Source organism: Schistocerca serialis, chromosome 1 (genome assembly GCF_023864345.2).
Source record: "Schistocerca serialis cubense isolate TAMUIC-IGC-003099 chromosome 1, iqSchSeri2.2, whole genome shotgun sequence".
In the NCBI taxonomy this organism is placed as follows: Eukaryota; Metazoa; Arthropoda; class Insecta; order Orthoptera; family Acrididae; genus Schistocerca; species Schistocerca serialis.
In genome coordinates this window covers 547,108,596-547,396,953 of record NC_064638.1, presented here as the reverse complement: position 1 = coordinate 547,396,953, position 288,358 = coordinate 547,108,596, and the positions used below count along the sequence as shown (strand labels likewise).

The window sequence follows — 288,358 nt, the reverse complement described above, 5'->3', positions numbered from 1 at the left end:
ATACTGTTGTGTCTTATGTATGGGAACTATGAAGCATTTATCGCAAGTGAATAAATCTAAACTGTTTCGAGAAGCGTAGATTAACGAATACGTCAACAGTGCAGTAGATATGTTTGGCGCTAGCTCCGAAGCAGGTGGTTTATTTTCAAGCCTGTGCTACCGAACCTGCCCCGAAAGAGCCTGAGATTACGAATGAACATCAAAATGGCAATACGTAGAATGTGTGCGGAATGACTCGCAGTCCACATGTGCCTCATAGCCAGTGAAAATCATGGATTTGACGGTCATTCTGCTAGCATTTTATAAAGCATGTATTGCCATTCTGATGTTGATTAAGATAAGAAACTTTCAGTGAAGCCTCAGAAGGTGAGGCTTTAAAATGAATCATTAGTACACAACTTGTTGCCAAACATATGTACTGAAATTGTTAATAGATTCCTTAATAAACGCTTTATGAAATTTTGAAAACGTTGCCGGTCAACTGTCAACAGTATGTCTAAACTGAGACAAATAAATAAATGAATAAATTGTTTCGAATATCCTTACATTTACTTGGTGATCATAATTTTCTGAGTAATACCTTTTTAGGTCCTCAGAAGTCCAATTTTTGTCCTTGTTTTTGATGAACTCTTTTCACCCAAAATAGGGTTCTGGGATCTATTTACCATAAATAATTCAAATAATTTATACACTCAAGTCCAAAAGCTAAGGGATCTTCGATAGCCAGAAAGAAATATTGTATGACGGTAACACAAAACTATGGTGTGACGAAACAGAACAGTAATTCAGTAAATTGTTTATGTAATGTAATCGTATGGCTAGGGGTCCCCGTTGGGGAGACCGTTCGTCGGGTGCCGGTCTTTGAATGTGACGCCACTTCGGCCACCTGAAGTCGATGAGGATGATAGGATGATGATGAGGACAGCACAACAGCCAGTCCCTGGGAGGAGAAAATTCCCCGACAAAGCCGGGAATCGAACCCGGGCCCAGAGGATTGACAATCCGTCACGCTGACCATTCAGCTACCGGGGGCGGACATTCATCAGATCACTTACATGGGAGAAACCAAGTTTTAGTGACAGGCGCTGCAGTTGATCTTAAAAATTGTCTGAAAGCTGATATACAACCTGAAAGTCTCGGTTAGGCATAGACATGCGAGCCAAGGTTTTGTGGGCCGCCGGCCGCTGTGACAGAGGGTTCTTGGCCCTTCAGTCCGGAACCGCGCTGCTGCTACGGTCGCAGGTGCGAATCCTGCCTTGGGTATGGATGTGTGTGATGTCCGTAGGTTAGGTAGGTTTAAGTAGTTCTAAATCTAGGGGACTGATGACCTCAGATGTTAAGTCTGATAGTGCTTAGAGCCATTTGAACCATTTGGGGACCATAGTTGCTCCTTATAAGTGTCGTGATCGAGTAAAGTGCACAGAGGGCAGCCGCACATTTGGTGGTGCCATGAGGAACCGCATCTCGATCTTGGGAAGGTTGGAAAAGATCCAGGAGGCCCTTCCCGCAGCTGTAAAACATGTTTCCATCCCACAAAATCAGTCCATAAATTTCAAACCTGGGTTTAGCTTGTGTATGAGCTATTTACTGAAAAATGTGTTGCTTATAATCAAGGGAAATTTTCAGAGCATGTCTGCCTTCCTAACTGTTTTTCCGAGCTTGTAGTATAATTTATCAATTGAAAGCAATGATAACTTGGAGGTTTATCGCGGCTAGTTGGCTGGCGTTGTGCTAGGTGGTTAGGAGACAACACTGCTGCCATGAGAACAGACTTGTTCACAAGAACTCGCAGTCGATACGAAACATGCGGCAATGGTTTACGTTTGAAGCATTCGGTAACAGTTCACAACATTTATTGAGATGTTGTATTTAGATTATTGTACTACTGTTGCGTTGATGTTCCCACCTAGTAAATAATTTGTGGTCTGGCCACTCTAGTGTAACCGAACGGAATAGTTCTCACATGAAGTTAGTTGCGGAGATATACTTCATTTACGAAATTTACCGTCGTCAGGTGAACAGAGAGAAAGAGCTGTATTACTTATTACTCATTTAAATAGCCTTGATCGCAGTACAGTTCAGTAGGAACTAGCTAACCGCTCTCAGCTGACCACATACAACTTCAGATTCTTAAGATTTTTTCTTCTACAAAACAAGAAGGAGAGAAATGAAGATAATTACTTGCACAATAAGACCAAAACAACTTATTAATATTACAGTTTGTTGTCTGAATTGAAGGCGGAGGGGGGAAAAGGAAAGGAAACGGAAGGCAGTGATTGTATCGGGACTTAATGCGAAATCGGCGGCGATGAGTGAAAATGTGTTCCGAACTTGGATTCGATCCCGGTGCCTCGAACACATTAGGCAGTTGCGTTAACCACTGCGCCATCCGGACACAATGTTTATCGCCAATGCACAGACTTTCTCGGCACGCTCTCCAGCCGATCCACAGTCCCTGCCCATATCCACCATGCTCGCTAATTTCAGATTCCCGCAGGAGAATGAACGATAAGCGTATTGTGCAGCCGCAGAGAAGGTTGTGGATTCATTGCCCATCGAGGTGAGTCAATTGTATGAATGCATGGTGCTCTGTTCTTTCGGACAGCTGTAACAGGGGCCACCAGCAACCCGCACAACATACATCACGGCGGTGGTATTGCAGCCGGCCTACTAGCAGGTGAAGAGGGGCGTCACCGGTAGCCGGGCCAGCAGCAGCTCCAAGGCGGACGCACAGCCCTGATCAGCGCCCGCAGGTCGGACTGTTTCCTGCTTTCACCGAAACCAAGTTTGTGCGGCTCACACAGCACCATTACTTCGCGAGACGAGTATTTAGGCTCGCTCATCGATGGCGGCCACCAATTTCAGCGCATCCAGCAGCATTATGGAGACCTCGTCCACAGGACGCGCTACCACGATGAACTCTTCCACTCTTCGCTGTCACCATAAAATGCGACTGGCCTAACGAGAAGCTGCTGAGTGGTTAGGAGTTTTTATTTTGTTTTAACACATCTCCTACACTGGAAAGTGGCTTACTTAGTGCCAATACTGCAAAATTCATTTGTATTGTCTTTAAAGGAATTCAGCCTGTCACTGTTACGTTTTAGATCTCAGATTATTTGAGCATTCACTCTGACCAGAAAGTTCTTGTTTTTGTTCTTCAAAACTTACCTCTTGTTTTCATCCCAAATCTGTCAATTTATTGTCCGCAGCTCGTGGTCGTGAGGTAGCGTTCTCGCTTCCCGCGCCCGGGTTCCCGGGTTCGATTCCCGGCGGGGTCAGGGATTTTCTCTGCCTCGTGATGACTGGGTGTTGTGTGATGTCCTTAGGTTAGTTAGGTTTAAGTAGTTCTAAGTTTTAGGGGACTGATGACCCTAGATGTTAAGTCCCATAGTGCTCAGAACCAGTTGTCAATTTATTTCTTGTGTTGCAAACCGAATTGTTTAAATGGTACACCTAATGAATGTTTTGTGTGATATAACCGAATGAAGGGGCATACACCGATGAGCCTAAACATTATTAGCACCAGCTCAATAGCTTGCTTGTCCACTTTCGGAACACATCACTGAATGTGCGTATCAGGAATCTGACAGTTTATTGGTAACACTTCGGAGTTATTAGGCATTTGCTCTTTACGCACAGGTCATGTAATTCGCGTAAATAACGGGCCGCTGATTTTCTTACGTGGTAATGGAGCACTATAGCGACATTGGTGGGTTCTATAGGATTTACATCAGGCGAATTTTGTCGCCGGGACATCAACTTCACTTCACCATAATCCTCGTCTAATCATTTTGGCTCCGAGACACGGACAAGCGTACTGCTAAAAGATGATATCGCCGTCGGGAAATGCAAGCACGAAGGGATGCAGGTGGTTCGCAGCTGTCATCGTGTCTTCGATCGCTACCATAGGTCTCATGCAAGCGCAGAGGAATGTCTCCCACAACATAACACGGCTCCCACCAGTCTGCGTCCGCAGCGTGCTGCACGTACAGAGCTGTCGTTTACACCGATGACGGCGCTTGTGGAGACGACCAACGACCTAGTGTGGAAAAAATGTGTTCAACAGTCCATTCCCGATGGTCCCGTTCCCTGTGCAATCGTAACTGAAGATGTCCTTGCGCCAACATGTGAACATGTACTGGGTTGTCTGCTACGGAGCTCCGTGTTCCACAATGTACGATGAGCGGTGTGTTCCGAAACCTCATCTTTAGATAGAATTGTGCTCTTTCCGCAGAACTGTGACAGACGACCATCTGTCCTGCTTAGCAGAGCAGAAAAGCCTCCGAATCCCACTTTCTGTGAAGAGTTGTGGTCGTCCAACCATTTAGAGCCTAGAAGTAGTTTCGCTGTCCGTCTACCTTTTTCCGTAGGTGCTCACGAGAGTAGCACGCGAACATTCGACCAGCTTCGCCGTTTTCAAGATACACCTTCTCAGGCGCTGCCTAATAATAATGTACCCTTTTTCAAAGTCGCTTATCTCAATGGATTTCCCAATTTCCAGACACTATCTTCGTTAGGATGATCCCCCTTCCATGTCTGCTCCGCTTACATACCTTTGCTGCCACGTCACGTACCCGCAACGCCACCATGCAGCATCCAGTGCCGCGGTGGAGGTGATCATAATGGTTTGGCTTGCCAGTGTATCATACCATTTTGACTGAGCTACATCTAATAAAATTAGTGTTCAATGTTCCATTGACCCAGCATCATGTCTTACAAGTCAAAAACTTGGGGACAAACCTAATGTTTTCCTAGTCTCTGCTTATGTTTTACATACTTCTGGAGTGTGGTGTGCGATAAGGAAATTACGTGGGAGGTGATTTTGTTTGTGCTGTATAAAGACGATCTTGCTTCGCTAGTTTCCGCAGATCACGGAATTCACATGCGCAACCATGATACGAGACATGAAACATTACCATCGCAAAACACATGCTATACACTGTCACTCAGCGTACCTATAACAGTTCTAGGTGAAGTGTTGTGTGCGTTTGGCATATAATTTAGAGTCATGGTGAAGTAAGCCGTCGTATACAGTATATGCCCTTGGATTAAATGGTAACTGGCCGGGTCACTGACAGATAATTTACCAATGCAAACATCGGCCATAACTGTGTTGACAACTAATACACTATACTATTAGATACAACTTGGATTTTTAGCCCTTATTGTAGAGTATAAAGGAGTAATGTACCTATGACTCTCTTGGATCACGATGAGCATTCTTTTCTTAAGTAAACAGACCCACCACTTGCCCTAGCTATATAATGACCGTTAGTAAACAAAGCATGTAATTTATGGCCCTAATTTGAACAAGATGCTCACTTGTGCTCTCATTTTTTTTTTATTTAGGATAGAATTATTGCCCAAACGCTTTTAGCTGTGACCTTATATATGAACAAAATGGGTGCCAGAAGCCTTTAGTTTAATTAAATAAGCTGCGCATTCGTGCTCGTCCACTAGTGTAATCCGTTCCTATTTGTTCTCCACCCCCCTCCCAATTCCCATAGCACCACTCTTCAGATACCCAGCATCACGAGAGGGAACTGGTATTCCTATTCTGTATATTAGTCGCTCAGCAGCAGTAATAGGAAATTCAGGTGTTATTTGAATTTCCGACGAAGTATCGTGCTCAAAGGCATTGCCTGCAAACTTTCCAGTGTATAACGTTATTAATAACTTAAGGACCATGTCTTACAGCTCTGCTGATTTTTTTCCCACATTTCAAGAAAACACACGTAAATACAGAGCAGCAAATGTTCAACAACTACAGCCACAGTGCAATTTCTGCAACCTCTCCCCATTAAATTTTCGGGATATTTGTTACAATTTCGTCTATTCCTTTCCCAGTGTTCGACAAATACCAAATTTTCAATAAGATACACATTAATATAAAGCTATAATTGTTTACAGTGCAATATTTAAACGAATTACACTGATACCTAATAATTTAAAATTTAATATTTATCACAATGTAACAAATATACTGCTGCTACATTTTTCCTCTGTAATGGACTTATCTCTGCACTGTTAGTGTGTGACGACGCTATCAGTTCGCCCGAGAGGCTTCTGACACTGTAAGATCGTTGTAGAATTGTAAATAGCTGCAGGTAATCTGAGTAGTCACACATCTATGCACACATAACATTCTCATGCCAAGGGTCTTGCCACACTGGTAACATCAGTACCTGCGTGATCGCTGAAGTTAAGCAAAGTTGAGCCCATCTAGTACTTGGATTGTCGACAATCCGAGGAAAACTGGATGCCATCGGCTTCAAGGATACCAAGTCGCTGAAGTGGCGCCCAGTTGAAAGATTTGCAATAGGCCATGGTGACACACGACACACGACACTTTGTTTTACATACAGATAAAATAACACTGATGGCTTCCTTGCTTTAACAATTATTGTGTACATGGATGCACTCTACCAGCCACGGTGTAACAAAAAGGAAGTAGGACAATAACTTCTTCTTTACTTAAAATAAAAATGTGAGAAGAATTTTCCAGTAACACATACAAAGTGCGCCCATCTACACTATGCTGAAAGCATCACAACTTATCTCCATTGCCACCACTGACTGAGTCTTCCATAATATATCAAGATTAAACGAGTAATGACTGTAAAATTGGTTCGATTCCACATTGGGCGCCAGCTGCAGATACCAGTTTTAAATTTCTTGAAATAAGACAGTCTCGGTTACAAAACCCTATTATTTACAAGAAATGACACGCCAATTTGATGATGCCCCAAATAGATGAAACGCGTCATTTCTGGTAAATAAAAATATTTTGCAACTGAGGCTGTCTTATTTAAAAAGTAATGACCGCTTTGACCTCTTCGTTGTATAATTCTGCTGAAAAATCATCTTTCTCAACACACCTAATTTGCAACACATCAAATGAACAGATATTACAGATCATCTATCGCAATCAATTGGGAACTGCAGACCGACTCTATACTTCTATCTTATCAGAGCACACTCGACAGCAGTTGGCTAAAATCTATATGTTAATCTACAGGTATATAGTAGATACACATTCCATCTCATCACCTTAATAGTGCAGTGGTATACAATTTACATGAAATGAAATATCAATTATACGTGACAAAATGCATTAACGGGATCTGTTGATACATAGATCAAATGATTAAAAATTCACATCTCATTATGTTTTGCCAGTTTTAATATTCTGAAGTAATGATTGTTGACTAACATAGTAACCATAAACTGAAGTTCCAGTTATGGCAAATGGCCCTTCTCTTGTTCAAGTTGCAATATCATATCGATCAGATATAAAGTGTGTCAGGCCCAAGAGTTGTCAGACACATCCTTTTCCTTTGTTGCTAGTACCATCCATCACTATATCATTCAAGAATGGCCCATTGAAAGAATGTCTGTAGGTTGATCTCCATAATTTGTTGTTGAGATCATTTCCTGAGATGCGTAGGACGAAAACGATACAAAGGATCCAGCTGTTATTACATGTCCATTAAATCTTCTGGAAGCTGTCAAGACTGTTATACTGAAAGCAGCATCAGAACGCCAAGTGACTGCAAGAACTTTCGACAATGCTTTCATGTGTTAAAACTACTTCTGGGAAGAAATGGAACTTCTATCCCTCGCTTGCAGAGATATTGCTGCTTGTGTTAAATGTGGACTTTCCTCTTCCTTGTGTGTCGTTGCAGGTGTTTCAGCTACAATAAAAGTTACGAAATCGAAGTTCTTCTTAGAAAATACTGTTAGTTTATTACATATTTCTTGTATATTTATGGTATGCATACTAGTGAATGAAGCACTATCGTTCTCTCTTGTCAAATAGTAGTTCCTTTTTTCCTACATGATTCACACTTGGTCTCTTCTCACCTTGACTATGACTACACCATTAATTTTAACACATTCTTCCAAAAACATAACTGGTTAGCATTAAATGATCATGATTTTAGAGTCGAAATGTAGAACTGCCACATAATACCATCGTTTGTCCATGTAGACGGTCTTCTATGGGATTAAGAAAACACTATTTCATTCTTTGCAGAGTGCTATCGCTAAGACAATCGAATCTGTACTGTACTGTTCTGTATTTTCTGTTAACTGGTTTAATGTGATGTGGGAACTGTACATGACATGAATTCTGGCTATGATTGTAGCATGATCTAAACACTACCTTCGAAAAGCACTAGTCTGCATTAAACGATCCTGATTTTAGTATCAAAGTGTAGAACTGACAGAAATTACCAGCGTTTGTCGACGTAGACAGTCTTCCATGTGATTGAAAACATAATTTTATTCTCGGCAGAGTACTGTCGTTAAGACTTGTAATACACAGTTCATATCATCCAGTAACAGATGCCTTTCAGTATAGGTATAGGTCTTCAGGGGCGGAATGTACACGCCACTAAACCAGTAACAACTCGATTCTGCATTGAGTTGTGTTACAGCGAAAAAAATATCAGATTCTTTCACCACACAAACCATCCATAACATACCACTTATAAAGTCTGTCTACAGAAATGGACACTTCGCAACAACTGAAGTGCACCATCAAGTCCAAATGTCAGGGTATGTTGACAGATGGTATCGCTCTGTTGCAGAATAATGTTGTACAGTCCTGATTTCTCCCCATGTGGTTTCCATATTTTTCAGAACCCGAAAGAAAGAAATTCACAGCCATGAATTTGCTTTGGACAAAGAAGTGCACGTATGGGTACAATAAATATGCCAGAGGCAATCACACACATTGGTCCATGATGTCATCGACTGTCTTGTTACATAGTGGGAAAAATGTATTACCAGATACAGTGAATGCTTCTCAAATAAAAAACATTTTACGTTTTTCACCTGTCTCGTTTTCATTTGACTCCCCATTGTAGGAATACAGCAGCAACTATATCGGTAGAAAAAATACATATTGCACCACTGGGGTAGTGAACAGTATGCATACAGTGATAAGTGTGGGTACGCAGTCTCTCTTTGGTGGCTAACATCTTCTAAGGGCCTGATAATAAAACACGGTTCTACTTCTATGACATATGGCAGAACACATATGCATGGTAGCCTACACTATACTTCGACATGTAGCACAGAAATCTGGATATTCTGCATTAGACAGATACTGTGATAGAGGTAGCAGGAAACACGGCATAATGAAATATGCCCAAAGGATGTAGCTATTTTCTTGTTAACTCTATACATCAACATTCTCTATTGAGACAAATAATACCTAGCTAGGAAAATTCTTAATACGGTTACACCATAATCGTAGCACTGTCATCGAAAAAACCGGTATGTGTTACGCAGTTCCGTATCAGCCATTAGCAAGCGCACTTTACAGCATCGAGCATAGCAAGCCAGATGCCTTTTGGACAGTCCTCTAATCTGTATCAACGTGTTTCAAGGAAAAAAATTGTATTTCATTAACACATGTGACATAGCTATTACAATTGGTTGCCTATACCTATACCTCATATTATGGTAATTCATAGATACAACTAGAAAAAAAGCAGTACATGCTACATATAATACGAAGATAACACATACGTTTGCTTTAATACAGGGATGATGGAACATTCTGAGTCACATATCAAATTACAGGGTTACACAACAATATAGGTGACACATGACAGATGAGGTCACATCAGGGAGCGCAAAGGAGGATTGTGTAGGCGTATGCTTCTCTCGGGAACACTTCACAAGTCTGTCTATACTGCTTGTGTATGGGATCATAATATTAAAACCTTGTCAGTACGCACAAAGTTTTGGACGATGTGCCTGTCTATAAGAAGATAGCAGCCAACACCAGACGGTTATAACGAATTATATGGGGGAGGGATGATTACTACAGGGACACATACAACTGTAGTTTTCGCATATAAATGGGCGAAAAGTACATTGCCATTTGATCACACTACTGATGGAAACAGTAACAATAGTAACAGCATGGAAGAAGAAGTGGCTTACAAAAGCAGTAGTTTTTGGTATTGCTTATCAGCTTGGATTAATAAGGAGTCTGATGAAGAGCGGTACAGAGCCAGTTCTATACTAATAGCAAAATGTTAAAGAAAGTCATATATGTTCCTCGCTACAAGAGAGTTTTACTGCTGGAAATGCAAGGTGTATGTTGAAGTTGATGCATGACTTATTCGTAGACATGTTTCATAGAATGACTACACTGAGGAATTATGGGTGTTTACCGACAATCATTGTTTAAAACTGAATGAAGAATGTACATGGGTTAAATTTCAGGCGTACTTTCTGGCACACGCTGTATGGTGACATGCAAGTGTTGCAGATCTTGATTTTCGATATTGCACTAGTATCGTCTGAAAACAAAATACTGTGGGTGTTCTAATAACTAACAGGCCGACTTACATGCTGCACTTGAGTGGCTGTAGATCTCATCCACATGTCACTTAGAAGTGCTAACACTACAATTAGGACCAAAATATAGGTACTGGGTTTGTTTCTGAAATAACTACCCCTATGCTTATCAACTCTTCCCATGGGGGACTGAAAGGTACTCACTGCTCTACCTGGAATACAGTATCAAGGTCATGCGATTCTTGAATAGTACATGGGGAAAAACGAACAATGCAGTCATTAAATCCTAACTCTTTTCATACTCTTAGAGGAACGCTGCATGATTTGTCACTGGTTGCGGCTCACCCAAAAAGTCGCTGCACCAATGTAAATGATACAAAGGACAGTGTCAGACGCTGGCCGGAGTGGTCGACCGGTTCTAGGCGCTACAGTCTGGAACCGCGCGACCGCTACGGTCGCAGGTTCGAATCCTGCCTCGGGCATGGATGTGTGTGATGTCCTTAGGTTAATTAGGTTTAAGTAGTTCTAAGTTCTAGGGGACTGATGACCTCAGCAGTTAAGTTCCATTGTGCTCAGAGCCATTGGAACCATTTTGAACAGTGTCGTAAGCTCTTTCACATTGTCCACACTGTATTTTATTTGCGCTGTATTGTACAGGTACATCCCATCTGAAAAAAAGACAGTGTATTTCTCGCAAATTTCTATTGGTAAGTATAAACCGCTTTCAACTAAGCCTCTTGTATCATTATATCGTCACTATCATGTATCTGACGTAGCTGTCATATGCCTATGATAAACGAGATTAGGTCACACACGGAGGCACCCAGACAACCATTTTATCGTTTGTTTTTCGATCAGTAAGTTACTGGGTTAGGAAAGAGAAGCGATAATACTGCTTTATTATACCCTCTGCCACGCACTGTACAGAGGGTTGCAGGTTATTTGTTTGGATTCAGGCGTATGATCTTGCATTTGGCTATAAGAAGGTAATAGAGAATTACGGGAGACCTAGACGGGCTACCCACCACTAAGATGCTAGGCTGCATTACGTCTGTATTGTGCACTGATGGATTAGTATAAAGATCTTCGCCAATTGCTGTCAAGTGTGCTCCAGTAATATAAAATTACAGCATTGTTCTGCAGCTCTAAATTATGTGTGAGACGTGTTCTGTAATATGAAACTGTTTAATATGTATTGCGTTTTGAGAAAAGACAACTTTTCAGCAGAATTACTCAGTGAAATGGTCGAAACAATCATCACTCGTTCAATAGTGATACATTATGGAAAAATCTCACAGAGACATGGTTGCAGCACTGGATGTCTTGTCGTCTTACATATTTGATTCTGTGTGAGCGAGACTTGGCCTGGAGGGCTCTGCTTCTGGTCCAGGCAATATCAGGCCTGTGTGGTGCCAGCACTCAGCTTTGACATTCGCTGTAGTGGCTAGCTAGTCTTTAGACAATGGTGTAAGCGATTAGAGATGGTTTGTGATGCATATGATGCTGTGCAGTTGAGTGAACTTTGGAAACATTGAGAGGGTATACCATATTTTTTGTTTGTTTTTCCACAGTAGATAAAGCCACTATGATATGAGAGTCGTTCAATCCAACACTACTATGTGCTATTAGAGATATAGATGCACATGTAGACTAAGCATTTTTTCATTACATGTAGCAGGGGTCTCACTATTTCTTGATGTAGTTCATTTAAAAAATCACTACCATAAAGATATACTTATTTGATTAGTTATCATTACAGCTCATCTTCTTCGAGTAATGGAACTAGCATGCACTAACAGCATACCAGTGTCAGTAATTGACAGAAATTTAAGTACATTCACCTCGTATCAAAATCACTTCTCCAACAGGAAGAGGTCACGCCATTTTATAGTAACATTTGTGTTTACTTTGGCTACACTGGTTTATGTAGTTTAATTATTCCAGAATTTGGTACTATTTCAATTTTTTCTCAAAGCATAGAAACTGGGTCATTTGGACCACTAGGAATAATTTAAGCTGTATTATCAACTGGATTAATAGCATTTATTGAGCGAATACATTCTGTACCTACCCTAGGTACAGACGTTGAAACACAACGAAATTAACTTTTTTTATTTTCATCAGTCTTCTCAGTAGTTTGATGTGGCCCGTCACGAATTCTATATTTCCATCTAGTACAATGGAAGTCATTCCCTCACGTCTTAACACATGTCCTATCACCCTTTACCTTCTCCTTATCAGTGTTTTCCACACACTCATTTCTTCTCCGATTCTGTGCAGAACCACCTAATTTTCTACATTCGTCTGTAACACCACATCTCAAATGCTTCGATTCTCTTCTGTTCCGTTTTTCCCACAGTCCATGCTTCAGTACCATGCAATGCCATACTCGAGACGTACGCTCTCAGAAATTTCTGCAACAAATTAAGGCCTATGTTTCATACTAGTAGCCTTTTCTTGGCCAGTATTGGACTTCTTGCCATTGCTAGTCTGCTTTCGATGTCCTCCTTGCTCCGTCCGTCATTGGTTATTTTACTGCCAAGGTAGCTGAATTCCTTAACTTCATCTACTTCGTGACCACCAATCCTGATGTTAAGTTTCTCGCTGTTCTCATTCCTAGTACTTCTCATTACCTTCGTCTTGATTTACTCTCAATACATACTCTATACTCATTAGACTGTTCATTCCGTTCAGCAGACCATGTAATTCTGCTTCACTTTCACTCAGGATAGCAATGTCATCAGCGAATCGTATATTGATATCCTTTCTCCTTTAATTTTAGTACCACTCCTGAACCTTTCTTTTATTTCAAACGTTGCTTCCTCATTGTACAAATGAACAGTAGCAGTGAAAGGCTACATCCTCGTCTTACACCCTTTTTAATACGAGCACTTCGTTCTTGGTTGCCCGCTCTTATTATTCCTTCTTGGCTGCTGTACATATTATATATGGCTCGTTTCTCCCTGAAGCTTGCCCCTACTTTTCTCAGAATTTCGAAAATCTTCCACCATTTTACATTGTCGAACGCATTTTACAGGTCGACAAATCCTAAGAACGTGTCTGGATTTTTCTTTAGTCTTGCTTCCATTATTGGCTGTAAAGCCAGAATTGCCTATTTCGTGCCTTTACCATTCCTAAAGAAAACTGATTGTCGTCTACGATGTCCTCAATTTTTTTTCCATTCTTCTGTGTAGTACTCTTCTAAGCAACTGGGATGCATGAGCTGTTAAGCTGATTGTGCGGTAATTTTCGCACTTGTCAGCTCTTGCCGTCTTCGTAATTTTGTGGATGATGCTGTTCCGAAAGTTAGTGGGTATGTCGCCAGACTCATACATTCTACAAACCAACGTGAATAGTCGATTTGTTGCAACTTTCCCCAATGATTTTTGAAAGTCTGATGAAACGTTATCTATCCCTTCTGCCTTATTTGATTTTAAGTCCGCCAAAGCTTTTTAAAATTCTGATTCTAATACTGGATCCCCTGTCTCTTTTAAATCGACTCCTGTTCCTTCTCCTATCACATCAGACAATATTCCCCCTCATAGAGGCTTTAACGCATTCTTTCCACCTATCTGCTCTCTCCACTACGTTTAAAAGTGGAATTCACGTTGCACTCTTAATGTTATCAGCCTTGCTTTTATTGTCACCGAAGGTTGTTTTGACTTTCTGTATGCTGAGTCTGTCCTTCCGACAATTATTTCTTTTTCGATTTCTTCACATTTCGTCTGCAGCCATTTAGTCTTAGTTTCCCTGTACTCCCAATTGGTTTCATTCCGCAGCAACCTGTATTTCTCTATTGCTGAATTTCCCGGAACATTTTTGTACTTCCGCCTTTCATCGATCAATTGAAGAATTTCGTCTGTTACCTATGGTTTCTTTGCAGTTACCTCCTTTGTACTATGTTTTCCTTCCCAAATTCTGTGACGGCCCTTTTTAGAGATGTCTGGTACTGTCTACTGAGGTATTCCTTATTACTGTATCTACAGCCTTAGAGAACTTCAAATGTATCTCGTCATTCCGTAGTACTTTCGTATCGCACTTCTTTGTGTATTGATTCTTCCTGAGTAATGGCTTAAACTTCAGCCTACTGTTCATTACTACTATATTGTGATCTGAGTCTATGTCTGCTCCTGAGAATGCCTTACAATCCAGTATCTACTTTCTGAATCTCTGTGTGACTATGAAGTAATCTAACTGAAATCTTCCCGTATCACTATAGCTTTTCCAGGTATACCTCCTCCTCTTGTGTATCTTGAACAGTATATTCGCTATTACTAGCTGAAACTTTTTACAGAACTCAATTAGTCTTTCTCCTTTTTCATTCCTTGTCCCAAGCCCATATTCTCCTGTAACCTTTCCTTCTACTTTCTCTGCAACTGCTTTCCAGTCTCCTATGACTATTAGATTTTCATATCCCTTTACATACTGTACTGCCCTTTCAATGTTCTCATACACTCTCTCTGTCTCTTCATCTGCAGCTTGCGACGTAGGCATGTGTACCTGAACTATCGTTGTCGGTATTGGTTTGCTGTCGATTCTGATAAGAACAACCCTATCACTGAACTGTTCACAGCAACACACTGTCTGCACTACCTTCCTATTCATATCGAATCCTACTTCCGTTATATCATTTTCTGCTGCCGTCGATATTATCCTATACTCATCTGACCAGAAATCCTTGTCTTCTTTCCACTTCACTTATCCCTACTATGTATATATTGAGCCTTTGCATTTCCCTTTTCTGATTTTCTAGTTTCCCTACCACGTTCAAGCTTCTGACATACCATGCCCCAACTCAGTGAACATTATCTTTCCGTTGCTTTTTCAATCTTTTTCTCATGGTAAGCTCCCCCTTGGCAGTCCCCTCACAGAGATCCGAATGGGGAACTATTCCGGAATCTTTTGCCGTTGGGGAGATCATCATGACACTTTTTCAATTACAGGACACATGTCCTGTGAATACACATTGTGTGTCTTTCATGCAGGGATTTCCATTACCTTCTGCATCATCATGCCGTTGATGATTGCAGATTCTTCGGCCTTTAGGGGCTGTTTCCCATCCCTAGGACAAGAGAGTGCTCTGAACCTCCATCCGCTCCTCCACCCTCTTTGACAAGGCCGTTGGCAGAATGAGGGATGACTTCTTATACCGGAAGTTCTCGGCCACCAATGCTGATTATAAGTCAAAATTTAAGCAGCAGCAGGATACGAATCCAGGACCAAAGACGTTTTGATTATGAACCAAAGACGCTACGCCCTTTTTTGTTGACCTCATTTTGTTCGTAATTTATCGCTGTATTTGTTCGTGGTGGACGTCCTCTGACACTTGTTCAAGTTCAGTGTTGATCCATTAACTCAGTTTTTTGTGTTAAGAGGGCAGCTAACCCTCTGACTGAACACGCTGAGCTACCATGTCGACTATTGAATTTGTAGATTATTAGAGAACAAAATTTAAGTTCAATCCACCATCACTGTTAGAATCTGCTTTCACGTCCCTATTTACTTTTTCAAGTTTAGTAAGTTTAACACTAACAAATTCACTTCTTGATTCTCTTTGCTTAACACTTACAATGTAGTTTTAAACTAAAAATATGTAGTACATGTATAGTAGTATTTTCAGATGCAAGACGTGTTTTTAATGGTACACTTCATTTAAAGAGTTCACTATAGATATCACATGATTAAAAACCTAAATTTCGATTGTATTCACTGCAATGAATGTAGCAATATTTCTTCAACACTTCTTAGGATTAGCAGGTGAACTTCCATGATTTTCTGATAATCCATATTCTGATACATCATAAAATATTATATATAATCTAGAATTTACTGTCTCATTTGTTGCAGTTATCACTGCATTATTACTGTATGAAAATGAATACTTGCAAACTGGACAGGAGATGTGTTGAGAGCCAATGTATCCACAGAAACCAAACAACAACATAAGCTTCCAGAAGAAAAAAAATTAATGATCTCTATTCAGTTCGACACTATATTTTTGTAGGTTTGTGCCATTGGTTGTAGCTGTATAACTAAAGGCGTGACTTTGTAATAAAACCTTATAAATTTCATCTGTATCATTATTATAGAGACCTTGAGCCAGTTATCCTTCTGTGACTATTACATGAGCTTTACAGTAATTAATTTTATTGAAAAGTATGATCTTCATTCAATATTAATTTTAACTCACACAGTTCAAAATGTGGTCATTTAATAGAATCTGTTTGAACATCCCAAACAGCCATCATGTTTATGTCTATTGTTCTACCAACACTCCATTAACTACTATATGACACTATTTATGCAATAATTTCAAGAAAAAGAACTATACAACAAATATGTTGAAGTTATGAGTACTCAGATTTTTTTTAGCTGTTTGACTATTACATACTTTAAGAAATATTTGTAGAATTTGATTAATTTCATACATCAGATGTAGATCACTGAAGATTTTGACCTGCATGTACAGTAGTTTGAATCTCATCAAGACCATCAGAATATCCAAGAGTAGTTCTAACATTAGGTGTTACGATTTGTCCACTACTCAGTCCATCAAACAAAGTAACTTTTCCAATAAATAGTCTTGAGATATTCGTAGGGCAGTGTTCGTTAATTTGTGGAGCTGAAATTATTTCATACCAATTGTTACAAAGTGATTCTTTAAGCCAGTCTAAGGAATTTCCTAAAATTGAAATATACAAGTATCAATGTCTAATTGTTAAAAATTTGTACCCTTTGAGCATCATATGACTTAATGTAAACTAGAAAATAGTGAATTTACAACCACTGCTGATAAGAGATAGCATTCTCAGTAAATCAGATAGCACCTCTCAGATGATTCCTCTCAATTATTCTTATTTTTATTGTTTCAGTTTCTCATTTAAAACAATATGTGTTTCAAAAAGTAAATTAAAAAACAAACAGTAACAGACCTATTCTCACCATTTGATTCATCAGCCACTATATTTAATATAGGCCTACTGAACAGGCATATTCTTCTCATTGTTATTAATCCCTCCATTACTCTAATTAACAATACCACAGATTTATTTTATTTGTAACTTATTAAACATAACAATATGTGATTACACAAAACATTGTTTATAGCAAAGTCACGTCGTTCAACATTACTGGTTTTCATTTTAATGTTCATTATGATATTAATTAACAAATTCGGAATTAAGTTCAAATACTCTTACACAAGAACTAGTGACCTAACAGTAACATTTGCCACAATGACAACAATATGACTGAGATTCATTTTGTAATGATGAACTAGTCTTAGTCATGCATTTAGCATCGCTGTGTCAGTACAATTTATAATATTATATGAAACAAACGGAATATGATTGGGAATATTATCACTTCCATTTGCCTTATTTATAGATTCTTCCATCACTTCTTGATAGAACATTTTCATATTGAGTGTTGAATAACAGTGTTATTCAGCCAACAATTTCATTTACAGTACAGTTGCAGCACACTGATTAACACTATTAGGCAAGGCAAGACCAACAACAGGAACAAATTTAATTATCAAATTTTATGTCATCAAAATTTATTGGCTAAATGTCCACTCCCATTAGCTGAGGTCAGTGCAGTAGAATGCCACACCAAGGGGCCTGGCTTCGATTCCTGGCTGGGGCAGGAGATTTTCTTCGCTCAGGGACTGGGTGTTGTGTTGTCCTCATCATCATTTCATCCCCATCTCTGATGTGCAAGTCACCCAATGTGGCGTTGAATGCCGTAAGTACTTGCCCTCAGTGGCCGAACTTCCCCATTTGGGGGACTCCCAGCCCACAGTGCCATACACTTATTTCCATTGGCTAAATATTATATAAATACTAATCAGTAGTATTAAGAATTAAGTCCTGAGTATTCTTCATTTTAAGAATTCTATACTCCACAAAATTCAGAAAAGTGTCATTGTTAAAAATTCATTTATCTCCATGAGCTGTATGAAGTACAGTCAGATACTCCCATCACTAGCAAGATTCCCAGATATGTGCTGAAACAACAGGTTGACATCAGCTCAGATGTCAACTCTGTTCCAGTGCCATTATCCTTCATATCAAGGACAAGTTACAATAATTGTGGGCCACCTTCCCTCAGGAGAAGATACAACAGCTTTATGACACACATAAAAACTGAATCAGTGTACACATCAAAGCAATAAGTGTGCAATGTCATACTTGTAAATGAGCTCATACTCTCAAGCTGTTTCTAAATTTCACTCGTTAACATCACATATCCTCTCCAACTATGAGTTTTGACTTTGTTTCCTCTCTCTTTCTGGATACTTACACTTTTTTGTTAGTATATTATTATTAATCCTAGAACCAGCAGTAGCAGTAATTTGGACAAATGTATTCTCCATTTTAAGAACTCTACACGATAGAGAATTCACAAAAATACCTTACTTTAACAACTGACTCAAATCGCATATTTAACTCATTAGATTACAGACCTTCACATTACGGGAAGAAAATGGAGTAATACATGTAGCATCAAGCAACCACTCATGCCAACCTTAGAAAAAAGGCGCATGACAAACACATTAGCAAAGTCCTATCGTATCGTATAAATGAACGAGTGCTATTAAAGACCCACTTCAAACCATCTTTGATTCATCATAAGAATCGCAAGTGGCAGCACTTGTATGAAGGACCATATATTATCTTAAGAAAGCCGCACATTGGTTGCTATCTATTAGCTGACCCTGTATCTGGACGAATAAAAGGATTGTTTCATCACGCAGACTTGAAGAAATACAGAGTCAACCACTGAAAATATCAGTTAAGTTAAGCTGCTAAAATAAAATATACACACACTAGAAGTTGTCATACTATGGATGAAGTACCAACGTATGTAAGAGTAATGCACAGGACTAACACCCTGTTGACCTGCCACAGCAAGATAAGTAATTTATATGAGCACCTTAAGTAAAACACATTTATTGTAGGAGAGCAAGATTTGCCTTAGATGTAAGTTAGTTTTAAGTTAATTGAGCCATGAACGGCCACAGCCGAAAGAGCTGACAAATAAATATTATAGTAGGGACGTGCTAAGTGCCACCTGCTACCACTAGTTTTAAGTATAGCAAAGCTCTCTCCTCTTGAATGAAATAAATTAAAATGATCATTCAGGCCAGAATGATTGTTTGTAGGAAAAAAAAATTTTTTATTAAGGTCGCTTACTCTAATGAGGTAAATGTTATGTTATGCATAAGGAGTGTGTGACAACAAATTTTATGAGACCACCTATGAAACGCAGCAGGCAAAAGCAGCAGCTTAGCATATAAGAATCAAGTAAGTCAATAACGATCCAGGTAGCAGGAAAGAAGTGCGCAACTACATTATTTTATTATAATACGGAGAAAACCATATATGCTCATAACAATTTTACGGCACAGTGCAGCTGAAATACCTGCAAAGATCATTTATAAATAAACTAATTTAGTACTAGAAATATCTATTTCAGGTCCTCGAGATACGACGATTTTTTTTTTTTTTTTTTAGGAAACCAATTTTAAGATACATGGAACAGAAGATAGTTAACAGGCACAGTTCACTGCTAATGCATGGTTTAAGTAATTTTAGATATACATAGAAAATTGTTTAGAGAGCTGGATCAGGCGACAAGGAAACTACTGTATCGATTTAATTATACTATTTGTCATGAAAAACTAAGGTGATAATAATTTATGTTAAGCTCATCATATCATACGTCATTAACACTGTGTCTTCAGATCTCTTCACTCCATAAAAGTCTTTTGTGTTTTCCTCTAACCAGTATTCTTACCATCCTACCTTACCCAGTAGAGAAGTGAATTTTACGAGCTGGTTGCATGATTGATACATACAGGCTATACGAATGGATAGTCGTGACACATTGGTTGTCGACGGGCTATGCTTATTCTCCGCTAATTGCAAGTTCAATTAAGATTTGTTATGTGCAATTTCATGACAGGGAACACCAAGCTTCCCAATTTCCCTAATGGTAGTTTGAACACGAACTGTTCATCACGTCAACGAAGCCACATTGACTATGTCTTCAAACTAACGACGTAATAGAGAGAAAATAAAAGAGCTGAACTTGAGAAAAGAGTAACTATTCTAAAAAGAAAAGAATAACAAGATTTCGAACAAAGTGTAAACCTAAAGTGCCTTGGAAGCACAAACTACGAACAAGAGACACGCTTTTCGTCAGGCCTTGTAGTCGCAGAGACTAAATATTTCATTGTAAATAATTTTTAGACATGATATATATACTAAATGTTAACTGTACTTTGTAGTAATAATGCAGTCAGTAATAAATGGTCACGTATATGCTGCTGTGTGTGAACCGACTATAGACAAGTAATTATGGACACATATAAATATGGTGCGTGTGAACCTTAACACGACGACCAAATAAATGTGAACACGAATTAATAACAACGTGTTAACTGAAAAGGTGATAACTCCAAGGACACGTGTGAAATACAGCGTTGTTATAAGTACTTGTACCACGAAACCACGACGTAGAAAGCCCAAGAGTGAAAGTGAATAAGTGTACTTACCACAAACGGTACTGTACGCCTTTCCACGGACACATTCTTCGAAACAGCTGCGGGAGTCGCCGCATCTGGCTGCTTCCGTAATCCAGAGTCGTTGAAAAACTGTGTAAAATCTCACACCACGGCTAGTTGACACCAAACGCTCTGCTTGTCGCAGAATACTGCTGCTAGCGTTGTGGAACTCTCAAGTTATTATCACGTGATTGTGACAAACGGACGTAACACTGTGTACGCTGAGCGCTCAACAATCAATTTTTCTTTGCACAACGAGCGCGGATGCCATATGTGTTTGAAATGCATTCAAAATAAAATATGATAAAGCAATGAATTAAGCACTCATGTACCTTGTGAAATTATAAAGACACTAGTCGGAAGAGTCTTGAGCTCGATTTTGACAATTACTACCGAATTTACTGACCAGGCCGAGTAATGACGAAAACGTGTCGAACCAAATAAAACCAGAAAAATAGATAAATATGAGAACTAAGCATTCCTAAGAGAATGAGACCCTATGTACATAAACAATTGTTATCCTTACGTAATCCAGTTTTCTTTTAGACTAAGTTATTAGTAAGTAAGCACATTCTAATACAGATTTTTTTTTTTGTATTTTTCATGTACGAAAACATAAATGGAAGCACGGACATGTGTCAAGTGAAATAGAGACCGCCACCATACGGCTCAACATGTTGCAGAACCAATCTTCCAGTTCCTGACCCACGACGTATTTCCAACGCAACGTCACACCACGACAACTACTCCAACTTCCACAGTGAAAGTGATGCCCTACTTTTCCTCCACTGTGAAAGTGTAATCAATTTCCCTACTCAAGTGTAGTGCTATCATTTATACCCGAAGTTCTACCACTTCCAGTGCAACTAATACCTACCCAAGTGTAGTGAAACATTTTTTTTCAGGTCATGAAAGCCACAAATAAGTAAAGTGCTACGTATATACTGCATGAAATCTTCGACGAAAAAACGACAAAAATATTCCTGTAATATGTCACTGAAAAACAAGAATGTCAATTTTTTGTAACATATTTTTTCCACGAGTGCACACAGCACCCAGACTTCCTGCGAAGTCAAGTAATTTATTTGTTTGTTATTTTTTAATGTTTATTATGCCATGTATAATGTATCTATGTATGTGTACCTTTATCTTAATTTCATTATCTTTTACCGGGAACTGAACATTTGTTATCCTTGTACAATACATTAGAAAGAGCACAGTTCAATTGTCATGCAGTACCCCTATGGACAAATTACTATCAATTTCAGTCATACGAATATACTTACCTGATACTCTGTACGTTAACCACTTTGCCTGATGCAGTGTGTAAAATCTATTGTAAAGAATTTTTGCAAGTATTACTAACTTGTTTCACGAAAACAATAATATCACGACTACGCGTGAGTCGCGATGATCCTGACGGAGTCATCGCTCCTCACGCGGGAAGCAATGTGATATTATTGGATTTCAGACATTTTGCATATTAGAAAAGGACAGCCACCGAGCTGTAGTCTGTAATGATACTAAGCATGACAACGCGAGAGTAAAGAAACGAAATCTGTTTATAACATGCGCTTATACCAAGACGCCCGGCGAGCATTTAAAAGGTACTTTTAAACACTATGACTCGCTGGGCGCAGATATTTAAAATCATTGTCGCAGTGCTTGATAGCAAGAAGCTGCGAAACAGAAGAAAGAACAATTCATCATTTGTTAGGAAAATTCTAGAGTCTTCATAGTTAGTTGTACTTCTGGTCGCGGATATGTTATGTGCTTCATTACTTTTGATGTTTGGTCGCCGACTTGTTAAGACGTGTTGTGTAGCACCGCTACAAGTTATATTTATTTTAGTGTGAAAAACCACGTTATCACCAAGAAAAACAAAAACGCTTTGTAAACTTTGTGACGATAAAAAATACTTACGCGCACGCCAGGACATTTAATTTTTACAAAATATCACACATACAAAAGCAGCGATTGTTGGACTGCTCCATGTATGAGAAAAACATAAAAAAGTAAGTTTTGTATTCATTGTAAATTTGTAAATGTTTATAGTTTAACGCCTCTGTTCTTTGAGAATATATTGATGCTTCACTGTACAGAAAATCTATGCTTATTCTTTTCTTTAAATTAACCACAAATAATGTTTATGTTTAAATGAACTTTGTTACAGGTTCGCTCTTTATCGCAGTGTCTCGATTGTATTTGGGAGACCATTAATGTGTTCAGTTTCCGATATGACAACTTTTTTTACAACATTTCACTGTTTTGCATTCATTTCCAATTTTTTATTATTATTCAAATAGGTCCCTTAGGTAATTTCATTGAAGAGTCTGATTGCGTGAAAGCAATCTGGGTTAAGAGGTCATTTGAGAAACTATTTTCGCGCAATCAATCTGTACGTCTCCTGAATACAATCGAGAACCGACGCATCGTCGATCATTCATTAATTTTTCTCTCTTTCGAAGTCGTACAAAAAAAAAAACGGCCAAGGAGAACTGCCGTGAGTACGCAATCTAGTGTTAAAAGGTTGCATTCTTTATCTTGTCAGCAAACATTGCCTTAAATTATCATCATCAATGTTATATTTGGTTAAATACGAAAAGCAAAAACCTTTTAACGCTAGAAAGAGAAGCTAAATGATACAAATTAAATCATAACTGGAACTCAAATTACACTCCTTCCTCTAATTTAATAAATATAAAATGTGGTTCATGAAGAAACATATCAAGGATTACATACAGCAACTTCATCAATAGAATTATCTTGACAATGATTTCATTTCTTGAACTGGAGTTTCATTTTTTGTGTCGTTCTTTTGAGTGGTTTTCAAAGAGTTTAGCATGATCTAGGAACATTAAGACTACCAACAGAAACACAACTTCTTAATCCTTTCTGAAGTCCACTGGTTAATAGAGATTTCTCCTTGCATCAGATGTACCTGCAACATGATGTTATCACAGACTTGTTGAACATAATCATGTAATCACTTTACAGTGAAAACTTTTCACAGTATTACTACAGTTATGTGTCACTGTACTACTATCACATGAATACTGAAAATCTCTCCATATTATTGCCACTGCATTGTTATCCAAGTATCTGGAGTATTTTTGTTTTCTCACTCAGTGAACAAATTGTCAACCAGCTGTCATCTTCCATTGGTAATATTTAGTCAGTTCACAGTGATTCTATTATGTTTTGGAAGCACAGTATGCATGTGACATAGTATGCAGGTATTTGAGCCTGAGTAAGAAAAACTGATTATAACAGCGGACATGAAGAGGTGTTGCTGTAGCACCAGCTGGACACCACAGGTAATAATTTTTATATTTTTTACATATTTCTTTTTATTGAATTCATATGTGTATGACATATAAAGCAGGCACTCCTGGAGAATACTGTAAAAGAACAGCGATAGTTAGAACAGGAAATATGCATGAAACCTGTACCTGTTCCCACATACTCAGAGAGTAGTAATACTTCCAAGTTCAGTCATTCCAGGATCAGGCAGAATACGTCAACACCAATCACTTCTTGTTGCTAACACTGTAATGATCAAAAAAAGGCTATTCGATTATATCGTTTCCCATTCATACTTTATTAAGACACACATTTACACTCCAGTAATGTACAAACGTCGTAATTCTAGTTTTCTTCACAGTTTCAGCTCTGGGAATTAACTGCCGTGCAGCAGAGCCTGGGCATATGACTTAAGGTTGGCAGTGGGCAGTCGGCGACAGCAGCTGCACTCGGAATCTGCAGTGTGAAGTGGAAGTAGCCACATCAACTTGAGCTAGCACTGGAGGTCGATATGAGCAATAGCTGACGAACCTTTCATTTGGTACTGGCCTCATATGATGTGACAGCCATGCTTGTCCTTGTTATTGGCGAGACTGGTCAAAGGCTTGATTGCAGTCGTCAGCTGAGCATCCTGCACCGACGGTAACAAGGGAAATGCAGTTACATGGAGAAACGAGAAGACATTTCCAAGGACTCCGAGAAATGCTGGAGGTAGCACAACACAGACACTGAAACCATTAATAAAAAGTGTGCCCAGATGTAAAGTAGTCCTTTTCTGGTGTACCAAGTGATGTTTCCTCTAGACTTCCAGAACCTATGGGAGCTGGGAGGCAGCGAGAAATTGCAGAAGAAAGTTTTCATTCTGACGATACTAAAGTACGACATAAGAGCAAATTTTGCCATTGAATGCGCCCAGAACTGCATGTGTGCATTAGTGTGTGACTATGATTTGAGGACATGTTGTGCTCTGATCATATTACAATTTTGATTTAATTCGAAAGGCACCAAAAGGCTATGCTGTGTCTGTGTCATAGAGGTGAGCCTTGTAATCTATCATCATTTCATTGTTGACTGAACGAGGGAGTGTTGTCAGTGCACATTGTGTTTCTCATGAGTAAGATCTGTGCAGTGTGTGCTGGTAGTGGTGGTCAGTTTAGGGCGTTTTTCTCATTTATGATAAGCTACTGATGTGCAGTATTATTTATGGGTCCTATGTAAATATAGTTTCTCTGGCACAAAGTCATATTTCTTCTGAACCATTCGTTTTTGTATATCCTAGGTTAAGAACTACCATATGTTCTTAGAGGCCCAGTTTAAGCTTTTATTATTTTCTAACTGACAGGTGTGTGTTGGCTCTTCTTAAATTATTGTTTCACTGGAAGTTAATTGAAACGAAAATCCAGGATAAGTGTTTGCCTCATTTATTTTGCACTCATTCTATCATCGTATATTGCTGTTAGTAAAACAAAGAATTTGATAAGAAAGCACATTTATACAGCTCCCAACCAAAGACCACTCCTGTCAAAGTCATGTGCCACAAACTGAAGTACTTGTGGAGAAGGCATGCAGGACATAAACCTCTGCAAAAAATTTTCGACATCACATATTTTCAATTACTAATAGTATATACATCTGGTTCTTTATATCACATATAGCACATTTTACTTCAAGAATAATGATTTATATTTGAGAGAAACTACTTTATCTTTATGAATAATCATTTATATTATGTTTAATGCTATATTAATTTCTGCATTACTTGCATACTTCCTATGGGGAAGGTAATTAATACATTAGAATAATATTTATTGCCATGTGGATTTGATCCTCAAAGTTCTATTTAAATACCTTCCTTTCTTCAGTTCATCTAAATTTCAATAAGATTCTAAACTATCTTGTAGGAACAACATTTACATTACCAAATAGAAATCTTAATAAAGACATCAAATATCATAATTTCATCTCCATCCAAAATATTTTACATTATGATTCTGCACAATGAGTAGAATAAAGGGTTGTAGCTAAGTATAACCTTTGGATTACATCCAAGATACACTGATATTATTTAATAATTCTTTTCCTGAATAAGAAACAAAATATTTGATCAGTTAGACATCGAAGTTTCGTAAATTTGTACTTATCATATAACAGTAGAGTTGCAGATAGTTGTATTCCTGTTAATAATATAGTTGAACTGAAAATCTCTAATTAAGGACAGATAAAATTAACATTAAAGCGACACACTTAATATATTAGGAGCTGTATTAGAATAATAGTTCAATAAATTTATGTAGTTTTCTTGTAAAAATAACATGTTTTATATTTACAGATATGTATAAAAATCGATCTATAACATCACTAATGGCATACTCTAATCAATACCTATTTATGGAACAAATACAACATAACTAAAATATTTATTCAAAAATTAAACAAGAAGTAATTAATTTTAAAAATTTGAGTCATATCAAGTTAGGTTAGTTGTATTTAACTGGGTACCAGCGTGAAATTCTTAAAGCCCAAAATGTTGTGCATCAACTCTTTACACTCGAATGAACCTTTCCCATGACTGATAACATGGAACTGATGCTGCTTCATTTGTTTGTCACAATACTTCTACTTAGATAAAATGAATTTAGAATTATAATTTTATTGATTTATATCATAAAATCCTTTATTTTAAAACGCTGCTTATGTGTAAGAGGAGGTGCTTTAAAACTGATTTATGTTTGTAACAGATTTGATGGCACAAGAGGTAGTGAAGGTGGAATACATATTAATGAAATATAACTCTTTTAATTAATACCCTTTACATTTTTGTAAATAATACTTTCAAATTAGATGTGGTAAGTCATCATATACAAGGTATACTGGAAATTGTATTCAGGAACAAATTCTAAATATTGTTTGTTAGTAAAGTATTTCTTCAACACTGACAATTATTCTGTGTAAAGTGAGATATCATGCTTATATTTATTTTTGGTTTACATTGTGTTTAATGCAAGAATTTTTAATGGCTTTCAACTTAATAAACTTATTGTTATTTATTGTTTTTATCATTAGCAAAATGTTCATATTCATTTTAGTAACCTTCATTTACATTGCTTCTCAATTCATTTATATTTAATATTTCAAAAGTATCAATGCATTAAATATAGAAATGAAAAGTTAATTGGTTCCTAAGGGTTTTAGTTTTTGATGACATATATTTCCTTTCTCGTCAAATTTTATGATTTTAGTATTTTCATCTAAAATGCTAATCTACAAATTCTTTAGGAACAAGCTCCAAACACATTTAACCTATTTTATATACCGAGAGTAATAATGGACTTCAAAGCTACTGTCTTAAGATTTCATTTTATTTCTTCATTTTCTGATTTCATTATTTTGAGTTTTTAAGTAAGATTTTACAAAAAAAGTCCTTGTGATAGTGATACAGTTGCTATATTTATCATTTGCACAACATTAGTTTTGTTCATATTTTATAAGAAAATAGGCTAACTCTTTACTGACTATTTATTATTATATGTAAATTGAAGGTGGATTTGAGAAGAAGAGAAGGAAAGGGAAGGAATTACTGATGTTGTTACATAGAATCAGCGGCGATCAGTGAAAATACGTACTGCACTGGGGTTCAAACCCAGGATCTCCTGCTTCCTAGGCAAGTGAATTAACTACTGTGCAATCCACAGTACAGTGTTATTCAACTGCACAGACTATCTCGGCAGCCGGCCAGAGTGGACAAGCGGTTCTAGGCACTTCAGTCTGGAACCACGAAACTGCTAAGGTTGCGGGTTCGATTCCTGCCTCAGGCATGGATTTGTGTGATGTCCTTAGGTTAGTTAGGTTTAAGTAGTTCTAAGGTCTACGGGACTGATGACATCAGATTTTAAGTCCCATAGTACTGAGAACCATTTGAACCATTTGAACAACTATCTCGGCACACCTTGCTGTCAATCCACATTCCCACTTAGTGGTAGCTATTTGCAGTCCCTATCCATTTCCTCCATGCTAGCTTATCTTAGGTTCCCACAGGTGGACACACGTACATGTCTGAAAGAACAGACACCATACATTCATATAACGATTATTTACCAATGTCATACTGTCTTGATTTTGTTTGGGGATCTGGTCTACTCAGTGACAAAGCTTTTAAGAGTAAAGGTTTTTTGAGTGTGGAAAGACTCTGAAAATCTTTTAATGGCAGGCTGCAGTCAAAAGCATTGTGCAAAATCCTAAATTTTAGAATTTGCCTTTCGAACAAGAGGGCCTGAATATTTCTTCTAGAGTGGAAAAATCATGTATGTTTTCACACTTAAATTTCAAATGATATTCTGGTGCACTTTTTTTCCTTTAACTCACTTACATTAAAAATTAATTAACTCTTAATTATTAAATCATTACTTAAAATTTTATTTAGAACCATACCTTTTATCCAAATTTTATATTAATCTAAAGATAACAGTGAAATTATTTTTGGGAGCTTATTTTGAGAAAGAAGATTCTGACATTGTTAGCACATTGTATATCTGCTAGTCAATGCTGTTGTAAATGGCGTCCTTCGTTTTCATTTTGAACTTCGCATGATATTGTCTCTCTGTTGGCAATGTGTGGTACACAGCGTCATTTATGATACTTTGCTCTGTATGAAGAGATAGGTTTTTTTCCTATATCTTCCCAGCACTGAATAATACATTTCATACCTGTTGGTCGTGTTATATAGCTGTCAGAAACTAACTCGCACCAGTCTCAATGTTTTTCATTGTCTCTATAAATAGGTAAAACTTTTTCTTTCTTTAGTTACAAGGAAAAATAACGATTTTGGACCCTTGCATACCTCATATATATGTATATAGAGGGCATGTATGTATTTTTAAGTATGCAGTAACTAAATATGGATGTGTGGTGTCATTACTTGGACAAGCAAACTCTGATCATCTTACCACAGATTGAAAACACCGGTTCAGTTGTAAATTTCTTTTATTATCACGACCGGTTTCCGGCTCTCATAAGCCTACCCTCACGTGTCGCAACTGTGCTGTGGTCCCCGAGCGCCGCGGTGGACGTGTACTAGGTGCTGTGTGCTACCTGTGAGCGCTCACAGGTAGCAAACCGCGCCTAGTACACGTCCACCGCGGCGCTCGGGGACCACAGCACAGTTGCGACACATGAGGATAGGCTTATGAGAGCCGGAAACCGGTCGTGATAATAAAAGAAATTTACAACTCAAGCGGTGTTTTCAACCTCTGGTATAATGCACAGTTTCAGATGTTCTTCCAACAGAATTGTTTGTGTGATTACCTTTATGCAGTGAAATTTTGACTTATTGGATGTTGAGCGAAATGACTAAGTGTCTTAGGAATAAATGTTAAGTTCATAAAAAACTGTCAAGTGTTGTGTCAAATGTGCACATGCACGAAAAAAATTGTACAAAGTGCTGAATCTCAGTTTACAGAATTGTAATTCCTTCCACCTAGTTTTTCTCCTTCCTGATCCTATCATGACTTTGTATAAATTACTGGAACATTTGACTCCTTCTTCGTTGTTTCATACCTCTATCTGTGTTTGTAAAAGGACAATTGCCATTGGAGGCAGTCTGGATCATCAATTGATATATTATGGCTATAGCGCTTGGAAGTTGGGTAATTCATCTACAATTTTATTGACAGTAAGATCTTTACTGGTATTACCATTTTTCATTTTATCATGTAGATAAGGCAAACTCTAAGTTTGTATCATAAAAGTATATTTTCTAATGTTTCTATCCTATTCTTATCTTGTTGCCTTACTGCTCACATCCCAGTTTCATAAAACAGAGCTGGTTTAGGACTGTTGTTCTACATTCAAGTTTTGAAATTTTACTCTTGTTTCCCAAATCACCTATTAATGTGTACAATGAGATCGTTATTTTGCTAGATATTGTGTTTTATGTCAGCATCAAACCTCTTTGACAGATATGTTACATCTATGTTTTTAAATGAAGTTACTTATAGAGTTTCCACATGGACCCTTATATTAGCTCTTTGCAAACTTTTTTTTCTGGCAGAGTCTTCGATTTACTGTCTGATGTCTCGATGTGTTGCCAGTATTTTGTTCGTCTGTATCTTTTTTTCGCAATATGTTTTCTGAATGCACCATCAACATTTAATTATTTGTCTTTGCAGTGCTCTAATATCATTATTACCCACTGGTTATATTTCTTTCTCATTCATTTTGTGGATATTATATCTATATCTATGCCTAAAACTACCTTATTTCTTGATTTGCTGCTAAGAACTCTCTCCTCTTGCTGTCTGCAAATAATATTCCTTTTTCATGACATAGGCATTTTATAGCATTGGTTAAACTAAATGATAGTGGATAATATTTTAGCATATATTATAATTTACATTACTTGTTTATGCCATCTCACAGCCTACAAACTGTACATAGACTTGTAGGTTGCGTTCAGTAAGCGTTTATGTACAAGATTCATTTTGTAATGGCACATTGATTTACCGGGAGTGATTTTCAGCTAAATGTTGCAGTTTATTTTCAATTACTGTGCTGTAAAAGTTATATCTGGCATTCATTATTGGAGATTTTCTGTGATTGCCAAGGATGCCCTGGTCGCTGTTCCTATGGATGTGGACTACGTTTCACAATTTTCTTACGTTTATAGCAACTATGTGGCATATCCTACATTGTTTTGTGTCCTTAGTTATAATTTATCAATGGTTACAAGAAAATTCAACTACAACGATATGGCAACGTCCTGTTTGCAGGTGTGTCTCCTGTGATACGTCTATGTCGGCTGTGCATTCTCATTAGGTTCTTTTTCAACTAACATTTCCACCATGCTTCTTGACACAGCCAGCCGAAAGCCTCAAACAGCTTGACTAAGTTTTCTGCCTACAGCAGCAGTACATTTGTGGATTAGAAACGTGTACTAGTTGTGATCTACGCAGTTCATTAGCTTCCTGGCAGTCGTTGGCCAATAGAAAGAGCGAGAGGCTTTTTTCAATGGAAAATTTATCGAGGCTCTGACAGGGTGCAGGTCCAATCCCGATTTCGAGTCTCGATCTGGCACATAGCTTTAAACTACCAAGATGTTTCATATCTGCGCACACGCCGCTGCAGATTGAAAATCTCATTCTAGGAACAGAAAAGAAAATTACCAGGAAAAGTCAGCAGCAAAGGAACTATGGTCTCCGAGGACAGATCCTTTGATTGAGAGAGTGACGAAATCAAATGAGCGTGACTACATTCTAACATTTAAGAAGGAATTGTACACTTACCACAATTTGTCGTGTGAGTGCAGCGTAAGAAAATCTGATTGGTAAATTCGTGAACTAATACATCTGTTAAGATCTTACACATCTGTCGAAAAAAATGAAAAGGACTAAAGCTCCCGCTTATACAGAAACGCGAAATGGAGAGCTGCGAAAGCCTATACATTATTTCGTTATTGTCCTGAACTGTACTTAAATAAGTACAAAACAACCAAATTCTACGTAAACAATCCTTTCTTTTGTCAGTTAAGTTACGCATTTTATTACTTTTATTGTTACTATTGTTATAATTATTGACAGTTTCTGTAGTTGTATAAACTTGTTGATAAGCGTAACTGTTCTATAGCAGATGCTATTAATTTCACACTCTTGGAGTTATCTGCATCTAAACTGTACACAGTTGTGGCCCTATTCGTTGGGTGCTTTGTTTCTCTGTGCGGCAAAGTTTATTTTGCGTGACAGAATGTCTGAAGCTTGCAGTGGAAGTGCGCAAAAAGTGTGTCTGCTAAACAGAGAGTCCAGAGATCTACTCACGTTTTGCATGGTCAGACAGTGAGTGTGTGTGTTCGATGCGAGAATATTTCGAGAAAGAGAGGGACAGTGGTGCAACTCTATGGCCTCTAACGAAGGTAGTCGAAAGAACTGTAGACGCCTTGAAGATACACAAAAATACTGTTGTCAAAATTTCTAAAGAGTAATGCTGTGCAGAAGGAGAAGAGCCTGGTTCATCCAAACTGCAGACACCCAGAAAGAAGAGAAGAACAGAACCACCTGTAACAAATTTGGACTCTTTTCAACAAGATGCTGTTCGTAGCCACATATACGGATATCACGAGGGAAAAAAAACATGAAACTACAAAAAACTGTGCGTTACTCTTCATGAGGCAGAGTTATCCAGTGGCACCAAAATATCTTTGTTAATTGCCAGAGCTCCCGGTCTTCAGTGTAATTAATCGCCGGAAAATTATAATGGAGAGAGGTGTCATCGTAGTGCGGCGTTGTCAATATCTAAGAACTATTGCTAAACTGCCGTTTGAAAACATTGTGTGGCTCGATGACACTTGGATAAATCTGGTTATTCCGTCAGAAAAGACTGGACTGATGGTGATAGCATATGTGGAAGTTCTGCTGTTCCAGTGGGAAAGGGCGCAAGAATCATTGTTTTGCATGCCGGAACTGCATCTGGTTTCGTACCTAATTGTCTCCTTATTTACTAATAGAGGAAATAAACGACTACCACCAGGAAATGAACTACGATAGTTTTCTGAAGTTTTTCAAAGCGCAACTAACGGAAAACTTAAATCTGCCGTCTGTCATTGTAATGGATAATGCCCCATACCATCCAGTTATTACAAATAAATCTCCACCGCTGTCGACCAAAAACGCCGACACAGTTGAATTGTGAAACGCCACAACATGAAAATCCAGGACGGTTTACATAAGGCGCAGCTCATAGTAATAGTGAAGAAAAAGAAGCTACAGTTTCAACAGTATGTTGTGGGCGAGGTAGCTAAAGAACATGGCCATAGGGTTCTTAGTCTTCCACCATACCCCATTAACGCTATCGAAATGTTTTGGGCACAAATTAAAAACAACATGGCATCAAATAAAGAAAGTATCACTGTGGCAGAAATTCAAAGCATTTTAGAGGAAGCAGTGGCACAAATAACGCCAGAGAAGTGGAAAAACGTTGTATGCCACAAGGAAATAGTTGTGAAAGAACCATGAAAAAGTTAAGCGCATGTACAGACTAATACAATTATACCCTTGGGTAATTCCAGTGACTCATTCAAGGGCCAGAGCTCAGACAATGGCAGCGTCGAGGAAGAAAGTGATTCTGAACTAACTGCCACTCACCCTTTGCCTTAATTCGTCTTTATTTTTGTGTCTGTGGTTCGTATTCTTGGCTCAACTCATTATTAAGGAATACTCCTCTGAACAAGTATGAGACTCTGCATGTGCACTACAGTGGTTGGTAAGTACTCGAGCAGTTTGTATCCTTTTAATGTTGTTAGTTCAGATCCATTGTAACAGCCCTCACGCATCAAATACGACAACTGAACGTGAATCATTCTGATTATTGTAAAAAACATGAGCTTCCTGTTGCTTTTGTTGAGTCACAAATAATAGGAACATACTATCATTTTATACATTGGAGGGCGTTTGTCAAGCCACAAGGATATAACGAATCTGTAAAGCAAACTCAATACGACACATTAAAAGGTGGCATGAGAAGGTAGTCCAGTAAGGAAACGCACAGCTGTTGCTATTATAGCCATAATGACTTGCTCGCTTGGGCAAACTGACAACATCGCCCCCTTCCACGCTGAGCTGTGCTTTGCTGTCAATCACTTTGTTATTCTGATCCCGGTGTAAGGAGTACAGCAAGGAGTGAGTCACACCGTGAGCAGGGGCAACAGTCTCAGCAGCGAACAGTCGCCGCCAGGTGGCGACACGTGACGCACATATCTCAGCGATCTTTCCCCTTACGATGGCGGCCTGCTGCCAACGCTCAGATCTATTGGTGGCTCGTACATATACAACCTGGATGTTCACAGATTTTTAAATTCAGATAAATATGAGGGTGAGAAATTAATATAATCTTCTGTACAATATTTATGCTTTTCAACATATTTATACAACTTCAGTTGCTGTCGATAATAACAATAACAATATGCATACCTTCTCTGAAAAAAGGAAAAAAATTTTTGTGGATTTTTGTTGTTTTGTACATAATTAAGTACAGTTTATGGCAAGAACGAAATAGTGTTTAAACTTTCTTTACTGTCCATTTCGCATTTTTGTATAAGTGGGAGTTTATGTGCTTTTTTGCTTTTTTGGACAAATGTACAAGATCCCTAACTCATGTATTAGCTAACGAATTAACTTCCTGGCTGAAAATCAGGCATTCTTACGTTGAATCCACACAACAGCTTAGGTTTATTATACACTTCTTCGTTAAATGTTCGCTGATTGTCATGCTTATTTGATTTTGTCACTTCCACAGACAATGGAACTGGTATGAAATACCCTAGTTTCCTTGTGGCTAAGTTTTCCAGGCATTTTCTTTTCTGCTAGCGCTTAATAGAGGTTCAAAAGAGTTCATGTTGACACTCCACTGGAAAGCCGATTCGTGCACAGTAGACAATAAACTCCAAACACAAACTGCCATTTGCGGAAATATTGAAAATAGTACTATCAACCAACAAGGTCACTTGAGTAGAACACAAATCAAGCGCTGAGAACTATAAGGGCGAAAACGTCACCGTCTTCGAACCCTCACATTGAAATCAATATCAGAGAAATCAGTGAGACAGCTTCTCATGAATGATCAGATATACGTACAATGTGGGCCTACAGTACAGATAAACCGACCCACCATAAGATAAAGTCTCACAATCGATGATAATGTGCTTTATGGTTCTCACCGGCTGAAATGGATTACTGCAGGATAAAATCCAAAACTTAATGTAGTGTACCTCATTAAGAGTCCCACCAAATTAATTTTTTCTGTCAGTATAACTACAACATATACTGATGTCTGATCTAATTATAGTGTATAGTGAGTGAATTTGCATATTTTGGAGTGTGCTACCGCCTAGCGGGATTTATGTAAACAAACGTAGGCAAAAGTCTGCTGCAGTGTGCTACCACCTAGTGGCATTGATGTATGTTTGAAGTTCAGTGGTAAGGGCTATCAACGCCTGCAGTGAACCGCGCACATTGTTTATCAAATCCGTTTGTATTTGGCCCATTAGGTAATTACATCACTCCAGTGGTACATGTGCAGAAGCTCCTTAAAACGTGCCGAAGTGAATATATGCTCGCGACTCTGATGCCAAGTTTCACCGAGTCTAGAGGAGCAATATCAAAAACAGTGCTATAGATTTAGTGTCGTGTACCTCGCATTACTGCATCTACATTCTGTTTAACAGCTTTCAAAGAAAAATAATCAATAAATGCTCATGGTGACAAAAGCTAGGGTGTCCACGTGCTCTCGTGCTCTTTCTCAGTACCTGCCACTGCTCAGATAATTAGTGCCACTGACATGCCCATGTGCGATTTAGGTCGGGAATCCAACTCACCATTGAATACAATATTATTCACTGATGTTTCTTTACTTGGCTCAACAACAATGCCTTTGTCATCTGCTAACAGGACTAACTCTTCCTTCTGATCCAAATAAAATGGCAGATAATGAACATTACGGCTCAATAATCGAACTCTGAGACGCTCACTGTGACTTCTACGCATGCAAATGATCTGCCGTCTCTTTCCTACAATAACTTTATGAGTTCTGTTTCTTAAATAAGAAAAAAACCAGCCATTTGCTGAAATACACTTTCAATAAAAATTTAATTGCTCAATGAAATGCTTCTGGTAAATCACAGAAGATCTCAGTTCACGTTATTTTATTATTTAAATTTTTTTTTATGTTCTCAGTCAATATATAAACAGTCGAATTAGTAAAATCACTGCTTTAAAATCCACACTGGGACTTGCCAAGTATCTTATTACTGTAAAGGTGAGTCATAACCTTGAATTTAGTTTTCTTCTAAATAAATTTATAAAATGATGTAAGGAGTGAGACTTAGTGGTTGTTATTCACATCTATGGAGTCACCCTTTTATAGGGAGGCCTAAGAATGGCGTATTTCGATCCTTCTTGTAAAAATCCTGATCTAATGAAGCATTACATAAGTGACTAAGAACATTACATATTACAGGGTCAAAAAAATTTAGTATTTTCTTGTAAATATTGTCCGAACAATAAGAACTTTTCGTTTCACAATTATGATGAAATTCCTGATTTCACATGGGAATTTACGAATAGTTTTTAATTCACTAAATACCGTCTGTATTACTACTTCAGTGAACTGTTTTGCTCTGTTTTCTGGACTATTTACATCAACATTCTTATTTATTTTAAAAAATAATTGAAAACATTTGCTACACATGAACTTTCATTTACAGTGCTCCCATTATATTTGACTTAAATAAAGTCATATTCTGCAGCTTTTTTCCCTGTCTCTCTTTCAATAATACTCCATACTGATTTCATTTTATCATCTTATCTACCAGTTCCAGACAAGATGTGCATACCCCTGGATTTTTAATAACTTTTCTTAATACGTTATTGCACTGTTAATGATAAGAAATTATTTCTAGGTCATTACCTGTTACCGATTTTTTTGTGTTTATGTGACTCATCAGTCGTGTGATGCAGTGCACCACAAATTCCTCTCCTTTGTCAGCCTTGCCATCTCAAACTAGCACATGCAACATAAACACTCAGTTATTTGTTGGTGTATTCCAATATCTTTCTTCCTCTACAGCTTTTATCCTCCACAGCTACCTCTAGTAACTTGGAAGTTATTTCCTGATGTGTTAACAGAGGTCCTATCAACCTGTCCCTTCTTCTTCTCAGTATTTTCCTCATATTTTTTTCCTCGCCGATTCTGTGGAGAACTACCTCATTACTCATGTTAAGAGCCCACGTAATTTTCAGCGTTCTTTTCCACAACCACATCCAAAATACACTCAAGCGTATAAATAAGGATAACTGCAGAATGTGGTGCCACACAACGTGGCACTACACAAAACTGGCGCTAATAGCATAGGCATATAGGGAACACGCACGACACTGATCTGTTAGTCCACGGTATTGGTGAAAAGTTGAGAAAACCGTCCCGAAACAGATGTGCTACAAAAAGCCACTGTTTCCTGCGCATGTACCCCGATATCAGTATGGGATATGATCACCATGCACAAGTACACAGGCCGCACAACGAGTTGGCATACTCTGTATCAGGTGGTCGAATAACTGCTGGGGTATAGCCTCCCATTATTGCACCAGTGCCTGTCGGAGCTCCTCAAGTGCCCTATGGGTTTGAAGAAGTGCAGCAATACATCGACCGAGAGCATCCCAGACGTGCTCGATGGGGTCTAGGTCTGGAGACCAGTCAGGCCACTGCATTCGCCTGATATATTCTGGTTCAAGGTACTCTTCCACAATGGCAGCTCGGTGGTACCGTGCGTTATCATCCATCAGGAGGAAGGTGGGACCCACTGCACCTCTGAAAAGGCAGACGTACTGGTGCAAAATTACGTCCCGATACACTTGATCTGTTACAGTTCCTCTGCAGGGGTGTACGTTCACAAACCATAATCCCATCCCACACCATCCAACCACGACCTCCATATAGGTCCCTTCCAAGAACATTAAGGGGTTGGTATCTCGTTCCTGGTTCACGTCAGATGAAAATCCGTCGAGAATCACTGTTCAGACTATACCTGGACTCATCCGTGAACATAACCTGGGACCACTGTACCAATGACCATGTAGTGTGTTATTGACACCAGGCTTTACGGGCTCTCCTGTGACCAGGGGTCAGTGGAATGCACCTTCAGGTCTCCAGGCGAATAAATCATCTCTGTTCAGTCGTCTGCAGACTGTTTGTCTGGAGATAATTGTTGCAGTGGCTGCGGTAAGGTCCCAAGCAAGGCTACCTGCAGTACTCCGTGGCCGTCTGCGGGCACTGATGGTGAGACATTGGTCTCCTTGTAGTATTGTACACTGTGGATGTCCTTACTGTAGCGCCTGGACACGTTCCCTGTCTGCTGGAATCGCTGCCATAATCTTGAGATCACACTTTGTGGCACACGGATGACCCGTCTATGAACTGCTCAATTTGACGAGCCTCCAAACGCCCTTGTATTCTATCCCTCATAACGTCATCAATATGTATTCTTTGAGACATTTTCAAGACACAGTCACCATTAGCATGTCTGAAAACGTCTGCACACTTACTCGCTGCACCGTACTCTGACATGCACCAACACACTGCGTATGTGGACTGCCGCCAGCACCACCGTGCGACGACCGCAGGTCAAATGCACCACATGGTCATACCCCGAGGTGATTTAAACCCGCAAACCGCCCACCAGACCGTTGTTTCACCATGTATCAGCATTATCTTTAATTTATGAGCATGAGTGTACTTCTATTCCCTTCTCTTCCAGTTTTTCCCAAAGTACATATTTTAGTGCCATACACTGCTGCGCTCCATACATACAGTCACAGAAATTTCATCCTTAAATTAAGGCCTACATTTGATACCAGGCTTCTTTTGGTAGTAGGAACGTCTTTGCTAGTCTACTTTTCATGTCTTTCTTGGTCTGTCCACAACGCATTATTTTGCTCCCTAGATAGCACAATTCCTTAACAATTTCCTTACTTCGTGATCGCCAGTTCTGATGTTAAGTCTCTCGCTGTTCTCATTTCTGCAACTTCTCATTACTTTCGTCTTTCCTCGATTTATGCTCTATCCATATTCTGTACTCATTAGATTGCTCATTCCATTCAACAGATCCTTTAGTTATTCATTCCTTTCAGTGAGGATAGCAATTTCATCAGCGAATTGAATCACTGACATCACCTTGAACTTTAATCCCACTCTTGAACTCTTCATTCTCATCCTTGTTTCATCGATGTATAGACTGAAAAGTAGGGACGAAAGACTCCATCCATGTCTTACATATTTTTTCATTCTGAGTACTTCATTCTTGTTCTTCAGGTCTTGGTTATTGTACGTATTGTATAACATAAGATTTTACATAGAGTAAGGAGGAAGAAAGGGAAAGGGGAGGTACTGCACAGGCCACTGTGGTATTGCACTGACGAAAGTTGAAAATTTGTGCTGGACTGGACTCGGGCCCAATGGCTTCACTTCTATGGAACAGTCGCGTTAACCATCTCGGCCACCCAGACCTACTCCAAATCTCAGCTTATGGCATACCGCATTGCAGTGTCCCTAATGCCTAAGGCCTTTACGCAGCGGTAACACCGGTTCCCGTCAGATCACCGAAGTTAAGCGCTGGGCTAGCACTTGGATGGCAGACCATCCGGTGTGCCGAGCGCTGTTGGCAAGCGGGGTGCACTCAGCCCTTGTTAGACAAACTGAAGAGCTACTTGACTGAGACGTAGCTGCTCCGGTCTCGTAAACTGACATATGACCGGGAGAGCGGTGTGCTGGCCACATGCCCCTCCATATCCGCATCCAGTGACGCTTATGAGCTGAGGCTGACATGGCAGCTGGTCAGTACCATTGGGCCTTCGTGTCCTATTCGGGCTGGGTTTGGTTTTTTTGTTGCAATGCCCCTAGTCAATTACAGCTTGTACTCGCAAATTCTTCATTCTCGTAGATATTTCTGCATCCGCACCGAAACATGTTACAGAGACGAAGCGCTCGTTTATGTTTTTGTATTCTGTGTATTCTATCGTACTCTTTCCACCTATCTTGTCTCTCCTTTGCAAATAATATTAGAATTCCCATCCCCTCTTAGTGTTACCACGTTGCATTTAATTTCACCGAAGGTGGTCTTGACTTTTCCGTTTGCTGAGTCAGCCATCCGACAATCATTCCCTTTTCGATTTCTTCACATTTTTCAAGTAGCCATTTCGCTTAGTTTCCCTGTGATTGCTATTTATTTTATGCCTTAGTTTCTCGTTTTTCCGTGTTTCCGAATTTCCGTGAACAGTTTTGACTCCGCTGCTTCATTGAGCAACTGAATTATTTTTTCTGTTATCCACGGCTTCTTCGCAGCTATCTTCCTTGTGCCTATGTTTTTCTTTCTAACTTCTGTGATTGCCCTTTTTTGAAACTTCCATTCCTCTTCAACTGAACTGCCTACTCAGCTGTTCGCTATCGCAGTATCGCCTCAGAGAATTTCAAGCGTACATCTTCATGCCGTAGTACTTCCGTACTCCACTTCTTTGTGCATTGTGCTTCCTAACGTGTCTCTTAAACTTCAGCCTGATCTTCATCATTACTAAATTGTGATCTGAGGTTATATCTGCTCCTGGGTAAGCGTTACAATCCAGTATCTGATTTCAAAATGTCTCCCTGACCATGATGTGATCTAACTGAAATTTTCCAATATCTTAAGGCCTTTTTCAAGTTGACCTGCTTCTCTTGTGATTCCTGAACTGAGTATTCCCCATTACTAGATGAGATGTATTTCAGAACTCAATTAGTCATTCTCTTCTCTCGTTCGTACTACCAACCCTTTTTCTCCCATTATCCTTGCTTCTACTCCTTCCCTTACAACAGCGTTCCAATCCCCTATGACTATCAGATTTTCATCTCTCTTTTTGTAATGGATGACCTATCCAGTACCTCATATAAATTTCTCTGTCTCTTCATCTTCTGTTTGGGTGGTGGTATGTATACCTGAGCTATTGTAGTCAGTGTTGGTTTTGATGAGAACAAACCTGTCGCTGAACTGTCCACAATAACTTACTCTCTGCCTACCTTCTTATTCATAATGAGTCCTACTCCTGTTATGCCTTTTTCTGCTGGTGTTGATATCACGCTGTACTCGTGTGGGCTGAGATACTTTTCTTCATGCCGCTTATCTTCACTGACCCCCACCATATCTAGGTGTGCCTTTGCATTTCCCTTTTCAGATTTTCTAGTTTCCACACCATATTCAAACTTCTGACGTTCTACACACCGTCTTGTGGAATCTTTCCCTTCAATATTAGGCCTTTTTTTCATGGTCACCTCCCCCTTGTTAGTCTCCTCCCGGGGATCCGATTGAAGAAATATTGTGGAAACTCTTGCCAATGAAGAGATCATCATGGCACTTCTTCAGTTAGACGCTACGTGTCCAATGGATACACGGTATGTGTCTTTAATGATGTGGTTTGCATTGCCTTTAGCAGCCTCATGCCGTTGATCATTGCTGATTCTTCCGTCTTTTATGGGCTGTTTCCCATCCCAAGGGCAAAAACTGCCCTGAACCTCCATCTGCTCCTTTACCCTCTTTGACAAAGCCATTAGGAATATGAAGGTGACTTCCTGTACCAGAAGTTTTCGGCCTCTGTTGGCGATGATTATTATTCAAAATTCAAGCAATGGTGATGTTCGTACCCGGGACCTAAGACGAACTGATCAGTAGTCTAAAATACTACCCGTAAACCACGTGTGCAACATTGCTTTGTACAACTCCTTGCATCATTGTGATGAGACTCCGACACCTCTATGATCCAGAATTCTTTAAGCGTAGACAATTCTTTTTTCAAAATTATATTGGCACTAAACTGTGTAAATCACTAACGTATTTTATCAGATTAATTATTTTAAGGCTATATGTGAGCCATTGTATAATATAAAGTTTGCTTTGATGTCTTATGTAAGTGTGGGAATCACTTTAGGGCTATGTGTATCATCTCTGGTTTTGTTAACGTTCATCACATACGGGATGAAAAAAAAATGCCGCTTATGGCGGTCGGTAAGCAATTCCGCATACCTATTCAAGACAACGGTGTATTTAGTAAAACCTAGTCCCGCCAATAGGTTTACCAGATATGCAGTTTAAACAACGCTGTAGCTGCGTGCAGCATGGCAAAGAATAGGTAGCATAGATTCTGCGCTGTGTCGGAGCTGGCCTATTGGCTCCACCAGCACCGTAATTCAGCTTTTTTCTTTTTAGTTAAACCATCAACTTGTATTCAGTTTACACGTCTACACTGCGGTGTCTTGTATATATATTTCTTTTACTATTACGTTTATTTAAACATTATGACGTAACATGAACCTCTTACAGCGTGAAGGTTCACTTTGTTTTATCCATCAAACGAAAAAAGCCAATAGAAAGTAATAGAGCATACAGTAACATCCTATTACCCAATGAGGTACAAAAATCACAAAATGTAGGCTACACTAGATTGCACATAATGCTAAACACAATAATTCTATTCTGTACCCTTGACTTCCAGACTCATTTTCACAGAGCCGGTACTTATGAGCAACTTCTACTTTAGAGAAGATGTTCAAAGCGAACACCCCACATTTGCAAACACTTCAGGACACGATGGATCATACTTTGCAGGTCCCTACGCAACACATATGAATCCATTATTGTCAAAGCGGCATACAAGGTAGCTATTAGATCGTGTACATACATGGATGGAGTACTACAAACTTCAAATCTAGCGGATTAATATCCATGCTACGTGAAGGCCAGACCACTGGACCTCCAATACCAATCCATTTCCATGAAAACGATTCATTAACTAAATACACATATCAAAAAAAGTTATTCAATACCTCGGTTCCGAAGTTCCGGAACATGTACAGAAAATTAGAACAGAGATCAACATAAACATCATTTCCGCCCTTTTTATTGCTAGTGAAAACCACACATTGCATGTTGTACCATCATACAGCGAGACCTTCAGAGGTGGTGATCCAGACTGCTGTACACACCAGTACTTCCAATACCTAGTAATACGTCCTCTTGCATTGATGCGTGTCCGTGTTCATCGTGGCATACTATCCACAAGTTCATCAAGGCACTGTTGGTGCAGATTGTCCCAGCCCTCAACTGTGATTCGGTGTAGGATGCCTCAGATTGGTTGGTGGGTCACGTCGTCCATAAACAGCCCTTTTCAATCTGTCTCAGGCATGTTCGATAGGATTCATGTCTGGAGAACATGCTGGCCACTCTAGTCGAGCGATGTCGTTATCCTGAAGGAAGTCATTCGCAAGATGTGCACAACGGGATCGCCAATTGTCGTCCATGAAGACGAATGCCTCACCAATATGCTGCTGATATGGTTGCACTATCGGTTGGAGGATGGCATTCACGTGTCGTACAGCCGTTACGGCGCCTTTCATGACCACCAGCGGCGTACGTCGGCCCTACGTAATGCCACCCCAAAACAGCAGGGAACCTCCACCTTGCTGCACTCGCTGGACACTGTGTTTAAGGCGCTCGCCTGACCGGGTTGCCTCCAAACACGTCTCCGACTATTGTCTGGTTGAAGGCGTATGTGACACTCATCGGTGAAGAGAACGTGATGCCAATCCCGAGTGGTCCATTCGGCATTTTGTTGGGCCGATCTGTACCGCGCTGCATGGTGTCGTGGTTGGAAAGATGGACCTCGCCATGGACGTCGGGAGTGAATTTGCGCCTCATGCAGCCTATTGCGCACAGTTTGAGTCGTAACACGACGTCCTGTGGCTGCACGAAAAGCATTATTCAACATGGTGGCGTTGCTGTCATGGGTCCTCCGAACCGAATCCATAGGTAACGGTCATCCACTGCAGTAGTAGCCCTTGGGTGACCTGAGCGAGGCATGTCACCGACAGATCCTGTCTCTCTGTATCTCCTCCATTTCCGAACAACATCGCTTTGGTTCACTTCGAGACGCCTGGACACTTCTCTTGTTCAGAGCCCTTCCTGGCACAAAGTACCAATGCGGACGCGATCGAACCGTGGTATTAACCGTCTAGGCATGGTTGAACTACAAACAACACGAGCTGTGTACCTCCTTCCTGGTGTAATGACTGGAACTGATAGGCTGTCGCACCCCCTCCATCTAATAGGCGCTGCTCATGCATGGTTGTTTACATCTTTGGGCGGATTTATCTCTGAACAGTCAAAGGGACTGTGTCTGTGATTCACAGTCAACGTCTATCTTCAAGAGTTCTGGGAAATAGAGTGACGAAAAACTTTTTTGGTGTGCGTAGTTACACACGTTTATTTTAAAACGTGTCAGTGCGCCATCATGCTGAAATAACAGCTGTTGCTCAACATCAAGTTGTGGCGGAATAAGAGCTGTATCATTTCAGAGATGCAGATGCGAGCGAGTGTGCCGGGACTTACTCCAGTTCACTGCTAGTAGCACCACGTTACCATAACGCGTCTGTGCATAGCACACAAGTACAGCACCAAAATTGAAGAATGAAATTAAAAGTTAAAATTGCGTTTCCTAATTTTTTCCGTATGTGCTTTAATATATTAATGTTTAGACAGTCATATCTCAGATTTATCAGCTTAATATTTTTCCCTAAATACATGGTTTTCAGAAAAGAAAGTGCCGCTAAATAATAAAGCTCGAAAGCCAAAAATTGATTATAATATGCAGGTCTATGTCAAAATTAACTGGTACAAGTCTCAACGCGATTAAAGCAATATTTTGGTCATAGTCCACGTTTTTAAGAAAAATTGGAGGTGCTACATATTAGCCTTATAAATATGAAACGTGACCCCATTCAGCGACCTCAAATAGTTTTCGAGTAACTTGCTGAAAACTGAACTTGGAACAATAACGTCCTTCTTTGTAGTAGATTAAATATCTCTTATATTAATGCTTGAAAGTTGTGATTACAGCACACGATGAAACCTGTTCAATAATACAGCCATAACAAATTTCAAGGCCTGGATGTACATAATAACAAATAAAAGGTCTTTTAATGTTGTAGTTCAGAGGTCACATTCTAATGTCAGTTCCGTTTAAGAATCCTAGATGGCAAAGTTTATGTGTAGGCGAGCTAAATATTTTTCTGTGACTATAACCATTTTAATTAGAGTCATACAAAAATTACGAAGATTCTAAATTAATACGCAAGTGTTATAAAATATTGTTGGTCCAAGAAAGTGGCCATTCAGAGGCTACTACCGGGGCATAGAGCGGATGACAGCAGGTGTTCCCTTGGGCGTCTGCTGCGCCCGTATATAAATACGGCTCGACAGGCAAGACTTCACTTCGCAGCCAACTACCGTACGGTCCACGTCAGTCAAACGCCGTAGTACGCGTTGCCTCGGATGACATCACAGTCACACCGCATCTAAACTCATGCTTTCGGTACAAATAGGAAGTGAAATCTGGAAGACTGTATACAATCCAGGATCGCTTAGATTTCGCGGAAGTAAGTGTTAGTGTGCCGCCTGTAATTTTAACAAATCCGCGTGGCAAGTGATGATAATTATTTTCCACTTTTGTGGCGAGCAATTATTTTGATTAGCAGAAGTCAGGGCGAAAGACCATTTAATGGACGCTTACCGTAGAGGTGGCCTCTGAACTGCTGATAATGCTGTTTAGAATAGAGAGATTTATTATTAGTATTAACATAATGAATATTACAATTATGTGTATGTGAAAATTACCCGATTATATCTATCAATTAGAACACAGACTCTTCATTTATAATCATAGTCCTGATCCCGCTGGATAAATAGAGAACAGAAACATTTCTACGAGTACCAATGGGCTGGACTTGCAGTACGTTCTGCTTCGCTTTCTGGTTGACCACAAAAATGGTTTCCAGGCTCTCGTAAAAGACGGCGAACGATATTGTAATATTTTCTATTACTTATAATTTATGACTGAAATTATTATTAAACCGCCGCCCCACAAAGTGGAACGTTTCATAATGTGGCAGGGAAAGAATTTGTAATCCCTGACACAGTACTCGTTAAATCCTGTGTTATGGTAAGTGAGCGAGATTCACCGTATGAGAAAGGATTTTTGCATAGATATCGACCGCGTGTACCTGGATGGTGGCAAATCAGACTTACATCCACTCTGTAATAACAATGGTCCGTCAAGTAAGTTCGAAATGCAATTACAAGTCAGGATGGATCAAAAGCAACACATAAGATGCTACCAATGTGATAATAATGCGGTTGCCAGGCTAATTAGGCATTAATTGAGTTTCATCCATGTACACATTGGTATATATTCATGCAAAACAACAAATTGTACCACTGCATAATATAGTAGAATTTTAGAACCAGAAAATCTATTGAACTGATAGTTTCACTTTCTGTACTGATATGGAAAACCATGAATACATAACACTACACTATAATGTTTACTACAAAACTTTATACTGTCTATTAATCTGATTAAAATCGGGCATAGGTTACCCTAGATATTGTACTTTCATGCCACACACAAAATGTCAATTTTGATAAAGTTAAAACACTGATAAATTTTGACTTTTATATTAACTTTAACTTTTGCTGGTCAAACCAATTTAGAACACTTCAGAATTCAAATGAATTAAGAGGGTGGGGGTGGGGGAGGGGACCCTGAAACTGTTACGATCGCTGTATATAAAAAAATTGATTTCTGAATTAATTATTCATTCAAGATTTCCAGTATATAAGTTACTACTCTTTTCATCTTATTTACTGCTCATTTAAATGCCTTTAAATCTGTCTCGAAATAATAAACTTCATTACTATATCAATACAAGATATCTTTCGACTTCGTTAGACCTTCGCTATTCATTTACTGATTCATTAACGAAACATTTCTTTAAACACCATTCTAATATAGCTTGTTCTGCAAATAATTATTATTAACACCACTTTTAATTTTCATTTCGGGACACTCGGATTGCACAACGTTTGGAAAGAACCCTGTCTAGGTTAGTTGTGAGGATAATTTAGAACTCCTGAAAGAAAGGTCTCCGCAGTATCCTTTCTTTCAGGAGTGCTAGTTCTGCAAGTTTCGCAGGAGAGCTTCTGTAAAGTTTGGAAGGTAGGAGACGAGATACTGGCAGAAGTGAAGCTGTGAGGACCGGCCGTGAGTCGTGCTTCGGTAGCTCAGATGGTAGAGCACTTTCCGGCGAAAAGCAAAGGTCCCGAGTTCGAGTCTCGGTCGGTGCACACAGTTTTAATCCGCCAGGAAGTTTCATATCAGCGCACACTCCGCTGCAGAGTGAAAATCTCATTCTGGTATCAAGAACAATGTTTTAGCGTTGAAAGTGCCGGAAAACGCCTAATTGGCCACGGGTAAAGCAGCGAAGACCTATGTCTCAATATAAACGTAAAAATGTCTGTACAGCGCCGAATATTTTAATGGAGTACATCGAAAATATACAGAAAGTTACTAACGTGAAACAAGAATTTGTTCTCATACGAAGCGCAACAGAAGTAAATCTTACCTCCAAGGAACTGGTGAAACAAATAATATTGTAACTGGCAAGCTGAAATAAAAAGTACCAGACTTTTCTGCAACCGGTCAAGAACGTATGAAACTATGAAACGTTATTTATAGAGGAGTTGCACTGCGCTTAAGCTTTTGGTCATGGGAGTTTCAAGAATATGCGCTACTACCACCATCTTCAAGAAATTCATGGACTTCAAAAACAGCATCGCAATTTGACACGCCTCTTTATATCATAGTCGCGCTGCAGACAAGTCGTAAATTAAATCCTGCAACGAACTATAGTGTATTTGCTCACTCCAATTTCATTAATACAAAGACGTTTTTGAACGATGGTTTCTACCCATAAGATAACATTCAACAAGATATGAACAAAACGTTTACTGTCAGTTACTCAAGACGTATGCAAGATTTCGTAAGTCGTGTTACTATGGTACTAAAGATGATGTTTGTATCTTAAACAGTAGAGAGTTTAAGATGCAGCATCCGTGCTTGTATTTATTTGCTCCAAGTAGAACGAATCTTTGAAAAACAGTTACACATTGGCGTATTCTTTAATTTTACATGACCGTTTGTTCAGTTATAACCCGCTAAATGGGTTGGAACAAACGGTGGTGAAACGAAAACGTTCTACATTTCAAGAGGAGCTTTTCAGGTGTCACGTTGGCTTTAGACGTGGAAGAATTTCACAGCGAAGATGCGAGGTGGTACCAAGTGGTACTTGGAGAGGAAGGATGTTTTATCGTGACGTACAAACAGAATACAACATTTAAAAAACCGTTTAGTGGAATCAAATTTACAAAAACACGTCTCTCAGCTCGCTGACTCACAGACAATTTCCATAGACCAGATTGGGAGGCTAAAGGTGCTAGGGGCAAATACTTATTAACAACGCTCAAAAATTATGCTCATACAATACCATCTACGTAAAATGAGGTGAAAAAGCTTGTTGTACGTGGACTGTGTTTCAACGAGTTGATGTATGCAACATAGAAGAAGGATGTCCGCTACTATGCAGTTTGAAATCTTTAAGTGACAAATTTACGAATACAAAGAACAAATATTGTACTGTTACTGTTCGATTGGAAAAATAATTTTTTCGATTAAAACTGTTTTTACTCAACGCAGTCATGCACCCTGTTCCACCGTCTAAACGAGCAATGGAAGTAACGTGACTCACTTTTCGCTCTGAATACAGCTAACGAGTTGTAAACGTTCTGAGATGAAACCGACAGCGCCTTAGTACGAAAGTACCGAAGAAATAGAATTGGAAAGTTCGCGTTCGCACTAACCCCTGCAGCCGCGTCCAACGCCCATCGCAAGCTGCGCTTAACTGGCGTGTCTACCGGCGGTTGAGGCTCTCAGCAACGGCTTTCTCTGTACTTAGCAGCACTCATTAGCTCTCTGACGCACGTAAGCGCCTCGATTTCTACTTAAGTGTTACGTTTCATTCGCTCAATAAAAAAGTCAACCCTGAGGTGAATATACAAGCAACTCTAAAATCACATTTGATTTTCCTGAATTATAAATATGCGTACTCAGATATCTGTATACTTCATTTTTCTCTTAGAACAGCTTTGTGGAAGCCTTCCTCCTCCTCCCAGCACAACTGAATTTTTTTTTAGCTCCAGTACTAAGTATATATGAAGGGCTTATTTCAATAGTGGTACAAGTCCACTTTTGTCCATTCTGAGATACAGAGTCCTAAAGTTAAATGAGCGCTGAAAAATCTGCAATTGAGATACCAGAAATATTCAAGCATATGGCTTCTTGCTAGAGATGAACCTTTCTTTCTGTTTGTTTCGACCATTAATTTCAGAAGCATTATAGACAGAAAAGTGGAGGTAATGGTCTTGAACCACTATTGAAATAAGACCTTCATATAAATCTTTCTGTTTGTTTCGACCATTAATTTCAGAAGCATTATAGACAGAAAAGTGGAGGTAATGGTCTTGTACCACTATTGAAATAAGTCCTTCATATAAATCCGGTCTGGGACAGTGATCGTACCTCTTTCTGTCACGAAGCGACTCAGTGAATACTGGAGCCAGGACTTTATCAAGTCTCAACGTCGTCGTATAGGTAAATATTATTTATTTATTCACACCCTTGCGTTCTAAAGGCACCTGTCTGCTAAGTATAAACTATATTACAGACACGACACATCTAAACTCGACTGGGCATATTCTCTTGTCCTCTTGTCGGAGATGCGCTTGAGCCGGCCTCAGTGACCGAGCGGTTCTAGGGGCTTCAGTCCAGAACCAACGACCGCTACGGTCGCAGGTTCGAATCCTGCCTCGGGCATAGACGTGTAATGTCCTTAGTTAGGTTTAAGTAGTTCCTAGTCCTAGGGCACTGATGACCTCAGATGTTAAGTCCCATAGTGCTCAGAGCCAGCCAGATGTGCTTGAAATGACTACCGACGATAGTTTCTGCAAGTGTATTCATCAACCACAGCAGCAGCCCACTGCTAATGACGTTCACCGATCTTCATTCCTTAAATAGTACACTTACTCTGTACGTATGCTAGAATAGTATTTAACCCCATATTCTGATACATGTAATTCCTTAACTTTTTTGTTACAGAAAATTTAGTCATCTGCCAATCGACTATGGACTCCAGAAAAATCTCAAAAGTTTGAGTTGCCAGGCACTTCGTTTACGAGTAAACACTATCCTTGCACTATCATATTCTTTTTTTTTCTTTTTGTAATATTTATTACTTATGACTTAGTTTTTGTTACAGAAATTATGAAGTCGTTGAAATCCTGTCTCTAACTCCTGATTCAGCAGGAATGGAAAAATACATATAACTGCATCAGAGGGAGGGTGTCATCGCTTTAGAATAGCAGCAGCAACGAAAAGCGGAGGAGGTACTGGCTAGCTGTTCGATGCAGATGATGATTCGCAGTAGATGGAATCATGTACCTTCAATAGGGTGTGGATGTAGAGCTTACGTCTCCTCCTCCAATAATACATCACCCGTCTCAAGGTGTTATAACAATTATCTGTCTTGTTTTGTACATTATGTGGTGCTTACATAACTGTGTTTGTTCTCAACAATGTTCGGGTGCTCCTAGTTCCCGCAGCTGGGCTGCTCGTAATGGCCCGACATCCCAAATTCTCCACCACCTGGTTCTTCGAGGTGCTTAACGCCATTCCAGACAACTGCAGTGATGTTTCAGCCGAGGAAATCTAGTGCAGCCACAATTTGAGAGTAACTACCGCTCTACTTGTTATAATATGACGTTGGTTTTTTGACGCTAGGTGGGGTCGCGTCAGAGATATGAAGGTGAACATTTTTTTTAAAGGGGTGCTATAGTTTGGTACCTATTTTCTGATAGCTGCTATCGAGACGAATCCAATTATGTGTAACAGTAAGGTATTTGAAGGTCAACGAAGGCCAAAAAGGTGGCATGAACGTCGATTTACAGAAGATGTTGGAAGTGATGACCATTGGTATCAATGCAGTGCTGCAATCTTCTTATCATGGATTGAGTGGTATTCCTTATCACTTCGGCACTTATCGAAGCACATGCTCTGACTATTCTCTCTCGTATATCGTGCAGATAGTGAATATTAGCCGAATACGGCGTATCTATCTAACGTGCCACTGACATGTAAACACCATTCGACGGTTTCGCAGTACAACAGTAATAGGAACGGTAAGACTAGTATCGTCGAATCAAGCGAATGTGAATGATGTATTCCTTCGAAGAATAAATCGATATTCTTATTATTTACGGAGAATGGCAACGAAATTCAGTGGGAGCTAGAGACTTATACGCTGAAAGACATCCTCAACGTACTCACCCTACACGTCGTACATTTAAATATTTGTACGATAAATTGAGAACAAATAGATCTTTACCACATCGGAAACATATCCGGAAAAGGAAAGTTACAAACTAGGAAACGGACATCGGTACTCTAGCCACTGTGGCTCGAGGTCATTGTGTCAGTTCGCGTCCAATCGCAAGGGAATCTGGCATGAGCCAGTAGTGTTGTTCGTGTTCTGGATCGCCATGAATGTCATCCTTATCGTATCAGTCTCCACCAATAATTAATTGTTACGGATTGTATGTGTCGCATTGAATTCTGCCGGTGGACTCAACTTCAGATTCAGAGGGATGACACATTTATTAATTTGATTTCATTTACTGATGAGGCTACATTTACAAACCTTGCATTACATGCATTACTGTGCAACTGAAAATCCATGTTGGCTGCGGCAATTGCACACCAAAAACCGTGGTCGGAGATTGTATGGTGTCGGATTCTGGAGGACAGAATCAAAGGCCCCTATTTCATCGAAGGAAATCTTAATAGTAGGAAGTACATCACATTCCTCCAAGAAACATTAGGTCTGTTATTGGAAGAAATACCTTTAGGAACAAGGAACAGAATGTGGTATCAACACGATGAGTGTCCGGCACATTTTTCGCTGATGGCCAGAAATGAATTGCATAGACAATTCCCAAATCGTTGGATTAGACGCGAAGGAGATGTGTGTCGTGTCCGGCTCGTTCGCTACACTTGACTCCTCTGGATTTTTGCTTGTGGGGATTCATAAAAGACATTGTCTATAAAGACGTTCGAACTACACATGAAGATAGGCGACTGTGAATTGTCAAAGCATGTGTTTCGATAAGTGCCGATGTGATAAGGAATACCACTCAATCTATGTTAAGAAGATTGCAGCACTGCATTGATACCAATGGTCGTCAGTTCGAACACTATCTGTAAATCGACGTTCATGCCACCTTTCTGACCTTCGTTGACCTTCAAAGACCTTACTGTTACACATCACTGGAATAGTCTCAATAGCCGATATCAGAAAATAAGTTTCAAACTACAGCGTCCCATTTAAAAATACAAAGTTGACCTTCGTGTCTCTGAAGCGACCCCACCTAGCAACAAAAAAACAAACGTCATATTATGGTCCCCGTTGTCCCATGCAACTCTTGTCCCACAATTTTTTCAGCTCCTATCATACTTTCGCAGTTATTCTTGGTGGCAATAGTTAGTGACTCACCCTATATATCTAGCAGCTGTAACCAATATTTTTTTTTATACGAAACTTATGTATACGGTTATGTTTACGTTTGTTGCAGCGTATGCGTAGACAACACCCCCTCTGCATCAATTATGGTTTTCACCAGCAACATATCTAGCACCGTCCCCACAATCCAGTTCTTCAAGATGGGTAGCACCCGCACCCCAACTCAGGAGTTTGAGCTCCTCGACCTCCTTTAAGCAGTTCCTATGGTGAAGGGTATAACAACAGTAGCTCTTCTAATAATGAATCCTTTGTCATAGAACTACAGTATTAGAGACAGAATAACGCAAGCCCAAATTGAAATACAGTTGGTTATCGCGTCCCTATCTCGTATTCTAAAACGCGTGTAAACCTGTTCGGTAACTAGAGTTCCTAAGATTTTAAAGAACTTAGATAGGCTTCATTAAATGCAAAGCAATCCTGTGCTGTGCATTTGAAATTTCAAAACGGCTCAGCGCTAATGAAATAGCTGTCATACATCTATGGAGTAGAATCAGTGTGATACTACAGAGCACTTGGTAAGGGAAAATTTGTAACCGTTCACAAATCAGATCAAAACAGTTCAAAGGGAGAGAATCCAGTAAACTGCAAAGTAAAGTGTTGTATTTCACGTCTTCACGTATGTCTATGACCTGTGAAACGGAGGACCTTCGCTTATCGAACTCCTAAACGATATATCACCGGATCATGCTGTTACAAACATTGAAAATAAATATCCTAGTACGCGAGAATAATTTCGAGAAACATGCATACCATTCTGAGAAATATCGCATATGATGTTTCCACACAATATAAATCTGAATAGAATAACACATTTTCCCTTTATTGTTCTTTCAAATGATTCAAATGGTTCTGAGCATTATGGGACTTAACATCTGAAGTCATCAGTCCCCTAGAACTTAGAAGTACTTAAACCTAACTAACCTAAGGACACCACATACATCCATGCCTGAGGCAGTATTCGAACCGGCGACCGTAGCGGTTGCGCGGTTCCAGACTGAAGCGCCTAGAACCGCTCGGCCACAACGGCCCGCCATTGTTCTTTCAATTCCCCATCTGGGACAGGCTAGCAGCAGCATAGGCGCTGCTCTTCAGCCGAGAGACGTTATAGTTGTACAGAAGGACATTTAAACACAATAAAAAGAGGAAACATGTGTGAATATAGAAACAATGGGGAACATAATGGCAGAAAGTATACAAAAATGGGTGACTGTAAAATTGAGATAAAAACAAAAAGCATGTGAGAATTAAGGCACAAGTCCAAGTATGGCAGGAGCATAACAAGTTGCAGTACAATTAAAACATCCATGCGATGAGTGGCACAGCACAGAAAAACCACAGACAACAAAAATATATACAAGTCGAGCATATAATTAAAAACCACTCCACTCGATGACACTGTAGAAGTGCACTGAAACGAACGCTGACGCAGTGCACCCGATGATGAATAGAAAACTGGGAGGATCAGCCAGGGGTGGGGATACCAGGGAGAGGGTAATGGGTGGGAGAAGGGGTGAGACTAAAAGAGGGTAGAGAAGGGGGATCTGGGATGTGGTGGGGGCGCATCAAATGGGGGCAGAGAGGGAAGGAGAAGAGAGGGAAGGAGAAGAGAGGAAAACAGTTGAGGAGGTAGTGCAGTGACTCGAAGGGGGGGGGGGGATGGAAAACCGCTTAGGGGGAAGGAGGGGATGGAGAGGGGGTGGGATACGGTGATAGAGGTGTGGGAATGGATGGGGGGTGGAGAGAAAGCAGGACATCAGGAGGTGGCGGTGGGGGGGAATCAAGCCTGCAGACAGTGTAAAGGATGCTGATATTTTCGAGGAAAAGGAGGAGGTGGAGGAAGGTCAAGAGTTTTTACAGCATTCATGAGGGGGATGTAAGATATGGAAAGCAAAGTGGAGCATATGACATTCAAGGATTTTGATGGCCATATAAAAGTGGGGGATGGGGGCGGAGGTCTAGGCAACACTGGCACAACAGAGGATAGGATAGATTAGGGATTTGAAGGTGTGGAGGATGGTGAAAAGATGCAATCCCTATGTCCGGCTGGACGGAGTTTCACCAGCTGGAGGCGGGTATAAGCTTTCTGCTGAGAGGTCGAGATAAGGTGACGGTCGAGGGTGAGACCAAGGTATCTCATGGTGAAGAGCTGGATGGGACGATCAAAGATAGTGATGTAGAAATCATGAAGACGGAAGCAGCAGGTGGTGCCGCTTGTGATGATTGCCTGAGTCTTGGAGGCGTTGATACGAAGAAACCTCTGGTTACACACCCAAGTGGTGAACTGGTCAGGGTGGGTTTGGAGGGTTCGTTTGGACTGTTGAAGGGTAGGATATAGAGCCAGGAAAACGGTGTCATCAGCAGGAGGTGTGCAGGTGGGGGTGGCTTCGGCATATCAGCAGTGTACAGGAGATAGAGGACAGGGGAGAGAATGGAGCCTTGGGGGACACTGGCAGTGGAATATAAGACACAGGAGTTGTTATTGTGGAGGGTGACATAGGAAGGACGGTGTGAGGACTGGATTCGATTGATTGGGGGGCAGAGACCAAACCATGAGGTTATCAGTCTCAGTGGACTAGGGAAGGATGGGGAATGAAGTCAGCCATGCCCTGTCAAAGGAACCAACCTGGCATTTGCCTGAAGCGATTTAGGAAAATCACGAAAAATCTCAGTCAAGACGGCCTGATGCAGGATTGAACTGTCATCCTTCCGAATGCAAGTCCAGTGTGCTAACCACTGCGCCACCTCACTCGGTTCCGGTGTGAGAGGAAGGAAGCAACCAGACAGACAAATTTGATAGGCTGGGCATAGGTTTGGAGGTCGAGGGAACAAAAATGGTAGAGCAACGGGAGTTAAGTTGAAGGGAGAGAAGGTGGACGAGGTTAAGGAGTTGGTCTTCAGCGGAGAACGAGTGTCAGAAGCCACACTGCGTAAGGGGGTGGCGGTGGTGTTGATTAAAGTGGTGATGGATACGATGGGAGAGGATGGATTCGAAGACCTTACTGAAGATGGAGGTGAGGCACATGGGACGATAGGAATAGGCGGCGGAAAGGGGTGTGTTGGGTTTGAGGAACAGGAGGATACGGGAAGTCTTCCACAGGTAGGGGTAAAAGCCAGTGGACAGGATGACGTTGTATAAAGCGGCAAGGGCAGTCAGGAAGGAGAAGGGGCATTCTTTGAGGTGGCGGTGTTACGTTTTGACCGGAGGATAAGTTTAATGCCTTGTACTGTGATGGGAGTGTTGATGTTGAAGGGGCGGTAGCTGCCCCAAGTACTGAGACTGGGAGCGAGTGAAGCGAACGAGGTATCGGCGCATTCGAGACACAGGGGAATCAAGGGTGTATCATCAGGGATGGAGAAGACCTCAAAAGGTAGGAAGTGAAGGGGTTGGCCTTACTGAGGTTGTCGGGCCATCACCCTTCACAGACCATAGGTATCCTTAATACCTTAGTGCATAGGGTGCACTGTGTATCCGATAAAGATAATTTACAAGAAAAGCTCACATACCACAAAAGCATTTTTAAAACGAATGGATTTTCTCCACAACAAATTCGTAGAACATTCAATGTAGAACGTACAATGCAGGTATCTGATGGGGAAGAAGATAGTAACGCTTTCAGATCAAGTGCGTTTTTTCCCTGTCTGGGTGCTGCTTCCTCGAAGATAGGCCGTATTCTTGAGAAACAAAAGATGATCTCCAGACCTCTCACGAAGATTGCTGATTTACTCGCCTCTGTGAACGACGATTTATTGCCTCATAAGACGGGTGTGTATCAGATTGCTTCGGAAATTGTGACAAGTCATATATATGTCAAACAACACGCACCGTTCATGAGAGATGCGCGGAACATCGAAGACACACACGCTTATCAGAGTCAGACAAGTCAGCTGTGGCCAAACATTGTATTGATACAGAGTATTCCACTAACAGAAGAGATTTGAAGCATTTGAAATGTAATGCTACAGAGGTATGTTGAAATTATCTGAACTTATAAGGCAAGAAATGAGGAGGTTCTCTGTAGAATCGGCGAGGAAAGGAGTACATCGAAAACACTGACAAGAAGGAGGGACAGTTCAACAGGGTAGCAGGGAATAACTTCCATGGTACTAGATGTAGCTGTATAGAGGAAAACTGTAAATGAAGACAGAGAACCGGATATATCCAGCACATGATTGAAAATGCGGGCTGCAGGTGGTACTCAGATTAACAGGTTGGCATAGGTGTGGAATTCGTAGGCAGGTCACATCAAACCAGCAAGAAAAGCAATCAATAAAAATAAAAAGAGGTAGAAATAGCCACAGAGGATTTTTTTTTTTTTTTATTCAAGAATTTCCTCCACAGGGAGCGTGTACGATTTGCCATATAGTTTGGGTGTCTGCTCAAAGCTGTAATGCGTTGTGACGATAATCCTCTCTCACACAGCACTGTTACAGAAAATCATGTGTTATTTGCAGCATTTTGCAATCGTATGTCAAGTCATGTGTTCCCATGATTCATCTCTTAATCGTTTAGGGTCGTATACTGGTAGAGACTTAGCGAGATGGTTGTTCTGTGAGCTTGAAGATCTTGCGAAGATAGTCGACATGCTTTATGAAACGACTGTGCTTATAACCAAATCGCCCGAATTTCGCACATTGAACGAGAATGTACTTCAATGTTACATCTGCGATAAATCCTTAGATATATTAGTTGAAACTTTTTGTATCGATCATGGTGCTGCGGTGCAGCACATAATTCGTCCAATACCAGTTTTTCTCCACAATTTGATTGGGCATGATGCTCACTTCCTCACTGAACCTTTGACTGAATTCGGGTGCCCAATAAGCAGATTAGCGTTATAGCTGAGAATACTGAAAAGTACATCTCATTTTCATACAGGATGGTAAAGAATTTTATGTTGTTTCCTCGGCTCCACTGCAGAATCTTGCTGAAACTGTGCACCAAGAAGGTTTTTCATTTCACTCGACCAGCAAACCCCCAAGGTGCTCCATTTCAGCTTCTAACGAAGTAATGAGTTTTCCCTCATGAACATTTGGATTCAGAGAAAAGGCTCCGCCAAACTGTGCTACCTAACAAAGCCGTATTCTACAGTAATCTTAGGGGTGCAGTAAAACGAATGCGGACTTTAAACATACACTCCTTGTTTGGAAGGAGTTTGATATTTCTAATTTAGAGAAGTATATAGCTCTTTACACGGACAGAAATGTAAGTTTACTTGCAGACGTCTCTGAACATTCCAAGAATGTACACATGGAAACGTTTGAGTTGGATCCTGCAATCTATTTTACCCCACTAGGGCTTGCATGGGCTGCAGTTTTAGAAGAAGACTTACATCACATCAGATTTATTAACAAATGTTGAATGCTATTATTTTTCAAACGCGAAATTCGTGGTGGATTGTGTCAGTGCATGCACAGGTATGCAGTGACAAATAATTCTCAAATGAGTAGTAAACCATTCCTCGATTTATATTGAACCTCGTATCTATGTGTTAAAAATTTATACAGGTATGCCATGCAACAGCTTCTACCTGCTGGATGATTTCGGTGGTTATACGATAAAGAAATCGAGGGATTAGAGCAAAATATCTTCATCTGTGGCAGCTGCAAGCTGATAGAAACCTTTGAAGGATAAACAATATATTTTATACGGTATAGAAATCTTCAGCAGTGCTTACAGCTAGGGATGAAACAGGGTAAAATCCATCTCGCTATTAAATTTTATCTGTTTGCTTGGTTGAAAAAATATATCGATTTTAATACAAAAAGTAATCTCTGCAAAGTGTCTGTTGTGTATACAAGGGTAAGGAGATGTAGGCTACAGAGCGGTGCAGCAGCTGAAAGGGAGCAGTAATGATTAGCGAGGCATTTATCACATTGAATAGTAGATTTACTTAACTCGTACTTCTCCAGGCGTATGAAGATTCGTTACAAATAATGCAGCAAGAAATGGAGTCCAGCTCTCAGTGCAAACAAGGAAGAGGCTCTCTGAACTAAAGCACGGACGATGGTGTCGGAGCTGTGCCTAGGCGGCGTCTGCGTAGTGTCACATAGCAAAGAGGCTCCAAGTATGAGTGGAGCTGTGTGACTGCCGCCGGTCGTCCTATATCATGGCGGCAGAGGGCGCTCATGGTACGGATCTCCTTCAGGCACGGCTCCGTGGGATCTGCCACATCCCGCACGACCACTATCGGTATTGGATGGAAAATAGCAATTTAGTGGGTGAAAGGTTGCGATCCATATGAAGATATCAGGTGCAATCCTGACGAATTCGGCATCACTGGGTATGAGGCCAATAATCCTTACGGCATAACACCAGCAAAAAATAATATTATCGGTCTCATGAAAGACGAATGGGTTACATTTCACAGAGTTCGCTGGTTTTTGTTCAGAAATGTATGCATACCAGAAACGAGTTGAAACCTTAAATTGAGCTAAGGGTATTAGTCGGCACTAGGAAAAATCTCAAGGTCGACGATTACGCGAAATGTCTGCATGACAATATTGGTCAAGATGCTCTTCCAAATGTGGTATGCCAAGTGAATCTTGAATCACGAAAACATGTGATGTATAGTGTATTGCAACTGAGGATCAGACTATCGCGCTGTGATAGTAAATGGATCATTCATCAGAATGATATCTCTGCCAATGGGCTCTCATTAAACTTTGGCAAAACACAGTATATACAGTTCCACACAGCAAATGGAATGACACCATTAATAAATATAGACTTCTATCAGAAATCGGTAGCTAAGGTAGAATATTCAAAATTTCTAGGTGTATGCATTGATGAGCGATTTAACTGGGAAAAGCACACTGAAGATCTGCTGAAATGTTCGAGATCAGCTACTTATGATATTAGGGTCATTGCAAATTTTGGCGATACAAATCTCAGTAAATTAGCTTATCACGCCTATTTTCATTCTCTGCTTTCGTATGGCATCATATTCTGGGGTATCTCATCATTGAGTAAAAGAGTGTTCATTGCACAAAAGCGTGTAATCAGAATAATTGCTGCAGCTCATCCTGCAGACACTTATTTAAAGAGCTATAGATCTTCACTGTAGTCTCATATATATATATATATATATATATATATATATATATATATACTCCTGGAAATTGAAATAAGAACACCGTGAATTTATTGTCCCAGGAAGGGGAAACTTTATTGACACATTCCTGGGGTCAGATACATCACATGATCACGCTGACAGAACCACAGGCACATAGACACAGGCAACAGAGCATGCACAATGTCGGCACTAGTACAGTGTATATCCACCTTTCGCAGCAATGCAGGCTGCTATTCTCCCATGGAGACGATCGTAGAGATGCTGGATGTAGTCCTGTGGAACGGCTTGCCATGCCATTTCCACCTGGCGCCTCAGTTGGACCAGCGTTCGTGCTGGACGTGCAGACCGCGTGAGACGACGCTTCATCCAGTCCCAAACATGCTCAATGGGGGACAGATCCGGAGATCTTGCTGGCCAGGGTAGTTGACTTACACCTTCTAGAGCACGTTGGGTGGCACGGGATACATGCGGACGTGCATTGTCCTGTTGGAACAGCAAGTTCCCTTGCCGGTCTAGGAATGGTAGAACGATGGGTTCGATGACGGTTTGGATGTACCGTGCACTATTCAGTGTCCCCTCGACGATCACCAGTGGTGTACGGCCAGTGTAGGAGATCGCTCCCCACACCATGATGCCGGGTGTTGGCCCTGTGTGCCTCGGTCGTATGCAGTCCTGATTGTGGCGCTCACCTGCACGGCGCCAAACACGCATACGACCATCATTGGCACCAAGGCAGAAGCGACTCTCATCACTGAAGACGACACGTCTCCATTCGTCCCTCCATTCACACCTGTCGCGACACCACTGGAGGCGGGCTGCACGATGTTGGGGCGTGAGCGGAAGACGGCCTAACGGTGTGCGGGACCGTAGCCCAGCTTCATGGAGACGGTTGCGAATGGTCCTCGCCGATACCCCAGGAGCAACAGTGTCCCTAATTTGCTGGGAAGTGGCGGTGCGGTCCCCTACGGCACTGCGTAGGATCCTACGGTCTTGGCGTGCATCCGTGCGTCGCTGCGGTCCGGTCCCAGGTCGACGGACACTTGCACCTTCCGCCGACCACTGGTGACAACATCGATGTGCTGTGGAGACCTCACGCCCCACGTGTTGAGCAATTCGGCGGTACGTCCACCCGGCCTCCCGCATGCCCACTATACGCCCTCGCTCAAAGTCCGTCAACTGCACATACGGTTCACGTCCACGCTGTCGCGGCATGCTACCAGTGTTAAAGACTGCGATGGAGCTCCGTATGCCACGGCAAACTGGCTGACACTGACGGCGGCGGTGCACAAATGCTGCGCAGCTAGCGCCATTCGACGGCCAACACCGCGGTTCCTGGTGTGTCCGCTGTGCCGTGCGTGTGATCATTGCTTGTACAGCCCTCTCGCAGTGTCCGGAGCAAGTATGGTGGGTCTGACACACCGGTGTCAATGTGTTCTTTTTTCCATTTCCAGGAGTGTATATTCACTTATGAAATTTGTTATTAACAATCCAAACGAATTCAATTGGCTACAACACTAGGAGAAAGGATGATCTTCACTACTCAAGGTTAAATCTAACTTTGGCTCAGGAGGGGGTAAATTATGCTGCCACAAAAGTCTTTGGGCACTTACCTAATAGCATCAAAAGTCTGACAGATAGCCATATAGCATTTAAAAGGAAATGAAAAGAATTTCTTAATGGCAACTCCTTCTACTCATTAGATGAATTTTTGGATATAGTAAGTAGGTAATTTCCCCAACCACTACCAAAAAAAAAATTAAAAATATTAAGTGTCATGAAATATTTTGTGTAATGTAATATCTTGTATAAACACCTTTTATTAACCTGACACGTTCCACATCGTGATGAAGTGTCGTATTCATGATCTATGGAACAAGTACTAATCTAATCTAATCTAATTAAAACCCTACCACACTCACACAATTCTTTGAATGAGTGAACATATCTATCTATTGCAAGTTTACATGCATGTAGAATAATATGACCTGTTTACCATTGTTGTTTCTTGCTCCTGCATGTTATATGTTTTTTAATATGTAATGCTGTCACTGGAACTGCTTTATAGAAGAAGATATATATTGTAAATAAATTTTGTTTTGCTAATATATTTTTGTTCAGAAACAAAATATGCATCGTTCTCAACATTGTTATTATTTATTCTACCTTACATGCTTACAATATTTTCTAAGTAGCGGATTTTTATAGTCTATAAACTCTGCTTGTACAGCATTCAAGTCTATAGGAGTAACGACAAATCTAGGTATTCCATCTATAATTCCAAATTATATCGTTTTAATAGTTACAGGAGATAAGGTAGCACACGTCATTACTGCATGCATACATACATTCAAACACTGTTGTGAATCATTGTGTGTGCTATATTCATGTACATAGTTCACAACATCATCACATATGCTTTCCATAGAATTAGATTGTTTGTTGCTATCCACAATACACTATATACCCAGTAAAGGTTATTCACAGTTGAATGATGTAAATAGACACATTGTAAGAGATTTTCTGATGTTGATAACTTCATTCAAGGAGCTCCGTACATGTCGATGATGGTGGCGTTCTTGCTGTCGATGTTGATGTCTGGAGGAATATGAGATGGATCGTACTCTGGTGTCATCAACCTAATGATGTAATTTATTTTCCTGCATATTTCGCTACACTCCTTCTCCATAAGTTGCACTTTTCATATTTCGACGATTATTTGCAATTTCCACTGTTACTTGACGGTAATTATTCGATGTTAAACCGACATTTACTTGCTTCGAACCTTACGCGTTTATCCTTGTACGTGTTGTTGAAGAACGGTGTTTCGAGTGAACTGGCAATATAATCGCACTGTGGGTCATAAATTGAAACTATCAAGATGAATATTACCACAAAGCTCAAAATCGTTCTGGAGTGAAGGTATTTACCCACACAAACCTCAAGGACCTAACGTACTGGACGGGGCCGTGCACCCCGAGCAAGGGGGCCAGCTATCTCAAGTAGGATTAATTCGCATTTAACGTGACACAGGAAACTGCGATATTTCAGATCTTCGTTGTAACAATTACGTGAAATTTCATAAAATTACGCTGCTTTGTATTAACTAATTAATTCACATATGAATATGCAGATACCAATAAATTTATATTAAATTGCATGGAAATTTAGATAATCGCACATAGGCTGGGGAGGGCGGGGGCCCTGCGGGCTCGAACCTAGGGCCTGGCAGCTGTGAAGCTTTCAAATGGTTCAAATGGCTCTGAGCACTATGGGACTTAACATCTGAGGTCATCAGTCCCCTAGAACTTAGAATTACTTAAACCTAACTAACCTAAGGACATCCATGTCCGAGGCAGAATTCGAACCTGCGACCGTAGCGTTCGCGCGGTTCCAGACCGAAGCCCCTAGAACCGCTCGTCCACAGTAGCTGGCTGTGAACTATTGTGCAATTCCCAAAATGGATAAAAATTAAGATAACTGCACATGTCAGCCGTCGAATCCAGTATGATTACGCTCCAGAGATTGTGACTTCATACACCCTTGGACACTTACTCTACTAGATCGTGAAGCACTTATTATGACAGCAGAGGTCAGTTGCCCGGATGAGGAAATGGGTGGGCCAGGATGTAAGACTCCAGTCACCCCCTGCTAATCTTGTCATTGATTTCCTCTCACCTTGAATTTTGTTCCCCCTCTTGAACTTTTATTTCCGTCATTGCTTCTTCGTTGCATAGATTCAACACTGGGGACGAGGAATGAATATCTGTCTTGCATCCTTTTAGACCAAGCCTTCGTTCTTGCTCTCCCATTCTTATTGTTCCCCTATGATACCTGTACATATTGCATACTACACGTCTTTCCCAACTGTCTATTTCTATTTCGATTTATTCGCTCTTTACCTGCAGAGAATCGACGATGATTTCAATGCACTTCCTATTTATTGCCTTATTAAATGATTCCAAAATTCGAATCAAGAACTGGCAGCATGAGTGACTTAGAAGTAAATATTATCTGTGTAGCGAATCACCTTAAATCACGTAATAAAAGCAAGGCCTCCCGTGTAGATTGTAGCAGCTACGATCCTTTAAGAGTTTGCGGATACAATAGCTCCATGCCTAGCAGTCACAACATCCTGGGCGTCGAAAGATACGTACTAAAAGACAGGAAAGTTGCACAAGTCACACGAATAGCCAAGAGAGCAAACGTGAGTAATCCACTCAATTACAGACTAATATCACTAATGTATTATTTTGGAACAATTCCTGTGTTTAAATATTATGAATTAACTCGAAAAAATAATTATTGAGAAACAACCAATAAGGATTCAGAGAATAGACTTCTTGCGAAATACAACTAACTCTTTTTTTCTCACGGAGCAATGTGTGCTATCATTAGAGAACGTCAAATTGTTTTAATATTTTTTGATTTCCAAAAGGATTCTGATCCCGTTCCTCACAAACTACTTGTAATCAAATTGAATGACAATGGAGTATCGTCTCAGCTTTGGGACTGGATTCGTGATTTCCTGTCAGGAAGGTTAGTTTTTTAGTAACTGACGGAAAGTCATCGAGTAAAATAGAAGTAATATCTGGTGCCCCGCAAGTTAGTGTTACAGGCCCTCTGCTATTCCTGCTCTTTGGAAAGGATTTAGGTGATAATCTGAGCAGTCCTCTTAGTTTTTTTGCAGATTACGCTGTCTTTTGCAGTCTTGTAAAGTCATCAGATGATCAACACCACATGCAAAATAATTTAGACAATATATCAGTGCGACGCGTAAAGGACGGTTGAGCCTAATAATGAAAAGAGTGGAGTCATTCACATTTCTAATAAAAGGAATCTGCTAAACGTTGGGTGTACCATAAGTCACACAAAATTCATCTAAATACCTAGGGATTACATTTACGAACACCTTAAACTCGAACGATCACATAGTGTGGTGGGGAAACCAAATGACTGCGATTTATTGGCAGGACACACAGAAAATGCAATGGGTTTACTAAAGAGACTGCTTAAGCTACGCTTCTCCGCCCTCTTCTGGAGCACTGCTGTGTTGTGTGAGATACGCATCGTATAGGATTGACGGAGGACACTGAAAAAGTTCAAAGAAGTTCAGCTAGCTTGGTATTAGCACGAGAAAGGGGAGAGAGACTGTGACACCGATGTGTTATGCGAATTGGGGTGGCAATTATTAAAACAATGGCGTTTTCCATTCCGTAGAGATCTTCTCATGAAATTCCAAGCAGGGTGTGAAATTATTTTGTTAGCGCTCACCTACATAGGAAGAAATTATCATCATAGTGAAATAAGAGAAATCAGAGCTCACACGGAAAGATTCAAGTGTTCGTTTCTCCTGTGTTCTATTCGGGAATGGAACGGTACAGAAGTAGCTTGAAGGTGATTTGATGAACGTCCTGCCAGGCACAGAATTGTCATTTGCACAGTAATTGTGTAGATGTAAATGTAGGCGTAGAAATGACTAATAATACTGAATCAGTTGAAGTATTTCTTCTGTTACCCAAGGTTTCTTCGTACTTACCGTTTATTCAGGGGCGCCTGCAGATTTTCACGTCAGTAAGTGTAAAATATTTTCCCTTCACACGTCAACCAGAAATTTTGAGGATTCTAGCGTCAGTCGTTTACGTGATGCCGTATTTTGAGAAGTTTTCACGTTGACACTTGTTTGTACCATTCATCATGCGTAGCTGCTAGGAACGATGTTGTTGTGTTTGCTTATGTTTGCTTACAGTGTGCTTGTATGTTCCTTGAGTACATTGGCACTTGCTAGTCAGTTAGTGAATGACTGTCCAAACAGTAAGTTGTGAGTGGACAATGGGATTTACCAATGTAAAAGACGCTGACATGCTGTGGTGTATGAAGAGTAGGAAGAAAGCAGTTCGTTCTTGTACGGAGTATGTGACAAGATATCCCAATAGCCGTCAACCAGCGAGGCAGTTATTTATCAATCTCTTCAATCACTTACGTGAAAGTAGCAGTGTAACACGTAGGCAACGTAACAGATAGAAACGAGTGACGACAGCAAGGGAGAAATTAACGTTTTTGCTGTTATTGCAGTTGATCCGCACGTTAGGTCCGATGCAGTCGCACGAGAAAGTGGCATGAGTCAGAGGTAATGACATGGGTCACGCAGGCGACCGACTTATTGTCCATCGACACAGGTTCCATCGGTATAACATCTCTCTCCATCAAGAGATGTATTGTAACGATTACAAAAATCATGTCAACTTCTTTTCACAGACATCAAGACAGGATAATCCAGATGTATCGTTTACCTTGTTTAGTGGTTGAGCCACATTTACCAATCAGGGCCAGGTAAACCGCCGAAAGATACACTGTTGGTCTGTTCACAATCCCCGTTAGCTTCTTCGGGTTAAACGTGCGGTGTGGGGTAGAGAACCATCAGCTCATGGGTCCGTTTTTCATAGATGTGCACTAAACGCGCAGACCAGCTTCCAAGGATGCTAGAAGACGTTCCTCTGCAGACTAGGAGAACCTGTGGTACTAACGTGATGCCTGTCCAATCCATAGTGCACGAACTACTAGAGTATACCATCACGAGTTGTTTCCAAAGCGTTGGACTGGACGAAGAGGACCTGTATCTTGGCCGACTCGTCCCTCAGACCTGTAAACTCTTTTCTGTGGGGAAAGCAGAAAGACGCTGTTGCAAGGACATACCAACTACTCTCGATGATATGCAACGACGTATTAAGGGAATCTGCTTGGACGTCTCCACTGAAATTCTAGCATGTGTAACAGCCGTTCTATACCAAACTGGAAGTATGTACTGCCGCTGTCGGTGATAATTTTGAACACAACCCGTGATGGTCAGTTGCTTCGGTAGTCGTCAGAATCAACGTAACTAGTGCATGCATTTGTGCTGTTCTTTAGTGTGTGCTACCACATTCATTGTACAAGTGTGGATATGGGAAATTTTCAAAATACGGTATGTCATAAAAGACTCGCGTGGAATCGTGCAACGAATACCACTCACAGTCTTATTTACCGTACTATTGGTATGTTAACGTCAATAATCATTATTACATTTAAAATAGTGTATGCTTGCATCAAAAGCACACTTTCTAAGTATTATTACAACCAGTTGATTGGCTAACAGTACGAGACAATCCATTCTGTGAAAAGCGCACATCAACAGCACTTTCCATATTCGAAATATTTGCGGTACAATTTTCGGTGATTTACGCTGTACACATTAACAAACTAACAGTATAATTACAGCAAACCCTGTTTTTACATTCACGGATTTCACATTTCCCCCATTCTTACCCCTCCCCCCCCCCTCCCACTCAACTCACATATCAATCGAAATTTGTTCAAAACGTCTCGATTTAAATGGTCAATTTTAATTAAGTTCACCCCATCGACCGTTGATTAAAGAGCCTCATGAAGGCTAACACCTACACCGTCTGATGCCAGTGCATCTCGGTGAATAAAACAGTATTTCTAAATAGCATGAGGAGCCTCTTTAAGCATCGGAGCTTGCAATCCGCCGTAACATCCAGCCATTCTGCGACCTTCATCTGTAGACATGGCGAGACAATTTTTTCAGTTTTCTTCCATAAAAGAGTGTATTAATTCAAAGAGTTCTATTGCCTTTGTTTGAAGAGTTATTACCCTGCAGAAATGAAAAACATCATGCAATTTCTTGTTGTTTTTAAAAAAATTAGATGTGCATCATTGTCCTTGTCTGTTGCTTCATCCAAGTAAATAGCGAAATATCAGTATCTTTGAATTTTTTAACCAACTGGTCATTACTTTCATCAAGCAAATTGAGTGTTTGACGACAAACAATATTGTCTGATAAGGTTCATTTTTTCAAACTTCCTGGCAGATTAAAATTGTGTGCCGGACCAAGACTCGAACTCGGGACCTTTGCCTTTCGCGGGCAAGTGCTCTACCGACTGAGCTACCCACACCCCGTCCTCACAGCTTTACTTCTGCCAGTACCTCGTCTCCTACCTTCCAAACTTTACAGAAGCTCTCCTGCGAAACCTTGCAGAACTAGCACCCCTTAAAGAAAGGATATTGCGGAGACATGGCTTAGCCACAGCCTGGAGGATGTTTCCAGAATGAGATTTTCACTCTGCAGCGGAGTGTGCGCTGATATGAAACTTCCTGGCAGATTAAAACTGTGTGGCGGACCGATTATTTCAGTTGCTTGACAGCTAACTCAGGTATGCTAATAAATACTATGTTTTTAACAGACGGTATCATATGTCTATCGAAATGGTATGACGTTCCTTTTTGTCTATTGATGTATTTAGAACTGCACGATACACTTCAAATATCACATTTTTGTTTACATTTAAAAATTTGTCCATGCTAACAAAGAAACACAAATTGCAAAAGACAAACACCAATTACAATGACCAGCATTCGGCAGATCTTCAGTCTTATTGTTATTGATTAAAAACAACTAGTCATATAGTAAAATTCGACTGTCACCCATGGCGCATCACATCTGTCAACATATATTTGCTGGCATCCTAGATATCACTACTAGCGCACGCGTTGTTCCTGTGCTCAGAAAGTTTAAAAACAAAATTATACTCTTTATGAAACTGCACGACGCCCCCTACTGTAAGGCCGCGACTCCCCTGGGAGCCGTGACAGAAAGTTTGAGAATCCCCTACTCTGGCTCATTTTACGTATGTTTACATAATTTTGAACTCATTCCATCGATAATTTCAGGTAATTTTGGTGACAATTTTTGTGATATTTTAGGTCATACAAATTCCGGCCCTGTGGTTAGGGTACTTTTTCATTTTGACAGTGCATTTTCAAAATAGTCAGCTGCCCCTACTTCTGCCGCTGCTCCCCTTCCCACCCTCACGCCCCCCTATTACCCATAGCTTCTTTGAAGTTACCTTCCTCATCCCTATGGTTTTCTTTGCAACTCCTGTGATTGCCCTTTTTAGAGACATCCATTCCTCTCCTACTGAACTGTCTACTGGGCTACTCATTATCTCAGTATCTATAACCTCAGAGAACTTCAAGGGCATCTCTTCATTTCTCACTGCTTCGGTATCCCACTTCTTTGCGCATTGATTCATCCTGAGTAGTCTCTTAAGCTTAGGCCTACTCTTCATCATTACTATCTTGATCAGAATCTATATCTGCTCCCGAGTACGCCTTACAATCCAGTAACTGATTTCGGAATTTCTGCCTGAATTTGATGCATTCTAACTGGAATCTTCCCATATCTTTCGCCCTTTTCCAAACATTTTTTCTCCTCTTGTGGTTACTGATCAGAGTACTCTCTGCTACTACCTGAAATTTATTGCAGAACTCAATTATTCTTTCTGCTTTCTCATTCTTACTAACAAGCCCATTTGCTCCTGTAATCTTTTATTCTACTCTCTTCCCTAGAAACACATTCCAGTCCCTAATGACGATTTGATTTTCATCTCCCTTTATGTACCCATTCAATATCCTCGTATAGTTCCTCTGTCGCTTCATGTTTTCCTTTCAACGTCATCATGTATACCTGAACTTTCTTTACCAACTGAATTACCCGTCTGAAATTCTCACACACTTTCTCTACCTCTGCATCTTCTCCTCGTGACATCGCCATGTACTATGAAGTACTATTTTTTGCATGGATACGCCGTCGATTCTTATCACTGAACCGTTCACAGTAACTCATTCTCTGCCCTAACTTCCTATTCATAGCGAATCCTACTCCCACTATATCATTTTCTGCTGCTGTTGATATTACCATGTCTTCGACTAACCGCAAATTATAATCTTCCTTCGATTTCTTACTCATCTCCACTAAATCTATATAAAGGTATTCCGTTTCCTAATCCAGATTTTGTAGGCTCCCTGCAAAGTTGGAACTGGTGCACTCTCTGACCTTAGAATGTTACCACTTCCTCGGTTAGTCAAGTTTTTCTCATTGTCACCCCCCTTTCCGGCAGTCCCCTCCATGGAGACACGAGTGAGGGATAAACCCGGAATCGTTTGCCGATTGATGGATCGTTATATAAATACAGGCCACATGCACCTCGATACCTACTATGTGTCTTTAATCCAGTCGTTTCCATTGCCTTCTGCATTGTCATACTGCTGATCATTGCAAATTCTTCTACCTTTTAGGAGTAATTTCCCACCCAAAGAGCAACAGGTTGCCTTGAAACTCAGTCAGCTCCTCCAACCTTTTGCTGAGACCATGAACAGAATGACTGTGATTGGTATCGAAAGTCCCTCGGCCGCGTTGGCTAATTGTACTCTACAGCGATTCCCGTACATTTCACACTTAAATGTGGTATTCAGCTTCGTGATACCACTAACCTTAAGTGTACTGCTACTGCCAGTTGCCTACTACAAACCAGGGACAATAACGTCCCAATCCAAGGTGACGGTAAGCAGCGCCCTCATTATCAATGGCGTCATCAGTCACATCAGTGACGTCATTTCTCTTATCAAGAAGTCATAAAAATAATCAACGATAATAATCACCTGACACGCCATATCCCCTCCTTTTCCACCTTTATCAACTCCTCTCTCTTCTCATGCCTATTTCAGCGTAATATTAAACGAAATCAGCCAATCATAGCTTATTATTCTAGTGGGTATTGAACTGAGGCTGACAGTCACAAAGCAGATGTCAAATTACCTAAGCTACATTTGAACTGCCCAAAAATGGCGCCAAGTTTAAAGATATTTATCTCTAAATTTCGTAAAATGTTATTATTCAAAGATGTACAGCACACCCATGAAAAAATATGTAACATTCAATTAAATTGTCGCCATGTCCGAAGATATTTGCCCTTGTGTTCTATAATCTCACGTCATCAACGCCATCAACGCCCCCCCCCCCCCCCACACACACACACACGCACTCACACACAGACACAAACGCCTGCAAAACATTTTACGGGGTTCAGTGTAGCTAATTGATGAGGAGAGATAATAACTAGTGCAAAACAGAAATAACTCTTCATGTCTCAGCATTGCAGATGTCTGATAGTTTGATAACGCACTCAACCAGCTGCTACGGGACAATTCATGTCAACTCCACTAACTTACATGAAACACAAACGATATGTACTATATATTACAGAGGAAATGGGAGGAGGAGAACTGAAACAAAATATACTCTATATACTAAATTAATTGTATTATTTTTACATTTTCGTATCAAAAGTCACAAGAGTTTAAACTGTAAAACGTTTTAAAATTCGGTGTTGCTACATTTTTAGTCTGGAATGTTTTTATGTTTTTTCATACATACACACACACACACACACACACACACGCACACACACACACACATACACTCGCACACTCACATGCATACACACTCACATATATTTTTCATGTAATTATATTATTTACACGATATTTCCATTATTTACGAGAAAATTAATCACCGTCTTCATCATTTCTCAATTGGTAGTGGCCTCATGCCAATGGATTTTCCTTATTTGGAAGCATAACACCATTATCATCTTATGTGGATAAACCTAATGTGTGTTGTTCAGCGATAGAAACTAAAAGTTGCTTTGACTAAATACATACTATACAGATTGTTTTATTTTATGGATCTAATATACGTTGCCTGTAATTGTCATTGGTTAAACTATAAACAGAAGACTGTTTCAAAGCATTAGTTCTGTGCATTACGCATCCAGACTCGGCCTATAGTGTATACATTTTACTCGCAGACTGAAAAAATCACCGTCCAATTAGTCTTTCACTATTTCAACCTCTTTCTTATGTATAGGTGGAATACTGTGTATATTATTTACAGAAAAGCCTAAATTATCAAATAATTTCTGATATCGTCATAAATATTTGGTGTTTTAATGTGATAATTAAGCTATTGATGCCCGTATAGCATAGTTTTAAGTGATTTTTATCGACAACGAAAGTCGGTTAGAATTGCTTTCGAAATATCCAAAGCTTGTTCAGTTCACTGCTGACTAAATTTTCATTAAAAATAAAACTCCTTTAATATTATCGTCTAGCAATTAACCCAGTTGCTACATATCTACCTTCCCAGGGTACTGTTAGTCTTATGTCCCATATCTTTCACACATTTTATAAGGTTTTTCAAAACACTCTACAATTTGTCGGTTTCAACATTTTTTATTGAAATCGTTGGCTGTAGGCACTATTTTGTGTATTAGTCTTAATGTGTGGCACGGAGCTTGCATAAAGGATAAAATTTAATGAATGTTAAAAAAAAGAAAAAAAGCAGAACAGTCGAAGATACTTTAACATCGTCCAGCTGTAAAGGCTATTCACATCAAGATGTATACAATGTTAAATGCTTCAAGTTGTCTCATTATAAATGGCTACGAACCCATTTTTGATAAGTGCATGTCTGCAAGAACAAAGACAACACTGCCGCTAAAGCATACTCGTTCTTGCCATTAAGCATGACATTGTTGACTTGTTTAAACTATGTTCAATCAACTAAATGTGCTTCTAATTTTTCTTTGGTATCAAAATAGCACAGACTGCGTCAAATACTGCTGTTGAATGGCCGCAAGCAGTAACGCTCTTATGTGCTAATTACAAGCTTTTATTCTGTACAAATGATATATGCCTGTATTTGCAACCAGCAACAATATTCATCTACATCTACATCTACATCTACATTTATACTCCGCAAGCCGCCCAACGGTGTGTGGCGGAGGGCACTTTACGTGCCACTGTCATTACCTCCCGTTCCTGTTCCAGTCGCGTATGGTTCGCGGGAAGAACGACTGTCTGAAAGCCTCCGTGCGCGCTCTAATCTCTCTAATTTTACATTCGTGATCTCCTCGGCAGGTATAAGTAGGGGGAAGCAATATATTCGATACCTCATCCAGAAACGCACCCTCTCGGAACCTGGCGAGCAAGCTACACCGCGATGCACAGCGCCTCTCTTGCAGAGTCTGCCACTTGAGTTTGTTAAACATCTCCGTAACGCTATCACGGTTACCAAATAACCCTGTGACGAAACGCGCCGCTCTTCTTTGGATCTTCTCTATCTCCTCCGTCAACCCGATCTCGTACGGATCCCACACTGATGAGCAATACTCAAGTATAGGTCGAACGAGTGTTTTGTAAGCCACCTCCTTTGTTGATGGACTACATTTTCTAAGGACTCTCCCAATGAATCTCAACCTGGTACCCACCTTACCAACAATTAATTTTATATGATCATTCCATTTCAAATCGTTCCGCATGCATACTCCCAGATATTTTACAGAAGTAACTGCTACCAGTGTTTGTTCCGCTATCATATAATCATACAATAAAGGATCCTTCTTTCTATGCATTCGCAATACATTACATTTGTCTATGTTAAGGGTCAGTTGCCACTCCCTGCACCAAGTGCCTATCCGCTGCAGATCTTCCTGCATTTCGCTACAATTTTCTAATGCTGCAACTTCTCTGTATACTACAGCATCATCCGCGAAAAGCCGCATGGGACTTCCGACACTATCTACTAGGTCATTCATATATATTGTGAAAAGCAATGGTCCCATAACACTCCCCTGTGGCACGCCAGAGGTTACTTTAACGTCCGTAGACGTCTCTCCATTGATAACAATATGCTGTGTTCTGTTTGCTAAAAACTCTTCAATCCAGCCACACAGCTGGTCTGATATTCCGTAGGCTCTTACTTTGTTTTTCAGGCGACAATGCGGAACTGTATGGAACGCCTTCCGGAAGTCAAGAAAAATAGCATTTACCTGGGAGCCTGTATCTAATATTTTCTGGGTCTCATGAACAAATAAATCGAGTTGGGTCTCACACGATCGCTGTTTCCGGAATCCATGTTGATTCCTACATAGTAGACTCAGGGTTTCCAAAAACGACATGATACTCGAGCAAAAACCATGTTCTAAAATTCTACAACAGATCGACGTCAGAGATATAGGTCTATAGTTTTGCGCATCTGCTCGACGACCCTTCTTGAAGACTGGGACTACCTGTGCTCTTTTCCAATCATTTGGAACCTTCCGTTCCTCTAGAGACTTGCGGTACACGGCTGTTAGAAGGGGAGCAAGTTCTTTCGCGTACTCTGTGTAGAATCGAATTGGTATCCCGTCAGGTCCAGTGGACTTTCCTCTGTTGAGTGATTCCAGAGGAAAGACCTGACGGAATACCAATTCGATTCTACACAGAGTACGCGAAAGAACTTGCCCCCCTTCTAACAGCAGTGTACCGCAAGTCTCTAGAGGAACGGAAGGTTCCAAATGATTGGAAAAGAGCACAGGTAGTCCCAGTCTTCAAGAAGGGTCGTCGAGCAGATGCGCAAAACTATAGACCTATATCTCTGATACATTTCTCTTGACGTTACTTTGTGATATGTGATTGTAAAACTTATTTCTCCAGTTTGTAAGACGTTGTGGTCTCCTGACCTTCATTGCTTACAAATTTCTACCTCACAATCATATTCCGCACATCAAGACGATTCATTCGAATCCAAACTCGATAAGATAAAGTCAATGTTGTATGAATTCATGCAAACGATATGCAAATAACAAGTAAGCGCACCGTTGTTGAAATACTCGAGGCTGTGCGTACACACATACATTCCAGACACAATAGTCACAGGAGTTCTTAGTTCAAGAGATGCAGATCGCACTCCAGGAGGCCGGTCCCTTCAGAGGACGAGTCAACGTCGACCGCCCTTGGAGCAGACAGCATTTGCCCGAGTGAAAGGAAGAACGACCCCATGTTCGTCTTAAAAGGAAATTCCACTACACTGTGTGGGAGTGCCCAGCCTACACATTCTTTACAAATGTAGCACACAGTTTCAGAGGTTTTCACAGGGAGACAGCAAACGCCAAACGCCGATGTTACAGATTTCTGGATTGGTCGCCTTAAACAAAACGTCATTCTCCCGTTTTAGAAGAGCAATACTGATTGGCAGACAATATTTCTGACGCCTTGAACTGAAGTAGTAATGGAAGAGACCGAAAGATATACCCCTTCATGTCTGGAGTGGAGAGGGGCTCTTCCGTTGTCGCTCTTGGAGCGAGAACACATAACGAGAGCGTGTGCGCTCGTACGTGTACTGAAAGAGTGAAGAACAAGTCTCTCCTCAATACTTCACTGGGAGAGCACCTGTGTCGAGAGCGAATCGGAGAGCGACTCTATACTGAGTCCTTGCGATGAAGTGTTGTTCACTGTGTTGGCTGCCACACTTATTGTGCAGTGTGAACGGACAGAGTTATACTTAAATGCCTGTGAACGAATTTTTGAGTGGCATCGCGGTGGACTGGTTATCTGACCAGTGTGCCATGCCAATAGTTAGACTAGGGGCGAATAGGAGTCCTTGACTTTATCAAGGTGTAGGGAGAGTTTGATTGGCGAAGGTCAATCAAGATAGAACGAGAGTTATCCTATTTGTCAGAAGCGAGCGACACAGACAGCAGTCATCGCAGGTTACGGTATTGTGCACTACAGCTCTTGTGAGCCCGTATTTCCTCCACAACAGTACACTTCATGCAGTTTACACACGACAGCCTCAACTGTACCTAGCAACATTCTAACTGATACTTATTCAAGTTGAGTAGGCGTGGCTCTCAGCCATTCTGCCAAGTCAATAACAATCTTAAACTTTGTATAGAAATTTCATCAGCGAATCCTATCCTTAAGAGGTAACTTCACATTCCGAAAATAGCCCGGAAATAACTTGTTCAGTTCATAACTAAAAGTGCCATTGTGATTTCTCAGAATTTTTTCAAAATAAATAATAATTTCTCTTATACTAACTAGCACTACTCCAGTGCCCAAGTATCCCACTAGTTACATAAGAAATTTTGTGAATTTTTGTGTCATTTCCTTACAGCGGACGACGCCAGAAGATATTTATTCGTGAAAGTTTTTCAGGCATTTCTCTTTAGAACGTTAGGAGCGTCTGTCTGACTTCTGTAGTAGTGTGGGGGTGGAAATTGCATCTTGCAGGAGCCACAGGGTAAAGGGTACATCTCAGATTAATCTGTTGCGCAGAATGACACAATAGCACCCACACACCACCACAGAAAATGGTGACCCTGCCAGGATAGGTAAAATAGGTAAGCGGCCAGGATAGGTAAAATAGGTAAGGTACCAGGATAGGAAAGTGTCAGGATAATTAAGTACGGCAGGTCGCTGCAGTAGCACTTTGAAGAACTTTCTTTCATGTATTAAATAGATATTTGCAAATATTGGGCTCAGAATAGATACAAGTAGTGGAGAATAAAGAATTGTAGGGAAAAGGGCATGTGTTATTGTGTTAGAAAATTTTGCATTTTTTTACGATTTTTGTGTAGCTGTTATGGCATAGGATTTTCAGGTGATTGGCACAGACGCAGAGTGACGCAGAGACGCAGTGTGATGCAGCATCATATAAGTTAGAATTAAGAAATAACATTTTTCTCCCTTAGCAAGCGCACAGGTGGCGATTGGAGACTGTAGCAGAGCAGACAAAACATTAGCCGAGAAGTCACGACGTTGTTGTTATTGTTGTTGTTGTTGTTGTTCGTTCGTTCAACCAGCTGGTAAGTGGTCGTACAGTTTTGCAGATAGGGTTGTGGTGTGTTGAAAGAATTTCCACGTTAACGAGAGTACAAGCCAAAAGGTTACGTGAGAGACAGCAAGCAGACAAGATGGGGGAGAATCAACCAGATAGACAGCAAGTAAACGACCTTATTGAGAATAGGACAGAAAGTGAACTTGAGAATAGGACAGATGGTGAATCAGAGAATAGGACAGTCGGGGAGTTGCAGAATCAGCAGGCTCAGTTAGAGTGGGATAAAAATGAGACAGATCAGACAGATGGGAATCGAGGGGACGAGAACATTGAATTTCCAGAATATGAAATTCCAGGTAGGGCACATTCTGATCCATAAATAGACAGCCCACGAAGGAAATGACAAAGATTGGAAGCGAAACGAGCGCAGGAAACGCGTTTGTTGGCCGCGTATTCAGGGACAGAATACAGTAAATGAACCGGCAGTTAGCTAACGTTCAAAGAGAAGTAGACAGTGAGGAAGAGGGGGAACATTTAGAATACGTCGAACCTATCGTACACATTCTAAATATGCCCCAACAAGAGACACAGAATTTTGCGGAGTTACGAGCGCCACGAAAAGGTTCCGTAACAGACGCAACTGTACCTGCAAACACAAGACATACACAACAGAGAGGGCACGATGCGGAGTTGTTTACGCACGTAATGGTTCAATGACAAACGCAACCAGTCCTCAACACAGACAGCACGGGTTATTGCAGTTATCAAACTTAGAAACGCCACAGCATAGCCCAGTAAACGACGTAACTGACCGAGTAGAAAACAATAGATCGAGAATACATAGTTCAGCAGAAGGAGTTTGTTACAGGACAGAACGCGATCATGGAGATCTTCAAAAAAATTAACGCTAATATGACGAAACAGAATCAGGATATTAATAATATTAATACACAGATAACTAAAGAGAATACACAGATGACAAAACAGTATCTAGAATTGAAACAGGAATTGAATCACGATAATCAGCAATTGAAACAGGATAATCAGAACTTGAGACAAGAGATAAAGACACATTTTTAACTGGTCAAAATCCAGATTGAAGAAGGAATTGCCAGAACTGATAGTCAGATCACTCAGATAAACAAAGACGTGAAAGAATCTAGAGAAAGAATTCTGATACTAACAAAAGGTCAGCAGCAATTACGCACTGACGTGGCCAAGGCCCATTGGACATCGTAAACGTTGACAAAAAGGTGGAACGTTTTACGAAAAAAGCCACTCAAAACACAATACAAATTTCGGAAGAACAAGCAATTCAAAGCAAGGTCGCAAAGGTTGCACTGAAAAAATATGATCAGCGAATCAATAAAATAGAACTTAAAAACAAAGATCAGTTTGAAAAGCTTCGAACAGAGTTGCCACAAACTATCGAAGAAATGATCGAGACCGATTACACCTGTAGCGAAGTAACTGACACGTCAAGCATTAATTCAGTACACGAACACGCGCCGTCTAAGAACAAGTAGAACGAAGGCTATACGTAACACTCGCGCAAAAATCGAAACAGAAAACCCCGACTAAAGTAATACATGACATGCCACAGGACCAGGCACAGTATCTAGAAAAACGTAACACATACATTCAGCCGATACTAATCGAAAGACAGGCAACTGAACCAATAAATCCAATGGCACAACATAATAGCAGCACAGGTGCTATACCGCGAACGACGAGAGTAGAAACACATGAACAACACTTTTGTTCACCAGTGATACGATATGACTCGGATATGAGTCAGGAAATTGAGAATAGGCAGACAGGCAGTAAATTACCAGAGAATAAACACGACGACACAAGCAGTGGCAGATTATTTGAGTCCATGAATGAGCCACAAACCGGATTTATGAGTAGATATGACACAGTTAGACAGTTAGAAAATTTCAAAATTTCAAGGAAGAAGGCGGTAGCTTGCATGCACGCACATTCATCGATCAGTTTCAAGTAGGCTTACCAAACCACTGGAGCGTAGCTCACAAACTTGACTTCATTTGTGCACACATGTCAGGGACAGTAGCAGAGGTGATGCAAAAGATCGCGGCTACCCGTACGTCTTACCTACAGTTCAGAACAGCATTTCTCGAAAGTATTGGTCTAAGGAGGTGCAAAACAAAATTAAATACAAGTTGCTTCAGACGACACCATATGAAAACTCAGCAGAGAAAAGCGTGGTAAAATTCTTTGATACAATGGACAAAAAGAATCAATGCCTAGACAAACCATACAGTAACGGAGAGCTGATACGTCTACGTAGAATGAAATTACCAATAAAGTATCAACAGGCGACAGTAAGAGAAAATGAAAATACCGAAGAGGTTTTAAGGGAACTTGAATTTATGTTTAAAGAAGACGAGGCGAAAGAAAAAAGAAAGGAAAGGGAACAGCAAAAGGAGAGGACTAGGAACGAATACTCCAATAATAATAATCGTATTCCTAACACCAATAATTTCAGGCAATTTAACAGACAAGGACAGTGGCACAGTGGAGACAATTGGCATAGAAACGACTCTATGTTGAATCCTTGCCATTAAGCGTTGTTCACTATGTTGGCTGCCACACTTATTGTGCGGTGTGAACGGACAGAAATTGCATCTTGCAGGAGCCACAGGGTAAAGGGTACATCTGAGATTAATCCGTTGCGCAGAATGACAGAATAGCATCCGTCGCTCACAAGTTATCTGTAATCATCTGTTCACAATAAGAATATTTAATATTGCCGTCTTTTACTGAGATTCAAAATGTGAACATGTTTCAGTTTTGCTGGGAACAGTATCTTCCCAAGGATTAATTTGTTTTCGTATTTAAAGTATTTGAACAAACGATGTGCATTCCAAATTCCAGGATACATGCCAGCCACAACTGACCACTTGAAGCAGCCATTGTCCTATGAGTTAATATTTATTATTGCAGTTTCATTTGCTAATACTTTTGGCAGTTTTTGTCTAGCCCTGAATAAAATCCTTTATTTTCAGTGACCTTAACATGCAGTTAAAATATAAATATTTCTTTGAGTGTTCAGTGGAATCTCTCACTCGGACAGCCCCAATAGGGTCTCATGTAGTGCCTGGCGCTGGCGACCTCAGAATCAACTTATACACTTGGAAGGAATATTCCATAAAAATAGGTATACAAAACATTTAATTAAGAGACCTCTGCAAGCGCCAACTCCAGATCAACTAAACCAAGAACAAGAAGAAAGACATGTAAAATCTATAGCATTTCTGCCGTATGTAAGAAATATATCATCAAAAACTGCAACAGTAATGAGCAAGTGGATGTGATCCTCCTTCCACATGCCAAGACGGCACCTCATCTGAGGTCGCTGACGGATGATCTGCTTCTACGAAAGACAGGTATGCGAGTATATGAAACTCCATGTGAGTGTAGTGAAAAGTACAAAGGACATGCACATATACTCCACAGTCTGTAAAGTGATTTAAAAAACTTGAAAGCGACTAATTTTGAGCTTAGCCGAAATGACGGAACGTGAATTAAAAATATCCCGAATGTTGGCGAGAAAAATGATGGAACACAGTCTTAATCTGCCAGAAAGTGTTCAATTGATAGTTTGTAAATGTACAGGGGATGAAAAGAAAACTACTGGTATGTCTTTCCGGTTGCAGTGACATCAGAATTATTAGCTGTCTATGACATAGCCACGAAAGTGATCATCAAGTGACGAGGACTTTGTGCAAGTCATCGTGTTTAGTGGAGCAGACACCTCAATTTTAACGAGCCGCTGGATCAAGAGCCTACGGATGGTACTTTCAATCGGGTGACTCGTCACCAGAGAGCTAAACTGTCGTTCTCCTTCTCTGTACCGGACCTGATTGCAGCGAGACTAAAACCGGTTCATGATTCAAGTAAAGTCCCTGTATGGAAGAATAGTTACAGCAAATGAAATAGGGAACTGGATGAACGCGTACTAATTAGTTCGCCTGTACATTCAGCAAGACAATACATGATCCATTCGAATCCATATTTGTCATTGTCGATCAGTAAATGGTCATGACACGTGAGTTAAACTATATGCCAACCTCATTCAGTGAGAGAGTTATTTCTTACGTTCAGCCGCCTTTCAGAACGAAATTTTACAAAACGCAACATCCTTCTTTATTTTACATCAGGTTTACTTCTTTATTTTAGTAAACATTTCGTAGCCTGGATAATAGGCAGAGTACTTAAGGTGCAACTCAACAAATATACATGCTGAAACAGATGGACAGACGCTTCCTAAGGGCGTGAACAATTCAGTTTCATTACCACATGTCCCCACATCCAGTGCACTGTGGATACGACGTCATGGCGAGTGATGGCAGTCACCAGCGGTGAATGAGTTCCCCTACGTAACGAGGAAGATTTATTTAATACAGTTACTAATTAGTGTGAATAACAGTTTTATTATACGGTTATAAACTGATGAAGCAGAATACCAATTATTTTCCACTTTTTGACGCCAGTAATAGGTTCGTAAATGTTTGATATAGGTACATATGTATCTCGATAACAGGTTTTGAAGCTGACAGAGGCGTGAGAACAGACTAGCCATAAAGTAACACTATAGCTTACGAACTTATTCCGACACCTGAATTATGAAATATTTACAAACTTCCAAATTTAAATTCTTGTAAGTTTAAGATACACGGAATGTCTCAAAAGCTGCGCCACAGCGTCATTGTGTTATAGCGCTCAAACTAAGATATTCACACTATGTTTGGGTTATATGACAAACTCACAAAGATTTGTTTGTGTGGGTTCCAGGTTGCCTAGAGAGGAGCATAATGGAACAGTGCAAAAAAAGGGCTCATTATGTGTAATGGTTTATTTAAACCAAATCGGGACACGTAGGCTCAAAGGAACTTCTAAACTCGGAACAGGACATCAATACACCGGCGCTACAGGAATTTTAAGCAGACAGGAAGTGTTAATGTGAACCGTCATATTGGACGTCCAGGAACAAGTGAATACGATACACAACGGCTGCCGTTGGCTTTGCAACGTCCACCGCAGCAGCCTGTTCGGAGGGTGTCGCAGGCGCTGCCAATTCCTATCGCGACCGCGCACCGGGTCCTTCGGAAACTTTTACAGATGCATCCATACCGATTGCAACTGTTGCACACATTGAAGCCAGGTGGAAAGCCACAATGTACGCAATTCGCTTTGGAAATTTTCTGAAATACTTTGCATTTTCTGACGAAGCAACATTCCAGGTGTGAAATAAGGTAGACAAACACAATAGTCGCTTCTGGGACACAACAAACCCGCATACCGTGACGGAAGAGATACGTGAAGCCTGAAATTGAATGTATGGTGCTTTTTTATGGTTCATCGCATTGTAGGAGCATTTTTTCTCAGAAATTACTGTTAATTCTAACAATTACCTTGATACGCTAGAGCTATTTGTGTTACCACAACTAGCAGACCTCCAAGACACATGTGTTTTCCAACAAGATGGTGCACCGCCACATTGGACTCAGAATGTGCGACATGTTCTAGAGCCGGCCGAAGTGGCCGTGCGGTTAAAGGCGCTGCAATCTGGAACCGCAAGACCGCTACGGTCGCAGGTTCGAATCCTGCCTCGGGCATGGATGTTTGTGATGTCCTTAGGTTAGTTAGGTTTAACTAATACTAAGTTCTAGGGGACTAATGACCTCAGCAGTTGAGTTCCATAGTGCTCAGAGCCATTTGAACCATTTTTTTGAACATGTTCTAGAGCAGATGTTTCCCGATTGCTGGACTGGCAGGGGTGGTCCAATTCCCTGGCCTGCTAGATCGCCAGGCAGTAGTACATCGATGGACATGTTTCTACAGGATACGTCAAGGACAGAGACGGCCAAACGCTTACTTAAAGAACCAAATAGCAGCTGCCATTGCCACAGCTGATGTGGATATGTTGCACCGAGTTTGGATAGAGCTTGAACACAGACTGAATGTTCTGAGTGCTACCAAAGGCGTACATGATGAAATTGACTGAATGACATAAAAAGTTTGCGAGACTCTCTGTCACATAAGCGAAATATGGTGTGAGTATCTTTATTAGTTTGGATCCTATAACATATCACAGTTCTACTGTTCTTTTGAGACATCTTGTATTTTGAGATACTCCAAAGTCATGTGATGTTTCTCGTATGGGAATTTCGATATCTTGGTACGGAAATTCGCTGTTGAAATAATAGCATACTGAAAGTTCATAGAATTTTGTTCCTGAATTGTATTTTTCGCTTTGTCAGAAACCCACATGTTCTAATAGAGACATACCAGCTTAGGACAGCCAGAGAAGACTCCCATACAGGCAAATGACCGTGACGACTCATCTACATCTACATCTACATCTACATCTACATGATTACTCTGCAATTCACATTTAAGTGCTTGGCAGAGGGTTCATCGAACCACAACCATATTATCTCTCTACAAATCCACTCCCGAACAGCGCGCGGGAAAAACGAACACCTAAACCTTTCTGTTCGAGCTCTGATTTCTCTTATGTTATTTTGATGATCATTCCTACCTATGTCGGTTGGGCTCAACAAAATATTTTCGCATTCGGAAGAGAAAGTTGGTGACTGAAATTTCGAAAATAGATCTCGCCGCGACGAAAAACGTCTTTGCTTTAATGACTTCCATCCCAACTCGCGTATCATATCTGCCACACTCTCTCCCCTATTACGTGATAATACAAAACGAGCTGCCCTTTTTTGCACCCTTTCGATGTCCTCCGTCAGTCCCACCTGGTAAGGATCCCACACCGCGCAGAAGTATTCTAACAGAGGACGAACGACTGTAGTGTAAGCTGTCTCTTTAGTGGACTTGTTGCATCTTCTAAGTGTCCTGCCAATGAAACGCAACCTTTGGGTCGCCTTCCCCACAATATTATCTATGTGGTCTTTCCAACTGAAGTTGTTCGTAATTTTAACGCCCAGGTACTTAGTTGAATTGACAGCCTTGAGAATTGTACTATTTATCGAGTAATCAAATTCCAACGGATTTCTTTTGGAACTCATGTGGATCAGCTCACACTTTTCGTTATTTAGCGTCAACTGCCACCTGCCACACCATACAGCAATATTTTCTAAATCGCTTTGCAACTGATACTGGTCTTCGGATGACCTTACTAGACGGTAAATTACAGCATCATCTGCGAACAACCTAAGAGAACTGCTCAGATTGTCACCCAGGTCATTTACATAGATCAGGAACAGCAGAGGTCCCAGGACGCTTCCCTGGGGAACACCTGATATCACTTAAGTTTTACTCGACGATTTGCCGTCTATCACTACGAACTGCGACCTTCCTGACAGGAAACCACGAATCCAGTCGCACAACTGAGACGATACCCCATAGGCCCGCAGCTTGATTAGTAGCCGTTTGTGAGTAACGGTGTCAAAAGCTTTCCGGAAATCTAGAAATACGGAATCAACTTGAGATCCCCTGTCGATGGCGGCCATTACTTCGTGCGTTGCACAAGAACGATGTTTTCTGAAAACATGCTGATTACGTATCAGTAGATTGTTCCCTTCGAGGTGATTCATAATGTTTGAATACATTATATGCTCCAAAACCCTACTGCAAACCGACGTCAATGATATAGGTCTGTAGTTCGAAGGATTACTCCTACCCGTCTTAAACACTGCTGCGACCTGCGCAATTTTCCAATCTGTAGGTACAGATCTATCGGTGAGCGAGCGGTTGTATATGATTGCTAAGTAGGGAGCTACTGTATCAGCGTAGTCTGAAAGGAACCTAATCGGTATACCATCTGGACCTGAAGACTTGCCCGTATCAAGCGATTTGAGTTGCTTCGCAACCCCTAAGATATCTACTTCTAAGAAACTCATGCTAGCAGCTGTTCGTGTTTCAAACTCTGGAATATTCCATTCGTCTTCCCTGGTGAAGGAATTTCGGAAAACTGCGTTCAATAACTCCGCTTTAGCGGCACAGTCGTCGGTAACAGTACCATGTGCACTGCGCAGCGAAGGTATTGACAGCGTCTTGCCGCTTGTGTACATTACATACGACCAGAATTTCTTCGGATTTTCTACCAAATTTCGAGACAATGTTTCGTTGTGGAACCTATTAAAGGCATCTCGCATTGAAGTCCGTGCCAAATTTCGCGCGTCTGTAAATTTTAGCCAATCTTCGGGATTTCGCGTTCTTCTGAATTTCGCATGCTTTTTCCGTTGCCTCTGCAACAGCGTTCGGACCTGTTTTGTGAACCATGGGGGATCAGTTCCATCTCTCACCAATTTATGAGGTATGAATCTCTCAATTCCTGTTGCTACTATATCAGTCTTATTGTCTGGGCTTTCCAAAATTCGAGTAACACTGTGATCGCTCGTAAGTCGTTCTTACGGATATCTGTTTTTATATGAGACTTTGTTTCATAATTAACGAATACGTATTGCCCCCCACTTTTTCCACTTTTTGTTGTAATCGCCGATGAGTGAATCAAAGAACTGAGGTTTCTGTTCTAGCTGACACAGAGGATCATTTTCTTTTCATAGATGCCTACTTTTTAAGCCTCAAAAGCTTTTTTCAGTTGTGTGTTTGCTGGAGCTTTCACAGTAGTTTCTTATCCACAATACACTGTTTCGAGTTCTTTAATATAATAAACTCCAGCAAATCATTCTCACCCTTTAGCCATGCATCTCCTGAAGCATGCATTCTCGCTCTTAGTGATCTCATTCAAGAAGAAACGGGCCATAGCACTGCTCTGGAGACACAAACGCGCGCTACTGAAAATATTTTTTACATTTTTCACAATTCTTAGTGTTAATTTTAAGACTTCAAAGACCAAAAAATATTCCGGATTATTGAATTTACCCTGTAACTATCACCCCACCGCGTCCAGCATTTGCCATTATGTTTCTGTGCCAACTTAGATATGCCTACGATGTTTAACTACTGATTGATATAATTTCCGTCATTAACTATTTTTTTCCGTCTCCTATTGTATTCGCTTTTGGGAGGACGACGGTTCAAACCTACGTCTATCCATTCTGATTTACGTTTCCCGTGGTTTCCATAAATCACTTCAGGCACATTTCGGGATGGTTCCTTTAAAAGGGCACGCCCGATTTCTTTCCCCATCCTTCCCTAACCCAAGCCTTTGCTCCGGCTTTAATGATCTCGCTGTTGACGGTACGTTAAACACTGATCTCCTCCTCCTCCTGTATACTTAAAAACCCATAGACTTTTCTCTTGAACGATTCTTTGGATTCACTGACTTCGTTACTCGATAGCCTATATGGAGAGCTCTGAATTGGAGTACATTAAACTACAGCAAAAATAAAAAATTCTGTAAAGGCCAATTCAAGGAAACAGAAACTGGTATTGTCAGTCGTGATTTCGGAGCGGCGGTGCAACCTTCTTCATCATATTCTTTATGTAGATGAATACAATTTTATGAAAAATATGAGGACTTTATGACATTCGTGCACCTAAAACTCTGTGGCGTGGTAAATACTTTAGGCAATCGTTTCTTTTATTACTTTTCTACTTTGTGCATTATTACCGTTTGTTCGGGTAAATACTAATCACAATCTTCAAAGAGAGAAGGAAACTACGTTCTATGACGTTTGACTTGGGTTGGAATACTACTAAATATATGTGGCTAACAAAGCGGTAGACGGAATTTCCAGAAAGAATTCTGTTTGTCAGTCTGTAACAGAATTCGTTACAGTGGACAGCCGTGATTGCTGCCCCATTGCAACTTTCAGTTGTTATTTTCTATGCTTCTTCTCTTGTCTGAGATATATCGCAATGCTGTAGAGTTTCTCCTCTTTTTGTCTTCACAACGACGAAATGATCAACCGTTTTCTTAATTGTGTTCTTAGCAAGATACTGAGACTATGGGAGGAAAATTTTTCAGTTTTATGCAGAATAAGTGGCATAAAATTCAATTCCCTTATTTCCTGTCAACAGGCGAGTCAGGCTATATTGTAAGCGTATATTCATGTCCTTGTCACGCTTCACTTCTCAAAATTCTCTTTATTGATGAGCAATTCAGTTCCTCTAAACGCTGTCACATGCACTGAAACGAACAATCACTAGCTAAGTATTTAAGTGAGTTGCAAACTAGAAAACTCGTTTTACCGATACATCACACACTCACCCCTTATCCTCCAGAGCATCTATGCTGTTATTACCTAGAGCTACCCTCCTAATGCTTGTAAACATTAGCACTTCGTATCGTAATAATCAACATTACTTCGAAATTATTTTCATTGTACTTAGAAACACGACCATTAATATAGTTTTGTTACGGCCACTTCGGCCGGCTCCCAAATAAGAGCATGTTTTTCATAATACTAGAAAACATTATGATTTAGTTAATTCTCTTAACGTCACAGTAAGATGGTCAGTTGCCATACTGTGGAACGTAATGGTAAAAGTACGCAGATCTGTTGATGCAGGTCTTGCGTTGCATAGCGTGGTGCTCAGATGCACGAAGTTTCAGTTATTACAGTCTTCTCTTCTCCGACTTGTGTTTAGCATACACATGTTTATTTGGACCCAAAGATGCACACATTCTGTAAAAGAAATTTTCCCAACATACAACTTTCTATTTCGACATTACTAATTTCTATCAATTTACTTTAGAAATGTAGGCATCTATTTTTTCTTTAATATTGCTAGCCTCTCATACCATGTTTGTTACTGTTTCCTAGAATATTACGATCTACAGCTTCTACTATAAATCGATACGTACATTAACGGATACTGCTTATTTATATCCTGGAACTTCATCTACGGAGTATTATGTACTTCATTTATCGATGTTCCTGGCTGTTTCAATGAAAATCGCCCAAGATCAGTGTCTTCCATCTCAATAGCAACCAACTGCTTCGTATGCCTACGGAAGGTCGTCTGCTGGACATCACCTATCGATATTCTCTGTGGCAATCGCCCTTATGCTACATCTTTGGTGAGGTGTCCATCATGTCCATAGAAACCAACAATATCGTAATTATTTTAGAGCATTTTGCTGGGAAGCAAGCTAGACAAAGTGAATGTGATGTTTATCTGGTTTCCTTTTTTAAAGCATGTAGTGTATTTATTTTGACAATGGCTATGCTAACAAGATGTTTCTTCTTCACTGCAAAATTATTTTACGTGATGTTCACTTTATGTTTACTAATAAGTACAACTATTTGTATATATTTTTCTCGACTTATGTCTGACTGGTCAAGGCTGATATCATGCTGTCAGCTGCAGGCGGAACCTCCAGTATTTAAAGACATAGCTGTACTGCTCTCTCTAGCAGTTGACTATCGTCATTCAGAGGTTCTTGCTCCACACACAGCCATTGTCCATCAAAATGGGTATACCTACGTTTTATAATTTTGTAGCTGATTTTAGGTTCTTTTAAGGAATCACTGTAATTTATATCCTGCATTATATTAAAGCTGTAGGTCGGAAGATGATCATGTGGTGATCGAAACCGATCACTTTTCAATAAATGTACCTTGTGATCTAGACTGTTACAGTTATTTTCAAACACAAATAGGTTATACTCGCGGAATTAGGAGACATAAGAATAATAAATGTTTCAAATATGGATTGATATGCTTAAATCTCATATTAACTCTAAAGTCATATGTAATCCTTATAGAGACGTCACGAAACGTCTGTGGATTAGTATACTATCAACAGAGACTTGCTTTACATTTACAGTAAATGTTTAAATTTTGACAGTACAAATATTTCTGCCGGTTTGTTACGATGTGTAGCACATTCAGAGTATTCTTCAGATCTGCCTCTTCGGCGCCGTTTCATTTGCTTCTATGCAGGTGGTAGAGCATATTCAATAAGCCGTACGTTCCGTTCAAGACCTGTGAAAAGAGCATAAAATATATATACTGCGATCGCCTCGCGACTCACACGTCAAAAAACGTCATAAACTTTGCGCTTCCACGGTCTCTAAGATCCTTACGGAACAGGAGTTACGACAAACTTCTGCAGCCCATAGAATTTCGGGTACACTCATGTAAGAACACAGTGGGGACTGATAACCGCACTTGAAATGCCGAAGGTGTGTTAGAAAATTTAACCCTATCAGACGCTCTGGATACAGTTGGGAACATTAACTTTTACTGTGCCTTAGCTAGAACAGAAGTATTTTCTTACAATGGAAACCTGAGACACACATTTGTGAATGTTCAACATTTTCATCATGCGCAAATGGTGCCAACGGGCATCACTATGTAAATACCAGCAAATCAATGTAGCAGCGAGAAATAGCCCGTGACCACTAGTATGTGGCTGGTTCGCTATATTCCATCGTATAACTCAATATTTTTATTGCTGTTTTGTATGGTAATTATTAATGATCATTTTGCTTTTTATTACAAAAGATAATATTTCTTAATTACTTATTTTAGTCCATAAAATGAAGTCAAGTGTACAAAGTATGTTTTGAAAAAGGGTAGATATTTTTGTATAAATCTTGCATCTAAAATGATTAAAAAATCACTTAAGAGCCCTACCACATAAATAAAAATTTTCCTTCCTCCACAAAAAACTTAGGGTCTGCATGTGGTTAAAATAAATCATTTCCTTTCATCTCTTTACATTCTTCTAATCACCAGCAGTTCATCAGCGTGATTTCATATATAGGATGGTCCTAAATTCCATTTGCGATCTTCTCGAACGTATGGAGGGCAAAGTCCGCTGCGTAGACGCCCACGTCAGCACGATCCCATTTCAAGAGGTTAACAGTTTCACTGTTAGAGAAGAAATGTTTACACTAATGTATTTTATTTGGTTCTTTCAGTCATGATTTACTATAATTTACTGGGACTCTTTCAATTACTATCTCTCTAGTCGATAAATTAAATATTGCTTTGAATAGGAAGCATTTCAGGAAATGAATCGTTTCACTGTTACAAGAGGAAATGTTCGCCCATACTAACGTGCAGTATTCACACTCGTCGTCTTCTTCTTTGTCTGATGGTCCGCAGCTCGCTCCACCACAAGGACGGCTACCACTGAGAATGAAGTGATTTTGCAGTTTTCGTTATACTTTATCTATGATAATGTTTTACATCGGTTTCACTCACCTGGAGCAGCATTTGCTTGGACAGTGTACACATCTTGCCCACCGTGATACGGATCGGTTGCACAGTCACCATCATGAAGATGCTCAGGCTACGTTTGAAACGAACGTCACTGTCGATCCAGCTGCAGCTGAAGGCGGAGTACATCAGCCGGTCGCTCTAAAAAGAGTTTAGAATGATTTTACATATCAGTATGTTTGGTTGAGGTAGGCCAGGGCAAACAGCGCTCGGGCCGATCTCCTTCCTAGCGTTCCGAGCGCAGCGGCGAATGTGGCTGATATTTGATGTGGAAGAGAAACAGGTGGGCTGCAGCCGGACGCCGCTAGAACAAAGCAGTCGCATTCTCACGTTCCAGTCAGTCTGCAAGATTTACGTTCTGCATTAGGAATACTTTGGCTGCTACGCGTTTGTGCTAAAAAGAGATAGTGGAGTAGCCACATCATTCAGTGCCGAATGGAAGCTCCTTTACTTTTCATATCTTTTGAAGGTAAAGTACTTCATACACTCAGTCGCAAAAGTATTCGGACAGCACGTAACGGCGCATAATTTTGCAGATTGCCGCATGAACAAATACAGAAATTGCACTTTGTAATGTATTTGGGACTCTGGGTACGATGTCGCAACGTGAAACACGCGTCAAATACGAAGAATTATTGTTGGACATGTGTCTGTTACGTAATATTTCCTGAAAATGGCATGGGAAGGTGCAACAAAAGTATTCGGACAAAGGCAGATAACGTGAGAGAATAGTTCATTCCGAGATGCACAGAGGTTGAAGCGACTGCAGTGTGTCCGACATTTCCGCGAGACGATAGCGATGATTAGTAAACATGTATCGCGAGCCTGTGCAGGTCGACGATGGGACGCAGAGGGAGGTGTACTACGTTCGAGCAAAGGCAACTTGTCGTTTATCATCACGCGAAGGGGAAAACCTGCAGGGATTTGCCGCAATAGTGAACATGAAGAAAAGTACAGTTCACGACATTATTAAACGGTTCGAGAAAGAAGACCGATTGGAATTCCGTTGGAGTACAGGACGGCCACGGACATTTTCACAGAGAGATGAACGTGTGATTGTGCGAAAGGTACAACAGAATCCGAAAATATCTGCCACACGAATTGCAAGTGAGGTGGAGGGAGACCTTGGTATAACAGTTCATCCCGAAACCGTGCGGAGAGTACTACGACGATCGCAGTAGCACGGTCGAGTGGCACGGCGAAAGCCATTCATAAATGCAGTGAACCAGAAGAAACGTATGCAGTTTGCGAGGGAATGCGCCGAATACGATCAGGCTTGGTGGAATCGGGTGATATTTTGTGACGAATGTAAATTTACATTATGGCAAAGCGAGGGAAAGGCAAAGGTGTGGCGAAAGACCAATGAAGAGCTGAATCCCAGGAACCTCAAACCAACAGTAAAGTTTGGAGGTGGGAGCATCATGGTGTGGGGATGCATGTCTGGCAATGGCGTGGGTGATTTAGTGTTCATTGATGATACGATGAACAAGGAACCGTATTTGAATATACTGCGAGGACATTTGAAGCAGAGTGCACGACATCTAGGTATTGCGAACAACTTTCATTTTTATCGGGATAATGATCCTAAGCATACCGCGCACATTGTACAAATGTGGTTGCTCTTCAATTGCCCGAAAGTATTGCACCGTCTCCCCAATCACCAGACCTTAACCCAATCGAACATTTGTGGGATAAATTGAAACAGACCCTCCGCGCGGACAGCATCTATACGAAGGAGACCTTGAAAGAAAAACCTGCTCCAAGAATGGGCAAATATAGGCCCAGATTTCACGAAAAAACTTGTGGAAAGTATGCCTAGCAGATTGGAGGAGGTATTGAAAGTGAAAGGTGGACCCACAAGGTATTGACATTTTCGTCGTTCAACTTATGAATATTTATTGGACAGTGTCCGAATACTTTTGTAGCAGCAGGGTGTGCAGGATGTTTCATTTTTGTTGTTAATTTTTCTGTTATTTATGTTTTGGAAACGAAATAATACAATAATTCTTTGTAATTAATGTTGTTACGTTTATATATTGCTAATAAATATGTTTGGGTTTCATAGTCAGTGTTTCGCGAGTTCTCATTGTGAAACTTCCCACTGTCCGAATACTTTTGCGACTGAGTGTATATCACCGCGCTATTATGAGCTGGAGAAAGAAAACACATTCACTGGAACGTCACTACAACTCAGCAACAACAACGGTATGATGGACTTTTCTTCTGACGAACGATGGTGAATGCTCGGTGAACTGAAGGCGACCATTAGGGAAAAAACTACGCCATAGTCGAAGGAAAAAATATGCTAAATCAGTACACAATTCTCTGCAACGCAAATCTGTTTTCTGCCTCAAAGAACTATCAGACAACATCAACGCATACGCACACACATGTGCACCTACTCCCCCCCCCCCCCCCTCACACACACACACACAGCATTCCACAAAGAATTAATTAATGATAGGCATAAACACGACATTTCCCAGTCGCAAAATTTCGAGGTAAATAACTTTTTTGCATGAAGTTCTGTATGGTTCCACATGACAAACTGTGAAAGGAAACCAACTGTAATATTTACAGCGTGGAACAAATAAACTGAAATTTAAATTTGTGATAAGGACTATGGGACCAAACTGCTGAGATCATTGATCCCTCGGCTTACGCGCTACTTAATCGAACTTAAACTAACTTACGCTAAGGACAGCACACCCACCTATACCCGAGGAAGGACTCGAACCTTCGCCGGGGGGGGGGGGGGAGGGGGGCGCACGAACCGTGACAAGGCGGCCTAGACCACGCGGGTACCCCGCTTGAAGCCTGCAACTCGAAACATATGCCTAGTTCTATTGATCATCATCATCATCATCATCATTTCAGACTGATTATGCCTTTCAGCGTTCAGTCTGGAGCACAGCCCCCCTTATAAAATTCCTCCATGATCCCCTATTCAGTGCTAACATTGGTGCCTCTTCTGATGTTAAACCTATTACTTCAAAATCATTCTTCACCGAATCCAGGTACCTTCTCCTCGGTCTGCCCCGACTCCTCCTACCCTCTACTGCTGAATCCATGAGTCTCTTGGGTAACCTTGCTTCTCCCATACGTGTAACATGACCCCACCATCTAAGCCTGACTGCTACATCTATAGAGTTCATTCCCAGTTTCTCTTTGATTTCCTCATTGTGGACACCCTCCTGCCATTCTGCAATCATCCCAGCTACTTTCATATCCGTAACCTCAACCTTGTTGATAAGGTAACCTGAATCCACCCAGCTTTCGCTCCCGTACAACAAAGTTGGTCGAAAGATTGAACGGTGCACAGATAACTTAGTCTTGGTACTGACTTCCTTCTTGTAGAAGAGAGTAGATCGTAGCTGAGCGCTCACTGCATTAGCTTTGCTACACCTCGCTTCCAGTTCTTTCACTATGTTGCCATCCTGTGAGAATATGCATCCTAAGTACTTGAAACCGTCCACCTGTTCTAACTTTGTTCCTCCTATTTGGCACTCAATCCGTTTATATTTCTTTCCCACTGACATTACTTTCGTTTTGGAGATGCTAATCTTCATACCATAGTCCTTACATTTCTGATCTAGCTCTGAAATATTACTTTGCAAACTTTCAATCGAATCTGCCATCACAACTAAGTCATCCGCATATGCAAGACTGCTTATCTTGTGTTCACATATCTTAATCTCACCCAGCCAGTCTATTGTTTTCAACATATGATCCATAAATAATATGAACAACAGTGGAGACAGGTTGGAGCCTTGTCTTACCCCTGAAACTACTCTGAACCATGAACTCAATTTACCATCAACTCTAACTGCTGCCTGACTATCCATGTAAAGACCTTTAATTGCTTGCAAAAGTTTGCCTCCTATTCCATAATCTTGTAGAACAGACAATAACTTCCTCCTAGGAACCCGGTCATATGCCTTTTCTAGATCTATAAATCATAGATACAATTCCCTGTTCCACTCATAACACTTCTCCATTATTTGCCGTAAGCCAAAGATCTGGTCCTGACAACCTCTAAGAGGCCTAAACCCACACTGTTTTTCATCCAATCGGTCCTCAACCAATACTCGCACTTTCCTTTCAACAAAACCTGACAAGATTTTAGCCACAACGCTGATTAAAGAGATACCTCTATAGTTCTTACAATCTTTTCTGTTTCCAAGTTTAAAGATTGGTGTGATTACTGCTTTTGTCCAGTCTGATGGAACTTGTACCGACTCCCAGGCCATTTCAATTATCCTGTGTAGCCATTTAAGACCTGACATTCCACTGTATTTGATGAGTTCCGACTTAATTTCATCCACCTCAGCCGCTTTATTGCACTGCAATCTATTGACCATTTTTTCCACTTCCTCAAATGTGATCCTATTTCCATCATCATTCCTATCCCATTCTACCTCGAAATCTGAAACATTACTGATCGCATTTTCACCTACATTGAGCAACTCTTCAAAATATTCCCTCCATCTGCCCAAGGCATCCACAGGATTCACCAGCAGTTTTCTTGACCTGTCCAAAATACTTGTCATTTCCTTCTCACCTCCCTTTCGAAGACTGCTAATTACACTCCAGAATGGTTTTCCAGCAGCTTGACCCATAGTCTCCAACCTGTTTCCAAAGTCTTCCCACGATTTCTTCTTGGATGCTGCAATTATCTGTTTGGCTTTGTTTCTTTCTTCAACATAATTTTCTCTGTCTACCTGGGTTCTGGTTTGTAGCCATTTTTGATACGCCTTCTTTTTCCTTTTACAGGCTGCCTTGACTTTATCATTCCACCAAGCTGTTTGCTTCATCCTACTTTTACACACTACTGTTCCAAGACATTCTTTAGCCACTTCTAGTACTGTGTCCCTGTACCGTGTCCATTCCTTTTCCAATGACTGTAATTGACTACATTCAACTAACTGGTACCTTTCTGAGATCGCTGTTATGTACTTGTGCCTGATTTCCTTATCCTGAAGTTTCTCCATTATTATCCTCCTACATATGGACCTGACCTCCTGCACTTTCGGCCTCACAATCCCAATTTCACTGCAGATTAAATAATGATCAGTGTCATCAAAGAATCCCCTGAATATCACGTGTGTCACTCACAGCCTTCCTGAATTCCTGATCTGTTATTATATAGTCAATGACAGATCTGGTTCCCCTGCCTTCCCAAGTATACCGGGGAATGTTCTTATGTTTAAAAAAGGAGTTTGTGATTTGTTGTTGTTGTTGTGGTCTTCAGTCCTGAGACTGGTTTGATGCAGCTCTCCATGATACTCTATCCTGTGCAAGCTTTTTCATCTCCCAGTACCTACTGCAACCTACATCCTGACTTCCTGACTCTTAAATCAATACTGGATGTTAACAAATTTCTCTTCTTCAGAAACTCTTTCCTTGCCATTGCCAGCCTACATTTTATATCCTCTCTACTTCGACCATCATCAGTTATTTTGCTCCCCAAATAGCAAAACTCCTTTACTACTTTAAGTGCCTCATTTCCTAATCTAATTCCCTCAGCATCACCCTACTTAATTAGACTACATTCCATTATCCTTGTTTTGCTTTTGTTGATGTTCATCTTATATCCTCCTTTCAAGACTGTCCATTCCATTCAACTGCTGTTCCAAGTCCTTTGCTGTCTCTGACAGAATTACAATGTCATCGGCGAACCTCAAAGTTTTTATTTCTTCTCCATGAATTTTAATACCTACTCCGAATTTTTCTTTTGTTTCCTTTACTGCTTGCTCAATATACAGATTAAACAACATCGGGGAGAGGCTACAACCCTGTCTTACTCCCTTCCCAACCACTGCTTCCCTTTCATGTCATGTTTGTGATTACTAAGCCCATACTAGCACAGAAATCCAAGAGTTGTTTCCCGTTCCTGTTGGCCTCCATATCCTCTCCAAATTTACCCATAACCTTTTCATACCCTTCTGTTCGATTTCCAATCCTGGCGTTAAAATCACCCATGAGCAGAAAACTGTCCTTGTCCTTTACTCTAACAACTACATCACTGAGTGCCTGATAAAAACTATCCATCTTATCTTGATCTGTCCCTTCACAATGCGAATATACTGACACAATCCTAATTTTCTTGCTAGACATTGTCAAATCTATCTACATCAGTCGTTCGTTTACATACCTTATTGCAACTAAGCTGGGTTCCATTTCTTTCCTGATGTAAAGCCCTACACCCCATTGTGCTATTCCTGCTTTGACTCCTGACAGGTAGACCTTGTATTCTCCCACTTCCTCTTCTTTCTCACCCCTTACCCGAATGTCACTAACAGCTAAAACGTCCAGCCCCAACTTACTTGCAGCCTCTGCCAGCTCTACCTTCTTCCCAGAGTAGCCCCCATTGATATTAATAGCTCCCCATCTCATTACCATTTGTTTGCCAAGTCGTATCTTTGGAGTCCCTGGTTTGTCAGTTAGAGGTGGGACTCCGTCACCTCCAAAGGTCCGAGGCATTTTGCTCTGATTGTTGCCAGCATCATTCTATTGATAAATGGCTATAATTTCTTCTTCTCCTTCAAGGGGATCAGGTGAGAGGAGGGGACGACGATATGATAATGATTGTCCATTTATCCAACGTCTATGTTTATTAATGATAATCATTATAAATTTTATACTGTTGTAATAATTCAGAAAAAAACTTTGTACGGATATTTTTTGATATACCTTGTTACTGGAAGTAAGCGTGTAATACCTAATTGTTCTACATGGGAGACAAAGTAATAGGTACCTGGGAAAGAGAACGATTGTCTAGAAGTGCAAACTAAATGTTATGTATATTTTCTTCAGGTGTTTCCTAGTGAGCGAGCGTCATCAGGAACTCTCAGCTAAGCTTTACCTAACAGTCAGTATTGTGCAAGTCTCATAGAATCTGCGCAGTTAAAATAAGGTTGACAGTAACCTGAATAATACGCAAGTAGCAACAGCTACATTCCCATGACGTTACGAAAAATATACATTCGAGAGGGCCTTAACAAAGGGAATGTCGTGGCTCCACTCAAAGCTGGTATCTTCAAAATTCTGCAAGCAAGGGCTACTTCTACACCAGTCCTATAAGATTAATGTACCATCTCAACGTCTACATAGCCAAACTGAACGTGATAAATAATAATCACATAATTATTAATGGAAGGGAGAAGAGAAAGTAATGGGTATAGAAGATACACTACTTGGACGAAAGACGCTAAGATTGATGGTGGCCTAGTGTGTATATGGGTGATGATGGAACGCGAGACATTGCGGGTACAGCTGTGAAAAGGCATGGGCCTCAGCAACGTCCAGGCATCCGACCTATGATACTGTAGACTAAAAAATCATAACTATTATGTTATTTTATGTGGGTGAACAAAGTACTGTTGGAAAGAGCAAAATCTATAGTTTTATTTGGGGCACCGTCACACTGACATCTGGAAGTGCAAGAATTTTTAACTCAAAGGATTACTGAACGATGGATCGGTCGCTATGGACCGGATGATTCAGCCTTACATTACTGGCCTCCAAGGTCGCCGGACCTGTCTGTATGTGATTATTTCTTGCGGTTGTTTATAAAAGAATCAATGTGCCTCCGTTACTAACAACAATGAGTGAATTGAGACATAGCATAACAGAAGCTGTAACTCAAGACATGCTCGATGGAGTGTGGGAACTATTTGAATACCGCATTGACATAAGCCGTGCATCTCTACATATTGAACACCTATGGAAAGGTATGAGAAAAAACTTTTTGATTTTCCAGTTCAGCAAAAAACAAAATTCATTGTATATGTTTATTAGTTTCAGAAATACAGACGTGCCAAATCAGATGATTCTTTTTAATACACCCTGTACGTCATCTGAATAAAATAAGCGCCCTGAGTGGAAAATAAAATATTTTAAGACATAGCCTACTGAATATTCAATATTAGACAGGACAATGCCGCGGTATGATTTAAATACACCTAGTTTACTTTTTTTTTTATTCATTCAGGGATCGTCTGTCAGTGATATAGTCCAAACATGTTGAACACTGCCTATCGCGATACTGAACGATCCCTTTTGTCGTTCTGGCGAGGGACGTGGCATGGGAAGCAGAAATGAACGAGAAATTATTCGAGTGAAAAAAAGGGCAGAAAATGGGGAAAACCACTCCTGTAAACGAGTTTGACAGAGAGGAGATTATTATGACCCAGAGCTTGGGAAAGAGCATGTCGGAAACGGCGTATCTTGTCTGTGTTCGCATGCTGCTGTCATCATCATTTATGCAAAGGACCGTGAAATCAAAAGCAGGCCACAAAGTGTTGGAATTCCCTGTCCCATCACGGAACGTGGAGATTAGAGGCGTGCCCACTCTGTAAAGAGACGGGTGGCGATCGGTGAATTACTGACGGCAAAGTACAACACTGATGCAGACGTAAGTGTTTCGAACACTTTTCAAGACCATATTATTGTACATGGAGCTACGCAACTAATATCACTTACGTGCGAATTTCGACCATGCTGTGGTATCTTGGGTAAACACCTTCTGTTAATCAGCAGAACAAAAAACCAATCCAAGTTGCAAATTTTTATTTTTTATTCATTCTATGACTAGTTGAAAATTGGTCCGGGCCCGAAACTAGTCATGGAATGACTAAAAGAAAATTTGAAACTTGGACTTGTTTTTCGTTCTACTGAAATACACCCTATATTTTTCCGTGTTCACCAACCACATCACCAATTACGGTTGCAGTGGGCACCGGCTCATCAAGACTGGACCGTAGATCTATGGAAACGTGTTGACTGGTCGGGCGATTCGCATTTGTTGTTACACCAGGTCGATGGTCGCGTCCGGATACGTCCTCCAACAAACGGCTGCTGACAACATGCAAAAGCTGCAGACAGGTGGGGGCAGTATAATGCTGTGGGGAACATTCATCTGGGCTTCAGTTGTATCCGTAATGACAGTTGAGGACTACTTGAAGATTACTGTAGGCAAGATGCATCTCTTCGTGCTTGAACCCTTCCCCGACGCCGATGGTATCTTCCAACAGGATAACTGTGCTCGTCACAAGGCCAGAATCGTGCTAGAGTGACTTGAGGAGCATGATAATGAACAGACATTGATGTCCTGGTCACAAAATTCGAGTGATATGAACCAGTTAGAACACACACCTGGGACACCACTGGCTGCCATCTCCGCGCCCAGCAACAAAGGGACCGTAGCTTTCGGGAATTACGTAACCTACTCGTCACTCCCGTGTCGTGCGGTCCAGGCGGCAGCAGTGGTTGCTCGTGCTACGATCCCATGCTTTTGTTGGCGTGGATGTGATCACCATGGCTGATTGGCCTGATCACCCCACGTTTATGTTCTAACGGTTATTTGGTGGCGCCTGGAGATAATGCCTTAAGCTTCTAAACTGGACATTGAATAAATTAAGAAAATTTCTGGCAACTGAAGCGAGTTTTTCTCACTAGGGACAATACCTCAGTCAACTGCAACGAACACTCCCCCTCCAATGGCGTCTAATCTGTCCTTCCGATAAACATTCCATGACACCCTAAATATCCCAGCGCTTCCTAATTTGGGTTTTAGCCAGCTCTCAGTCACAAAAATAGTATGAGCGTGAGAACTTTCCTGGAGGGCCGTACATTCGGGAACTTTGTAACGAATGTTCGACAATTTCCTGATAAAATTTTGACAGTATAAATGTCTTTCCTCTTAACACTGTCTGATACCCCCATCTTAAATCGTCTGGTACGTGTTCATCAGAGTACCTCAAACGATTCCCTAGTCTCAAAAACTCGTAAGTGCGCTCCACAAGTACTCAGATACCCGAGTAGCTACTTCCTTTGTGTAGTGCACCCCTCACCTATTACGGGAATTCCCGCTGTTACCCACCCGATAACGCAGGTCTATAAATCTGCAACAAAAACCATCACAGAGTTGACGAAGCCTTTCACTGAGACCCTCGAAACCATAGGACCTCGATCAACTCTCGCAACAATGTTGCAGATAGCAATCTCTGTTTGCACCCTGCACGCAAGGCCATCAGCTTTCACCTCCTCCGCAGCCACCTATATGAACTGAGGATGGCTCCTGAACCCACGTGACGGGCGTTGTTGGTGCCGACGTGAGCCACAACTTGCAAACGACTGCATCCTGCACGCTCGATAGCCGCAGTCAAGGCCATATCCACGTCTTGGATGAGACTCCAGCGGGCTTACCAAGTTCACACTCACTTTCTTTCCACGATATCTCTGTAAGGGGCTCCTTAACGCAACTAACTTTAGAGCTCCCGATAGCAAACAAAACCCTGGCAATGTGTGCTTGCTCGCACCCTGCTGAAGATGCGGCTACCTGTTCACCCACCGGGCAAATAGGCGACGCTAGTCAGCCAGTTTTCACATTGGCCCTCCGCCTCAAACGACGTGAACGCTTTGCATCCCATCTCTCACCCTGCTGTGAGGGCAGATCCACTGCGTCGTGTACACTAGGAGGTGCCTCGGCAGCACAACCCATGGGGAAACAAGTGACCCTGAGGTACCGCATGCGACGCATTGGATTCTGCTCCACCGCTACATCCCGCGTCAGCCCTGCTTGAAGTCCCAAGCAACTGGAAAAAAGAGCACGTGACTCCTCTATATAAGAAGGATCAGAGAACAGACCCTCAAAATTACAGACCAACATCCTTAACATTTAGAACCTCGAAGCTCGAATATAAATTTCCTAGACACCGAAATGTTTATGCCCACAAAACAGCATAGTTTTATGAAGCATAGGTCCTGTGAAACTCATCTCACCCTTTTTTCACATGATATACGGCGAACTATGGACGAAGAGCAACAGGCAGATACCATATTTATAGATTTGCGTAAAATATTTGACACAGTACCCCAGTGCAGACTGTTAACGAAGGCACGAGCATACAGAATACGTTCCCAGATGTGTGAGTGCATCAAAGACTTCTTAAATAACAGAATCCAGTATGCTGTCCACGTCGTCGAGTATTCATCAGAGAGAGGAGTATCGTCAGGAGTGTCCCAGGGAAGTGTGATAGGACCGCCATTATTTTTTGATTTTTTGAATGCGCAAATGATTTCGAAAGCGGGGTGAGTAGCAATCTGTGGTTGTGTACTGATGATGTTGCGGTGTACGGTTAGGTGTGTAAGTTTAGAGGCTGTAGGATTATACAAGGTGACTTAGACAAAATTTCTGGATGGTGTGATGAATGGCAGCTGACTCTAAATGTAGAAAAATGTAATTTAATGCGGATGAGTAAGAGAAACATATCCATAATGTTCGGATACTGCTTCAGCAGTGTCCTGTGCGACGTAGTCACATCGTTTAAATATCTAGGCGTAACGTTGCCAAGCGATATGAAGTGAGACAGGCATGTGAGGATTTCCGTAGGGAAGGCGAATGGTCCCCTGCGACTTATTGGGAGAGTTTTAGGAAAGTGAGGCTCATCTGTAAAGGAGACCAGGTATAGCACACTAGCTCGACCCAATGTTGAGTACTGTTCGAGTCTTTGAGATCTGCACCGGGTCAGATTGTACGAAGACATCGAAGCAATTCAGAGGGGCTAGATTTGTTACAAATAGCTTCGAACAACACGCCAGTGTTACAGAAGGGGGGGGGGGGTGACGTTCTTTTCGATGAACGCCATTAAGAAAATTTACATAATCAGCATTTGAAGCTGACTGCAGAACTATCTTACTGCTGTCAGCACACATTTCGCGAAGAAACACAAAGATAAGAGACGAAAACTTAGAGCTCGTGCGGAGCCATATAGACACTCGATTTTCCCTCGCTCTTTCTGCGAGTGAAACAGGAGGGGAAACGACTAGTAGTGGTACACTAATACCTCATTACTACACGGTACGTTGGATTCAGAGTATGTAGGCTGGCCGGAGTGGTCGAGCGGCTCTAGGCGCTTCAGTCTGGAACCGTGCGACCGCTACAGTCGCAGGTTCGAATCCTGCCTCGGGTATGGATGTGTGTGATGTCCTTAGGTTAGTTAGATTTAAGTAGTTCTACGTTCTCGGGGACTGATGACCTCAGATGATGGTCCCATGCTGCTCAGAACCATTTTTAGACTATGTAGGTAGATGTAGATGCCTAACGCAGCTTGCCAGCCACATATCGCTCAACCAAACCCGCTGTTTCAGAGTAACTTGCTTAGCAGACTCACCACTTGTAATGTCACAAGACACTGACATCGTGAAGATACGAGGCAAAGGCCAGGGAAAAGAGAAAGATAGTGTTTTCAGCCCGACAAGATTTGCGCTATCATTCTCTCTCCTACATCTTATCAGACATCCTATATATTTTGCATTACATTGCTAATAATTATCATCTTATCACGCGACAAGCTACACTGATGAGCCAAATAGCTTATGTGTCCTTCGCTGGAACGAAATACATCACTAATTCTGCCTATCATGGTTCCGACTGTTTGTAGGTAGGTTTTGTACAGGTATGTGGCATTAAATGTCTACGCACAGGTCATGTATTTTGCATAAATAGCTGGCCCCTGATTTGCGTACGTGGTGATGAGAAATTCGATCACAGGCTCAACGTAATATAAGCCACCCTTTGCTATAAGTCGCTTATCTCAATGGATTTCCCCATTTGCAATCCATATCTTCACTAGGGTGATCCCCTGTCCACGTCTGCTCCGCTTACATACACTATGTGATCAAAACTTTTTGATATTAGGTGCATCTTGCTGCCATCTACTTCCAGGAACTCTGTATCAGCAACCTCAGTAGTCATTAGACATGGTGAGAGAGCAGAATGGGGCGCTCCGTGGAACTCATGCACATCGAACGTGATGAGGTGATTGTCACTTACGTCATACGTCTGTATGCGAGATTTCCACACTCCTAAACATCCTTTGATCCACTGCTTCTGATGTGATAGTGACGTGAAAACGTGAAGGGACACGTACAGCGCAAAAGCGTACAGGCCGACCTCGTCTGTTGACTGACAGCGACCGCCGACAGTTGAAGAGGGTCGTAAGGTGTAATAGGCAGACATCTATCCAGACCATCACACAGGAATTTCAAACTGCATCAGGAGTTACTGCAAGTACTATGACAGTTAGGTTGCAGGTAAGAAAACTTGGATTTCATGTCCGATCGGATGCTCATAAGCCACACATCACGCCGGTAAATGCCAAACGACGCCTCGCTTGGTGTAAGGAGCGTAAACATTGGACGATTGAACAGTGGAGAAACGTTGTGTGGAGTGACGAATCACGGTACGCAATATGGCGATCCGATGGCAGGGTGTGGGTATGGCGAATGCCCGGTGAACGTCATCTGCCAGCGTGTGTAGTGCCAACAGTAAAATTCGGAGGCGGTGGTGCTATGGTGTGGTCGTGTTTTTCATGGAGGGGGATTGTACCCCTTGTTGTTTTGCGTGGTACTATCACAGCACAGGCCTACATTGATGTTTTAAGCACCTCCTTGCTTCCCACTGTCGAGGAGCAATTCGGGGATGGCGACTGCATCTTTCAACACGATCAAGCACCTGTTCATAATGCACGATCTGTGGTGGAGTGGGTACACGACAATAATATCCCTGTAATGGACTGTCCTGCACAGAGTCCTGACCTGAATACTACAGAACACTTTTGAGATGTTTTGGAAAGTGCCAGGTCTCACTGACCGACATCGATACCTCTCCTCAATGCAGCACTCCGTGAAGAATTGGCTGTCGTTCCCCAAGAAAACTTCCAGCGCCTGATTGAACGTAGGCCTGCGAGAATGGATGCTGTCATTAAGACTAAGGGTGGGCCAACACCACATTAAATCCAGTATTACCGATGGAGGGCGCCACGAACTTGTAAGTCATTTTCAGCCAGGTGTCCGGACACTTTTGATCACCTAGTGCACCGCGTCAAGTGCCCGCTTTGCCACAGGGCAGTATCCAACGTCGGGTTTTGCAGCGGTAATAACATTTTGGCTTATCAGTGAACATCTGACAAACAGCACTACAAAACAATTAGTAATTGTTAGAGTGCATAAAGACAGAAAGGTAAACGCAGTTTACATACGTTCATCAGTCAACAACAGAAAAGTTACAGGAAGCAAGATTTAAATCATGAGGGCCAAAAGCAATAGACATCAGAGAAAGGGCAGAAGATGTAGAAAAAGAGGACCTTGATAAAGCACGATTAAGCTAATTAAGATATGAGAAAAGAAGAAGACGTGGCTGTTGCAGAAATATAAAGAGAAAGTTGCTTACATGGGGTAAGATGGAAGCATTTGCTTTGCTGTTTGACAGTGAGGAAACTGGACGTATTAGTAAATTTTGGTGGTAAGGTTATGAAGATGCTAAATGAAAGTGCTTCGGGTTTTTCTTAAAAGCAACAGGGTATCTGACTGTGTGCAGAATGTACCTTATTCCAAAAGTAGACAGCAGCAACAAAAAAGGATTTGCCAAGAACTTTGACCGGTGAAGGAGTTTCCCAATTTTTTGTGCCAGGAATGGCCACGAACAGAGATCTACATTAGTCAGACCTTGCGTTTAGACTATGATGAGATTCCAGATGATCAGTTTCCGATGCAAGGTACTGATGAACATGAGTAATGAGGATCCAATAAAAACCATGCAATCGTCTCGCCACAGCCAGCCGAATTGAGTATATAAAGCACTGACATGGTCAAATAGACGGATGTTTGCGATGTACTACCCGACCACGTCGTTATTTCACTTGGCCTCCCATGGTCTTTATCGAAAACATGCGCTGACGTTACAGTAAACAAGTACCGTAGTGACTAAGGAAAACGCATCGTACTGTCGGTGCTTTCAGGACAGCTATGCAGATGCTACCAAGCGTTCAAATGTTCAAATGTGTGTGAATTGCCGGCCTGAGTGGCCGTGCGGTTCTAGGCGCTACAGTGTGGAACCAAGCGACCGCTACGGTCGCAGGCTCGAATCCAGCCTCGGGCATGAATGTGTATGATGTCCTTAGGTTAGTTAGGTTTAATTAGTTCTAAGTTCTAGACGACTGATGACCTCAGAAGTTAAGTCGCATAGTGCTCAGAGCCATTTGAACCATTTTTGTGTGTGAATTCCTGAGAGACCAAACTACTGCGGTCATCGGTCCCTAGACTTATACTCTACTTAAAGTAACTTATGCTAAGAACAACACACACCCCCATGCCCGAGGGGGGACTCGAGTCCCTGGCGGAAGGGCCGCGCAATCAGTGACATAGCGCCTCAGACCACGCGATGCTACCAAGTGGTTCGGCATGTACTGGTGAAATATCACGATAAAAACTCATGGTACGCCGACTGAAGCACTCTCATTCCTAGGTGTAACAATATTGTGGTTGACTAATAACGCACACAAGTATTCGTGGTTGGTTTTAACCGTCTAGTATTCCCACTACCCGTATTGTGTTGCATTACATCGCAATAGTGGACTTTCGGTACAACCAATGATTTCACAAGTTTACGTGGCACACTCTATGGAAATATGTTCCAAAGCTCTTCAGTGGAATAGATGCAATGCAGTGACAGTTTTTTCTGCCCAGGTAAGATGTTCATCCGAAGTTAAACAAAAGTGTTCACGGTTTTTCGATAAGGTATCGGAAAACGAGAAGAATGGGAGGCAGCTATTCGCGAAATTCAGAACTTATTAGTTTCTGATTGGATAATAAAATTACTCGTACCTGGGACTTTCTCGCATTTCGTTTCAGTCCCAGTTCTGCGCCCATCTTACCACTGAAGACCGATCATCTTTTATGTGGACGAATGAATTGAGGCCTTATTCCTTCGTAATGCTGGAGATCGTAGGAACAGAAATGATATTTGACAGAGGACAGAACCAATCAGATATCATTGACAAAGAAAACAATAGTGAACCAGAGGAGAGAACCAATCAGATATCATTGACAAGGAAAACAATAGTGAACCAGAGGACAGAACCAATCAGATATCACTGACAAGGAAAACAATAATGGACCACGGCAGATCCATTTAGCACTCGGAGACATCACGCTTCCAGGACGACTTTCCATTGACGTAAACATGTTACTGTCTGTTTTTCAAAAAAAATTTCCAATCTCTTTAGAGTACTGTCTGAAAACATTAGCTGTCTCTTTTTTCTGAGTATTCCCTCTACGTTGACGGTTTAAGTGTTACGCTGAAGTCTAGTAATGTCAATATTGTGGCCTGGCTGTAGACCACATAGTCCATAGCACACTTCAGATCATCAGTTACTTTAATTAATACAGTGTTTGCGCTATGATGTTTGCGAAATGCAGATTAATATTTGTCACATAAATTGAATTTGCTTAAGTAGTCAGTAAACTGGTGCTAATCAGTAAATTCCATTGTTTTGAATACAGTGGGTAAGACGCTCAATGGTCAATAATCGCAAGGTCAGTGTGGATTTTCTTTCTTGTGGATAGATCAGGTTATGTTTCGTTCCTATGTGGTGGGTTACATTCAGTTCAGAAGAGAGAAAATAGCGGAGTACCAATTTTCCCAGATAGTTAAAAAAGAAAAGGAAAAACAGAGCGTTAACTTAGACCAAATCTCAAACAATTAACCTTTTTCTTTTTGGGTCATCAGTCTTCTGATTGGTTTGATGCGGCCCGCCACGAATTCCTCTCCTGTGCTAACTTCTTCATCTCAGAGTAGCATTTGCAACTTACATCTTCAATTATTTGCTGGATGTATTCCAATCTGTGTCTTCCTCTACAGTTTTTGCCTTCTACAGCTCCCTCTAGTACCATGGAAGTCATTCCCTCACGTCTTAACAGATCTCGTATCATCCTGTCCCTTCTACTTATCAGTGTTTTCCACATTCCTTTCATCTTCGATTCTGCACTAAACCTCCTCATTAGTTACCTTATCAATATACCTAATTTTCAACATTCGTCTGTAGCACCACATCTCAAATGCTTTGATTCTCCAATTAAACTTAAATAGAGAAAAACAAGAGAAAAACCGAAGTGGTTGGTCTCGCAAATATTTTGATACTGTCCTGTTGTCGCTCTTCATTTTGCCTACAATGCTCTTTAATGCAGCGTATCACACAGTAGCTTTTTTTATACCACACGACGGTTAGAATATTTCCAGATATTTGCACGTCGTCGAGTATGATCTTGACGAATGGCTCTCCATTTTGAACTTAAATTCTTTTTTCGTGATATGGCTTCAGTATTTGTAATTTTTATAGGATATGACCTTTTTAGACTGATTTTATTTTTCTATTTATGGTACCTTCTTGAGAAGGTTGCTTTTTGAGAAACTTTTTCTGTGTACCGCCTTTGCGGGAGCCTCATCGCCTAATGTCAGCGAAAAATTAGTTAGTTATTCCACTTCTGATGAAGCATTAAGGGTTTACACGAAAAAGTTTTGCAATTTTCATGGAGTTTCGTATTATCATACAGACAGTATTATTCTGAGGAAAGACATTGTCTTGAACACACACGCAGAAGTTTGTGAACTGATAAGAACTATACGTATAGGGCTTGAGTACTATGCGTGTATTTACTCTCTGAATACAATGAACACATACCTGAAGTGACTGTTCACGGTTACTGTTGCTAGCCTTCACCAAAATATTCAATTACTTTCAACAGTAGCTGTATGCGGAGCATTTCAGCTAAAAACATCGAAGCAGCCAGCAGATGAACGCTAATGACAGTTCGTACCAGTCATTTTAATGTTAACAGAACTTTATTCAGTACTACCTCTCTTGTGTGGAAAGCATTAAGTCTATTGTATTTGTCGATCATGAACAATGAATACAAATCGTGTCACACAATTTTAACAGAGAAAATAATGAACAATATTAAACGTAAGTCTCAGACACCCTCCTTCATTTACAATGATATACGTAGTTACTTACTTACCTGGTCTGTCAAGATGTGTGCGTAAATGCAATAAATTGTAGTTTCGTACAGCTGAACTGGTATTGTGGAAAGTGCATTCAGCGCTTTTCCTACACTTCCATCTCTCTGCAACAGCTGTATGAAAAAAATTAAGAGTATTAGGAAATACATTCGCAATTAGTACCAGAAATGTTACGTTGGTGTATAAGTTCGTAGCGTTTTTGTTTTGCATGTTGGTATTCCGGTTCCTATGGTTTTATTCATCGATTCTAATTTTCTGTTCGTAGTTCACTGTTCCTATTTGAGTTTACATATTGCCATTTTGTCATTTGGAGATCCTGAATAGTGAGTGGAGCTGCGGACGCTAGAAAATGCTGCGCCACTTGGAAAAATCGGAACATTTACGACATCATCTTCTGTTTAAGTTCAGTAGAGAGGTGACAGCAGCGGAAGTGCGAGAAACATTTGCGCCATGTATGGGGATAAATGGGGATAGTGCCATCGGACAGAGCACGGAATGAAAATGGCTTTCTCGTTTTAAGGAGGATCGTTTTGACATTAATGACTTCCCACGTCCAGGAAGACATTCGGGGTTTGATGAATATCGTTCAAACACATTAATCCCCAATGATTCAAGTCTGTGTATCCGTGAACTGCCAAATAAGATTAACAGTGATCAATCCAGCATCATGCGCCATTTGCATGCAATAGGAAGGTTCAGAAATCGGGTGTATGGGTACCGCATGCTCTAATCAAAATCACAAAAATCAGCGATTGGCCATATGTGTATCTCTGCTTGCTTCTCTAGACTGCGTTGATGCTTCTCCACGATAACGCCTGCCCACAATTAGGTGGACTGACAAAAAGCACTCTACATAAGTTGGGTTGCAAAGTCATCCCCCAAGCACTTCATTCACATGATCTCGAGGCCTCATATTTTCACCTTTTCCTCCCTTTACGGAACAACCTCCAAGAAACTTTTCTTCCGGATGAAAATCAATTCCGAACATAGCTCGACGAGTTCTTCGTCTCGAAAGCAGGTGATTTCTACAGTAGTGGAATCGAAAAGCTGCCCCAGCGTTCTCAGATTGTTGTAAGCAGTGAAGGAGAATATATTACTGATGACAAAAGTCTATGTTATGTGTAGATGTTGTGTTTATTAAACTTATGGAAACGCTAAGAACTTATGAGCCAACGCAATAGAATGTTGTTGACGTTAGACAATAGAAAATTAAAGTGGCTTCTGTTGTAAAGGCCTATATTTTCGTAGGATCCTGTAATGAACCTGCGTTTTCAGTTATGACTCCTTGATACTGTGGTCATAGGATATAACGCTTCTTCGTTTGATGAAATGCACAAGTTTACATTTATTAACATTTAAAGAAATTTGCCCATCTTTGCACCATTTTGAAATCTTATCAAGATATTTGCGCAGCATTTGTCACACAGTGCTTTATCACTTATAAATTCATGATCAGCAAAATGCCTGAGGTTACCATTAGTATTGGCGGCGAGATAATTAATATATGCCATGAACAGCAACGGTCCCAGCACACTTCCCCCATAAAAGCCTAAAGAAATCTGTCGACGATCTCCATCCAACAAAGCACTCTGCGTTCTCCCTACCAAGAAATTCACAGTCCAGTCATAAATTGCTTTAGACACTCCATATGATCTTACTTTCATTAATCGGGGTCATAATCCCTGGCTTTCATGATACCATGCGAGAAAAGCGCCAGTTAGGTTGCGGATTCAAGCTGGCTGACACAGTGATGGTAATTCAGATTGAGCTCAGAATTTGCTCTAAGATTCTACGACAGAATGATGTTTACGATATTTAACGGTACTGTTGTCAATCATTTCAGCTATCCTTCTTCGTAGACGTGTGTCCTCCGCTTTCTTCTAACTACCGAGCAAAGGTTTTCTGTTCGAGGGATCTACGGTATAATACGTTTAAAAAGATGGGCCATCTCTGTCGCAGCTTCTGTTTACCAACTGACATGGATTCCATCAGGCATTGATCCTTTTCAGTTTTCGCAATTTCAACCATTTCTCAACACCGTTGACACTAGTACTTGCGTATATATGCATGACACTCATCTTTGTAGTTGTGCGATAATTTTACAGGTGATACTCCTGGCTCCTCCATTCTAAGTAAACGTTTTAAAACGTAGTTCAGCACTTCTGCTTTCGCTTTGATTCCCTCAGCTTTACAACCTTTGTCACCCGTAAGTGTCTGGGCGGTACCTATCGTGCCAGTAACAATCTATACATATGCCCAGAAATTCTCTTTGTTTTGAAAGAGATATTTCGCTTGGTAGTCGTTGATGACACTCAGACGCATTTAATTCAGTTCTCTCTTTCTCTATCCCTACGATTGCTTTCATACCTACTGTTCAGTAGTTGCAGTATCTTTAGAAATTTGTTTACAGTGACTGTATACCATGGATGTTCTGTCCCATCGTGAATTGTCCTGATAGGTACATATGTAGGGTGGATGGGGATACATCCTACGTGGTGCAAAAAAAAAACACCAAATTTTTGAATTAACTGAATTTTTGAATTAACTGCCTTAGATTCAGGAGTTGACCGCCAGGTGTCAGGTTCGTCTTTTCGTAACTTATTGTTCCATTCAAGTCCCGACAGATTGCTCCGCAGGTGAGAAAATGAGATAAGTGATAAGGTTCTTTGGGACCAAACTGCTGAGGTCATCGGTCCCTAGGCTTACTGGGCTTACACACTAATTAAACTAATTTAAACTAACTTACGCTAATGACAACATACACATCCATGCCCGAGGAAGGACTCTGACCTCCGACGGGGAGAGCCGAAATGAGGTAAGTCCGTTTTTTACTACTTACAAACAAATTTCTTATGATTTACTTGAATATTATATAATGTAGAGTTTCAAAAGAAATCAGCGAATTACACGTTGACATTACCATATTTAAGCTTCACTTTCGCGTGGAAATAATTGTTCCACTTAGTCTCCAAAATCAACAATGTCACCATCAGAAAATGGCGAAACGGGGTACATCCCAACAGGTGTTTTGGTTAATCCGCTGCAGCTCCAACAACCCCCGCAAAATATGACATTCACAAACACTGCGTGAGATTACCTGAACCGAAGACGCAACTTTACTGTCTAAAATAAAGATTTAATGGAAGCATTCTGGCAAAACATAGAAATCTGTGCTTCTAAAGTCGACACCCAATAAAGACTGAATGGAAGAAGAATCCATGACAAAAGAAAAGCTTGCTGCTGAGAAGGAAACACGTCCCAAAGAAAGTAAAGACTATATTATAGAAACAAAACGAAGTAAACAATACTTGATTACGTTAGTGCCTAAAAAAAGGAAGAAAACGGATCAAACAGTCAGTCGATTATTTTCCAGAGTCAGATGTGACCGACTGCCTTTTTATCTACTTTACTAAACATGTAAATCTTTCTCCCTGTTTCAGTTTCCCATTTTTATTTTAGAATTCGTTTTGCTGCAGCTGCCTCATGATCAATGATACCAGTTTTTTGCCGACATCTTTTTATTGCCTTTACATCAAATACATTTGTGTCACGTATGTTATTCGAAATTATCTCCTCTAAATAATTTTCAGAAGAAGCTGTTTGTATTTTTGCTGCGTAGATGTGCTGTCACACCCTACATATAAATCTATAATCGATTTTTGTATGATTATAGTCGCCTTCGGGAATAATAGCATGGTTCGGGAATACATGTACTAGCGATTTTCGGTTGTACAGGGATGAGTCTAAGACTTGATAGAGCGATCCTATTATTAGTTATACCCACTCATGATAATAAGTCTTGACCAAACATTTTACCATGTAGCTTCAGTTTCTATCTCAGTGGATTTGAACGTCTTGTTTACTAGGAAGAATTCATCGCCTCAGTTTCTCCTTTTGATGTATACTGATACTCACCTCAAAAATCTCATTGATGATAATTTAAGCTTTAGAGAGTATTCTGCACATGGTATAATGTGAGATCCTCTGGTTTTTGGAGTACTTCAAACTCTGAAATATTATGAGGAATTCTTCACCTGTTGATCGTTGGGATTTCAAGACTGTCATCTGTTACTGTGCTTTTCAAAAGCCGGCACGGTAATTCATTGTGTTCTATCTGGGGACTGGCCACCCGCATCTCTGGTGAGGGCTTCATCAGGTAATTGTCTCCACCGCTTGGTCGACATGTACGAAATACAAGAGCACATAATCTACTGCTAACTACTAGTTACAGGATAATCATAATAACTTAGAAATACAAAGTGCCATTTTAGGGTCAAAATCCGTTTCTTATCCGATGTAATAGTCATCCAACGTGAGAAACAAATCCGGTTCCTAATGTATCTCATTAAACTATGTCCAGCAATCCTCCCCCTGTAATACTTTTACTGCAGATTCATATGTGCTAGATGTCGGTATATCTCATCAATATACATATTTCTTTCGAATCCAACACAACTCTTTTCTTGTGAGAACTTAAGCAGATCGAAGTACAACATATCTATGTGGATTCTTTCTCGTGTTTCCCGCTGAATGCTTCCATACAACCTCTGATCGTCTATGTACTTTCATTACTTTCATTACTGTGTGCTCATGTATATTGGAACAGTATCCTTTCGCAAATCTCCTCTAGTCTCTCCCGCTTCACCTTCCCTACATGTCTTTCACTTCGTCTACCCTAAGAAAAGCTTGATGTGACTGATGTTACGCATACTAGCTGATTTCTTGGACTTGATGGTTTCTAATTCAAGTGCATGTGCAAATCGTTTAATTCTTAGTGTCTCATTGAACACGGAAATAAACTTGTGGCAGAATCTCTTCTGCTTGTCTGAAAGTATGAACGATTTCACAAGGACTTTCTGAGCCACCTGGTACTCTCTCACTAGTGCCAGCTTATCATCTCTTTCAATTCTCTTTCTTCCTGCTCCATGTATCATATTCAGTGCGTGATTAAGGATATAGGGTACTTTCCTGGCTCAATATTATGTTAAAATCAACACTTATTTCTTTCAGGCACTGTTTATAATGTATATGTTTTACAGATTCTTTGCTGTCAGGTAATGCAGCACACTTTCTAAACAAATTAGGACTTGGAATATTTTTGAACCTGATTTGGGTTATTAAAAAAATTAAAAAGAAATATATGCAACTTTTTTCCAAAATGCTTCATCAAATTGAGGTACTATTTCATCCAATGTTATACATTTGAAGGAGACCAAATTTTTACCAGATATATGCCATAATGGCTAAGGTACTACACCTATTTAATTCTACCAATTATGTATATTATAAGAATAAAAATATCACATCTTACATTTTAATTTTTATAATTTTTTCCTAATAAAAATGTTATTTTTTCTATAATTTAGTTGATTCTGCAATAAAGCTTAGGTCTGCTACATAAGTATGGACTATTGCAAGTTACAGAAAAAATTAGAATAATTTTAGGAAATATTAGTACCTGAATTCTGAAAAATACAACTTGCAGGCAATTGCAAATGAAGATATGAGTCCAATTAAACTGGGCCTCAGAAAATTCCTGAATCATAGTCTTCATCCTGTAGCATTTCTTCATCTCCAAACTTCCTCTTGGCACTCTTTTCAGCACTTCTTGCTTCTTCGGTAACTTGACGAGCGAATCTTTCAGCTTCATGCGTCTGTTGTCTGTCACACACAAGCAACTGATCTTCCATATTAGAACCACATTTTATGCCTAAATTCGTCAGGACTTCCAACCTTCCTATCACTCTATCACTGAAACATGTCATTGCATTTAGTCCAACAAAAACATTCTTGGGTAATCTTTGCCATTTGCAATGGTTGAAACTTTCATTTGTATTCTGAGCGCCCCATGAAGACATTTACCAAGAAAAACACTGTCAGTCAGGTCTATTAAAATTCGTTTGTTTCATTCATAACAGGCTCAGGAACAGAATGATTATGATGGTATATTTCACCACTTTCTTTGGCGTTTTGGTAACCACACCAAAAATCTGCTCCTTTAGGGCATCTTCAGCTTGCGATACCGGCATATATACCTGAACTATCATTGTCGGTGTTGGTTTGCTGTCGATTCCGGTAAGAACAACTCTATCACTGAACTGTTCGCAGCAACAAACTCTCTGACCTACATTTTATTCATAAGGAATCCTACTCCCGTTATACCGTTTTCTGCTGCTACTGATATTAGCCTATAATCGTTGTGCCGTGGCGGGGTTTCTGGCGTCGACTTTCGAATTCCTGGCGCCAATAGCTCGATCCGTCGTGTGATGTCCATCTGGTCTGATGACACTAAGATTTTTGCTCGAGATTGTTTCTGAGGGGACGGGGCGTGTTGTGTCGAGGCTAGTTGGAGAGTGGTAACGGAGCGAGGGGCCAACGGCCTTACTGCAGTGGTAACACCGGTTCGTCAGATCACCGAAGTTAACCGCTGGGCTAGCACTTCAATGGGTGACTATCCGGTCTGCTGGGCGCTGTTGGCAAGAGGAACGCACTCAGCCCGTGTGAAGCAAACTGAGGAGAAACTTGAGAAGTAGCGGCTCTGGTCTTGTAAACTGACATGCGGCCGGGAGTGCGATGTGCTGACCACGTGCCTCTCCTTACCCGCATTCAGTGACTCCTGTCTGCGGAGGATGACATGGCGGCCAGTTGGTATCGTTGGGCCTTCCAAGGTCTGCTCGGACGGAGTTTCGTTTAGTTTAACGGAGCGAGGAGGATGGTGTGAGAGGTCCGCCCGATGACTAAGGCGAGCACTTGCGCAAGCGTCTTGTGCACGGTTTCCGGCGAGTGCTTGCTGGAAATATTTGTGGGCTGATTTGAATCGCTAACTGACGGATTTATGGACATCTCTGCTGGATTCATGGTGTCAATTCCCTCGCACTACTTCAGACATTAGTAGAGTCCATGCCACGTCGTGTTGTGGCATTTTTGCGAGTTCGCTGGAGGCCTACACGATATTAGGCAGCTGTCCTGTTTCTTTGGCTCTTCAGTGTATATAAACAGCATATTTGCTTCGGATGTGTAAATACCTTTTCGGAAGAAAAGTATTTAAAAAGGCATCTGGAGACTGTAAATACAAGGAACAGATAGTATTAGAGAAACTGTACATCTGCAGTAGTTGTAATCAGGACTGCAATGTAGTATAGAAATTTTCACCCACTACAGTATTGCAATGTAAATTAAAAAGAATTTCAAGCACTGCTATTATTTGTAATACCAAGAACTGTTGTGTGTGTGTGTGTGTTTGTGTGTGTGTGTGTGTGTGTGTGTGTGTGTGTGTGTGTGTGTGTGCGTGCGTGCATGCGTGCGTCTCTTTAAAAAAATTTCCAACCGTAACAAGAACTGTGAATTTAAAAGCACTATTAATTCGTGTATTGTAAAAAAAAAAATAAATAAAATAAATATGGATGCAAAGCAGTTTATTAGTGTGAATATTTATGTCTGATTAAAAAAGTTGTTATTCGTTACCATATGTCTTTGTTGTTACTTCACATATCTCTATCCTCACAAATGTATATAAAAGCTGTGCAAGACGCACATAGTGTGAAACATGAGAGAGGTGACGTTTACAATGGAGAAAAACAAAATACATGGAATGGAGGCATGGGACTTTGCCTGTCGTGCTGCTCGTTTTGGGTTACGGGATTAGATAGCACGTGACCGTTTCCACTTCCAAAGTCATACAGCAAACATGCCTAAAATTATATTGCCAGTATTCGAGGAAAATCACAGGTGCAGTTTCTGGGGTAAACTACATGGATCAGTGTGACTTCAGTAAAGGAAAGAACACACATATTATGAGCTAAAAGTTCATTTATTTCACATGCAATTTAAAAGTAATTTCACCTTTTCATAAGCAGACACAGTAACATTATTTTCACACACATTCTTCTTGAGTCGATGGAGAGCAGGACACACATAGAATTCAAGGTTTCAAATAGCAAGAAACTTGAAGATTCGATGCATCCGTGATATCTTCTCCTTCCTCTTCACGTAGATGGTGGTACCCATGTGATCGATTAATCGAAAAGACGTCAACCATTTCTTTATAGGGCCTTCCGGGATCATCTAAGTGAATTCCGTCGTAGATATTTCTTAAACACTTCGCATTCTTCCATGTCTTAGCACACTGCGCATCCTTGACAGACCTCGGTGATGCAACGTTTCCTGAGAATGTCTCCATTATTCTTACATCGTCTCCGTACACTACGAATGTAACATCTTTACATATTAACTATCCATGCTCATAATCACAGATATCCTGAACGCTTGCTGTGATGTTCACACCTTGAGATACCACTGTGAAATGTTCTGTGTATGGCACAGCATCTGTTGTTTTGTTCAGGACGTTGCACAACACTGGTGAGCTGGCAGTAATTAATCAGACGGTCATGTACAACTAGGGCGTATGCCGCTGTGTGTTCTGGAAAATTTGCTGAAGATTCAATTCGTACATCTACAGATCCAAATGCAATTATCTCGTGTTTTGAGCAGTCTGATTGATGATAGTTGCTTGAATTTCCTTGGACTGAGCCGACATCCTTCCCCTTCTTCTTCAGCACTTTCATAGCAAGAAGCACGGAACGTTGCATACATGTCATATGCTAGACTGTATATATTTTCATTCCACAGCAACTGTAAATTGTCATATTGGTAGAATTCTGAATTGAGATAGACTCTGGAGTTATTTAACTTGCAGTTGTCGAATATAGTGGAATTATTTTCTCTATTCCCTACTTCAATTAGTCTAAAAAGCAAGTATGATGAATCTTGGCACCTCCATCTGATAAAAGCTTTTAATAGCCCATATTTGTGTGCTTTAAGTCGATAGCACTGGATATTCGAGAACCTCCCAAGAGCGAAATACACTACTGGCCACTAAAATTGCTACACCACGAAGATGACGCGCTACAGACGTGAAATTTAACCGACAGGAAGAAGATGCTGTGATATGCAAATGATTAGCTTTTCAGTGCATTCACACAAGGTTGGCGCCGGTGGTGACACCTACAAAGTGCTGACATGAGGGAAGTTTCCAACCGATTTCTCATACACAAATAGCAGTTGACCGGCGTTGCCTGGTGAAACGTTGTTGTGATGCCTCGTGTAAGGAGGAGAAATGCGTACCATTACGTTTCCGGCTTTGATAAAGGTCGGATTGTAGCCTATCGCGATTCCGGTTTATCGTATCGTGACATTGCTGCTCGCGTTGGTCGAGATCCAATCTGTTAGCAGAATGTGGAATCGGTTGGTTCAGGAGAGTAAAACGGAAAGCCGTGCTGAATCCCAACGGCCTGGTATCACTAGCAGTCGAGATGACAGGCATCTTATCCGCATGGCTGTAACGGATCGTGCAGCCACGTCTCGATCCCTGAGTCAACAGATGGGGACGTTTGCAAGACAACAACTATCTGCACGAACAGTTCGACGACGTTCGCAGCAGCATGGACTATCAGATCGGAGACCATGGCTGCGGTTACCCTTGACGCTGGATCATAGACAAGAGCGCCTGCGATGGTGTACTCAACGACGAACCTGGTTGCACAAATGGCAAAACGTCATTTTTTCGGATGAATCCAGGTTCTGTTTACAGCATCATGATGGTCGCATCCGTGTTTGGCGACATCGTGGTGAACGCACATTGGAAGCGTGTATTCGTCATCGCCATACTGGCGTATCACCCGGCGTGATGGTATGGGGTGCCATTGGTTACACGTCTCGGTCACCTCTTGTTCGCATTAACGGCACTTTGAACAGTGGACGTTACCTTTCAGATGTGTTACGACCCGTGGCTCTACCCTTCATTCGATCCCTGCGAAACCCTACATTTCAGCAGGATAATACACGACCGCATGTTGCAGGTCCTGTACGGGCCTTTCTGGATATACAGAAAATGTTCGACTGCTGACCTGACCAGCACGTTCTCCAGATCTCTTACCAACTGAAAACGTCTGGTCAGTGATGGCCGAGCAACTTGCTCGTCACAATACGCCAGTCACTACTCTTGATGAACTGTGGTATCGTGTTGAAGCTGCATGGGCAGCTGTACCTGTATACGCCATACAAGCTCTGTTTGACTCAATGCATAGGCGTATCAAGGCCGTTATTACGGCCAGAGGTGGTTGTTCTGGGTACTGATTTCTCCGGATCTATGCACCCAAATTGCGTGAAAATGTAATCACTTGTCAATTCTAGTATAATATATTTTTCCAATGAATACCCGTTTATAATCTGCATTTTTTCTTGGTGTAGCAATTTTAATGGTCAGTAGTGTATTAGTGACAGATACGTAATGGCATTCAGAACTTTTTAAAGCTTCAAAAGCTCCTCGTCTGATACACTGATGTGAGACATTTTCCACGTTATCCTGCTGAATGTGCTCCTATTCTCCTCTTGAGCTCCTTGAATGTATGAATTATTTTCCGTCGCACTCCGTACCGGAAAGAGTTCCTGTTTAGTATTGGCAGGTTGGTTTGTGGGGGGCTTGAACGGACCAGACTACAAAGGCCATCGGTCCCTTGTTTAGTATTCATAACGATCTGTTTCACGTCCTCAAAGTAGCCCATAACAGCTCATAAGCATTTTTCGAGGTATAAACGTAGTAAATTGTTTATACTCTGCAACTCTTCTGTCCACCGGATCGTCTATGAACCATCCTGCATTTCCTAAGCCATTAAAATCCTAGGGTGATGCAGAGACGTATGTTTTAATGGTTTTTGTTTGTCTACATTCCATGTATGGTCAATTTCAGACCCACTGAGTTCATAAAGTTCTGTGGAGTGCGGCGCCTGGTTTTACACAGTACGCTCATTTGAACAGTTATTTCTACAAGGATATCTGCCCATTTGCATGAGCTGCGAAGATTAAAAAACATTCAATTTGATTTGCTATTGTTCTCTTTAGACGTTCCACGATAGTCGCCTTCATGTGAGTAAATGTTGAGGAGTAATGTATTCCACACCGCTGAATTACGACTTTGAAATACCTATTGTAAAACTCTCCACCGTGATCTGTTTGGAGGTTGTCCTGGCTTCGATTCGTCCCTGCCTGCAACAATCTCTCAAACGCATCCGCGACATTTCTCGCCGTTTTTGTTTTATCAGGTAATACCAAGACAAATTTGGAATATGCATCAATAACCATAGAAACATATTTGAATCCATTATTCTCATGTGAATACTCCCTCTTATCTATAAGATGAGACCGTCATAAGTCATCCAAATCTGTAATCATAAAATGCTGGTACGAAGATCTCGAACAACCGTCTCCATACCCATTCGATGATAAACCTCTCTGTAAGCTCGGAGATGACTAAAACAATCTCATGGGAATGAGCTGTGGTACCTGCACCAGCTGATGCCATGAGCAGACGTATTCGATCTCTTAGCTCGTTGGGTTCGTCATAAAACTGGAACCCCCATCCCTTCTAAATCGGTTCCTGTTTCTTCTTCTATTACATCAGACAAATCTTCCTCTTCATACAGGCCTTCAGTGTACTCTTTCCACCTATCCGCTCTCTCCTCTGGATTTCATAGTGGAATTTCAATTGCACTCTTAATGTTATCGCCCTTTCTTTTAACTTCACCGAAGGTTGTTTGATTTTTCTATATACTTAGTCAGTCCTCCCGACAAACATTTCTTATTCGATTTCTTCACATTTTTCATGCAGCCATTTCGTCTTAGCCACCCTGCAGATCCTATTTATTTCATTCCTCAGCGACTTGTATTTTTGTATTCCTGTATTTCCCTCAACAGTTTTGTACTTTTCTCTTTCATCGATAAACTGAAGTATTTCTTCTGTTACCCTTCGTTTCTTCGCAGTTACCTTCTGTGTACCTACGTTTCTCTTTCCAACTTTAATGACTGCCCTTTTTAGACTTGTCTATTCCTCTTCAACTGTACTGCCTACTGAGCTGTTCCTTATTGTTGTACCTATAGCCTTAGAGATCTTCAAGCGTATCTCGTCATTCCTTAGTACTTCCGTATCCCACTTCTTTATGTATTCATCCTTCTTGACTGATCTCTTAAACTTCAGACTACTCTTCATCACTACTACATTATGATCTATGATCTGAGTCTACATCTGCACCTGGGCACGCCTTACACTCCAGTATCTGTTTCCGGAATCTCTGTCTGGCTGTGATGTAATCTAACGGAAATCTTCACGTATCACCCGCCCTTTTCGCAGTATATCTCTTCCTCTTGTGATTTTTGAACAGAGTATTCGCTATTAATAGCTGGACATACACAGAAACTCTTCAAAGTTTCGCATATACCTAACATCATTCGGTTTTCTAGTTTTATCAATAACTCAATAACGATAAACCCACACTGCGAATGATCCCAACAATCAGCACATACTTTTACAAAATCATTGAATGACATGTCACTTCCTACATTTGCTTGGTAAATGTGTGTTAAATTCGTGTTGTCTTATTTGAAGGCTATGATGTGGTTTGAACTATCCCTACCAAACCGTTTTGGGATTCGGGAACACGTTTGTTTTAGATAAAACATCAGCACACATGTTGTTGTGGTCTTCAGTCCTGAGACCGGTTTGATGCAGCTCTCCATGCTACTCTATCCTGTGCAAGCTTCTTCGTCTCCCAGTACTTATTGCAACCACATCCTTCTGAATCTGCTTAGTGTATTCATCTCTTGGTATCCCTCTACGATTTTTAGCCTCCACGCTGCCCTCCAATGCTAAATTTGTGATCCCTTGCTGCCTCAGAACATGTCCTACCAACCGGTCCCTTCTTCGTGTCAAGTTGTGCCACAAACTCCTCCCCAATTCTATTTAATACCTCCTCATTAGTTATGTGATCTACCCATCCAATATTCAGCATTCTTCTGTAGCACCACATTTCGAAAGCTTCTATTCTCTTCTTGTCCAAACTAGTTATCGTCCATGTTTCACTTCCATACATGGCTACACTCCATACAAATACTTTCAGAAACGACTTCCTGACACTTAAATCTGTACTCGATGTTAACAAATTTCTCTTCTTCAGAAACGCTTTCCTTTCCATTGCCAGTCTATATTTTATATCCTCTCCACTTGGATCATTATCAGTTATTTTGCTCCCCAAATAGAAAAACTCCTTAACTAGTTCATTTCCTAATCTAATTCCCTCAGCATCAGCCGACTTAATTCGACTACATTCCATCATCCTCGTTTTCCTTTTGTTGATGCTCATCTTATATCCTTCTTTCAAGAGACCGTCCATTCCGATCAACTGCTCTTCCAAGTCCTTTGCTGTCTCTTACAGAATTACAATGTCATCGGCGAACCTCAAAGTTTTTATTTCTTCTCCCTGAATTTTAATACCTACTCCGAATTTTTCTTTTGTTTCCTTTACTGCTTGCTCGATATACAGATTGAATAACATCGGGGACAGGCTACAGCCCTGTCTCACTCCCTTCCCAACCGCTGTTTCCCTTTCATGTCCCTCGCCTCTTATAACTGCCATCTGGTTTCTGTACAAAATGTAAATAGCCTTTCGCTCCCTGTATTTTACCCCATTCCAGTCAACATTGTCAAAAGCTTTCTCTAAGTCTACAAATGCTAGAAATGTAGGTTTGCCTTTCCTTAATCTTTCTTCTAAGATAAGTCGTAAGGTCAGTATTGCCTCACGTGTTCCAATATTTCTACGGAATCCAAGCTGATCTTCCACAAGGTCGGCTTCTACTAGTTTTTCCATTCGTCTGTAAAGAATTCGCGTTAGTATTTTGCAACTGTGGCTTATTAAACTGATTGTTCGGTAATTTTCACATCTGTCAGTGCCTGTTTTCTTTGGGATTGGAATTATTATATTATAGTCTGAGGGTATTTCGCCTGTCTCATACATCTTGCTCACCTGATGGTAGAGTTTTGTCAGGATTGGCTCTCCCAATGCCGTCAGTAGTTCTATGGAATGTTGTCTACTCCCAGGGCCTCGTTTCGACTCAGGTCTTTCAGTGCTCTGTCAAACTGTTTACGCAGTATCCTATCTCCCATTTTGCCTTCATCTACATTCTCTACTATTTCCACAATGTTGTCCTCAAGTACGTCGCCCTTGTATACACCCTCTATACACCCCTACCACCTTTCTGCTTTCACTTCCTTGGTTTTCCATCTGAGCTCTTGATATTCATACAAGTGGTTCTCTTTTCTCCAAAGGTCTCTTTAATTTTCCTGCAGGCAGTATCTATCTTACCCCTAGTGAGACAAGCCTCTACATCCTTACATTTGTCCTCTAGCCATCCCTACTTAGCCATTTTGCACTTCCTGTCGATCTCATTTTTGAGACGTTTGTATTCCTTTTTGCCTGCTTCATTTACTGCATTTTTATATTTTCGCCTTTCATCAATTAAATTCAATATTTCTTCTGTTAACCAAGGATTTCTACTAGCCCTTGTTTTTTTACCTACTTGGTCCTCCGCTGCCTTCACTATTTCATCCCTCAAAGCTACCCATTCTTCTTCTACTGTATTTCTTTCCCCCATTCCTGTCAATTGTGCCCACCTGCTCTCCCTGAATTCCTATACAACCTCTGGTTCTTTCAGTTTATCCAGGTCCCATCTCCTTAAATTCCCACCTTTTTGCAATTTCTTCAGTTTTAATGTACAGTTCATTACCAATAGATTGAGGTCAGAGCCCACATCCGCCCCTGGAAATGTCTTACAATTTAAAACCTGGTACCTAAATCTCTGTCTTACCATTATATAATCTATCTGATATCTTCTAGTATCTCCAGGGTCCTTCCTTTCTTTCACGATTCTTGAACCAAGTGTTAGCTATGATTAAGTTACGCGCTGTGCAAAATTCTGCCAGACGGCTTCATCTTTCATTTCTTTTCCCCAATCCATATTCACCTACTATGTTTTCTTCTCTCCCTTTTCCTACTCTCGAATTCCAGTCACCCATCACTATTAAATTTTCGTCTCCCTTCACTACCTGAACAATTTCTTTTATCTCATCATACATTTCATCAATTTCTTCATCATATGCAGAGCTAATTGGCATATAAACTTGTACTACTGTAGTAGGTGTGGGCTTCGTGTCTATCTTGGCCACAATAATGCGTTCACTATGCTGTTTGTAGTAGCTTAACCGCACTCCTATTTTTTATTCATTATTAAACCTACTCCTGCAATACCCCTATTTGATTTTGTATTTATAACCCTGTATTCACCTGACTAAAAGTCTTGTTCCTCTCGCCACCGAACTTCACTAATTCCCACTATATCTAACTTTAACCTATCCATTTCCCTTTTTAAGTTTTCTAACCTACCTGCCCGATTAAGGGATCTGACATTCCAAGCTCCGATCCGCAGAATGCCAGTTTTCTTTCTCCTGATAACGACATCCTCTTGAGTAGTCCCCGCCTGGAGATCCGAATGGGGGACTGTTTTACCTCCGGAATATTTTACCCAAGAGGACGCCGTCATCATTTAACGATACCGTAAAACTGCATGCCCTCGGGAAAAATTACGGCTGTAGTTTCCCCTTGCTTTCAGCTGTTCGCAGTACCAGCACAGCAAGGCCGTTTTGGTTAGTGTTACAAGGCCAGATCAGTCAATCATCCATTCTGTTGCCCCTGCAACTACTGAAAAGGCTGATGCTCCTCTTCAGGAACCACACGTTTGTCTGACCTCTCAACAGATACCCCTCCGTTGTGGTTGCACCTACGGTACGGCCATCTGTATCGCTGAGGCACGCAAGCCTCCCCACCAACGGCAAGGTCCACGGTTCATGGTGGGAGGTCAGCACCTATATGGCGACCGAAACAGAAATATTTTCGAATTTGGTGTTGGTTTTCCACAGCAACATCGTCAAATATGAAAACTGTGTTTGACTTCACTTTTTGACGCGGAGATATATCACTGCTTTTGCTGAATTTCGCGTATGTAACGCCTTTTATTGCGTATTATCTCCTGTAATAGTTGACACTTGGGTTGAAACAGTGTTTTTGGAAATACACAAACATGTTCAGATCGAAATCCATTTACATGTGCTAGTAGCATCTTGCCACAATTGCATGGGCCTACAAAATTGCTTCAAGTCTTCCTTTACATCGTCACAGAACCAGTCAGGTACAAGAAAGTCCTTATGACGAGGATGTTTCATCCAACCTGCCATAATACCGATTGCCTCAGGTGCCGACAAGTAGTAGGCTTATATAGAAAGACACACACACAAACACACACTCGTAAGAATGGAGGATGGTAAGAGTATGTGTAGCCACAATAGCTCCATCACTTAATCAACTGAGCTGCAATGGCTACACAGGGAATATACCCATGAAAGGTAACTTCATCACTCAGCTGGACAGTGACTGATCAGGAGGTGTTTCAGGCAACTGTCCACTACTGTATGATTACAGGCGCATCATTGAAAATGATATTAATAAGTGCTGTACTTGGACTATAATGAGAGAGGTTGTAATATGTCTACAATTAATATGTAATGTAGGCTACAACAACTATAGGCTATGCTCGTCTGTAAAAATGGACTCGATAAGCAAATCTGACCTGTCAGTAATCTGTTACCTATCAGTAATTCTGTGTGCGTGTTGTATGAGTGTCAGTTTCACTGTCATTTAAGTCCTCAACAGATTGTTACATAAAAAACTTAAAACTAACATTTAGATAAGCTATCTGACTGCGTATTTAAAGATGAAAAACTACAGGAACAAATGAACCTGTAATATTGAATACCTAAGCTATCTGACTGCGTATTTCAATAATAATTTACAAGTGATACAGGATCTGGATAGGCTATATTTTTTGTAGCTACGTTACATATCAATTGTAGGTACGTTACAAAGTATGAAATAAAACATAATCATGGTTTATCATTATATACAAACATTATTTAATGAAATATCGTACATCGGATGTAGTATTTAAAAAAAAGATTCTTTCTGTATCTTCTGTGCACATGTACAGTATTTTCACTTAAAGCTTTCTGATATGCAATAAATTCCGTGTGTATCCCCTTCAAACCGATGCGCACCTCAGAGTACTCTGGCTTTTCAAACATACATTTAAACGTTTCTCTTTCGTCTCTGTCTTGATTCAAAATCAAAGCTACTGCTTCAAATCACCAACATGTAGACTAAGGACACATATAAAGTTTACAACATCATAGTAAGCAGACTTTATGCTTGATAACCATTGACTCAGTCTCTCCAATGCAAGGCGCAGCACAGTATTCACATCATATAAGTTCATGACTGAGGCGAGCTGTAGATAAACACACTTGTCACCCGATTTCACACATAGTGCAGAGCCATCATGCACTGTTGGAATAAAGTGTCATACCAGTAAGGAGAATATCTGGTGGCGTACAAGTTCAATAATACTTTGTGGTCATCTGCTGATTGATGCAGCACTCCACACAACATATTTCGTCCCAGTCTAACTTAGAAATAGCCACTTTAACACCCTTTGATGCATTTTCAGTTTCTGTTCTCAAACGCAAGCCCCAGTCATAATGTGCTTCTATACTCACACTTACACGTTTTATTCCAATAGGAGCTACACTGGATGTAAAACTGAAAAACATGGGCACACTTGGTACCTTATTATCCACAGCATCTGCACTCTGCCCCTGCGCTACCACACGGATGTTCTGGAGGGTTGGATCATATGTCTGTGACCGGTACTGACCTCCATCTTGCTGTTTAGAACCACCAGCAGCGTTCGCGGTGTAGGGAAGAGTCTGAGCGTCTTCATCGCTCAAATTGATAAGGGGGACAGACAATAATAGCTCCTTGTCCTTCTCCAGCATGTGGGCAATGTGCACTACAGGATCCCGTGTGGTCGTTACAGGTTTGGACACGTTCGAGGTTGCTGTTGCTGCAGGTCCAGAGGTCAGTGCAAGTCTCGCCAAGATGGTGGCTGAGGTTGCTGCGGGTCTAGATGTCGCAGAGGTCGACTTGTTGTTGGCCACTCCTGCAGGCCTCAACAGGTTGAAACCTACTACTGAACAAGGAGGAGGAAGTATCACTTACAGAGCAAGACACGGAACAACCGATAATAATGCTAACTACAGACAAAGAAGTAATATAAGACACTTCTCTCATCTTCCTGTTTTCTAGGGCTGGGCTGGATCTCTGCTGCTGCTGCCTATGCTTAATAGTTCTACTTCTGTTGCTATTGCTGGCTGACAGCCAGACTGAGGCTGCAGAGCTGCTGAGATCACCTTACATCTTCTCTGATGACATCACCAGATACTGCAAACCCATTGGTCAAAGCTATCATGTGACTAAATTCATCATTTTTCCTGCACCACCATCCTGGACTATGTCACAGGAGGGGAGGGAGAGGCGAGGGAGGGGAATGGGTGTCCTCTGGAGGTGGTGTTGCGAAATTTAGTTTCCAAATCTCGGGATGTATTCACACAAAATTTGATATTCCCATCAATAAATTTGAATTTCCCGCGAATTTTTCTGGGCCGCCATTTTGGACTGCATCACATGAGGGTGGGTGGGGAAGCGGAGGTAGAGGTGAGAAGTCTGGGAGTTCCCTAAGGGGTTCCGCGTGCTGGCTGACGAACACCGATGATGTCATCATGGGGTTAGGGTAATTAATTGATTAATTAAGTAATTTACATAACTGGTGAAATAGGACACACACAGATATTAATATCCACACTAATCCAACAAAAGTGGATCAACCGTGATACATCTCCTCTTATTTCTCATGTATGTAAGTTTTGATATAAATGAAACCACAAATATTTATCTTTTTCCAGAAATAAAGCTGTAGTACGCGCATACTTGACACAAGGTTCAGAAAACTGAAACTTTATAAGTATTCACAGATATGTCAAAATCTGGAAGTTTAACCCTAACAAAATATCTTACCAAACGCACTGGACCAGTTGTGGTGTGCCACAGTCTGCTAACGTAATAATGTATACTGCACAACGCCCGATTTCAACAACACGGGACAATAGCCACACATGGAAACAAGACAAAATACAGGTGCGGATAAAGGCTCACGAACCGAATAAATATGTATATATGTACATTTCAAAAATGAACGAGAAATAGCTAGTGAGAACTTTAGTGCCTCCCTTAACAATTGCAACAACGACAGCACTATAGAAAGATACCAGACTTTCAGAAAAAAATGTTTTTAATGTTAATTTTGTAAGATACTGAAAAAATATGCAGTTCAATGATAACTGCCACTTCAATTATCCGACAGAATGTGATGAAAAGGTAATGTAACTTCAACAGAATTAACAAGTTTAGTACAATGTTCTTTTTAGTAATAGTTTGCCTGGGTTCAGCTTTTCTGAGGTAAGCCGGTCTTCACTTGGTGCGATGGTTGGTCTGTAACCCTTAAGCGTTCACTACAGTAATTATCATGGTCTTGCTTTTCCTCTTATGAGTAGCTGCCTGTCTTGAATGCAACAAGAATGCGCGATGTTTGTAGAATTACCTCATTTAGCGCATCTACATGCAGAGACGAAACAAAAACACGCTCCTTTAAATTAACGCATGACATATCCTGACGTCATAATGTCTGTTAGCCGTTATTAGTCACAGTTTCAAATTAAGGTTTTCGTTTGACGGCGGTTTGGCACATTTCACAGTACAGCTCTGTGCAATACCAAAGGACATTAGTATATTTTTAATTAGAATTTACAGTCCTCGGTATATACCAAATAGTCCATACTGTGCACACATCAGTCATGCAGCGATAGACACGCCGTATATTCGAGATTAAAATTCTTAATATCAGTTCATGGGAAGGAAGTACGTTACCGTATTTTTGTACATTTTTACAGTCATCGTTATGTACTAAACAGTGCACTGAGAGAATTCAAGCAGCTTGGCGATGTGCACTTCAAAGTTTTTTGAGGCTGATGCACTGGGTAGCAGTTACCACTAACAAACAATGTGATAAATACGATTATTAGTTCCTTGTATATGGTAAACACCAGAATCATCTTGTTCTATGCTCCAGACTCTTTATTGATGATTTTCATTGTCGACCTATCAATATCCTTCTCCTCTACTCCACCTACCTCGCTTCACATTACACTTCAAAAAATTTCCATGTACATTGTTTACCTTTTGATATTAAATTAAAACTTTGCATTTCTCTGTTGACCAAAATGAAATCTCTCTTTCAATGCTTCACAAAAATAAAGCTGAAAACTAGGGAAAATAAAGCACAGGGAAAAGAAGTACAAATCTGTATTTTTCTGTAGTTTTTTCTTCACATGTGCCTCTCATTTTATCATGTGATGTTCTCTTCAACCTCTCGTGATAAAATGTCTCAAATCAAATGAAGTAAGTAGTTTCCATACTCTTTAAGTTCACATGAGCCATTATAGCTTAAATATATAGTCTTTTTTGAACATATACATAATTACTGCCGAGTTTTCATTACTGTAAACAAACACAAGAATAACCTATACATTTCCCATAAATTCCTAAATTATTTAATCAGTGATGCTAATAACCTAACACAGGCCGCAAAACAACAAATTTCATATATCCTATATTGACATACAACAAAACTTAACAGAACTGATCTTTTGGATTTTACTTTATTTTAGTCCATTTACGCAAGTTTTTAGTTCCTCACCTACAAAGATCCTGTTACTAGACATTCGTACCATTTGCTGCAAGCATAGTGAGCTTAACGATTGTTATTTTGTTTTATGCTAAAATTAGTCTCTCAACCTATTCCTTATTATTGACCTATGCAATCAATAGAAAATTGAATACTCTTACAGATTATAATTCAGTTTACAACAAGACATATAACTGTTTTCCATTGCTACCTTTCCCAATGTTATTCGTCCAGTAGTGTACTACAGCAACTTTAGAGGAAAAGAAATGCGCTAATAGTATGGTAGCACTCATCATGCTATGAAATACCTTCTGACTTAAATGGCCTTGCAAACTCAATATAAAAAACTTCCACATTTATATTTCAAAAATTGTAAGTATACACTTTCTACACCTCAATTCATTTCCCCTCCTGAATCCCAATTCTCACACTGAAAATTCATTTCACTCATTACATTCATGATTTTTCTGCTGCTATTCTCATTTTGCATGACTAAATATCCACCCCATCCTTAAGGGCAAATTTCTTCCTCGCTTTAGTATAAACAAGATACAATGCATGGAGATGAATTATACTGGCTACTTCAAATGAATCATTGAACCCATAAAAAGCTTTGGTATTTCTTTTTTTTCTCTTTTGATTTCTCATATGTCTTCACTAATACCAGTTCCCTGACGTTAATATCAATGCCTTTAATTTTATCATCATGTTGGTTCTTCCACTCTAACAGTTCCTCCCCCACCAATTCTATTGGTCTCTTTTTTTTCTTATCCCAACGTAACTCATTCTCTCTCACCTTTCATAATCTGATAAGAAGTTAACTCTGTTACATCATGCAGAACATTATTCACTAGACCCCTAAATATCCTCTACAATATCTCACCATGAGCTACAGTTCTTGCTGCAGTATGTGTAGCATAGTCTTCTGATTTCTCTCATGTAATGAGCTGCTGGTATTCCTGCCAGATGAAAAGCTGTGTATATCCATGTTACTCCCCAACTGGCAATACTTCCCTTCCATTTTACTGTCAATTGTGATAAATTTAACTGTGTATCACTGCTGCTCACTAGTTGGCATGACATTCCTTCCGTTTTTTACATCTAAATTGTGAACCATTATCAGGAAGTATGGCTTTTGACTACCGAATTTCATTTTCTGTGTTAGTCAAGATTGGTTTAGTAGTTGCTTCATCAAAGGATACAGATTTACAAATTTAGAAAACCAGTCCAGCTCTACAAAATATGGCAAACGCTCATTTTGTCTTTGGCAAAGAGCCATAGAAGTCCATGGCTACCATTACTATTAAATCATTCAGTTTAACATTTTGCATGAGACATCTGCTTGTTTGTTTGTTGCCTTTGGCTTTCTGACATTTATCATATGTTTTAATACAGTTATTCGGCCCCTTTACCATTTTGTCAGAAATTACACACTCTCGTAGCTACTGTACACTCTCTTCAGCACTTCAAAACTCAAATGAATGTAATCGATGACCTTGCCTATCTATTCATTGGGCTAACACATTTTCCAGTCTTTCGAATTCTCATTAGTTCACCAAAACAGTAATTCACGCCTTGTAATATTTTGCCAATTTACTACCACTATTTTACTTAAACTCATGCCTTTTTATCATCTTCCATATCTCATAGTGATTGTGATAGCTCATCTGATTTTTACAGATACTTTCAGTTTTCTTGTCCCCTTAAACCCCTATAAATTGTGTGCTACCTTCTTCTGTGTGCTAATATATTTGACTTTTGCAGGAACAATTTCTAGCTCATTAATCATCCCTTTATCAGAGGGAATTATTATAAAAAATAAAGGGGCTCAGTAGTCAGTATAAATGATGGCGTTATTTCCCCCACAGATAATCTTTAAACTTCTGTAGCCCCCAAATTATTGCCAGAACTTCTCACTCTGTCACACTGCACTTTTTCTTGTACTTATTTAATGATCTTCCTTCTGTTCCTTCCTAATATTCTGGAACGATTCCATTCCAGTACTATACCAACTCGTCTTTATTTTTTCAGTCGCAACTCTAATACCATCAGTGCACATGGTGCTAAAGAAAACTTTTCTCACTTCTTTGAGAATGCTACGTGTTTTAAGCTAAGGGTCATCTTTCCTTAAAGCTGGAAATACCTCCTCCAACAAGTTGCATTGTTCTTTCCAACATTCAATGGCAATCAACCAGTCATCTATATATATCGTTAGTTTGAAACACAGCTTTGGACCTAGGACTTGGTCTAATACTCGTATAAATACCGACACTGACATTCATGCCTAAATGGGACAACTGGTTATTAGCAACAATTCTCATTCTCCAAAAAGGCTGTATACTTTCGATTTATTTAGTAAGCAGCACTTGCCAGTAACGAACTGTCAAGTTAAGACTCGTCATATAATTCATTTTTTAGTATTTGGAATACCCCATTCTGGGTGATCGATTCTTCTCACAATTGTATTCAAAATTTTGGCGTCTGTAACAACTCTCACAATACCATCTTTTTTACCCATAATGATTGAAGGACTATTTTATTTATTCTTACTCCGTTGTAAAACTCCACATTCCATCATTCTTTCAATTTCTTTGAACACTGCTAGTCCTACTGTAGATGGTAAAGAAAAAGATTTTCTTGACAATGATTGACCTAGCTTTTTATCCAGTTTACTCTTAGATTTCTTAACTTTGCCAGGTCCGTCAGAGATTACTTCTCTATTTACCCATAAAACATCTCTCAGTTCCTCTTTCTATTGCTCATCTAATCGACCAACTTTATTCACTTGGTTCTTTAATTTTTCTATAATTCCACTCCTGTCCTTATCACATCGACACTCCAGGTTCAGCTCTAACTCTTCAAAACCAAATCCTATTAGCATCACCTTCACTTTCAAATGTTCTTCTAAATTGTCATTATCTACTACCAAATCGCAAAAATTCGCACTCAGTTTTATCCCGCCACTCTCAAAACTAAGAAAACTGTCCTTACAGTTAATCTCTGCTTTACACTACATTAACCAACCCATACTCAAACTGATATCTACGCCACGCTATCTACCACAAAAAGCTATGCCTCAATTTTAACTAGTAAAATTATTTGTCGCTTAACAATTTACTTATTTTCCCTTGGTGTCCACTATTTTTAGTCCCACTACTGGAACAGCCGTTACATTGGCATGTTCCTTTATATAATTAAAAAATCTCTGAGCAACCCCACTAAATTGGCTGCCAGTGTCCAAAAAAGGTTTTCTGTTTTTTACTATAGAGACCTACTCTCACAAAAGGTTCTCTAACCCTAATATCATCAGTGTCATCTATCTTGTATAATATGACCGGTTCAATATCACAACGTGTCCAGCCAGTACAACTTAATTTTGGGTTTATATCACCTTCTCATACACCCTCAGTCTCGGGTTTGAAACCTGCCACTGCTTACATTTTGATTAATAATCAGCATTAGCGACCGAGGACCGTCGTAAGAAGTCACCCTCATTCTGCCAACGGCCTTGTGAAAGTGGGCGCTGGAGCCGACAAAGTTTTAGAGCATTCTCTTATCCTTGGGGTGGAAACCGCCCCTAAAGGCGGAAGAATCCGCAATTACCAACGGCATGAGGGTGCAGATGGCAATGAAATTCACTGCATTAACGACACATAATGTGTATCCACAAGACATGTCACCTGTAATTCAAAATATATCATGATGATCTCTCCATTGGCAAAAGATTCCGGAATAAACCGCCTTTCGGATCTCCATGAAGGACTGCCAAGGAGGAGATAACCATGAGAAAAAGACTGAACAATCAACGGAAAGACAACGTTCTGTGAGCCAGAGCGTGGAATGTCAGTAGTGTGAATGTGGTAGGGATGCTAGAAAATCAGAAAAGGGAAATGGAAAGGCTCAATCTAGATATAGTAGGAGTCAGTGAAGTCAAATGGGAAGAAGATAATGATTTCTGGTCAGATGAGAACATGGTAATATCAACAGCAGCAGAAAATGATATAATTGGTGTTGGATTAGTTACGGATAAAAAGTTAGGGCAAAGAATGCGTTACAGTGAGAAGTTCAGTGACAGGATTGTTCTTGTCAGAATCGACAGCAAACCAACAACGACAGTGATAGTTCAGGTGTACATGCCAACGTCGCAAGCTGAAGATGAAGAGATATAGAAAGTACATGAGGATATTGAAAGGGTAATATAGTACATAAAGGAAGATGAAAATCAAATAATCGTGCGGTACAGGAATGCAGTTAAAGGCGAAGGAGCAGAACAAAAGGTTAGAAAAGGTTACAGGAGAATGTGGGCTCAGGACAAGGAATGAGAGAGGAGAAAGACTAATTTTATTATGCAATAAATTTAAGCTATTAATAGCGAATACTCTGTTCAAGAATCACAAGAGGAGGAGGTATACTTGGAAAAGGTTGGATGATACGGGTAGATTACATCATGGTTAGACAGAGATTCCGAAATCAGATACGGGATTGTAAGGCGTTTCTAGGAGCATATATAGACTCAGATCACAATATACTAGCAATGAATAGTAGGCTGAAATTCAAGAGATTAGTCAGGACGAATCAATACGCATAGAAGTGGGATACAGAAATACTAAGGGATGACGAGACACGCTTGGAGTTCTCTAAGACTATAGATACAGCAATAAGGAATAACTCAGTAGGCAGTACAGTTGAAGTGGAATGGACATCTCTGTAAAGGGCACTCACACCAGTTGTAAAGAAGGTAACTGCTAAGAATCTGTGGGTACAAATGAAATACTTCAGTTTGTTGATGAAAGAAGGAAGTACTAAAATGTTCAGGGAAACTCAGGAATACAGAAATATAAGTCGTTGAGGAATGAAATCAGTAGGAAGTGCAGGGAGGCTGAGATGAAATGGCTCCATGAAAAATATGAAGAAACCGAAAAAGAAATGACTGTCGGAAGGACTGCCTCAGCATATAGGAAAATCAAAACAACCTTTTGTGACATTAAAAGCAAGGATGGTAGCATTAAGAGTGCACTGAAATTCCATTGTTAAATGTAGAGGAGACAGTGGACACCTCTAAAGAATACATTGAAGGCCCCTATGAGGGAGAAGATTTTTCTGATGTGTTAGAAGAAGAAACAGGAGTCGATTTAGAAGAGAGACAAGATCCAGAATTATAATCAAAATTTAAGATATCTTTGGAGGACTTAAGATCAAATAATGCAAAAGCATAACATTCCATCAGCATTTCTAAAATCGTTGGGGAACTGAGAACAAAACGACTATTCACATTGGTCTGTAGAATGTATGAGTCTGGCGACTTACCATCTGACTTTCAGAAAAATATCATACACGCAATTCTGAAGAGTGCAAGATCTTACAAGTGCAAGAATTATCGCACAATCACCTTAACATATCATGCATCCAAGTTGCTGAGAATAATAATATACAGAAGAATGGTAAAGAAAATTGAGGATGTGCTAGATGACGATCAGTTTGGCTTCAGAAAAGGTAAAGGCACCAGAGAGGCAATTCTGACATTGCAGTTGATAATGGAAGCAAGACTAAAGAAAAATCACGACATGTTCATAGAACTTGTAGACCGGGAAAAAGTGTTCCATAATGTAGAATCGTGCAAGTTGTTCGAAATTCTGAGAAAAATAGGGGTAAGCTACAGGAAGAGACGGGTAATATACAATTTGTTCAAGAGCGAAGAGGGAATAATAAGAGTGGACGACCAAGAACTAAGCGCCTGGATTAAAAAGGGTGTAAGACAGGGATGTAGTCTCTCCCCCCCTACTCTTCAATCCGTACATCGAAGGAGCAATGATGGAAATAAAGGGAAGGTTCAGGAGTGGCATTAAATTTCAAGGTGAAAGGATATCAATGATAAGATTCGCTGATGACATTGCTACCCTGGGTGTAAGTGAAGAAGAATTACATGAACAATCTAATGAGCACAGAATATGGACTGAGAGTAAATCGAAGAAAGACGAAAGTAATGAGAAGTAGCAGAAACGAGAACAGCGAGGAACTTAACATGAGGATTGATGGCCACGAAATAAGTGAAGTTAAGTAATTCTGTTACCTAGAGAGCAAAATAGCCAATCATGGACGGAGCAAGTAGGGCGTCAGAAGCAGACTGGCACTGGTAAAAAGGGTATTTGTGGCCAAAGGAAGTCTGCTAGAGTCAAACATAGGCCATAATTTGATGAAGAAATTTCTGAGAATGTACGTCTGGGCACGGCATTTTATGGTAGTGAATCACTGACTGTGGAAAACTTGGAACAGAAGATAATCGAATCGTTTGAGATATGGTGCTACAGGCCAGTTTTGAAGAGTAGATGGACTGATAAGGAAGGAATGTGGAGGCCCCACACAGAATCGGAGATGAAAGGAATGTGTGGAGAACACTGGCAAGGAGAAGGGACAGGATGATAGGATATCTGTTAAGACGTCAAGGAATGACTTCCATGGTACTAGAGGGAGCTGTAGAGGGCAAAAACTGTAGAGAAAGACAGAGATTGGAATAAGTCCAGCAAATAACTGAGGACTTGGGCTGCAACTGTTACTCTGAGACGAAGAGGCTGGTACAGGAGAGGAATTCGTAGCAGACCGCATGACACCAGTCAGAGAACTGATGACCAAAAGATAAGATACCTTCTGACTCTTTTCGAATTGCACTTAATGTTATTTCTTTCGCATTACACGTTGCCAACCTTCTGTCCTTAGCAATATTTAACGAAAATTACTTTCTTGTCAACACCTACATCTATTTCATTGTTCAATTTGTGGTAGTCTTCTCTTCAATAATTTAAGGAGATGTTCCTTCTCCTTCTCTCTCTTCATCCGGCAAGCTATTATGTCGATGAAATGAATCCTCTTGTGTCCTTTCGCCTTCCTCCTCATTACTACTTCTTATCTCTCTTCTGAATTGTTGCTTTGGCCAGGTAGACCATATTCGTTCTCTGTATGCCTTCAACAATCATTTCTGTTCCTGGCTTTTGTGGTCCTTTATCCTTAGGCCCATCATCTCCAAATCCCAGTTGATATGTCCCTTCCATGTTGTCCATTGCCTTCCAAGAATACTGAGAACGCGACTCAGCAACTCATGATAGTCTTTCCTCTTCTTTTCCAGTTACATGTTCAGCTTACCTGAATCTTCTGCCCTTTCATCGTTTGGACAATACCAGACTGTGAGTATAGGACTACCATTCCCCTGACTGGATGTCTGTCTTGGGTCTTACTATTTTACTTAATATCTTTCTCTCAAAATCTAGCAGTTTCCGTTCATCTGTATTCCTTAATGTAAATGTTTCAGATTCATATAGAGCAGTGGTTCCCAACAGGCGGTCCGCGGACCCCCAGATGTTACTAGAATAAAAAATATGTTAAATATATTTCGTATGATAACAGATTTTTTGTTTTGGCCGCTTCCTGCATGAGCAGAGCTCTGACGAACGCAAACTTCTGCGTCTAGCGTCTTCCGAGAGCCATCTGACACTAGCACACTCTTGCGCAAACTAGAATTAGACAGAGGCAAATAGTTGTGCTGTATGCCGTTACACTACGCGCGCTGCCTCTTTGCAGATGTCAACTGACAGTCACTTTACACAGAAACTCGCATTTCAGACGACAATCGGCCATTGTTAATTTATTGCCGGTGTTTTCACAGACCGTGTTGTTCACATATTCAGTACTCTGTATTAAAACATTACTGTTTGTAAAGCGTTATTTTTCGCGGAAGCTACAGATAGCGTAGTTAGAAATGGACCTTTGGTTAAAAAGTGGTTCGTTAAAATGAGAAAGGCCTACAGATGAAGAGGAAGATAATGCATTTGATGTTCAAGCAAGTAAGTCAGTGACTCTCGAACCGAAGTTGTCAGTGTCCATTGAACCTAAATCGTCGGCGTCCCTTGAACTTAACCCTTCCAAGATCAGTGTTAAGCTTACTGGAAAAATTAGAAATATAACTCCGATCACTTGGAAATCGGTTTTACGTTCTCTGGACCCGAGCAACAGCCTAAACCTCAACGTGTAATTTGGTATGAAAGCCTTTCGAATGAATGTATGAAACCGACAAAACTCCGGCGCCATCTTGAAACAAAGCACCCACAGTACAAAAGTAAGTCATTCGATTTTTTCAAAAATAAATTACGAGAGTTGAAAACAACTCGTAAAACAATTACCAAACACTGTGGTGCAAATGTAAATGAAAATGCAACCCTTGCGTCTTACGAGGTGGCTCAGCTTGTTGCTAAATGTGGGAAAACCACACAATTGCTGAGGAACTTATACTGCCATCAGCAATAAATGCAAGAGAATGTTAAGTGATGCAGCTGCTAAGGTAAGAAGAACTGTCCGACTCTCAAATAATACTGTTCAAAGACGAATTACTGATATGGCAGTTAACATCGAAGAAACATTGCTGGCTAGACTTTGCATGAGTGACATGTACGCTCTACAATTGGATGAAAGCACAGACATATAAAAAACAAGCTGTAATGTTGGTTTTCACACGATTCTTATAAGAGGACCAAGTGTTCGAAGATTTTCTTTTTTCATTCGAACTACTGCATGCAACAGCAGACGATATTTTTACCGCATTAAATAATTATCTCAATCAATGTGATGTCACCTGGAAAAAATGTGTAGGCTTGTCGACGGTTGGAGCAAAGTCAATGGCTGGTAAAGAAGCAGGACTTCTAGCTCGTATCAAAGCAGTCGCCCCTGAGGTGAAATAGACTCACTGTTGCATTCATCGTGAAGCCTTAGTACTCAAAAGATTGCCTGAACCTTTGCAAAAGATACTTAATGAAGTAGTTCAAATCATCAACTACATAAAAACTCGACATCTGCAATCCAGATTATTTTCTTTGTTGTGTAAAGAAATCGGCAGCGAGCATGAGCAACTTCTTATTCATACGGAAGTAAGATGGCTTTCTCGAGGTAGGATCTTGTCAAGATTTTTTGGAGACGAGGTTCGAGTCTTCTTTCTTGACAAAGTAGGCGCATTTTCTCACTAACTTCTCTTGGCTTTTCTCAGCTGCGTACTTAGCTGATGTGTTTGAAGACTTGAATGTGTTAAACTTGAGTTTACAAGGAAAGAATGTAGATATGTTCAAAGTTGAGGATAAGATTAGTGCCATGGTCAAAAAGTGTCACATCTGGGCGTCAAGGATAGAAAACGAGTCACTAACTTTTCCATTTTAAAACAATTCTTAGAGTCATCAGAGGAGAGTTTTCCTGACCAAATCAAGATCAATGTAGCAGAGCATCTACGCAGACCAGCCACCACTTTTAGAAAGTATTTCCCTAAACCTGACCCTGACGACAGATGGATTCGAAATCCCTTCAGCTGTGAAGAAATAGACAAAGTCCAAGACCTCACTGAAGAAGAGCAAGATTAACTTGTGAATCTGTCGAGCTGTGGTACGATGATAAACATTTTCATCGGTGATAAAATTACCGACTTCTGGGCATCAACCGTCAAGGACTACAAGAAACATGGAGATATGGAAATGAAAAAGATCCTTCCATTTGCAACCGCATATCGGAGTAAGCAAGCATTTTCTTCCATGTGTTTCATGAAAAACAAATACAGGAATCGGCTCGACATGTGGTCGGATTTTACAGTGAAAGTTTCAAGTTTGGAACCTAATATTTCAGAAATAATGGACTCAAAGGTCAGATTGAACTCATCTCATTAAGAACTGCATATTAAAACTGCATACTGATGGAGTACTCTGTTGTAACTATATTTTTTCAAATAAATAATATCTTGGATGAAATTAGTGTTTTCTTATTTTTTACACATGTGTACTCAATGCAATTCAAGTGTAGTGCACTTGAAAGAGCAATACACTCGGTTTTAATTTTTTCCTGTCACTTTCAGTTCATACTCAATTTTTATTTTTTTAAGGAATTTGTTATACTAAACACCCAGATTTGAAGACAAAGATTTTGAGCAATAATCAGAAATTTAACAATAACAATGATGGATAAATTGAAAAAGTTTTAAGCTCAATATTTTTCAATAATGAATATCTCAATGTTTTCTCTAAGTACCAAAAATAGAAAACGTATAAAAAGACTCTTAATTTGGCTTTTTTAGGTACTTGATACTGTGATGTGACAAGGTACCTATCATGCTCGATGAGGGGGTCCTCGAGAAAATTTTGTTGGGAACCCCTGATATAGAGCTATTGGGAAGATAACACGCTGGTATAACCTAAGTTTAAGACTTCTCAAAACAGCTCTGCTGCACAGCACATCCCATAAGCCATTGTGATTCGTACCTTAATATCAGTTTCCATTCTATTCTACTCCCTAAACGTGCTTCCCTAATATTTAAATACAGTGTGGTTATAATTAAAGTTAAACTTTCAAAACGCTATAGAAATAACACCACTGATCAGAATAACGTCAAATTGCAACGGGAGAAGTGGGAAAACGTATGGCAGAAGAAAAAGAATAGTGTGAAAATTGACCAGCAGATGGCGCTGTATGTGGCAGGATACGTAAATGAAAACACCTAGACACGGACGACCCACTAAAGTTGATATAAACACGCTGGGTACACGGCTTTTCCTCCTTTCGCGTCTGCGACGTACACCGTGATTGTCTCAATGCAGGATCGCGCTCTGCTTGTAAAGCTGTATTATAAGAATGATTGCTGTGCACACATCGCTCTGAAGAAGTTCCGGACACTGAAGGGTTTGAAAAAAGGCCTTGGTCCGATGACTGCCGTGGGTCTGGAGAAAATGATTCGAAAAGACGAGTTCTTTTGGTGTTCCACCTGGTAGAGGGAGGAAACAAATTGATTGGACGTCAGTGGAAACAGTGGCCACAGCAGTGCAGGAGGAGACGGGTGATGGTGTGCAAACGTGTAGAGTACGGAGAATTGCCCGATCATTGGACATACCCATGAGCACGATGCGTAAGATCTTACGAAACATCCTTCTTTCCTACCCATTCAAAATTACCCACGTGCGCGAGTTGCTTCCTGTTGACCTGCCAGCAAGACCTTTATTTTATAATTTCTTGCTCGCATGGAAGGGGACAATGATTAGTCATGGAAGATTTTGTGGACAGACGAAGCCCACTTCCATCTGACAGGATATGTCAATACACAGAATTGTCGAATATGGGCAACGGAAATTCCACACTCAAATCAACCAGTTCCACTTCATCCTGAAAAGGTCACTGTGTGCTGCAGGTTTATGGCATCAGTTATCATAGGGCCATATTTTTCCGAAGAGACAGGTGTTTCCAGTCCTGTTACCTGTACCGCCACTGGTAAGCGCTATGAGTGTCTTTTGCGCAACCACGTCAATCCAGTTCTCTACCATCGTTGATGTGTGGATGGGATCATTTTTATGCAAGATAGCGCACCTCAGCACATTACAAATCCAGTTAAGCAGCTGCTGAAGCGCCATTTCGGAAATGCTAGAATTATCAGCTGCCATTTCCCTACAGTCTGACATTCCCGATCATCTGATCTTAACGCGTGTGACTTCTGGAAGTGGGGCTATCTGAAAGATGTTGTGTTAAGTGTTCCGAATGCAAACTTAGCTGCATTCAAAACACGTATTGCCCAACACATTCTGAACGTGACCCCACAAACACTTTGATCAATTGTGGAACATGCTGTTTCTTGATTTCAACTTGCAGAAAACGGTGGACAGCATATTGAACCTGTTTTGAACTAGTCATACTGAAATGAATAATCCGGTTTGATTTTGATTCATGCTTTTTCTGCTGTTTTTGGCCTCAGGACAATTAAAAACCTATGTGAGTGATGCTTTTTATGTGGGTTTTTGCCTGAGGACAATTAATAACCGATTTTTTCCCTCCGATGTGATATGATCTTGCCTTGTTGGATGGTCTTACGTAACTAACAGTATCACACCTGTACACTGATGCACGCTGAGTGGTACAGTTTGTTTAGTACCAATCGTACCCCTTAGGCATTGTTGTATTATTCATTTGTCATTTGTAGTCGACCACTACTAAATTATGATGCTTACTGCGCGATCTATTGTTACATTTTGTAACTATTTATTTTTCTTCTGTCATACATTTTGTACATTTTCCGATAATATTCCGTTGCAATTTGAAGTCATTCTGATCAGTGGCGTTATTTTGCAGCAGTTTTAAAGTTTAAATATAATCACCCTGTATGTCTATTCTTTTAAAAGGAAATTCATCAGCTGTCGATGGAAATTGATCATTGGGTGCCTTGCTCAAGACCATGTCCTCAGTTTTCTCCTCGTTGAATTGTAACTCGACTTTCTTTGCAATATTTCAGTAAGAACTTTTAATAAGCTGTAAGTTCTCTATGCTGCCTCTTATCCAAATAACGTCGTTTGCATATGTAAACCGATTTATTATGATATTCACCAGTTTTGATTACTTTTTCTGGTCTCTATAATTAAATTAAAAGGCGTTGGAGATCATTCATATCCTTGTTTAAGGCCACTTCTGATTCCGAGCCGCTTTGACATTCTTGTAGTCACCTTCACTTTGGAATGGCTCTAAGTACATCTGTGCAAGCTTTATTGACTTTCATAGCATTTCAAGCTGTTTCAGTACATTGGTGATTGTGCATGTGTGTAGCATGTCACAAATTTTTTTTTGAAATCTGCAAATACCGTTTGAGTACCAACGTTATGTTTTCAACCTGTGTCAGTTACCTGTCTGAGTGTAGAAATCTGTTCTATAGTTGATCTTTCTGAATCCAAAATGATAGCCCCTACAATTCCTTTTGCAATTGGGATTTTTCTGTTCAGTAGACACTGTGATATAATTTTGTCGTCAGGCAACCTCTCATATCCCCAAATATTCTGTAACAGATTTGTAATTATTTTTACCTGTAGCGGTTCTCCATTCTTTATTAGCTCTCTACCTATTTGATCTTCAACGAAAGCCTGATGGTTTTTTTTAATGTTTCTCATAATTTGTGCTATTTCTTCTCCATTGGTGCTGTCTACTTTGGTGCCCATGGTGTTTGGAACCTCACATGGAAGAGATCAAAGGAGTCGTTGCAGTACAATAATGCTACGAAATACTCGCCATGTCACCTTTCTACTTCAGTGTCGTTCATGAGGATACCCCTATGTGTCTTTAACAAATATTTTTTGAATGGAAACTTGATAAACAACAAGCTGTAAGTCGAAAACATTTTGAATAATCATTTTTTAAATGTTGTAGAGAAAACAGGATCTAAGTGTTCATCGGAAGAAGCAAGGCAGTTAATGGAAGAGGCCTTAGCCACACCATTTGATACAATAGAAATTCCACCCACCTTTCCATCTGAAATTAGGAAGATAATAAACTCTCTCAAGAATAAAAGCTCACATGGGATTGATGGCATTTCCAGCAGGATAATAAAAGCTTACTCCGAAGGAATAAGTGGGATTGTTAGCCACATATGTAATAGCTCTCTGAAGCAGGGTATTCTCCAAGATAGACTGACTATGCCATTGTTATACCACTGCATAAAAAAGGGAATACGTCTTATGTCAACAACTACTGCCCAATTTCTCTTCTGACTGCCTTATCCAAAATTCTTGAAAAAGTAGTGTATTGTAGAGTAGCTTCACACCTTTGTAAAAATAAAGTTTTAACAAATTGGCAGTTTGGTTTCCAGAAGGGTTTTTCAACGGAAAATGCTATATATACTTTCACTAATGAAATATTAAATGCTCTGAGTAACAGGAAGTCACCTGTTGGGATTTTTTGTGATCTATCAAAGGCTTTTGATTGTGTAAATCATGGAATACTTCTAGAGAAGCTCAAGTACTGTGGTATGAATGGGACAGTGCTCGAATGGTTTAAATCATACCTAACTGGAAGAGTGCAGAAAGTTGAAATAAACAGTTCACATAATATGCAAAAAACTGGTGATTTCTCAAACTGGGGGAGAATGAAGAATGGGGTGCTGCAAGGTTCGGTCTTGGGTCCTGTGCTGTTCTTAATATATATAATGATTTGCCATTCTATATTCAGGAAGATGCAAAGCTGGTACTTTTTGCCAATGATACAAGTATAGCTATCACACCCGACAGACAAGAATTAACTGGTGAAATTGTAAACGATGTTTTTCAGAAAATCATTAAGTGGTTCTCTGCAAATGGGCTCTCATTTAACTTTGACAAAACACAGTACATACAGTTCCACACAGTAAATCGAATGACACCATTAATAAATATAGACTTCGATCAGAAATCGGTAGCTAAGATAGAATATTCAAAATTTCTAGGTGTATGCATTGATGAGGGGTTGAACTGGGGAAAACACTCTGAGGATCTGCTGAAACGTTTGAGTTCAGCTGCTTATGCTATTAGGGTCACTGAAAATTTTGACGATATACATCTGAGTAAATTAGCTTACCACGCCTATTTGCATTCTCTGCTTTCGTATGGCATCATATTCTGGGGCAACTCATCATTGAGTAAAAGAGTGTTCATTGCACAAAAGCGCGTAATCAGGATAATTGCTGGAGCTTATCCTTAGAACATCCTGCAGACATTTATTTAAAGAGCTAGAAATCTTCACTGTGGCCTCACAATATGTATATTCACTTATGAAATTTTTTATTAATAATTCAAACTAATTCAAAAGTAATAGCACTGTACATGGCTACAACACTAGGAGGAAGGATGATCTTCACTACTCAAGTTAAATCTAACTTTGGCCCAGAAGGGGGTAAATTATGCTGTCACAAAAGTCTTTGGTCACTTACCTAATAGCATCAAAAGTCTGACAGATAGCCATATAGCATTTAAAAGGAAATTAAAAGAATTTCTTAATGGCAACTCCTACTCATTAGATGAATTTTTGAATATAGTAAGTGGGTAATTTCCCAACATCCACAAAAAAAATTATTGAGTGTCATGTAATATTTTGTCTAATGTAATGTCTTGTATAGACATCTTTTATTAACCTGACACGTTCCACATCATTACGAAGTGTCGTACTCATGATCTATGGAACAAGTACTAATCTAATCTAATTTATTTCAGTGTTATTGTCTACACTCTTTGGTACTGTATTTTTCTTTTAATGGATAAAATCATCTTCGGATTCGTCTATTACTTCGTTATAGTATTTACGTTTCTCCTGCATTAGTATACCTGCCGTTTCCTTCGTATTTTCTAACCTACCTAGCCAACCTTCTCCCTTCAATTCCTTACTGGCACGTTTGACTGAACAACACCTTATGTAACCTCTCTCGTTTCCCTGGAATTCCGAATAGTAACCTGTACACTAATTAATCTGACGTGAGTCTTGATTGACATCTCAACCTAATACCTTCTTATCACAAGTATTTAGTATTTCTGCTAGTATTTACTTGTATTTTCTTTTAATTTCCATGTCCTATAATCTGTTTATACCGTAATATGTAGCCTTCTTAGCTATTCTGCTGAGTTTCTTGAATGTAATATTCATCATACATATCAGGAGGAAGTGATTAGTGTCACAGATTGCTCCTCTGTTGGTTCATGTATCTTTGTTGCTGTCTGCATATCATTTCTGGATATATATGTGATCTATCTGCTTTATAGTTCCCATTTGGTGCCATCCAAGTCCTTTTATGCATGTTATTAAAACCATGTACTTACGATGCAGATATCATTATCGACTGCAAAATTGATCAAATAGATGTCATTATCGCTGCTGTCTTGCATTACCATTCACCAATTTATAGATGTCTTCTTGTCTCAATTTGGCGTTAATATCACCCAATACTATTTGTGCTTTACGGTTTGGCAACGAATTGTGCACATACTCCAATTCAGTGTAAAATTCCTTCTTTATGAATCCCTCCTTATGAGCACTGTTACTAATGTCACTAATATATTCTGCATCACTATTCTCACTTTCATTTATCAACACGTCCTTTTCGTTTCTCCTTTTTCCTTGTTGCCCCTCATGTTCTTTCATTCCATCATGTTCTTACCATTCTCGACCACACTGATTCTGTTTTAATATAATTAACCTCAGTCACAGTCTCTTCAATCACCTGTTTCTGGCTTCCACAAATCTTCGACCACAGTTAGTATTACTGTCATTACAAAGTACTGGGCTTCCTGTTGCACCATAAAAACCTGTAACGTTGGCAAACCCGAAAGTATGTCCCATCTAAGCATGGGCCCTCATATTTGTGGGAGTCCGTTGCCCATTTCCGACTTTCCCATTCTGTAGTTACCTCTGTTATGAACACCAAACTCTTTTGACCTTTATTTGATTCTCTCTGTTTGTCTGATCCCTATGCTCTAGATACCACTCAGAATCTCTGTTTACATGTAATGAAGAATTTGTTTGTCACCTATCTAGATCCCTCACACTGTTCAGAAAGTCTTTAACATTATTAGACCGAGCGAGGTGGCGCAGTGGTTAGCACACTGGACTCGCATTCGGGAGGACGACGGTTCAATCCCTCATCAGACCATCCTGATATAGGTTTTCCATGATTTCCCTAAATCGCTTCAGGCAAATGCCAGGATGGTCCCTTTGACACAGCACGGCCGACTTCCTACCCTAATCCGATGAGATTGATGACCTCGTTGTTTGTCCTAGTCCTTTAACATTATTATTATGCCCTATCAATCCACATCTCATTTTAGGAGGCAACTTTACCATTGGGACCTCTATAGCATCCGTTTCACTCCACGGCATATCTAAATGTTTCAGCTTGTTGATCCACCTCTCACAGTACACTATATACTCTCTCTTTTTCTCCTATCATACCATGGAGCCTCCTTAAAAAATTCTATAACATCAGTTTGTTTTTCTTTAGAGCAGTACTCTCCCAGAAATGCTGACACAAATTCCTTGAAGACTTATCTGGTGCATCTGCTCCCCAGTTTAAACTTTCTCCCTTGAAGCAAGTATTTGACCTTCTCAGTTGTTCTGTATCCAGTCTGCAGTAAACTGACTTCTCAAACTGTTTAAAAGAGACACAGGATGCACGCTTACAATAGGCTCAAATTCTATTTTATTAAAACTGCTACCATCCCTTATCTACACTACCACTACTGATGACGCAACATTTTTATCTTCTGCTTTTCTCTCTAAATTTCCTACACTATCCTCAATCCTAAAACTGATCTCTTGAAGTTCTTCCGCTTCTGCACTTCTGTCCTAGCCCTCCTGCTATGTTCCTGAAAAATTTGGTTGCAACAGTCTTTCATTTGAGTCTTCCCTCGTTTACACCCATTAGCTTAGGCTTCAGTGCCCTCACAGAAGCATTCTGCTCTTTCCTTCATGACATTTTCAACTTTCTCTGGTATTTTATTTATTTCAAGCTTTCCGTGTTTAAAAATCTCGGTAACATCAGCTCGTAACGTCTGAAAATCCTCATATACTGCAATCTTTACTTCATAAATTTCTTTTTTAAATCAACTTCCAACTCCTATTTGAATTTTTTAATCTTTGCTCAAAGCTTCTACAATTCCTCCTGCATTGTCTTCTGCCCTCCTTCTTTCATTTGATTTTGGCCTTCTTTAATTTTTTTCTGTCCTTCTATTTTCGCTAACAGTAATGCAAATACTCTTTCTGCTGCTCCCTTCTCAAACACTTCTGTTTTAATAACTGGGTGCAGTTTAACGACTAACCCTTTTTCTACATTTTCCATAAAAGGTTCTGTTCCCTTATGGCTTATACCCAACCTGAACATTTCTGCATGTCTGAAAACTAACTACCTGGTACTCTTCTCTAATCAACATTTTGTAGACTCAATAACAACGAAACAAACCCTAACAAATCACCTATCTTAAACACTGACATATTTCTCAAGGCAGCATTAAAGCAACATTTTCCATTCTTTCCCGAGGTGCCATAAGGACCAACGACACGTTCGCTGACAATACGTCGACTGGAAATTACAGTTGCTTACAGTGCTTATCTTATAAAAGTGGAGGAACAGAGACACATCTTCCCCGATTTCTCACATGTGTAACTTTTGAGGTAACTGAAACCACTAATATTAAACTATCCCTAGGATTAAGTGACAATCACACTCTCGTATGAAATTAAGGTTAATAAAATTATGACATGATGAGTATTCACACATCTGTCAAAATCAAAAAGTTTATCCCTGATAAGTTACTTCATCAAACACGCTGGACAAGGTGTGGTCGGCTACTGCCCGTTAACCTAATGCCAGGCATTGTCCAACGCGTGCATTTGATCAACAGAGGACAATAATCCATACACGTTAACAAAACAACGTGCCAATGCGGATAAACACTCACAAATAAACTAAAAATGTATATTAAAAAATGAACAAAGAGCACTGAGTGAGGACTTTTGTATGTCTACTAATAATAAGAACACCATAGGAAGATACCAGACTTGCAAAAAATAATATATCTAAAACCGACTGATTTACTGAGCAAAATCGACTTTAATCTTTCATTTTGGAAGATACTGAACAATATGCAGTTCAACGATAAGTGTAAGGTCAATTATTAGACAGTACCCACTACTAAGTCTCAAATTTGTGGTTTCCCATATGATCAGGCTCAGTACTATTCATAGTACAACCAACTGCCTGCAGTACGAAAGGACTTCAGTATATTTTTAATTTGAATTTACAGTCCTTGGTGTATACCACACAGTCTGTCCTGTCACAACAGTAACTGTACACTCTCATCAGTCATGTGGCGATCGGCACACCGAACATTTGGGCTAAATTCTTAATATTAGCTCATGACAAGGAAGTTAATTATGGTATTTCTGTTTAATTTTACAGTCCGCGGTGAGCACAGAACTGTCGTACTGTCTACAGTCAAAAAGGTGCACTTCATAGTTCACGCAGCTTAGAGATCTGTGGTTCATAGCTTTTTTAAAGCTGAAGTTTCAGTTAGTTCTGATTAATAAGCAATGTGGTACTCATTGTAATTAGTTCCTCAAAACAGTAAACACCGAAGTCACGAAAGAATATTACTGAAAATGATTTGAAACAAACTGTGGATAAAGGTGAGAACTTCCAGCATCAGAACAAAAGAAATTAGTAACAACGTTCACGACAACTGCATGACGTAAACAGAAACATTGTCGCACAAACAAATAAGTTTGCAAAGCTCTTCCTGAAATGACTCTCTTTCAATGTATCACGAAAATAAATCAGAAAATAAAGAAAAAGAATGTACAAGAAATAGACTGAATCTTGCACCACTTTTGTAGTGTTATCTTCACAATACTTTATTAAACATAACGCTACAAAACATCCATGTTTCAAAATAAACTAAATACTCTAAGTTTCAGTTATTCCTATATTCCACACCATGTAAGTTTCACCGATAAACTGGTCCTCCAATCTATTATCTAAACCCACACATGTCTATTTTCAGTACACATATTACTTTATACAAATTTGATATTTACAAGAAGAATCTTATGGTTACTGCGGCCTATTCTTTACCCAAGGTGTCCCATATCTTAACCAGGCTCTCTGCCAGCGCTGACTGATGTGTTGCCTCTTTTGTGGCATTTCCAAAAACTTAAATCCTGAGGCTTGTTACACAGGCATGTGTGCCCTAGTAATTTATGTCGAGTTCATGGTACTAGGGTTAATGGTTCAGTCCTCTGGGCTTTACGAAATATTGCTACAATATCTGACTCCAACACAGTGAAGAAGTGGGAAAGTGAGACTCCTTGGCTGTAAGGAGAAGACTACAAGGCTGCAAGGACCCCTTGAGTGAAAATCCAAAACCTGAGGTGCCACTTACATATGATCCTGTCCCAGATGAATCACCACTGAAGTCTCCATCTGCTTCTGTAATCAGAATGAAACATATCTTCTTGTTTGTTTTCAGGCCATTCCGCTTCTGATTCCACGATGTGGAGGGCGCCTTGGGAAATGGCCACTACTGGGTGGCAGGAACCACTTGGCGTGTGTGAGGATGTACTCGACTCCCACCTGGGGGCGTCCTGGTGAGGGAGACATCAGGAAGTATCAGCAACCAACATAGAAGCAATGAATTAATAAAGTAATTATTTATTAGTCCACTTGTTTTGAACAATTGTATAGGTGGACCCCTGTTTCAGGAAAGCTTTTAAGTCGTCTCATAATATTTCCTCTCAGCTCAGAGGGTGAGGTAGGTGTAGTAAAATGCCCACAGAAAGACATGTTGTCTAGGGGCAGAGTGCTGAGCACGGTGTGGCTGTCACACTGGATGCTGTTGCATAGAACTCAGCTTTATGTAGCTGGCCATTGGCAGGACAGTGAAGGCATCTTACACCGTAGCTGGCAGCGACTTAGTGACCCGATTACAGGCAGTGTCGCCCAGGGAGAAGAATCCTGGAGTGTAGGCTGCGTCACTGCCTCAGGCGCTGGTGGTTCCATAGTGGCATGGAGCTAAGTAGTCATCCACTCACACCACAGACGAAGTGGTAGTGGGAGGTACGCCAGTGAGCACACTGGAGAGAGAAGCAGAGCATTGGCCGCCAAGGGGTCCGGATAGTCAGGCAACAGTCGCTGGATTGTGGTCTGGTGATGGCAGAAGCAACTGCGTCAAAGGAACAGTATACACTCCAAGGCTGCATCTGATCAGGTTAGGCATTACAGTATGGCCGAGATGTGCTGATCATGAAGGCTGGCACTGTCGGTGAAAATTCTGCTTTATGAACCTGACTGAGCATGCATGTTACTTAGAAGCAACTCACACTGGACCACATTTGAACGCTCCGTTTGTGCCACCTGACGATGTGTTTAGCGCACGGCCACCCGTCCCACAGGGCGCGAACCATTGCCGCTGATTGAGTAAATGGGCTCCTGGCAAACACCCCTCCAGCGGTGCCACATGGTCCGAGACGTGCGATCAAATCCGGCGAGCTCAGTGCCGCCACACTCATGCCTTTTGGTCTGCGTCCGGCACCCTGGCCATTGGTCGTTGCACTGCTGCTCACTGTCCTCACTTAGCCATAATCATCCGCCAAAATGCAGGGGTAGCAAAACTATGCTACCACCTAAGTTGGTGTGTCTGTGTCTGTGTCAATGCGTTTTGGTCCCAGGCATACCCAATGCCACCTGCTGTCTGCGTGCTTAAGACACTCTGCTCTACGTCTACTTAGATTGGCTGCCTACATCGTATACACCTCACCCACCTCTAGCATGGAATCGCTTACGACCAACTACCAAATGACTGCTATTACAGTTGGTTGTGTGTGCCTCTTCAAGGATGCTGACATTTGTACGTCAGTCGTCCCATGTTATGTGCAGAATCAACCTCAGGTAGCTCTGGTGACTGTTCTTGCTTTTTAAGATGCCGTCTGTAGCATATCCATTACTCAGGTTTATAAACCAGGGTGTTAATTACAACTGATTTATACATGAGGGAATTTATAGCAACCATGACGTCGTAACTTTGAAATACTCGAGATCTTAAACCGGCTAAGCATGCTCGAACACGATTAATTCTGTATTGAATTTCCGAATTTGTATTTGCACTTTATGAGAGAATGCTGCCAAGTCGAAGAAAAGTTTTCGTTACTCGAAGCTCACGGTGCCAGTGGTGGCACTGATACAGGATGGGGCAAATAAAAGTGGCCCAGAGAACAGAGTTTCAGGGTATAAAGGAAATATGGTACTAACTTGGCTATAGGAGATGTTGAAAGCGTCAGACGTCAGACGTGAATGTTGTGTAAATGTTCCCCAAAGTTTGGCCAGGTGTAAGGGCAGTTCATTCACCCTGTTGGAATTAACGCCCTAGGTCTTTTCCTCTTCGATTAATGCTGCTACAAATGGTTTCAAAATGTTGGCAGTTTAACATGGCGTGGTCAGCGTCTTATAAAAGAAGATGGGACCAATAATGCGGAGTGCAGACACTGCACAATAAATCCCAACCTTCTGGTGATGCATTGGTGTTTCGCGGAAGTTATGCGGATTCTCCGTTGCACATTTAATTCTGTGGGTTGACATAATCACTCAGGTAAAACCGGTCTTCATCAAGCATAAGGAACAGACAGATGTCCAAGCCATTCATTGTTATCTCAGTGAACATCCACTCACATAGTTCGTGGTGCTGAGGAGCATCTACTGGTTTTAATGGGTGAACAACAGACACTCCGTAGGGATGCACTTGTAGGTCCAGGTAGAGTATTCGTCCTCATGATTGACGTAACATGCTGGTCTCCTGCGACAGGCCTCGGGTTGATTTGGTAGCACTCTAAAGCATTTGTGGCGAATTGGAGCTACATTTTCTGGCGTGCGGGTACGTTTTGGAATGTTTTTTAAATGTTCGAAATAGACCTTGTCTGATTCCATTTTCGGACTAAGCGTTGGGTGGCTCTCTTTGCTGGCACTTTGACACTACTAAACCTCTCAGAAAATAACTGACCATGCCTATTTCACGACACTGTTGTCACGTAACTTTCCACAAAAACCACCCACTCCTCCACTGTGAGTAGCATCGTCTCCTCTGCACTGCACCACTTACACTGACACAGCCCAAACTATGCTCTGAAACGGAGTGGATCCCATGGCGAGTGTACATGTGGCGTGCTCGTTATGGGGTGTGGCTATATGCATACATTCGCGTCCAGTTGTATGCAGTAGTCTAGACCACTTTTATTTGCCCCACTCTTTATTTCTCTTCCCTTCACAGGGCCCTGTGTTGGTGAAGCATCTGTGTTTTACTGTTATGCAGTTTGGCGCCAGTCTCTTGGTATGCTGTGGAGCAGGTATTCAGAATCAAAGCAACCCTAGTCACTTAGTGGATGGAGCTACAACAACATTATCATCAGCGTACTCTAACACAACCAGTGCTGCAGAAATTAGAGTTCTTGCTTGTAGACGCCTCAAGTTAATGTTCCCTATTGCGACGAAAATTCATCAGTGGGTCCGCAGCTAGTGGTAGTGCGGTAGCGTTCTCGCTTCCCACGCCCGGGTTCCCGGGTTCAATTCCCGGCGGGGTCAGGATTTTTCTCTGCCTCGTGATGACTGGGTGTTGTGTGATATCCTTAGGTTAGTTAGGTTTAAGTAGTTCTAAGTTCTAGGGGACTGATGACCATAGATTTTAAGTCCCATATTGCTCACAAGGGAACCTCCCCATAGCATCCCTCTCAGATTTAGTTATAAGTTGGCACAGTGGATAGACCTTGAAAAACTGAACACACATCAATCGAGAAAATAGGAAGAAGTTGTGTGGAACTATGAAAAAAATAAGCAAAATGTACAAACTGAGTAGTCCATGCACAAGATAGGCAACATCAAGGAAAGTGTGAGCTCAGCAGTGCCGTGGTCCCGTGGTTAGCGTGAGTAGCTGCGGACCGAGAGGTCCTTGGTTCAAGTCTTCCCTTGTTTAATTTTTTTATTTTCAAACAATTATTATCTGTCCGTCCGTCCGTCCGATGCGAGGTAACTGCGCCGTAATATGGTGACGCTACACCTAAACAAACATCGAAACACACGACGTCAGTCGACTACAGCGCACGGAAGAGAGAGTATTCCTGCTAACGAGGCTCCCTGGCTGGCAGTTGACTGTTCGCTACTTTGGACGAGAGTGCATTAAATACGTAAGATGTATTCCGTGGGCAATGTGAATCCAGCAAATATAGCTCGCGACTTCAATATACACAGACACTAAACTTGTTACAGTGAACAGAGACGTGAATGAACGAACGGACAGATCACAACTTTACGAAAATAAAAAAAGTAAACTTCTCACTAGAGGGAAGACTTGAACCAAGAACGTCTCATACTGTGACTACGTAGGCTTTCCCGGCGTCTTGAAAGTCTTTTCGGGTTTGCTGCCGGATCCTAAAATCGGATCCGGAAAAATCGGCCGTAGCAGAACACTGCCTGAATGAGAGACATAAAATGAAATTTGAGGAAACTGTTGTAATTGCCAACATTTCCGGTTTTTGGAATAGTGTGTATAAAGAGGCGATAGAAATTAGGTTGGCTGATAATTTAATCAACAGGGACAATGGGTTTCCTCTTAGCAGAACGTGGAATCCGGTATTATCTCTCATCAAAACTGAACGTTCTTCGATGCGGCCTTGATTGCGATATATCGTTGCCAGCAGTGTTTCACTAAGGGCGGCGCCACCTCCCTGTTTTGGAAGTCAGAAACCGTGATGGGCGGCGCATGCGCCGTGTACTGAACGGTGGCCTATATAGGACGTCGAATTGCAATCTTGCGTCAGTTCTCAGCGGGACTCATCAGCAGAAGCAGCATTTCCTGAAGATGGCGAACAGTTGGATCGCCGAAATATCGAGTCAAGTTGATTTTAGGATCCGGCAGCAAACCCGAAAAGACTTTCAAAACCTCTCATACTGCAGCTGCTCACGCTAACCATCTTACCACGGCGCTCCTGAGCTGACACTCTCCTTGACGTTGCTTATCTTGCACATGGACTACTCAGTTTGTATATTAATCCTTATTTTTTTCATAGTTCCACACAACTTCTTCTTGTTTTCGCGATTGATCTGTGTTTTGTTTTTCAAGGCCTATCTACTGTGCCAACGTATAACTAAATCTGAGGGGGGTGCGATGGGGAGGTTCCCTTGTCAGAGCCATTTGAACCATTTATCATCAGTGGGGTCACGAAATTTAGCTATAAAGGCCGCATACTGCTGTGTTACTCTGTCTTGCTACGAACAGAGCCAGATGTGAAGAAAACGATTCTCAGAGACCTACTTTGCGTAATTTAGACCACTAATTTTGATTATTTAAACTCGAATGAACCCGTTTTCTTCCAAACTTAGTTAAAGTAACCAAGTCAAAGTTTGGTAACAAATCCCAAAAGAACGTAAAACACAAAATAATCCGTAAATAATTTCGTATCTAATTAAGGAAATGGCTATAATTACGATTAATTATTAATCTAAAGCCAGACAGACTCGTACGTGATCATGAATATGCAATAATATGACATTCTGCGAAATGTAAACACAGTTTACTTAGTTGACAGTTGTCAAAATTAAAGTCCTCCACAATAATGTGACGTGCGCCAATAGCAAACGAGCAGCCTGCTATGATGAACGGACGGCAGAATTACGCGACACCACACACTGTCATAACAAAGAATATAAATGCGGCTGATAAAAACGCTGCCCATATCCATAAAAACAATCCTGTTCAAAATAATATACGAAACACATCCAGCAACAACAACAATAAAATAAAAGATAAAGGTAGAGACAGTAAATAGTAATAATTACTGTTAAGTGTGGAATTAAAAATGCCAACATCGATTGAAAACACACTTTACAGAAACTACATTTATTTTTAAGGACAGCAAATATTAAGAAAAAATTGTCACAAAAGTGGAAGGAATGCATTTGAAACTATATTAAATGCTTTGAGACTTCATAGGTGGTCAGCGCTTACCATTGCAGCTTATCTTTTTGTAGCAGATGCGTTGTGACATCAGTGCAACTCGATGGTACTGTTCTCTTCCTTGGAATTTGATTGTCCAGGCGGTTATGTAATCCTCAGCAGCATTCCTTTGGTCACATACCGCTTACACATAGTTATTACTGTACAAACCGGGTTCATACAAGTGCAGTTCCGATATTCCTTACACACACGTTTCTGTTTTTGACGTATCGTACTCAGTTTTAACACAGTGTACAATTCACTTTTACTTGCGATCACGAAAGTGCAATCCATCTGCTTTTAGCAATCATGATCGAGAATTCACAGTTCTGGCGCAAAACTGTACCACACATAACAAACCGTTTAAAAGTCTTCACGGCAACAGTTAATGTTTTAATGCACGCGGCAGCCACTTAAGTCGCACACAAGATAATTAGTTCAGAGCAAATTAGTTCTTAAATTCAGTTACATGTAACTCAGTTCGGTTCTAACATCAACAATCGCTGTTTCGCGTGTAAATTGTCACTGTTACCTATAGCACTACACGAAGCACATAGCATTCAAACACTTGTAACACCGAAAATGCACGATCCATAGCACCTGCTACCGACATACCGGGTGATCAAAAAGTCAGTATAAATTTGAAAAGTCAATAAACCACAGAATAATGTAGATAGAGAGGTAAAAATTGGCACACATGCTTGGAATGACATGGGGTTTTATTAGAAAAAAAAAGTTCACAAAATGTCCGACAGATGGAGCTGGACAGCAAAACGTCAGTGACTGCGAATGACAATCGTCTATAAAAGGAGCTGTAATGAGAGAGAGAATCAGATGCGCCAGCAGTCGCAGCATGTTGACGTTACCTGAAAAGACGCTTTTAGTGAAGCTGTATTATCAGAATGGGGAATGTGCTAGTTCAGTGTTACGATCCTTTCGCCATAGGAAGGGGATTCGAACGGGTAAAGGTCCGTTGACAAATGCAGCTGTGGCGAGAATGATTTCGAAGTTCGAAGCCACGGGTTGTTTGGACGATAGACCCCGTAGTGGCCGACCGAGCACAAGGCGTAATGCTGCTGAGACAGTTGAGAAAGAAATGGACACTGTAGGGGGTTCGTCTATGCATGGGGAAGTCAGCGCTCGTGCAGTCGGACGTCGCACCGGCATTCCATACACTACTGTTTGGTTGGCACTGAGGCGTACCCTCCGATGCTATCCGTACAAAATCCATCGGCATCATGAACTGCTACCTGGCGATTTAGTGAAGCGGAGGGCATTTGCGCTGTGGGCGTTTCAAAAGATGGCGGAAGATGACGATTGGTTGAGTAACGTGTTATGGACCGACGAAGCTCATTTCACGCTCCGAGGGTCTGTCAACGCCCACAACCGCAGAATTTGGGCTACCGAAAATCCTAGAACTGTCGTGGAAACTCCATTGCACGACGAGAAAGTCACGGTATGGGCGGGATTTACCACATCTACTGTTATCAGGCCTTTTTTCTTCGAGGAAATGCGTGATTCTGGTTTTGTAACTGCTACCGTGACGGGTGAGAGGTACGCCGATATGTTACAGAATCGCACCATCCCCAGGCTGGCTGATAAAGCTGGAAAGTACGATGTTTATGCAGAATGGCGCACCACCCCATATTGCTAGACGCGTGAAAGATCTCTTGCGCGCGTCGTTTGGTGATGATCGTGTGCTCACCGCTACTTTCGTCATGCGTGGCCTCGCAGGTCCCAGACCTCAGTCCGGGCGATTATTGGCTTTGGGGTTATCTGAAGTAGCAAGTGTGTCGTGATCGACTGACATCTCTAGGGATGCTGAAAGACAACATCCGACGCCAATGCCTCACCACAACTCAGGACATGCTTTACAGTGCTGTTCACAACATTATTCCTCGACTACAGCTATTGTTGAGGAATGATGGTCGACATATTGAGCATTTCCTATGAAGAACATCTTTGCTTTTTCTTACTTTGTTATGCTAATTATTGCTATTCTGATCAGATGAAGCGCCATCTGTCGGACATTTTTTGAACTTTTGTATTTTTTTGGTTCTAATAAAATCCCATGTCACTCCAAGCATGTGTATCAATTTGTACCTCTCTGTCTATATTATTCCATGATTTATTCAGTTTTCAAATTTATACTGACTTTTTGATCACCTGGTATAACTTTTTTTTAATTGTATGGAAATATTTGTAATTTAAATGCTTTCTTTTAATAAGTAAGGACATTGCTTCAGTGTATGTGTACATTTAGGTAGACGTTTGTTGACGTTTCATTGTATTTATCTGTGTTTTACTGTGAAACTTATAAGCTCTGGGAAAAGGCCAAAGGAATTGTTATTTGCATCCACTAGCAACGATAATAGCAGTGCTTGTGCGTTATAAAATCTTCGGGTAGGGAGTTGTGGCGCAGAGCGCTCGGAGAGAGCGGGGGACGGGTTACAGCGCTTGTAGTGTGCGGGTTAACGCTCTCGCAGTAGAGGGAACCATTTTCGGCGGCGTCATGTACGCATGCTGGCCAGATGTCTAGAGCAGGAGTACGGACAGTGGACGGGCGGAAGAGGCTGTATTAATTACGATTGCCCGTTCCTGTAATTAGCCGTGGCTCCACAATATACTACAGTCTTCAACAACAGCAGCAGTTCCAGCAACACAGTTCCGTCGTTGGCTCCGAGTTTCGTCGTATGCACAGCACTTAAGTATGACTGTTCATTGGTAGAAAGTATTAACCTCTAGCCCAGCAGCACAACTGAATGTGATTTGATTGATAAGATTTATTTAAATAATAATCAGTTAAACTCAGGGCGATTGTGTGCTCATTGCCCCCAGACATTGTTACCAAGCAGGATCCTTGTTCCTCTTTTTCCTAATATGGTAACTGATTGTCATAAGAAACAAATTGAATAGTTACAGCCAGTTCATTAATAAATAATTTGTCTTTTAAGAATTTTAGCCTCAGTCTACTTTCAATTAACTGTTGCACAACAGAGGCTTCAGTATATTACTAAAGTAGAGCAATTTCATTTACAAGTTGAGAATCAATCACTGGAAAAAAATCTAAAGAAATGCACAAATTAAGAGTGCGGAAGCTTTATTTATTTTACATATATGATTATATTTACATATAGCTTGGAGCACATGGCTGTTTGGTTTGGTACGTATTCTAGTATCACATTCTGTTCAAGTCAGTAAAAAAGGCTCAGTTGTTCAGGCAGTAATATGAAATGCAATTTGCAAAATAAGTAACGGCAAAGGAAAAAGTGCTTGTTTTTTTTCTAAATTTCTTTGATGACGTTATGCTGAGGTCACTGAAAGTCATTGTTCACGTAACGAAGTTCAGTACTAACATACAGTTCAATTGCATATTTTCAAATCATTACTCGATTGCCTTTTTCAGAATTTAATGCAAACATAACGTAAGAGTGACATTACATATTCACTTGAAATTAGTGTAAAAAAAAAAAGAACAGGGCAACCTTAAGTTGCCACGTAAGTGTTTAATAGTACACGTTTTTCTTTCCCATCATCTTGTACAGGATTTTGAATGTAAATCGCCCTAGTGGGCTGGCGACCGTTAATTACTTCCTTTTCGTTCATTAGTGTAACTTTTGGATTCATAATAATGGTAGCCGTTTCTGTCCGTTGTTGTTCGTGATTGAACGCACAAAAAACTTTCATTTTACAAATTATATCCTTGTTCGGTTGAATTGCTTTTATTTTTAGTAGACTTTCCGTCAGAAGGGTCAGTTGTACACTTTCCTCCTACTTATCAGTATCACTTCTTCGGGAAAGATAGCCTTATACAATTTTTTAAAAAATCGATTAGGCACACATGCGATCCACGGTCATATTTTGTATCGCAAGCAGGATAGGCCGATTAGGAAGAGGGAGGTAACACAGTCTAACCTATTGTTTCATAATGTTGTGTCTAACTGTGGCCGGTAGTAAGAACGTGGCCATAAATTTTCGTGTGTTTCTGTCTAGCACGATCACACAGCATAAATGCGCGTAAGCCACGCCACTGCACATCCACTGTCACTGTTCAGCAGCAATTATCGATATCGCTCAGGCATCACAATTCAGAAAACAGTGTTACATGCTACATCCAGTTCGACACGAGGATTTCAGAGAAGATCAAACATAAAATAATACTATGCATGCTTAACAAAAAGTTATTCACTTAGCATACTTAAAAAAGCAAATATCTATTACATTTCATACTATAGAACAAAACGAAAAATATTCTAAATCATCAAATATATATGTACAGAGTAAAAGGAAACAAAAGGAAGAAGAGAAAATTATGTGTTGCAATCAGCAATATCATCACACCATCCATGCTGTAAGTTGATTCTATTCCTGGAGGAAGATAATCCACCATGGCAGAGGCAACATACAGGGATAATAATATGGTGGTGGTGACACAGCCTTACTTAATACCGGTACTGGTATGAAACAGCTCACCAGTAAAGTAGTTACCAATGACAGCTGATGTCATATTTCCATAGAGAAATTTCAACATGGTAATAATTTTCTTTGGAAAACCACACACAGCTAAAATCTTCCTGAAATTTTCATGATTTCCAGAGTCAAATGTCTATTTGAGGTCAATGAAGGCAAAGTAAAAAGGTCTGTTTTGATCCTTGCTATTTTATTTCCCCTGTCGTTTCTTGAAGCTCATGGTATATGTGACTTCTCTAGAGGTCCGGAAACAACAACAGCGCTCTGTTAGTAATTGCTCCAGTAAGAGACTAGCACGATTTACGAGAATATGAGTAATTGGTTAAAAAGAGTGGGATTCGTTACGAACAGGAACAGGGCAAACAGTTACTATGAAACCATCAGGGATAGGGTTGTTCTCAACTGAATAAGTAGATCAACGCGAGCGACAATAGTTCTTGTATACGTACCAACGACACAAGCAGAAGACGAAGAGACAGAGTACGTATAAACGGATACTGAACGGGTTATTCAGAACGTAATGGGAGATCAGAGTCTAATAATTATCGGGGATTGACATAAGATAGTAGAAGGAATGAAAGAAGAGAAAGACTGCTATAAAATTCTGCTAGCAGTAGCGACACGCTATTCAAAAATCAGAATGGGAGGAGATGTACTTCGAAAATTTCTGAAGACACTGGAAAATTGCAGCTGGATTACATCATACCAGTTTTCGAAACAGATATTCAATTGTGAAAGCAACCAGGAACAGATATAGACTCGGATCACAATTTAGCAACGATGAAGAGCAGACTGAAGATAAGTAACTGGCTGGAAAAATAAATGTGCAATGAAGTAGGGTACTGAACAGCTGAAGGGTGATGAGATGCTTTTGAAGGTCACTATGACTATAGATATTGCGATAAGGAATACAATAGAAGGCAGTTAAGTTGAAGAGGAATGGACATCTTTAAAATGGGTAGTTACAGAAGTAGCACAGACAAAAGTAAATATGCTGAAAGTTACTGCGAAGAAACCTTGGTAACAAAGAAAGAAGAAGAAAAAAGATGGACGTACAAAAATTCCCAGGAAGAGACTGGAGCCAGTTAGGAATGAAATAAATCGGAAGTGCTTCGAAGTACAGGTGAAATGGGTGAAAGAGAAATTTGTAAAAATCTAAAATGAAGGAGTTGTGAGAAGGACTTGTAACGTGTATGGCAAATGGGAATCCATTAAATACTAATATTGTGCAATACAGAGCATCCTCTACTCTTGGAGAGACTATCACAAGGTGTAGGCGTCATAGTGGAAAATCATGGTGTCGTATCCTCCTGGAGACAGTGGGGCTGCTTCCTATTGGCTGACGGAGGCCGACCCTTATAAGGTTGCGACCACTTTTCTGGCCCCCATTTGTCCGAATAGTCTGAGACAGCACTCCATTGTCAGTATTAGTTAGAGTGGGGTGGGAGTGGCCAGCATGAACATTCGTATATGTGATCGCCTAGTCATTTGCGCGAAGTTATCGCACAATAATTAGGCGGCGGTCGCCGAATGCAGTCGCACTTTAAACGTCGCTGTGAAGTAGTATTGCATTTTTTAGAATTGTTTGCGGGCCGTCGCATCATTAAGAGTGGTGTCCAGTGTAAAGTTTTGTTAATAATATGCGTAAAGTGAGCATAACTGGGTTTGCGCCATTACCAGTTTATATTGTAATAATGTCTAAACAAGAGCGATGTTCTCCAAATGTGGATTAAAGTTAAGTATTCCAAGAACTACGTTCTTTTCTTTATAGGATAATTACTTTACCTAGTTCCAGACCTCACCCCAATCTACGTGAGCTTAAAAGCGTGCATTTCGGCCTCCTCTAGCAACACGGTGTAGGCTCTTCTGCCAACACTTCAGTTGCCAAATAGGTGTATTAGAACTACAATTTATGTTAGACGTGGACTTTGACTTTAAATGCCCGAATTATTACGTTTTGAATGAGAATCCCTCCAATCATAAAAACTGAAGGCCCATCTAGACCGACGCTCCAAGGAACGAAGACGTATGTAGTTGTGCTTACTGGGATAGCTGCTCTCACAGTGGCAAGAAATTCGTGGCGTCTATTGGAAATAATAATCGTGACAGCTGAGCTCATGGCTGTACAAAGACAGCCAGTTACGGCGGAGAGAGGAAGTAGCAGCTGCAAATATTTTAAATGTCTTAACACTATTAATTAGAGAGAAGTGGAAGTTAGAATGCTAAACATCTTCCAAATACAAAGGCAGAGATTATGCTGAAATAATCCGAGTACTGGTAACTAATTGCAAGTTCTGGTACGAGACGCATAGACGCATAGATTTTGGAACCTCACTAAACAACTGTCGTTCAATCACAAATGACTTAATATTGACTTGGTGGTGTGCTCGTAATGTGACTGGGGTAAAGTAGACAATGGAAATCAGATCTTGTTTAGCGGATACCACAAGTCAACCACTCAACGTCTGGCCAATATAGATTGCCTTCTGTCGACTCATAACCGTAAGTTTAGTGAACACTAGGTATCACAAACACTTTCACTAGAAATGCTGGTCACGTTTTAAAGTGGTTATTACACATATATCTGATGATGGTTGTGTCACTCCCTACACTGATGTGAAATTAAAGAAATATAAATAAAACAGTAATACGCCGGCAGTGCCCACGACATCGTCAAGGGACTTAACAGGCTATTACTCCGAACAAAAACATGAAAGAAAACGCCAGCGCCTGCCGCTGTGGCCGAGCGGTTCTGGGCGCTTCAGTCCGGAACAGCGCTGCTGCTGCGGTCGCAGGTTCGAATCCTGCCTCGGGCATGGATGTGTGTGGTGTCCTTAGGTTAGTTAGGTCTAAGTAATTCGAAGTCTAGGGGACTGATGACCTCAGATGTTCAGTCCCATAGTGCTCAGAGCCATTTGTGCCAAAAGGCCAGCATCAGGAAAGTTTCTGTATTTTACGGTTCACTTGCGAAGCAGATCTACGTTCGTAACTGGACAATAAATCAATTCAAGTGGATATGAATGACATCTGTTGGTACATCAACTAAATTAGATATTCTAAACATTCTCCAGCTTCACTCCATACATATAAACTGCAAATTCCCACTACACCGTAGTTGCCGAGGTTCTGTACCTTTTCAAGTTAAGTTTTTCAAAATTATCACTCTATCGGTTTCGTCATAAACAACAAGCAATTGGAGAGGCGACTGCCTCCACAGACTTGCCTCAACTGCTGTCGTTCGCGTAAGTCCCGAGGTATATAACAGTCAATCACGTTAGGTAGATTTCATTATGTTTTGAGTATTTCACTTCAAGGCACGTTCAGTTACAAACTGTCTATGTTTACACTAGCCAATCATTATAATCAGCTAAACTTTGCGGAGCCGATGCCCAGTAGTGAAACAAATACGAAGTGTGTAGAATTGATGTGTCGCTTTCACTCGCAGTGTCTTATTTCACTGGCGGCCCTTATCATCTCCCACTACCCTAACCATGTTCTAGTACCTTTATCATGCACTTCTACGACAGCAGTTACCATTGGGGAATGTTGTCGCGTGACTTATTGGCTACAAATGTGGTTATCAAAAGAGAATACATTTCAGTCGCTCTTTCACGCAGCAGTTCGAGAGAGTGGAAAACACCGTCTTGCGTGTGTTCGTTTCTGTAGCAGGGAATGGGTACCTGTTCAAATCATCATCTGTCAAATAATTTCTACCTCTTGCAGGACTTCGGTAAAGGGTTTTAGAAGCACTGTCTATGGGCTGTTTTTCTGTAATACCCTTTCTTTCGTTTTTCTATAATCTCTCTCTCTCTCTCTCTGCCTCTTTTTCTCTCTCTCTAACAGAATTTTGTTACCCCCATATCTTTTCAGTCTTTGTTTGATGATGAAACCCGCCTCCCTAGACTAAGAATTCAAAGAGCGTCTAGTAGGCGCTCGGTTCAGAAGTACTCGGTTAGAGTCCGGCTAGAAACAGATCTTTTTGTCCGCAGCTCAAGGTCGTGCGGTAGCGTTCTCGCTTCCCGCGCCCGGGTTCTATTCCCGGCGGGGTCAGGGATTTTCTCTGCCTCGTGATGACGGGGTGTTGTGTGATGTCCTTAGGTTAGTTGGGTTTAAGTAGGTCTGAGTTCTAGGGGACTGATGACCATAGATGTTAAGTCCCATAGTGCTCAGAGCCATTTGAACAGATCTTTTCCCCAGCAGCGTTTCACAAGGAATAGAATGACAGTATCGCCGGATTTCGCGTGAATGTCCTGTATTAGATTCTAAACCTCTCCATAATGTCTTACGAAGGGAGGGCATAAGACACTGTTGATGATGATCCATCGGTCCGATTGAGAAATTAAACCAGGCAGTTTACTTAGCGATATTCTAGAGGAGTTGGCTATGTACCGCTACAAACTTTCACCCTCACCCTTCTCTGACCATTGTACAACACAGACATGACACCACGCTATATACAGGGTGGTCCATTGATAGTGACCGGGCCAAATATCTCACGAAATAAGCATCAAACGAAAAAACTACAAAGAACCAAACTCGTCTAGCTTGAAGGGGGAAACCAGATGGCGCTATGGTTAGCCCGCTAGATAGCGCTGCCACAGGTCGAATGGATATCAACTGCGTGTTTTTTTAAAATAGGAACCCCCATTTTTTGTTACATATTCGTGTAGTACGTAAAGAAATATGAATGTTTTAGTTGGACCACTTTTTTCGCTTTGTGACAGATGGCGCTGTAGTAGTCACAAACGTATAGGTACGTGGTATCACGTAGCATTCCGCCAGTGAGGACGGTATTTGCTTCGTGATACATTACCCGTGTTAAAATGGGCTGTTTACCAATTGCGGAAAAGGTCGATATCGTGTTGATGTATGGTTATTGTGATCAAAATGCCCAACGAGCGTGTGCTATGTATGCTGTTCGGTATCCTGGACGACATCATCCAAGTGTCCGGACCGTTCGCCGGATAGTTATTTAAGGAAACAGGAAGTGTTCAGTCACATGTGAAACGGCAACCACGACCTGCAACAAATGATGATGCCCAAGCAGGTGTTTTGGCTGCTGTCGCGGCTAATGCGCACACCAGTAACAGACAAACTGAGCGAGAATCGGGAATCTCAAAAACGTCGGTGTTGAGAATGCTACATCAACATCGATTGCACTCGTACCATATTTCTATGCACTAGGATGTGCATGGCGACGACTTTGAACGTCGTGTACAGTTCTGCCACTGGGCACAAGAGAAATTACGGGACGATGACAGGTTTTTTGTACGCCTTCTGTTTAGCGACGAAGCGTCATTCACCAACAGCGGTAATGTAAACCGGCATAATATGCACTATTGGGCAACGGAAAATCCACGATGGCTGCGACAAGTGGAACAACAGCGACCTTGGCGGGTTAATGCATGGTGCGGCATTATGGGAGGAAGGATAATTGGCCCCCATTTTATCGATGGCAATCTAAATGGTGCAATGTATGCTGATTTTGTTCTACCGATGTTACTACACATAGTTCGCGTGCGGTTGAAGCGGTATTGAATAGCATATTTCATGACAGGTGGATTGTCGTCGAAGCACCATACCATGGCCCGCACGTTCACCGGATCTGTACCCGGATTTCTTTCTGTGGGGAAAGTTGAAGGATATTTCCAATCGTGATCCACCGACAATGCCTGACAACATGCGTCAGCGCATTGTCAATGCATGTGCTAACATTACGGATGCGAACTACTCGCTGTTGAGAGGAATGTCGTTACACGTATTTCCAAAAACATTGAGGTTGACGGACATCATTTTGAACATTTATTGCATTAATGTGGTATTTACAGGTAATCACGCTGTAACAGCATGCGTTCTCAGAAATGATAAGTTCACAAAGGTACATGTATCACATTGGAACAACCGAAATGAAATGTTCAAACATACCTACGTTCTGTATTTTAATTTAAAACACCTACCTGTTACCAACTGTTCGTCTAAAATTGTGAGCCATATGTTTGTGACTATTACAATGCCATCTATCACAAAGCGAAAAAAGTGGTCCAACTAAAACATTCATATTTCTTTACGTCCTACATCAATATGTAATTAAAAATGGGGGTTCCTATTTCAAAAAACGCAGTTGTTATCCGTTTGACCTATGGCAGCGCCATCTAGTGGGACAACCATAGCGCCATCTGGTTTCCCCCTTCAAGCTAGACAAGTTTCGTTCTTTGTAGTTTTTTCGTTTGACGCTTATTTCGTGAGATATTTGGCCCTGTCTCGATCAATGGACCACCCTGTATAACCTAATTACAGTCAACGAAACTCAACAGATACATTTAAGTCACAATTCCCGTGGTACACCAAACGAAACATTGGGCATAGGGAACGTAAACTGTTTCCGATTAGGCCTCTGGGCAACCCCTCGTAGTCCCCCGGACGACAGTGCGCTACCGTCTTTTGTTTCTTTCTCCAGTGGAAAGATTTCCATATAATCTCATTACTTGTTATTAAGCTGTGATCGTACAGGTACTGGTATAACTCTGTTTAATCCAACTGCTTATTTATGCACTGTTTCTAAATTCTATCTCAAATTAGTCACTATAAACTTTACATATCCAACCTGTTTTCTTTATTCTTTCGAGTATTTGTGTTTTGTGCTACCCATTAATTCCTCATTCCTGAATCTGAATATGTTTGGCGTTACATGTCCCTCTGTATTACTGCGTAAAGACAACCGTTTAATGTCGTTGCAATAAATCTCCAGTAGTTCTTCACCGATTGACATCACAGTTTACACAAATCTCTAGCAAAGTTAGGACGGGCATGGGCTACATATTCCTTAAATATAAATCCTATATATAGATATACATATTCTATAAAAGGTGAAGACGTTATTAGTAAAAACCTCGAAAAGTTCTTAACCAATTTATTTCAAATTTTTACACGATACTCAAATAAGCATCTGGACTGGCATAGGCTACATTTTTAAATAGAGCGTGCTTGAAAAAGAACTCTCTAGATTTAAGTGTAAATGTAATGGGAAAATTAATGAAAAATTACGTCAGTGAGTATATATCATGAAAGAGAATTCCTTCGAGTTTTGTTTAACGTTAGTAGACGTCAACGTGTGATCCATTTGTTGCCTTACACGTCGAGACGATATTCCACCTTTCGCCAAGTATTCAGCAACATTTCAGGTCTAACTGTCGTAACCACCGCGACGATTCTTTCCCGTAAATGATTGATGTCTCTGATCTTTTCACTGTACGTAACATGTTTCATGTGACCCCAAAAGAACAAGTCCAGTGGGGTTAAGTGTGGGCTTCGTGGTGGGCAAGGTATTGGGGCAGCCCTGCCTATCCACCTTCCTGGACAGCGAGTGTCAAGATCTGCACGCACATGGTTACTACAATGAGGTGGGGCGGCACTTTGTTGGAAAAACACAAGCCCCTTTTCTGCCTCAATATCGTTCATTTGGGGAAAGCCGTACTCAGTCAACATGAGACAGTAAACATCTCTGTTTATTGTTGTTTCTACAAAAATGAAAGGGACAATCACACGATCTTCCATCAATCTGCACCAGACATTAACTTTGGAAGAGTGACGTTGATGCTGGATAACTTCATGTGGATGCTCCACCGCCCCCCCCCCCCCCCAAAAAAAAAAAAAAAAAAAAAATCTGCAGTTATGGTGATTAACTGATCCGCTGACATGAAATGTAGCCTCATCAGAAAAGAAAACACGTTGTTACTGAGTTGCTCTGCACTGCATGCACACCTAGACTGAACTGAGGGAACAGAGGAATAAAACAGCACTGGTGCCATCTCAAGGTCAAGCAGACCTTCCAACTGCAGGGGCGCCAAGCTTGGAGAGTTGATGGATCAAACACCACAAATTATAATAGTGTATGTCACTTTGTACAGATTCTAGGATATATTAAAAGTAGGGAGTTCGTTTCCGAACACCCTGTATAACTGGTATATAAAAATATGTATAGTATATAAAGAGGAAACGATGTTAGCAAAAGTCTCGAAAAGCTCTTGATCGTCTGACTTGAAATATAATACACTCTAATAAACATTTGGACAGTCATAGATTACATAATTTAATATATATGGTATATAAATAAGTATATAATACGCAATAGGGAAAAGTTATCAGCAAAAATCCTGAAATTTCCTGAACGACTTACTTGATATTTTTACACTATAGTCTAATAAACGTTCATATATATATTAACAATGTACAAGTTTTCTGTTAAAACTAACTGTGAGAAAGAAAATATTGTGTTATGCTATGCCGAAAAGAAGCTGCGGTTTTGTTTTCTTCCTCGCACCCGTTGTTAACTACAACAGCAGCGCATTGAAGCATTAGACAGAATGTTTCTCCCATTTGGGTTCTTTCTGCTTATTTATACGTTTCAACAAAAACTGTATACACAACTGTGTACTGTTTTGTTTTCTTCCTTGCAATCTGTTTTAACAGAAAACAGGAAAGTTATATTTATGGGTTATCGACTTGTGATTAGAATACTACTACAAAATCTGAGTCGTCCAACCAGTTTGCAGATTGAAGCTATGTGAAATACTCTCATCGAAGTTATCATCCTCGCACATCCAGCAACAAGACAGGTCTCTCGTACCCCATATGCCAATGATCCCATGTAGTTTACTCAGTCATTTTAAGCGACTTCATTTGCCAATCACCGGTGCGTTGGCAATATCAATAAACAGGGCTCAAGGTGAAAGATAGGGAGGTAGAGGAGATGGGCCAAGAGGGAGGTGGACATACAGGGGGGGAAAGAAGGAGATGAACAGAAAGAAGGTACAGGACGTGATGGAAAGAGATAGAGGGGAAGGGTGGTGGACAGTGATAGGGGGGGAGGAGGAGATGGACAGAGACAGGGGCAGAAGGATATTTGGTATTTACGACTTCTGTAAGTATTTAGCAATTGCGAAGCATTGCCGGGTTCATTAATATAAGTACATAGGGAAGATAGTGTGCAGACCTTGCGTACCGCTACCTCTGAGTTTCCTTCCACTCTCTTAACCACATTTTAAATGCTAATATAACGACAAGCACAAAAGAATTTCATATTAATTTTTTTATAAATAAATAGCAATAGACTCTACTTACTACGGCGGCGACAAACAAGCTGGAGCACAGGTTTGCCATGTTGATGAACAAGAGACAGAAGATAGACACATTCATACCTGACTGCAAAAGGGACACAGATCTATAACAAAGTTAGCAACAGATTAGTATTATGACTTTTTTACATTAAAATCTTTGTGGCCTACTACACTTTAAGTGCAATTATCTTTGATGTTGTATTCAGACTATATAAAAATTATAGGGAAAACCATTATTAAATCATAGGCTGACATCACTGAGGACTTTGATGATGTGGTATAATATCAGGCAAATCAAATAAGCAGTTAAATTTTCCATTATCGAAGTTCCAGTGTCGAAATTGTATCATTTGAAATTATGACTTTCAAAATAACTAATAGTAATGTGAAAAAAATATTTTACGTTTTTTTATATTTATGGACTGTCACTTGCTCCTTTTCTATCTTTACCCACAATTTTTATATCGCTATATTACTTTTTGTAATATCTAGCTACACAGACATCTATTCCCATCATAATTTTTGCACTGATGAATTTACTGTTTCTCTTTCATTAATACTATTTTTCTTAAACTGGAAACTATAATCTGGCAAACAGAAACAGAAATGTTTCGTAAAACTGGATCATGGACGTATCTGTGTGTGAAATGAACTATCTACCACATATTAAGTACATGACAATAAACAAATAATCATAATTATATGAATATACATTATATTTGACAACCAGAATTCTGTATGATTTAAATTACCAATTTCAAAGATGCAGTTGTGATAGAGAGTAGCCTCTCATATACACCTACATCGATACGAAGGCACTAGCTGAGTTCAAATGGTTGAAGAAATTAATAAGCCATTTCCCTGTTCTAGGAAATGTTTAAGCAGCTGCCTCAAGTGATTCAGTACCTCCAAATCCCAGATGATCACACACAGATTAGAACACTCATAGGTCTCAAAAACCACATATTTATCACGACTGCAGCACTACAATCTGTGGGAGAGTTTGCGATAGATTAAGCAAGTTTGCAGTGCCAAGCAAAATACACTAGCAAAAAAGGTTTTGCTGATTTAGCTATTCGTGATTTGCGCGGACTTCTACTGTAACTCAAGCTGAGTAATCTAATCCTACTTCTCGAATGGTTCCCTTTCACAGCTAAGTTTAAATAAAAGGAAAGAGAAAGAAAATCCCATAGTTTTATTTATTTGTGTGTTTTTAAACTAATTCAGCGTTTAATCTTAAACTAAGAAATGCTATTTGACTCGCTATTTCCCTGCTTCTCTGACTCCTGCTATTTTCTGACAGGTGAAGTCTGCTACCTTTCCATAACATCCTAAGTGCCTGTCATTGCTTTTATGTTTTCACTTCTTTTTCGATCTTTCTTAGTGGGACCTAGCAGTGAGATTCCATAGCTCTCTCAGCAGTTCATAATATATATATAAACACTCTTCAAATCCAAGTTTCTCAGTCATATGGTAGGACGATAAGAACCCAATGTTTAAAAATAATCTTTATTAAATTTGTTACCGAATTAGATTTAAAAACCACTGAGTCTTTTCCATTAGCCCTCCAACCTATCTCTTTTTTAGCCTTCTTAGACATTAAGTAACATATTCATTAACAGTTTTTAAACAGTTGATATTCAAAGTTATTTGTCTTCCAGTTTCCCATTTGTTGTGCATAGTATTTGTTTTGGACATTTTTGTCTAAAGGCCCGCTTTTTCGCCGCTACCTGATGAGTTCTTTTTGTAGAGGATTGCAGTTTTGTCATATTGTCGGTTATGACTATTGTGTCATCTGCAATTATGTACTTTGTCGCCACACTTTGCCCCCACATCTTTTTCTGTGAGTGGCTCTAAAACAGCAGTATAGCTGACAGAAGCAAAATCCTTTCCAAGGTCTATAAAGCTATGGTGGTTTTTTTATATTCAATGGATCGGTTAATTACTTCACACAGGGTCAATTGTCTGTATCTGTTACGGAATCCAGCTGGTTCTATGGCTTGTGCGTTACCCACAATGCCACTGATGCGATCTGTCATGACTTTAGTAAAAATTTTGTAGAGAACGGGGGATAAACTGATGGGATGGTTAGTCGTCAAATCGTGAATACTTCCTTTTTGTGTAAAAGAATTACCTTTTATTTGTTCCAGGAGGATAAGTGATGTCTCTGTATACAACAGCAAAGACGTTAGTCAGATATTTTTCTGTTCCTTCGCCCGCAGGCTAAAGCATTTCAGTTGCCATATCATAACGATCAACTGCCTTACCACTCTGCACATCATTTATAGCTTTTCTTCTTTCTTTTGCGAGGATTTATGGGGCTTCGTCATTTTCATTTGCATAAGGTGTCCTTAGTTATTCATCCGTTTTTCCACTTGGTATGACCTAGAAATTCCTGCAAGGTTATCAGATTGTGGGCCTGGAGATATCAGCACAGCCCTGTAAAACCAGAATCCCAGATAGCCAAGAGATACGAGCATAGGCTAGATGATTCTCAGATGGTGGGACAGTAGATGTGAGCGCAGCCCCTTGTGATACCACAATCCAAGATGGGTAGCCTGGAGAGGCTACATGGTTGTCAGATTTCGCAATTCAATGACACTGCCTGCATAGCTGTCAGGTCGTTAATGCTAAGTATAGAATTATGCACTAAGTTTTAAATGGAAGGAAATTCAAAACTCATTGTCTTTCCCCACTCCTATGTTGATACTGTTCCCTTACCATAAGTTTAAAATGTAATTAGCCCAGCCATGCCAATTATACACAACTTCCCCCTCCCATCTCTTTGACATCAAGTAATTTTCATCAGCCCAATGTATCTGGTTGCACAATGGTGCTACAGACACAACCCCTGTAGGTAAGTTGAAACGGCGGGGAAGTTTGAAAATGCAACACTTATACTTCTTTAATCCTAGTTGAAAAATGGTCGGACATCAAAATTTCTCTAAGTTAAAAATGAACAATAGCCGCAAGTACATTCTGTAAGGAAGCTCAAAAAAAATCATAAAGCTCATTCGCTTTCGGGGGGTGGGGGTGTGGGGGGAAACTTTTGCAATGACTCAGGAGCCGAAATAAGGATTTACATTCTATTCTATAAAATTCATCACAAGAATTTATATGTAGGATTCAAGGCAGTTATCAAAGCAGGAAGTAACATTCCTTGTTCATATCAAAGCCCCATCTGTCTTAGAAAACATATCAACCTAGGTATACACCTTCTATGTCTCAACCACTTTGAGAACAAAATACGTTTACTCTGACAAGTCGAGAGGTAACCATTGTAAATGGTACAAATATAGACGTCTAAGAAACAACATTTTTACGAGACGAGAGCCTGGTAACATGCTTGTGCAAGATATCTAATGACGAAAAACCAAAGCTACCAACAGCAGCAGAGACAATCACCAACCAGTGGCATACTATAGCACATCACCCATTTCCAGTCACCTTCTGTAGGTATTAGTCAAGGGATCTCGTCAGTCAAATGTTGGAGTAAAATTGTGATACAGAGGGTCCATGTTACAGAAAAAATTGTAACACAATGCCTTGCAGTATGTAACTTTAAATACTGAGCTTTCAATAAGAAATAACACTGACATCCACTGCATAATAGGTGCTGACACCATTTGCGGATGTTGGCGTCTGGGTGTGACTAGATGGACGCCAGGCAGCACCAAAGAAGAGTCTGCGAATTCTCAATACTCATTTACTACGTCTTGCCGCAGCCCAGTACAGAATGGCTGTGACTTGAGCCAGGAATGCTGTTGGCTCGCGTATTCTTGATGAACAGGAATGTTGACAGATTACAGCGTCAACTAATCGTCGGCCCATGACGCAACCTTCTCTGCTAGAGGCACTCCTTGATGCCCAACAGCGCTTACAAGACCTTCGTGCTCTGGTTGTCTGCTCCACACCACGTTCCCCTCATTGTTGGCAGACTGGTGATGACGTAGGCAGTGACCCACTGCCCAGTGCTGGGGGTCGGCGTCCTGTTACCCTGGACCAGCATTGACCACCTGCAGCAGCGACTCTAGGACCGAACAGCTTCAGGGCAGGTTGTCACGGTGTACATGTGAACTGCAGTCCCCGAGCAGTATCCAGCATGGTGACCAGGTGTTGCAGCCTCCATGGTAGTAAAGCTGTGTTAGTAGAGCGATGTTAGTACAAGTGACATAGGTATGTATATACCCTTCTGAGACATGCATATTTGGCCTCTGCTACGCCTTTTGGCATTTAAGTTAAACGCTTTGGTGGCCAATGGTGTGAAAAGGTTTGTGGCACATTGCTGACTGTTTACTGCTGCATCTGCATTAACTATTTCCATACGGTATCAGGCTGTCCCACCTCACATAACTGTAACAGCTATATTACATTTCGCAAGCACAACACCCATGCTCACCTGCGGCTAGTGCTGCTGCAATCCTCTTTCTAATCTCGCGCATTTATAACCAGATATGGTTGGTGTGCTACATTACTCTTTCCCATAGGAAGACCTAACGCCTCAGGTCACCTGCTCACATTTGTACGGTCTGGATAACTAATTCTCTGGTGGTATCCTATTATTGCCTTATGACTACCTATCCCAAGCTCTGATGTTTTCTTCCCGGCCTCCTCTGGCTCCTCCGCATTTCTCCTTAACCTGCATTGAACGATTTCCTCCTTTCCCTCCAAGGCTCTGGGAATCGGGTCCTCTAGGATATGAACAGTAGCTGGTCCTGTTCGTTGTTCTGCTTTCCGTTTCTTGTAAATGAAAACGAGGAGAATGCATAGCAGAGTCAATATCACTGTGGTGGTGGTTATCCTTGTAATATTCTATTTGCTGCATTTGCATCTCCATAGAGATTCACCCCTCCTGCTTGTTAGTTTATCTATGTAAAGAATTAACTCCGATCCCAAAATCTGATTTAGGATAGTCAAAGTCACATCTGATAGCACTTCTAAAGGCTCCTGCGGTCAATAAAACTGAGACTGTGAAATTCTCAGTTGTGTCATTCCAGAGATTGTAGCAGGCAGTCGGAAAGGAGGTCTCACTTGATATCTCATTTATCAACAACCAACTCCCCTTCAGTTCTACCCTTTTCGCTGTCATAAGTTTCCCTTGCTTCTGGCAGCTGGCTGGCGCTATTACTTTACCATAGGTGGAGTACAACCAAAGTGCATAAGCTGGCTGGAAGTACAACTCAGGCATGATGACTTTTTTCTCACAATCTTTCCCTCCTTTCTGTTCCAAAATAATTTCAATACACACGAGTTCTAGTAATCACTCACTACCCTGTTCGGATACACTGTGGCGTCGCCCTCCCCCCCACCCCCCACTCCCCCAACCCCTGTAGCACTTCCCTCATTTGAGCATGCCTGCTTTTATTCTCCAAAATTAACAACTGCATCTGTAGTTCTACCCTGACAAACGTCTGCAACATTCCCCACTTGATAGGATATGCAAGGACTACTTACTGGAAAGGAGATCGAGATATAGTCCCTTGCCATCAGTTCTCGCTTATGACTAGGTTCTAAGATCAGATTCAATTCAGGTGGTAATTTCTTTGCTTTTTCCATAGCTCCTCCAGATTCTTAACCGGTGACAGATTCACTCCCACTTGCCCCTGTAATTCATAGTACATGGCTTCTCGTAATTCCTGTACTACACCTAATGCTTCCCACATACTGTTTTGCAGTAACAGCAACCACTTTGTCATTATTATTTCCCTATCCAATAGCTCCACTTTGGCTTGCAACACTTTAAAATTGTGATTTATCGAGCCTTCCACAACTTTTGAATTGTTCTTTATTTCCTAAGTCAGCTTGCGTAACAACGGAGTGTTATTCGCCATATCTTTATCTAAATTCGCGATCTGTATTGTGTGACACGTACTCACTACTTTGTTCCGTTTAATGTATTGTCTCATAACCTCCACCGCACCATTCGCCCTCTTGACATAATCCTCGTTAGCTGTCCTGAACACAGGTTACAGAAGTTGATCTACTGCGTCGATCCAACCTTTTTCTTCTCCTCGTATTTGTGTAACCCACAGAACGTGCATCATCGCATCCCACATACGAGTATTCTCGTTAGTATCATGTATTTTCGTACACTCCTTGAAAACATTCTTTAGAACTTCATGACTCCTTATACCTCGCTGGAACCTGTCGAATGTTTCCCAGAATCTTCTCATCTCTTAATGAATTTCTTCGTCGTTCAGTTTGGAGTGTGGAGGGCGACAACATTACCCAATATCCTACTTCGTACTGTGGCTTTCTCGCTGTGTGGCTTGCAATGTCTCCTTGCTTCTCCAGTGACTTCTTGTGAGTTTTGCAAAAACTATTTCATACTTCTCTTACCACTGTTGTGAATTCTTTAATACATTCCCCCCGTCTTTCCCATTTTGGCTTTTATTGGGTCGAACGGTGACGTCATCTTACGTTCGTGCACTAGATCATATGGCACAGCCTAATAATTGTGTGCTATTTTGAGTTACGTGTTATGACGACGTATTTTAAACAGACGTCCCAATTGCTATGGTGCACATCAACATAGTACCTTAACTTTTTCTCTATCGTTCTATGGACTCTTTCCATTCTTCAATTAGCTTACAGATGTAGGAGACTTCTTCTCAATTTCTTTACACGAAACAGCCAGTTCTTTCAAGAAACCCGACATATTCTGGTTCCCCGATCAGTCATTATCGTCTCAGGTGCTCCAGACTGCTGTATCCAATTGTTAACTAGCGCTTGCACTGTAGTTACTGCCTGTTGGTTTGAATAGTGACCATTTCTACGTATCGTGACCAACGATCTATAGTTGCGAGCATGTAGTTGTTTCCTGCAGGTGTTTTTCTGAAAGGACGTAACACATCGATCCGAAGTAACTGATGTAGTGCTAATGCTTCAGGTAATCTCTGTAATACCATCCTATCTTTCGACACAAATCCGCCATCCGTGCACATTGAACACAATTCTGTACGTATCGATCTACTTTCACCTTTCGATTCCTCCATCACTATCTATCTGCTACTCCTCTGTTGGTAGGTCAGCACCCCGATGAACAGTTAACAAATTATCATAAGTCTTGTTCAACACATTTTCCCTCAACTTTGCTACCAGCGCTGCGCGTGATCCCAACTTAATTTCTCTGCACAAGAATCTGTCATGTACACAAAGCTGTGATTGCATACGAATCTGTTTACATTCATCACCCAGCCTCTGTGCCGCTTGCCAATTCTCAAGGCCATTACCTCCTATTCTCAATACCACTAGTTTTCCATTTAACCTGTCCAGATTTCCACGATTTTCATGCATTTTCCCCAGTCTGTCTATCACCTCATAATCTAACAGTCTCAGCTGTATCACGCATCCTATAAATCTACAAGACAGATCCTTCAACTCCAGTAACCATTTCGACACAGCATGATGTGTTATGACTCGAAATTTTCTCCTATACAGATAACACTTAAAGTAGAGAAATAATAAGACTCTACCTTTCTTTTTCTGTCGTTGAGAAATCCTCTTCCGATGAATCAGTCTGTCTTGAAGCACAGGCTACCAGATGTTCCATGCCCTCAACCTTTTGAAACAGCACACAACCAAACGAATGATTCGAAGCATCTCTCGAAATAATAAACTCCTTGCTGAAATTTGGAAACACCAAAACTGGACTCACCATCAAAACTTATTTTTGTTTTTCACACACTTTCTGACAATCCCCTGTCCATATAAACTTTAAATCTGTCTTCAATAACTGTATTAATGATTTGGCAATATCCACAAATCCTCTCTCGAAACTCCTAAAGTAATTCGTAAGGAAAGACTGCAGTTTCTTAACTGATCACAGGAAATTCAAGCATGGCCTTCAGTAAAGTATGGTCCATCTTATATCCATCTTTACTAATTATGTGGCTGAGAAATGACACGTCTTCTAACACGAAATTAAATTTCTCCATACTCAGTGTCAGACTTGCGACCCTCAACGTCAAGAATACCACCCCACAGTCTGTGCTAGTCCTCGTCACTCGAAAACATGAGTATATCACCTAAACTTCTATTAACTTTTTCTTAAAAAATTCACTAAAGAAGTGAAATGAATAAAATTTTTACACCACTAAAGAAGATAATGAAGATAAAGGTACAAATCTCTTTCAAGCCTATATATTAATTTTTCATCAGGAAATCATGGGGAAGAATACCATACACTGTAGAGGTTTTAAAATGTTAGAACCCAGCCCAGCAACGTTTGAAAAATTGCAGGTGTGTTTCTCAATCCGAAAGGCATCCTCCTGTATTGATAACGTCACCAATTCCGTCTGTGACCGACCATCTAGAAACACTTGGACCCGATGGTAAGCACTTTTCAAGTCCATCGTCAATAAATATTTACACTGATCCAGGTAGGCCATAGATTCCGAAATGTTTGACAAAGGGGAGGCATCTGTTACAGTCTTGTCATTCAGATGTCGATAAACGCAACAGAATCTTTATTTTTTTGATTCATCAACAGATTTTTTTGGAATGACAGTAATTACTGTGCCCTGTGGGCTATTACTTCCCTCAGTAGTCACATCTTCAGCTGATGATTAATTAACTCCTCGAGATTCAGCTATTAAGTATCTCAGTACACTATACAGTTTGTGGTGCAAGGTGATTCACTCCCCAACAGTATCCAGTGCTGTGTAATGTGCGTCACTGGCAATGGCCTGACGTCACTATCCCCCATTCTACGTAACCTACACTGTGGTGAGTTCCATTTTTTCTAAGTTACCATATCCCTACTGGTAACCAACAAAGGCGCCACTCTGTCCAATAGTCTCCTGCAATTCATCTCTTCTAATACTACGTCTTCGAGGGAACCCGTGGTCTAGGGGTAGGGTCTTTCTTTCATAAACGTCTTCGGTCCCGGGTTCGATCCCCGCCACTGCCAAAATTTTTATAAATAATCAGCATTGGTGGCCGAAGACTTCCGGCATAAGAAGTCAGCCTCATTCTGCCAACGGCCTTGTCAAAGAGGGCGGAGGAGCGGATAGAGGTTCAGGGCACTCTCTTGTCCTAGGGGTGGGAAATTGCCCCTAAAGGCGGAAGAATCAGCAATGATCAACGACATGAGGATGCAGAAGGCAATGGAAACCACTGCATTAAAGACACGTAACGTGTATCCACAGGACATGTGGCCTGTATTTGAAGAAGTGTCATGATGATCTCTCCATTGGCAAAAGATTCCGGAATAGTCCCTCATTCGGATCTCCGGGAGGGGACTGCCAAGGGGGAGGTTACCATGAGAAAAAGATTGAATAATCAACGAAAGGATAACGTTCTACGAGTCGGGGCGTGGAATGTCAGAAGCTTGAACGTGGTAGCGAAACTAGAAAATCTGAAAAGGGAAATGCAAAGGCTCAATCTAGATATAGTAGGGGTCAGTGAAGTGAAGTGGAAGGAAGACAAGGATTTCTGGTCAGATGAGTATCGGGTAATATCAACAGCAGCAGAAAGTGGTATAACAGGTGTAGGATTCGTTATGAATAGGAAGGTAGGGCAGAGGGTGTGTTACTGTGAACAGTGACCGGGTTGTTCTAATCAGAATCGACAGCAGACCAACACCGACAACGATAGTTCAGGTATACATGCCGACGTCGCAAGCTGAAGATGAACAGATAGAGAAAGTGTATGAGGATATTGAAAGGGTAATGCAGTATGTAAAGGGGGACGACAATCTAATAGTCATGGGCGACTGGAACGCAGTTGTAGGGAAAGGAGTAGAAGAAAGGGTTACAGGAGAATATGGGCTTGGGACAACGAATGAAAGAGGAGAAAGACTAATTGAGTTCTGTAACAAGTTTCAGCTAGTAATAGCGAATACCCTGTTCAAGAATCACAAGAGGAGGAGGTATACTTGGAAAAGGCCGGGAGATACCGGAAGATTTCAATTAGATTACATCATGGTCAGACAGAGATTCCGAAATCAGATACTGGATTGTAAGGCGTACCCAGGAGCAGATATAGACTCAGATCACAATATAGTAGTGATGAAGAGTAGGCTGAAGTTCAAGACATTAGTCAGGAAGAATCAATACGCAAAGAAGTGGGATACGGAAGTACTAAGGAATGACGAGATACGTTTGAAGTTCTCTAACGCTATACATACAGCAATAAGGAATAGCGCAGTAGGCAGTACAGTTGAAGAGGAATGGACATCTCTAAAAAGGGCCATCACAGAAGTTGGGAAGGAAAACATAGGTACAAAGAAGGTAGCTGCGAAGAAACCATGAGTAACAAAAGAAATACTTCAGTTGATTGATTAAAGGAGGAAGTACAAACATGTTCCGGGAAAATCAGGAATACAGAAATACAAGTCGCTGAGGAATGAAATAAATAGGAAGTGCAGGGAAGCTAAGACGAAATGGCTGCAGGAAAAATGTGAAGACATCGAAAAAGATATGATTGTCGGAAGGACAGACTCAGCATACAGGAAAGTCAAAACAACCTTTGGTGACATTAAAAGCAACGGTGGTAACATTAAGAGTGCAACGGGAATTCCACTGTTAAATGCAGAGGAGAGAGCAGATAGGTGGAAAGAATACATTGAAAGCCTCTATGAGGGTGAAGATTTGTCTGATGTGATAGAAGAAGAAACAGGAGTCGATTTAGAAGAGATAGGGGATCCAGTATTAGAATCGGAATTTAAAAGAGCTTTGGAGGACTTACGGTCAAATAAGGCAGAAGAGATAGATAACATTCCATCAGAATTTCTAAAATCATTGACGGAAGTGGCAACAAAACGACTATTCACGTTGGTGTGTAGAATATATGAGTCTGGCGATATACCATCTAACTTTCGGAAACGCATCATCCACACAATTCCGAAGACGGCAAGAGCTGACAAGTGCGAGAATTATCGCACAATCAGCTTAACAGCTCTTGCATCGAAGCTGCTTATAAGAATAATATACAGAAGAATGGAAAAGAAAATTGAGAATGCGCTAGGTGACGATCAGTTTGGCTTTAGGAAAAGTAAAGGGACGAGAGAGGTAATTCTGACGTTACGGCTAATAATGGAAGCAAGGCTAAAGAAAAATAAAGACACTTTCATAGGATTTGTCGACCTGGAAAAAGCGTTCGACAATATAAAATGGTGCAAGCTGTTCGAGATTCTGAAAAAAGTAGGGGTAAGCTATAGGGAGAGACGGGTCATATACAATATGTACAACAACCAAGAGGGAATAATAAGAGTGGACGATCAAGAACGAAGTGCTCGTATTAAGAAGGGTGTAAGACAAGGCTGTAGCCTTTCGACCCTCCTGTTCAATCTGTACATCGAGGAAGCAATGATGGAAATAAAAGAAAGGTTCAGGAGTGGAATTAAAATACAAGGTGAAAGGAAATCAATGATACGATTCGCTGATGACATTGCTATCCTGACTGAAAGTGAAGAAGAATTAAATGATCTGCTGAACGGAATGAACAGTCTAATGAGTACACAGTATGGTTTGAGAGTAAATCGGAGAAAGACGAAGGTAATGAGAAGTAGTAGAAATGAGAACAGCGAGAAACTTAACATCAGGATTGATGGTCACGAAGTCAATGAAGTTAAGGAATTCTCCTACCTAGGCAGTAAAATAACCAATGTCGGACGGAGCAAAGAGGACATCAAAAGCAGACTTGCTATGGCAAAAAAGGCATTTCTGGCCAAGAGAAGTCTACTAATATCAAATACCGGCCTTAATTTGAGGAAGAAATTTCTGAGGATGTACGTCTGGAGTACAGCATTGTATGGTAGTGAAACATGGACTGTGGGAAAACCGGAACAGAAGAGAATCGAAGCATTTGAGATGTGGTGCTATAGACGAATGTTGAAAATTAGGTGGACTGATAAGGTAAGGAATGAGGAGGTTCTACGTAGAATCGGAGAGGAGAGGAAGATGTGGAAAACACTGATAAGGAGAAGGGACAGGATGATAGGACATCTGCTAAGACATGAGGGAATGACTTCCATGGTACTAGAGGGAGCTGTAGAGGGCAAAAACTGTAGAGGAAGACAGAGATTGGAATACATCAAGCAAATAATTGAGGACGTAGGTTGCAAGTGCTACTCTGAGATGAAGAGGTTAGCACAGGAAAGGAATTCGTGGCGGGCCGCATCAAACCAGTCAGTAGACTGATGACCAAAAAAAAAAAAGTATTACTTCCACCACACAGCCCATCTCTGCATACGCCTCTTAGCATCTAATTTTACTGCGAATGACCCTAGGTGGACTTCAGGTTCCCTCTTGCGTTAAATGCCTGTTCTTTCTTTTTTCGTGCTCCACTACCCTTCAAACTACTGTTACCATTTATCTAATAAGGAAATGTGTTTCTGCTTCTAACAAACACAATTTTTCTTGCTTTACTAACCACACATGTTTTGGAGCAGTTTCTCCATCTTTAGTAGGTTTCATTATTATCTGTTGAACAACATATGAAGAGTTTGTGCGTTGTGGTATTTCCTACCTTCTGGGATTATATTATTTACATTACTATAAGTATTGATGAAACATTGACATGAATAATAAATATACAGGGTGGTCAGAAAATGTGTGAAATGCTTGTAGGGATGTTACAGGGCAGGTTGTACTGAGGCATAAATTTTAAGAAAGAAATTCGATACGTTTCTCCGTTTCCGAGTTATTTAGCATAGAATTTAGCCAATCAGGGCGTCGCGCGCTCGCATTCAAGCGCCCTGCCAGGGGCGGTGTTGCCCAACGAGTGCTTTGTCTCATTAGCTGAAACTTGAATTTACGCGCCCGACGATCTGATTGGCTAACTTCAATGCTAAATAACTCCAAAACGGCGCAACGTATCGCATTTTTTTCTTAACATTTATGTCTCAGTACAATCTGCCCTATAACATCAGGACAAGCGTTTGAGACATTTTCTGACTACCCTGTATATCACATTATTACATATTGGTGTTCAAGTCTGGTATTTGCAACATAGCTATACTTATTGCCTTCCGTTGTGTCATCTGCAACTAACAAATTAATCAGCATTTATCAATTCATTTTTAAATTTTATTTCAACGTAGTTTCTCAATTTTAGGCCTAATATGATCTTACCGATTTTTTATTTTTTCTGTTACACTACCTTTATTATGTTATGTTATTTTGTAAGCAAAGAGTCGCTATTTTCTTTCGACTTGCGTTTTTTAGACTACAGTACAACTTTTAGGAAAAAAGTGTTGAAATGTATGCTGATTGTGATGTATGCTGCTTGTGAAATGTATGCTTATTGTGTATGCTGATTGTGACTTTAGGCTGTGGGGTTCTGAATTTGCAGTCACGTTAGGCTGTGAGGCTCTGATTATGTGTGTGTGTGTGTGTGTGTGTGTGTGTGTGTGTGTGTGTGTGTGTGTGTGTGTGTGTGTGTCTGTGTGTGTATGTGTGTTTATTTTTTAACAATTTGTAGGGTGGATATACAGTAACACCCCTCCCCCTTTGACAGTCCATGTTGTGGAAAATGCGTTGCTATTTCTAGGGTTAAAGCTCCACATCAGTTCAACCTTCCATCTGTGTCAAATTCTTAAGAGCCACAATAAATACTTGCACATTGTGGTGTCACCGCCAGACACCACACTTGCTAGGTGGTAGCTTTAAATCGGCCGCGGTCCATTAGTACATGTCGGATGCGCGTGTCGCCACTGTCAGTGATCGCAGACCGAGCGCCACCACACGGCAGGTCTCGAGAGACGGACTAACACTCGCCCCAGTTGTACGGACGACTTTGCTAGCGACTACACTGACGAAGCCTTTCTCTCATTTGCCGAGAGACAGTTACAATAGCCTTCAGCTAAGTCCATGGCTACGACCTAGCAAGGCGCCATTAGCATTATATTGCATTTATCTAGAGAGAGTCTCACTTGTATCATCAAGAACGCTGTATACAAATGATGGATTAAAGTTAAGTATTCCAGCAGCTACGTACTTTTCTTTATAGCATTCATTACGTATCCTGTTTCAGACCTCACGCCATCCTGCGTGAGCTTATAGCGTGCATTTCGGCCTCCTCTCTCAAGTAGTGTGCGTAGTGTTAGCTAACTGCCAACACTACACACATCTTCAGCCGGTTTACCAGAGAAAGGAGTGACAGACTTGCTGTTGAGAAACTGAAACCTCACTGTCGCTACTGTGCTTATAATTAACCAAAAAACTCTGTTTTATCTGTTGTTAATTGTGCTACCTCTTCCAACATACCATCTCTGGCTGTAATACCCCTTGTACTCCTGACTCTTCCACATCATTGTCTTTAGCCTTACTCATTTTGGATCATCAATAAATTACAAAAACAACAAAACAAACCATACCAACTTCATTTCTAGGTCTAATCGTTAATTGATTTCACTCTTGGCACTATCTAGCCATAACACTTGCATGTGAAACGTACCACTGTTACTGACTCCGTATATGGCACTGCATGACCCAGCAAATTACGCTACATAGATTGTCCAGGTGCTAATGAATTACGTTTCCAATATCCTCCAAAACCTGATACATCCATAGATGCCTTCCCTTTCACAAAACAACCTTCCACATAGCACAGTCATCAAGTTTTCTCTCCATGACAAATACGCTCTCCATAATAAGCATTCAAATCTCACGCCACAGTCCGTAAGTTTGAACGCTATGCTGAAAAGACAAGGCCATCAACGCTGACATCTGGGTGTCGGTAGCTGGGTGTGACCGAATGGAGGACTTAACCAGCAGCACTCAATGCTCCTTGCAAGGTCCTCATGCTGTGATGGTACACTCACGCCCCACCTCTTCCTCATGTCACAAGGTGGCGGATCAGTGGCCCTGGCACAGATGCAAACTGTGGTCCTAGACAGCATACCTTACGGCGGCCAGGCGACACAGCTCCCTTGGTGTTACGCTTTTGGTGCTAGAAGACGTGATTTTAGTACAAGTGGCTTGGGTACATATACTCTTCCAAGCTGCACATATTTGACAAGTCCTACGACTTTTGGAATATAAATTAAATATTTTATGGCTGTCATTGAGGAAATGCTTGTTTCTCCTTGTAGCCTGAGTACTGCTGCATTAACTATTTCCACACAGTACTAAACTGCCCCACGTGGCAATATTGTGAAGGCCATATCACGTTTTACAAAGCACATCAGCCATGCTCACATGTGCCTGTCACTGCTGCAGTCCTCTTTCTAACTTCGCACAGTTATGTCCAAATGTGATTGGTGTTCTACATAGGTGTAAAATCATAAGACTGCAACTGGAGAGACTTATCATTCCAAATACTTGCTATGTCAAAAGTCCTAGAGCAATTTACATAAGGTGAAACGCAATGCTTCTGTGAGAAAGTGAGAGGTGTAACAGTTCGGGTACTTTGTAGCCATTGCTGGACTTGGCAGTTCATCATTAGGTGAGAAAAACAGTTTGACTGCTAAAAAATCAAAGTATGAACCATAATAGATGTCTGTTGCTGGGAGAGTGAGTGCCCCTCACCATTCTGCTTAGGACAGTGCAGTACAGTAACTGGACAGAACAGAACAGTGCTTTACCTGCCTGTGATTTTTGGATGAGACAGTGCAGCACATTAGTCAGACAGTACAGTATTGTGCTTTACCAGAATTTTAAAAAAAATGCTCTGGGCGCTATGGGACTTAATATCTGAGGTCATAAGTCCCATAGAACTTAGAACTACTTAAACCTAACTAACCTAAGGACATCACACACATCCATGTCCGAGGCAGGATTCGAACCTGCGACCGTAGCGGTCGCGCGGTTCCAGACAGAAGCGCTTAGAACCGCTCGGCCACACCAGATTGCAGTAGTGGGATACACAGAGCGGGATGAGATGGCACTTGTGAATGGCAGTCTCCCTCCTTCCCACAGACTTATTCTGTGATTCACCTGTTCATATTTTAATTTTTAAGTAATCACATTCCACACACGTTTCATCTGTTCTAATAACGAACTGCTAAGTCCAAAAGCAGCTGAGAAATGAAGGAATTGCTAAGCCTCTCACTCTCTCTGATATTACATTAGTTGAATGTTAATTTTCACCTTATGTACAGCAGGCTATGTTGCACCGATATAGCAATGACTTGGACCATAAAGTCTTTCTCTAGGTGCAGTCTTATGCTATTACACCTGTTACGCTTTTACGTCTATTATGCTGTGGAGGTCTGAAGTTATCAGTTTTGATATTTCTGTAGGTAAAGCCAGCTAAATTTATACTTACTTCGAGCATTTTTTTACAAATTTTGCTGTAACACGGAGCATTTTGTTACAGTTTTACTGAATATAAGGCAGTTTGTTACAATTTGACTTTATTTTCCACTATTTGTAACATGGGATGTTTTCCTACACTTTTTCTGTAACAGTGTATTTTGTTAAAACTGTTGAGTCTTACTCATTCTTGTAAATTGCAACAGCTGGACAATTAAGTTCAACTCTTACAAAAATGTAACAAGCGTCTTCAAAGTAGCAATTACTAGAGTGTAGAGCCAAGGTACATTACATTAAGAACTGTTCTACTAGACATCTGTGTACCAACGTGCATGGACACTATTTCTTTTAAACTTCAACTGTAGTTCTTCTTCAAGCTCCTTCCTCTAGGTAAATCTTTCCAGCTTCTCCTTTTGATATGTCTTGATTGTCTCTTTATCTAGATTACTGAACACGTAAATCATTCTAGTTACCATTCCAACTTTTGTAATCTTAACTGCGTATTTTATTCGTTTGAGATTTTTGTTACCATGAAAAATAGTTAAGTGAGGTGATTTATTTTCGTTTTTTTTTTTTAAATCTGGGTTAACACAACAGGGTTCACTGCATGGTATTCCAATTGTTGTATGTTTCCACTGTTCTTAGGTAGTTCCCAACATACGCTGACACAAAAAAATCGAAACACAAAAAAATTAATGTATATTAATGAAATGTCAGGGATACATTTGACTATCATACATATGTAAGTCATTAACATTGCAAAATCACAAGTTAATGTAAGTGTGAAAAAAGCCATTGGAAACGCAAGTTTCTGGTACATTAATAACGGTACAGTCGCCAGAATGTTGAATTCAAGAATCCAAACATGAATGCATCATGTTGTACAGTAGATAGATGTCAGTTTGTAGGATGTGTTTCGGCATCTGTTGGACTTGGTTGGTCACTACAGGGATGGTTAGAGCTGTTTGTGGGTGATACTTGGGATGTCATCGAGTGCGGTTCGATAAGTGTTGGACTAGTGATCAAGGAGGCCATGCAACATGTCGATACTATGTAAACCATGTTGGGTTACAACAGCGTTATGTGAGTGAGTGTTATCCTGTGGAAAAAAAATGAAATGGAAATGAAGTCCCATGCTTCTTTACAGAGCGTAGGGGAACGATGCGGGAGACCCGCACCGCCTTACTAGGCAAGGTCCTAATGGAGCTGGTTTGCCGTCGCCTTCCTCCGACCGTAATGGGGATGAATGATGATGATGAAGACGACGCAACAACACCCAGTCATCTCGAGGCAGGAAAAATCCCTGACCCCGCCGGGAATCGAACCCGGGACCCCATGCTCGGGAAGCGAGACCGCTACCGCGAGACCACGAGGGCGGACATCATGCTATTCATGAATGGCAGTACAAAAGGTGGAATCACCAGACTGATGTACAAATTTGCAGTCACGGTATGTGAGGTAACCATGAGAGTGCTGCTGCTGTCATTCAAAATCGCATCCCAGACCATAACTCCAGATTTAGGTTCTACGTGTGCAGCAGGCAGACAGGTTGATTGCAGGCCCCCAACTGGTCTTCTTCTAACATCACTGGCACAGAGTCAGAACCAGCACTCGTCAGAAAAAGCAACAGAACTCCATCCTGCCCTCTGATGAGCTCCTGCTTGACACCACTGAAGTCGCAAATGACGGTCGTCTGGAGTCAGCGAAATGTATACTACAGGACGAATGGCTCGATGCTGTCCTTGAACTAATCAGTTTGTAACAGTTGTCACTTTAGTTCCAATTTCTGCTGCAGAGGCTGCACAACGCGCTAGAGTCATACACTGAACACAATGGCCTGCCCCCTAGTGCCATGTGGTCGCCTAGAGCCCAGTCTTCTTGCCACTGTACATTCTCAGGACCACTGCTGCCAGCACTCATGTAGAGCTGCTACATTCGTGCCAAGTCTTTCTGCAATGTCACATGAGGGACACCCAGCTTCTTGTAGACCCGTTACACAACCTCATCCAAAATCAGTAATGTGTTGATAATGTCCGGCCGGAGTGGCCGTGCGGTTCTAGGCGCTACAGTCTGGACCTGGGCGAATCCTGCCTCGGCATGGATGTGTGTGATGTCCTTAGGTTAGTTAGGTTTAGTTAGTTCTTAGTTCTAGGCGACTGATGACCTCAGAAGTTAAGGCACATAGTGCTCAGAGCCATTTGAACCTTTTTTTTGTTGATAATGGCGTCTTTCTCGAATTAAATGCATTTTTGATTAATATCACTTCACCACGCGCGGTGTTAAGGGTAAATAACGCTCATGACCATTACAGCGCGTATTTAAATCAAACCTGATTTGTCTCATCACAGTGGCGCCACTAGAGCCACTCTTATGGGACTAGCGCGAAATTTGAATTCACTCCTTTCAGATGTGTAAACTTGCATACCACCTTCCGTTTATGTTTAACAACTTGTTGTTGTTGTTGTTGTTGTGGTCTTCAGTTCTGAGATTGGTTTGATGCAGCTCTGCATGGTACTCTATCCTGTGCAAGCTTCATCATCTCCCAATACCTACTGCAGCTTAGATCTTTCTGAATCTGCTTAGTGTATTCATCTCTTGGTCTCTCTCTACGATTTTTACCCTCCACGCTGCCCTCCAGTACTAAATTGGAGACCTCTCGATGTCTCAGAACATGTCCTACCAACCGATCCCTTCTTCTAGTCAAGTTGTGCCACAAGCTCCTCTTCTCCCCAATTCTATTCAATACCTCCTCATTAGTTATGTGATCTACCCATCTAATCTTCAGCATTCTTCTGTAGCACCACATTTCCAAAGCTTCTATTCTCTTCTTGTCTAAACTATTTATCGTCCATGTTTCACTTCCATACATGACTACACTCCATACAAATACTTTCAGAAACGACTTCCTGACACTTAAATCTATACTCGATGTTAACAAATTTCTCTTCTTCAGAAACGCTTTCCTTGCCATTGCCTGTCTACATTTTATATCCTCTCTACTTCGACCATCATCAGTTATTTTGCTCCCCAAATAGCAAAACTCCTTTCCTACTTTAAGTGTCTCATTTCCTAATCTAATTACCTCAGCATCACCCGACTTAATTCGACTACATTCCAATATTCTCGTTTTGCTTTTGTTGGTGTTCATCTTATACCCTCCTTTCAAGACACTGTCCATTCCGTTCAACTGCTCTTCCAAGTCCTTTGCTGTCTCTGACAGAATTACAATGTCATCGGCGAGCCTCAAAGTTTTTATTTCGTCTCCATGGAATTTAATACCTACTCCGAATATTTCTTTTGTTTCCTTCAATGCTTGCTCAATATAGAGATTGAATAACATCGGGGAGAGGCTACAACCCTGTCTCACTCCCTTCCCAACCACTGCTTCCTCTGATGTCCCTCGACTCTTATAACTGCCATCTGGTTTCTGTACAAATTGTAAATAGCTTTTCGCTCCCTGTATTTTACCCCTGCCACCTTCAGAATTTGAAAGAGAGTATTCCAATCAACATTGTCAAAAGCTTTCTCCAAGTCTACAAATGCTAGAAACGTAGGTTTGCCTTTCCTTAATCTTTATTCTAAGATAAGTTGTAAGGTCAGTATTGCCTCACGTGTTCCAACATTTCTACGGAATCCAAACTGATCTTCCCCGAGGTCAGCTTCTATCAGTTTTTCCATTCGAACTTCTTCTTGGTGTAGTAATTTTTTTTTCTGTCAGTGTGTAGTAATCCAGCAACTCTGTTAGGATTTGAGAGAAGAACATTGTAGTTATCTGTACTGAATTCTGACATAATTGGCAACATTCGGAGGCTGATGGGATTACTTAAATGTCATTATATCGAACACCAGGTTTACAGTTGCCCTATGCAAAGCCAATAGTTCGCCGAGTTTTGACCTTGCAGAACAACCATGAAAACCATGGGATACCATGATATGGCTGCCAGATCATCATGGAGCCCCGGTAAAGTTTTACTATTGAGACGTAAACTTCGCCTGAAGTGAGAAACGATGTGAAAGAAGACTCCTCAGACCAAATGACTTTGTTCCATTGCTCCAGAGCCCAGATTGAATGGCTTTGGCAGCATATTTTTCTGCTATGGGCATTTGCATCACTGATAGGTGGTTTTGGAATTCCAGCTCGGACTGCATTTCCCTTGTGCAGTATCCTTCGTGTAGTTTTGCTGATGACAAGATCGTGAGTGCGACATTTACTTCTGCATTGACTTTTGCAGCTGTTGCCCTCTTTTTTTGTCACATTCAACTGTCAGATCACTTAACACATACTTTCGTTGTGGTTTGACTTAGCGAATGATGTTTCTCCTCTTTCCCTATATGTTGGATATCTCTTTGATACAGTGCTTTTTGAAACACCAAACGCTTCAGACGCCTTTGTTATGGAAGCAACCGACATATGAGCACCAAGAATTTTCCCACGTTTGAATTCACTCAGTTTCGACATAATGCACTCAAACCTACACAGAACACTGTTCTGACCATGACTGCCCCTTTCAACCTATTGAAGAAATTGCACAGGTACCACCCATTGTTAAATACAATAGCACAATCATCAGGTCTGGCTAGCATCTGCATTTAGATCCAGAAATGCATTTCTAGTGATGTTTCCGTATTTTTGCGCAACTCCTGTTCATACAGAATGTGTTTATGAATGGATCGTGTGCTACAGTATATGCCATTGGATCGCTATGCAGCATCTCTTCACCATATGGTGATGTACTCTGTTGATGAAGGTAGCTGAGTTGCTTCATCTAGAAATAATCTTGTGTACTTTTCTCGTCAAAATCCCACTCTCTTACATATCTGTATTTGTACCATTTTTGATGGTTATGTATCGACTTGTCACACATTTCGTACTCAGTGTGCCTGATATGCCATGGATGTATATCAGATTGACATGGTTTTTTTTTTTTTTTTTTTTTTTTTAGAAAGATGGAAGTTAGCTATGAACAAAGCATGTTGCTGCCTGTTTGGTTCACATGGCTCTGAGCACTATGGGACTTAACATCTGAGGTCATCAGTCCCCTAGAACTTAGAACTACCTAAACCTAACTAACCTAAGGACATCACACATATCCATGCCCGAGGCAAGATTCGAACCTGCGACCGTAGCGGTCACGCGGTTCCAGACTGAAGCGCCGAGAACTGCTCGGCAGCACCAGCCTGCTGCCTGTTTCAATAGCTGCCACCCCTTCCACAGATAAACTTTTTGTGGTGAATTTTATAAACATAAAAACGTTTTCTTTCTGTCCTCAGTCACTATAGAGTCTTCCCTCAGAAGAAAAAAGGAGTCGGTGATATGTAATGTCTGTGTGGCTTTTGTTCATTTTAAACTCAGTAAAATTTTGTTTTGCCACCATTTTCCAATATTGGTTGAAGTGTAAGTGCACTTTTGGAATTTTCAAATTTCCCCTCATTTTAATTTAAAAAGAAACTTTGTGTCTGGTCATGGGGGAAGCGTTGTCAGAGAGGTCCACCGCATGAGTGTCTAGGGAAGTGATTCCAGTAACGCGCTGATGACGGACTTAGACTCTGAGCGCACCAGCGGGAGAGAGATATAGCGCACGCGCGCTCCGGTCATACTATGAGCGCGCGTACCCGCCGAGTCAAGCGGGTTGCGTAACCAGCCGGCTAGGCGCGCAGCGGGCAGTGCGGCACTATGCAGTGCTAATTTTTTCATATTGTTGCATCCTTGAGTCCCCGATTACCAGATGTACAGCTAGCGGTTCTCGGCTGACGCCCCCGGTTACAGGAGTCAAGGATAACACTTTATTAATAATTGTAATAGAAAGTAATATCACCAGTTACAGTTACATTCTCAGCAAGTACACCAAATCCTTTCATCCATACATGTATGTTCTCATCATTAGAAACTTTTCTAGATGAGCGGGTATACAGAGTAAAAGGCATATTACTATAAACAAAACTAGGTCTATTTAGCGTCTTCGGGTCTATTCCACAGCGCCAAGTCTTGTAGGCGATGACATATCGGTCAGCAAAAGATTCTAGCCCGGGTAGCGATGCCTTCCGCTGATGATGATGAAATGATAATGTCGACAACACAACACACAGTCCCTGGGCGGAGAAAATCTCCGACCGACCTGGGAATCGAACTCGGGCCTCTTGGCGTGACAGACCACCGCGCCGACCACTCATCTATAGGGGCGGACATTTTAATTTACTGTCGTGCTATCACAAACAGAATACTAGTAGTGGGAATCGGACCTACTATCCTGCACTTTGTGTTAGGCAGTCAAATCAGCAGTGTGCATTCAGTGTAAATGTGGGCGGAGCTTTCACCAGTTGGTGGGTGGGACTCAGTGCTCACAGTTCCAACTTTCTGGTGACGGGAACAGCAAATGGGACTTGGTGCCATTTAGGACCTGGGTTGCATTGGACACTGTTGCTGAGTGGTGACGGCACATGAATGGAGATGGTTGCAGAATCCCTCTCTGATATGAAGATATTTCAATAAAGGAGTGGCAGGTACCCAATCTCCCATCAATGATTTGAGCACAGCTCTTAGAGTGGCAACTGTTAAAACATTACAAATTTGGGGGGGGGGGGGGGGGGGGGAGAGAGAGAATTGGTTTGAATCTTATATCAGAAGCGTGGACGGAAGTTGTTCAAACTTAGTAAAGCTGGGCTAGAAACATTTTAATTGCAAAATCATAGGAGTTGGGGTAACGAAAGTTTTTTTTTTTTTAAATTTTCCGCCTTTTAACATTTAGGACTTGATTATATGCTAAACACAAGTGAGCTGGCAGCCGGCCGAAGTGGCCGTGCGGTTAAAGGCGCTGCAGTCTGGAACCGCAAGACCGCTACGGTCGCAAGTTCGAATCCTGCCTCGGGCATGGATGTTTGTGATGTCCTTAGGTTAGTTAGGTTTAACTAGTTCTAAGTTCTAGGGGACTAATGACCTCAGCAGTTGAGTCCCATAGTGCTCAGAACCATTTGAACCATTTTTTTTTTTTGAGCTGGCAATTATGCAGGCTTTGTCAATGAGCTCGGTAATCTGTCAGCATGCAGATTGTGCTCTTATGTCCAGGCCCACCATGTGGAAATGTACAGCCTATGCTCGTATCTCCACATCAGCTATCATGGATTGCAATGTCACAGAGCTGTGCTCGTATCTCCAGGCCTATCATCTGACAACTTCTGGAATTGTGACATAGAGCTGTTTTCATAATCCAAAGTCAGCCATATTGAAGTCATATGTTTGCAACTGTACTCCCAAGTCCTACAGGACTCTAAACTGCAATAACATACCAGTGGGTTAGAAATCTCCAGTATAATGGTGTTATTTTGAATATCCAGCCATTTTTTTATTTTCCACCATTTTATAGTTAAGGCAACTGGCCTATGACATCTGAAAAGGGGGAGTGGTGGAGGAAGATGTTATTGATGACATCGTATGGGGATGGGTGAAGGGGGAAAACTAGCTATAACACAGTCAGTGCTCAGAGTAACACAGCCCCACTACTAATCATCATTGGAGATACCAAGACATATTCAGCATTACAGCACTAATCACAAAGATAACACTATGTTCGTGGTGAGAGACACACAAAAAACCTATACACGCTTAACAGGAAGGGACGCCAAAAATATAGCAACAAGGTGGGAGGTTCAATGGTTCGAATGACTCTGAGCACTATGGGACGGCGAACCTCACAAAAGCGAATAAATCTTCCCTCTAAGCAATTTCTGGACCCTGCAAGGGACAAATTAAGCGGCTGCTAAGGACTGAATTGGACTTTCAAGAATGAGCCATGCACACTGCATACGCATATTTCGCTACTAAATTACTCTAATAAATCGTAAAGAATGAAACCTACCTAAAGCCATAAACTCTTATTTCCTTAGGAACTTCGGTAATGACATAAAGGTTGCTAAAATGTTTGGCATTTACCAACTCCACTGTAACAGCTGTGATACTCTATACCTACTACATACAAACAGAACTTTTAAAATAAAATGTAAGGAACACAAAAGAGCATGTAAATATGACACCAGCCACCCAACATTTACAGAACACTTCCGGCAAGAAATCCCCTACCCCAGCACAATAGAAAACGACATGAAAATAGTCAGATTCAGAAACAAGAAACGTCTCCTAAATCTACGAGAAAACTCTGGAATACAAAAAGCAATAACTTAGAAGAAACACATAATAAATGACCAGACAAACGCTAGACGCTATTTAAGCTAATAAAACATATTTTTGAGATATAACAACGCCCATTGATACCACAAAATAATATCACGAAGTAAGAATTATCCCCACTCTAGATCATCCACCACTACACGATAGTAAAGCAATAACTTACACACACAATAGCTACAAAATGTTAGTAAAAAAGAAATGTACTCTCTCTCTCTCTAACAAACACACAAACACACACACACACACACACACACACACACACACACACACACACACACATACACATACACACAATAACCTTTCCACCGGCCACTATGGCCGAGCGGTTCTGGCGCTTCACTCCAGAACCACGCTGCATCAACGGTCGCAGGTTCGAATCCTGCCTCGGGCATGGATGTGTGTGATGTCCTTATCTTAGTTAGATTTAAGTGTTTCTAAGTCTAGGGGACTGACGACCTCAGATGTTAAGTCTCATAGTGCTTAGAGCCATTTCAACCACTTGAACTAGCTCTCACTAGCTGGAAAATATAAACACTCACAGAGCGATAGCAGACTCTTCCACCTCTACTAAAACAAACGAAAGACGAACCCAATCTGTAACAACAAAAATAAAACACGCGAAACGACGAGAGGATAGTGATATTTCCCAACACAGAGGCTGTCAACGAGACACTGTGCAAGCTGTTGGTGTCTGCATAATGCTGTGGGCTGTGTTTGCATATATCATTGGCTGGAAGCGGCTATGTTCGGCTACTTGGATACCATTTGCAGCCATTCTTGGACTTCATGTTCCCGAACAACCTTGGAATTTTTGTGAATGGCAATGCGCAATGTCAGCGGGCTACAGTTGTTTGCGTTTGGTTCGAAGAACATTCTGGACAATTCGAGTGAATGATTTTGCCACCCAGGTAGCTCGACGTAAGTCCCATCCATCATGTATGAGACATAATCGAAAGATCAGTTCGTGCACAAAATCATGCACAGCCAAGACCTTCGCAATTATGGACGGCTCTAGAGGCAGCATGACTTAATATTTCTGCAGGGAACTTCTAGCGGTTTGTTGAATTCCTGCCAAGTCAACTTGCTGCACTACGCCGGGAAGAAGAAGCTCCGACACGGTATTACGAGGTATGTCATGACTTTCATCACCTCAGTCTGTAAATGTCACTGAAGTGCTCATGTTCCTCAAGCCAAAGCATGACACAGACGTTTATACAGGTTATTAATTAATCTCAGAGTCATTTACAGAGTAAAAAAAGGAACTAAAATGCAGTTATTATTCCTGTTTAGGTCCTGACAAAAACATGGGCAGCTTGAAGAGAAAAGAAAAGGCAGCGAAACTTCTGTAGCATGCGCTATCCATGATTTTTGCAATGCTAACCTTACGATCTTCTGATGGTGTAGCACATTCTTCAGCAATTGTTGATGAAGCCAGGTGTGTTTAGCGTTCTCTATGTATGTCTCTTCACCAAGGTCCTGGCCATTTTGAGGCAGTGCCAAATTTCCACCACTTTTTTTATATCTGGAAATAAATTCCTCAGGTTCGGTTCTTGCTGTTTTCAAGTTAGTGTATTCCATGGCAGAAACGTTGTCATTCAGAACTTCAAACTCGGCTGCAGCCATCAACATCATATAAACAAAGAATATGTCTACGCTGAGGCAGGACTGAGATGTAACCAAGGAACAAATAGATTGCGCAACATACAGGAACTCATATGTGGGCGACTTGTTGATGTCGAATGGCAACCAGACCGGCATCGGCAGCTGCCTACGAGCCTCTTGCTGGTCCTGGTCGGTCATCTTGACGCTGCTGGACAGCAGCGGGCAGAGAACCCAGCCCATCACCGCCGGCACAGCCACCACCTGCGCAAAGAAAAAATCCACGTCATTTCACTTCAGTAAGGACTCTTTCGAAGCATGACCTATACAAGAATGTCGTCTGAAATTATGAAACACTGGAGAAATATTTTGCTGAATTGTTCAACACTTCCTGAACATAACCATAACTTATGCTTATCTGGAGAGTGTCAGGTCACGTTTTGAACCATTCTTGATGCTCAAAGTCTCTAACTATGCAGTGGAACATATGATGTGTTTATTCGACTGTGGGTCTTTGACATAAATGGGAAACAATCTACCACGGGGTATCAAAAAAAAAAAAAAGAGAGGAAAGTTACTGGCGGATTCAAACTTTAACTGGACTATGACACATGACTGGGTTGTTTAGAAACACGGTTTTGACCATAAAAGCTGGCACACAGTTGGGAACTGTTGGTAATATTTCTGTTTGTTTTGGGTACACAAGGTCGTACGCATTTGGGTTTCGAATACTGGCGATCTTGAAGGACCCATTAACATGTTGAAAAATTTTGAAATGCCTAAATTTATCGCTTTGCGTTTTGTACTACCAAGTCCCCCATGTGTAATACAGCACTCTTAACGTCTCCTTCTTCCACTTGAAATCTTATTTTCCCATGACTTCTTCAGTTATCCCAGGTCATGCTCTAACTTCGTATCTATATTTGGGTCACATATGTTTGACACTATTCTGTAGGTATCGCATATTCCCTACAAATTTTAAATGACGTCTGTGTTTCGTAGGATAACTGTTTACTTAACAGAGTCAGATCTGAATGGGATTAATGGTACAATCAAATAATAAAATATATATCAGTTTACTCCAGGTGTTGCCATACCCTTCCTTCTCGTTTTAGATTTCGACTGTAGGCTGTTATCAGATTCTCTTGACATTAGTTTACCCCTTATGTGGATAACGTGTCACTCAAAATTCTCTACCACAGTTCTCTCAACAAAGCTTTCCTACTGACCCTACATACATGGAACTATCCTCCCCTTTGAATTTTGGTAAAAGCTCATCATGGTCTGTTGGTAGTAAATTCAAAACATCTGTTGACTTCACAGTTTTCACAGGCAAACAAACTGTCTTATTGCTAACTTTAGCCTCCTGACATCTGTCACAGATTCTTACTTAATCTTGAGCCTTCCTGACCTCACCAATAAAATAAACTCTATAATTTTTTGTTCAGAATTCCTTGTCCCCTTCTGATCATAACATAAGCTAACATAGCCAATGATCTGTGTGTTGATCCAACACACTCTCAGTTGTTTATAGTTTCATCAGTACTTTTGAATAGCACATCATATTTTAAGATATAATCTTTACTATTTGCTTTCCTAAGTGAGTTTTCCTTTAGTATTTTCGAAATTAAATACACACTTTCTTCCATTTTCATATTCTCATAGATTTTATTGATGTCTCTCGCAAATCTGTCTCCTTTAGTATCGACCATTTTCAAACATCTATCCCTATAGCTAACATCATTGGTGGGTAAGTTGCCTACTGGTAACCTAGACAAGGCATATGACACTATATTTTCTATCCCTTTCACATATTAGAAATGCAAATTCTGTTTGACAAATGGAGCAATGAAATAGTTGAAAACCATTTAAAAAATTTAATGCTCTAAAATCAGTTTCCTGGGCCCACAAGTAGGGCTGGAGCTTCTCAGTCCACTACTTGATTGAGAAACTGAGAACGTCTTGCTGTGCAGTAGTTAATGCTCTGTGATCTGTATGGCCCCAAAAAGTAGGTTTTGCTCTTCTGAAGCCACCAACTCATAGGAACTACGTTTCGTTCAGATGTCTTGCAGCTTCTTTAAAAGTGACTATGTTTTCTGCCAGTAAGAGAAATTGTTCCGTATTCATTTTCCTCCAGATTTTGAAACAATTCAGCACCAAAGCCTTACTCAGTTCTTTACGCTTCCAGGTAAAACGCTTCATTGAGATCAGGGTTTCAGTTCCTGCTTTAAACTCTCAAAGCTTTTTTACAGTTTGCTCTTGATTTAAATGGGACAACAAATTTAATAAAAAGAGGTCACTGAAAGTTTGTCCCTGATAAATTTCACCTTACCCTGCAATATTCCTACTTAATGTACGATATCACATATCACAAATTGTAATTATCAAATTATTTTTCTTTGCATATATGATATAAGTCCCATAATCAATCGTTACACTGGGAATGGATCAGCATCAGTGTGTAGTTTGTATATATTTCATATATTATTTTTAAAGTACAATATAAAATATTTCATTACATCTCTTCATATGCAGTTAAGTAGTGTTTGATCACTGATTATGTGATATACAATACATCAACTAACACTTAAGTAGTGTTTGAACTCTGATTATGTGATATACAATACATCAATTAAGTCTGGCATACCTGCAACGTGTGTAATGTGCATCTTACATTTGCTGTGGACAGTTCCAGAGTCTTTAGATGTATGGGCACCTTAGACAACATTATATCAGCTGCTGTCAGATGTCAAGCTGTAGTCCTTAGAGCACAATCATCAATATGACATGTGAGGTTGTAATGGTGATGTGGATCCAGTACCAAAGTAATGACGTCTGCTTTGTATGTGTTTGTTTATTCCATGTTCAGGATTATCGAAGAGTTGTTCTTAGATTGTTAGTGCAGAACAATTTCAATGAGACATCAGTGCTGAGGGATGCTGAGTCCCCGGAGCCTGCTTAGCAGACTGTGCCCCAGCTACATGTGCCTTAGCTGCTTGAGGTAGATGTCAGTAGTGTAGAAGTCGGTGTGAGTTCTTGCAGGGAATGGCAGCCTCTGGGGCTGGAACTCACCCCTGTGAGCGTAAGCACATGGAACTAGGACATATGCACCAGCATAGAGGGGGGGGGGAGTGGCTGTAACACCCTGATCATCATGTGCTGCCTGCCAGAGCAGACTGCTGTTGGATTAAGCATGGAGGCAGCATACCAGCAGAAAGGCGCCAATTCTAGGTAGAAGGACTTAGAGCCTGAAGATGGGCTGGAAATGGCAAAGGCCCAAACTCGAGGTGGCTACTTGCTGATCCAATCAGTCATTGGAGCAATCCTCTTGTTGTAGCAGGTTGTATCACATTACAAGTGCCTGTTAGAATTACATGTATTCATCCTGGTTAGATGGTCATTTGTTGTGCCAATATACAGTTCCTGGCGACGTACAGAGTAGCAAGGTACTCACTTGAGTAGAAACTACCCGACCTGTTCTGCAAAAGGCCTGTCTTTCTATTGCATCGACAGAATTGCACTGCTGGGCTTGGTTCGCTTCACAATGTGCTGCCACAGGCATTCCCACGCCCTGGCGCCCATTGGATACATATTGCTTATTCAGTTGCTGTGGTTGAACTGCCATTTTCCACAGTAGCACCCGAAAACTAGTGATGGGGCTACAGTACCCCTCTCCTTCGAGAGACTCAGCCCCTGTGTCTCTACCCTGGATTGGTCTGCAAATGAACTAAGCATACATGGGCAACAATATAACCTACAGTTTTCTTCTTAAGTGCTACATTCAGGGACTTTAAATTTACCTATCAGCTTTAGCCCTCTGGTTTCTCCTTTACTTATGCTCAATAACTTATCCGAAATCTTCACATATGACTAACAGGTCAGACCTTCTATTCATTTGATTAACATTCGATTAGTTCCTCATGAAATCACTTAGAATAATATACAACTGCTAACATTGCCTCTCGTTAGTCTTACCACCACAGTAACTCTTTATGTATTGTTTAACACCCCACATGAATCAGTCAATGGCGTATTCCCCTTCTCTATAACATTTTATGACAACGGCCTTGCCGCAGTGGATACACCGGTTCCGGTGAGATCACCGAAGTTAAGCGCTGTCAGGCGTGGCCGGCACTTGGATGGGTGACCATACAGGCCGCCATGCGCTGTTGCCGTTTTCGTGATGCCAATTGAGGAGCTACTCGACCGGTTTCAGTCAAGAATACCATCATAACGACCAGGAGAGCGGTGTGCTGACCCCACGCCCCTCCTATCCGCATCCTCCATGGAGGATGACACGGCGGTCGGATGGTCCCGGTAGGCCACTCGTGGCCTGAAGAGGAAGTGCTTTTTTTATAACGTTTTATAGAATCTTAAATACTAGACAACGTATCCCTTACTAACACTCACACAGCAGTTTACACGCACACAACAATTTTTTACTTTCTACTACTACACTGTGTACCATCTGCACGATTATTCAGTCTACTAGTATCTGGAACGCCAAGGAGGAGAGTCATATGGGTAGGCAGCTCTCTATTACTTTCTGCAGTCACTGGTATATCGTAATAAACATTTTTGCTAGTAATAAACTGTTTTGCTTTACCTTTTTGGGTATATGAGTTTGATAGCATTATCCACTGTCATACTCTATTCTGCTGTAATTTCCCTGTGCATTTTCCTACAAACTCTAGAAATTGAAATTCCTTGGTATTTCCCCATTCCACATTTCCTCATACTTCTGAGAGTGTGTTGCTGAAATTTCGAACTGATTCCCTGTTCTTGTCAATTTCTGGTCTGACCTCCCTCCCACAGACCACCTCATTAGAGGATAGCACAGTAGTAATGTGAACTTTTGAGTAGTATGCTGCTACAACAAATGACAGGTAGATATACTTTTGTGTCTTCTCGTTGTCACTGTAGGGCCGGCTGATGTGGCCGAGCGGTTCTAGGCGCTTCGGTCTGGAACGCACGGCCGCTACAGTCGCAGGTGCGAATCCTGTCTCGGGCATGGATATGTGTGATGTCCTTAGGTTAGTTAGGTTTAAGTAGTTCTAAGTTCTAAGGAACTGATGACCTGAGATGTTAAGTCCCATAGTGCTCAGAGCCATCTGAACCATTTTTTCGCTGCAGGCTTGGGCCACGGGAAGTGAGGAGAGGATGTTGTTGGGTGGACAGTATCTTCTATCTGTAACACAACTACAAACATGTACTGATAGGGTTTCTTACTAACAAACAAAGAGATATTCAACTTAAGATAGTCTAGGTGTTGTGGTACAATATCTTCGATAATAGCCCACATTAGCCTCACTGCTGGGGAAGTACAAGTACGCTATGCACACTACTCTGGTAGCTGGGTACTGACTAACTCTGAGATAGAGGCTGAGCTAACTGTGGACTGCAACTGGACTGCAACTGATGACTCAACTCGTTGACTCACTGGATGACTGACTGGGTTAGATTGGCCCTCCAGTCCGCTGTGGCAATCTAAATACTGGCAGCCGAGAGGGCGTTGGTAGCGCATTTCTTGCGAGTCTGTCTTTGGCCTCTATCAACCTTCTCGCAATCTCTTCGATGCCCGCTGTGCTGGCGACAGCGTATGCCAGCACATACCTCCCCCACTAACCCCCCCCCTCAAAATGCCGCACCACTGTCATGTAGTGAGGATGCGAACGACAATGGGGAGAGAGGCAGAACGCTGGATGTAGAGATGAGCCGGGAGATTCAACTGTGGAGGACGGCATGTTCTCGACTGTACTCCGCCATCTGGCTTGCGAGGCAACAAGAACATCCTCCGGAAAACTGCTGCCAGGGCACATGGACAGGCCTGAGGGCATGTCTTGGGGCGATGACGGCAATGGCAACGGCGATGGTGGGTTCAGATCCATGGGGGCGGCTAGCGGGAACGGAGGGAGTTAGGGCGCATCATCCATCTGTTCCTCCTGGGGCGCCACCAAAGCACCCCAGCAGGCGGCTGCGAAAGCTGCATGGTGATGTGAAGCCGCGAATCTGGGGGAAGAAAAGTAGCCCAATCAAGAGGCAAATGACATATGCGAAGTTAGTTGTGGTGGCGGTGCTGCAAATGATCGGGACCTGCAATTAAATGCATATAAGAGCCAATGTGTTCATGGACCACGCCTCTTTCTCAGCACTCACGGTTCTCATAAACCCCGAAAAGAAGATCGCGAGGCTGAAAGCTATAGCTATACTTGCTGACCATTCGCGGCGCTGGATCCTGCAGTGGGTGTAGCAAGTGTAGCATCATCCATGGCAGCGGCTATGCAGAAGTTCCTCCGGTGATGGTCCGTCTCGTGGGTGGGAGCGATAGGAGGTGAGAAAGAGTTGCAGCGCCTGTCCCCGTGTATGAGAGGTGCGAAGCTTGGCCATCTGTGGTTTGAAAATGCGTACGAAGCGTTCTGCTTCTCCGTTGGACTGCGGGTGAAATGGAGCACTTGTTAGATTATGAATGCCGTTGCATTCACGAAACTGTTCAAAATCACGTTAAGTGAACTGTGGTCCAATGCCAGACACAAGTGCTTCTGGCAAACCTTCGACGCAAAATATGGATAACAACGCTTGAATGGTGCTACGAGATGTACTAGAAGCCATAGACACTGCAAATGGAAACTTGATAAAAGAGTCTTCCACTATGAGCCAACTAGTGTTCCAGAATGGTCCTGCAAAGTCTATGTGCATTTGTTGCGATGATGAATGAGTCTTAGGCCAAGCTGAGATAGTGTGTGGTGTAGTGGATTGGTTCTCCGCACATGTGTCACACTGTGACGTCACCTGTTCAATGTGGGCATCCATTCCCCGCCAAGTACAATGCTGTCGCGCTAAGTGTTTAGTGCGCACAGTTCCCCACTGTCCTTGGTGGAGCAATCGCAATACATTCATTTCCAACACTTTGGGAATAAGCACAAGCGGTTGCCCAGTGTCATTTTCATCTAGAATCACATCTTGTTGATCTGAAAGATTATGCCAACGTGCAAAATACTGCCGTACAACTGAGTTCTATTCAGTGAACGGGGCCAAGACGAGCGATTGTAATGCAATAAAACCTTGAGGTCTCGGTCTACTTCCGTGGCCTGTGCTATTTTTCTGTAGTTCAGGGGAAAAGATTCCAGCAATTCAGAGTCCTGCGCATCGATTTGGCAACGAGATGCGGCAGATGCATGAAAATCAGAGTCTGGGCCAATCGGAAGGCGAGATAGGGCATCTGCATTGCCATGCTTTACCGTTGGTCTGTACACAGGTTCATAATGATACTGCGAAAGCAACAAAGCCCAACAGGAGCAATTATTGAGCAGTGTGTGCAGGAACCGACTCTGACGGATGAAACAAGGACTGCAAAGGCTCGTGATCTGTAACCAAACAGAACTTGCGATGATACAAATAGTGATGGAATTTTGCCACACCATACACAATAGCGAGAGCCTCTTTTTCAGTTTGTGAATAGTTGTAATGAGTTTGAGTTAACAACTTTGTGGCAAAAGCAATAGGTCTATCTAGCGCACCAATTATTTCTGAAAGCACAGTGCCAATTCCGTAGAAAGAAGCGTCGACTTGCAAAACTATAGGCTTGACAGGATCAAAATTCTTTAAACATCTGTCACTGAGTAAGGCATTTTTGAGTTTCTGAAATGCGTCTTCACAATCTTTAGTCCATACAAAAGGTACATTCTTGCGAGCCAAGCGATGCAATGGAACCCCGATTGTGCAGCATTCGGTATGAACTGAATGTAGTATGTCATTTTGCTTAATACTGACTGTTTATCACATCACGTAAGTACTGTAGTTTAGTTTGAAGAAACTGACACTTCTCGAGACGACACTTGGGTCCTGCTCCTGGCAACACCCGAAAAAAGAGTATGGAAATTGGCAATGTGTTCCTCTGGTGTACTACCTGAGACGGCAATATCGTCAAGGTAGTTTGAAAAGTAGCGCTTTTGCCGCCAGTTGTTCCATGTGGCTTTGAAAAATGGCAGGTGCAGAAGCCGAACAGTCAAAATGTTCAAATGTGTGTGAAATCTTATGGGACCTAACTGTTAAGGTCATCAGTCCCTAAGCTTACACACTACTTAACCTAAATTATCCTAAGGACAAACACACGCACCCATGCCAAAGGGAGGACTCCGCCGGGATCAGCAGCACAGTCCATGACTGCAGCGCCTAAGATCGCTCGGCTAATCCCGCGCGGCTAACAGTCCTAAGTGTGTATTTACAATGAACATTTTCTGTGATTCTTCATTCAGTGGAGTTTGCAAGGAGGCATTACGCAAATCAAGTAACATCGTGCACCAAGTCCATCCACGAGTTCCTCAGGACGAGGTAACGGGTAACTATCAACTACTGTCTGTGGGTTGACTGTAGACTTGAAGTCAACATAAATTCGAATACGACCAGAAGGCTTAGGAAACAAACCTAGTGGACTTTCCCATTGACTAGCTTGAATGGGAGCAATAACACCATTATCTTGCAATTCTTTCAGTTCACTGGCTACTTTGTCTCTTAAAGCAATTGGAACAGGGCGCGCTCGAAAAAACTTAGGCTGTGCATTTATAACACCAGCTTGTTATACGTTGTACGCGACTCTTCCCTAACACCGAACATTACGTCCTGTCACGGGAAAAGCCACGTATAGCACTAGCCTGCCGTGGCACAAGCTAATGTTACCCTCTGAGAGGATCTGGGAAATTTTAACTGCATGTTTGCCTAATGAATGAAGATATCGGACTGTAATTTTGAATATAGTGCAATTAATAGAAAACCAAAAAGCCTTGTACTTTGGGGTTAATTAAAATAGTAAAATTCATATACGAATGAAAAATTGAACGGTCGCCAGCCCAATTAGTCACTTTACTTTACAAATAAATGCTTAATAAAATTGAATATTAGTTGTGTAGTGACTTTCATTAAGATTCACTTTGAATAGCACACAGGATACAAAGAGACACACGGCAATCTAAGCTGTGGGTAGCAGTAGTTACCAATAATGCACAAACCAGTAATCATAGAAACCAAAATTGTACACAACTCATAATAATAACAGCTACAATCACGATCATTACGTAACTCAGTACTGAGATGTTACTACAGGAAGCACCGAACTAAAGTTGGACATGGAGGGGCTTCTAATTAACTGACATGTAACAACCAGTAAAAAAAAATAAAGAACTACAATCAAATAATATCACAATTACACTGTTTATAGTCCCATTTAAAGAAATATATCAGATTTCCTTAGTAGGAATAATATTCCAATTACCTTTCTAATATGAGAAGAATATGGTGAGGACCCATAAAATGATATTGTGTCACTAGTCATGCTCTATGATTACTTCAGTAGCAAAATTTAATCCAAATAAAGTTAATTCTTGGTTTCAAAAAATGGTTCAAATGGGTGTGGGCACTATGGGACTTAACATCTGAGGTCATCAGTCCCCTAGAACTTAGAACTACTTAAACCTAACTAACCTAAGGACATCACACACATCAATGCCCGAGGCAGGATTCGAATCTGCGACCGTAGCGGTCAAGCGGTTCCAGACTGGAGCGCCTAGAACCGCTCGGCCAATCCGGCCGGCTCTTGTCTTCGCTTGGAACAGATTATGTTCTTACGTTTCAAGGCAAACTGTTCAACACTGTGCTCAATTAACTTCAAGTAAATCGTTCATGACAGTATTTAAGGCTAAATCATGTTTCAAATAAGTTTAACTTACGTGCCTTTTTCATCACCTATGAAGCAGGTATTTTAGACAGTAACATTTACATAGTCTGGCACTGAATTTTTGCAAAACGATACTTTGCAATAAATTGATAGTACTTTAGCAAAATACTAACTAACTTCAACTTTTGCTAATCGTTACAAATTTGACAAACATGAATAAATCACTAGTTCATTTGAAACATGATACTCGGTTTTATAAACACTTAGGAGAGGACCCCGCATAGGTTCATGATCAGGATGGAAGAAATGAGTTTAAACACAGGTTTATAACACTTGCATTATTATTAAAATCACTCACACAAATTAACTGGTCCATGCTCTGATACGTATCTGTATGCATGAAGTTGGTGGAGCAGTGGCCAAGTTGTGGTAGCATCCGACATGGCGGATAACTGTACTCACTCTATAAAATTTCTTCTTGGCGATGGATTTTTAACGTGTTAGAGCCATTCCTTATTGCCGAGAGTAACATGCAAAAGCCAAATCCACATCCGAGGCAAAATTCCTTGCAAAGCGGCTTCCAATTGCCTCCCTAACCACTAACTACGTACTGTTCCCACCAAGTAGCCGCCCAGTTCGACCGCCAAAACCACCTTTTACATCGCGCCAAGCCACTTCCGTTGCGGAGGGACTTCCCTACGTCTTTTACATATTACAAACACAAACGCCCAAAGCATGAACCAGCTTCCAATATACAAAGTTTTTTTCTTCTGAATATACACATATTATAAAATTTTATTATTTTACACATCATTTAGCTTTTTCCATATATACATCATACTTTAAATTTCCTGTCACAAGCCAATGACCTTAACTAACAAAGAACACACATTCCAAAATCATAGATACACAGTCACCTAATATAAACCTGCCACTAATCGATGTAAGTGTTACACAGTGTCTTCCAATGTAACATGTGCTACAAAATTATTTGCTTTTCCCATTTCTTCTTAAAATAGTTCATGAAATTCTTTAAGCATTGTCTTTTGGATCACAAGCTGATATGGAAAGTAGATTGTCTTGGATGAATCTAAACCGAAAATGTCCTCGCTGTCTCTGGATTTCAACGCAGTAAATTTCAGTGTTGTAGTGTGAGATCTGTAAGTGGCAGGCAAATTACACTGTCCAAGCACTGGAATTTCCTGTCCGTTCTAAGCAGTGAGGTTCTTGCTAGATTTAGAAAGGTGTAGTGACCTGACTGTTCTTACGTTGGACGACTAAGCAAAGTTACTAAGGCACCTGTGTCTAAAAGAAATTTCTCACGACGGTCAGCAATTCGTAATAAGACAAATGGTTTGTTAGAACGGCGTAGCAAAGAACTAGTGCGAGAATGAGGCACAACCTTAATCTTACTTTTCTCTGAATCTGTTGTAGGTTTAGAAAACACAACGTTCACTGCATGTGCCCGAGCATGTTTTTTTCCTGAGAGCGGGCAAAATTGGCGTTTTTGTGCCATTGGAAACAAATAGCTTGGACGTGCCCTTGTTTTCCACACGTGTAACACGTTGCGTTACGTGATGGCCACTCCTGTCTTTTATGGGAAGCAAAATATCCAGGGCAAGACTTCACTAGGTTCACACGCCTGTTACCTGTCTACGTCGCTGTCCGCGTGACTGTGTAAGCGCTCGCTATTGTGGCTGCTTGGGCCGATTGCGAGCAAGGGATGATTCCACCCAACAAATTGGGGACTGGTCAAACTTATCGGCCGCTATGGTTCCCAGATCATACCGCTCTAAGATTTACAATATTCGAGGAAGTGATGGATCAGAGTACTTCAGGATCTGTTCCCATATTCTACTATTGGGGTCATTGAATGTTATTGCATACCTAATCATTAAGTCACTGTAAAAAGTGCCACAACTACACTTAAATTTACACTTCCTAGTCATGCACTTTAATTCTGTGTACCACTGGTGGTATGTCTGTTCCGGCTTCTTCTGGAAGCAAGAAAACTGATATCTGGCTGCAGCTACTTGAACTCGCTGATCATAGTACTGAGTTAATGCAGCGATTACTTGGTCATAATTGAGTTCATCTGGGAGGGAGTGGGAGAGGGGTAGGGGGGGGGGATGCAGTTGGGTATAGTTTTTGTATTAACCTGAACACTGGGGACCTGCAGTTGAAAGAAAGTATTATAGCTTTATGGTACTTCAACTCGACGACATTCACAATGCGCTTGGATCTGTGTCAGGTATTCGAGTCATTCCTCTTCGGTGTCGTTAAATTAATGGAATGGTGGTATGCACTTGTTGTGCTTGTCGGTCGGTGAGTTGTTGTTGTGCGGCCGATGCGGCTTGTGCAGCCAGAAGTTGTTGTACCGTCGTCAGAAAAGCAACAATTTGCTGGTTCTGAAGCTGAAAAGCTTTTGTTAGTGCCATGACAAAATTGTGATAAGGTCTGCTGAGATCATCGGTCCCTAGGCTTGCACACCACATGATCTAGTTTAAACTAAATTACGCCAAGGACAACACACACACCCATGTCCGAGGGAGGACACGAACCTCCGACGGGGGGAGCCGCACGGACCGTGACACGGCGCCTTAGACTGCGCGGCTACCCCACGCGGCAGTGCCATGAGTCCATGACACTGGCCGTCTTCGGTTGAGGCGCAGGGGCAGGGGGTAGAGGCGGCGGGGTAGCCATGGTTTACAAAAATACGTTATAGGAAACAAAGCCTATGAAAAGCGAAATTTGATTAGTTCTGAGACTCCTCTCCTAGAATACATGCAAGAACACAACACATTACCAATGAAAAATGAGCACCCCTGCAAGCTAAATCACAAGAGAAGGAAGCAAAATCTGCACTGAATTATAGTCGTCGCTAGTTTTTGTGTCGTCTCGTTGTCACTGTAGGCTTGTACCATGAGAAGCAAGGACAGGATGTTGTTTGGCAGCGGGGATCCTCTTCCTATAACACAGCTGCATGCATGTATTAATAGGGTTCTTTATTAACATAAACAAAGAGATACTTAAGGTAATCCAAGTGTTATGGCACAAGCTCTTCCATAATAGATCACGTTAGCCTCACTACTGGTGAAATACAAGTACGCTATGCACGTCGCTAAGTACTGACTATGAGCTAGAGGCTGAGCTAACTGCGACTACGACTCCCAGTGGGATGCGATTGATGAATCGACTCATTGACTCACTGGATGACTGACAAGGTCAGACTGGTTCCCGAGTCCGTGGTGGCGATCTAAATACTGACAGCTGAGAGGGCGCTGGTGGCACGTTTCTTGCAAGTCTGTCTTTGGCCTCTATCGATCTTCTTACATCCTCTTTGCCACCCGATGTGCTGGCGACAGCTTATGCCAGCACATATACCAGTCATTATGGTGAGAATTTATGTAGTAACTCAACATCTAACCATTAATATTATGCACAAGCTCTATTATACCGCTTGTTGCCGCTGCAGCAGATATGTTCTTAGTTCTCAAACCTGTAGAAAATGACATACTCGTTTCAATGACATAGTTGTTACATCAAGTCCGACATGAAATTCATCCCTTGGTTCATGATTACTGTTTCGTATGCATCACATTTGAGCAGACTGTTACTGACCATTGTTTGTGCTGCCTTAGTTTCATGGTGATTCATTTCCATTTACTGTGAGGAGTGGTCAATAGCCATAAAAATAAATGCTTTCCTGCTACAGTCCATTTAAATGATGCCAAGACATCCATTCCTTTTATTTCAAAATGTTTAGTTGCTTCTGGTAACCTTTCCAATGGCGCTTGCTTGTAGTTCTTATCTGCTCGTTGTGCACTGTGTACATAATTTTTATCTAATGGCCCACATCTTCCTTCTTTGTCTTCCACTAGTACCACTCCAAAACCAGTTGGTTCATTCCCCTACCAACTTCATGCCAAGACAGCATGTGATTTTGTGTTTTCTTTAACACCTCTTCCTTGCGCTTGCTGTTGCTACCACACACAGCCACAAAACAACTGACTTACGTAACAGCCCATCATACATGCTGAACCGTGGCTGGATCGTGTACAGCTTGCAGTTAGCAGTTTGCACTGTCTCTGCCCCCTCCCCCTCCTCCCTCCCCCCTTGATCTGGGCCTGAATACAGTGAATGCGTACGATTACCTAACATAAAATCATGACTTCTGTGTGGAAGAAGACTAGCAATGAAACCACAACATGATTGTGAACAGTGATAAGATGGAATAGCGAGTTTAATGTGGATGAGTTCCAATTATGGAATAGAGATTTAAGTTAAATCACAAGCACAAGAGTGAAAAACTATATTGGTAACGCAGGCATGGATCAAGAGGGGGGCAAACTGGGTCATCTGCTCCAGGAGACAATTTCAGGGGGCGCCGAATTCACATTCCTGAAGAAGAAAACCTTATTTCACAAAGCGCCTAGCATCCAGCACACATTGGTCTATCGATTGTTCGTCCTGTTGGTTTGTGATCATCTGGACAAATCATAAGTTGATTTTTAATGCACGCATAGCATACATAAAGCCTCTGCCAGGAGAAACGCTGTCGCATATGGAAGTAAAAAAGATTCCTGCAGACAAAAGCGGACGAGGTGAACCAAATGAACCGGAAGGGGTGAATGACAGTCACAGTTTATGTGTTTGATTGGGAGTGAGAATGATAAGCGTTGTTATAATTATTAGTAAAATGCGTAGATTCAGACTACCAGAGTGGAAACAAACGACTAACAGGAATAATGGGTATGTGTATCTAAAAAAATTAAATTTTGACAAAATTTTTAACATATCGCTACGTTACTGTACAGTCCTGGTTAGCAGCCACTTAATTCAACCTTTGCAATAGCACGTAAAACGCATTTTACGAATACATAATAACTCCTTATTGAATAATAAACGCAGGACAACTAATGCGGTGATTATGGCAGGGTTAATGAAGTTAACCTGAGAATAAGTTTTGTCAGTGACGTGTGATGGAAGAATGCTGTGTGTAGAGGCATAGCACTGCACTTTGGCACACTTAAGACCAGACATGTCTTACATTTCCTTGAACATATATGTTTTATATATCAAACTCTTCAGACAGATGTGCGCTACAAAATATTTTTGAGAACTCGATTTTCTTGAGTTCTTGACGTGCGGTTCCAGACTAGCGCCTAGAGTCGCTCGGCCACCTCGGCCGGCTATTACAATAGTATCCTCACAAAGCCTGCTCACAATATTCTTCTTGTCTTCAATGAATCATTCTGTCTCTACAGCTCCTGAGGCAGATGGTACATAATTGCCATTTTGAGTCACCTTTGATGCTTATCCTCATTCAGATTGTTTCAGATTTGGAATCTGCAATACTTTCATCAGATATGAGGGTCGATCAAGAAGTAATGCAACACACTTCCTCCGTGGACAATTTCGGTTGAAAAACTGCGTAATTTTCTGTGGGACGTCCTGGAATACTCCTGCTTCAGCGGCTGTGGTTCCATGACGTTCCGGTATGAGCGGCGCTATACATAACCTTCAAAATGCAGTCTGTAACGGAGATGCGTTCCGAGCAGAGCGCTGTCATTGAGTGGAAAACCAGGTCGTCGCAGATACTCAGACCTGGCAATGAGCAAACAAACAATGTGAATCATGGGGCGAGGCGTCTGTCATAATTGCAACAATGTCGTACAAGACGTACCGCCGAGCTGTACACAGCTGTGACTCTCGGAACGTTGGAATTTGCGAACACACCCATTCGAGATGATCTATGGATCACAACAAATACCTCGCTGCTCAAGTGGACGTCTGTGTTGGTAGCACTGACACACTAATGCACCAAGTGGATTTCTCAAATGTGTGTGTGCACGCTGGGTTCCTCACTGCCTAACAGAAGATCATGAAGAACAACAATGGACCAACTGTGCTGAACTGCTTGCGTGTTACGAGGCTGATCGTGAAAATCTGTTGTCGGACATCGTCACAGGCGACGAAACGTGAGTACATCACTTCGAAACGGAAACAAAAAGGCAATCCATGGAGTGGCGTCACATTACCTCCGCTCCTAATAAAAAGTTCAAAGCTGCACCCTAAACTGATGAAGTCACAGCGACTGCCTTTTGGAGCTCTGAGTTGATTATTCTGTTTGATGGTCTCCATCATGGTGCAGTGATCAACTCCGCAGTGTACTGTGCTACCCTCAGGAAACTGAAAATTGACTTCAACGTGTTCTTCGCCACAAAAATGCACAGGTATGTGTCCTTCTGCATGAGAATGCGAGACTCACAATAGACTTCGCACCGACAGAAGCCCAAAAAACTTCACTGCACTGTTCTTCATCATCCATCCCATAGTACGTGATACGCCCACTAAACCCTCTGGGCAGAACAAAATGTTCAAATGTGTGTGAAATCTTATGGGAATTAACTGCTAAGGTCATCAGTCCCTAAGCTTACACACTACTTAACCTGAATTATCCTAAGGACAAACACACACACCCATGCCCGAGGGAGGACTCGAACTTCCGCCGGGACCAGCCGAAGGCAGAATAGGTAATTCAGATTGTGCAAAGGGCCAAATAAGGTTGGGGTCAGTTTCACCTTCTGATTGTTATTTAATAACACTTTTACAACCAAAGCGGCATATAGCCGAACCTTTACCAAATTCGACTCTTTCATGGCTGAAGGCCTCCAAACAAGAAATCTTAACAAATCAACAAGATAAAATCCAATTAAGATAGCTATAAAATAATTAAAAAAACAAACATCACAGCAAAGTAGATAAAATAAACATATGCAAGGTGCAATACAAATGGCTGAAGGCCACAATTAAGTTTCAAAATTTTAGAATATATTACCATAGACCTTTAAATGCAGAAGGCAACAATGTAAAAAAAAAAAAAAAAAAAAAAAAAAAAAAAAAAAAAAAAAAAGGATCTTAAAAATCAACAAGATAAAAGACGCAATCAAAGAGGCAAGTAAAATAAAAACAAATCATATCACAGCTAATTGGAAAGCCTCAAGGCACATGCGAACTTGACGTCCTGGGTCGTGGGTCGGTGAACCACGAAGTTCGTAGCGATCGGACAGCTCCTCACATGGTCCGACACTGCGCAAGGACCGGCAGCCGACCCAGCCGACCGAGGCGCACATAGATATCCTCCCTGGTCCGCACCAACCGACCGACTCCTCTCAGAATGCCGACAACAGCTCAAACAGTCATCAGTGGAAATAACATCAACTACACACACAACCTGACAAACACGTGCACGAAGGCCTGAACGATACGCAACAGTAACTAAACCACACACAAAGACAATCGGGAGTCGATGCACATACACATACACATACACACACACACACACACACACACACACACACACACACACACACACACACAGCCAACTCATGAACGATCGGCGAGCCAAAACGCGTCGTCCGGTAGGACGACCGACCGACGATTCACAAGACTGCGGCCCGGCTCAAGTGATGTGTGGTGGCAATGGTCGGGCGAGCCATGTCGACGCAAACCTCACTGCTCCAACCCGACTGCACTAGTGCCGCATTGCAACTCCCCGACTGGCAGGTCCGCACTGCGCTCCAGACACATTCCCACTGACTGACAGACCCGAAGTCGCTATCCGAACTGGCTTATGACAGACAATGACCGGGAAGTAATAGCAGTCGAGCAAAGATACTACGAGAGGGAATATATCGATACGCGCTGCTAACGCCGCTCAATGTCAAGCAAAGCAGCAACGCAGTAACAGTAGGCTAGTAATTTGAATTAACGTAGAAACATGGAAGTACGTTAAAAACAGGGTGTAAAATACATGATGGCAGGAACACGAGCCACGCACGGCTCAGTACGGATCTCACAGCTTCAAACTTCCATCTGCTTGGCCAAACTAAGAATGCACTTCGCCGGGAACAGTGTTTGGATGAAGGGGAAGTTAACTCATTCAGCAAGAAGTTGGCTTCGACGTCGACCAGTAGAATGGTATCATGCGGGCATACAGGCCGTACCAGTAACGTGACTTAATGCGGTCGCATTGAAGGGAGATTATGTTGAAAAATAGGATTTTGTATCCAAAAAAGTGCGGAAAAATATGATATATAGGAATCCTCAATGAATGAATGTCCTTTCAGAAAAAAGTGTTCCACTACTTCCTGAACACTTCTCGTAGTATGGCGTTTCTTGCAGCAATAAATATTTCGTAGCTTTTCATTTTCGGTTTTAGCCAGCTTTCCGTTCCTAACTAGTATTTCGTCGCCAATACTACCATTAACAAGCGAGGCCATATTGGAACCTGACGCCGGCCGGAGTGGCCGAGCGGTTCTAAGCGCTACAGTCTGGAACCGCGCGACCGCTACGGTCGCAGGTTCGAATCCTGCCTCGGGCATGGATGTGTGTGCTGTCCTTAGGTTAGTTAGGTTTAAGTAGTTGTAAGTTCTAGGGGACTGATGACCTCAGAAGTTAAGTCCCATAGTGCTCAGAGCCATTTGAACCACTTGGAACCTGACCACGGATGCTCCTGCTGTTTATTGACATCCCATTAACATTTTCTCTTTCTGATCTGCACGGTTTAACATTATCTTTTAACAAAAAATGGCTAATCCTTCACGAAACCACTGTGGCTTTGTCTATGTAGTTACCTGACGCTATTCCCGTTTATGCTCATCCATTCAGTACCAGATTTGACGAGAGAAGTCCGTTAGTTAACTTCTTGGCAACATCACACATGTCTCATCAAACGATGTATCTATGTTACTGATGCGAACCATGTACTTCAGCATTATTTATTTGCCGACTTTGGGTGAGATGGTGACATACTGTTTCTAACCAACCGAATTCTTTTTGATTAAATACCAGTTCTCTACCAAATGTGTCACGGATTGAGAGTATGAGGCACTTCAAAGTAATTCGCCATCGAAAGCGAACATCCGGAGTTAACATTCGTGTTCTTCGAAGCAGACTGGTCTTTCCATTTTTTATTTTAATTTTTTTACTTTCTATTTTATTTATTTACTTATTTAATTACTTATTTATTTTTGAGTCGTCATTCTTCTGACTGGTTTGTTGCGGCTCCCCACGAATTTGTTTCCTGTGGCAAACTTTTCATTCAGAGTCGCTGTTGCAAACTACGTCCTCTATTACTTGCTGGGTGTACTTCGCGGCTGGTCCCGGCGGAGGTTCGAGTCCTCCTTCGGGCATGGGTGTGTATGTTTGTCCTTAGGATAATTTAGGCTAAGTAGTGTGTAAGCTTAGGGACTGATGACCTTAGCAGTTAAGTCCCATAAGATTTCACACACATTTCAACTTTTTTTTTTTGGGGTGTACATCTATCTCTGTCTTCCGCTACAGTCCTTACCTCCTACAGCTACCACGCAAGTTATTTCCTGATGCCCCCAACGTCCTGTCATTCCTTTCCCATCTTCTTGTCATTGTTTTTCATTACATTCGTTTCCTTGCCGATTCTATGGAGAAGCTCCTCATTTCTTACCTCCTCAATCCACCTAATTCTCAACATTCGTCTACACCGTCACGTCTCAAATGCTTCAACTCTCTCCTGTTCCGTTTTCCCAAATTCCATGATTCACCACCACACAATGCTGTGCTCCAAATGTACATTCTCAAATTTTTTCTGAAATTAAAGCTTACATTGATACGAGTAGACTTCTCTTGCCCAGGAATGTCTTCTTTGCCTGTGTTACTCTGTTTTTTCTGTTCTACTTGCTGCATCCACTGTAGGTTAATTTTCTTTAAAAGTAGCAGACATCCTTAACTTCGTGTAATTCGTAATCCCCAGTTCTGATGGTATGTTTCTCGCAATTCTCATTTGCGATACTGCTCATTTCTTTCGTCTCTCTTCGATTTATTATCAGTACTCTGTGCTCATTGGACTGTTCATTCCATTCAGCATTTCCTGTAATGCTTCTTCATTTTCAGTGAGGATAGCAATGGCATAAGCGAATCTTCTCATTCATATCACTTCACTTTGAATTTTAATCCCACTTTTGAACCTTTTTTTTATTTCCGTCATTGTTTCTTTGATTATAGACTGGACAGAGTGACGAAAGACTACATCCCTGTCTTACATCCTTTTTAATCCGAGCACTATGTTCTTGGTCTTCCACTCTGATTGTTCCCTTTTCGTTCTTGTACAAACTATATATTACCCGTCTTGCCCTATAGTTTACCACTGCTTTTCACAGAATTTCGAACATTTTGCACCATTTTGCGTTTGAGCCGTGCCAGCTCGCATCGATCAATCAATGGCTAGATGGCGGCAGCGGGTCATGATCTTTGGTAGTTCTCCACGCAAGGAAATTTGACCGGCACTAAGGATGACAGAATTTGTGTGCCTATTTGGAAGGAGCACTTGCGGGGCGCGAGGCCGGTTTATCTCCGCTGTCTGGAGCCGATAGTTAACAGTTTTTGCGGGGCACAGATCTTATCCCGCGAAGGCGGTGTTTTGGGTTGGCTGTGATGGCAACGGGACTTTGGAAACTTGACTGTGCTGAACATGTGGGGATTTTGAGTGCCACGTCGCTACCGATTCTGCAAATTTTTTGGAGAGACTCCTTCTGTGGCTTCTGCGCCTTGTTTGTTGAAGTCGTAACGCTTCAACTAGTTTCTCCTTCCCCGCAAGATCTGCTGTGTTTGCTGTTTATGAGTGAAGTTTACCTTAATGGAAGCAACTCTGTTTCATTACAGACGTCATTAGCAACTGTTTGTGAAACATGTCGAAGTTATGTGGTCTGTGTTACAGAGCTAGTGGAGTTACGTTAGTCAGAACTGCCTGTTTAAATTTATCATCTTTCGAGTGGACCATATTGAGAGCTGAACAGCATGTTGTTGTTCCTTTTAAATACAGTGAAGTCTAACTTAATCAGGTGCCTTTTCACTATAATTATTTTAGTTAAGCTTTTGCAAGACATTTAGTGGGGTTATCTAATTTAATCAGAGTTCCTTTCCACTCTAATCATTTCAGTTAAGTATTTGTAAGACATTTTGGTGGTCTTGTTAGTTGATCTGCCCTGAGTTTTTCGATTGTAAATTCTGCTGAAACAGAATGTATTTTTCCTCTGCAGTTGTTACAGGCAGCCTAGTAAACCAAGTTTGACATCTGAGATTCGGTTGCGTAGCTATTTGAAATAGTGGAGTTTAGTAAGAGCTGTTCTATTCGTCACTTATGCCTAGTGTATTACCGCAAAACATGTTAGAAGTAAGAGAATTTTAATTTTCTTCAGTTTCAATAGAGTGTTGATGACTGTTCCTGCTGCATAATTCGTACAAGTTACTGTTTGTCAGTTAATTTTGGGGTACGTAAACCCTATTGGTTTTTTTCATTTCTGTATTTACAGTGCTACCCAGTTGTTAAGTGCTTTGTTGCTTTCACCATTTTCGCTGATTTGGTACATGCTTCCTTTTTATTTATTTATATTGGGCTCTTAAATTGTAATATAATTAAATATGTGCCGCCCTTTGTAAATCAGTGCACTATTACTAGTTTTCTAAGGTTAGTTCTTACTCTGTTGCAGTTCACGTTGTACGAGACCTCCTCCATCCACCAGCACATCCGTGGGTGGCGAGTTCACACCGCGCACCTAGTTCGGCGGGTTATCTCGCCTGTTGCAAGACTGAATTGCATATATATAGCTTCTCCTGGTTCTGAACATATATCACCAATAGACGTGACGCTTTGCTTGTGTACTGTTGTTATCAAATTGGCTCCAACCATTTAAGGTTTATTTAGGAGCCAAATGAAAAATTTTGCAAATGTTAAGGTTTTAATTATTAATATGCAGCTTGACTGACTTCAGATACCTGTTAATGGTTGACAGACTGCTTAATTTCTTAATTGTTTAAAAGATTTTTTACTGATATCAGCTGTTAACGTTATTTCCTCGTTAATATCCTACAAGCTGTTTAATTTCGTATTTGTTTTTAAAAGCTATTTTACTGACTCATAGGTTTGTTGACTTTTATTTAAGTAAAATATTATACGTGTTTTCACCTGTGACCGCTGCTTTCTTGCCTTCTAGCCCAGCCTTACTTCTCAACAGCGTATTAAGCTGCTTTAGGGTACCTATAAGCAGTTCAGCATTGTCGAACGCTTTTTCCAGGTCGACAGATCCTATAAACGTGTGTTAGTATTTCTTCAGTCTCGCTTCCATTATCAACTGCTACGACACAACTGCCTTTCTAGTGCCTTTACCTTTCCTAAACACAAATTTCTTGTTATGTAAACAGTCCTCAAGTTATGTTCCATTCTTGTGAATATTATTCTTGTCAGCAACATAGATGCATGAACTGTTAAGCTGATACTGCAATAATTCTCACCCTTGTCGACTCTTGCTGTCACTGGGACTGTGCGGATCATATTATTCCGACAGTGGATGGTATATCGTCCGTTTCATACATTCTACACTCTAACGTGGACAGTCGTTACGTTGCCACTTCCCTCAATGATTTCAAAAATTCCGATGAAATTTTACTTATTCCTACTGCCTTATTTGATCCTAAGCCATCCAAACCTCTTTTAAATTATGTCCTAATGTTAAATCTGGTATTTCTTCCCCGTCGACTCCTTTTTCTGTTTTCACCACGTCATCAGACATGTTCTCCCCCTGGTATGAGCTTTCAATGTACTCTTTCCTCCTATCCGCTCTCTCGTCTGCCTTCACTCTTAATGTTACCGCTCTTGCTTCTACTTTCACTAAAAGTTCTTTTGACTCTTCTGTCTGTTGTCAGTTCTCCCGAGAAACATTCTTTTTCGATTTCTTCGCATTTATCAAGCAGCGTTTTCGCTTTACATTCTCTCCACTTCCTAAGTATTTCGTTCCTAAGTGCCTCGTATTTCTGTACATCTGAATATTTCTGAACATTTTTGTATTCTTTCTTGCGTCGACAAACTGAATTATTTCTTCTGTTAACCATAGGTTCTTCGGACTTACCTTCTTAGTACCTATGTTTCTCTTTGCAGCATCTGTGACCGTGTTTTTTAGAGATGCCAAACCTCCTCAACTGAACTACCTACTGAGCTATTCATTACTGTAGTATCTCTAGCGCCAGAAAACTTGAAGCGTATCTCTTCATTCCTTAGGACACCATATCCCACTTCTTATCGCATTTTCTTGTACAGTCTCTTTTAAATTAGCCTACTCTTAATCATTAGCAAATTGTGATCTGAATTTATGTATGCTCTTAGGTATGCCTTACAATCCAGTATGTAACACCGGAATATTTGCCTGACCGTGATGTAATCTAACCGGTATCTTTCCGTATCAACTTTTCCACATATACCTCCTCCACTTGCGATTCTTGAATAGATTGTTCGTTGTCCAACAATATCTCGGTTTACAAGCCGCATCAGTTCGAATAAAACACTCGAGCTTTCAATACTTGTGTCCGCCATCATCATCAGGCCTTAGAATCGCTGACTTCCGCGGCCGGCACAGTGTTTTGCTTCCAATGGCAGTGTCTGGAACTTTCCAAAGGGTGGAGGAGTGGAGCAAGGGTGAAAGGCAAGTTGGGCAGCCCCTAGCAGCCTCGTCCCGTCGCAGACCGGATGACTTCAAGTGACGCGAGGGGCCGGCGCCACGATTGAAACGGCCGTCGTCGCATCTACAAATGTCAAGCCTGCGTCTTCGCTTTCCCTCAATTCCCAAACCCCGCCCCAATCCCTCAATAAGTGTGTAAACCCGGCCTTTGTTGAAGTTGTTGTTGGATATTCTAATTTTGGCCGCTTCTTTTGTAAGATAATCCCAGTCTAACGATGTTTGAGCCAAAACACTCGTCTTTTCAAAGACTGCTGCTCCAGTCGCAGGTTCAAATCCTGCCTTGGGCATCAATGTGTGTGATGTTCTTAGGTTAGTTAGGTTTAAATAGTTCTAAGTCTAGGGGACTGATGACCTCAGATGTTAAGTCCCATAGTCGTTAATGTGAACCATTTGAATATGTTAGGCGAAATATAAAAAACGTTATCGTCTGGTGGTAGCATCCTACTGTCGTATCGAAATATAAATTATGTCGTCAGTCTATAAAAAGTGTGCAAGGGAGTGTACATATTCATGTCATAACTGTAATCGGCGTTAATGCTGTTATCGCCGACAATAACGATATTACATTTCACCTAACATGATGCTGTGATTACTTTTATTATCATGATGGTCAGACGACCGAAGCTGGTTGTATAAATAATTTTGTCAGAATCTCAAAGCGAAAACATGACATTTTTCAAATATATAAGACTCGTGGGGCACCATCTCTTGTAAAATGTTCACAGTAACTCCTTCTCCGCTCTGCCTTCCTATTCATAACGAATCCTACTACCATTATAGCATTTGCTGCTGCTCCCATTACCCTTCTCCATGACTATTAGATCTTGATTTATGTTTACTTGGTGAATGTTCATCAGAGTCCAGGAGGCGACAGTCAGAATAAAGGTGGCAGTGCTTTAATCCGATAGCGTGGCGCCGGTGTCCTGTCGCATATTTTTGTTGGTGACTTGATATCAGGTCATCTAATCAGAAATCCTTGTCTTCTTTCCATTTCACTTCACTAACCCCCATTAAATCTATATTGAGCATTAGCGCTTTAAGATTTTATAACTTCCCCACCACGCTCAAGCTTCTAGCACTCCACGACCCGATTCGTAGAACATTAATGGTTCGTTGGTTAGTCAATCGTTTTCCTCATGGTAGTCCCCTCCAGGATACCCGCATGAAGGACTACTAATCAGGATTTCTTAGCCAATGGACAGATCATAATGACACTTTTTCTATTACAGGTCACATGTCCTGTAGATACACATTATGTTTCTTCAGTAGCATGGTTTCCATTGTCTTCTGCAAGCTCATTCCACTGATCATTGCTGATTCTTCCGCCTTTAACAGCAGTTTCCCAGGCAGAGGGCAAGAGTGTGCGCAGAACCTCTGTCCACTTCTCTATCCTCTTTGAAATGGTCGTTGGCAGAATGATGGGGATTTATTATGCTGGAAGTCTTCAGTAGCCATTTGTGAAGACTTTTATTCAAAATGCAAAAAGTGGTGAGGTTAGAATCCGGGGCCCAATACCTTATGGTTACTTCTTAAACCCGCTACCCCCTTTTTTTCTATTAATTTTTATAGCTGATTTGTTAATGCCTCAATGACTGAGTCTTATCATGAATCAGCTATTCTCTTCGCTTCCTCACTGCCTACAATTCAGGACTGCCTATCTTCAGTGTGATCCTGTGTTGAACATTAAATTGAACTTGGCGCTTCGTAGCTAGAAAGAGGCGAACGAAAACACAGCGTAATTAACAAAGAGCTTACGGTTCTTCGGTGTGCATTCGAGGCCACTGTGAGTGGTTTGCAGATACCACCAGTAACCAAGCCCCACTTTCTCACTTCGCCAAAGACATTGTAGATGGTCATTCCCTTGAACCATGCGAGTGCATGATATTTTTTGGGAGGAAATTAATAAACAACCAGACAGAGAAGGATCCGAGGTCAATCACGTCAGCTCTCACGCGGAGGTAACAATTTAAGATTTTTTGTGTCAGTCGCCAAACGCTGGACGACGACACGTACATGTAGCAATGTTCATCAGAGTCCAGGAGGCGACAGTCAGAATAAAGGTGGCAGTGCTTTAATCCGATAGCGTGGCGCCGGTGTCCTGTCGCATATTTTTGTTGGTGGGCAGAGAGCGGTGGTGTGTCGTTTTCCACATCTGTGGCCAATGGGCAGTTGGTTTCTAGCACTTTACGTAGAACCACCGTTACAAGGGTAGGGTAAAAATCGGAGGGTGTGTAGCGATGATGTCCGAGATTACATAGCTATATTCGAGAATAAAATTCGATACCTGGGGGATCTATGTTACAACATGCACCTCCGACACCATTAGGATGTGAGAGGTTGGCATCAGAACCTCCAATAGAGAATGAGGCAGGCGCGTTAACTGACCGGTTGTTTCCTTTACTCATACAGAAGCAGCTTCCTCTGCATGGATGTTAAGAATTCCCAGCCCTCCATCTTGCAGGGAGAGGGTGAGAGTGTTCAAAAATGGTTCAAATGGCTCTAAGTACTATGGGACTTAACATCTGAGGTCTTCAGTCCCCTTGTCTTAGAACTGCTTAAACCTAACTAACCTAAGGACGTCACACACATTCATGCCCGAGGCAGGATTCGAACCTGCGACCGTAGCAGCAGCACGGTTCCGGACTGAAGCGCCTAGAACCGCTCGGCCACAGCGGACGGCGGTGAGAGTGTCATAATTTAAAGACGTGTCCTGTGGATAGGAAATAACCGAAGTCTGCCTGAAGTCAGCCACCTGTCACCACCAGTAGGGGAAGACCTGTGTCATGTGGCTGAGCTTTGACACCATGTAGAGCTTCAGGCATTCTACAGGTTACAGCTGGTTCAAGTTCTGGAGCAGCTTCTAGTGCTCCGTAACACGTCAGATCTGTAGTAACTGTCGATAGTTTGCTGCCGCCATTCCATGCACATTCTTCGTAACCATGACAGCCGAATATATGAGTTCAGTAACTGGCAGGAAGGAGGCGAAAGCGCCTGGCCCAAGACCAGGCCTGATATCCAGCAGTGCTGACATGTTGCTACTCAGAATACTGCCCATGGCCCGTCTGTATCGCCCACTCCAGTTTACTACGTTGTAGACTGGTCGCCAACGAAGGCCAGTATTGGCAAAAAACCGATCCTGGCACACTTTTCATCTCAAATTAATATGATAATTAATTAAATTGATCAATTAAAGCACCCACCCCCGCCCCTTCCACTTAATTTATGGAACTGTTAAGTGGTTTATGACAACCTGGGACTGATTTTTGAAACCATGGGGGTTGATTTATGCCCCTCAGGGGATAAGTCATCCCTCTGAGAAACCCTAGCCCTCCCCTCTTCCTCACCCACTCCTCTGGGAAAAGGGACACTTCTTTGTCACCCCTCCCCAGTCCAGTTCTGAGTCACTTTCCCCCTCCTGGAGAACCCTCATCCCTTCCCCCCCCCCCCTCACTTTCCCCTCCCCACCTCAATCAGGAAATTTGCGGGAAAAAGACTCAGTTTGTGCTGAGCTACTGGGCTGGGAGAATCTCATTACATGAAATGGGCAGTAAATTCGAGAAATATATTACTTGTTTATTTAAACATTAATCACATTAATTAATTAAATTGATGAGAAATTCTGGACCACATTTCTTTTTATTTGGGCAGGAAAAACAGCCCACTTTTATAACTTCACAATTGTAAGATCAAAAATGGCGGGAAATAGTCTATTTTCACCAGCATATCAGATTAATTGTTTAACAGTTTACAGGAAACACGGTAGGGAAAATCGCTCTGGAAGGTGTAAGTTAAATAGATCGCTTAAAACACTCACCGCCACCTTATGATGATTCTTCTTCTTCATAGTAAAACATATTTTCAGCATCACACAAAACATTTTGTAAATCAGGTAATTAAATTTCAGCCACAAATGGAACACAGCTCTAAACTTATCCGAGGGCTTGTATGCACCGAAGTTGGTGAACACAAGCACCATCCTCCACCACAATGTTTCTACTAAACGTATCTGCTGGTAAAAAAGAAAAACTGCACCTGCGATCGCAAATCTCGCTCTGCTGACTGCAGGAATGTCAGGAGCCGCGCCATCCACGTCAGCAGTTAAACGCCATCTCCAGGTATCCACACAATGGTCATAACAGATGTTCAGAGGCCGGACAGACTGTCACCGGGACAACCCAGCCGTCAACCGATCAAATTACATTGGAGAATAACTGTTCAGCACAGACACTCGTCACACTGAATTTCTCAAATTTCCACGTAAAACTTGGAGAATACACGCAACACGCTTCCACTTGCGTCGCCACTCATTCAGCCTACTGATTAGTTCGCTATTCAGCTATCAAGAGTGCGCCGTGAGCGCCGCATCCAGGACTTGTCCTTACGACTGCGGCCAAGAGCCACTAGCTGGATTTTATTTATTTATTTATTTATTTGTACCCGTTGGCTGTATCGGGCTAATCTGCGGCTTCCAATCAGCCAAGCCCCCGTAACGACCCCTCCACTGATTGCGACACACTGCGAGATAAGGAGGCACAGCTTGGTTGTATAGCACTAACTGCAGTTCCACCCCCGACAGAGTCTCCCCAGTCCTCGAATTTCTCATGTGATATGTAGATTCCTCTCTTTTATTCGAGTTATTTTCAAATACACGTTTTCACATCACTAAAGTGTAGTTATTTGTTGTGAACATCCTGTACGTCAGTATGGCATAGGCTATATTTGATTTAAGTGTTGTGTCTCATCTGGTAAAATCATGTGTTTTACTCAGCTTTATATCTGTTATGTCCTGCGCCACAAGACTATAATATTAAACTCATTTTGGTCCTTGCTGGAAGGCTAACAGCATGCTCTGCCTCTGTCACAGGATGCCTCCTTACTTTCGAACTCTCTCAAAGTATCCAGACGCCTCGTTAGCTATGGAGTCTCATAACGCGTGTTTAGCAACACAGAGGAGTTGTAAATACTACGTATCACTTTATAAATTCAGTAATACAGCTCATTTCATGACTGAGGCCATTTCTCCCTTTGTAGATGGAAGATTTAAATTTCGTTAAAAGATCTCGTTGGATCAAAAACACTCCTGATTACCTCTCCAGCTCACAAATCATATTCTCAGTACACTTGCCCTCACTTCCACTTGCCCAGAGGCACAGCATTGATATCAAATTGATTAATTAACTAAATTGATCTTGAGAGTCTGCTTACATGCTGAGTAACTTTTTTCTGTAGACGAATTACGCTCGCCAGGTAACCTTCATAGACGCTTCTGTGACGCCTCTGGGGGCTTCCCACAGGCTACGTAGTCACTTCTTCCAATACCAAAATGGGTGGTAACCATCTTCAAATAGCTGAAGATATCCCCGCCACAACATCTGCCGCCAAGAGTTCGAAGGTTACTTTGAAAATGAGTATGGTCCTAAACCCCAGTTTACCTCAATATTGCCAACGTTTCCATCTGTCTGGTAGAAGTAGACTTTTTGTTTCATCTCTCAGAGAACTTGTCACTGCGCGACATCGAGTGAATTTTGCCTGGCGAATTTAAATGATTATTCTTTTGTACTGATTCACCATGATTTTGTCGCAATACAGCGAGACGTTAGCGTCAGCCAGGGGAAGTGAAGAAGTCGAGTGTGCTCGCGCTGCAAGGCTAAACACGCAGCACATCTATTCTGCTTGGCTGCTAAAGAAGGACTGGCCTCTACACTATGGGGTTCTTACATGAACAGGCTCTGTACCAAGAAAGAATTTCACCTTCCCACGTCTCTCACGTCGTGAAGGAACCAAATGCAACACGTCACTGCATAAGTTGTTATTACAGTCCACCACAAGACACAAATGGCCACTTGATTCCTTAGCTAAGAAAAAGACGGGATAGAATCTCTGTACTTACGTATGTTTCGCTAACAGAAGCGACTGACATAGCGATGAATTTTCTGTATTGGGATCCCTCTTTTCGTCATACAGTAACGTTTTCTGTAATGTGGGATATCGACGTTGCATCAACATTCCAGAGAATTGGTCTTTATGGGTCCCATAGAAAAAGTTCTGTAGGGTGATGAAGTAGTTCGGCAACATCCTACATAGCTATAAATGGACTACTAATTTCATTCTTATTCTGACTTCAGTGAAAAGCAACTTGCTATCTCTATTTTTCTCAACTGGTGATCTGACAGGATCTCATTCGCGAAACATTTTTATTGCTTGGCACTCCAAGTAGTTTGCCTGATTTAGTACCAGATCCTAAGACAAACGCACCTATCTAACGTCTGTTGTAAAGGACAGTTCAAAATACGCTTCATAAAACAAAATATTAAATGTGGCACGAACAACAGACAATAGTCACGATGTATCTGTCATTCGAGCAGCTCCTCAACCACTCTTACTCTCTACCTCAATGTAAGCGAGCTCATAAATTTGACTCCCATGGCCTAATACAGTTACACCATATTATTGACAGATCAACTATATTACTTTCAGGGTTATTTATGACACTTTCCTGGGCTCGAATGTATACACTTTCACTTTCTAAAAATCTTCTACTTGACATAAAGTGCTCATTACATGTAAAAATAACAGCTACATCTCAGGCTGTATCTGCGTCCACATCCATACTCTTCAATCCACCGTACGGTGCATGGCGGAGGGTACCTAGTACCACAACTAGTCATTTCCTGTCCTGTTCCACCAGTAAGTAAAGCAAGGGAAAAATGACTGTCTATATGCGTCCATGCGGGCCTTAATTTTGTTACTCCAACCTGATAGTAGTAGTAAATGTTGTCTGAAAGCTTCTGGTAGCGACGCCGCGTCAGTTGATTGTTGTCTCCATTGCAGAACTGTGTCCTGGCGTCCTCCAGCAGTCTCACCGACTGCCGCATCGTGCTGCCCTGTGCCACGAAGAGCGCCACCTGTGAGCAGAAAAGACTTCTGTAGCAACGGCACGTCCCCATACCTCCCCCCTACCTCTCCCCACAATTCATTCTTGCAAATTGGTCAATCGGAGAGCTCGATTTCTAACACAAATATTTAGACCTATGTCTTCAATTATTCGTTGTCTGTCCTCCCCTACAGTTTTTGTCCTCTACAGTTCCCTCTGCTACCATGGAACTTATTCCCTGATGTCTTAACACATGTCCTGTCATCCAGTCCCTTCTACTTGTCACTGTTTTCCGTATATTCATTTCTTCACCGAGTCTACGTGGAAAGTCTGCATCCCTTACGAATCCACCTAATTTTCAATATCGTACTGTATCACTACATCTGAAACGCCACGATTCTCTCCTTTTCTGGTTTCCCCACGGTCCATGATTCACTACCATATAACGCTGTGCTCCAAACGCACATTCTCAGACGTCTCTTCCTCCGATTAACACCGATATCTGACACTAGCAGACTTCTGTTGGCCAGAAAAACTTTCTTTGCCTGTGCTAATTTGCCTGTTATATTCTCCTTGCTTGGCCAATCATGTGTTGTTTGGCTTCCAAGGTAACGGAATTCCTTAAATTCGTTTAATTCGCGGACACCAATTTAAATGTTAAGTTGGTCGGTAGTCTCACTTCTGCTATTGTCATTACCTCCATCTTTCTTCGATCCATATTCTGTACTCATTAGCCTGTTCATTACATTCAACGCAACCTGTAACTCACTTCACTTTCACTGACGATATCAGTGTCATCCACGAATGTTATGAAAAATGTCCTTTCACTCTGAACAGTAATTTAAGGTTTAATTTATTCCCTTCATAACTTTTTCGACGCATAGTTTGAAGACTATTGGTGAAAATATGTTCACTGTCTCACACCACATTATTTTACCGCCATCAAAAATTAAACAGCTGATCAGCAAGTACCCAAGAGACGGCCATTTTCTTCTCTGTAACCAACGTGGAACCCAAACACGATTGTTGTTCGATCTTTGTACCCACTTGGTTCAATGAAAAATGGACCCTAAAATTAAATTACACAACGTTATTACAAGTTAAGGTACACTTGGCGCTAAAATACTGATTATGGTCCTATCTTTCTACCCCAGATAGCCGAGTCAGAGAGACTTTTAGCCAACAAACACCTGTTCAGATCTTTCAGCCATAACTCAATATTTTATCACCATTAGAAATGAAACAGTGAATCAGTATTTAATCCAGATATGGCCATGTTGTTCTCTGTAACCCACTTTGCGTCCAAACACCACTTTTATTAGATCGTTGTGCAGTAAGCAGTGGAACAAAATTAAGTGACACAATGTTATTTACAAGTCTAAATAGTTTATTTTATCTGTCAAAAACTCGTGTCATTTTTGCTAAAATTCGATATCACCTACCAGATGTAGATGACAAGGATGCAGCAAATGCAATGACGACAATCTCCTAACCCGGCCTTAGAAACCACACAACGTGGACCCAGTACTTTTGTATAGCCAGTTCTTCCCCATATTAGAGTGAAATTTTTATAGAACTTTCTATTCACTATATTAAATGAATGGCCTTTAAATATAGTTCTTCAATCAGTTTTAAATTCTGCAAATGGCTTTTATGTCGCTGGTTGCATGATATCAACCATATTCATATGTAGCCATGCTTTTGAAGCAGATCGAAAGAGAGACAGAGATTGGTAAACACAATGTTCACATTCTTTTATGTAGTAAGTATTGTTGGGACCTACTTTTTATATCAGTACTCCTACGTATGGGTACATTCCATGTTATTTACAGTATCTTCTGATCCCCTATATTTTCCAGGAAAGTCCATATTTCTACATATACTGAGTTTAAATGAATTGCTTGCTTGCAAAACCGCAACAGCTTTTTCTTTTCCGACTAGTAGCTTACATTTTTGCTTCATGGCAACTGTTTTCACCAAATATTCTAGTCTGTGCTTTTACACCTATCTCTTGCATTTCCATTTTTTTGTGTATACATAACACATTAACTGCACTTAAAGAGGTAATTGCTATAGCAGAGAATGGTTTATGTCTATTCAATAAAATGCTTCTGTTTCTTAATATATGTGGAATAATGTTACTTGTTGCAATGACTGTTATTTCGATAATATCTACATTTTACAGTATTTTGCTAAACAGTGTCCTTGATTGAAAAAAACATGTTCATCTAACTTCAGTATCACATCTCAGTCGCCATTTTTGGAGTCAGCGTTGGCGTTTTTTATAGTTAAATAGTTAAAACTATATGCACATTGTAATTGTTTAAAATCTTCTCTCAGCCTTGATTCTCTGGAAGATTTACTTGTACACCAGTCAACATTTGTGCTCTCTTCCTATCCACAGTATTTCTTCGCTTTATTATTGCCCATCCCGTCCCTCCCTCCCCCCCCCCCCCCCCACCCTCTTCAATAAACATATTTCAGAACCCTGCAAAACACAATACAGCAGTTGTTCTGTAGGCTGTCTGATAGGTGACACAACACAGACGTGATTACAACAGCGTACAATGGCGCACTTTGTAAATACTGTTTGTTGCCACATAAATACACTTTCGCAGTCTTCAAGAGGGTCAAACACTTTATCCTCTCCAAAACTGTTAATCGTAGCGACCAGCCTTGATATAGCATGTTCTTTAGCTAAGAAAGAAATAAAAGTTCGTTCTAGACGCATATCAGGGTACTTTATTAATCGATAAGATGCTTACCGATACCATTGTTTAGTCCTGGAATTGTATTTGACAGATTTATTTGTTACGTATCTTTATTCTACAATTTGAATTCTATAACAATAAACTTCCTGTTCCAACTATCTTATTGTTTTTCAAAATCACATTTCTGTTTTCTTGATAGTCTTCTTGCCCAGAGAATCATGGCTTGATGTTAGTTAATCCAAGCAAAGTTTTGTGCTACATCCAGCTCGATAGAGTTGATCTCAAGCAGCTCATTCTACAGAATTTATCAAATAGATAATTGTTCAATACACTACATATTTTCTACATTAACATGGTGGACCACTCCTTGTGAAATAGTTCTTGCAAGCCCACAGCAACATAATACACCTGCACCCCACACCTCTGAAGTACGAGAAATAAGGCATGTGCAAGTTCGAACATATTAACAAGTCTTAACTTGTCAGACAATGTGCTCATTAAGTGTGTTCATTAAGCTTGTTCAGACATGCTAGCACAGTCCACTTGATGTCACACATATGTGCCCGTCCAGTCGCCACCCCTACCCCTCCTCCCTCTCCCATGTGTGTGAGGTCGAGGGAAATAAGCTGAGATGTTTACATACGCTGAGTCAGCAAGGTCTGATGGAAGTCAGGACTTCTTGATGTGGTTAGAACTGCAGAATGTTTGTTATCTCATATTACGTGGATGTAGGTGGCATATGTATCCAGTTTCTGCCGATGGAGATAAGTTGTGTGCTAGTGGGCAAAAATAACAACTAGAGAGGGGATGATCTGCAACGCCAAAAAGTAAACGCGTATGTATTTAACAGCAAACTACATACTAAATTTTCCAAGTTGAGCTATAATATTGCAACATAGTTGCTTCACATAGTTGACTGCTAAATTAGGTATCTGGACATGACGCAAGATTTCGCTGGCATTTTGAGCAAGATATGTACGTGTGACCTAATATTAAGCCACGACCTCTGTGTACAAGAAGGATACCAAGGCAAGAACGATGTGATTGTGAGCTGAGTTCCAAAAATGGAATATAGAGTTAAATCAAATTTATATGTCAAATCACATATCCAGGAGAGAGCAATGATGATACCCAACATATCGGTATTGTGAAACGTTCAGAACTGTGTCTACGAGAACTCTTCATGTCTTCTTTGGCTAAAGAACATGTAGAAGTTATGATTTACAATTACAGAATGGTTGGTGTGTTTGACTCTGTGGAAGATTAAGTGTGTTAAACGTTAACAAAAAGTATTTACAAGGTTCTCGCTGTATTCTGTACCAATTGCTTCTCTGTTGTGTTAACTATTTTATAGCTTACAGAACATAAATTTAGACAACACTGTCCGTGGAGCGTAGCGATCTGGTGCTATACTTTGGGTAAAACAACAGTCAAGGACATGGTATCACGCGAAAAAACTGAGGAGCCGCCAGTATCAGCCATCGGGGCCCAAAAAATCTGAGGATGGCATTATCATAAGCCGAAACCGGCCAAAATTAACAAATGTTCAAAATGATTCAAATGGCTCTGAGCACTATGGGACTTAACTTCTAAGGTCATCAGTCCCCTAGAACTGAGAACTACTTAAACCTAACTAACCTAAGGACATCACAAACATCCATGCCCGAGGCAAGATTCGAACCTCCGACCGTAGCGATCGCGCGGTTCCAGACTGTAGCGCCTTTAACCGCTTGGCCACACCGGCCGGCTGTTCAAAATGGCTCTGAGCACTATGGGACTTAACATCTGAGGTCATCAGTCCCCTAGAACTTTGAACTATTTAAACCTAACTAAGCTAAGCACATCACACACATCCATGACCAAGGCAGGATTCGAACCTGCGACCGTAGCGGTCGCGCGGTTCCAGACTGAAGCGCCTAGAACCTCTCGGCCACAACGGCCGGCAAACAAATGTTATTGCGATTTCGACTACTGTTTTAACCAAAGGTTACAGAGCATATGTGTGTTGTGTCTGACAGTGTTCTGCATTTTGTACTCTAGGGCAATAAGAACACACTAAAATTTCTGTGATTGCTTCAAGAAGAAATAGGAGTGGATAGGAAAGAGATGAGGGATCCGCTATTAGAATCAGAATTTAGCAGAGCTTTGAAAGACTTTAAAGCAAATAAGGCAGAAAGGCCAGACAACATTCCATTCTAATTTGTAGAATCATTTGGGGAAGTAGCAACGAAACGATTATTCACTTTGCTGAGTATAATGTATGAGACTGGCGATATACTATTAGACTTTCGGAAAAATATCAACACACAGTTCCCAATATTGCAAGAGCCGACAAGTGCTAGAGTTATCGCACACTCAGCTTAACAGCTCATGCATCCAAGTTGCTGACAAGAATAATATACACAAAAATGGGAAAGAAAATTGAGGATATGTTAGATGACGATCGCTTTGGCCTTAGGAAAGGTAAAGGCACCAGAGAGGCAGCTGACATTGTGGTTAATAATGGAAGCAAGACTAAAGTAAAATCAAGACACATTCATAGGATTTGTCGATCTGGAAAAAGTGTTCGACAATGTAAAATGATGTAATGTGTTAGAAATATTGGGGAAGATAGGGATAAACTATAGAAAAAGATGGATAGTAATTTGTACAACAATCAAGAGGGACCAATAAGAGAGGAAGACTAAAAGTAAATTCTTGGATTAAAAAGGAAATAAGACAGTAATATAGTCATTCGCTCCTCCTGTTCAATCTGTACATCGAAGAAGCAACGACAGAAATAAAAGAAAGGTTCAGGAGTGGGATTAAAATTCAAGGTGACATGACATAAAAGATTCGCTAATGACGTTGCTCTCATGAATGAAAGTGAAGAATTACATGACCCGCCGAATGGAACGAATAATTTAATGAATAAAGAATATGGATTGAGAGTAAATCGAAGAAATAGGAAAGCAATGAGAAGTAGCAGAATTGAGAACAGCGAGAAATTTAACATCATAAGCAAGGACATAAAAAACAGGCTAGCACTGGCGAAAAGATAATTCCTGGTGAAGATCAGTCTGTTACTATCAAACATAAATCTCAGCAAGACATTTCTGAGAATGTACGTTTGGGGCACATTACTGTGTGTCAGCGAGATATGGACTGTGGGAGAACAGGAACAGAAGAGCATAGAAGCATTTGAGATGTGGTGCTACAGAAGAGTGTTGAAAATAAGATGGCTTTATAAGGTAAGGAATGAGGAAGTTCTACGCAGAATCCGCCAGTAAAGGAATATATGGAAAATACTGACAGGAAGAAGAGACAGTATGATTGGACATCTGTTAAGACCTCAGGGAATAGCTTCCATGCCACTAGAGGAAGCTGTACAGGGTAAAAACTGTAGAGGGAGACTGAGATTGGGATGCATTCAGCAAATAATTGAGGTTGCAAGTGCTACTTTGAGGTGAAGCGTTGTCAGAGGAGAGGAGATCGTGTCGGATCACGTCAAACCACTCAGAATTCTGATTGACGGCTCAAAAAATATTATTGACTTACAAGTAAACATTTCACACAGTCAAGACCTAGGAAAGATTATAAACTATATTCTGTATGCCTTTAGTTTTAATTTTGCCTGTAAACTATGTGGAAATAGGTACCACGGATTCCAACAATTGCGACACACGGTAAGTATTCTTTGAAAAATGGGTAAACATATTTTCCTCAACCTGGTCATATATAGACTTTTCGCAATTAGCATTGATTGCAATGAATAACATTATTCCAAAAGTCTTAAGAAAAAGGAACAGATTTCCCTATGAGATAAATTGGTCCTTCGAATGTAGTTAATGTGTTATATACATGCAAGAAAATTTGAAACAGAAGAGGTGAAATTGAAAAAAAGGCAATTGGAGTATTTGGTGAAAGCATATGCCATAGAGGAAGAATGTCTATGTGACTAAGTGGCCAGTCAGTGACACAATCCCAGTAGCAGGGTGTCTAAGTAACAGCTTCCAGGGGCAACAAAATTTTATTTTTAACATTTCATACAGTTATTGACTGAATTTTAAAAGTTAAAATAATGTCTTCAACTACTCGTTAAGCGTTCTAATCTTACGTTTAACTTTTAACACAATAAGTGTAGTCTTAGAGCTAGAAACTGTGCGTAGGTATTGACCCAGTGTAAAACATAGCACAGAAATTATCCAAGCTATTTATATGTTATTTGAGAATGAAAGCACACAGCGGCTTCTAAAAAATTTTAGATATTATTTCAAACCTTTACGAAAGCTTTTCTCGATGGCACTCCTCCGTAGAACAAATTGTTGAAAGCCAAAGACTTACTGCATACTGCATTTTCGCTATTTAAGCAGTAAAATTCATGCTTCGATGTTTTTATTTATTCCTTCTTTACTACTAACCCTATTCACAGCATATTTTTCAAGCTGTACCATATATTCCACTGAATGCAAATGCTACATTATATCGCTTTATGACATTTAAAAAAGTATTGATATGCACGAAAAACTAGCTTTTGATTGAAACGGAACACTAATTATTCAGAATACCAGATACTCAGAATTCATTCCTTACATAAAATACATATAATAGTTAATCGCACGCATGTTCATACAAACAGTCACAAACAATGTGTCAAATGATAGCTGAAAGTGTCAATTGTTATCACTGACCACAATGAATCACAGTCTCAACAACTACCGATCGATGTCACAGTGCATTTTGATTGTGTCTAACTTTACAAACGTTACAGAAATCAGAAACCCCTAAACCTAATATAGATCAACAAATCCTTTCTCCTATCGTTTAACATGGTCGGTTTTAGTACCTGCTTGGAGTTAGTTAAGCAGTTATTCATTTCTTCTGATAATAAAGATACTTGTCATGTGAAAAGGTTTCTAAAGTCTAAGAGCAACACTGAATATAGCTTATAAAGATGCTCAACACCATGTTCACTTACATTCAAAGATTTAATGATGTTTTTGTTGTTTAAAGTGGCATATGAAGCGTGAAATGTATATTTTTTATTAATTATTAACGCATCAGTAAATGTAGAATGCAGTGTTTGATTGTAAACTGACCAGTAAAGATAGGAGCTCCTCTCCACATGTTATCTGTAGACCTAACTAATTGTAAATTTGTATGGTGGATGATTTTATTAATATTCAGCATTTACAATATCGCTCAGTCCGATGCTCTGATGTGTAATATTCTAGTTTTGGGTCGCAACTGGTCTTTCGTAGTTCGTTACTCATGGAGGTAGGATTTATATTAGTTTGCACGGCGTTCAGACCTAGCGGCCATACAGTTTAACATGTTAACTTTTGAATAACATCAGCTTAGGACAGGTAAAATTTAGCGCACCTTTCTGTGATTCAATGTGGTTGATATCAGATAGTTAATCGCCCTGCGAGAAATATTTGTGGTGCTACGGTGATAAATTCTAGCATATTTTCAATTTTCGTTTGCGAGTGGTCTCCATAGAGATTTTGTACGATATCAAACTGTATTCTAACGCGTTAACTGTTCTCCTTAAGTGGAACTAAGGCAGAATGAGACATTCCATTTACACAACAATCAAATAAATAATAATTTTTGGGAATCTACTAGCACTTATTCCTATACAGGGTGCATAAGCTAAACGTTTCTCGGCAAATGTTATGGAAGTGGAAAGTGCTGCTTTTGTGCGGTTTTCACAGAATGCATTGGTAGTCATGGGCTCTTATTGTTAGCCAACAAACATATTGTAATAACACCTATAAACTGTATTTTTTGTGCAAACGTACACGTTTTCAAACAGAACAATGCCTGTTGACATTAACAGATTAAAAGTACGGTAAATTATAACACTTGTAATGTTTATTGCAAGAGTCTAGTGTGATTCGTTTAGGATACATCGTATTTTGAAAAGTTTCCACACCAACACTTGTTTATCCCATTCAACGTGAGTAGTTGCTATGTACAGCGTTGTTATGTTTGCTTACAGTGTGTTTATGTGTTCCTTGAGTTCATTGCGACTTACTGTTCAGTTAGTGTGTGACAGTCCAATCAGCAGATCGTGAGTGGATGATTGGATTTCTCAATGCAGAAAAAGTCGACATGCTCATGGTGTATGGAGAGTGTAAAAGAGTGCAGTTCGTTCCTGTATGATGTATGTAGCAAGATATTCCAATAAATGTCAACTATTTCGACAATTATTTATCACCCTCTCCAATCAGTTATTTGAAAATGATAGTATAACAGAAGGAAACAAGTGACGACAGAAGAGACTATTGCAGTGGATCCACTTGTTAGACCCCACAAGTCAACCGCGCAGAATCAGCTGTGTCAGCGAGATATGGACTGTGGGAGAACAGGAACAGAAGAGCACAGAAGCATTTGAGATGTGGTGCTACAGAAGAGTGTTGAAGATAAGATGGCCTTATAAGGTAAGGAATGAGGAAGTTCTGCGCAGAATCCGCCAGTAAAGGAATATATGGAAAATACTGACAAGAAGGGAAGTGACATGAGTCAAGCAAGTATCCCATGCATTCTCCATCGATATAGGTTGCATTCATATCAAATCTCTCTCGATCAAGAGCTGCATGAAAACGGTTATAGAATCGTGTTTATTTCTGCCCATGGCCATTAAGACAGGATACTTCAGATGTGTCATGTATCTTGTTTAAAGATTAAGCCACATTTACCAATCATGGCCAGGTAAACTGTCTAAATACGCACTATTCGTCAGTCGACCATCCCTATTGGCTTCGTCAGGTGGAACATCAGCGTCCAAAGAGAGTGTGGTGTGGGATAGTGAACCATCAGCTCATAGGCCTGTTTTTCATAGATGGAAAACTGAATGCGCACTAGTATCGTAGCCTCCTAACAGACCATCTTCCATGGATGCTAGAAGATGTTCCACTGCAGACTAGGAGGAACCTGTGGTACTAGCTCGAGGCTGACTAGCCTATAGTGCACGAAGTACTACAGCATATCTTCACAAATTGTTTCCAAATCTTTGGGTTGGACGCAGAGGACCTGTGCATTGGCCTGCCTGTTCACCAGATTTGGCATCTGTAGACTTTTTTCTGTGGGGAAAGTTGAAAGACGAATTACATCCAATAATATACAACGACATATTACAGCAGCCTGCTCGGATATATCTACTGAAATGTTAGCATGTGTGCAGCAGCCATTCCATACCAGACTGCGAGTATGAATTCCCTCTGTCAGTGGTAATTTTGAACACAACTCGTGATGCTCAGTTGTATCCTTACTGGTCAGAATCCACTTAATTAGTGTATGCACTTGTGTTGTTGTTTATGTTATGTGGGCTACACAGGTATTGTACAAGTGTCGATGTGGGAGATTTTCAAATACGATATCTCATAGACGACTCTCATTAAAACCCCACAACAAACACCACTGATTTATCCTACTTTTCGTAGCAGTTAATTCCATAAATTATCTGAGAGTACGCATTAGGAGTGATCTAAAATGGAATGACCGTATAAAATTAATCGTCGGTAAAGCAGATGCCTGATTGAGATTCATTGGAAGAATCCTAAGGAAATGCAGTCCGAAAACAAAGGAAGTAGGTTACAGTACACTTGTTCGCCCACTGCATGAACACTGCTGACCGGTGTGCGATCCGTACCAGATAGGTTGATAGAAGAGATAGAGAAGATCCAACGGAGAGCAGCGCGCTTCGTTACAGGATCATTTAGTAACCGCAAGCGTTACGGAGATGGCAGATAAACTCCAGTGGGAGACTCTGCAAGAGAGACTCTCTGTAGCTCGGTAAGGGCTTTTGTTGAAGTTTCTAGAACATACCTTCACCGAGGAGTCAAGCAGTATATTGCTCCCTCCTATGTATATCTCACGAAGAGACCATGAGGATAAAATCAGAGAGATTATACTATTAGAGCCCACACAGAGGCACACCGACAATCTTTCTTTCCACGAACAATACGAGACTGGAATAGAAGGGTAAACCGATAGAGGTATTCAAGGTACCCTCCGCCACAAACCGTGAGGTAGCTTCCAGAGTATGGATGTAGATGCAGATATTAATGTCGATAGACATTGTTTCATTCAAAACAGTGTACGTTTCAACAAAAAAATACACTTTCTGTGTATTATTACAATATGTTAATTGGCTGACAATACGAGCCCCTGACTACTAATTTATTCTGTCCATTTCCGTAAAATTCGCAGTGAAAGTTTTGGGTGATTCACCCTTTATACCCAAGATTAACTGCGTTTGTAACTTTTCATTTGTTAAGACAGCATTCCATCTCCACATCCTATTTGAATTATTGAGTCGCAATAGTCACAGTTGTTATTATCAAGAGTTTGATTCATTGACTGGGGAACCATCACTGATCGTCTTGGATCACATTCACATTACACAACTTAAGGTTCATTCGAACAATGAAAAGTCCAGGATGAATAACAGAAATATTATGAAAGGGATAGACTGCTGCACACCATAAGAGGAGATACTGAGTCACAGGCAGTCAAAACGAAAAGACTGCTGTATATCATTTTAGCCTGCAATCGAACGGCCTCTTTTGAAGTAGAAAACACACAAACACAACTCTCAGTCATGCTTGACTGCACCAGATGGGGCAGCAATCTATTGGTGGGGATAAGGAGGAGGCATGGGACAGGGAGTGAGGATAGCAGGTTGTGGTGGGGTGAGGTATACTGCTGCTTGTGGGAGCATCACAGACATGGTGAGGACAAAGTAAGGATATTCAGTGAGATCAGGGGATTGGGAGGAGGGGGAGGGAGAGGGAGTGGGAAAGGAGAGAAGTAGAGAAAGGGGAAAGGACGATGGGTACATTGATGGAATAGAAGGCTGCTTTGTGCATGAGTGCAGTATGGAAGGGATTGATAAATTGAAGACAGAGACTACCAAAGGTTGAGGCCATCTGGGTTATGGGAACATAGGGTATAATGCAGAGAGGGTTCAGTCCTGCACAACTGAGGAAAGCTAGTGTTGGTAGGAAGTATCGAGATGATGCAGGCTGTGAAATGGTCATTGAAGTGAAGAAGCGCATTGTGTTGAGCAGTATGTTCAGCAACTGGGTGGCGCAGTTGTCTGTTGGACACAGTTTATCAGTGGCCATTAATGTGGACAGGCTGCTTGTTAGTGGTGATGCCCATGTAGAAAACAACAGAGTAGTTGCTCTCCTACATTTTATCATATGTTCCAATAAGCCCCAGTAGTCGATGTCATCCACATACCTATCCCCTTCACTACTCCCACGCAGACGCAGCACAGCTTTCTACTCCAACAATGCAGCCACAGTCCTTTTTCACTTCTCGCTTCTCTCCTTTTCTACTCCCCTCTTCAACTTCCCAAACCTCCCAACTGCAGCAAGCGGCTTGACCCTGCCCCATCATGTCCCTGATCACTCCCACAACTACCACTTCCCATTCCCCCAATCTATCCTCCCTCCCTCCTCATACTTACCCCCACCACCGGATTGCAGCTGCCGTCAGGTGCAGTTATCACTCGGTCTAGCTTTAGCAACCAGCGGCACTGGTCATTTGTGTGTGTGTGAGTTGTGCTTGTGTGAATGTGTGTGTTTTGCATCTCAGAAGAAGGCCTTTCAGCCAAAAGCCAAAACGTGTAGCAGTTTTTTCGTTGAGCCTGTTTGCGATTCAATGTCTCCTCTATATAGTGAGTAGCAATCAAACCTTTTCATAATATTGTCGTTGAGGTTAATTCGAGCATATGACCACATACAAAACCTATTGCTTTTTCATCTACTACAGCTGTTGATCATAAAAGTAGAAATGTGGAAACACATGCTGAAAATTGTCTTCTATGCCATGTATTGATATGCTTGTCGATAACAACTTGAGTGTTTCAGAGAACCTGTCACCAGCCCGCTGTCTCCCAGAACAGATTTATCTCTAGCTGGGGACCGTAAAGGCATGTCTGAAGCAAGGCCCTTAAGCTCCGAGATTAGTGAGCTAATTGTAACGCGAAGAATCAGTCTGTAATGCCTGTATGACTTGGAGACCAAGGTGCCCCTTTGTGCTTCTGCTTGCTTCCGTCAAATTCTGCAGTTGTAACCATTAATTGAACCAGACTTCCTTAATTGACGTTAGATTGCTCTCCTTTCCAAGAAATATCGAAGTAGCAAGCAACAATGAGCACTGCGCGTGCTGTGTGCTTGACGAACCTCTTTGTTTTCGTTGCTTAGTTCCAGTATCTCTGGCATCTCATGAGGTGGCACCTTTGCTGCGCCTGAACGCTGTGGGCGTATACTAGCCAGGTTTGGATCACGAGTGTCTCCTGTGGGGAGTATGCCAGTGCCAACTCTAGAGCAGCCGCTTGCCTGTGTCTGCGGAGCACCAAGACACACTTTAGATCTCTACTAGACCTGCTGTCTGCTGCCTTTCTTGGTGGACGTACCCATATACACCGTCCTAAATTCTCCTGGGCTTGAAGCAATAATAATGGTCATCATCATGCTAATTAGCGTCTGCTGCAGTTCATGAAAGCACCTGCGCTCTTGTTATTGAGTTTCGTTTGGCGTTCTTGCCGTAAGCTGTCCTAATTTTTTCTACTGGGCTTTATTTTACCGATGCCTCTTATATGGATCAGCCTCCGGGTAATGAGAATATGCCCAAGTCAAATTTTGACTCTTTTGTAAGGGCTGTTTCACGTGTGCTACTGTCACATGTATTTTTCTAAGTTTTGAATTTTAATATTTTTTTATTGTCTGTTTCCTTTACACACAAAAATTTACCTGCACTAGCAGTGTATGCATTTTCAAATACTTTAAATTTTATTATCAGTTAATGTTAAATGGCCAGTGTTTGTTACTTATCTAGTTACGCAAATTTCTATTCTGCTAAAGTACTTGCTGGTCGCCTCATCTGCCTGCCATCTTTTCCTGTCTCATTTTTGGGTATACGTGCTATTTCCCACTTACTGTGTAAATTTAATGTATTTTCTGTATATTTATTTCAGATCCTGTGCTGAATTGAGCAGCTGTTCGGGATGTGTGGCGAGCTCTTGCCTGTTACTGTGAGTTATTTAAAACATAGTCCGCCTGCTTATCTGGGTGGTAACGTGCTGGCCTCCCCTGCAAGCGGGCCCGGGTTCGATTCCTGGCCGGGTTGGAGATTTTCTCCGCTCGTGGACTGGGTGTTGTGTTGTCCTCGTCATCATTTCATCCTCATCGTCGGCGCACAAGTCGACCAATGTGGCGTCGAATGAAATAAGACTTGCACTTCGCCGCCGAACTTCCCGAATAGGGGCCTCCCGGCCAACGATGCGATACGCTCATTTCATTTCCATTTAAAACATCCGTTTTAGCCCCGTTATTTATATTTTGTGCTTGCTTAGTTATGCTTCTTGAACTACTAATCCTCACCTTTTATTATAAAGCCGGTTCAATTGTATCTATTATTTTGAACTTTCTGTTATTTTCAAAGTTTATAAGTTTATAATCAAAGTATACGTGTGTCGGAGTCTTTGTAACATCGATTTATAAGTAAGGAAAGGGTTATTGCGTTTCAGTTAGTCTCTAAGACGAGTTTCTAATGTTATGGAATTTAAAATTTTTGAAATTCTCTTTATTTTTATAGAAACTGCAATTTTAAATTCGGCCTCTGTAATAAGTAAATATTTTAAGATTATTTTCAGTATCTCCAGTTCTCTCAGTTCAAATTCGTTGGAACTGTACAAGACGGTTCCTTCTCTCCGCGCTCAGTGTAGGAATGAAATGGGATAAAAGACAGTTAATATAGGTACTAAGTACCCTTCGCCGTGAGCTCTTCCGAGTATATGTATAGATGCGGAAGTAGCTAATCCTGCATCAAATTTAAAAATTACAATACACTCAACTAAACTGGTTATTTGACTGAACCGTTTCGACAGAAAGCTAGCATCTAGCAGACGAAAAACTTAAATGCATACTTCTGGCAGATAATGGCGGTTTGCCGGAAGTACCCGTAGACACAGAAGACTCTGTTATATAGAAGCTTTGGTGGGAAACATGTTTTTTTAATTACATTTATCTCTCTCTCTCTCTCTCTCTCTCTCTCTCTCTCTCTATGTCTGTGTGTTTGTGTGTGTGTGTGTGCGTGCGTGTGTGTGTGTGTGTGTGTGTGTGTGTGTGTGTGTGTGTGTGTGTGTGTGTGTGTGTGCGTAGTGCCGTAAGTTTATGGAATTACGACCAGCTGCTGAATAAACTGCTTTTTCATTTCCAGTCAAATTGTAAAACATGTATATAGTATAACTTTCAGACCACTGACAATGTTTTAAATTTACGAAACAAATTCCAGAGTTGTAATAAAAAAATTCATTAGGTAGCTGTACTGACAGTGTCAGTATTAATATACAGTACAGGGTAACTTTCCGAAGTGTACTGAAATCTAAAGGACGTACAAATAAGTATGACGTACCGTTGTGCACGAAAATTAGTATGATATTTACAGAGCTATCTTTAGATTTCTAATGGCAAACATTAACAACATCAAGTTAATTATACAAAAAATGTCAAGAAATGAAGATTTGATTGAGCTACTTGCTATAAACGGTTCACATTACTGACAAATCCACAATAAGTTTCAGCAGAGATCCGAGAGAAAAGAGGATCGCAATTTTGGAAAAAGCTACTTCCTCCGGGATCTCTTGTAGTGTTACTTTGTGAGTGTTGTTGGCCGACTGTGGCACAGTTTTCTGTGTTTATCCATCAAGTACTATTCTGGGATTTCCACGCAGCTGCCTGTTCTGGACACATGAGGCGTTCAAATTCTGTTCCCATAGTCAGAAAATGTTTCAGGTTATTTATTGACTAAATCGTTGGCTAAACAAAACAATGAAAGAGGAATTACAGTTAGCTAGTTATTTGTTATTACTGTACAAGCTGTAACGTCAGCCTGTATGTCACCGTATATGGAAATCATAACTACTTACAACAGACAATGGACTGTAAAGTATACCTTGCATAAAAATCCAACGCAGATAGAAACGACGAGGCAGCAAAGTGTGAGCTGCTCCAGTTCCTGTGGAGGGTCCGCGGATAGCTTGAGAGTCACACACAGCACGAGAAATGCGATGCAGGCGAGCGTCATAGTGGAGCGCAGTCGGCTGAGGAAGCTGGGGCCCCGGCCTTGCGGCTGCCAAAGGCCCATGAGCCACCGAATGGTGCCTCCAGGGACCACCAGCGGATCGCTGTGCTCCATGCGGCCTCCTGCTGTGGAAAGCGTAGTCTTGAAACCCACTGTGCTCTAGGAGCGCGAACATGAGAACCTACGAACTCATCCATATGATTCGTGTTGACATGCTGTATAGGGCACGACTAGGACTTTAACATATGTAAATTGTTGTTGTTGTGGTCTTCAGTCCAAAGATTGCTTTGATGCAGCTCTCCATCTGCTCTACCCAGTGGAAGCCTCTTCATCTCCGAGTAACTACGGCAACCTACCTAGGAAGACGCAACTCTCAACCAAAAAATCGAGTTTGGACTTTTTACGCATGCTTACATACTTCATATGGTCGCTAGTAATCAAGGACTACGAAACTGAGCGACTAAGCGCATAGTTTCATAACCGCGAGGTCTATGGATCGAAATCGCTGCTTGCACTGATTTTTATTCCCAAGTAAGTCTACAACCGATACGCGTGGTATACTGCGAAATTGTGTAATGACCGAGAAACATTTGCGAATGTAGACCGGTTTGTTTAGCAGTAGATATGTTGAAAAAACCATGCACAGGCAAAGACTCGGCGTTCCTTAGAAGTATTGTAAGTCACAATAATCATTTTGATCATGGTTCCGCATCAGCAGCCGTGCATGCAAGAGCCTCAATGGGCTAGAAGTAACAGCCAATCAGTTGAAAAATACAGGTTTATTAAACCTTGACCATGGTTTCGACGGTTTTAAAACCGTCTTCTTCAGAAGATATTGTACGTAGAGCCGCACTGTCTATATCCAATGAGGACGTCGTTGACACTGACTTGTACATGTCATGCATATAATTAACATCTGAAATATATTATATAAAAGTAGTTGCCATCTACTGTAGACAAACCCCTACAGTAGGCGGCTACTACTTTTATACAATGTATTTCAAACAGTAATTAAGTGGATGACAAGTACTAGACACAGTTAACGACTCAAACATTCGCTATAGATCAGACGAGTCTAAGTACAACATCTTCTGAAGAAGATGGTTTTAAAATCGTCGAAACCATGCTCAAGGTTTAACAGACCCGTATTTTGCAACCGGTTAACTCTTACTTATAATCGATGAATACAATATCGATCGTTTTCCACGTTCCTATTATGATTATCATCCTGATTCGTGCAGTTCTCCATAGGCTAGACATTTCACTTGCCCAACATGTACAGCAATATAAATAAAATGATTATGCCGATTTAACTGAAGTTCTTATGCATTCTTTTTTGTTTTCAATATCCTTGCGAAATTTTTTCTCCTTTACGCAGGATAATGATTGTGAAAATAAAAAAGATAATAATGAATGTTTGCACACCCATATTAATTAAGTGCTAATGAAAAAGAAGAAATGAGGGCAGAGAGATTCGATGTATGGACCTCGCGCTCATATAATTAAGCTCTTAACACGTCCGGATGCGGACTTCTTCAGTAATGCTGACGATACAAAATACAGGGTTAGTCAGGAGGAAATTTGCAGTGTTTGAAGGGTGATAGTATAAGTGATACCGAGCAAAAAACTTCATATGGACATATGCCCTATTGCGAATGGTTTCCGAGATATGACGTATGTAATAACACTATGTTACTTATTTTTCTGTGTTATTCAGACATCGTTACTGTTCACATCGTACGACGATAGTGTAGAGGAAGCTGAGACGAACAGTTTGATACGGGACACTTGTGATCCATCAGATCAGGAAACTACTTCCAGTTGGGCTACAAAGAGTACCTACGTTACATCGCATGCGCATCGCGCCAGGTTTTCAGTATCCTCGCGCTGTCTTTGGGCAAACTGTAAGCCCTAGAGAAACGTGAATCAATGTTGTTAGGTATTTTTTTTTTTTAAGGAAACTGGATGTAATTTTGTACTCCGACATGTTTTCGCTGTAGGGTGTGGGTTTCGAGTGATTCAAAAAAATCATAGAAAAATGATATTACATGTATTCTATCTCGGAAACCATTCGAAAAATTGCATTTTCCCGTATGCAGTTTTTTATTCAGATTCACTAATGCTATCATCACTCAATGCGTGTACCTTTCCTCCTGACTCACCCTGTATATGCACGCGTAAAATCTTCAAACTCGATTTGCTGGAAAAAGGTTGAGAGTTTCGTCTTCCTGTGTACATATGTTGAAGTCGTTGTCGACTCCTACATACCTTGTCAATAGAATCAATTCGGTGAATTCCATACGTTCCCCTTGTAAGAGTCTCAATGATTGAGCGGTCACACGCTCGAAAGGATTACCTGCTCTATTATCTCTTTGTCAACTGGCTTGTTAGCTTATAAAGATGCAGTACAGCAACATATAAACAATGCTTTCATAGTTGTAGCCTTCTTAGTTGTAGCCTTCTTAGTATACAATAAGGAGGAATAAAGTCATGACCACTGCACACGACGACATCAAACGCCCCTAGTAACGTTGTGTCCACCTGAGGCGCTAAGGAAAGTATGTAAGCAGAGCAGAGCCAAAGAGGTAAACAGTCTAGCGACGATACGGACAGTGAATGGGGGTGACATGTGTTGAAGGACCTCACCTCATCACAGAATGTGATGATCGGAGGCTTGTACGCTCTGTAAAGAAAGGCAGACGGCACTAGGCTGCTAGAAAATATCATCGCCAGTGGGGAAGATATTAAGCGTGATGGGCAACAATGTACAATGTTCTTACATTGTTATCAGTTGTCATGGTGACTTCTATTACTTCCACAGGTTCCATGGAAACCCAGATGAATATTCTCCATGGCATGATAGTGCCTCCAACAGCCTGCGTCCGTGGTGCAGCTCATGTTCGGAGCAGCCGTTTGGCTGAATGGATGACAGCGTAACAGGACACGAGTCTCGATGATACTGTCGTAACTGCAATCGTAAATAACATAGGAATACGTAGCGGTCGTCTTCTGCAAGGTCCCATGTTTAACAATGTGTACTGAATGCTGTTCTCGAAAACATTTTGCCTGCATACGCACTGTACTTTGTCGTCAAATTTTCCGCCCAGTGCCGTCTGTCTTTCTTCACAGAGCGTGCAAGCCTCCGATCACCACGTTCTGTGATGAGGTGAGGTTCTTCAACACATGTCGCCCCCATTCACTGTTGGTATCGTGGCTAATGTTTACCCCTTTGGCTCTGCTCTGCTTACATACTTTCCTTACCGGGTCACGTGGACAATGCTAATGACAAAGAAAGAGCAACTTTGTGCAACATATTATCAAGCAAATTATGAGATATTGAGATTAAAGAACTGGCGTAGTACAGAAGGAGATGAGCAAGACTACAAAGCATATTTAAAGTTGTCCAATAAATCAATTAAAGCGTCTGATCTCTCCTGCTGAATGAGACTTTTATGCTGATCGGATTGACATTTAAATTGTTTCAAATTTATTCGTTAATGTTATTCCGAAAATGATATTTTTATTCCACCATAAGACATTACGATGGGTGATGATAGGAGTTTCAAAAGTTTTTTTTTTCTTTTCCAAGTATAGTTTTGATTCTTTATAAAGATTTGAAACTCCACAGGGTTGGAAAAGTTAATACGAGGGTTTGTAGACTTGCATCATTTTCGTTCAGAGTTAACATGGAAAAAGGACGAGTTGCGACATATATCAAAGTTAGATACAAAGCCAAAAAGAGGGGAAGAACAGATTACCTGAGTATCTTGCAGGAAGGGTACGAGTAGGACACAGGCACATATGACAAAATTCCTCTGATTATTGGAGTCAGAGAGCCACCTTTTTTTAGGATAGTTAAGTGACAGACAAACGGTAATGGAAGAAATCGTGGCAGAAGAGGAAAGTAATATTTGTAAGGATCTGAAAAAAAAGATTAATTGATTTCACCAGAAATAGGATTATGAAAAACAAGACAGATGAATATGTATGTCTAGAAGATGTGGAAGGATGTAGAAGTTGAATATGATGGATTGTACATCTACATCGGCATGGTTACTCTGCAATTCACACTTACGTGCCTGGCAGAGGGTTGATCGAACCATTTTCATACTACTTCTCTACCATTCCACTCTCGAATGGCGCGTGGGAAAAAGGAACACCTAAATCTTTCCGTTCGAGCTCTGATTTCTCTTATTTTATTATGATGATCATTTCTCCCTACGTAGGTGGGTGTCAATAAAATATTTTCGCATTCGAAGGAGAAAGTTGTGTTTTGACTGATGTTAACTCTAAACGTGTATACATATATAACTGCGTAGGCTTCCGCGGCCAGAGTCAGTCGACATAAAAGTTTTCTGGGTTTGGTACCGCGTCATAATGTAAAAACTACTGCTGCTATAGAAAAGCCAACGTTTCGGCCACGATTGCAGCGGCCTTCTTCTTAGACCCAGAAGGTATACATATCTCATAAACTCACTCGTTACACATTATTATTAAAAAATAATCATTCAAATGATCGATGGAAGATATAATCATCTACCTAACTAACTTACTAAACAATTACTATGTGCCTCTATCTGTTTCTTCGTCGTATGGCATATATGGCAAATCAGTAATATAAATATGTAGATATAAAAGAAATATTTAAACATGGCAATAGTAAAAAAACATAAAAAATATGTAACATAGTGAACAAAGAACAAGCTAATGGCACTCCAGAAGAGAGCTTCTTTCATAGCCAGACAGAAATAATTTCACTCCCATTGATATTCTCGAAGTGCACTTCATGTACAATATCACTAATAGTTCGTTGGGGAGCATCCAGTTACATGAAAATCTACGAATAAGGCCTCGTTTGTGCATTTGCACGTATTTCGTGAGAGATTCGTAATATTTTCTATCTAATACAGTCCTTGTGCGATCTTGGAGTCCTTCCTGTAAATACACCTTGTAGATGAGGTTCTGCAAACTTATTCCACCGGTTGCGCCATTGCCCCAATGAACTGTAGTTGTTCTGGCAGAGTGTATCTGGTTCCCATACGACCCTCTGGAGGCTTCTGACTGGCAGATGGGCTTCACGGACTGGACGTTACATGTTGGGAAAAGTTGTTTGTACTTACTCACGAGAGCATCAGCATTTTGGAGGTCTGGTGGAGCACTTAGTGTGGAAAGTCGAGGGGAATTAGATCGTTCCCATGACAATATTCACAGTCCGATTGAGCTGTACGTCAGTTAGTTTCGTGTGGTGCACAGGAGCATAGTATTTCGGAGAAAAGTAGACATGGGCGAAATGCACCAACTTTATTATGACTATTGTGTTGTCCTAAAGCGACAGCTTGGTTTAAGCACTATATGTTTTATTTATCACTGCTCTGCCGCATCTGAAGACTTCAATACATATTGCCGAAATTAGTAATCTAGTAACTGTAATAACATAGCGATTTTGGCAAATAAATTGGTTTTCACAAGAAGAGTACAACCCAAGGGCAAAAGAGCTGATCCGTAAATGATCCTTGGACCCCAACGCCGAACTGCACAGTTTCTGGGTAACGTTGTTTCCAGTACTGATTTTTCCAGCAATCTTAGTCAGGTGTTTCTTGAATGAAAGCATGTCATCTTGGGTAACTCCAAGGTAGTTTGCAAATGATTGTATCGTGGTAGTTAGTTAGCTCATAATTAGCGGATCTGTTATGAAGGTACACACTTCTTTCTTGCACTAGGTAACACACGCCTCTTTTTCTTTATATAAATTCCCGTTCAGTGCTGTCCATGCTCTGATTATGGTGTGCTCAGTTTCGGCAAAAATTTCTATGTTATGTGGCTATAGCAATGTCATGGAAGTAGGAGAACTGACTTTGCGTTTAAAGTATATCGGATGTTGTCGTTGTCCCCAGTCCAAAGACTGGTTTGATGCACCTCTCCACACTACTGCCTCTTCATATCTGCATAACAATTGCAACCTACATCCATTAGAATCTGCACAGTGTAACGTCTTAGTCTCCCTCTACTGTTTTTATGTTCCACACGTCCCTCCTTTGCGAAACCGGCAATTCCGTAATGCCTCAGTATATATGCTACAAGCCAATCCTTTCATTTTGTCAAGTTGTTCCATAAATTTCTTTTTTCCCTTGTTCGATACAGTACCTCCACATTTGTAATTCTATGTTCCAGCTAATATTCAACTTTATTCTAGAGCATCAGATTTCAAAAGCTTCGATTTTCTTTTTGTCTGAACCACTCAACATCCACGTTTCACCTCTGCATTAGGCTACAATCCGCACAAACGTTGAGGTATGCTTCCTAACGCCTAGATCCATATCCAATAAAACTCATCTACTGCTTTTATTGTTTCGTTTATTATGTCTAATTTCATGTCTAATTAGATTAATTCAACCAAATTTGAAATGCGTCAGTCAAGTGGTGGACTGACACGTCTCATGTATCAATGTTTTGGATTCTCATTATCGAAATCCGTAGCATGTTTCTACGGTTCGATGAACATGTGGTAGCGAAAGTACGAGCAATATCGGTGATTGAAAAGTCAAGCCACTAACACATCTTTTAACTTCCCCCTGTCTCGTAGTAACAGCGTATCCTGTTTTGTTGTGCTCTATGAGCTCGACGGAGTCATATGACAAGGACAACGTATGGCAAGCTCCAGATGCCCACAGGCAGAATAGGCAGCTTCTTAGAACCAAACTGTGAGTAAAGTCAAATACTGGTCGACGTACGCAGTTGCTGGGTCGTGTATTGTCTGGACCAGCGATGGCGTGGCGCAAGTGCTCAAGATTGCGCCAGATGCAGTCATGCACCGTGGCGTGCCAGAGCCTGTCTAAGAAGAGCTGGTGTAAAGAACTGTACTGCGCGTGAAGACTAAATTATAAAATATAAAGAAGTCGGTCTCTCTGATCAACAGACACCTACATGCAATGCAGTTCTACGCCGGTGCCATTTTTCATAGAAAAACGGTGGCTCCCAGGCAGTTCAGGAGATTTTGATCCCTGCTGTCTCAAGGGAAACTCGGCGGATGTTTATTTTTTATATTTCTTCTTCTCCACTGGTATAGAGCTTTGGCGTCATTGGCCGGGAGGCCCCTTATGGGGCAGGTCCGGCCGCCTTGGTGCACCTCTTATTACATCCGACGTCACATTGAGCGACCTGCGCGCCGGATGGGGATGAAATGATGATGAAGACAACACAACACCCAGTCCCTGAGCGGAGAAAAACCCCCACCCAGCCGGTAATTTAACCCGGGCCCGTAGGACGGCAATCCGTCACGCTGACCACTCAGCTATCGGAGCGGACTCTTCTCCATTTATGAGGGAGGAGTTGCGACGCCCTAGTGCCACTTTACTTGAAGAAAAAATTTCTCTCTCACACAATGCAGGAAGGATGCCCAACGACAGTTCTAAAAAGATGATTCTATGTGAGAGTTCATGATGCTGTTTTCTACAAAATTCGGATGCGGGACGACAGCACATAAGAAGATATATGACAATCAGAAGTTTGGAGATCGGATTTCTCCAAGCTGTATATTTCCAGGATAAAGCAGCGACAAGAATGTGACCAATAATGCTGCAATGCCTCTCATACAAGAAATTTCTCAATTTTTGGCCCAGGACAGCACAGGAGGGAACCGTGTAAGAGATAATAATGAGTTGAAAAGTGGAGGGATATAGTTTCTCAAGTCTGACAATATTGTTTGAATTCATGCTGAAGAAAAATCGGTTCCTCTACGCACTGTTTAGCTCCTCCAATTTCTCTTTCCCCAAACTATCTTCAAGATTTAGAGTTCCCCCATGGAGAGGACAAAAATTGAGACAGGCAAAGAGAGTCAGAGTTGCACAACACCATCACAATGAATATTGAAGTAATCAGTGCTGATCACAAGGTAGAGGAAATTTTTGCACATACCAACAAAATAGAGATAGCTGGAACAACTGTGAACGTAATAATTGTCGCTGCTTTCGGGTTGGGGTAGAACGACATAGGCCAAGACCAAAGGCCAAGATGATGGATATTCAGGCTTCCGACTTATGAGCAAACAACGTTGCAGGGAATTCATCACTGCAGTGACAGGCAACTGGAATGGAAATGCAAAGAGGAGAACCCGCGAGTGCCCTTGGAACGAAAAGCGTAAACCTGATCGACTGTGATGATGCTAGAGGACTGCTGTTAGAGGAGAAAGATAGTGATAATACACAAAATTTACACCCAGTAATCACTGTCCTAATAGGAGAGATCAAATATGAAGACATTATGGACAGCGATATTAGTTTTCTACCATCTTAGAGTTGGCATTCAGAAAACTGCTGAGAACATAATTGGCCAAAGTTAACACTACAGAAAGTCAAGGTTAAAAGGATAAGATCGGGGACGTGAGCCAGCAGATGCAGTTAGAGTTCATTAGCCACGGTCATAAGCAAGAATATAATTTTTCGAAGCACGAAAGCTGTTGATTAAGTTAATTTTTGGTATGGATTTTCTGTTGGAAAATTAGGCCGTTCTAGATCTCAGATGTGCAAAAAGATGTATCGGTACACATTTGTTTCGATGAACAATTAAGCCATGATCAGAAGCTGACAAATTGTCTAGAATTACCCAGAACGAATTTTTCACTCTGTGTAATGACGTGTAACTTCCCATCAGATTAGCACTGTGTGGCAAACGGAGAGTCAAACCAGGGACCTTAGCGTATCATGGGTAAGTGATCTACCAACCGAGCTACCTGAGCATGACTTATAGCCTGTCCTTATGACAGGTCACGAGCTGTGTTCAGGTAGCTCAGTTGGTGCAGCATTTGGCAGCAAAAGACTTTTGTGTCCCAGTATGGCAAACAGTTTTAATCTGCCTGGAAGTTCCATCCGTCAAATTAGGTTTGGAGTCTGAAGTGAAAGATGTAAGGTCAGGAAGCGAATGAGCGAGTCACCACGTGTATGTTTGAGACAAAGAGTCTCCCATGGAAAACGAAATCAAACTCAAAATTCAGTGGAAAGTGCAGGCTAATAGAGATATTAGTTCATTTGAAAAGGAGAGGCCGAATAATACAACCGTTTTCTCACTGAAGCTAGGAGCAGTAAACAAATTTCAGTAAAATATTGAGGTGAAGGAACATGCAAAGTTTTTTGTCCAGTCTTTCGTGATCTCTGGCATATAAGCATGCTCGAGCAAGACGTGATCGAACCCACAGTTTTAGCGTCTATTACGTCAAGAACGTAGTATTGAAAAATATGTGTCCTTGTCATTGACGGAAATTGTAAGTGGACAGGAGGAAGAGTCCGCCTTCCTCGGTTTTAAGAATAGATGTAGGGCCTAAGAGCAGACTGTGATTGGCCAGTATTACTTTCTGCGAAAAGTAGTGATTTTTTCTCGACAGATCTTGCACTAATCACTCTGGTTGTTGTCCATACCAGATAAGTCAGTACACGCACCTGAGCCATGCCCAATTTGCGCCAAAGAAATCTTTCCCTAAGGTTTGGGCATGTCCCTTCAATAACATGGAGCGGAGGATCTGCAGAACGTTGTCCATCTGCAAAGCTTGTCAAAAGGCAAGTACTACATCAAATTAGGGAACACTTTTAACCGTTATCCACAAAAGATCTTGTGGGCCGCCTTCCGAGGATGGGATGTGGGTTCTGATGTATCCTGATGGTGGTTGAGTTAATATTGAAATTTGTGACTTAACACTCCAGTACGGATGGCCACAGCCAGGACTGTGTCAAACAAATTTCAGAAGGAGTTCTCGTAGCAAGTGGGGCAACCTGATAACGTGATTTTGGATGATGGAGTGCAATTCCAGTTGCAGCAATAGGTGATGATACTGCAGAAGCGCTTCTCACTCATTCTCAAACTCCATGATAAGGATTATGCGAAGGCTAGTTAGTTTCTACATGTTGTACGGCACCAAACAGCATACGCCCTGGGACGTTTTTCTGGTAAATTTCCAAGATATTGCGAATTCATTTTCACTTAGCGCCATGAGATTTCCGCCTGTCACTGTCTTGAGGAACCAAGCCGCAGGTCAGAGACTTGGTGAATTTTCCCTCGTGGCAGACGAGGCGCAAGACAGAAGAAGGAATGCACTAATAGGAAGGCTATATTACGACAGTATAGAGTGGGTCAGAAAGAGTTAGTGATTTCGCGCAGGCTACCAAACAAGCAAAGGGCGCTGTGCCACGAGTTTTTTCTGTTTGTACAAAGGCCCACAGCCAAACTGGAGGACCTTGTAAGGAAACTCAGTCAAGACGGAAACTTTTAACTGAAGGATCTCCTGCAGCATACATCACATCAGTAACATTAGAAGTTTTACTGGCTATCAGCCTCAGAAAAAGTGGGATAACAAGATCAGAATTCTTGATATGAGTAATGCCTGGCTCTAGTCCATCACCTACTCTCTTTCTTGTTATAGAAAGTTTCTTGTGATTATGTCATGCACGCATGAATTTCTGCTAAGATCGAAGTTTGTCATACGTTTCCTTTAGATCAAGAAGAGATGGGTATCATTTGTGGGGTTTCCTGCCTGACATGTTTTTGTATTATTCTCTGTAGTGATTTTATGACCTGTTGCTTATGATCTCAGGGTTATGATGTCCTGGGGAAGAGTATGTCTCTCTTTTTATTAGCTAAGTGATTTGAGGCTCATACAAGTATAAACAATGAACGACATGCGATATGTTTATTTGTAACAGATTTGGCGTCCCGTTTGTTTCGCTGACGAATTTCATAGGATAAGTGAAGATCCGTGGTAGTTTTGCTGTCTTGAATGGCTGGTCAAGTGTAAACGTAGGGTATATCAATCAAATTACTACGGGTGTGCTGAGGTTTTCAATGTCCAGTACGGTACCTGCTTTCGATTATTCTTAGTTTATAAAATTCTTAAGGCTTTCGTGGCCACTTGTTGACAAACTGCCTGTTGGTTCCTGTCTCGGGTTCCTCGGCTGACGTTTGTTTGATGATTTTTCTGAGGTTTTGCCAGCACGAGTGGCTGCCATTGTCAAAGGTCCACCCTATATTGCTGTTGATGGACTGGAGTCGAGTTCGCGGCCGCAGATTATGTGTACCTGGTGCGCCAACGTCCAAGGGCTTTTCCGTGGTCATTTACGGTGCTATTCTCCTCTTGCTATCTGCAGCTGTCATTCGCTGCAGCACGTAAAACCAATATCCGTTCCCATTAAGGCTTTCTTCTTTCTTGCTGAAGCTCTCCTCATGTTTGTGTATTTCAATACCTTCTGTGAAAAAGTGGATGTGAAAGTTCTTCTCTATAGCCAGAACTTCCGTCTCAGCGAATCTTATTATGTTGTCGGCATCACACAGCGCGTGCTCTTCCACGGACGATTTCTCCACCTGCCCGAACCTACAATGCCGCTTATATGCTGTGGTTCTGGTGCTGATTTGAAGGGCTTATTTCATTAGTGGTACAAGTCCATTTTTGTTCATTCTTAGATACAAAGCCCTAAAGTTAAAAGAACGCTGAAAAATCTGCAGTTGAGATACCAGAAATATTCAAGTATATATACTTGAATTTATTGTGCAATCATCTAACATACACTTTCCCGCATATACATGGTACGCGGTATATTTCCGGTATTGCAAGTTGTCTCTTTTCTCCTTTGCCGATCTGAGACACTCTTTGATCTTCTTTGTTGGTTTGTACATAGTTTTTGCGCCGTGTTTGTGCAATATAGGCCAAATCTGTCCATCACTCTGGGAATGTATGGCAGAAAAACCGTACTCAACATTCCTTTTTGCGGTGAGCCGAGTGTTTGCCTCTGTTACACTTATGTAACTGGTGGAGTGTACATTACTTCCCGGTACACTTTCCAGCTGCTGCATATCGCGTCTGAGGTGCTACGGCTCACATATACGTCTTTCTCGCATTACGAGTGTATTAACCATGCCTCTTTTCTAGCTCGGGTGGTAATTTGACAGTTAGTGCAGATACCGATCTGTGTTTGTTTTCGTAACAAGCTGTATCCCATATTTTCACCATCCATTGTGACCAACACACCTAGAAAGAGTAGTTGTTTGTTCTTTTCTACTGCCATGGTAGCTTTTATGTTGGCATGGGGGGTGTTTATGTGTCTTAGGACGTCACCGAGCTGTTACTCACTATGAGTCCACACAACGAGGGTATCATCGACGTCTCTGTACCACACCTTAGGTTTACAAGGTTCTAAGTGCAGTGCCTGTGTTTCGAAATGTTCCGTGAAGAAACTTGTCACCGTGACTAGTTTGTGACGTTCTTAATGGAAGGATGAGTTAAATTAGCAGATGAACATTTAAACCTTAACGACGAAGGAAACATGAAGGTATTATGTGATTCATTGATGTTCAATGACAAACATGCACATGGACCCTATATTGTGGAAGGATGACAATTTTGTTTTTATGATTTTTGTTTAGAAGCTCGGAATGAGAGGGCATTTGCGCATTTGTAAGAATATTTTCTTATCTCACTCGAGATGATCGAAAAACCTAGCATGACTTGGGAGCCAATTTTAGTGGTAAGCCAACCAAAAGCCTGTAGCCAAACCTCAGCGGATGTAAAATGGTGGCAGTTGAACTAACCCTAATGTTTCTGTTTTCCAAGTAGCTTTGTGTGGACAGCCACCATATATATGAGAATGGAACCATGGAGAATAAATCTTAAGAATGGGGGAACATTAACGAATAATTGAGGAGAAGCACAAACTGCCTTCTGTCGCAAATGATTTGCGTAAGATACTAAGAATAAGTCACCAGAATAGTTGCACATTGTGTACGTGTGTGAGGGTAACCAACGCCAGCAGAGACACCAGGGAGCAGGAGCCTACGTGACAGGCTGTAGAAGACTTTTCTGGGAGGAACAAGGTCAGGAGGACAGCGCATGATGGCGTGGGAGGCGCGTCACGCCAGCCTTCATAAGCGGCTTCGCCGGCGTTGCTGGTAAGTCTTACTTCAGTCTGCTTCAAACGCTGGACCTACGTTACTCTGTCCCCTGGGGAAACTTAGTTTATCGTGGCACTTAGCTGCACAGTGTACGTACAGGGCTACATAGCACAGTCATTGTGTGGTATTCAACGATAGTTTCCAATCCTACTTTTTGCTGAGTCTCAGTCACTTATCAGAGTTCCTCCTTGTCCTCCTCCCACCGACTTTCCTTATGTCCAAATATCTCAACTTCTATTCACAGACAGCAGGTCTGCCACTTCACAGTCGGCAGGTGTGGCCGAGAGGTTCTAGGCGCTTCAGTCTGGAACCGCGCGACCGCTACGGTCGCAGGTTCGAATCCTGCCTCGGGCATGGATGTGTGTGCTGTCCTTAGGTTTAACTAGATCTAAGTTCTAGGGGACTGATGACCTCAGATGTTAAATCCCATAGTGCTCAAAGCCATTTGAACCATTTTTCTGTCACTTCCCAACTGTGGATTGTGCCAGCTCCCATCTTGATCCACTTGCAGGACGCTGAAATTTTTGGTGCCAGGTGTGCGGTTGGTTAAAGATAGGCATCCCTGTTGTCAGGTGTTGGCTATCAGGCACCCACAGTCTTACTGTGCCTTTACACAGTAATGCGATCAGCCAGGCAACAAATCTGAGAAATAAATGTGGGACTTTGCTTATTTCTGACGGCTACCAGTCCGAAGTCAGAAGAGGACTGACACCTTTGAGAGTTAAGACTGAGAGGAGTGGTGGTAAGGTGAAGAGAGAAGAAAGAAGAATACGATTGTGACGCGATGGGAAGGTCCTTTACGGCATGTGGTCGACTACGCAAGAGGCGGGTTAGCACCATAGCATGACAAGATCATGGAGTCCCGGGTTCGATTCCCCGCCGAGTTGGAGATTTTCTCCGCCCGCGGACTGGGTGTTCGGGTTGTCCTCATCATTCCACCATCATTCATGAAACTGAAAGCATGACAGCACGCCGATCCAAAGGGACACGGCGCATGATCTTCTGACGGGTCGGGAAGGGCAGCCAAGGCGCGGGCTCGACTACGCGGGAGGCGAGCCGACACCGAGGCGTGGAAGCACGCCGTTCCAGAGGCAGTCGGCGACAGCAGTTAACGGACGTGCCAGAGGGGTCCTCCAGATTCGAGGAAGCAGATACCGTACTAGAAGGCGCATGGCTGCTACGGCTGTCTGTCAGCAAGGCCGCTTGGCTGGCAGGCGACGCGATAACGGAGAGGCAGCGCAGAAAGCTGCGCAGATTGCAGAGAACTTTAAAGACGATGAGCAAACTTGCCGTGATATGAGCATGCAGAAGCAGCCGCTAGTAATGTTGCGCAATCGTCACCAATCAGGCATTACATTAGTTTACGTGATACACTAAAATTGTTGCCACAACTTTTTTATGGCAACTAAAGTACAGTTGAACGAGTTTTTAGATAATTGTGATAGTGCAATCGAGTTAGTGGCCCCAGATCAGCATGATATTTTGCTTCAGTTTGTTAATGCACGCCGGCCGCGGTGGTCTAGCGGTTCTAGGCGCTCAGTCCGGAGCCGCGCGGCTGCTACGGTCGCAGGTTCGAATCCTGCCTCGGGCATGGATGTGTGTGATGTCCTTAGGTTAGTTAGGTTTAAGTAGTTCTAAGTTCTAGGGGACTGATGACCACAGATGTTAACTCCCATAGTGCTCAGAGCCATTTGAACCATTTGTTAATGCACGAATAGTTGGAGCTGTCAGGAGTAAACTGTTAGAGAACTGACAACCACCTGGCCTCCTGCATGTGTTCTTTTAGCAGAAAATTATGCTTGTAAACGCACATTAGGTACTGCACTTGTAAGATGTTTGCAAATAGACAAGAACGTGATTACAGCATTGCACAAGGGGTTCATACATTGATGCCTTGCAGCATCATTTTAGGGAAGCCATCAGCGATGTAATGACAGAAGCTGAGTTTGCTGCAATTATTGCTCTGGTTCTGACTTGGGCAACGGAGTATTCATGCACGGTCTTTACTTTGACTGTATTAAAACACTAATAAGGGCTAGAGGAGAGACAGTAACATTCCTTGAAGCCATTGATACTGCCTCTACATAGGAGGGTGTCATTGCATCAGCGAAAGAAAAGCCGATGGGAAGAAAAGTGGTTGGAATGTCTGCGACAGGCCGACTTAAAAGGTTAAATTTGGTACTAGGGTTAACCCAGGGCACATGGCGAAAGATTATCATCCACATAGATTATCATCCACGCTCTTACCATGCTTCGTAGCACTGCACCACAAATCACACACCTTTTTTTTCTATTTATGAGAACTATGCGCCTCTCACCGATGGTTAAACAGCTGCAGAAACATTTCCTCATCTACCACTACTTTTAGAAAGACTACCATGCTCAGTAACACTGCAGGACAAGTGACGTACTTTTTTTCTCCTTATGAGAGCCATTTGCTTCTCCCCAATGATGAACTATTTGCACAAGCATTTCCTCATATAATGACTTCCATCGGAGTGGTCCAGCACACTTAGCAGAGCTTTATCCACACATTCACTACTTTCCTTTTGAGATCTACAATTTTGTGACAGAAAATAAGGGCAGTGGGCACTTAAACTCTTTTGTTTCAGTCATGGCGATAACCCCTCTGTTGCACCATGCAAATGTAATGATGAGATGCTTGGAGAGCCTTGCTCAGAGAGACTTGATGATGCCCAGTCTATGGCACTGCAGAAGCCAAGAGCAGATGATGCTAATGTGTGTTGATCCTTCTCAACTCAACCACATTGCCTACCTGTATTCATTTGTATGTGTTTGTGAACTACAGCATGTGCCAAAACGCACTACACATAAGTAGTGGCACAGCAGGGGCACCAGCACATTTTGTTACTACAGGTTGCCTACATCAGAGGCAGGTATGCATGGAGGGGCAAGCCTATTGTTCTCCTTCGATTGACAGGTACTTAACCTATAGTTCTCCTTTGATTGACAGGTACTTAACCTATCGTTCTGCTAACAGGATCCTTCTATTTGATTGACAGGTCCGTTACCTATTGTTCCCTGCCCCTTTCCCCTCCACTCCCCCTCAGGAAACCTCCAACCCAACCCCTCCCCCTCGCTGCTACAAGTACACTTTCATATCTGAGTTATTGGAACAGCCTCTCTCACTCTTATCAATTTGATTGAGTACATAATTAAATTGATCAATTAATTAACCTCTCCCCTTTTGGTAAACCCCTTCCTCCCTTCCCTCCTCCAGAACATGGTGGGATGTTCTAATTTTGGCTTGGTTAAAGGGCACTTGGCTTACTTTCACTAACCTAACTAAATGGCAGGGGAATAGGTCACTTGGGCTACCTCCACTAACCTAAGGCATCCGACTGACACCTCTTTCTTGAAAACGATGGGAAAAGGTGCAATGTATGCTGCACTGGCCTGCTGGATGCGATGGATGTAAGTCTTTATTTTGCAGGCAGTCTTTATTTAAACATTTTGAGGCAGCAGCTCCATCCAGTGTGTTCACCATGAGGTCCAGAGCCCTACTGAACTAGTCACAGTATCGCAACAAAAGGGCCCTGTCCTCCATTCCGTGATGTAATCCAAGAAGGCGGTCTGGGGGGTGGAAATGGTGAGAAAAGGACTCAGTCTATTCTGCACTGCTGGAGAGAGGAAAGAGTGTACTTTATTTATTTCAGAACAATTTATTTAGGGATGGGTTTCACATTATTTATTACACTGATGCAAAACACTCGCTCTGATGTGCTTGGGTTCACAGCACACAGTCTACAGACCTGCAAACTACGCGTAAATCACCGAAATAATGCAGTACACTATGTACAGACACAAAAACAACTCTTAAATTATCAAAATAGTGCATTTAAAAGGCTCTGTAAACATGCTCACTACGCTTAAACAGCCAAAAATAATGCTGGGTACAAACGCTCAATGATTGTGAAAAACGCTTTCGAACTATCGTCAACCATGACATATCAGCGAACTGTCCCAATGTGCACACTTGCCGACGCAGCCAACTCTGCACATGCACTTTACACGGCCTGCTGGGCGCAAGCCAGCGCTGGAGAGACGAACGCAGGGGGCGCAAGCCATTACTCTCACGCCGCTGGTGCTAACAGCCAGCAAGAAAGTCGCGTCTATTTTCGGGTATACAGTTAGAGTTCTTCGAGTGTTATACTGACATCACATGTCTATGTAAATAAGCGCCAAATCACCCTTTGGATTCGTACACTGACGCTGATGACTCCAGATGAGAGACGCCTCTGGGCCGTGCGTACATGTTTGCCATTGGTGGCACGATGCCTTTCTATCTGCAGTCCAGCGAAGACCTAATTCCCAAGTGATTCACCATCGCAGTTGCAGATAAAAGTTGTCAGTATTATACAGACGTCATAGGTCACGCTACAGAAATTGTTGCAATGCTTTCAAGAATAGCCCAGGGAGCATTGTTCCTAGTGATCCTAATCGGACATGCGAGACACATCTAGCTGCACATGTGTTCACTGTGGCTGACACAAAGCTGCTAGTTCACCGTCAAACAAGAGACGTCTGACTAGATACTCACCATCACAGGTGCAGCTAAAAGGGTCTCAATGTTATACTGACGTCACATGCTATGTAAATAAGAGCCACATCTATCACACAGAAATTGTAAAGTGTAACAGAACTAGTTAACGGTCACTTTTGTAGGAGCTTTCGTGATGTCTCAGCTTGTCTGCTAGGAAATTCTTGTCCTATCTAGACCTGTTTACGAAAGTAGCCAAAAATTACACCGATTGCATTCTTCCTGATGGTCCTAACGTGGCACCCCTTCCATCATGTGGTACCTTTCCTGGAAATCGTTAAGTCCTGCTTTCAACAAACGTCTCTGAAATACTACTGTTCTCAATGCTATGTAGAGACTCCTATGTTCCAGCACAAAGGATGTCTTGTGAATGAATGGAGCATTCTGATTGGCGATTATTGAATTTACCAGCTAAATCACTGATGCTGCCAGTGTGGAAGCACTGTCTGCCTTTTCCATACTGTAGACGAGACTTTCAGTGGCTAAACTATTTTGTAAAGATCACCATATTGCACTGACAGTTAAACCCTGCAAAGCGGCCAACAGATCATCAAATACAGAAAGATTCTTACTCAATTACACTGCTCTGCCACTGAGGACAGAACCTTGAATATTAGAGCGTGAAACCGATCTACAACCTGGCAATATATCACTGTGTACTGTGTCGATGTAGTAAACATACAATTCGCATCCTGCGCCATACAAAATCGCGCCTTTTCCATATGGCTGTCGACCATCAGAGACTCGTATATATATCGCGAAGACAGACAACATAAGCATATGCATCGTATATACCCCTCATTTTCCTGCAAGTCGCTTGGTCATCCACTGCAACTGACAGTCATAAGTCATCTGCACTCGAGGCATAACCAGAACGCCCTCAGTGGACCAAATTCACTCTCAGAACTGTTGTACAAAGTCTCAGCACAAAGGCGTTACTGTTTCTGGCCCCGACCTGATTGCTTGCTTGCTTGCTTGCCACACCCAGCTCCAGACTCTGAGAGTACAAGAACATATGTAATTTCGCATGGTTTGCCAGAATATCATACCATTTTCGCGATTCTTCTCAATATCAAGCACATATCAATATCTCTTGCTGAGCAGTATGGCTTGCACAGTACAATTTCGAAGATATAGACTGGAAATTATTTCTCTAGAAACCCGAAACTTTAACGAGTTGCAGTGCACTGTAAACCACTGAATAACTAGAAAAAGAGAAAATGCACAGCAAATGTGGAATATTTGGGTGGGGGCGACTAGATACAATCGAGTACAGTATTATACTGCGCCACCCAATCAGAAAAATATTGCACTTGTGCTAGGTGTTGGCAGCTGTACCACATTTACAAACAATTTGAGAACCCGGAATGAGAGATTATGTCATGATAGCATGGGTAGAAGTGACATAAAGAAATCGATCGAACTGCGTAAAATGACGGAAAATACGTATAAATTGAGAGAAAATACGCTGAAATGCGGGGAAATTGAGAAAGTACTTGTGTGTTTTCTGGCTGACACAGAACATTTCTTGTACATGGGAACAAACATGCAACACCAAGAGGAATCCGAGGAAACATCGACATGGAAACGAAGGGGACCAGGAAAACAGTCACTTTTATCCATCGAGGCAGGATTCTATTGTATGTCTATTGAGGTAACAATGATACAAGTGAGTTGACTACTGTATCTGACGCTTTTCAGGAAAATAGGAAATCATCTGCCTCTAAACTTATATGCATCTGCGATAAAGGATAACAGAGAGTAGATGGGGTGATCTATTGAGATGGAGCAGTAATGAGGTACGTTTTAATGGCAGACTGATGATACATTCTAGAGAGGTAGATGTTGCTGTAGGTCATATGACAATTTTTTCGGCTGTTCTGTCAGGATCCATCAGTCGTGTGTCATAGACTGCGTTCGACTCATACACAACCACGTGTTCTGTATGTTGTGCTTGGAGCATTGTCTACTTGCAAATCGATAACAGCAAACCTCTCGGTCATGTTTGCTTTAAGTACACATGAAAGTCAGTAAGCTTTGAAACTGAATGTGATAAGCTGATGTTACGCAAGGATGCCTTTAAGGTGACAAAGGTGGTGGTAATACCACCTCACGGAGTTTGAACGAGGTCTTCTTATAGGGATACGAGAAGGTGGGTGTTCCTTCTGCGACACTGCAAAAATACTTGGCAGGAATGTACTCACTTTCCATGGTTGCTGGCAGTGGTGCTCAGGAGAATGTATAGTTTCAAGAAGACCGGGCTCCGGACGGCCAAGTGGCACTTCCGAGTGGGAAGACCATACATAGTGTTTGATGTGTGGTTCTGGCTCATTATACCGCACCTGCAGCAGCAATCCGAGCAGCAGTTGGCATCTCAGTGACACAACTTACTTCAAGAACAGCTCCGAGTTAAACGCCCTGTAGTGTGCATCCCTTTGATCCCATACCGCCACCATTTACAATATCAGTGGTGTCAAGTGAGAGCTCATCAGAGGGTAGGATGAAGAACTGTTGTGTTTTATGATGAAAGCTGGTTCTGCCTCGGCGCCCGTAATGGACGGGTGTTGGTTAGGTGGAGGCCAGCTGAATTGCTTGCAGGCCCTCAACTGGCCTTCAAGCAATCTTTCTGCCTGCTAGATGCACTTAACCTACACCTGGAGTTACCGTCTGGGCTGCAGTTTGGTATGACAGGAAAATGGCTCTAAGCTCTATGAGACTTAACATCTGAGGTCATCAGTCCCATAGACTTAGAACTACTTAAACGTAACTGACCTAAGGACATCACACACATCCATGCCCAAGGCAGGATTCGAACCTGCGACCATAGCAGCAACGCGATTCCAGACTGAAGCGCCTAGAACCGCTCGGCCACAGCTGCCGGCTGGTATGAGAGCAGGAGAACTATCGTGGTTATCCCACTTCTCCTTACTGCAAAATTTAACGTTGATCCTAGTGATTCGACCTGTCGTGCTGCTATTCAAGAACATCGTTCCAGGTGCTGTTTTCCAACAGGATAACGCTCCCTCACATAGCGCTGTTGTAACTCAGCATACTCTACAGACTCTCGACATGTTGCCTTGGCTTATTCAATCACCAGATCTGTCTCTAGCCGAGCACAAATGGACTATCTTCGGTTACCAACTCCAGTGTCAGCACAACTGACAAATTCAACAGGCAGGGAATTCCATCACACAAACTGATATCCGGCACCTGTACAACACAATCCATGCACAATTTCTGGCGGTTAAATCGCCTGTTAACGTACCAGCATTGGTCCTACGAGATATCCTGCGTTAGTATCAATATAAAATCACCCATATTCGGGAGTTGCTTCCTGCTGAACTGCCAGTAAGAGAAACGTTCTCAATCGAATTTCGTGCTCGCATAAAAGTGGATAATTAATGTCCATGGAACATTCATATTCTTGAGTGTCCAGAACTTCTGCAGGGCTACTGGCCTATTATCCTCTCCAAGGACATGCCAACACACAAAATTTCAGAATACGATCATCGGACGACAACCAGAACCACTTCATAATGCAAAAGTGACTGTGTAGTGCGGGCTCGACGTCGTTTATTGTAGGACCTTATTTTTTCGAGAAAATGAGTCTGCGTATTCTGTTACCTGTACCGTCACTGGTAAACGCTATGAGAGTCTTTCGCGCACCAATGTCATTCAATACCTTCCACAGCGTGGATTTCTGCGTAGGATCATTTTAGTGCAAGATGACGCTATTCTGCACAATGCACAGTCAATGAAGCGGCTGCTTCAGAGGTGTTTCGAAAATGGTAAAATTATCAGCCGTAATTTCCCCACAGTCCTGCCATCCATGTCACTTGATGGTAATCCGTGTGACTTTTGGCTATAGGTTACCTGAAAGATATTGTGTCCAGTGCTGCAGATACTAACGTAGCTGAATTGAAGGCATACATTGCGAAATGCTTTGTGAATGAGACCCCCGAGACATTCTCCTCTGCTCTGAAACATGCTGTTTCTCGATTTGAACTTCTGGCAGAAAACGCCAGACGGCATATTGAATATGTGTTGCGCCAGTCTCTCGACAGTTAGAAACAGAGGTCATTTTCACAATGAAATTTTCACTTTGCAGCGGAGTGTGCGCTGATATGAAACTTTCTGGTGACTGAAACTGTGGGCCGGACCGAGACTTGAAATCGGGACCTTTGCCTTTCAGGGGCAAGTGCTCCGCCAACTGAACTACCCAGAAGCTTTTGTGAAGTTTGGAAGGTAGGAGACGAGGTACTGGCGGAAGTGGAGCTGTGAGGACGGGTCGTGAGTCGTGCTTGGATAGCTCAGTGGTAGAGCACTCGCCCGCGAAAGTCAAAGGTCCCAACTTCAAGTCTCGGTCCCGCACACAGTTTCAATCTGCCAGGAAGTTTCAGATGTCATTTTGCTTTTTATGTGGTTTTTGGCCTCATAACAACTAAAAACTGATTTTCCCATCCGTTGTGGTACGGCCTTACCTTGGTGGATGAGCTTACCTAGCTAACAGTGCCACTCCTGTTGACTGTCGAACTTAAGACGTCATGCACGTAATGTACGACTCAAACCATAGCCGTGGCATTGTGCTTCATCTGCCACCTGTAGCCAACCCCACTTACATTTAGATGATTATAGCGCATTGTATTGGAAAATTTTCGATAGCATTTTTGTTGTATTCCATTACGTTATCCCCTGCGTCAATATTATGCTATTCAAATTTGACATCATTCTGAGCAGTGCTTTTCTTCTTCAACGGTTTAAAACTGGAACTTTAATTATGGACGCTATATATACAGGGTAAACATTAATAAACTGTCAAACTGCAGAGACGGATTCCTGACTAGAAATGGTATCAAAAATGTCCTATGGACACGAGTCCGGAAATGTACAGTTGCCACGGTGGTGACGAATGATCACGAGCCGTGCGTTCCTTGTGTGTTTCAGGCTCTGTGGTTGACGCACAGTACTGTATGCAGCAGGATGGTCCGGTATGCATGTCGGGAGCAAAACCGAGATCGAGTTTGTTTATGGCTAACCAGAAGAAAACGGTCGAGAGGCAGCAAGGCTATACGAAAACAAGTACCCTCACAGACGCCAACCATATCACACAAAATTTCATGCTCATTTTGGGCACTGGTGTGACCATGGGTCCATTCAGAAAGACATGTAAAGAGGCGACGGACCGTGCGTGCACCAGATATGGAGGAACGGGTTCTGCCCCTCAACCGTTTTCATCAGCTTCTCCGTAAACCTTTTCGACATGTTCCCGACGTGAATACCGGACCACCCTGCTGCTTATAGTACGCTGCGTCAATCACAAAGCCTTCAATACACAAGAAACACACGACTCGTGGTCAGAGGAACTTACATTTATCAGCGCCATCTACCGTGGCAACGATGCATTTTCGGGCATATGTTCATAGGACCTTTTTTCGTCCCTTTTCAGTCAGGAATCCGTTCCTGCAGTTTGTAAGTTTTTATTGATGTTCAGCCTGTATATACACTTACAGTTGCAATTTCAATAGTAGTGATGAATCCTTCTGATAGCCTCTGTTTTTGTGTTCGTTTGTTTCACTGAGTATCGTTTGGATCTTTCCATAAACAGTATGTTGTTGATTAGGCTAGCTGTAGTCTGGCAGGGAATAATTTTTAGTGGTCTTCTTCTAAATGATATTATCATCGTATGAGTGTATATAGTATATTTATTTTACGATATAGGTCCAGAATCGTGCGAATGCTACGGTCGCAGGTTCGAATCCTGCCTCGGGCATGGATGTATGTGATGTCCTTAGGTTAGTTAGGTTTAAGTAGTTCTAAGCTCTAGAGGACTGATGACCTCAGATGTTAAGTCCCATAGTGCTCAGAGCCATTTGAACCATTTGATATAGGTCCCGGCCTTAGGTCATACTGACATCAGAACTCGTCCCACTTGAGTGAAACACAAGTCATGGTCGAAAAATACACATCAGGTCGTATAAAGCAGTTCTCTCCTAAGTAAGTGTGAGAAAATGTCTGCGATGCAGAGAATAGCTGGAAATTTGCATGACATAAACTTCACCTGTATTTTGGAGGTCCAATTTTTATCACATCATTATTGCATTTACCAGATGTGCAATTTCAACATCTACCGCGTATCGCAGATATGCACTCACACTTACTTACGAGACAGGTGGTTCATATAACTTGATATGTATTTTTCGACGACGAACTGTGTTTCACTCAAATTGAACGATTTCGGACGTTGTAATATTCGCAAATGGCCTATGCAGAAATCTAGAGCTCGAAATAAATATATTCTTTGCAGTCAAACAGCGCTAATACCCTTCCAAAAATTCTACATGAATGTGGCGCAACAAAAAGAAGAAAAAGCATTTTTAGTAGTGGTCGCCCACAATACCGTGTCTCCTTATCTCCTCTGACGGTGCGGTACGGCAGGGCACAGTGGTAGAGGTGGAGGTTCTCTTGAGAACGCCCATGCTGGTGGTGCGGAGTGGGGGGGGGGGGGGGGCTGCAGTACGGTTGCTGACTCCTTCGCGCAAAGTATATCCCGTATAACTGATAAGCTACAGCTAGTTAGTCTCCAAGCGCTCGCATTAGTCCAGGTACGATCTCACAGACCGCTAGCGTTTATTGTTACTCTGTTGCTAATGCATAGGGGTGGGGTAGGAGATTACATCGTTATCTAGTTGTTGTTTTCCGAAGCCACAGTGATTTCCTTTGTCAGTAGCCACTTTAATGTGACGTGAAGGGACCTATACCATTACTGCTTCTTTCGTGGTAGCGATCACTGACCGCACCTGGGACTTCGCATTAAGGATTCAGTAGTCAAGTCTTCACCTGCAGTCCATGTTAAAGACCCTGACTTTGAGGGTACTGTTTTAAAATGATCTGAAGACAGTTTAGAAAGTGTTGTTGGATTAGATATGGCAACGAAATTGAAAGTGAACATAATTTAGAATAGGAACAGTGTGAAAGCGAAGACGAATTTGTTTTGCCACCTATGAAATAATTGAATGAAACAAGTGATCAAAGTTAAGAAGACAGAATTGTAGAGACTGAATATGCAGCTAAGGTTTTTCTACAAATATATTTAGTTGAAACAAATACCGCTGGTCGTCAAAGCTTCTTCCAACGTAGCTAATGACATTACTTTTCCGCATGTTAGACATAAGTAAGATGAATGTGTTTCTCTTTCAGTACTCCAACAAAAATGATACGTGAGCCGCTTTAGTTTTTTGAAGAAGCTTGTAAACTCGTTGGTGACACCACAGATTAAAAGCCAGTTAACAACTATTAAACAATCTGCGAACCTCATGTATCTATTCACCATGTTTCGAGTGGACCAGAACCAAGAGTAGAAGTCATTATAGAACGAGTGAAAAAACGCTAAACGTGCTCTACCTGTTACCCGAAAAAGAAGAGAAAGACGTCTTATATTTGTTATCGTTACAAGAAGCCAACCTAGCTTGCTCATTCTACACAAATGTCCAGCGAGTGCAAAGAAAAAGTCTGAGAAGAAACCTAAAAGCCTGAAAATCACTTGTCTAATTATCTTTTTTTGAATGTTTTATGGGAGTTTTTTATGTTTTATTATTACATATATAGTGAACAATAAAAATATAGCAAAAAGTTAAATTTAGAGTGCAGGATATTTATGGTTTCAAAACACTGTCATTATCATGTAATATTATGTTAATTTTGCGCATTTTAATGCGTTTTTTCGTAAAAATTAAGTTTAAAATTTATTTTAATATATTTTTGTGTGGTATTAATGTAACTATTTATATGGAAAACTCAACCGTTTCACTGAAACTGCTGAATGCAATTTGTACACATATTTAAACAGAGAGTGATAAAAAGTGGCTCAGGAAGGTAAAGGTTAAAGTTTACACCAGTGCGACCCATAATTGGACAAATACAAAATTTCAGAATGGCACTGCCAATTTCAATAAAGAAACTACTAGAAAATTTGGGCATTAATTTCTGTTACGGCCATCCGATGCGTGCATTTAAAGGTAATAGCGATAGCTCAAATAATTACAATGAGAAATTTGCGTTAAACATCTCCTCCTGCTAAACTGTGTTTCATTCCATTACTTGAACATTAAACATGCATTTGGACCAAATTAGAATTTCCTCTTGTAGAAGAATCGTTTACTTACGTTCCAGATACGAATTACTTTCTTGTATGGTTCTCAACTATACATTTATATGATGTAAGATTTTTACTCTTGTGTGCCACAACGAGGAGTTGTCCACTTGAAAGTGCCAGTTTTATTGGTTTCTTTGACTCATCCGACAACTCGCTGAGTCTAATGTGAGAAACATAGATATACATGATGGATCTGCGTTCTTTACGATGATTTCTAAAGTTATTGAAAAAGTTACTACATTTACTTGGTATATCTGACGGACATTTATGTAAACATGATAGAAACACATAAAAATTCAGTTGATGTACCTGTATCCCAGCTTCCATGGTAAGGATCGTAATGATGAAATAGCTTCTTTAACTGACATGCTTCTTTGATTAATGGAGCTAGCTGCTTTAATGTACAACATTGGTTATCTGTCACTGGGAAATTGCGTATTAGACTCCTGACAATCTGCCCATCGAAATTATCTAAATGCATAGTTTTTCGCTTCCTTCTGTGTCTTTTCTGGAGAAGAGAAGCTTTGTAAAGTACCTGTAGCTACATTCTTGCCCTGGATTTTGTTTTCTTTATTGTGTGATGGGGAACGCAGTGGCTGTTTCATCTATATATAGCATAGATTTTAATGGGATTTTTACTGCCTCATCTCCCTCTTGCAAAATAAATTTTGTGACATTGCACACAATCACCGATGCATGTGTACATGTAGACTGCAATGCCACACTGTGTAAAACGGCGGTAGCAACGATAAAGTTCAAAGTACGCGGGTCTTCGGGTGGCTGACAGTAACAATTGAGGTGTCCATCGTTAGCAGACGAGGCACACAGCTCAGCAGGAGGCGTGCAACTGAGGCTCCAATCCGCTCAAGGCAAACGAGTGGATTCGGCCAGCAGCAGGACGATAATGCTGTACATTTTGTTGTTAATTAGTCTGTTCAATATGTGAGCACCTGCGCTGAGCTGTAGGTCTGTAGACATGACAGTCGCTTGATTAACCACCTTGCAAGAGAGAAATAATGTCTGTTCGACTCGAATTTGGGGGAAGATTTACTGTTACAAGCAAGTTTAAGGAGACCTCCGTCAGTTATTTTTCTTACTTCTACTCTTGCATGAATATGACATTCCAGACGCATACCACCAAACTCTGAAGCGTTCTCTGGAGTCGATACATGAGTGGATTCGTCGATATGTTATACAGAAAACATTCTTTAGCATATTATGATGCGAGCATATTTATTTTTAAGCTCTCCTGGTTTTCGCTTTATTTGTTTTGTGTCCTGGATCCCATAATTCTATAAAATTTTTCACAAAACAATCACCAATTTCGTTAGCTATGGTTCTTTCATTCCATAGTCAGTTTCAGCCCAACCCAGATCATCTTCCGACATATCTCCACAGCCTGTCATTACAGTTCGTTATACCCTGCATATCAGGTGTCACTTGATGTATCCCACATTTTTTTGCCTGAAATAACAAATGTTGTGTTTCAATTGCGGTCAGTATTCATTGAATCCAGCTTTATCATTATTATGTACGTATGCTGCATATAAATACAAGCATGTCTCTTGGTAATATTACCTGTGTTACCATTTCTGTGTGAAGTCAGATGCAGTCTACTGTAAAGTGTTCAGAATAATGAGTAACTGCGATTCTGCCAATACATATTCCAACTAGAGCACAAACTGTCCTATCTCTGGTGTAATACCACAACATTCATTCTGTTTCATTGCAATTAATTTGTTCGGTATGTCAAACTACAATTGGGACATCAGCTGAAGCTAATGCAGAAGGACATGTAAGAAAGTGCATTTGGGTTGGCCCTGTGAAGTGACATCGGGAGCTAGCTGCCAGTATGGCAAGTACTGTCTCTGAGGCACCGACGTAGTTACTACATGTGTGGTCAAGCAGACGGACTAAGGGTGTAATAGCACTGACACAGCAGAAAAACAGAGCTGCTTCAGAGTAGTTTACCTGATTCTTTCACTCCTGAATTTTGGCTCTGATGGGGCTTGTGTTACAGGAAACCATGCTTTGGCAGAAAATCGATGAACGAATACAGAGGCATTGCTGTATCACAGCCACAGTTCCATGGAGGGAGTGGGGAGAGAGAGAGGTGGGCGGGACTATCGACATCCTACGAGTCAACCAGTCTCATCCTCTGATCTCTGCCACTGCTAGATGCGGTTCTGCTGTTCGAACTGAGTCCACTGTTTTTGATTTTGTGCTCTCCAACGGGTTGGCCACTTTCAGGTCCAGACCACCGCCAGCCTCCTACTCTGGTGGCCTACGATACTGGGTGCATTCAGCCACACAGCTGCCGCCACTTGTGCTGGCAAACTCCTTGCTACCCACCTCATCTTGTGGACTGACACCTCTGCTGCTGTAAGTCATTCCATCCATGAGGGTCCACTGCAAGATCTGTACGTCTTAGCGCAAGCTGTCCTCGAGAACCAGGTTGCCGTTAGTCTGCATTGCGGGCTGCCACCCACTGTTGTAGTAAGCATTCTTGCCGAGCCTCTGTCATCAGCTGCTAACCTTGCAACCTATCAAGATGTCTGTTGACAGTCACGCCTCTTCACAAGCCACCTGCACCTTATGTCCAGGAGGCGCTGACTACTCTCAGGGCCGTCACAACTTTTATAGTTCGTTGAGCAATGAATGAATGTCTTAAAACGTTTCATTGCGATACGCTGTACGACTACCATGCATCTACTCATTACACTACTGTTGCCTCGCCTAGGGGTCGTTAACGCTAGTTTCCTGACATCGACCAAGACAGTTACACCTTTCACCATAGAGGTTTATGAATCAGGCCTCTACATCTAGTGTCAGAAGGAATCTCGTTGGTGCCATCCCTGGAGCAGATGGCTCGGTTCAAATGGCTCTGAGCACTATGGGACTTAACTTCTGACGTCATCAGTCCCCTATAACTTAGAACTACTTAAACCTAACTAACCTAAGGACATCACAAACATCCATGCCCGAGGCAAGATTCGAACCTGCGACCGTAGCGGTTGCGCGGTTCCAGACTGTAGCGCCTAGAACCGATCGGCCATCCCGGCTGGCCGATGGCTCGGCTACTTCAGGGTTACAGTACGTAGGATATGGTGAGCTTTATTATCTTTTTTTTTTTTTTGTTCCATACGTTGCGCCATCTCCGAGGTGCTTATCATTGATGTTAGACAATCAGACTGTTGCGCACACAAATTCAAGCTTCCCACCAGAGATAGCTTCACCAAACGTGTCCTTTGTTAAGTTTCCTAAATCTGAACAAGAGAAAGATACAAATATTGGACATGGGACGGTAGTAAAGTTGAGCAGTCCCCTGCGCTATCGTCTACGCTACGGGAACAACTGACCCTAGTTCATTGTATTCGGGGAGCAGCTTGAAGTAGGGCGCGCAGCCTCCTGTTTGGTTAGCTTCAATTCTAATTAACTGAAAAGCGACGCAACGTATCTAATTTTTCTTAAAAAACACGTTTACAAGCTTTTTAGACTGTTTCTAGCCACCTTCTACACTCCTGGAAATTGAAATAAGAACACCGTGAATTCATTGTCCCAGGAAGGGGAAACTTTATTGACACATTCCTGGGGTCAGATACATCACATGATCACACTGACAGAACCACAGGCACATAGACACAGGCAACAGAGCATGCACAATGTCGGCACTAGTACAGTGTATATCCACCTTTCGCAGCAATGCAGGCTGCTATTCTCCCATGGAGACGATCGTAGAGATGCTGGATGTAGTCCTGTGGAACGGCTTGCCATGCCATTTCCACCTGGCGCCTCAGTTGGACCAGCGTTCGTGCTGGACTGGACGTGCAGACCGCGTGAGACGACGCTTCATCCAGTCCCAAACATGCTCAATGGGGGACTGATCCGGAGATCTTGCTGGCCAGGGTAGTTGACTTACACCTTCTAGAGCACGTTGGGTGGCACGGGATACATGCGGACGTGCATTGTCCTGTTGGAATAGCAAGTTCCCTTGCCGGTCTAGGAATGGTAGAACGATGGGTTCGATGACGGTTTGGATGTACCGTGCACTATTCAGTGTCCCCTCGACGATCACCAGTGGTGTACGGCCAGTGTAGGAGATCGCTCCCCACACCATGATGCCGGGTGTTGGCCCTGTGTGCCTCGGTCGTATGCAGTCCTGATTGTGGCGCTCACCTGCACGGCGCCAAACACGCATACGACCATCATTGGCACCAAGGCAGAAGCGACTCTCATCGCTGAAGACGACACGTCTCCATTCGTCCCTCCATTCACGCCTGTGGCGACACCACTGGAGGCGGGCTGCACGATGGGGCGTGAGCGGAAGACGGCCTAACGGTGTGCGGGACCGTAGCCCAGCTTCATGAAGACGGTTGCGAATGGTCCTCGCCGATACCCCAGGAGCAACAGTGTCCCTAATTTGCTGGGAAGTGGCGGTGCGGTCCGCTACGGCACTGCGTAGGATCCTATGGTCTTGGCGTGCATCCGTGCGTCGCTGCGGTCCGGTCCCAGGTCGACGGGCACGTGCACCTTCCGCCGACCACTGGCGACAACATCGATGTACTGTGGAGACCTCACGCCCCACGTGTTGAGCAATTCGGCGGTACGTCCACCCGGCCTCCCGCATGCCCACTATACGCCCTCGCTCAAAGTCCGTCAACTGCACATACGGTTCACGTCCACGCTGTCGCGGCATGCTACCAGTGTTAAAGACTGCGATGGAGCTCCGTATGCAACGGCAAACTGGCTGACACTGACGGCGGCGGTGCACAAATGCTGCGCAGCTAGCGCCATTCGACGGCCAACACCGCGGTTCCTGGTGTGTCCGCTGTGCCGTGCGTGTGATCATTGCTTGTACAGCCCTCTCGCAGTGTCCGGAGCAAGTATGGTGGGTCTGACACACCGGTGTCAATGTGTTCTTTTTTCCATTTCCAGGAGTGTAATAATGAGTACCCTTTTAGATGGAAAGAGTGTGTAATGATTAGAGGTATTATGGTAGTAATGTATTTAAAAGTTCTCATCGGCCTTCTGTTACGTTTTCTTGTCGTTTGTTGGGTTTTGCATAATTAATGGAGGGGCAACCACTTCGTCTTCGACGCCACATGCAGTTACTCCGGACGAAGTATTGCAACTTTTAGCAGCCCAAGCAGTGCGGTTGCGAACAAACAGTGCAAATATGTCTAAGAAAGTAGAGGCTATAAAGCTTAGGGAAAAGTACATAGCGTTGCACATTAGAATTACTCAAGAGGAGGAACAGAAAATGCGTCAAGTATCAGACGATAAGTGGGCTAAAAAGACCAATATGTTTTTTCATCGTAAAGCAGAATAATATTTTGAGAGAGTGTGAGACATTTAAAAATGCGATATTGCAGTGCCTGTGCTAGCCTGATTACGATGCAAAGTTCCTTTGGATATGAATGCATGTCCAAAGGAATAGGCACTGCGGTGACAACAGCGTTACGAAACGCATCAAATCAATTCGCAGCTACGAATAAGGATTACCTCAGCTGGAGAGTGGAATGACAACAACGAAAATCTGTGCCGGACCGATTCTCGAACCCGGATTTCTCGCTTATCGCGAGCGGTCGCCCTACCATCTGGTTGTCCGTGCACGGCTCACGGCCAGACCCAAACGCTTGGTTGACGACATATGGAGGTTTCGGCTGCGAGCGCTCGCTATAAGTGGGAAATACGAGTTCATGTTCCGGTCCGGCACTGATTTTCGCTGTCGTTATTCCATTCTACAGCTAGTGAGAGTCCATGTTTGCAACTGCGAATTCATTTGATGTGATTAAAACAATGGGTGCTTGAGTAGAAGCAAAAAATAATGATAAACAAGTTTCACTCATACGCAGAATACTAACACTGTACAAGTTAAGGAGAGTAATGTAGAATTAATGGCTCCAATATCATGTGAATTTGTTGTGTGTGAAGTGGATGTAGTACCAGGCAAAGTAAATGTCTGCTGTACTGAAGTAAATGAGTCTATGAGTGGCAACTTCTACACTGTTGGGTGTTAACGTTTGTTGCTTGGAGATCGTGGATCCTGGAACAGATGTAGTGGGAAGCAAGATGTGCTATTGATTTTTGTGTCGTGCGAAGTAGAACTGCAGACGGTAATTATCTTCTACATCTATATCTACATGATACTCTGCTATTCACAATTAAGTGGCTGGCAGAGGATTCATCAGACCGCCTTCAAGCAATTTCTCCGCCGTTTCACTCTCGAACGACGCATGTAGAAAACGAGCACTACAACAATACAGGGAATACACAAGAAGCTACTGATAATGTTAGTTATTTTAGGAATTTTGCTGATAATGAAGTAGTGCAAATGCATTTATTTCTGAAGGGCAAAGATTCGACGCCACCTATGGTGCATCACTGAGAACTCCTCAGAAGGGGAGAGGAAGGAAGAGAAGAAAGAATATAAATACCTCTAAAGAACGAGGACGCTGCAAACTATACGTTGCTACAAGGTTCTGTTATCATGAATGCAAGATCAGACAAATTGCATACGGCTTCATTAAGATTTAATTCGCACGATGCAAATAACTCGCTTTTGGTAGGAAAAGGTAAAAAACATCACGGTGTTGTAGAATTAGCCAATCTGTAATTAGTTCTAAAATGAAGGGAAGAACAGGGATTACCGGCTAATGTATAGTGAGCGATAGCACCGTATGAGGTTTCTGTATTAGTATAGTTTTAATGATGTGCTTTCGTAGAAAACGTAACGATAACTTTTGTTTCAAAGAAAAAGTCCCAGATGTTGTGCCACAGCAGAGGGTAAAGAAACCACCGGATAGAAGAAAATAAATGCCGAGCGTTACTGATCAATGGAGCAGGATCATTTAGTGTGAAAGATGACTTGTTAGGGATGATTTGTTAAGGGGAAAGAGTTTTGCAGTATTATTTTCAGTTTGTTTTATATTTTCTTTCATGGCAATTCAATGAAATGGTACTCAGGTACCTAATAATTAGATAAGAGCCTGCCTGATAAACAAGGAGAAATGCTAAGCGTTGAAAGACCTAAGCAGAACTATTTACTATGAAATGACTGCTGAGGAATTTCTCCTATAACACCACATGAAAAGAGAAATTGAGGTATGTAGAAGGACTGCTAAGGAGCTTTATACTTTTTATTGATGTGTTTTCCGAAACACCACGTATAAGCAGCGGCATGCATCACCTAATGCCACGTATTCCTAAACAACGCATGTAACGAGATGAAAATAGATTACTCATCCGCTTCAGTTACACAAATTGACACAATTTCTATTTGAAACGTGTGAACATTAGACGCGATAACGTGTTTTAATTAAGGCTTTGCGACGACACGTCTTACTGTTAGGTACGGTCGTTCTCCTTCCTTCGTCGCGTCTTACCACTCTCACCCTCCCTTACTTTGTTCTCTTCCTAATCTGCGACGTAATTTACGGCCAACCGTATTGCAAGTAACGCCTGTTTAGAGTTTACAACTACGTTCACTTTCGTTTTTGGCTGATTTTATTTGTTAAAATGTAGATCCGACGTTTTTCAGATCTCCACCCTAGCTTTGTAACTCAAACTTAACAGCCTCAGCGTTTCCAAGAGAATTTATTTTCAAAATATTTCATTTTCTTATGATTTGTACAAGGTTATTGTAGTGCAAACGTAAAGTGTGCATTATCGAACGATGATTACTTTTAACATATCTTTTAAACCAGCGTTAACTTTTCTACTGACAAGCGTTGCCAGAATTCCTGTACTTAAGTGCAACAGAGCCGAACATAAAGAAACACAGACGCAAGAACATTTATGACCACTACCAACAACTGAACTCGTTCTTTTCTCTCGAGCTACCAGTACGAAGGAATCCGCAACGGGCAAGAAGCACTACATTAGCAGTGTGTAGATAAGTTGAGGATTTGGGTCTGGCAGGAGGCGTGCTAGCGTATCCGGTGCAGTCGAAATGACCACTGTGTCGGATGGAGCGCATCTGCATAGTAAGCAGGAGACCTGGATTCGAATCCCGGTCCAGCACAAATTTTGAACTTACCCCACTGTTTTAAATCAATGCCCGCTCGCAGCGAATCTCTGTATTTCTTTTGAGTCTTAATGACAAGTATAGAAATTTGGAAACGGTATAATTACAAGTACTGGTGGTTTTCCTTCTCATTAACACACTAGTTCACAAAAGCTACCTACTATACATTTCTAGCGTTAAACGTTACTTTTCCGAGCTAAAAGTTGTTCATTGATTATCTTTTGAGACGTGGCAACTTTTGACTGAAATTACTTCTCCGCAGTTAAAGTAGCAACTTATAATTGGTCTTAGAGTTACATATCCACGATAATAATAGTTAATGATAACTGATAGACATCAGTTTTAATCTTGGCCTTACTGAAGCCGAATATTCCAAGCAAGATTCGCCCAGGTGAACGCTACGTCTGCCGGAGACCCGGACGGCCCGGACAGAAAGCGGCGAGTCCGAGGCGGCCAGACGGTGACGTCGCTCTCCCGGCTGGTGGGCGCCCCGCTGCTTTTGCTTCTGCGTCGACTGGCTCCGGTCCTGGCACGACAGCGCTAGAGGCTGCGCGCACATTTCGTTATTTAAGTTAGTATTCTGTCACGTGGACTGCAGACATTTGAAAGAACTGAGCAGGGTGATTTACGAACAAAGGCAAAGACTTCATTTGGGGCTCCAAAGTACACCCTAAGAGAAAAGCTTGCAGGACGATTTCCGATAAGCATTAATCTTTGACAGTGGTACCTGTAAACAGAGCTCTAGTACAGCCATTAGTGCCCTTTCGTCATTTCGGAATAACACCCACCTAATAACGTCATGTCACCTTGTAGATCAGACATTAGGCATTTCGGAGCAGAATTGATATTTGTTTCCTAAGGAGAGCTGTTATTGTCGTCGATTGGCCACTTAAGTAGAGGAATGTCGTCTTCCATTATGAAAGAGAATAAGACTGCCCATAAAAAACTCAGCCGACTGCACAACTCTTTCACCGTACATGAAACGTGCACTTGTCATCGGGAGGAATGAGTTTGTTTGGGGCGAATGACGATGCAATGTGTCCAGTAACATTTAATTTTTTGGCTCTAGTGACCACTAAAACTTATCGCTTTGGAGTGCTGAATACACATAAAATAAAAACTGATTTTGTTAAAAACGAGAAATGGTAACAAAACATACAAACACAGAGCATAAAGTACCGTTCGATGATCTGTGAGACTCCCAATTTTGTGAACTGTAGTGAAAGAAATCAGCTTTGCATATATCGTAGTTATATCAGCTATGGGCCCGTAAAATATCGTTCACTGTTTGACTTCCATCATTTCGCTAACGCATACGGTTCTTATTAAACCAGATCCATAAACCGTGCAACTCCAGTAACGTCATAGTTCACTTCAAGCGTAAGCTTAAAAGAAAGTGTGTCTGTCTGTAGTACCCCTCATTCATATTAAATTCGTATTCACTTCCACTTGCGGTTATGAAAGCGCAACAAATGAAGAAAGTTGAACACTAAAGTTTTCAGAAAACTGATGGGATGGAAATTACGAGGAAAAGAAGTCACAAATAGCAATCAGAGTTATGAGCTACAGAAGAAGACAGTGCGTCCAGGTACATCCCTTCCCGAATCCATAAGAACTGCCTAGCACTACGCATCCTTTTACAGGGCGGCAGAAATCGATTTATTTCACGTAGGGCAGCTCTAAATCTTCGAAGTGATTCAGAGCTTTTCAGACAAAGTTCCTCAGTCTATCACAAATTCTGCTTCTTTGTGGCAGAAAACTTACAAGAACAAAACATTTCTGACATTAAACTATTTCTGATTATTTTTGAATGACACCATTGTCTGACCAATGAATCCATATTTTAGTAACTGTATTAACTGCATTTATTGAACATCGTTAGTACTAGATTCGTAAATCACAATTTTTTATTTTGTTGTAAGCAGTTCTGGAATTATTTTCTGTGGAGAATAACTGTCACTTATCTCGTCCGTAAAAGAGGTTGCACTGAACTATTCACCCCCTACCATCTTCGCCCTCTCACGATAAACGGAGCACCCGCCACTTCCCTTGCTTTTTATTTGATCTAACATTACTCAGGCCCTCCCACCAACGTCCGCGGAACAAAACCAAGACCTCTGAGTAACAGTCAGAGAAACGGGGGCCGTTCATTCAAGCAGGTGAAGCTGTGACTTGCAGTACTGAAATGTATAAACTAGAGCTGGGCATTAGGTATTTGGGTCATGGTGTGTACCTGCTTCCCATTCGGGTCCCCATCCTCATATAAACCACTAGTTGACGACGACCGTTTGTTAGTATTTGAAGCATGAGTGATTCATTCATGGCTTCATTCATTTCGAGCATGATGTATTTGCTACCTTCTTATATCTGAATACAGTTAACATATTTTTTGTCATATCTGTTCATAATGCAGTTACGAGTAACACTAATATGTATCACGTGGTGAAAACTTAAAGGAAGGAAATGCCATAGGTTTAATGCCTGTACATAATACAACTATCTCTGCCCTGTGTTACTTTTCAGCTTGCCGCTTACACAATAAGAAGACTATTGTGATAAATATGTAGTAGCAGAGATCTGGACGTAACTGATAGAACTAGAAACACCGCAGTATATTCACACAGGAAATCAATTCCTGGAATGAGTTCACTACCATTATGAAGTTTTGTAGACAATAGTCGACAGATGCACAGACACACACAAATTTTTAAATTGACATACGACACTCATCTCAATTCATGGTCTGACCAGAACGGAGCAGATTTAACTTAAGTAATCAGTTTCAATATAAAACTAAAAGGAAAAAAATATACTGTTTGCTTACATAGCATTACACTTACTTTCCACTAGTGAATATTGTAATTTATCTTTGAGGTCAAGCACTCGCTTCAGCACCTTACCACAGTTAAACCAACTGATACTGCTATAATAAAACACATTTCTCATTCTCAGACGACATAGTCTACAAGATTAAGAAATTCCACGTACCTTAGACAATGAGTACGGATGAAATATATCACTTTTGTGACTTCTTTCTAGACACTGTTTAAGTTTAGCCTTAACACACAAGATTTCTTGGTGAATTTTGTAGTGATAGCGCATTACAAAACTTTTTTTTTCTGCCTTAGCTGCTTCTATCTGGAGTAATTCAATTAATCCTTGTCACCATCCTACAAATGAAGGACCTCCATCAGTTTTTACTTTCGACAGACTGGTAAGTTCCCAACCAAGCCTGCTTATGATCCTAGTAACTCACTATAACACGACGCGGTCGATGATGTTGATTAATAAAAGTGTTATAATACTCCTCTTCAACTCCAAATGTCTAACTATATGCTTTCTTTTGCTGGTACTATTAGGAAGCGGACAGTTAAAAGTTAAGATGATAGTAGTTAATGGCGGAATACAGATTGTATGACTTATTACTCAAATTATTATTCGTTTCAAACCAACTGCGCTCAGATTTGTGACTGTCCAATTTTCCACACTACAGGATGTATCAAAAAGAATCATCCGATTTTAAAAAGTCATAACTATTATGTTATTTGAGTTACGTGGGTGAACAACGTACTTATGAAAAGAGCAAACTATTCAAGTTTTACGTGGTTCCTGCTAGGTAGCAGCAGTATAGGCCTACTTCAATTCTAGTAAAAATGGTGTCGGGACAACAGAAACCGTTTTGTGTTCTTTTTTTGCGCACTGTGGATCAATAATAACTGTTCAGCGTGCCTTTCATACTGGATATAGTGTGGATTTTCTTACAGCACAGAGCATTAGACGATGGCGTGAACAATTCCGAGAAACAGGTTTTTCGTGTAAAGGCAAATCGCCGGACAGTCCAGTGTTGTCTGTCACAGATGTCGAACGTCGAACGCATCGGTTATAATTTCACAAGGAGTACGCAGAAATTCGTTCGCCGTGCATCTCGACAGCTCAGAGTGGCCTCGATATCCGTCTTTCGTGTGTTGCGTCGACGGTTACACATGAAACTACACAAAATTCAGATACTGCGAGCTGTTCGTGAAGCGACGAACAACGACGTATGGAGTTCTTGCCAAGACGTGGAACGACAGTTTTCTTCCACGCTTAGTGTTTAGTGACGCGGGAAAATTCCATTTAAATGGGAAGGAGAACCATCATAATGTGAGAATATGGGGTACGGAACATCTACATGAATTTTCACAGCATGAGAGGGACTCTCCCAAAATTTAATGTGTTTTGTGCAGTTCCACGGGAAAAGGTCTTGGTCCACTTTTCTTTGCCGAGAGCACTGTTTCAGGAAGCACATGTCTCGTTATGCTTGAGAACATTCTTTTCCCACTGATTCGAACGACTTCATTTACCAACAGGAACAGGAAATGACAGGATTGCTGACCGATGGATCGGTCACACTGGACCAAATGATTTAGCCTTACATTGATGGCCTCCAAGGTCACCAGACATGACTGTATGTGATTATTTCTTGTGCGGGTGAAAAAAACCAACAACAATGGATGAAATGAGACATCGCATAAAAGCAGCTGTGTAAGCTGCAACTCATGACTTGCAGGCTGCAGTGTGGGAACAATCTGGATACCGCACTGACATATGCCGTGTATCTCATGGGGCGCATATTGAACATCTGTGAAAAGGTATGAAGAAAAACTTCATTTTATATGTTTATTACTTTCAGAAATATAGACGTGCCAAATCGGATGATTCTTTTGGTGCAACCTGTATAACATTAATCATTTCACACTGAAATTTTAACACCATACGAAAATAGTGCCAATAATTAACCCGACCATATTACTTCTGAACATGTTCACACGAGTGCGTCTGACAAACCATAAGATAGATTCACGCACAAAACTGTGCTACGCCATGAATGTCCACTAAACGAAACTACCATCAAATTTAAGAAGGTATTGGAAATTTTTGGAAATCTGTGGTAAGTTCCTAAGGGATCAAACTGCTGAGGCCATCAATTCCTAGGCTTACACACTTCTTAATCTAACTTAAACTAACTTAACGCCAAGGACAAGACACACACCCATGCCCGAGGGAGAACTTTTGGGAGGGGGGAGGGGGGAGGGAGCCGCGCGAACCGTGAAAAGGCGCCGTAGACCGCGCAGATACATCGCGTGGCTAAGAAAGTATTGATAGCTGTCAAAGATCCCTTTTAAATGCTGGACACAGCTAAACCACCGGCTGCGGCACTAACATAATACTCACTCTGCAGTAACGCTAAAGAATATCGACAGAGGAACTTGCAAATTATAACTAATATTCGCCTGGAAATTTAAGGTAGCGTGAAGTATTAGTGTTAAATTAGCCAGGAAAGAAGGGTCCCAGTGGATTGGAAACACATTTCATGATGATAATCATCAGAAAAATGTTCCTGTCAGAGCACAGAAAATGCGAATATGCTCCTGTTTAAAAGACTGAATATAAAGTGGGGCACCAGCTGCCTCATTCTACTTTCCTCAGCACCTTTGAAAATTCTCCCAAAAATTTCGGCATGAGACCATATTTACGCTATTCTTAACATGCATCTCACCCCTCACTTCCACAAGCTGCCTTAAATGTAATTCGCTCGCACCCGCTAGTCCATCAATACGACGCTCACACCCATCCACTCCCATTTGCATATTCTCACTCAGTCAATCCCCAACTCATTATCAGTATTTCTTTGTGTTACCGTCTGCTGTCTCTCAGCCATTGTCTCCTTCGTTCTGTCCTAGAATTAGTGTCTCCTCTCGCTGTCAATGTCTCCCTCTTGCTCTCTCCTTCTGCTACTATCTCATTCATGCGTTCCCACTGGTGCTGTCTCTTCTCATTGTCGATGTCGCTCCCTTCCTCATCGGCATTGTCATATGTCCTGTCGCTTATTATCACTGGCTCTCTCACACTTCCACATTTTTCTTCTCTTTATTCCTGTCCCCTTCACTCTTTCCCTAGCAATCTTCTATCGTCATCAGCCATTTTCCACTGCAACTCTGTGACTCTCTTTCTCTCACACTGCTGTTGTTTGCTCTGCTCTTTTTATATCATAACCACTGTCTACTATTTTTCAGTATTTATAGTCTCATTCCCACGGCCACCGTTTCCTTCTCTCTCAGCATAAAAAACTGCGAATATGTTCACATGCCAAAACTTTTGGGACAATTTGTGAAAGTGCTAAGGAAGTAGAAAGAGGCAGCTGGTACCCCACGTATTCGCCTAAGTCTTTTGCACAGGTATCCTTTTTTGTGCTCTGATACAAGTATTTTCCCGCTGGTTCCCTTCTTTTCCCTGTCACAGCAGGGTATGTCATTCATATGAAAAGAATTTTATGGTTCTGTAAAATTTTGACAGTTTACTTGTGTGAAATTGAAATAACACAAAACTAATTTTACGCTTCACACCGGATTTTAAGTTCATAAAAATTTCAGTACAACAACGTGGGGTTCTCAGAATACTTCTGATAATAACCCTTTATAGTATATTTCTCCATGCTACGTCGCTTTGTAGACTGTGTTTTCGACCTCAGACAGGATTTTAAGTCTGAATTTTACGTGTGCAAGTACAGTAACTTGAAACCTCCATATCTCGGAAACAGATAAAAATATCAATAAAATTTTCATGGCTGTTCGTGGTCTGTATTTTAGGTATATATCTTTAAAATTTAAACTACGTGTTGCACATAAATTCGAATACGCGGCTCGGTGTCGGTGCGAAAAAACGGTAAAAAACTCTTTTTTGCGGGGTTCTCTAAGGAACCACCCTTGAGCTGATAACTCTGAATCTACATGTCCCTGAAACGGGTAAATATATCAAGAAAACTTTCAAAACTGTTCGAGACCGGGATTGGAGGAATATAGTGTAAAAACTTCAGCCATTTGTTTAACGTAGGCGTCTTGGAATCTGTAGCTCGGGTTTCGTACTAAATGGTAAAGAAAAGCTTTTTTAGAGGTTTTCTGATGAAACGTTCATGAAATAATGGTGCCTCCATAATCTCTTATTGCCCATTGTAGACCAACCAGAATACAAAAAGAACCAACCGATTTGCTCCATTTGCCTAAGCAGGCCGAAGTGTTCAATGTTCATACTTTGACCCTGTAGGATGCTGATATTAAGACGATCCTTCTGCTGTGTGTGTACAAATGGTCCCTAAGCCAAGGGCTATATAGAATGCTTGACCCTACCTTTCTGTCCGAAATAGAATCCGAGCTATGAGGCCCAGAAGAATCCCGTTTCTATACGTGGCGCTTTTGGATATGTAGTGTGTGTGCTGTTGAATGGGTACCGATATGCACGTACAATAACCACCACAAATGCAGCTACATGGAATCATACGAGGCACGCTCAGTAATTAATGGACACTTTTTTTTCTTTTTTTTTTTTTTAGCAGGCTGATTTTATTCTGGATGCAAATACACCTTATTATCCCCACTAGAGATGCGATATCCTTACGCCACCTTACTGGGAGGGCCTAGGGCCTAATGCCCGCATGGTAACGCTCTATTGGTCGAGGTCGGAGCCAACGTCTTGCTACATCAATAACCCCACATCACCCATGTACTGCTTCCTGCGGATTGTATCCTTCATTGGACCACACAGATGGAAGTCGGGAGGCGCGAGATCCTGGCTGTGGGGTAGATGAGGAAGACCAATCCAATTAAGCTTTCTGAGCTTCTCTCGCGTGCACAGACTTGCGGAGATGGAGAAGTCGTTTGCATGTTTGTTGCGACGAACATATTGAAGTCGGGTTTCTCTGTTTCTTGAGGCTGTATGTGATCGGCTGGCATACGGGAAGATAGTACAGATTTGCGCGACCTTGTTGTGATTATGGCAAACGTCTCGCCCAACGAGTCACCATGGATTCGTTTACTACCAGGTCTCCGTAGACACTCTGCAAGCACCTATGAATATCTGCGATGCTCTGGTTACCGCCAAAAAGAAACTCGGTGACAGCTCTCTGCTTGGAACACACGTTCGTTACAGACACCTTTTATAACGCTGAATATAGCGCCGTCACCTATCGAAACTTCATGAAAGTATAGGAGCCGAAGTCGTAATATTCCACCACGTCGCCAAAAAATTTCTCGTTTTTTCAACCGAAACTGTCCGAGAATAGTATATGTTGCATTATTTACTGAACGCCTCTCTTAGTTTCAAGAAACAGAAGCGGCATTAGACAAAAGTCTTCAATATTTTTGGTGTTCAAGAAAACTGTAGGCGGAAAAACGAAAGAAAATACAATTATTTACAGAATTTATGTACCATATCGAACTTAGCAATTAATGCAAAGGTAACTATGAACTAATATTCACATGTTAGTCAAAAATCTTAAATTGTCACTCCACAAAAACAAAGGCTTAATTAGACTTATCAGAAATTTTTTCTGTAGTAGGATTAGTTAAATGATTAAAGATGTCCATTATATAACAACACTCATGTAGCATAGAAACGTTCTTTGTTTGATGGTTCAGGTGTTCTTCTTTGCAAAAAACATAACCAACAGTACATCATACTCATACCAGGTCTCGTGGTGTCGCGCATCTCATAGGGATTTGCTTAAAAACATTTTGATCCCGTGCAGCCCATAGTAAATAGACCAGCTCGCAGCTGAAATCGACAATGTCTTTGCCTGACAGCTCCACATAGTGTAATGCACGCCAACTCGTGGTATCACGTAAAGTGTCCTTGCACCACACCCATGAGAGACTTCTGATCTCAGGCTGTTATAGCGGGCATGTATCACTGCGCTCCAGCGCGTCGCAAGTAACAGAAAGAAAATTAACAACACTATGACGCCAAGAACAACACTCGCGCCAAGCACGCTGTTGAATACATGAGTAATATTCCACACATAAAATGGTGTGCAACAGCAGGAAGACATAATTTTGTATCGACCAGTCTATGTGTCACACTAATTTATAAAAATACTAAACGTATCGAAATACACCTAAATTAAAAAACTTCTGAGAGGTTTTTCTTGTCCTTTGGTGTCTTCCACATTACCCCTTTTGTGCGCCGGTAGTGATAACACCTTTTTAAAACTTCTATTACTCATCACATGTTGTCAGAAATAAGATACACTTGTGGTTTCTGAAAGGACATGGATATATTTGATTAAATTTTCCACCTGCTGTTTCGATACAGATGGTTTCCACTTTTATGTATTAACGACTATGTCAGACCTTCAGTACAAAATATAGTTATGAACTGGGTCATAATTTCTAATCTTTTCTTCGTTTTAGTCTTAGTATTTTGACTTTATTATGAGAAATATTTCACCAACTTCCTGTTCTACCTTAATATAGTGTAGAAATCTGCATTTCGCCTTCTACTCCTCTTACAAAATCAATCTTGATCTTTCTCACACATGTTGTCTCTGTATAAACATCTTCTAAATTTTGTGGAAGATGTGACAATGCATTAGATACAACATTTGTTCCGTCAGGAATGCAATGGATTTCCGAGCCAAATTCCTGTAAAGCGGGGGCCCGCCTAGCTAGATGATTATCCATCAATTTGCATTGAACTAGTAAGGATAATGCTTGATGATCTGCCGATGCCATAGTGTGTCGTCCAGCTAGAAACTAGCGGAACTGGCCAAAGCCCCAAACAGTCGTGAGCGTTTTCTCACATTCACAAAACAATATTCTCAAATACAATGGTGCGATGTTGTTCGTGACTATTTTTAATGATTGTTTGATATAAATGGGTCCCGACGCTAATAACTTCATTCACGTATGTCCGAAGATAAACTGATTTGCTAAAATCTGCCTATTGCAGAACTTCTAAGAGTTGCTTCTTGATCTCCTCAATCACTTGCTTTTGATCGGTCCCCATAACCACGTATAATTCTTCTTAATCAATTGCAGTAAAGTAGGTGATGACAGGCAATATCTTCTAATGGAGCATCAGTAGTACATACTGATGTGTCGACAGAAGTGCCGACACAGTGTTATTTTGAGGGGGCCGATATGCAAGCTATAATCTCACGCAGAATATCGGGAAGTCTGAAACAGGACGCTCAGTGAATGCTCTAAAGAAAAGTACGTTGCTTTTGGAATACTTAACTTTAATCCATCCTTGTTGTATACATCGTTCTTGTTGAGACATGCTTTAGACGATAATTATCAATTGCTATGTAAGGCTAATGGCGCCTTGCTAGGTCGTAGCCATTGACTTAGCTGAAGGCTATTCTAACTATCTGCTCGGCTAATGAGCGATGCTTCGTCAGTCTAGTCGCTAGCAATGTCGTCCGTACAACTGGGGCGAGTGCTATTCCGTATCTCGAGACCTGCCTTGTGGTGGCGCTCGGTCTGCGATCACACAGTGGCGACACGTGGGTCCGACATGTACTAGTGGACCGCGGCCTATTTAAAGCTACCACCTAGCAAGTGTGGTGTCTGGCGGTGACACCACATTCCTCCCCCGCAAATCGGCGAACGGTCGTGTTATAAGGCTTCCGCCCGCCGTGGGGAGGACCCCATGTTGACGTATGCGATGAGGTGGGGAGCCCAACAACAGGCGAGGCTGTGCCACCCGCACCCGGCCATTCGGTCCGAGGGGAGCTAGGAAAAGCCTGAAAACCTAGTCCAGGGTGCACGTCAACATGCGGTGTATGCGCCCGTAAAGAGACAGGAGGGGCCGAAGGGTCGACCTCCATTGCGTCTGGGTACCCGATGCACGAAGACGCCATGTGGTCCGGAGCGGGCAAGAGTTCCATGGCGGAGGACGGCTGGTCACGGGAAGCGATCGGCGGCGCGTGACCCAGGGAGGCGCTTGGCGGCTGCAGCGAAGCGTCCACGGCGGGCGGCGCCGGCTGGAGGACAAGCGGCGGCGGCGGCGGCGGCGGCGCGTCGCCATGGGGCAAAATGGAAGGCATCGTCGGTAACACCTGGGGATGAGGCGAGCCAGTAGATGGGTCCCGAGGGCGCTGACCGGACGGCACCGTCGCTGAAAGCAGACGGGGAGCGGCAGAACCCGTGCGACGACAGAGGCGCAGCTGATTGAGATGCCGACGCACCTCACCAGACGCCCCCAGAACCAAATACATCGCGCGGCCGAGGCAGCGAAGAATGTGCCCTGCGAGCCAACGCCGTGAACCTCGATAGTTGCGATAGAATACAACGTCGCCTGGAGCAAAAGCAGAAGTCCGCCGCTGCACAGGAACCTGATGCGGCGGGTGCAGCAAAGACATCAAGGTTCGATGAGGACGACCATGGAGCAACTCAGCCGGCGAGCGACCATCTCGGGGCTGAGAGCGATACGATGACAAAAAGAGCAACAACGCGTCCTCCCGAGAATGCGACTCTTTCAACTTCAACATCTGTGACTTGAAAGTCCGGACCAATCGTTCAGCGGCACCGTTTGACTGAGGTGAAAACGGCGTGGATGTCAGATGTTGAATACCATTGGCCTGGCAGAATGACTGAAATTCTGCGGACATGAATTGTGGGCCATTGTCGGAAACAATAGTCTGCGGAAGACCTTCAATGCAAAAGATAGCAGACAACGCTTGGATGGTGGCGGAGGACGTCGTGGAAGACATCCAGACAACAAAAGGAAAATTACTGAAAGCATCTACCAGAACCAACCATCGAGCATTCCAGAATGGACCAGCAAAATCGATGTGCAAGCGTTGCCAAGGGGAAGTGGCTTTTGGCCATGCAAAGACTTTCTGCGGCGTTGCGGATTGTTGTTCGGCACACACCATGCAAGAAGAACACATATTCGTAATCTCAGCATCGATTCCGAACCAAGTACAGTGCTGACGAGCAAGTTGTTTTGTTCGCACTATACCCCAATGTCCTTGGTGAAGAAGCCGTAAATCGACCACTTCATCGGTTTCCGAATCAATGAACATGCAAGCAAGTTTGGAAGAATCGAATGCTCTATCCTCAGCAACAGGCAAACGGGACAACGCATCGGCGTTTCCGTGCTTAGCAGTGGACCGATACAAGATATCGTAGCGGTACTGCGAGAGGAAAATAGACCAGCGAATGAATTTCTGCGCTGCATGCGGAGGTACAGGCTTGTTCGGATGAAAAAGCGATGTCAAAGGTTTGTGGTCTGTGATGATGGTAAAGTGACGACCATACAAGAAATCATGGAACTTAGTAACACCAAACACGAGAGCCAAAGCTTCTTTCTCTATCGGCGAGTAATTTCTTTGCGCAGACAAGAGCAATTTTGACGCAAAGGCAATAGGGCGATCATGCGACCCATCTCTGTGCGCAAGCACAGCACCGATCCCGAAATCCGATGCATCTACCATCAACAAAAGGGGTTTCTGGGGATCGAATGGCGTAAGGCAAGTATTAGAAAGCAACGCCGATTTCAACTGGCGAAAGGCGCGTTCGCATTCCGTCGTTCAGACGAACGGAACACCAGTACGGCGTAAGCCATGAAGCGGAGCTGAAAGAGAAGAGGCATTGCGCACATTCACACACCTTGTGATTCTAAATCGTTTAATGTTCCGGCGACCTCATCACGCAATGCGTGGGGAACATTGCGCGCTCTGAAAAATTTCGGTTGCGCGTTGACTTTCAGTTCCAAATGTGCTTCATAGTTCTGAGCGCAACCTAAGCCGGTGCAAAAATGTCTGCAAATTCGTCACACAGACGAGAAACACTGTCTGAAGGCACAGTCTGATTCACTGATAGGACCTGATTTACTATAAACATGTTAAACAACTGAAATAAATCTAAACCAAACAAGTTCACGGCAGAAGAAGAACGAAAAACGTAAAATGACACAAGTTTTGTTTGTCCCTTGTATGTTGCAAGAAGAGTGCACTGTCCTAACACAGGGATATTCTGTCCTGAATATGTAGTTAGCTTAACATTTGCGAAACGCAACGGAGGTTTGCCCAGTTGTTTGTACGTGTCGTGATCGAGCAACGAAACTGCAGCTCCGGTATCGAGCTGGAATGGTATGACCTTGCCATTAAAGTCCAAATCTACAAAAAGTTTATTGTCCTGCCGACGACAAGAGCGACTGTCTCGTGCAATTTGAACTGATACAGGTACAGCATCACGTGCTAATTGACGTGATTTCCGGCGACGTCGACGCACACTTTTTGTGGGACGAACACTGTCACTGTTTGAGAAAGTGGCACTGGACGGGGTGGAATTAAATACATGAATGTCCATGGGCGAAGGTTCACGAGCCTGAGTATTCTTGGTTCGATTCCGGCGCGAAGCAAAGGGCCTGGAATGATTAAGAGTGTCTGATCTGAGCTTTGTCTGGTAAACACTTTGAACATGTCCTTTCTTATTACAGTAAAAGCAAATAGCTTGGCGTGACGGACAATTGTCACGCGAATGTCTAGTAGCACACCGTGGGCATGATTTCACTGCAGTTGTATGCTGTCGCGGCACACCTGGTTTAGAGCGTGGCGGCAGCTGCGCGGACGTGTGCGAGGGCAGTTTACCGGGCCGTGCAGTGCGCCCGGCAGGCCGGTTAATGTTACACACGGCTGGCGAAGTTGCAAATGATTCCTGAGCAAAGTCAAGCGTGTCTTGTCTATCCAATATGTCTATCACTTGTTGAAGGGAGGGATTAACTAGTTTCAAAATTTGCTCCCGTATACGAACATCAGAAACGTTGTGTGCAATTGCATACCGTACCATTGTATCTGAATAAGGGAGTCCACATTCACACTCAAAAGCACAATCCCTTGTAAGGCCTTGCAATGTTGCAACCCACTCCCTATTAGTTTGACCGGCCGTACGTTTTGTACGAAAGAAAGTATACCTTTTTGCAACGACATTGACTGTTTCTTTGAAATAGGCGTCCAATGCCGACAAAATTTCATCGTAGGACAGAGTTGCTACGTCGCGTCGGGGAAATAATTTCACTGTCACACGGTACGTTTGCACCCCTACACACGACAATAAATGAGGCTGCCGCTCGTTACCTTGAATTCTGTAGGCGGCGAGATGAAATCCAAACTGGCGTGACCACTCGGTCCATGTTTCCTGAGCTGGGTCGTAGGGCCTAAAAGGCGGTGCAACTGCGAGTTGTGGCTGCAGTAGCGGTGAAGCGGCGGCTGCCGCATCGGTTTGCAGTGCACGTTGACCCTGGACGAGCTGTCCAAGGGCATCCAATAACGCCTGCGTCTGCTGATTCTGCAAGCGATAAAATTCGGACAGTACATCTGGCGAAGCCATGACACAAGTAAATGTAAGCAATTAGAAAGAACAAGACCCTTTCCGTTGACTCGTCGCCATGTGATGTGTCGACAGAAGTGCCGACACAGTGTTATTTTGAGGGGGCCGATATGCAAGCTATAATCTCACGCAGAATATCGGGAAGTCTGAAACAGGACGCTCAATGAATGCTCTAAAGAAAAGTACGTTGCTTTTGGAATACTTAACTTTAATCCATCCTTGTTGTATACATCGTTCTTGTTGAGACATGCTTTAGACGATAATTATCAATTGCTATGTAAGGCTAATGGCGCCTTGCTAGGTCGTAGCCATTGACTTAGCTGAAGGCTATTCTAACTATCTGCTCGGCTAAAGAGCGATGCTTCGTCAGTCTAGTCGCTAGCAATGTCGTCCGTACAACTGAGGCGAGTGCTATTCCGTATCTCGAGACCTGCCTTGTGGTGGCGCTCGGTCTGCGATCACACAGTGGCGACACGAGGGTCCGACATGTACTAGTGGACCGCGGCCGATTTAATGCTACCACCTAGCAAGTGTGGTGTCTGGCGGTGACACCACACATACAGATGCCTAGACATGACTGAAATTGCTTTTTACTGACTGGTACCGAAAAATTTGGAGCTCCTTCTTCAGTTCTGGTTCACATTTTGCTGCAAGATGACAAGCCCTAAACATTGTATTTTATTCCTTTTGAATCCTCATTTTTCTAGATTAAGGTCGACTGCAGCTGATTTAATGTAGTGAGGACATTATTCAGCATATCTGTGTGCTCTTCCCACGAAATAAATGCAACAAAAATATCATCTATGTAGACTGTCACTGTCTGCAGAAGCGTCTCTCCAATAATCTCGACCAGAGCTCCAATAAATGGTGCGGATTAAATGTTTAAACGGAATGGCATCCGTCTGAAGTGGCAGCGAATTTATTACATTAGTAAGTGGTTACAGGTTCCATTACATTTCTGCAAATGCTCTGCTGGATTTTATGGCTGATCTCACTGTGGCAGAGTGACCCAATCAGTAGTTCGGACATCCAAAATTATTCTCAGCCAAACTTTTTATTACTGTACTAATCGGATTGCAATATTCGATGTCCGATCTCTCAGTTATGCCATTCGCTTTTATATGATTAATTTCCTTTCCCACAGCTTTTTTTCTAACTAGAAGTACTGGATACTATTTCATCTTAACTGGCTCACGTGATCACACCTTAATTTGACAGGCTTATTGTAAAATACTTCTTTGTGCATATGGAATTCTTACATATGCAGAGAGAAATATTTTACAATAAGTCTCTAAAATTAAGGTGTGATAACATGAGCCAGTTAAGATGAAATTGTATCCAGTACTTAAGAATTCCTACAGTTCTTTTCTACACGATGTAAGAAATTACTCAAAGCCACTTTCCCTGGATTTTTTTATATTGCTTCATAATTTTCTTCTTTCGCCCTACACATATTATCCTTCTTGTAAAATGGCGTTTCTTTCCCATCGTCTATCTTCTTTGTAATTCCTATAACTGCAGAGGCTTCTTCTTCTTTCACGAATACGACGAAATGAAGTTCCAGTTCTTCATATTTATCACAAGTGCTTAAACATTCTCTTCTAAAATCAATTCCATAACGTCTTTCAGTCAACCAATCATCACCAAAAATCTAGCCATAAATAAAGCTTCAAAAATCAAAACAGTAGAATATCTTTCTAAAAATATTCGACCTAATGAGCATTTGCCCAGGAATAGCATGACTTCTATGACCATTTTCTGTGACCATATGCATATTTTTTAACGGGAGTGTAGAATTCTCTTCTGCTTCGGGAAGCTGTTCACACAAATTCCTGGAAATTGCAGTTTCTTTAATCTCTGATGGCTGTATTTACACTCAGTTCAGTCACTGAAATCAAAGTGGCATCTGCAGTTTGTAGTTCTTCCCTTAGTATTTCAGCTTTGATGTCTTTCATATCACATTTGATCATTTTTGTATCTTTAGAAATAACACATTAAATTATTAAATTGTTCGTATATTTCGGAGCTACATTTAGTTTACCGGAGTCGGCTTGTTTTGTCGTTATCTGGCGTCCGTGTCACAGAGAGGCGAAAGATAGCGAAATCTTTCTTCTAGTACAAACCGTTGGTTCTATCAATTAACATCATCTCCCCTCTTCTCATCATTTCTAAAGAGATAATTATTCTTCACGTAATTCTGTGAGTGGTCAGCTCTTCATGCATCATTGTATCACGGTCTATTTGACACAATGGTGGGTGCACAAAATTAACTTGCTGTGGTGCTTCGAGTCGCAGAAAACATTGATTGCGATGTGTTGTGCCTTTATCGGATTCATACAGTACACCGTCACCGACAATCTCTTA

General features: G+C 41.4%; 1 protein-coding gene and 1 long non-coding RNA gene across 2 annotated transcripts; both read right to left on the bottom strand.

Moving 5' to 3' along the window:
* Positions 1–106,836: 106,836 nt before the first annotated feature.
* LOC126457845 (uncharacterized) lies at positions 106,837–192,211 on the bottom strand. The gene is made up of 3 exons (XR_007585534.1): positions 192,076–192,211; positions 166,318–166,417; positions 106,837–106,950 (listed from the first exon to the last, which is right to left on the bottom strand). It is a non-coding gene; the product is annotated as an uncharacterized LOC126457845 (long non-coding RNA).
* Positions 192,212–192,462: 251 nt separating this feature from the next.
* Positions 192,463–272,403, bottom strand: LOC126412900 (uncharacterized). Its single transcript, XM_050082823.1, has 4 exons — positions 272,247–272,403; positions 238,050–238,337; positions 222,269–222,418; positions 192,463–192,557 (listed from the first exon to the last, which is right to left on the bottom strand). Exons 1-4 carry the CDS (start codon positions 272,401–272,403, stop codon positions 192,463–192,465), a joined length of 690 nt encoding a protein of 229 aa, XP_049938780.1.
* Positions 272,404–288,358: the final 15,955 nt, after the last annotated feature.

What these genes read in the sequence shown, in the direction of transcription:
- LOC126412900 (XM_050082823.1), bottom strand. Translation starts at nt 272,403, where the DNA reads ATGTGCGCGCAGCCTCTAGCGCTGTCGTGCCAGGACCGGAGCCAGTCG. An exon ending in GCGTTGGATTTTTATGCAAG is followed by an intron (nt 222,419 to 238,049) that starts GTATACTTTACA and finishes TTCTGCTCACAG; the next exon opens with GTGGCGCTCTTCGTGGCACA. An exon ending in ACATTTACTACTACTATCAG is followed by an intron (nt 192,558 to 222,268) that starts GTTGGAGTAACA and finishes TTCTTTGCGCAG; the next exon opens with GTGGTGGCTGTGCCGGCGGT.